Raw genomic sequence first — 234,166 nt, 5'->3', positions numbered from 1 at the left:
AGTTACTTTTTTGATTTAACCTGGAAGTGGGGCTGATGGTGTGGATTAGTTTTTCAGAGGGTCAAGTAGGTTTGTATTTTTGCCCCTCTTGGCAAATAAAATCATCATTTAAAAACAGCACTTTATATATCCTTGGGTTGTTTCAGTGTGATATTAATATTGGTTTGATGAAATTAAACCTTTGCAAGTGACAAAGCTGCAAAAAAAAACAGAAAATATGCAGCGGGCATATATTTTTTCACAGCAATGTATGTTACACTTTTTTAATCAAACTTTTAAAATGATGACCTCTTCTACCATATTGTAATGGCTTCTCATACATCTCCCTGTAACTCCCGATATTGTCCCTGATGAGTGTATAAGTATGTATCTTGGGTTTGTCCTCATCAATGTTCTCAAGTGTCGGATGACAATTCCCACAGGGTTTATGTCATCACGACATAAGAATCGAATAGCGTATTCACACTTGATAATTGCATCCGCGCACACCCCACTTCCCCCCAATTTCCTATTTTTGACGCAGAGGAGCAAAGCAATTTGAGATATAACAACACATGTTGCAAGTCATTGGGGAGACAGGGACAACTTGTTGTTATTCAATTAAATCTAAAGGTTGTCATTGATTCAACATTTAATTGTTTCTTGTTCGCACAATCATGTTATAGCATGTTTGCTCTGCTGATCATTTGTGAAGAAATTCATATCTCCTGGGAGAGATGTTATTTTCACTTATGTGCGTGCCCTGTGTTTTACATGTTTAGAGACCTCATTAAAATGGCAAGTTCAAGCACGTTGTTCTGTATTTTTACAGAAAGCAATATCGCCAATGAGAACATTTTGTCTGACTGGTGATGCAAGTTTATAAAGAAATGAGACCACAGAGGATCCGTTTAAAATAAAGAAAAACTCCAAAAGATTTAAAAATGCTTGTATGACGTAGGCCTAATTACTCCATTGCAGCCAATTGAGCCTTCAAGGAGCCTCCTTTCAACTGTGGCCCCTTCATTGAGGTTTCTTATTTTACCCCAGACGGGGTTTTTAAAGTTTTTCCTTGCCCATTTGCAAGCTTAATTCAGGGGGTGCCGTTGTGGATTTGTGAATCCTTTTGGAAACATTTTGTAATTAATGGCTGTATAAATAAAGCACTGGTATCATAATAGTACAGACACTAGACATTAAATTGTTCTTAGTTGTGTATGTGTCTGTGATGGTTGTTTGTCTCTTTGTGCCCTGGCTGGCATTGAGGTCAGGGCGTACCCCACCTACTGCCCAAAGACAGCATGAATAGGCTCCAGCACGCCTGCGATCCCTCATGAGAGTTGAGAAAATACTTTTAATGTGGCCCTCAAAGGCCTTGCTTTAAAAAAGTAAACATTCCTCATTATTAATTATACTGTTTTTAACAACAACAAATTGTAACATATCATGTATATATGTTTACATACACTCTACAGATAAAATTCACGTTAACGTGGGGGTGTTGCTTCATCTTGTTACTCAAACCATTGAATGTTTTTTTGCACAATTGAAGGGGCAATGTGTAAGATTTAGACTTTTTTTTCATTACGGGCAGCAGGAGATGCTGCATTTACCATTGTCCATAGCTACAACAGATATGGCAGTGCCACTCCCCATGTAATATAATTCAATGATAACTAGACCTAGATACTAGACCTAAGAATACATGTATTTGCAAGTATTTGAAACGGTCTATATATATATATATATATATATATATATATATATATATATATATATATATATATATATATATATATATATATATATATAAAAGCTTAGTTGATAGTAGTGCTTGTGTTGTGCACTTTATGTCATAATATATTGTATAGTATAATAAATGTGCCCTGTGATTGGCGACAACGACGACAAGAAGAGGCACCAGCCAGCCCATGATGCTTGTGGACAAGTGGTTAAGAAAATGGATGGATGAATGACTGGATGGATGGATGATGGTAAACATGAAAATCAAAGAATAGTTCTATAAATCTGAGGCTCATTCATTATTGATGATTGGGTTGAATATTGCAATGTCGTTTGCTTTCATTTCATGTTTGTGCGAACTGTCTTTTTTCTTTCTTACAGTATTCTTATAGTAACACTTTATTTATTTTATGTGTTTGACCTAAACACACAAAAAGCTTTATACGGTACACTCATAGAGTAATGTATACCAAGGAGACTATTGTGGGCTTTAGAAAAAGACATGAAAACACATTTATATTCTATCTCACTGGATTTTAATGGTGGTGTAGCCACATGGCAGAATGCAATCTTGAGCAGGAGTAATAAATATTTGAAGAGACATGTTTTCCTTGCAGCAGCAAACACACAAGGTCAAGCTATGAAAAGCAAACACACAATTGTATAAACTCATTGAAAAGAAAAATAAGCAGCTTAAAATACTTCTTGATTCAGTAATAATCTGTGTTTTGATTCCTATTTGGTTAGTCATTATTTTAGCGGCGGTTTGCTAATTAAAGGTGATAAATTCAGTTTGCTTTAAAGAAAAGTTGTATGTATATTTTGTAATTTACTTTACAGATGAAAACAAGAGAATTATATATGATATGTAAGTCCCTCTTTGGTCTGAGCGCCAACAGATTTTATAGCTGCGTATGTATAATAAGGTTGAATTGCATACACAAACCAATGCTTAAGAATTAGTTCATGTTGTGACTTTCAAGCTGGTCCAGTTCTGATGTACTACAGTAATTTTAGAACGATGAACAAATAACCACTGAACAAAAAATTGCAGTAACACGGGAAACAAATTCTGCTCAAATTGACCCTTCTGATGATGGGAGTTTTCGACAACATTGATTTAAAAAAAAATGTATATGTTTTTAAAAAATGAATTCCTGGATACAAACCTCCAATTTGGTAGGTTTCATACAGAAACTGGTTCTTCATTCTGACACTTGTGGATGAATTGAGATTTTTATTGACCAGGCAGCCCATTGACAAAATGCAATGTTCGAAAAACCACATCAGTTATATGAAACCAACAATGGCTAAAGGTTTTGAAGACAATTCAGAATGGTAGCTATTCATAGTTAGGTAAAGCTCATTGACACAATAACAATTTTCTTAATGAATGTCAAAAAAGAGGAAGTCATTTTGACTCCTGAGTGTCCATTGATGCCGGCTGGTCCTGTTCAGCCACACACACGATTCTTGCCTTGACTTTCTTGTTGGAGGAAATGATGAAGTACGGGCTGAGGAACGCATAGCAGGAGGAGCAGAATACCCTCATGTCCGCCACCACAGGAGACACCTTGGCCTCAGTCAGCATGTAGATCCAGATCATGTTATCGATGCCAAAAAAGAAGACGTACAGGACCACCAGGGTGACCACAGTTTTGGCTGCTCTGGTCTCCACCGAATGGGAGCGACGGACTCCTCTCACCTGGTGGCTGTGACGGTGGAGAAGCAGTAGGATGTAACCACTGGAGACCAACATCAGACCCACAACAGAAAAATCCCTCCCAGAGACAATAACCCCTTGGATGATGTAGAGCATGCTGTCTCTGAAGTCCATGAGGCAGAAGCCCAGGTTGAGCGTAAAAGCAGGGACAGTGCTATTACGTGGAGCCGTGGAAAAAAGAAGGGCTGGAATGTAGATCACCATGTTGAGGAACCAGAGCCCGGCAAAGGTGGGGAGGACCAGGGAGGGAAGAGAAGACTTGAACCTGGACAATCGTGGCCCGACGGAGGCTATTGTCACCACCTGGAACACGCTCAGCATGCAAGTGATGCAAATTGACAAGGCCCGACCGATGCGGTAGCCGTAGATCACCATCTTGCACCCCAGGTCGTCCAGCAGGTTGGTGAGGCCAAACACCGTCATGGTCTGCGGCACGCAGCGGATCATCAGAATCATCAGGTTTGCAAAAGCCAGGTGGCAAAGGATCATGTCCACAGGAAGAAGTTTGCGCTCGGTGTAGATGATGTTGGCATACGCCAGCAGCACGACTGTGTTCCCCAAGATGCCAATTCCTGTTTGTAGGAGGAAGGAGACACCTTTGATTGTCAGGCACAGGTCCATATGCCTGGGCTGGGCTTTTGTGTGAAATCGGATAGAGAAGAAGACCTGTTACAACTGCACCGCACAAGAACCTCTGTGATGACTCCCTCCCCAAAATACGCGACCACCTACTAAACCATTCTCACCTGATCAAGGGTTCGACACACAGGCTGTTGACTGTTAAAATCCTGCAAGACAACATTTATAGCCTCCAATGTCCTTGGAGATCTAATTTGCCCGGAGTTTCGGCAAAAACAAAACACACATACACACCCACAGAAGAAAAAAAAAAACCCAATTGGAATCAAGTCATCCCAAAAGGACAGAAGGCTAACAGGTGGAACACTCTTGATATCAATTTTGATCCTTTTTTTCCTTCAAATTTCTCTGCTTTTTCAATAGGAAAGATATAATGAAATAAAGAAGCACCATTGTAAAGCGTTTGATCAGATCGGCCTGCAGTGAACAGAAACTGAAGCAATATTATTTTGTAGGACTGACTTCCCTTGCTATAGCTGCAGAGAAGTCAGTCAAAACAAGAAAACAGGAAAACAGTACTGCTCTGAGCTGATCAAAACCTTGACTCATGCTTACCTAAATGATTTTGGTATGAAAATTGCTAAATACCGGTAAATTGTCATCTAAAATAAGTGTACAGAAAAGTTATGTAAAAAAAAAAATACTTCATGCAAAGGGGTTGGCCAATGGAGTGACGACCCCTAGAAGCCATCTGGCATCCATGAATCCGAATGAAACTCTACTTGGCTTGTTTAATCTGAATGAGATATGTTCATGGAGAAATTTGGTTTATGCATTCAGTTTCATTCTCATTGGAATCCAGGACTCCACGTAAACCCATTTTACATGATTCTTCAACGTGTATCCTTTTTATTCTCTCAAATGGACCTTGAGGTAATGCTCTCATTGAAAAAGGCATTTTAATTTCAGATTTTTGACAATGAGGTCCCTACCTTCTCAAGAATATTCACGACTTGCCAAACTCAAATGTTAACACATTTGATTACTGACAAGAATTGTTGCATTAATCATGTATTAACGCATATTGATCATATTTATTTATTTGGACAGGACATGATTCTTTGATTTTACCTCTTGGGTTGCGGTGCAAGTTGTGCTTAGGTCATTGTTCAAGTCAATGCTTGCTTAGCTTCTTCAAAGATGAGTGAGGAGTCTCCAGTTGGTGTGGTCAGTGATGAATTTGGATTCAACAATCAGCGTAATGTTACATAAAACCAAGGCAATTTGTATTTATTGCTGTTATTATCTATGTCATCAAAATATTTATGTTTAACATGCCATCCCAAATATGTTATATGTTTAGGTCAAATATGTTTTCGAGGTAGGTTAATCATGATGAATCAAGAATTAAATTTGTGATTAATATGTATAAAGGAAAATATTTTTTGACAGCTCTAGTTTTTTTTTCCTTTACCATGAAAAGACAATCTTACTTTCTGTTCCTTAGTATATTACTGCAAAAGGCAATACCTGTACAAGACGTTTTGTAGGAAGAAAGAAGAGTAACATTACCCATGGCTTGGTCATCCACCTCATAGATTGTGCTTTCACTTGCTGAACAAAAAAGTGAACAAGACACACAAACGAGAAGTCAAGTTAGCTGCAGCCAAGGCCCAGAAAAGTGTTACCACTCCAAACTTGGTTGATGTCCATGTGCTCCAGGCTTCAACCAGTCATGAGAACCTTTTTCACTGGTGAAGTTTGTGCTTTGTCATTGACTGCTCTGCTTCATGTTGTGGCTGACCATGACAATGTTAAGCAACGGTAGAATAAATGTCAGTAACTTGATCATGACATGAAAGTAATTTTGGATTTCATTCACCAAGAAAATAGTTGGTAATACACTGCGCCATTGGAGACTGAAATCTTGGTTGCGACAGCAAGATTTCAGAGAAGGGAAGGCAGGAATTTACATGTTAATGATTAGCATTTCGCGGGCCGCATAAAATGATGTGGCGGGCCGGATCTGGCCCCTGGGCCTTGAATTTGACACCTGTGTCCTAAGGTGTTCTTATGACAAGTCACACGAGAGATGAGTCAAACCCGAAGAATCGAACAACAAATCCCATTAGTCTTGATAACCCAACCTGTTTAGTGACACAGAGCAGCAAGACAATTAGTGCAATAACAATTCATGTCGCAACCCATTGGGGGACAACCTGTTTTTATGATTCATTTAAACCTTTTGTTAACACACATTTGCACTTGACGCTATGAAGCTAATTATCCCCCCTTTACTAATCACTTATTATGTTTTTTTTTGTGTGTGCGTAAAAGAAGCATCTGTTCTCCATAGGGAGGGCAACGTGTGTGTTTACATGTTCCAAAACCTCATTACAACGGCAGGTTCAAACACGTTCTCAGTGGACTTCATTATATGCGCAAGTGCGAGGATTACAATCAAGGCTTTTTGATTGATTTAAACATTTTAAAACTAGAAAATGTGCAATTCCTAAAACGTGTGAAGGGGAAAACGCTGAAGGGTGAAGCGTTGAATGGTGGAGTGATGTGGAATGTTTGAATGGCTTGAATCTGTGAAGTATTCTGAATATTACAACAAGGTTGGAATGATTTGAACAGGCCAAAAAATCTAGAAGATACAAGGGGAAAAAACTGAAAAAAGTGGAATTGTAGGAAAATCTTGAATCGTGGGAAGAGGAAAATGGATATACCCATGGAATGGCAGGAGTCGGTGGAATAGATTAAAGTTGGAGCGGTGTAAATTGGATGAGTAATGGCGAAGAAGGAAGGTTACAAAGTTTTGTCACAACAGTGGGAATGAATGAGGAAGTATGGGTAATAATATTAAAATAGTTATGAATTATTAGAATGTGTGAATATCAGTAATGATGAAAATGTGAAAGGAATGAACTGAATAATGTGAAATGGGGGAGCTTCAAATGTAAAATATTAAATATAACATTGGGAATGAATTATGAATTATTATAGGTGAAAAATTTGGAATTATGGGAATCATTGGATTGATACAAACAGTCCCTAAAGCGAAGTGAATGAGTTAAATGCTGTGAATGTGTAATGGGAAAGCTAAAAATGTGAAATATTAAATCTCCCATTAGATATGAATATTGGAATATTAAAGTGAAAATATGGAATTACGGGAAATATTAAAATGTATGAATTATTGGAACGATGGGAATGATCTATGAGGTGAAATGAAAGAGTTGAATATAATAAATGTGAAATGGGAATGCTCAAAATGGGAAATCTGTAAATATTTGAAATAGGAAAAGTGGAAGCAGTCATTGCACGATTAATTGGAATAATATGAAATTGGAACGTGTGAATCGGATGAACTGTGAATGAGTTAAAACATGTCAAAAACGGGCGGAATAAAAAAGAGGAATAACATGTGTGAAGGCTTTTGCCTTCACACAATTATGCAGATTATTAGTCATAAACACCGAAGATTACATCTGGCACAATAACCCTGATTCCACCAAACAGTAACTTATTTTAACTATTAGGATTGTTATCAGGTTCCTGAATACCTTGGTGATGATCTGGTCATTTGCATCAGGTGAGTTGGAGAAGGGAAACATCTAATGCATGCTGAAGAGTGGCCAACCTTACCCCAAGTTCACACACGCAGCCACACTTACAAATGAAAAAGTAAACTCATGAGCAGATGGACATATGGCTGGAGAGGAACGACCGCTCAAGGAGCCATCTGCACCGAGGGCAGCACATTGCCAAGGTGCCCAGATGAGATGTGGGAAGCACACTCAACAACCTCCAACTTGGCCCTGAAGGCTAGCACCCACACAGCCGCAGCCAACCTACACATGAAGCAGAAGGCTCCCTCAGAGGAACACTGGATGAACGAAAAAATAATCAATAAGAATGGAAATAGCAACCGGTCCCGCTCTTGCGATGTTTTTTAGGCCCGGCAAACACATTTTAGTGAGGTTACAATGTGTGGGCTGAAGGTCACCCCTGTTTTTTAATTGTATGGGTGAATTCAAAGACAGCCATTGCAGTTTGGTGAAAAGTTGATCTCTCTGGGCCTCAGGACAGATGAAAGAAACTTCAGTTTTCTAAGATTTTGTTCAAAAGAGCATCCATTGGCCTTGTGTCACCAGGGGACATGGAGATATACAACTGTTTATAATCGGGGTTATGTGAAGGTTTGCTTCAAGTCTCCGATGACATCACCGAGTTAAAGCATGGAAATGGTGAAAATCAATGGGCCTATATTCAAACCTTAGGTCACACCTCATGTGAGTTGATGGACGTTAGAGAAGTAGGTATCCAAACTTACTATGAAAGTCCTGTTTGTGAGGTAGGATGTGAACTATTTGCGGATCACACCTGAGAGACTGTTTAACATGAAACATTAAAGATGTGGTCTACTGTATGGAAGGCAGCCATCAGATTCAGTCGAACCAACACTGTGAAATTTTGTATATCATAATTTAGTCTGAAAATGTATGTTGTGATTCACTCTAAAATCTGAATGAAATTTTAAGTACATTCTGTGCTTTAATATGTGGGGACATGAAAACAAACCTCCAAATTGCTGCTTGAATGTTATATTGGTTGAAAAATTTTTGGATCATGGTCTAAATTGCCCTTTCCCAGCAGGGAACTCACATCTGCCCTTTAAAGGCAGCAGGCACGACCAAGTATATGAAGAGAGCAGCTAGAAGCTATTTTTTAAAAACGCAAACCATCGCAGTTCAAAATACCTCTCAAAAATCTGCGTTAAGTCGATTGCCGATTATTGAAAAAAACGAGTTCCGGGGTTATTTTTGTGATGATATTCAACTGGAGAAGTAATCATTGCCTCTATGAGTTACTGCATTAGTGTTTATTTTTGTGTTGTGCAGTGAATAGTGATCTGTTATTTTGTTTTTCCACCTTCTCTACGCCACTCTACAGTTAAAGTTCATTACTTTCTTCATTTTTCCATGAAGTACTGGAACCTGGGCATATACCAATGTATTTTAGTGGGGCAATTGTTAAACATGTCAGCAACAAAATCACATAGGGCAGGATATTTGCTTATACCCTCAGCAAAATGATTGTACTGTATTTTGAAACTATGTACTGTGTACGGATGTACTATGATGGTATCGCTGGGATGCCTCTGACGGGACAGAAGCAGTCATCTGAATTAATCTCAACTAATTGCAGTCAAGTGCGATAAGTAAACAGGAGTGCAGTGCCCTCCACCTTCACTAACTATAAGAAGACAGGCAGAGTAGGGGGTGGCACCCCGGGGTCCGCACCGGACCTTCTTGTCGCTGCCGACCGCTTGGCGTTTAGGTGAGTGTGTGAATATGGCTGATTATTCTTTTTTTTTTCCTTTGACAAACTAACATCCTCAAAATTAAACCTTTTTTTTCTCAAAACATAAATCTGATCTTGTGACAATAACATTTTAACCTAGAAATTGCAAGCCACTTTTTACCTTTTTTCCTCAAATGTATACATTTATTTTGTAATTTGCAACCAATCTTTTTTTCTAAAAATATGACACAACCACACACACACACACACACATATATATAAATATATATATATATATATATATATATATATATATATATATATATATACACACACACACACACACACACACACACATCACATTGTATATGATAAGATATTCATGCATTATTATGACTTCATTCATTCATTCAAAAACGATGCAAATTATTAATAACTGTGAAATTATTAATTTTTATTTAGAAAAAAATAACTACCAAAACAATGACAGTATAAACATAATATTGAAAAATTATGACTCCTTCAAAAAACAGACATTTTTTCTCCCTTAAAACTATGCAGGTTTTTTAGGATTTATATGAGATCAGTTCAATAGCTTGGAAAACAAATTGGCTATTTGTCCTTTTTTAATTTGATGCTTCAAAGACACAAGTCTTAACACAGCAGTCTTGTGGTCTGTAAGAGAGTGTGAAGGAACAAGTGAAAGAGAAGATTCTTATTCACTCAAAGGAGTGAACAAGATGAAAGCTAGCCACCATATTTAGTGCAGAAGCCTTTGTTTGCAATTACAGAGGTCAAACGTTTCTTGTAGTTCTTCACCAGGTTTGCACAGACTGCAACAGGGATTTTGGCCCACTCCTCCGCACAAATCTTCTCCAGATCTGTAAGGTTTCGGGGCTGTCGCTGAGCAACACAAAGTTTCAGCACTTTTTCTGTAGGATTTAGATTTGGAATCAGGCTAGGCCACTCCAGAACCTTGATCTGTTTCTTACGTAGCCACCCTTTGGTGATCCTGACTGTGTGCTTCGGATCACTGGCATGTTGGAAGATCCAGCCACGACTCATCTTCAATGCTCTGACTGAGGGAAGGAGATTGTTGCTCAAAATCTGACGATACATGACCCCATCCAACCTCTGCTTAATACAGTACAGTCATCCTGTCCCATTTCTCTTTCCCCAAGTGGAAATGCATCTATGATAAAAAAAATGATAAAATATGACATTTGATTCTCTTTCCCATCAGTTTTTTTCCCTGATATGATTTCCTGATGTTAACACTTTCGTTTTATTTTTACTTTAAGTTCCAAATTTCTGCAAACTACTAAACTTTCTGGTTGTGCTGCCAACCCGCAGTTTTGCCAAGGAATGGCCTCCGAGGAATTTGTCCGCGGGATGCTGTACTTGTCCCTGAGCGTGGTGGGCATCCCCGGCAACCTGATGTTGATCCTAGCCTTCCTGTCGACGCTCTACCAGGACAAGCGTCTGCTGGCGGCCGACGCCATCATGCTTCACCTGGCGTGCGTCAACCTGGTGGTTGTGGCGGTGCGCTGCCTGTTGGAGACTCTGGCGTCCCTCCGCCTCGCCGCCATCTTTGACGACGCCGGTTGCAAAGGTGTCATCTTCATCTACCGCACGTCGCGCTCGCTCTCCATCTGGCTCACCTTTGTCCTCAGCGCCTATCAGTCTCTGAGCGTTGCCCTGCCCGGCTCACGCTGGGCCTCTTTCCGTGCCTGGCTAGCTCGCCACTTGGGATTTGTGTTCCTCTTCCTCTGGCTGCTCAACACATGCATGAGCTCGGCCGCCGTCCTCTTCTCCTTCGGGGCCAGGAACGCGTCGGCCGTGAACAGCCACAGCATCAATGTGCAGTTCTGTTTCGTCAACTTCCCCTCCAAGCTCTCCAAAGAAGCCAATGGGGCAGCCCAGGTGGGCAGAGATGTGGTGCCCATGACCCTCATGGCCCTCGCCAGCCTTATCATCCTGTTCTTCCTGTACAAGCACAGCAGGCAGGTGCAGGCCCGACGCGTCGGCGGGGGCGGGACTGAGCGGAGGGCAGCCAAAGCCGTCGTGGCCCTCGTGACCTTGTACGTGGTCCTCTACGGGGTGGATAACGGACTTTGGGTTTACACGCTCACGGTGAGGAAGACCATGAGGAGCTCGCTGGTGTCGGACCTGCGCATATTCTTTTCATCACTCTACGCTGCGCTGAGCCCGCTCGTTGTCATCGCATCCAACAGAAAGGTTAACGGCAAGCTCGGCTGCGGCGTCGCGGTTAAAGTTGTCAAAGAGCGAACTACAACTCTTGCCACCATTTCTACATAAAATACCTTTCTACATAAAATTAGTATGTTCTTTTGGAAGGGGAAATGTACACATTCCTATTCTCGTTGTACAAGAGGAATTGTTATCGAGAAAAAAAATCACGTTGAAAATTAAAAAAATATAATTGCTCAAAATGATAAACTCAAAAAAGAGTTGGGTTCAATATGACACAATTTTGGGTCAAACAGGAGCCTCTTTAATTCCTTACAATTTACAACATTTTTCTTAAAATATACATGTCCTTTTGCTTAGAGTACTGTTTTTTTCCTCATATGTTTTTTTTTTTTTTAATAAAACGGTTTCTTATCAAGTTAAATTCACAGAGTGATTGTTGAACTACAATTTTCCCTCTTAAGTATTTTTCTTGGAAAATTGCAACTATCATTATCAACAAGATAAACTATTTTCATGAAAACGTTTTTCTTCAACAATGGAAGGGATAACATTTTGTAGGACAGAAAGGGTAAAATATCTGCCCCATTGTTCAAGATGTTCCCATCCAGTAGGTGTAGGTCAAATGCCTAAAATCTGCCAAGAACGACAGAATTTTTTGACGACTTCGAACGGTGTCAGGAGAAATAGCTCACCCGTGACTTCAATGAGTCCTACAAAATGGATGGATGAAAAAAAAGAATGGATAAAAGAAAATAGATGGATGGATGAAGTTGATTTAACAGACGTAACTGTGCATTCTGGTTTATGATCAGCAGGAGGCGACAACCAGCGGGACACGATGCGAGACTCATTCAATGTACTGACATGTGACACTAAACAAGATGATTGTCGAATTTGGAATGAAACTAAAAGGTTAAATCTCTGGCTATATACATATATATACACATCTGCTCTATATACACACACATACACACACCACACACGCACCAAGCTGGTAAATAAGAGGTCAATTCCGTGCACTTAAAAATTCTACTTAAATTAATATATTGTCTGTCTTCAATGAATCTCTCACACGTATTGATTGTTTTTTCTTTTTTTTGGGGCGTAGGGGTGGTGTGAGAAGATCATTGTTAATGCCGCATGCCCTTACGTGTACTTAGTCTTCTGAAAATGCTCCCAGATTATAACCCCTAATACGTTTACCAGGGTGTCACATTATTTTCCATCGTGCCCTTCCCGAGAGCATGAATTTCACCAGATACAACGATGCATATCAAAAGTTAACATGATTTATGCATTTAAGCTGTTTACAGATGCTCCCAATTCAAGTTTAATGTAAAATAAACAAAAAAATAAAGAGACTTCAAATGAAGAAAATACACTTTCACAAAGGCATTAACAAGTTTGGTACTCATGGTCTGGATGCATCCCTCTTATTATAGTGAGTGTTGGGGGGGTAGATGACTTGGCAGCTGTTTATGAAACTTTTCTTTCTTAATACAAAAACTGCAAATTTGACCATTGGAAGTTAGAACATGACAAAAAAGATGTCAAAATATCTGTAATCATGTTTAGGGGTATCGACAGATGTGGAAATTTAGTTTCAAAAACAGTGTGGTGGATTTAATAGGAGAGATCACGTTTTCATATTGTTTGCCCGGAGGAGAACAAAAACATTTGATGGAGTGCTGAAACATGTCATGTCATGCATCTGATCTGACATTTTTCTACATTTTCCTTGCTTTCTCAGTGAAAAATGGGTTGTGATAAAATTGATGCATATGCCGAAAGTGAATATTTATGATGGTGTTGAGCCCTGGCTGCGGACTGACAATTTTGTGCTTGTGCAAGAAAAATTCATACACACATATGTACAGTATCACGTATGCTGGGATAAAGGTCACATACAACGAAAAAATCATGTTGAAAATAATATCAAAATAATCTGCAGATGACAAGTTCCATGTGTCTTACTCTTCAAACCACTGAAATCTGATTGACACAGATACACAGACTCCGGTGGAATGAAGGATAGAATACACGGATGGTTTCACAGATCAGGGGATTCCGGAATGCAAGGAAAAAGAAAGGGGGATACGGCCTTCCACCCGCACAAGATCAGACTCCTCTGGGAACAGAAATGAGACCCTTCAAAACCTGATAACAGTACCACACCCTTTTACAACATAAAGAAAAAACAAAACAAAGATGGTTACGTCCCTTTTTTAAACTTACCTGATGTAACATGCATCAAAACAACAGTAACAATAAAAATATTGGATGAACTGATATTTAAAAACAAAACAACAACAACAACAAAAAAACACCACCACCAACAGCAAACACAGCGGTATGGGGGCTACTTGGATGTCTCAGGGCAACAGTAAATCCCAGCGGCTGTCTGTTTACCTGAGCCAGGTGCAGGCTTTTTTGTTGCCCATTTCCACCAATCACATGGCAGCAATAGGTGCAGACCCCACCTTCATCTCACACCCCTTCAGACTTGTCGGCAGTCCACACCCAAATTGTTACAAATCCAGTGTATATGTGTGTGTGTGTGTGTGTGTGTGTGTATTTTGGGGGGGGGGATTTGTATGCATGTGTGTGTATTTTGCATTACATACACAGAACACCAGTTTTGAGTCAACTCAATTCACAACAAGTAGCAGTTAGCAGATAGTAAGCAAATTCAAAAGGCTTTCAGTTGAAGCATACTGTAAAAAAATAAAGAAAATGAAGAGAGTTACATGTGTATTTGAAACACTCTTAAAGCCTCCACTGCATACATTGGGAAATACAATACAATTGGCAAAGAACTAACATGTAACATCTCAGCAAGGGGGGCAGCAGGTTTCACATACACACTATCACAATACTCACCGATATATATTTAGCATTATTTGTGGCAAAAATGGACTAATATTATGTTCTGATCGAGAATCGGAAAACACAGTTCAGTGTAGCCCTGCTATTTACTGTGGTTTGGACCAAACCAGTGTTGAAATATTGAAAATCTAAATTAACTCATGCCCATTACAAATGCTTTTGAAACATTTATGAAAAAACAAAAAAAATGGAACAAGATTGGGACTCTGTTTTTGTGCAAAATATAAACATTTATTTAAAAAAAAAAAACAATAATAAATCTCAGAACAGGTCAATATATCGTAGTGCCTAATCAAGTATGCTTGTGTCCAATGTGTCTAATAGTGCCCCCGGGTGGTGAAGGCGTGGACAAGGGATTGAGCAGTACAGATTGCATTGCTGGCGAAAATGTGACAAAAAGTAATTACTTCATGTTTGAAGAAAATATAACAGAGTGCTATTTTTTGTGAGGCTGGATAGATTTATTTCCATTTGCATCCATGATTTCCACTTCATTTAAAAATAATTAAAGAAAAATCACCACCTATGCTCATGAAATGGCAACCTTTTCACCTCTTTTTTTGTACTAATAATTTGAATTTCTTTTCAGCTTTTGCCATGCGGTATTAAACTTTTCAGTCCAATGTTTTGAATGTGTTTTTGCAATTTATGTCAATGATGTTTTCTTTTAGATTTTTCTGATAACTGATTCAAGTAAACTAGCATGTTGGTGATATCTTTTCTGTGCATGACCAAATGCTGAAAAGAGAAAAAAAATCAGGACCATATTGACTTTCAAATCAAACCCGATGGCTAATTCGCAGAGAGGAATGTTTTTTAGCCACTTCCTTGTGACTGTTGACACGGAGGTCATGTTGCAACTTGCCTGGAATGCACACAGAGTTTTGCAGCTCACCACGATCCATGAAAATAGCAACTGCTTGGGCAATTGTGCTCTTCTTGTCCTCAAGCACAATTTATTCAACAAAAAACCCCCCGAAACTTTTGCATGGCTTGAACAGTACAACATTACAGCAAATGAACTTCCGACAGGCGGAAAAAACAGCAAAAATCTGACATTTATGTGGGAAAAGAATGAGCCAAATTTGCATCATTGAAGTATTGGGAGTGGCGTTGTTCAAGCTAATTTCAAGGTTTATGCTAATTTTACCAGAACCTGGTCATAATTTTAATGACACAACATTACTTACAAAGTTAACGAACATAAAACTTTAAGACGATTCCCATTAAATTACGTCTTTTTACCGTAAAAATAAACTGCAACATTCAAATGCAACATTTTTTACAAAAGTAATTTTTTCATTGTTAAATTAAACCTCACCTTGTTTTCAGCACAAAAAAGTTTTGCATATGTGTTTTGAAAATTATGACCTTTATTTAAAAAGAAAAAAGTACAATTGCAACTTTTTATTTGTAAAAGTTGATTTTAATCATAAAACTATACCTTTTTCCTCTTTGAAAAATTGGTGTATATTTACCTCATAAAATTTTGTAATGGTGTTATACAGTATTTGTTCATATGGTCAGTTTTCTGGTCCATCGTTTTGTTTTGCCCACATATTTTTGTACATCTAGGTGGGCACAAACTTGCACAATCCGCGTGATCTCACATAGTGTATCATGTACCAGCAGGGACCAGAGCAAAGGGCTGGGAGTGGCCGGCCTCGCCGAGGCCCCGGGGCCTCAGCTGGCTCGCAGGAGCGAGGTTTGGGCGGGGAGGACATTCGGGTTGCAAATTGCATGAACAAGCATGATAACTTGTCCAACGAGCGACTGAGATAGGAACCTGGTGACTGAGCCAACTTAAAAATCCCTCTCGAGGTTATACACAAGTCGTCAAACTAAGTAGTTGGGGAGAGCAAATTGGCACTTGCTAATGCACACGAGGAAGGGGTTTCACTGACAGCATAGCGTATTTGTGCTCAATACAAAATGATGCAGTTGCAGTTTTCTTATCTTAACGTATCTTATTTCGAAGACTAAACTTTGGGGAGTGGTCAAAAATAAATGAAAAGTCTTTCCTTAAAATAATCTTTCCATCCATTTGATAGACACTTGATATATCAAATGTTCTACTGGTATTGGTTACTTGGTATTGATACCATGAATATTCAGTAATTGAGTACTTGCACTGGAATTAGTCTAAGACAGTGTTTCTCAACTATATTTTGCCAGGCCCCCCGTAAAAAAGAGAAAAGTAAATAATTTTTCAACAACTGTTAATTATCTTTATCGTGTTTATACGGGTTGCAGCTTAGTCTAAAACGGAAAAAAGAAGCAAGTGCACCAAAGTGCCTGAAACTAAAAGAAAATGATGAACATTATTACTTTATTGCAATTACATTCCAAATGACAAAAACAAAGCCTTTTTCCTGGGATCATCCACGCCCCCCCTGGCATCACCTCGCGCCCCCCCAGGGGGGCTCGCCCCACTATTTGAGAAGCACTGGTCTAAGGTAAAGTGCTATTGAACATCACTATTTATGCAAAGAGGGAAAACTACATTTGGAGATTCACGTTCTTCATTAGAGATTGGTCACGCTATTTACCACCGTCATTTTTGCGTCGTGCAAGGGCTCAGAATATTGTCCAAGACGTTGTGCGTGTACCTCCAAATTTTCTTTTAAAACACAACAAAACATGTTTTCCTCTTGGAAAAAAAAAGTGAATACTATTTGAATACAATTTGGGGACACCTATCTATGCTTTTCATGTAAGTTGCTGGTTATGATATAATGCTTTATTTTTCACAGGCATTTTTGCAGTCTGATATATAATCATTTCAGTGACAAAGAAGATAAACCTAATCTAAAGAATGATGAAACGTTTTAAAGACAATACAACATGCAATAAATACAGCGGATTTACGCCTTTTAGTGTTCCCCATCCTAAAACGTTGACTTGGAATTTTCCACAGGTTGCTTCCCTTGGAGCTGCACCGTGGAATGCAGACAAGACACAGCAAGCCTACGAGAGCGGCATGTTGGTAGGAAGTCTTGAAGACTATAAAAAAGGTGCAGATCATGACCGGCCCCTTCATTACCCGCCCGGGGCCACAATTTCAGTTGTGTTCTATTGACTCCTGGTTTGTCTGTATGCGACGCTTTTAGGTGCGACCTTTAGCATGTTAGACCCCTTACTGAGAGGTAAGTCCAAAACTTCAACAAAAAGAAAGAAAAAGTAGCAGGATGTACTCAGTACTCCATACACATCTACTTGGGACCTTTTACAGATGCTCCATTAGAAGGGCCTATATTGCCATGTATGTCTCACAGCTACACACCCTGTAAAAGTTAAACAATGTGGGCATGTGCTAACTTGCTAGCATATTTCATATTTTGCTGCAGGTAGAGCCACGTGAATCAAACGATTTAGCTATAGCTTAATTGGTCCCCAAGGGGAAATTCAAAGTTGTGTAGTGCAGGTCCAAGTGCACAATTCAGATATGCGATTTTTGAACCGTTAATTTCTATGCTGGCAGCATAGGGGTCGAGTGGTCAGCGCATCTACCGTACAGTTCCGGGCTTCAAATCTTTGCTTTCTTTTGTGGACTTTGCATGTTCTTCTTGTGTTTGCTGGTATTTCTCTGAAACACATTTGCTTCATTAGAGACTCACAGTTTCACAGTTGATTGTGACATTTATGACTGTTTGTTTGTGTACCATAGCCATCTTCAATTAGCTGCATGCGGGGGAAGCCAGACCAACCCCTATGATGACCCTTTGATGCTATAAAGAGGCTTGGAGGATCCAATAAGTGGATGAATTGTCACAAGTAACTCACTGGGACATTGTGAGGTAACCATGTGATTATTGCTGCCGTTTGGGTCATGGGAGATACCATTAGCTTCATGTTAAATGTTGACAAGTGGTGAGCAAGTTGATCATTATTGAGAAAGAAGTAGATACTGTATTCAAGCAAATGACAGGATTTCCTAAAGTAGCTGTTTTAAAAGCAGCTCAGAGGGGTAATCTTCAAAAGTGTTGAGCGTTTGATCCCTATTCACTGGAGGATATTCAAATTTTGTGACATTTATTAATCAAGCTGGTCATATTGTGTTTGTTAAACATTCAAAAGAAGGATTGAAAATTAAATGGATAATGGACTGATTTTCTTACAAATGTGCATTTTCTTTTCTCATGAACGTCATGAAGGGGATGCGACTGTCACACGGTGGGATGCACAGTTTCAGTCAACGAGACATTTGCCTTCCTCTACCACAAAACCTCATTTTACATCAGACATTAAATCACCAATGAGCCTAAGCTAAGATTTAATTGTTTATATGCATATATTTAACACAGAAAAGTTTAAAATACTTTGGCAGAGGCCCTTTAAAGGAGCTGCTCAGACAGGCTGTCTATTCAGGAATACCTGCTACAGTAAAAGCTGAGATTTTACACCAAATAATGTAACAAAAGTTCAGTGCAACACAATTGATCACTTTAAGGGACACTGTGTAAGATTTAGACTGATTTTCATTATGAACAGCAGGAGGTGATGCAGGTGCTACATTTACCATTGCCCTTAGCCATAACAAATATGACAGCCTCCAGAGAAGTGCCACCCCCATGTAATATAATTTAATAACTAGACCTACAATTATTATTATTACAATTATATAAAACATACTTAAGAACACATTTATTTGCAAGTTTTTGATATATAATCATTTCATTTATTCCTTTTTAATGAAAAACGGTCTAAATCTTCCACAGTGTGCCTTTAATGTTAAAATAGGTTTAAAAATAAGGCGAACAAGTTGTAAGAGCAGTTTTAACACGTTGCCGACTCAAAGGCACCCAGTAAAGTCAACTGGGATCGGCCAGTCCTTCTCTGAATCAAGTGTAATAGAAATATAAACAACAGTTTTAAATGCGTTTTGTTAAAGAGTGGTCAAAACGCAATGACCAACAGTTTTTAATGTGATGTTAAAGAGTGGTCGAAACGCAATGTAAATTATTATGCAAAACATTGAATTTATTCACGTTCAATTTTTCTTTATGCACAGCATTTTGGTACAGCTGTGGTTCCTTAAACTGCTCTGAATGGGTTGGATTTTCAAAACATTAAATGCTTTTAACTCTCTTCATGTATATGTGAGTATATGGTATTTGTGAATTTAAGTTACATGATATTAACGATGGCTTAAACAAGCATATTGTATTCTCTTGTGCTATGGAAATTTGAAATATTAATATGTAAACGCTACAAACATTCAATGTGTCAGAGAAATTCATCGGAGTTAAAAGTTTGGAGACCGGCAGGTTTACACAGGTTAAGGACATGAAAAAACTCATTCAAATCTTCATAGAAGACCTAATAGTGCGTCGCGTTCTGAAAAATGATCGTGGAGTTCCCTTGCAGCCTCCAAAATAGGAAAATAAGGAGAGAGGGCCTCCTGTTGACTACGAGCGGTGTTACAACAACAGAGCATCCTGGCACACGCCCACCTGCTATACCTGGGCCAAAAGTAAAGTGGTGAGTAAAATTTCCTGTTTAAAAAAATAGAAAAAGAAAACATAACATGATTTTTTGTGAAATCACTTGGCAGGAATAGAAGGCTTGATTCTATAAGTGTTTTCTTTTTTGTACTGAACAGTATATATTAAGTTGATGCCAGACTCTTCATCAGTAAAAAAAAAAAACGTACTGAGAAAATAGTGTTTGCATGCCAATACAAATATCATGAATATAACTAGAAAAGCTTGGATTCAACCTGTAGAACAAATATTCCTGGATATGCACATGGAGGATTTGTGCATGCACCATTAGTTTGCTTTCTGGACTCGCAGGACTGAGGTAGTCGCAGTCTCCATAAGTCTACAAATACACAGGAAAATCTTGAAGGTTCTAGTTTTTTTATTCTCAAAAAAATAGACACTAAAACGATGCTATTTAAACCATATTGTTTTAAGTAGATTTTAAGTGTTCTGCAATTATGTATTTTGAATGAATGTCACAGATGACTTATGGACAGATCTATGAACAGTAAACAAATGCATTAGCTGTCTCATTTAGGAGTGGTGTTACTTCAATGCATCATAATTAATAAATATTTTAGAATGATGACATTTTCACTTGGAAGCATTTATTTAATTTTCCAAAGGCCAAACTGGGAGGTCAACCATGCCGCTTGCTAAAGTAGCAGCTGGGGTATAACATTCATCTCCTGTCTCTCTGGACCATCAACATCTCATCAGCCATCAACATTAAAAAACACATCTGGCCCATGCAGTGGGGGTGAGATCACACAGCTACCCCACCATATCCGGTCCACATACGCTCATTAATGGTAGAGGAAGGATGGTGTCGAACTACTTGACCTCGGCCGTCTTCCAAATGCCTGCGGAGGGTCTCGTGTAGGGAGGGTGAGGTTGAAGGTCATTCTCACCACAGGGTGAATTGCGGCGTTAAAGATCCACAGGGATTTTCAGTGGTTGTTCCTTTCGATGACCTCAGAAGACAACTGCTTTTGACAGCGTCTGCTTTTCGTTCAAGGGTCTGCGCATATTAGACATGAATTGCACGGATGTGTGAATATTAAGACATCAGCAACACATTGAAGTCTACAGGGATTCTTCAACTAATACTGTATTTATGCCTTGGAGATATATTTTGGAAAGAAAGTTGAAGTGTATTTACTATTTACCTCTACTGCTAATTGACTATGGTAGATTCTGATTTCTGTGTAAAGCACTCATAGAGATGATGTACACAATTTAACCCACACACAAGGAGCTCTTCGGCAATGCACACTTATTCCAAAATGGGGACTCAAACAAAACAACAAAAATCTAGAGAACAACCATCATTCAGTTAAACTAATATTAGCAAACAATGCAAAATGCCAAAGATGGGCTAGCTATTGCGTTTGAACAGAAATGGTAGAGCATCAAATGCAGACACATAACGTAATCCTACATACGATATGAACAAATAGTCTATACGACTAATATTCCAGCGGCTTACTGAGGGGGTTTGACGTATAGTACCAATCAAAAGTTTGTAAGCACCTTCAAATTTGAACGGTCTCACACAATTGAAGAGGTCATAAAATGCAAGCCATTAATTCTTGAAAATGCACTCTTGTGTACTAAAAGTCATTCCAGGCCATAAAGCATCATCCTGGACACAACATTGACCGTAAATACCAAGATGTGCAAAGCTGTTATTTTGGCAAAAGATGCCTGGGGAAATTTAAAATCTTAAACAAATGTTAGTTCGCACAAGTTTTGTAACATTAATGAATGATTCCTTGCATATTTCTGTATAGTCGGAATGAATTCAGTATCATTTACAGTGTACAAAACCTTTGACTTGTAATGTCTATCAGTACATCGTGTGGTTTTTCTTTGGGTGTGTGTGTGACATGGAATAATGGCAAATAACAATATTGTATGATGAGTTCTTATAGTGACTCTCAAACCATTTTCTTGTATATTGTAGCCACAGTTTCCATCATTAACACATGATCACCTCCACTTACTTGTCAATGTGAAAAATTGGACCTCGAGAGCAGGCGGTAGAAGATAAAAAAAAGTCAATTAATGCAAGATGGAGTCAAATCGACCACAGGGTGTGATGATGACTGTGGATCGTTAATCTAACACACTAGACTTTGAAGGGTAATGGAAACACATGGTAATGTTTGTAGTTTAAAGTAACACCTACATAACATCACTTCAAGTGAACTCCTTGATCTTGAGGCATCGGAGATGCTATTTGCTATGGTGAATTAGTCTGAAAGGTAAGCATTGAAAATTAATGTGTGATTTTGGTGTATTCTGATCACATTCTGAGTTGTGCTCGACAGCAGCTCATATCAAGCGGTATACGCCCATGCTGAAAATCGAACGGGTTTGAGACTTTCAAATCACTTGCACGTACAGAAATGTGACTCACACACTCTTCTTGAGATGTTTTACTGGGGCTTGACCAACGTGGATTTTTTTTTTTTTAATGTCAATCGCAATCTCTCTGTTGATTTTTTTTTTTCAGATTTTTTTTCTCACTTAAACCTTTCAAATGAGAATGATATGAATGCAACCATTTTGACTGTTTTACAAGACGTCCTTTACAATTCATTTACAACAGAGGAATGTACTCATTCAAACAAAATGCAAGACCTGATACATTTTGATTCACATATGCAACGTAATGAAAAAATATAAATTATGCAGAATATGCAGATTTTATTTACCCCATTATTGTTTTTGCCATTTCATAACAACTTCAAACGAGAAGCCAAAGATGCCTTGTATAAAAAAGATAACAAACATACAGTACACTGCCAAAAATGTTCAAACACTTTCAAATTCATGGTTTCCTACACATTAGGAGACACAGAATTTCAAGATATTAACTATTGATGATCACATATCTCTGAAGTGAAAGTGACATTTTCCTGGTTTTGTAACTGTCATGACCCTAGGGCCTTGGCTGTATTTGTGTTATTTTGTCTCCTTCTGCAGGCGTTTTTAGGTAATTACACTTATTTTCAGTTGCTTTCCCTGCAACGCGTCACTACAATTCTGGTCTGCTATTTGTCAGTATCTCCTCACGGAGATGGTGGTCTGCTATTGGTCGGCCTTACTTGTTTCAAAATGGCTTTGTTCAATTGTGAGTGGTTACAAAACCATATCTATAGTGCATTTTACTGCTTAATTCAAAGTTGAAAGGGTTAGCCATGGGTCCCAAGATTGCTAGTGATGTTAAAGAAAGAAGCAAGAAGATGATTTCTATGGAAACGATACTGGAGATAACCCTTATAAGGGAATATGGGCATAACAAGCGTCACTCAAAGATGAATGAATCCTTTCAATATTTTTTTATTGATGATGTTTTCTGATTCTATATATGCATATTAAATATATGTAGCACTATACTAGTTTTATTACCAATTTTTAATATGTATGTACAATTTTGATGTTTTTACCTGGGGTTCTAAACGCATTAGATATTTAAGGTAACACGGTGGCATGAAGCTTTTTTGTTACTCAAATAATTCCATCGATATTTCTTAATAATTTTGATGACTTAAGTCTGAATGGACAATTCGGGAAATTTTGAAACATTGGGGGAAGAAAACAAATGAAATTAGACAATTTTTCCAAACTTTTAACCGATTCTTTAAACTCACAGACATTGCATCTTCCTGGACAAAGAGAGATTGTATTTGCATTTAATTGGCAAAACACGGGCTGATCATTGTTATTTTGAAAAGACTTAACACCAGGTATAACTGGATGGTGAATTAATTGGTTGGGCCCTCCTTGAGTACTGCTTACATATGCTGTTTTTTTTTGGTCATCTGAAAGTACCACACATTTTCAGAGGAGTGAGAAGTAATTGGGCAATATTTTTCCTAACTATGTATGAACAAATCAGTGACATAGCTATGAAGTAGGACCTTAAGTTTACATGAACTCTGCGCTGTTTTAAAGTGACTTCTGTGAATAGCCAATGAATTCCTGCAGATGAAACACCGCAGGACGTAAAGAATGTGTGTAGATTCACAAGAACCAGACAGAATGTGCCGAGGGAGCCAAACGGATCACAGAGCAGCGCCAAAGTGACACCTGGCCAATGTGAGCATGTGTTCTCCGGAGGCCTTCAATGCGTCACAGAGCGTGTTATGAATTCTCCAGAATAGCACATTGCCAGTTGCTACACCACATCGTCGTCTGGGCAAATGGGCTCGTTTTCAACGTTGACAGCAGCTGGGGGGTGCGGAGTAATGGTTTCAGCCAGCATTGTGATGGGAACAGCATGGTTGGAAGAAGGCTTACAGTAGGTCAGGCGTCTTGAGGAAATTCTGACAAATTAAAAAGAAAGTGGAAACCTTTGACATTTATCACACGGGGTGTCTGCAAAGGTCATTGGCTGCTTTCTTCTTCCCGCCTCATCCCCTCTGGGCATGTTATTGCCGCAGCATGGGGGCCTCAGGGGGAGCGGGGAGCCATGATGTCCGACATTGACAACATAGGTCACACGTGGTGCAGGCAGGATATAAAGCAAATTCTGTCTTCTCTCCACACATTTATTTACGCTTGCTAGATACAAGAAGATCCTCTCACTGGCCACAATATTAGGTACACCTGGATGATTGAGACAATTGATATATTCCAACCCTACACTTAATTCTCTTTAAAACTAACAGATGGCGAGAGCTTTAAAATTGACAAAGTTACGGCAGTTTGAATGTTGCCAAAGTTGAAATCCCTAGTTTTGAGAAAAATACGTTGGAGGTTTTGGGACATTCATCTTTTCAATTGTCTATAGCAATTTGGTTGGCATATCGAGCTGAAACTTTCAGGAAAGGTTAAATGACTACGAGAGAATAAATTCCAATAGCAGCTAAGGACATCGTCTGAGATTTGACCACTTTAAATTGAGGACGTTTAACATCTCAACAGATGAAATTGGGCAAAATGTTTCTTTGGACTCAAAACAACTTTTCCGTTAATCTTAAAATTCATTCCTTAATCCTTAAAATTCATTAATTGCTTGAGATTTTGTTGCTGTTTTTTGTGTGTGTGCGTATGTTTTTTAATGTCTATTGATTACAATGAGAAATTTGATTTAAGATTTTTGTTAATTGTCGATTTGCCTTTTGTTGTGGCCTAGAGGTGAGAAGTATGTTTTATCGTTATTATATCTCAAATGTATTTGGCCACATAATGAAAAAAAACATTTTGATGACATTTTATTGCTTTCAGTTTTGTTTTGATGATTTGTTTCTCGCTAATTAACACATCAGTATTATAGGACTTGAAAAAATCTCAAAATGTGCGGCTTGCGTAAATGCACATGGAGACTGGATTTGCAATCAAATACGCAATTCTTTTCATCTTCAGTTTTCATATTTCATTCCTCAGATTTGCTTTACCATATTTTCTGCACTATAAGGCTCACCTAAAAGCCATAATTTTTTTAAAAAAGCGGACGGATGGTGCTCCTTATAATCCGGTGCGCCTTATATATGGATCAATAGGGAGATTGGGATTCATAGATGGGCAATGAACTGATAAAGTAAGCTTCACCTGTTTCTTCTGTGTGTTTACAGTTGAACAAGGTTGCTCATATTGACATTGAGTTATTATGCTATTGAGAATTTAGAGTTATTATTTGAGTTATTATTGTTATTACTTTGAGTATTACTGCCGGCCGCGCACCTGTGGCTGATTCCCCATCAAGGGCTTTTTAAGGCCAACAACCACAGGAGAGCAGTTTCTGGTTATACCTTCGCCAAGCTCACCGGCAGCCCTGTGAAGTCCCAGCGTTCCGGTTCGTGTTCTCCAGTCTTGCGCATATTTTGGTTTGTACTTTGTTCCCCTAGATGTTTTTTCGCTCACACGTTTTTGGTTGTACTTTGCTGCAGTTACTCTCCTGTGGTCCCGCTCCCTCATTTGCCTCGCGCTCCCGTTTTGGACTTGATTCAGACCCGTTTGGTCTTGCTTTGTTTTGTACTTTGTGATTTAGGTTGTACTTTGTCATCTGGCTTTTTCCCTTTTTGTTCCACGTTCGACGTGCGCTTTGTGTTCAATAAACTCACTCGAGCCCAAACACCTGTGTGTCTGGTTGGGGTCCTCTGCCTGCACGCGGTTATTCGTGACAAATTGAGGGTGCGCCTTATAATCCAGTGCGCCTTATAGTGCAGCAAACACGGGACATTTTCCTGAAAATAAACAAGCATAAAAGTAGAAATTTGTGGTGGAAAGTCTGGGCAGTCGCACAGTAATTCATCACGTATGCGATTAGTCATTAGTAGTACGTAAACTAGAGCTGGGTGATGATCAATATATTGCTATACGAAGTGACGCAAGATGCGCAATGTAGTGCTGTGTATTGTGTCTTAAAAATGTATTGCAATATATTGCGATACAGCAAAGGTGTTTTGCGATATGTAGTGGGAATACACAGGTAGCACTTTGCCAGGAGTTTCAGAACAGGATACTGGTGACAGTGCTCTTCAACGGTAAATGAAACAGATCTGCGACGTGACTGTCGTTGGTGTAAAATAAATCCCGACAAAAAAGAAGAAAAAATCTATTCTTATAATTTATGAAACACAGGTACAGGTTGTTTTCTTCATATTATAAATACAAAAGAAACAAAACGAAATAAAACGAAACAAAACTTTGAATCTCAAAACTCCCATTTGAGTAAATTGCAACATGAGATTCTAGTGCTCGTCAATATGGCTGCTCGTTGAGGAGTGGACATTATTACGATTCTCGGGAACTTACTACGGGTGACTTAAACACTATGAGAGTGAGGTGAATGCAGCCCAAGATGACTACAATGCCTGAAACGAAGGACATGTTATCTTCATATCATAAAGTTTTTTTTTCTTCTGCTGTTTGCCCTCCTCCTCTGCTGCCACATCACCTCACTCGAAATGTAGTGTATTGTAACATTTAATGTGGTCTTTTTGAAGCACTTGGATGATTTACATGTAAAACACAATTCATAATATGACAAAAATCATGATAGGATAGCAACTCTGGAGCGGATTAATAATAATAAAAAAAAAGACATAAAAGGGAAAAATTTCAAAACCGGTATATAGGAAACTGAACGCCGCATTGCAATACATGTTTTGCGTCACTTTGTATTGCTATATATCAATATATCAATATTATCACTATATATCAATATATCAATATTATTGTCCAGCCCTAGCATATTGCAATACAACCTTTAGTTTCCAGTAAATAATTTATTTATTATTTTGACACGTGATTTTTGTCATATTTTGTAATATTTCATTGTAACAAAGTATTTGATGAATAAAAAAATAGATTTGCTGTATTTAAAGTTTTACTGTTGATGTATCTGATAGATACAGGTTGTTTTTCTGAACCCCAAAGCTATTTGTACTAGAGGATTAGGCAAAGATTTGACTTGGACTTAGGAGCCGATGTTGATCTAACTTTACTTTTGTATTTTATTGAGATATTTTTGTTTATTTATTTATTTGAATTATTCTGTTATAATACTTGTTTTCCTTCCCTTCATCATCTCAATTTCCATCATTCCATTTTTCAGCAGACTACACCTCCGTATGTCATGTACGAAAAATTACCCATCTGCAAACATTTTGGCCTGAAAAACAGACTGACAACAACACCTTGGATAAAGTTGCTGAGTGTTTTCATAGCAAACATACGTGTATGTCCTACGTAGGGTCCAGCAAGACAAACGATAATATAGAAATTGAATGAAGTTCAACTGGCAGCAGGAAACCAACGATAAACAAAATTCTCCATTCCATGCCATGGCGCAACTTGCGTTTAATGCGGCAAGGAAAGAATTAAATTAAAAGTGGACTGGTAGTCTCATTACTGAAAGAGACCCTGGAACTGATGATGAATTGCATTTGGATTATTCGCCCAATGTTCGAATGACGTATTGTTAGAATAATTATTGTTAGAATAATTATAGATATAGTGATTATACATTTGCTACAAAATATTAATGCTCGCAATGAAGAAATGCTTTGCTGTGTGAATGAATTAACACATACTGAATGATAATAATGAATGAATAAACTGCTGATGTACTGCTAGGTATGTTGATGGTACGCTGGGAGAATGAGTGCACTGTTTGTGGGAAAAGAACTGTCTCGTCATTGTTTTCTTTCAAGCAGAAGGAAGGCCGCTCAAGCCCGCCAGTCGGAGCGTTCCCACACCTGTGACTCTTATCGATGTTTTTGCTATGCATTATCAGAATGTTTCGCTACGTATTTTTTCATACATGCATTAGTTTCTCACCCACATGCTCACACATAGAAGGACAAGTACACAAGGTCCCGGCCATAGACTTGCGTTTTTCCCTGCCCCTTGAGGGCCGGGACCTTCATGTAGTTAGGGATCTCTGTAACAAATAAAAGTAAGGGGAGTCGGAGAGATTGGCAGAGCGCAGTAGAATTGTCCTTGGCCGGTTCCTCTTCGCTCCCCTCATGCATGAGTTGGGAAGATTGCCTTGTCTCCTTTTTTGTGTACAATTTCTTACAAATGTCTGACAAATAAACCTGACACGTATTTCACACGACTGTAAATCTGTCGCTTCTGTTTGATGTCGTGCTGGAGGGTCACACCATTGTGTTTTTGATTTTTAGCGGTTGCTTTGGTCATGTGTATAACTCATAGGTGAAATTATGTTCAAGACGCAGAACTCCGGGTAATTCGAGGCATCTTCACAGGGACACGCTCACTCGCTTGTTGGATTAAAAGTCCGGTGGCAAAGCAGTACATGGTCTACTAATCTCTTATTTTCTCAAATTTTGATTATAATTTAAAATTTTTGGCTTTTAGTTTTCTATTTTAAGTAAACTCAGAAGATGTACATTTTTATGATTGTGTGTAGAATTTGAGGTAACAGGTTAATTTATTACAGTCTGGAATGAAGCTGTAACATTAGAAAAAGTGAAGTTGGTGTGAATGCTTTCTGGTTATAATATACATTCATATTCCATAATAGCAAGATTAAGCAGAAACCCTGTTTAGACTAACTTGAAAATTATACTGCAATGCTGTAAAGAACAGCGTGCGTACTTGTTGACGTGCCAAAACTTACAAAGACTCCTAATGCTGCCATAATACATCATTCTGCATCATAAACACTTCAAACTGCATCCCCGTTATACTGCGACTGCCTCATTGGAATCTTGATATAATTTCCATCAATCATGACCGAGTGCATAGCAAGGTTCAGGTTTTGAAGATGTTGACATCAATTTATAGTGTGCCTTGTCACTTTGCTTTCGTAATGTTAACACCTAATAAATCTTTCAACTGCCGACCGTCCCCGGTGGATGAAAAGAAAACAGGAAGCTATACGTTTTGTTACCTAAATCTACATTTTATTGGGCAAATGTTTCCCAAACTTTAAAGAAAGAAAGCAAGTTCCATATGTCCTAAGATGCTAAAATGACCTGTTTCTCATCTTCTTGAAATAAACCATGACCATGAATTGTATGATCATGTAACCTGGGGTGGAGCTAGGGCATTGAACAGGCGTGCATGCGGCTTGGTAGCAGAGGTCAAAATGGAGGGAGCATGCATGGAGGTAGCACTTCACACAATATACTGTGTGTATGTGGCACCCAAAAACAAACCAACACACCATTGACAGCTTTACTAACCAATCAAGTATGAGCCACAAACAGTGTTAGCTACTGAAGTCTGTAGTTATTAACAATGAATGTAGCTCTTTTTAAAGACTATTCCAAACCAAAGCGCTGCAAAGGATGCTGGGAAATGGGAAACTACCGTGCATGAATAAATGAGCCAGCACAGAGAATGAATAAATGAAGAGAGCGCAAACGCAACTTAAATTGTCATTTGCATTGAAACGGTATTTGGAAGCAGACGCGTTTATCCCCAGAGGCAAATCCCTGATTTGCCTTGGAACTCACGCTTCATACACTCCAGACACATTTGATGTTTACCAAGATGGAAATGAGTCATTTGTCGAACAGGAATCCCCGCTGACCTGCTCATCAAGCCATCCATATAACAGACTGTCCTGGTGGCGGCAGCCGGGTCAGCGCGACACAAACAAGACATGGGATGGGGTAGAGGGGGACAAAGTAATTATTTCCACAGGCGGGAGGAAAAGATGGACGTGGCGTCAGGTGTACGCTTTTCTATTTAGGCAGACACCCTGCTACTCATCAGAACTTTTGGAGATTGCTTTGGAAACTCTGTTTTCTGATTGCACTGCCTAGTGCTGCTGTCCATGGTTCTGAATGTATTTATTTTGCGTGATTGTCTATCATTGTGAATCTGAACTAGAAGCACCTTCACACAATATGTTTGGAAGCAAATAAACATCTGTAAATGCAGTGTACATAATCTTCAATATCAAATATTTTGCAAGAGGACCAACAATGGTCTGGGGAGGAAAAAAATGACACTATCAGATATGACTTCAGCTTGATGTGCATCTAATTTCACGTGCTGGAAAGCAGACCCAAGCAGACACAAAGGCAGGCAGGAGTGGTGAATGACTGGTTTATTTACTGGCAATAGGAGGCAGACAGGTGACAGAGGCTGGCTGAAACACTGAGGCATCGGAGACAGGAGACAAGAAAACTGAGCCAAGCTGAGGCAGATTGTCCGTTCAGGATCAGGCAGAATCGTGGTGAAGTTGGTGGAGCGGTTTTTCTTACTGGAGAAACTTGCAAAAGGGCAATCAGAGACAGGCTGGGTCAAGAACTAGGCTGGCAAGGCAGGACGACATTCGCGCGAGAAGTTGGGCACAGGCAGAGTGGAGACAGAAACAGGCAGACATGGAGACAGCTGGTGGTGAATGGCAGGAAAAGGCGGGGTTTAATGCATGGCAGGTAATTGGTTGCACCTGATAGTAATTTGACGGACTGATTGGAATCTGGTCACAAACAAGTTGGTGATTGAAAATGAACAGCCTGGAGAGACAGGCAGTGACATCTAAAGCAGTGGTTTGTAATGTTATTGGAGGCACTGAACCCCACTAGTTTCATAGTGCGCAGTCATGGAACCCTTCAGTAGTGAAAAATAAAATAAAGACATAAGGCGTATGTTTTTTACTGGTGCACAAAATGAATCGTAGCTGAACATCACCTTGTTTAAAGAACAAAACCAATAGTGCATGAATTCCCCCAAAAATGACATACCTGCAAATCAGGGTGACTTCTGCTGTTGCCTTTGAGAGACCTGTTCAGATATCCGTGGCTTCACCTTGTAAAGTCCCATTCTCTCATCATTTTCACAACAAAACATGTTTCTTTTCTTCGTTTTTATATTCAACAGCTTTGAAAAGGATTTCTCGCAAAGATTAGATGTCGTAACAAATGATATGAAAGAATTCTAGAGTTAACTACTTTCTTTTTTTTTCTCAGCATAATTAGTATGGATTAAATTATTAAGAAAGAGATTACAACCATTTTAGACACACATTAACTACTGAGCCCCTGAAAATCCCTGGGCCAGACAATGGAACCACTAACCACTAACAGGCAAGCGGAAATGACATGATGAGTTTGTGAGCCAATGACATTTTTTTGCTGCAAAATATATACCTTGAATAAATATAGGTTCAGAAACATGACGTTTTCTTGCCAGGGTTGTTGTAGCTTTTTTTGCCTTATTTATTAAACATGCTATCGCCCAGGGGTCACCAACCTTTTTGAAGGTGAGAGCTTCTTCTTTGGTACTGACTAATACGAAGAGCAGCAGGTTATGTGAAGACAACGATAATGCTAATGATTCCTCACAATAATTAAGGAACAGCTGTAGTGAATATATAAAATCAAGTGTAATATGTTATGTACATGTAATACATGTATCACTCATTTTGACATTCCTAGAAAAGTCACACTGTTCTAGGAATGTCAAAATGAGTGAGCTATTTGCAGAACAGGCCTGCACGCTACTCATTTGGTGCTACTCGTTGGTGACCTCTGGTATAACCAATCCATCAAGTAAATATATCTTATAGTTCATTTAGTTGAAAAACTGCTACATCACAGCTCTATTTGTTAAAGGTAATAAGCCAAACCCCTTTTTCAGTATTTTGGGGTGGCCCACAGAACAGAGTTGACTTTGGATAGAGCAGGTATTTATGTATTTCTTTACTTGTTTGTTTTCAAATTACCCCTTGAGATGAGTCAAAGATTCATTGATTGCATTGCATATTTAGACAGACCGCAGGCAGGGATGGATGGATGGATTGATGGATAGATGACGGACTAAATCTACTGTTCATTTGGCCTTAAACCAATAGCCATCATTTTTAAAATGTTTTCGGCATTTGGCGGTCAGTTGGCACAACTGGTCTCTGTCTGTTATGGAAAATTTGTCACTACAGATGGACTGGCCATCTCTGGCAATTATTTAATCATAGACAGAATATAAATCATTCTAAACTAAGAACCCAAACAAAAAATAGTTCCATGAACCAAAACACATGTTTATTTTCATTATAGAATGACTTTCTCAGAGTCTGGTACTGTATTTTGATTTAACATTACATACATAATAATCATATTTTTCCATCTATTCCTGCATCATTTACACAGGTGTTGTGGATTGGTCATTGATATGTGATATGTTCACAAATTAGACCTTGACATGCTTCTTACACTGAACTATGGGCGTTATAAAGAACAATTGTGTTACCATTTTAATTGTAAATAGTTAACAGTATTTGCATCTTCAAATGCATAGAAAATGTTATTAATGATGTTAGTTGAAGTACCTGTCAGGGGTGTAACACCTACTTCATACAATTTACTATATACCATTAAGAAATGAATGGTGGGCTGGAAAATGGCCCTCCAACTTGGAGGTTTGACAATCGTGGGGAAAGTCTTCAAACACAATGCCAGATGTATTTTGACACAAAATAAAAACAATATAACAAAAATGCATTAAGTTTGATGATGTTATAGCAGTAGCAGAAGCAGAAGAAGACTAGATATGGAAGTGGACGTGTGTTTATACACGAAACCCAAGAAAAACAAGACCTGGAAAACTAGACTTGCGGTTCTGAGAACATGTCAATTAACATGCCAATCACTTAGACATCGATCCTATATGACATAATAGCAAACTCAAGGACCATAGCAAATGCCTAGCAATGTATATGTCAAGGAACACAGCAGTCACAATCAGTCACAACAGTAAAGACAAATCCCCAAAAGTGATAAATACTGTACATAAAAATGATAAAAGGTGACAAAACATGCCCATAGCAACTGCACAGAAACTGTTATCGCAACACAATTACTCTAGGCATTTAATCAGAGTTGGGCACTTGGGCCTGAAGTGCAAAAAGACACATACAATCCTGATTTCAAGATGTGATGTCAGCACTCGCACAGCTTCCTAAATCCCCTCCAAGACTGAAGATGGATGCCAAAGCACGCTTCAGTCCAGGGCTGGGCTTCCCTGCTAGTTGTGCCACACATTAAATTCTCGCCTGTCAGTCGCAGGACAATGCGATGATGGAGCTGCCAGTGAGAGGCACCCTGCAGAGATCTAATCAGCGGCGTGAGTTGTAGCGAGCCACCGTGAGCCTGCCGTCACGCTCATCAAAAGTTGTTTTCGTAGAGCTAATTTACCACACACAGTTTTTGGCACTTAACTGCAAATTAAATGATAATATTTGCCAATTGCGCTTCTCATCCGCTGACTTCGCCTTTCAACGTTTGTTACTTTGCCACAAATTTTAAAAACCATGCAATCGGCGCATTGACAGGCTATAGCTAAGACTCAAATCCAGACCTTTAGAAGTGTGAAGCACACACCCTAACCACTGACTCACCGTGTTGTGTTATACAATCAAAGAACCCAATTTCAGCAACCCCCTGCATTCATTTGCAACCCCAGTCAAGTAGATTCTTTTTTACTTCCTACTGAATATTCACACATGCACACTTTCTTCCCCTGACAAGAAAATGCCAATTTACACAGGGCGCGCAAAATATCTTTCATCCAATAAGCCAAATGCAAATGAGCGCCAGCAAAGAAGGTCAAACGTTTTCAGGAGCTTTGGTTAAAAAAAAGGCTGAGAATGAGCCATGGCTTGTGGTACAAGGCTAAAAAGAAAATGGACTTTTTAATTGCCTCTTTGTGTGATAACAATTGTTGGATCTTTTGAGCAAAACATTTTATTTCAATTTCATTGCAGTATATGTCGCTTTATACAAAAAGAGGCACAGCGGAACTAAAAAAAAGTAACCATTTGGGCAGTCCGTCTGTACCGAGAGGATGGACTAAGCATGATGGAGTGGTTGATTTCAACCATCGATTTCATCAATTGTTGTAATCGTCCGTTGTCACTGGAAAAATCCATCATTTTGCGAGCTAATGAAACTCTCTAATGTGTGTGAGTATGGAAGCACAAGGCACAATCAGACTAAGCAGCAAATTAACAAGGTTGCCCTCAGGGACAAATGACTCCTGACTGTATGGATATAAGAATGCTACAGGTTTGTCCACTATGTTATTAATAACTTGCTATATGAGTCAAGGATACATAAGTATTAATCACTGATTATACCACGGGTGTCAAACTCAAGGCCCGGGGGTCGGAACCGGCCCGCCACATCATTTTATGTGTGCTGATTTGATTTCAAGTTTCTATCTAAACTTGCAGGTTGTCTTAAAAAAACAAAAAACAATTTTCTGTTCCCGATCTATTTTTTGAACAGTTTTTATCGGCCTCTGATTTCAAATCTAGGTAAGGATGTACACAAGCAAAAATGATGTTTATTAGACATGTTTTTCTATTCTTATGTCCTAAATTTTCTGGATTTTAGAGAAATTCGGAGGTACGTTAAAATCTAACCCTTAAGTGACATTTTTTTTTTCATGCTTGCTGAACTTGATTGGGACCGCATTGTTTGTTGTGTGGTCCACAGTCATGGTTTCATTTTATGCAATCTTGCTCAACACATTCATTGTACAAGCGGGAACAATCCTAAAGTAAAAATCAATATTTAGATTTACGTATTAAGATATTTTGCTTTGTATTATTTTGCTATTTACAAATGATTTGAATGAGCATCCTGGGAGCCAGAGGATTCCTCAGACGTTCACTCTGATTGGCTCAAGCAAATTATTGCATGAGCTACAACTAAAGGAATTACAGTGGAAGAATCATTATTTTGTAAATTAAGCTCAACAAAACCTCACATTTTACTTTGACTTGGTTGTTGTGTATGTGCCAGATGACTCGTACCCATGTGTTAATTTTGTTTTATGGAACCATGACTGTACATGACCTAAACAATGACTTCACGGAATCAGCTGTTTCCCCCAGACCTCTGAATAACAGCAACACAAGAATACACTGGAATAAACAAATGCACTGTTTGTTTGCACTTTCATGCTTTTTATTCTATAATTCTAATTATTCTTCATCCTATATATTCTAATATGCACCAATTGGAACAGTGCCTCCACTTCTGTTGTACAGCAGATATACAATGACAATACAGGCATTCTATTTCAATCTGTTCCCTTTTGTTTCATGCAGGTTTCCACCCAGGTCACAGAGTTTAAGAGTTTTGAATCAATGTAATGCAAAGCGTGCTTGGAGATATCCCAAGCCAAAGCGGTGCTTGTGGCGATAATATCAAGGTGTAGGGTTCAGGGTGTACTCTGCTTACCTTATCTAATGTCAGCAGTAATAGGCTGCATCTTACCTGCAAATCAAGTGAAGACAAGATACGTATGTACGGTCCTGTATTTAGAAAATCAAAGAACAGGGATCCTAAAAGTAGACCAAGCCTGTGAGTTTACCAGCCAGTTATAATGTGTTTTTTTTTCTTCCTGTTCTGTTTAATTAGGTTGACTGAACTGCAAAATGTGATTTCATGTTTTAATGTCTTGGTTCATTTGCAGGTTAGGGCATACTGTATAAAGATGTGTGTTTGAGAATTCTTCTTTGCCAGATATCATTTCACTTCTCGACATACACACACCATTGGGGTTCCTTCTCACAAATCAACTGTGAAATTACACAACCCATGTGAATTCGATACCTGAAAATGTGCAAATCATTAGCGTGCCTGCTTCACAGTTGAGAAGTCTGGGGTTCGAATTCATGGCTCAGGCCCTCCTCTGTGGATTAGGCATGTTGTTTCTGCAGTTTTTTTTTTTTTAATATAGTAATTTATTTTAGGTTATTTTGGCAGAAGCATATCACAGAACACTGAAAAAGGTGCACCATTTTGTCACATGAGAAGGAGAGTTTGGACTGAGGGGCAGACAGGACACGGAAGTGAAAAAATCAGAAACTAAACTCTGAAATTAGAATCTAGGAAAAAAAACATGACATAAAGAGCTATCAAGCTTGACTTGACATCATGACAATGTTTTATTTAAAACTGAAAGCTTAAATAATGTCAGAAACCAATCCATCCGGAGCAATTGGAGGTTCAATTTCTTGCGGAAGGAAACTTTGACTTGTTGACCGGGGATCAAACCTGTAATTTCTCGGTCGCAAGACAACCTCTCTACCACTGAGCCCTGCCACTCTGTATGACATGGTATAGCGAACTAAAGAACCATAGCAACCGCATGGCAACTGATAAATTAAATGGGAACATCGCTAAATACAGGACTTTATATGACGAAGATCTTATATAGATAAAAACGACATGACATGACCACATAGCAAATGTTACCACAAAAAGCTGGTCCAAATTGCCTAAAAAAATCCCAGTGAGAGCTCCAGAACCAGACGAAGTCCAAATGTTGGCAGCAAGCCTACCTCCACAGCAAGTGTTTGTTGTTTTTTTTCACAGAACAAAGTAACAGCAATACACCTATACATGATTGACAGATCAATCATTACAGCCTCCAGTCCCAGACTTTCCAATTATCCATTAAGCAGATGCACACTGGATGTGCTTATTTAAAAAATGTTAATGTGGACAACACAAAAGAAGCAAGTCCAAGCAGCTAGAACAAGCTGCTGTGGAGATAATTGTTTTTTTTTTTTTTTTTTTCTCCCCTTCCTCTTTTACTGGAACACCTCATTACACTGTGGCGGAGATGGATTCAAGATGGATAAAGCCAGGTGTTTAGAAACGATTGTGCAGTCAAAAGCAGGGTTTGGAGGACCCTCTCCAAGGCATGCTTTATGTTATTTGGAGTGAAAGGTTTTAATGGCCTTCTTGTGTTAGTCTCCGGTGTGTTATGACGACTTGATTGGGCCTGAAATCTGCTTTCATTCGCACGCAGTCCTCGTGTTGTTATGGTAATTCCTGTGAAGTGGATTGCATCTCGCCGGCTAGCTTGCTGCACCACTCGGATGCCGTGTGCCCGCAGGAAGAGCATCACAATGATAATCAAGCAGTACGAACAATAGAACGGCGCAGACAGACACTTCAAGTGACCACAGTGGTTACCTGAGCAACACCAAGACTGATGGAAGCCACCGAGTGCCCCCCATTGCCTTGCGGTTCTCGGCTCAGTTAACGGTTACCCGTTAGCTGGCAAAGGAGTTCTTGCGTGCACAAGGCAGGCCATTCAAGGTGCTTTCCACTGCACATAAAGAAGCGGGCAAACAATATAAAGCAGAATGATCACCTTGCGGTGCTTCGGCTTGATGCCATTTACATTTGATGTCCCTCCAGAGAGCTTCCTTTGGTCATGTAAGAACCTGAGCATTCATTTCATGAACGGCATCAAGGCCAACACATCCACTTGTTGCCATGCAATAATGTCACTGGAGTGTGACTTTTGACCTACATTATTATTATTCCTTCTGCAGATCAACATTTCACCCTGTAAGCAGGTTTTTTGTAAATGCATCGCTCTGAATAAGAGATTGAACCAATTACTGATGAGAATACTAGTTTAGCTTCGGCTTTTCTATTTCATATCCGTGGGGCCACGTAACGAGAGCGGGGGTGTCAATGAACCTCCATATTTGTTACCAGAATGTTATTTATGACCAATGACGCATGGGCAACAATGGTGTAGTAATAATCACATATTATAAAGAATTTTATCATCACTTTGTGTTGTTTTGTGACAAAAGCATAACTACTATCCTATAGGCATATGCAAACATTTGAACAAAAATGAGATGGGTAGCATAGATAATGATGAAGCATTCCTACCCTAAAAACAGTAGGAGTACTAGTGACATAGAAAGTGAGAGCAAAATGTATTTTGCAGCATTGCCAGGTCCTGTAACACGAAATGTATGCTACAAAGTAAAATTGGTACTTTTTGCACATTTTACTCTAAAATTACTACATTTTGTCCAAGCTTAAAATGACACTTGAATTCACTCCCAATATTTTACTCTCTTCTCATTGTAAATTGTAGTTTTAAATTTTACTTGGTTTAGCTTGGGAATACAGGCACGGTTTTTTTTTAGAGTAAAATGTACCCTACCCAACTTACTGAGGGTGGAATACAAGTCTAAAAAATATGTGCAGCGCTTCCACAAAAACAACTACTACAGTATTTCTAATGAGCAATAGCAACTTGTATTTATCTTTTGTTTACATTTTTTTAAATAGCTATCAGTTGAAACAGGTCCATGATGCAAAATGTTGGGGACCATTGTGCTGTGCTTACATTTTTACTAGTGTAGTATACACTGGTAAAAGTTAAAAGAACAAACCAAAGAAACACACTAAAAAAAACAATTACAACATGGATAGCGCGGTGGAAGATTGGTCACCAATTCAACCTCAAAGAGCAGAGGTCGAGGGTTCGATTCCAGCTCCCACCTTCCGGTGTGTGTTGCATGTTCTCCCTGTTCACATGTGGCTTTGCTCAAGCTACTCCAATTTCCTCCAACATTTTCCAAACCAAATAAAATTACGACGTATGTATGTTTATTTGACACTACATACAAACATTGTTTGAGAGTGTGAATGGCTGTTTGTCTTTGTGTGCCCTTACGATTGGCTGGCAACCAGTTCAGGGTGTGCCTGCCTACTGCCTGAAGGCAGCTGAAATAGACTCCAGCATGCCTGCAATCCTAGTGAGGATAAGCATTAGCAGCTAAGAAAGTGGATGGATACATAATCACACATTCGCAATTAACACAATTAATCACACTTACAACTACTGCTTTCCATGCAGTATTAGCCTCTCCGTGTGGAGTCCACGCAGAATAGATTTTCAGGAATGCGTGTCTTCTGGAATTTCTTTACGAGCAGATAACATGGCAGGTAGACGATTGCTTATGGAAGTTCACCGGTAGACAAACACCTTTATTTGTGACCTATGATTCGTCTGAAAAGGAATACCGTGATCTAAATACCGTAAACAACTCCTGGCGAGAACCACGTTGGGGAGAGATGAGGAGTCTGTTTAAAAACGCTTGGAAGTATTTAGATGGTTTGAATCTACTTTGATGCTTTACCTCTGTTATAAAATAGTGTTATTTGTATGCTGTACAGTCCATTTACTGCCAACTATAGTATGGGAAAATATTACAGTATCTGACTGCGGGAAAGCCGTTCTGAGTACAGAGTACTGCAGAATCTGTGCTGGTATGTCAAGTATAAACCAAGATAGATTTTTGCTTCAGGCTTGAATCTGATTCCACAGGGGATTGTGAAGATGCAGAATCTCTGCGTTTTAAAATGTTAAAAAAAGGTCACTTTCTTTCGCAGTCACACAGTATTTTAGCCAAGGGATGGTATTCTTCTGGTAGTGTGATACTTTAACTAAGTGGTTGGGCTATGGTGAAATTTCAGCTCCGTCATGTTTTCTTTCAATGATTTGCCTTCGGTGTGAAATACCTTCGATTTATCTATCTTTATTTATCTATCTATATTTATTTATCTATTTATCTATTTATCTGTCCAAGGATTGGACTGAATACTGCACAAGGTTAATACATACAATGAATAAAATACAATCATATCCATGACACATGTCCACGGAGCGCAGAATCTGTCGAATATGTCTCAAATCCATCAAAATCACATTATGCCACCTTTGCCATACATTCAATTTCACATTATGTCAGCTAACAAATACAGCAAATACAACATTCAAGGTTTTGCATAAGGTTTGTGGAATGAAACCTGACCTTTAGTAAATAAAACGTGACACCTGCACCGGAATTGGTAAAGCAGCTCAAACAATGTGATGAATTCATAAATTTGATTAATACAGCATCCGACAGGAAACTCAGTAGAAAATCAGTTCATTAGCGACTATCTGCTAGTATACAATGGCTATGATATGAGCTGTTTCCTCCAAAAGTGCCGCAATTAGTTCACAAGTGGCCTTAAATAATGATTCACGAGATTGGACAGGAGCAGTGTGGTGCATTTAATCTGATGCTTGGTTACACTGGCCATGTACGCCCTGCTGCCTCGGGCCGACGGTGAAAAATGGCATTATTATTATTATTGAGTGCGGCTAATAGAAGCAGCAGTCATCTATCCTACTTGGCTTCCTAGCTGCTCCATCATTGTATCTTCTCAGTGCAGAGGACAGTTTCTGCACAGAGCGCAACTATGGAGGACACCTTTTATCGTTCTTCAGGCCAAGCTGTGCAGTTCACCGCACACCAAAGGAGAGAAACATGATGTAAAATTGACTTTTTATTGCCTGGTACACTAATAGTTGTTCTTTAGAATGCTTGGCCACGACTCATGTTTGAAATTAAAAAACAAGCATTTCTTTTATCATCCTTTTTGGGGTTTGGGTTTGGGGAGGGTGTGAATAAGCTGTTATACAATTCCACCCCACTGTTACACTACCAGCTAATTTACCACCCCCGCATGGAGTCTCCCCACTTACGACATCAGCTAGGTGAAGATCCAAAGCCACTTTCCTGTGACTACACTGTCAGAACCACGATGAGCCATTTCTGCATCCATGTCCCTGTATGTCAAAACCAAAAGCTCAAGTTGCATTGAGCTTTGTTAGATGTACAAATTAGCATGAGCTTCCAATAAGCAGGAAATCCATGATTGTTTGTTGAAGCTATTGGCATGGTGATGGTGAGAGATATTTGTGTTTGGTGATATGTCTATGTGCCACCACCGTACAAACACATAATGCAGTGAGTCTGTCTTGCTTTGTTCTTTAGGGACCACAAAGAAAAAAAAAACAATAGCCCAAAGAACCTGTTTCCTATGGATGATGGTCGTTAACGCAATTCGTTACCAAGGCCACTTCACAATCATGATTATGTGCGTTTGACCTTTTCAACATACGGCACTGTGCCCTGTGATGACATCATCACCCCAGCTCAGGCCAAGATGTCACTGACGCCATCTGCTCAGCCCTCGGGAGTCTGTCGTCCGCCCGCAGCTGCCCGTCTGACATCCCCAACTCACGTCAGCGCCGGTAATGAGCGGTTGACAGCTGCCTGATGGACCCCGTGAGTTGCTTTACATAAGGCTCCATCCTCAAACATTCATCCATCAATTTCTTACAGCACCTGTCATTATTAGGTCGGAGGTGCGTTGGAGCCCATTTAGATTAACATTGGGCGATAGAAAGCAGGGTAAAACCGGGATCAGTACCCAGCCAATGGCAGAGCACATTCACATTAGTGGACAATTTATTGGCTCCAATATACCTTGCATGAATGATTTTTGAAAGTGAGAGGAAGTTGGAGAACGTGTGAATGACACGCAGCGAGACCGGAGCATGGATTTGAACCAGGGTGTCTCACCCATTTTTTGAGGGGTTGGAGCACCCCTGGAGGGAATCCAAGGACTCCCAAACTTTTAGTAATCTTTGTAAAAAAAAATTTAACAATTGAGATAATTGTACAAAAACAACATAGTGCACGATCTAAATGTGTTTTAGCTGTAAAAAAAAAAAAAGCATATATATTTTTTTAAACAACAGGGACCGCTATATCCCTTCATCATTAGAGACCTCTCAGAATCCATAAACGTCTGATAGAATAACCTCGGATTTGACCCCAGACCCTCAGAACTGTGGAACTCTATTAACCACAGACATGCAGGCCCTCTGCAAATTCCCTTATCAGTTAATTACATGTGGTTTAGAGCATGCATTGCCCAAGACATTTCATAAAAGATGGCTGTTGCAAGGTACTGTACGCTTACTATTCTGGTCACATCCCTGAAAGGATACTGTCCGTGATTCGAGTGCGTAGTTAAACAATTTGGTCTAGAGATGGCAGTGTTTCAAAGCAATCTCAATTCAGGAGCTGCATCAACGCTTATAATAAACTATTTAATATGAAAACCGAGCATGAAATTAATGTAAACCATTAAATTACAGCCATGGTATGAAAAAAAGAGCGAGAGCAGTAAAAATATTAGTTGCCTGCTCACTGCATACAGGTTGAAATTTACACAAAACATTGTAGTCCTTATACAATGTTGCATTTTTTTTTTACTGGGCTACAGGCAGGTATGCCTAATGAAGTGTCCAAAAATCCCTCTTACGTTTGTGTTCGTGCAACTGCTTTCTGAGCTTTTCACACGCACGCAACTCAAACATACCTACAAAACCCGACCCGTCCGGCAATAAAAATGCATTGCGACGTCCGGAAGCAGAGCCAGAAGATGACGCCACAGGAGGCGTGTGCACGCTACTCGAGGCGCGCGTGTGCTAGCTCAGAGAGAGAGAGGGAGACAGCGGGAGAGCGAGAGAGAGAGCGAGAGAGAGGGAGCGAGAGAGAGAGAGAGCGAGAGAGAGAGAGAGAGAGAGAGAGAGAGAGCGAGAGAGAGAGAGAGAGAGAGAGAGAGAGAGAGAGAGAGAGAGAGAGATTAAATGTTGGCTACGGGGGAATATGATCAATGCCACAGCTAGGCAAGAGGGTCACTCCATGAAACAGAGGATGCACGCCGCTGCGCACGTCACTTTGCCGGGCTGCCGCGCGTAAAAGCCACCAAGCGTCTCCACGCGTGGAACTCACGCACGCTGACTTGACTGGGACGCCCTCATGCGTGACTCTCGTCATCTTTCAAGGTGAGTGCTCGCTTATGTTGAGTAGAAAAAAATGTAGTAAGTTTGTTTGGTATACGAGTGGTAGTGGGCTGGTTTGCTGGTTCTGTGGACTGCGTGGCGGTGTGTGTGTGTGTGTGTGTGTGTGTGTGTGTGTGGGGGGGGGGGGGTTCCTAAATGTGCATTGATTAATCACCACTGTGTGCATTGGGATACACGCAGACTGGGAGCACTGGGATGGAGATGAAAAGCTACACGTGAATGCACGCACATGTTGACCGGCGCACATCCGTGTCGTGTCGTGTCTATTTGGAAAGGATTTACGCCCCTTGAAACTCCTCTCAGTTCCCGTTTGCGCGTGGTCTCTCTCCTGGGTTGCCTTATCTGGACGGGCCAGTTGGAGGCGCTTCTGTTTCTTGCTCCTCTTCTCTTTCCCGAACCCCTCCAGAGAGGCTCGTGCCTCTACTGGAGAGGATGCGAGCGTCGGAGCCAAGTCTTCAGCCACAGCCGCTAAGGCAGCAGCCTGCACTTTTATCAGTCGCCCGCTAATTTTAGAATTCAAATGAGTGGAAATGTGAATGGGAGCTGAAGTTGGATTTTGGATGAGCGCTGTTCATCTGAGGGGGTTTTAGGATGGATTTAAACAGCAGGTCCCAGCGCTCATACGATTTAATGCCTGTTGGAGAGTCGATTTCCATACGAGTCAAAAGTTTGAAAACATCTTCAAATTCAATTGTTCTCTAACAACTTTCAGGTCAAGAATTGAGGCTAACTTTTGAAAATTCACAGCTGTGAACTTAGTTGTAGTAGTTAAAGATATTTTAGTTTATTTAGCATTATGAAGCTGAAAGAAAATACCAAGGTGCAAAGCTAAAATATGGGCAAAAGGAGCCTACTTAAAAAAAAAGTAAAAACATAAATAAAAATCTCTTCCTATTTGTTTTGATTAGTATTTTTTTAACCAGATAATTCCATCAATATTTCTTCTTATAACTTAATAGATATCTGCTATTTAAAATATAAATAAAAAGTGCATAATTAAAGGATATTCCCAAACTTTTGGCTGGTAATGTCATTACATTACCAACCAAAAGTGAGACATAGTCAACATGTCTATGTGAAACAACACACAAGGTGATATGTGATATGTAAACTGATATGTGATACACATCTAATTTTGATCCACATTTTTACCAGATCCAGGCAAAGATATAACCTATAGTATTAGGAGTAATGCTTTACATAAGTATTGTAATTACTGTAATGCATTACTTTATGCTTGTAACACAGTATTCTAATATATCTCACACACAAAAAATAGCAATATTTTGCTATTTGCTATTTGCACATGCTAATAACAAAGCATTTTTAGCCTGAAAGTGTTGTCTTTAAAGGTTTATAATACAATACAGATAAAATAATTTGTACTGTTTTTAGACTTAAGCCAAATTTCCACTGGATTTGTAATCATCCATATTTCTGTTTATGTTGTGAGAGTACTAGGGTGGGTTTGAGTTGAATGTGCAAATTAAGATGATGTCGCGCCACGCTAACAGGCAAGGCAAGTCGATCTGCGAGTCATCTGCACCGCACATGCGTCAAGTGGAGAATGGTGGAATGCAACGGCAAAGAATACGGAGCTTTCAATAGCTCGCCAGGCTTCAATGTTAAGGATAATGTCAACATTGCACATTTTTCGTGACGCTCAAATGAAGCTTTTGTGGGCCATTTCTGGCCAATTACTTGGAAAATGGCTTCATTTTGGGAAGTTTCCGTAACAGCTTGGGGCTTCCTCTTGTTGTAACTTTGTCTGCTACCACCATGCATTATGTATCATTTTAAAAGGACTTAATTTTAGAATTAAACTATATTCACTCAATCTTCAACTTCACAGACATAAGCCTCGAATTGTGAAAACTCGTGTGTATATGCATGTGCCTCCAGTGATCTGTAAATTTCATCAGGTGGTGTGTCACAGTGCAAGTTGTCAACAGCAGCTAGTTATCGATGCTATGGTAAGACGCACTTGGCCAGGCATTGTCTTCTGAAAATACAGCCGTGGACAGCGTGTAAAGGGTCGATTCCTCCACACAGAGTAACTTTCTCTCCGTGTGGCGGTTTTAGATGAGCTAGCAAGTAAAATACTATGAAAATGCTATAATATTCCAAGGTGATGATCGATGTAAATCGCTGTGTGTGTGCAGTGTGCATCTAACTCCTGCGCAATGGCTGCAGTAGAAATAAAATATATTCCAGAATGCTTTGCTCTGAGCAATGTTCATGGAAATCACATATCAGTTTGCATAGAACACTTTCAAAATACATAACTGGCAGTGCATATAAATGCCCAGTACATCCAATGAAGACCAAAGCACGAGCTTTCGGTTGAAGCATATGAAGCAGCTTTGTTGAATTGCTTATTGATCTCTCTTCGAGGATCTTTTTGGACTCATTCCTTCTTCTATTTTATTAGTCATTCTGTGTGTACTGCCTCATAGTGAAGAGTGTATTCATGACTTTGTCCTCTGACCCTGGAGGTGACGCCAGATGACTTGTGTGGGGGTGAAGTTCTTGAGCACATCTTTTTGTAACATCCCTGGAAAAGCCAGTCTCTCTGCTGCCCGTTAGGAAGGTCCTGAAACAAAACCAATATTCGAAATGCTGATTATACTCCAGTCCATTCAGTGGCATTGATGCAGGAGTCATTCAAACACAAGAAGGGTGGACTTGGGTTGTATATATATATATATATATATATATATATATATATATATATATATATATATATATATATATATAGTTGTGTGTGTGTGGTGTGGTGGGGGAGGGAGGGATGTGGGTCAGCAGCACAGCCGAGTGCATTAGTGCATCAGGTGAATTAGTGTATGTAACACAATTACATAGTGTGTGAGTGCACAGCGGCGGCTACTACTACTATACTCATACCCAGAGACCCCCGCCCGCTTGCCTCCTCATGCCTTCAGAGCATCCACACCTCCCCCAAACTGTGAGCCCGTTGCCCACCGAGAGGCTGATTAAATACGACCGTTAGGAGGCTCCAGCCTAGGGAGGAGGAGGAAGTGTTGGCGTATTAGCATTGCATTAGGTACGCCTGCCTAATTTCATAGCACACAATACAGGAGATTGACCTGTTAACAAAAGTGTGTGTTTGTGTTGGATGGGGGTGTGTGAGTATGTTAGCGGGATGACGTTTTAAACATGCAGGACTGTGCCAGTTTTCCTACTGGGGCAGGGAGAACTCTTCCATGTGATCACCGAGAGAAATCATTCCATCGATCGTGATGAACAACCTACCTCTGCTGGTGTGTGACATATATAATGATGGACAAAAACCCACCTTCCATCATTGGTTATTACATCATTTATTTAGGTTTCTCATCGCTTATCATTTGTTGGTAAAATGGGTGACGGAGACATGGGCAGCCCATTGGTCTGCTGACCTTCTCTTTTCAGGATTATTGAACAGGTTCAACAATTAAATGTAATAATTGATTACCTTGATTATATTCTATCCGATCAGGGAGGAGGAGAAAGAATGGAGAAGAAGCGAGTTGAGAAAAAGAATAGATGATAAAAATCAAATTACGGAAGAAGTGAATTTTAAATTTATATATATATATATATATATATATATATATATATATATATATATATATATATATATATGGTATTCTCAAGTTGCGGGTGTCTTGCTCTCATTTAGTTTCCCTTGCGTCGAGCCTTGTTAGCATTTGTTAGATTTGTTTCCACCTGACTGTATATCTGCCCTCCTTATCATCCAATCAACTTCCCCTGCCTTTTGTCTCTCCCAGCTGTATCGCGTCTTTTCATTATGTGTGGAGTCTATTTAAGTGCCCAGTTTGCATTCAGTTCTTGTCGGGTCATTGTATGTCTTCCCTCGCTGTCTTGCTGTCGTGCTTCCTGTACACGCATCGTTCCTGTGTGCCTCCCGTAAGTTGAGTTTGTGTTTAGCGTTTAGGTTGTACTTTGCATTTTTTGATTCCTTCTCTCCCAGCCTATGTTTTTGCATTAAACCAGCAATTTATTGAGCCTCATCCCTCTCAGCCCTGCATTTTTTGTTTCCACCTTTCCCACATCCCACACCTCCTTACGCCACCATGTCAAGTTGTGACAATGGGAAATTGGAAGCAGAACAACCCACAAAGTGCCAAACTCTTCGCATAATCGTCACCTATTGAATTGCATTTGGAAAAATATTCCAATGAAAAAATTTTCTCCCCAAAATATTGATAAATATTTAATAGACAGGCAACAGGGTGACTAAAAGCTGACCTCCCCAAAATTAAGAAATAAATAGTAACATTGTACTGTATTTTGTTTAAATCAACTGTATATGCAGTGAACCTTTACATAATAAACAATGAACGCACAGAATTTCCCAGGAGTGAACACGTCTTTCCTGTAATGTCGCTATAATGTTGCTTTAATGACGATTTTGCATAAAAATACAAAACATGTTCCGATCATATCAGCCAATCAGATCTATGTAAAACCTCATGCAATCAGTGTTTGTTGTTTTCCCGGTGGGAGGTCACACCAGCAGACAGATGCGAGTGTAAAAAGAAGGGAACAAAGATGTCGACGACTGCGAGCAGTGGAGGCAGGATGAAAGGGGTGGAGACAAACGAGAGAGAGGAGGGAAAGAGAGTCAGTGAACGTACGGCTCACCTGCCAGATGGACGCTTTGGCTGCACAGCATGCAGCCGTAGCAGAACACTCTGGCAAAATGTCATCGCCAAACACAGAATCCAGATTGCCACTTATTGTTCAGACAAACCTAGCAGGAACTTTAGCCGGAAAACAAGCAACATATGATCATCAACTCAAAAAACAAACAAAGAGGAATAACCTGGCTAATTCCTAGAGTGGCTCCTCTGGGCTGTTGGGATGGCGGCACACTTAAGAAACCCTTTTTTCGGCTTTTTAAAAATAAATTTCACACTTGCCAAGGGTTCATTGCTCGGCGAACGTTTCAAGTTCATACGGCGCGACAAGCAAAAGCGAATAACAGATGCTCGACATTCAAACTCAAGTCTTTAATTAAAAAGTAATGATATTAAAGGCATGTGCATATTGATGACGGAGAGTTGTTGTGAGCTGTATGGAAATTAACTTAAGCGATCTGTCCTTCAGTTGACTTATTTGAATGGGCTCAGAAGCCCCATTGGATGAATACACCATAAAAATAATAATCATAATAACACCATTGCGCTTCCTGCTGTCCCGTGGCCATTGAGACTTGACACCTGCTAATTGACATCCTGCAACCAATTTCAATCAGCCGTGTAGCCGCTGAGGAGTTCTCGAGAGGGTTTAGCTGGATTTCCCAGAAAAGTCATTTTAATGATTGAATTGAATGATCATTACCAGTTGTACTTATGGCAGCAAGTAGCATTTTGCACCCAAAAGAAGTTGGGACAAAAATAACCCAATTATGGGTCAAAAAAGAACTGACTCTGTATTGGGGTCAATATGACCCACTATCTGAGTTGTTTTGTCGAAAAGGGCCCATACGCATTCTGTTACCATGATGACCAGGTTTCTACTTGTAGGAGAAAGGCCCAAAATACGGAAAAAAGCAAGACCCTATTAAAACAATGAAAACAATTTCATTTCTGGATGCAGCACTTCATACACTATACTTTGTGCATTTATTGCATGGACACATCTCTATAGCCTCTATTGATGTGTCTACTGCTTCATCCAGTAATCAAATATCCATCCATACATCCATTTTCTAGAGCTGCTTATCCCCACAGGGGTCGCAGGCTTGCTGGCGCCTATCTCAGCTGGCTTCGGGCAGTAGGCAGGGGACACCCTGAACTGGTTGCCAGCCAATCGCAGGGAGTAATCAAGTATCTGCTGCTCATCAGAAGCTGTCGTTAATCTGTCCGTCCAAAACACTCAGCAGAGTTCCGCTTACCTTTGGTGTTTTGTGCAGCTCACTTGTGGGAGGATGAAGTTTTTTTGCATGGCACCGTTTTAGACAGCCTCGACTGGCCATTGCTCGAAGGTTTAGCCACTCAAAAGACACAACCAGCAAAATGTTGAATTTCCACAATATGACCGCATCAAGTAAAGCTTACCTTCATTCTTGTGATACTTGTGAGGTCTAGAAGGGAGCAGGAGGTTTTTGTTGGATGAAGGGATTTACCTTTCAGAATTATTAATGCACTGTAAAATTACTGAAACGCTCAAAAGACAGCCTTGTTTCCGACAAAATAAAAGAGACCGTATGAATGAATAGAGTTTGCTTCATCGCCGTCACGTGAAAAGACATTAAAAGACAAACTAAGCTTGGGTTCAAATCAGTGAAAGCTAGCATTCTAAAAAATGAAACAAAAACATCTTTGTCAAGAAACATGACAAATATTCGACATCTTGCTAGAGGGTCTTTCACATTGGAGTACACTTTATAGGATTAAAATAAAATGTAGTCAGTGTCTCAATGCGACCATAAGGCCTCGCAAGATTTCACTTGGGTCAGGGCATGAAAACAACAGGAAAGTGTGTTCTGGAAATGTTTGAGTGTAAGCTAAAAATAAGCATGCTGGGACAGTTGTCGGCAATGTCTCTTCAGAAAATGTTCCTTTGTGAAAATGCCTTTGAATGTCATCAGATTGTAGATACTGCAAAAGATAAACTGATGACAACAGGACAACTTTCTGGCTGTTCACCAGAAAGCTCCGGCTCACCCAAAACCCTAACTGGGATATTTTCAGTATTTAGACTTTTACCATGGATGGCACCTTCAATAATTCAACTTTCAACCTATGACCCAATATTGACCAACTGTCAAACGTTTTCCTTTTAGGTCAATATTATCTTATCTAGCCTAAACGGAGAGATCAATGAGAGCGTCTTTATAACATTATCTTAACAATGATACAACTAAATGGCAGACATTTGTAATGCAAATAACTAAAGATTACAGAAGAGACCCTGACAGCTGACCAGGAGAGATAGTCACTTTCCTCACTAGTGACCAATCTGGACAGGGCTTCGGGTACCAGAAGAGCTGAGCACTCACACTTTGGAGACCAAATCCAGAGAGGATTTACTTAAGAGATGTGGAGAGCTTGAAGTCAAACATTTTATCAAAAGCGTTCGGTGTCACTGATTTTCAATACCTGTGCTTTCATTGGTTGCTCGTGAGAGTGTTGTTTAGTATCTTCAACTTCACAACATTTCTGAGATTTTTGAGAGGAGACACAAGTTCGGGAGTGGAATTGGGGACAATCCGGGTTGGGCCTAAAAGACCAGCGCCACTGTCAAGGGAGATAATCCTAGTTGATGCGTATATTTGCACAGCCTTCGGATGAGTGGCCGCCACGATGGCGTTTGCTTTGCGGATTAATTGTTAAAAATGGTTTGGGAACGGCAGATGCTTAGTGGGTTCACTATTTGGCAAGCAGGAATTCACCATTACTGTTTTTAATCTACTGTAATTTTGGGGCTATAAATCACATTGAAGTACTGTATGAAGTGCATCAGTCAAAAAACTGCATCAGAGAGAGGAAAAAAAAAATCACTCGTTCCGGAGTAAACGTCACATTTTGGGGATATCATTTCCTAAAACTAAGACCAAGAATAGTAGGGACTCAGGCTTGCACGCATGGTTCCCATTTCCTAGTTGTAGGCACGTTTGGAAATAAGCTCCGAGCTCCGCTCAGAGCATTGTTCAAATGTGCCATTTGGTTAGAGATTCGTCAGCAGCCGAGTTAGCAGCTGTTTCGTTTTTGCATTGTAATTTCTTTGATAGCAATGACTCATGCCAGCTCTTTCCTACTTTGGCATTATTGGCCCTGCCAAGCCATTCGGGCCAAGGGTTGTCTGTGAAAGTGAGGATGCGCCTAGGATCTTCCTCAGGAAAAGGCCTTTGATTTTGCTTGCGTGCGGTGGCGAAGGATTTATGGATTTATGGACATATGCGCATCGCGGCTTCACGGGGATGCACGGTAGCGGCGAGTTTGATTATTTTTCCTCGCTGGGGTGCAGTGGCTGCCAAACGTAATGGATTTCCCCCCGGCGGGTCCCAATGATTTATGCATGCAAAGGCAACGCGGCCCAGCGAGCTCGTAACCGAATCAGTCTGGGTGGAAATGTATCGTTGTTCAACACGAGAGCAGACTGTCAAAGGAGACGAAAAAAGGTAGGGATTCTCAAAGCAGCAGCCTGACTAGTGACTGAACCTAATAAAAAGAGCTATTAAGAAATTATGTCAAAACTACGACTGCTATACAGTAGCGTTCATCTTCAAACTGGAGAACAAAATTACATTCAGATCAGTTAGGTTTGAAATGTGGTTCCACTCTTACAGTCACAGTATAACCAAAATTTCATGCGGAATGTGTCTTTTGTTGTACTGTAATTTTTTTTTTTTTCAAGCTTATCTATGGAAGTAAAAACCTGACTTATTCTTCCCCCTCCAACCATGTAACAATTCCATGCGATGAAATTGTTGGATGTGGAAGTGCAGCAATTTATTGAATAAGTGACGTATAATTGATAATCAAAAAAATATTTTTGATCATCGATTTATTCTTTATTTTTATGTGAAATGGATAGATTTCTCATCAGTAAATATTCTCAGATTTCTGTTGATTACCTTGTGTTGATTTGCTTCTGCTTTCGAAAACAATGATCAAGAGTTTGGTTACGGGTATTTCCCAACATGTTTTGGAAGAAAACCAAATGACTACCCTTTTCCCGAAATGACATGACGTGCTCAAAACTCAGGCAACGACCAATCAAGGCTCACCACTTTTCTGGGTTTGGTCATGTCATGGGAGATTGTTGCCTGAGCTTCGAGCACGTGATGTGATTTTACAATCAACGGCATGTGGAAAATGTGTTTTCGAAAGGTATCACTCATACATGAAACAATACTCGTCATATTAATCGGAGACAAAACATTAACCGTTTTCTGCTGAAAATGGCTGGATAAGTGCAGTTTGAAGTGCCCTTTGACTGATTGCAAACCAGACTAGAGCAGACTGTGTCTTTTGGCTGACGTCAGCTGCGACAGTTTCTCACTCACCCGTGGCCATAATGAAAATAAGCAGTATAGAAAATGGAGGGATGGAACAATCTCAAAGCCAGAGCCCGAGTCCAATAAAATGGCTAATAGCAAGTTACTGTATGTCACTACAAAGGACTTCTGCTGTCATGCTCATCTTCAGGCCGGAGTGAGCGAGGTCACATTTCAAACCCTCGTCGCGTAGTCCCTACAGCGGCGTTGTCCGCAGATCCCTTTGTGACGAGAACTCCGCGTCACACCCCTTTTCGCTCTCGCACTTAAGAAACATAAAAGCTGAGGCATACGGGACAGCTGATGCAGCAGGTGATGCATCACCGCGACCACAAACGCACTTCCTCCCTGTCCTTCTCCTTTACTGAATTATAGACGAGCCTCGTTGGGGTTTTCATCTCAGAACCGGAGGTCACTTTGACTTTCCATCCCGCTCATCGCCTATGCAACACGGGCGAGAGTAGCCCGCTTGAGGTCACCATTAACCGGGGAGGCCCGACAATGAGATTTATGGACGAGCGGAGACCGGGCCCAGGAAAGCGGGATGGGAGGCGAACGGCCACGCATGGCTAAATCCGACTGTGGCAGCCGTGCCCTTCATCTGGCCGCCTTTTCCTAACAGCAATTTCAGATACAGTCCTGTATCTGCATGTATAATGCATGCGGGTGGAGATAATGGCATGCGATGCTGAGGGGTAGGAGTTGGGAAGGGAGGGGGGTTTACCGCCTGTGTTGTGGCGATGTGTCGGAATTGTCCCCCCGTGTCACATTTGCCTCGGCTCAACCCCCTTCCAGCATTCTCCGCTTATTAGAAGCCGAGTGCGTTGCCATGACATAGTGCCATTTTACCGCTCCCGCCAGACATCGGCTGCTGCTCGAGCGTCGAGATTAGTAGCGAGGGCCTGGGGGAGTCCTGAAGCTCACACAGCCTGCGCTGACCAATAAAAAGCCGACGGTGGGGGCCGAAAAGGCAATCGCGGCTTTTATTTGTCGGAGAAGCGGAAAAAGAAAACAAAATCACTGCGGAACATCCAGCCGTGCAAAGCTATGAGCGAATGAATGGCGTTACGTCCCATTGCATTTTTTCGTCATTAATCTGTTGCTATTGGCTGTGAGTGTGAGGAATGCTTCTGCTTGGATGCCATTAACGTGCGCGCACACACATGCACGGACACCCACACACATACGCACACACAAACACGCACACAGCATAGAACGTTATCAGTCGTTGGCACCGATCACGAAAATACATCGCGAACTGGAGCCGTTTCGATCCCTTTTCTTTAGTCCCTTACTGCACATAAATTAAATGAAATCGTAAAGAAAAATGAAAAACATTTCTAAAAGGTTAAATGTAAATGCTCTATACTTAAAGTTAAATACAACAGAACTGCACTAAACACAAGTAATATACCAACATTAATTTACCATGATCCACAATCAGAACATTTTATTCAGTGATTCTTTTGTATAAAAACTAGAACCGGGGTCACCACCTGGGGTACCAGGTAGCCCCCAACAACCACAGTAGTGAATTTTTTTTTGTGATTGTGATGTTTTTTTAGGAATGTTGAAGAACTGACCATTAATATATATATTTTTATAAATATTTATTGATTTCCTAATCATTGTGAAAATCTTAGCATTAGTGGTACGTTATAGTGAACCTACTACTGTACAGTGAAGTAACAAAACAACAGTACAGCTGAATTTGAGCCCAATTTCACAATCTCCATCCCATTGATCAACAGTAAATCAGCAAAGATCTGATCTTTTGTCTGTCTTTAAAAGATTATCTTGTGGTGTGACTAATTAAAAACAGATCTGATGAGTCAACCAGCGTAAATGCTAAACCTGTTCAATATTTAACCAGTGGGGATGTCCAAAAATCGCTGTATTTGTCACCATGGTGATGCCCACCACTTTAAAAGATGCTGTGTTAAAAATAACCAATTTGTTGATTTAAAAAAAAAAAGACAGACCTTGTAACCCAAGTGAGGATTAGGTGCTATACAAAATGGATGGACAATTATGGACCATTTTAGATCATTTTGACTAACCTTCTTGGTTTTTTTGAGGTTGCTTTATACAAAAATGACCCATTTTGGGGGTTTGCAGTCAAAAAAAGTTGGTCAAATTTGGTCTCTTTTTATATCCATATTTCCCCTTTTTTTTTAGAGTGGATTCCATCACTGGCATTCCAGACCCACTTGTGATAGGTAAATACAATCTTTTGGGTTAGCATTTAAAGAAAAAAGTTGTCAAAATTATTAACCCACGAAACAAACTCTAACATCGGGTTGATTTTTACAAAATCACACACAACAAAAGATTAAGTTGTGTCCAAAGAAAAAAAAGTGGATTGCTTGTTTTGTGCGTTATTCATTTGATCCAACTTTTTGACTTAAGTGAATGACCCAAAAAGTCGTATTTGTCCATTTTTGACCTTCGTTGGGTGTTTTTTAATCCCCATTTTTTTGGAGTGCACACTTTAAACACATGATTATGATGTATTGTGAAATGGATGGATGGATGGATGGATGGATGGATGGTAAACATATTTGAATTCATCTGACATGGAAAATATTGTATGTCTCCGATTGATTAAAGGAGTAGGCCTAATGATGTTTCTTACATCTCCTTTACTACTGTATGATCACATTACTGCACTTTCAGAATAACGTTTTCATTCTTACCTATTTCATAGGGTTACATGTACAGATCCGTGAATACCGTTATGATATGTTCGATAGAAAAATCCACCATGTATTTAAAGTGGTCTTGCTGGGTATTGCAACCACGGCTGTTCTTTCTTCCGAATTGGTTGCATCAAAGGGGGTACAATTTACTAATTCTACAGCAACCCATGTTAAGATGCTAAGTTAGCAACGCAGGGTGCACTCTTTTTACTGTCTGCATCAGTCTCCCAAATGCTTTCACTGATACCTATGGGTCCGAAGTGGAATAGACATTGCTGTCTACTTGTTGCTAGGGAAAACTCTCGTTGGCTGAAGAAAATACAAACCGCAAGAGCTTTGCATAAAGCCATGCCCACTAGGCCGTTTGATTGACAAACTAGGGGCTAATGGCACAGGAAGCCAACAAGCAGAAGAACAAGGCATACAGACAGACTCGCACAACACGACAGGAATTAATGAGGATTAAGAGACGCATCTTTTCATACACTGTTAATTTCACAATTGAATCACAGCTCTGTATTAAATATAAATTTAACACCCCGCTACCCTCAATGCAGACTGAATGCTGATATAATGAATATGAACCACAGGCCAAATGTCACGGATTTCATTGTGTGGCAAAAGTGCATATATCCTTTGGGGGTGTCTGCAGCATGAGCTTTAATGCTACACATTATGTCCTCTGAGGCTTGTACTGTGCTCACGTGCACATGTGCCATGGTGATACAGCACCATGGGCTGCTCATCTTAAAAACACCAATTTTTCTAATAAACCCGCCTTTCCTGCTATGATCAAATCCGACATTCGCTCCAAAAGTCAGCGCTAATAAAGACGCTGTTTCTGCGCCCTAATTCTCGGGACGTGGGCCCGGAAAGGTACCAGCCCGTGTGGTTCTTCCACTGCGCTCGCCTTGGCCATGATTGACCTACTTCTGTCTCCGCAACATCGTAAACAGATCCACTAATTGCCTTCATTTATTCATTTGGAAGTCAAGTTGTGTTGCGGCTGGCGGCCTCCCAGCTCGTTCATGTGTAATGTGTACAACCGCTATGCACACACACACACACACACACACACACACACACACACACACACGCGCACACACGCAGACACACGCAATTGTGTGGATATATAAGGAAACCTGGACAGGAATGATCATCATCATGCAAGCCATACTCAATGCTTGATTGTTGTAACACCCCATTTCTGACTGGCTGAGGCAACTTTTAATTTCCGCAAGAGGTAGATCGACTTAGGAATTTTCACTATTTTACAAGGCTTCCGGGTGACTTTACCAGTATGGGACATGCCTTTATCAAAACACCCAGAGGATTAAATAAATAAATACATATAATTATGCGTGCGTATACATATTGAGAACACACGACACACACTACTTCTGGGCTGGCTGGTCAGCCAATTTGACAGGGCACTTCTGAAAGCAACTGTGCTAAATCTGTCAAAACCAAAATCTGGACAATACCACTATGCAAAGCAACAGAATATTTCCAAACTGCAATATATTTAAAGGGCGGTGTACTCTGTGCTGAAGCTTCACAGTAAGTGAAAATAAGCTTATCATTCTGGTCATTGAGTGAACTACAGTATAGTGCGTCAGATTGTGCTGTTTGGCAGTCACTTGAAAGTGACTCCAGACCTTCACCTTGCCTAGGTCGGAGAAGTTTGCATGGCCCATATTCATACATGATTGAAAATGTTGTCTTGAAAGAACTTTCCCCTTACTTTCCCCTTACTGGGAATATTGAATCACATGTTCCACTACTGGTTGTCATGGTAATGAAATCATTACTTGCCAGCATGAGGGTGCATCAATGTTATTATAGCATGTGAGAAGTAAATTGTGAAAAATGTGTATAATGTAGTATGTATTGCCTGTGGAACACGTTACAATGCGCAACTGTGCTCTAAATTGTGTTTAAGGGATCGCAGTGGTTCTTCACCTGCTGGTAAATAAAATTCAATTATGACATATGAGTCTTTGCCCTGTACGCTTGCTGGGGCAGGGACGCGAGAGGATAACTTGGCACACAGCGAGACCTTTCATCGCCGCCCTATCTTGAAAAGTTAAAAACAAGCACTGCTGCGAGGGAAAAGTGGCTGTTTTGTGCCCGGCCGCCTGTAATCATGAGCCCAGAAGTTGTTGTGACGGTTGTAGTCCGCTCACTTTTCCGCCCCCGTGGTCTTATGTTGTTATTGCTTTGCGCGGCCTCATAAATCCAGGCCATGTGGAACAGCCGTGACAAAGAAATAAATAAAAAAAAAATGTTATTTTATCACCTCTGACGCCTGTGACAATGACTCCCATTGTTGACTAAGTGTGAGGGCTGAGCTGTAGCTTCTGACCTTTCGGAAAAAAAAATATAAACGGGCAGTCTGTTCACTTTGTTCACCATCTCACTGTTTGAGATAAAGTGTGAATGCAACATATTTTTTAGACTTTTGTGACCGTCAATGAGATAAAAAGTTAGCTTCAGCTAAAGGTTTTAAACGGGTAATTGCCTTCCCTCTTTTGTTTGTAGAATGGAAGTCAACCAGCTGAAAAGGTCATGTGATGCAACATGCCTATAAACCCCTTGTTGATTACTCAATAAATATAAGGACCGAATGCTACATGATAAGTGCTAACTATGTTCTCACCATTTATTTGATTAACTTGTCTGATCATATTATTGTGCCTGAACCTTGTCAGCAAATACACAAGTGCTAACACAGCACGCGTTGTGCCCAGAAGGGTTGGGCGATACCACAGATTTTGGATTGGGTTCAATGCCAAGTATTAGTTGGGCTAGATTTTGTGATACCGATCTGATATTGATACCAGAAGTGTTTTTGTATTTTATTTTTTATTTTTTTTTATACACAAATCTGTGAAGAAAATCACATGTGTACTCACACCAATGGGGTCATACGCACCATCAATTGAACCAAATTTCTTCAAACTATTTTGTTACCTCTTTCATGTCACACTTCTACATGTTTATGTTGGTGAAGGGCAGATGAAACGCCCGCTTGACATGGGTTTAGTTTGGAAGAATGAGCGGGAGCAGATGCTGCTGCTTCCATACGTGGAGAAAGCAGAGTGAAAAAGTCGCTTGTATGGAGAAAAATGTAAAAAAAAAAAAAAAAAAAAAAAAAAAAGAAAATATAATAAATTAATAAATAAATCACTCCTGTCTTTGGAGGTCCGATTACATTTAATGAGCTTGACTTGCAAACACTGTGCCTCAAAATATGATCAAATGTAACTGATTTGATAATAGATGATACAATGAGAGCGTACATTTGAGAGACAAAATCTTAATTATTTAAATAAGGGTAGTTTTTGTGGGATTTTGTAATTCAAGGGATGTGTTTTGGCTCAGTAAAACATCAAAGAAAATGATCATCTTTAACATCCTAATAAAGAAGATTTGTTTAACCTTCAAGTCATTTTTTGATCTTAAAGTTTGATTCAGTTAGCATTGTCTGAGTATTTTAGTGCACAGGAAAGTTTCTATTAGCGCCTGATGAACTTTATGCATTTCATTAGGTGTTTTCATAGTTCATTAACAAGACAGCACTAGAAATGGAAATAAAGCGAGAGCCACTAAATTCAAAACATTAGAGTACTTTTTCCTATTGTTGCAACAAAAGCCATACTCAACAGAATCCCCTAAAACTCCAGTGATTGTATGTTAAGTGAAGTCGAGAGCAGAAACAATTCATCAAATAACATGATTAATTCTATAAGAAAAAAAAAATGCCTTAAAGCTTCACAATAATAATTTTTCCACTTACGGCTAGACATAGTTGGGATAGTTAATGCAGTCGCGGGAACCAGCAGATCTCGGAATAAATTAGCGTGATGGCATCAAATCAGGAGGAAAAGAAAGAAAGACAACGTCGAAAGTTCGGGATGTTTCACAGCACATCTACGATTACCAATGTGTGATGTGGTAATGTGTCAATGTCAGCTATGTGAATATAGCCAACTTCACTGGTTAGAACTTTCAAATGACTACAAGTGGACAAAAACAATACCTCCACAGTCAACAAGTATTTCATTGTTTCATAATGCAAAATTCATCTTTATCTGACTCCTCAACATAATGTGCCACCCTGAATCTGTTAATAAAAGCGCTGACAGGCTTGCGTGCGTAGTCCAAGGTATTCACACGGACCATCAATCATCTCCTTTTTGAACATATCAGTCCATCTCTGATGGCAGATGGATCAAACAAAGCCAAAGAACCCCTTCTGTTTGAGAAACGATGCCCGACACGGTGCTACAAACTTCCCGACAACAGTTGACCGCGCTGAAATCCAAAAGGGCACATTTGACTTGGCTTATCTCCATCCAGGTTTAGGGGGTCACATTTGTGGAACAAACGAACGCAAGCTGCCCGCTCGTCATCCCCTCCCCACGCCGAGTGTCGACTCCCCCGGAGGCCTCAGCGAATCGCGTTCTCATGTCAAACGTCTGGGCCGGAGCGTGTCTGAGTGGCGAGGCGGCGCATTCTGGCGGCGATGTGAAGAGCGTCTCTGTAATCCAGAGTAAACAGCGAACGGCATGACTGCACGCCTCAGACGTGACCGGAGCCGGCTGAGGAGGAATGGATAAAACGGCTGCGGCGCCGCTAGCCACCAGCACTTGCTATTTTATACTGTTTTTCTTTTTCCTCTGTTCTTTTCTTAATGCTCAAAGTCCAGACGCTCATCACCAAGTTAACCTCTAGAGCGGTGCCATTGCTGATACATGTTTTCTAATCAGGTCTGGTTTGACACCCCGGTGAGAAAATTACAATCGACTAAAAAAAAATATCTGCTCTTAGGAAAAGACGAAACATTTACTCAAGCATACTTTACAAGACTTATTCAGATTGTCCTTGAGTAGCCCAGCCAGTGCTCCGACTCGAATGAGTTCTATTGAACATCTCTAAAGAGGTCCATGGACATTTGTGCACTGATGCTTCCAAAGTGCTACAAAGAAGAATAGGTTAAAACTGCCCACGAGTTTTGCTTGTATACAGTGAACCCTTGTTTACGGTTGTTTGTTTACTATTTATTCAGTTTTACAGCTTCACATTGCAGATTGTTCAAAAATGTTAAAAAAGAAAAAGAAAATCTTAAAAAATATTTTAAAAAAAATCCCAAACCCAAAAAAAACCAAAAAAAACCTTAATCCCCCCATGATAACACTTTCCTCTGAGCTTGGTTTGCTGTCATCTAATTGGCTTGGTGACATCAACCCAGAAAGCTTATTGGCTGAGATTCCCGTACTGTATAATGCAGCATCAAGCTTGCCATGTGCGCATCTCACCCTCTTCTAAACACTTGCGCCTTGTGAACGCTCGTTTAAATTTGTTTGCTTGTGACACTCTAGAAATGGCTCGTAAACATCCTGCATCTTCTAATTCATCAAGTGAACAGAAAGTGTTTATGAAAACTTTAAATTCGAGAAAGACTTCACCCTAAAGTAATACATGTATCGTATGTGGAAGTAGTATTGCAAAGTGCCTGATGAATATTCGGTTTGCTCTGTATGAGATGAAGCTGTTATGACACGAGATGGTGCAGAGAGGGGTAGGGATCGCTGTGGATCCAATTGCAGGAAGGCAGGTACATAAAAAGTCCTGTATGTTATTTTTGGAACATAACCACTGCGATAAACGAGTGTTCACTGCAACTGCTGTCAACAAAGTATTTGAACACTGACACAGTTATACTTATATTCATTTTATAAAAGAAAAGCAAATCTTTTTAGTGGGTAATAAATGCTACATGTGTAGAAGTCTGAGCTGTCTGAACTGTATAGTCCCTCCTGTGTTAGCTTAGCACTAAGATGTGTTAGCTTAGCACTAAGCTATCGAGAATGACAAAAACATGTGGGTAGAAATGTTTACTAAAAGTGAAAAACCACCCTGGGTTCTGTGGTTGGCCAGTGTGTAGCGTGGTAAAGCGATTTACAATTTGAAATTAAAACCTTTACATAGATTAAGTCGGATACGTTAGCGCATTGGCCATGGTGTCGGTACACTACGAAAATGTATTTTGTTTTGGTAAAGCGCTAAAGTCCAAAGGTTCTATGATCAGAATAGATTCCCGATTTGGTGGTAAAATAAAGGAGTTCGAAACTGTTGTCCATAACATGAATTTTAATAGTTGATCGGTGGAAGAGTGGTTAGCACGCCTGCCTCAGGGTTTAGAGTCCTGAGTTCAAATCCAGCTTGCTTCAGCCTTTCTGTATAGAGTTTGCATGTTCTCCACAAGCCCACGTTGGTTCCCTCCGGATACTCTGGGTTCCTCCCACATCCCAAAAACATGCATGGTAGGTGTTTGGCCACTGTAAATTGTTTTTAGGTATGATTGGGTGTGTGAATAATTGTTCGTCTCTGTGTGCCCTGCAATTGGCTGGCAACCAGTTCAGGGTTTCCCCCACCTACTGCCCGTTGACAGCCGGGATAGGCAACAGCCAGCCAGCGACCCTAGTAAGGATAAGCGGCTACAGAAAATGGATTGATGGATAGTTGTACAATAGGGCTCTCGGCTGTGTGTTGATACCACCCTAATGATAAAGCGAGAAATTCCTCTAAATTGACCCTGATAAGGCTCACCAGTGAAAAGAAAACAATTTCAGCTGACTATCGCTTGAAGTTCATCGAGGGAATAGTGTGCAAAGCAGTAATCAAAGCAAAGGATGGCTATTTCTGAGAAAATAAATCACTTATTTCACCTGTTTTGACATGTTAAAAGAGAAAGTGTTTCCTAACATTTCTTTTGTAATATATTTAATAATACAATAATAATATATTTAATAATACAATTTCAAGCCATTGATATCATGATAAGAAAGCTTCTTACATTGCATGGGTATAGTCCAGCGCCATGAGGCGGTGCACTAAGTGGAAAGAGGGAGGCCATGGACTGGTAAACGTCCACGTCACCATCCAGGATGAAAAAAGGCCTCCAAGAATATGACAATATGATGGCCGTCATGGATGTACTGCTCAGTAAATGCCTCAGACAACAGAAGCTGCAGTAAGGAAGACAGGATGAGCTGTCATGGAAAGACAAGCCACTCCATGGCATGTACCACAGTCAAATTGATAAAGAGGCCAACATCAAGAAAACATACCAGTTGCTGGAAAAAAACTGAAAAAAAAAAGACTGAAAAACAGCATGGAAGCGCTAATCATGGCAGCACAAGAACAGGCCCTGAACAAGAGATCAATAGAGGCTGGGGTCTACCACACCAGAAAGGATCCCAGGTGTAAACTCTGCAAAGAAACCCCTGAGACGGTACAGCATATCACAGCAGGGTGTAAGATGCTGGCGGGCAAGGCGTGCATTGTGCGGAATAACCAGGTAGCAGGAAAAGTGTACCGTAGCATCTGTACTGACTCTGAATTGGAGGTCCTAGAATTGAGATGTGGCATATAATGCTTGACAGTTGTTTGATGTTTGGCTTAGGGTTATTTGTGTATCAAAGCCTTTGAGGAACACACTCCATGTTTTTGTTTGCATTTCATCAAAACTGTAGAGGACTGTATATGAAGTGCATCATAACATTTTCAGCACTGACAACAAATTTAAAATCCCAACTACCCTGGTGTATAAGGGACTTTCCATTTAAATAATGCCCCTGCAGTCAATTGCACCAAATTCTAAATACTGCAAGCAAGTTGAAGCATCTTGCTTATTATCATGGCTTCTACTTTTAATTGGCGTATTACTGCAGGTAAGGACTCCTCGACATGTGGTTAGCGACTCTGCTGTGCCACATGAAAGTTGGATTGGCCTGTATTAACCTCACATTAAAAAAAATCTTGCACACAAGTACCTCTCTTAAAAAGCAGAATCTGGTGACCTTTATCGTTTACTAAAAACATGTACCCCAAAGCTATAAAGAGTTTCTACAGTAGTCATGCCGGTTAAGCCACAGGCCGCACAAAGGACAAAATGCTACTGATCTCTTGAGAAAGTAAAGAAGATAAAAAGCAACACGCTGTTCAAATGAAAGTGTGGCGGTGTCAACAAAGACGCTGATTCAGAGGATCATCTGCTCGCAGCAGCTTTTGATTTGGATGCTACAGTATAGTTAATTTTTTATCCCTGACAGAAAAAAGTCAAATGATTTGCTTCATGATAAACATTATTTGCGCAAATGAGAAATGTTCCTATTCATCTTCAAATGGCCATCTGTCACAAGGATGCGTATTTTTCTCAAGCAAGCCAGGTGATTTTCACATTAAGGACTCCATGTAATGTGTAAAATAGAATTCATGGATAGTCAGCCTTCAGTGGCCAATTACTGCCAGAGATGCTGCTGACAAGCCAGCCAAAAAACGAGTGAAACGGGTGCGGACTTTAGAGCGACCGCAGGGCAAGCGAGGCAGCGACAGATGGACGGGAGGTGCCATAGCGCTTCTTGAGGGAGCCCTTGACAGTTCAGTGTCAATCCATCCGCTAAGTTTCTGGCACACGCTCAACTCGGCGGGACGTCCCGTTTGACGGCCAACTCACCGCTGGGTGATCTCGCCCCACACCCTCCCGTTTTCGTGACACAACTGTCATCATTTAACCTCTACTTATACCACAAAATATCCTTGGAAAAATGCAGAACAAAGAAGTGAATAGAACAACATGTACACAAGTCATCCTGCACCACAGTTGTGAGATACTGGGTTCTAATCACTACACTCTAAAACTGCTGGGTTATAATGAACCCAAACTGGGAGAACTGGCGAAGCCAATGTCATGCTCAGTTATTTTTTTCCTAACAGTGGCTTAGGGAGAATGACACCAAGGAAGAAAAAAGTGGGGGTCTCCACCTTAAGGCACCCGCTGATGCATGATGACACCCCGACAGATTTAGGGTGATGGCACGTTAGCCAATTTATGGTTTGTCCTACCGGGTAGGCACTTTTATCACCTCCCTTTAATAGACTTTGGTGTGGCAGCTCTGAATGCAAAGCCACTTTATCCGCAATGCCCGTCCGCGCCGTCACTCCACATTCATCTTTGTTTGGAGGTGAAAACCTGTTTGAAAGTAAATTAATTCATTTCGCAGCAGACACAGCCAGGCACAAGTAGGCTTCATGATGAGAAAATGTGGACACATCATTCACTGCCACGTGTCCAACTCATCCGAGCTCATCCTGCCTTTGAGGGGCATTGTTTGCCCCCCCCCTGGAGAGATATCTACATAAAATATGCTAATGAAATTAAAAAAGGAAGTGCTGGGGTTGATGTTGCCTCGCTAGGAATCTCTAATGACTCCCTGCCATCCCTGGAAAGAGGCTGATTAATTTGGGGAATGTCGGCTGCAGAGAAGAGTGATTAATTCCTCCTGGATTCAGCCATTTAAGTGAACATGACAGGGTGGTGGGGATAGGAGAGGCACCCCCAAACACGGACACATGATGAATACATTCGGTTCGCTTTAATAAGAAACCAAAAGAGACGGCAGGCGCAGCTACATTGTGTGACTGCTTTGTTCGAGTAATAGGCAGGGGTTAGTTCGCCTAAGAGGGGTGGCACATTTTAATAAGCTCCCCAGTTGACGGTGGAGGGAACATGAATCTCTCACTTGTAAATACGATGAGACACTGAGAACAAATGAGCGCTTGTTTCTTTGATACATCATGAGTCTGATAAAGCACAAGCAGACGGGGAAACAAGAAGTGCTGATGATAACCTAAGTGCACTTGAAACGAGGTGGGACTTGTGAGGAGTTGATAAAAGAAATATCTCGCTTTTTCTCTTTCAGAGGAATGTGAAGTTTCCTGGGGAAGGACGACGACCTCTCTGGCTTTCACCTCGCCGTCTTTCTCTGAGGCCTGCGGAATGGGAACGTGCTCGCATAAAAGATGGACTTACTGCCGCTTCACTAAACTTCTCAGCCCTCTGAAGGTCATGTCGCGATTTGTGACCCTCGGGCTACTGACGCTCATCCTCGGGAGTCAAAAGGAAGCTAGCGGACAGGCTGTCAACATCTTCCAGTCGGAGCGGCGAGAGTGGTCTCTGAACCACCTTGCCGTGCATCAGTCCACGGGAGCCCTCTACATCGGCGCCGTGAACCGGATATACAAGCTGTCTGCCAACCTCACGCTCCTCGTGTCACATGCCACGGGGCCCGAGTACGACAACAAAGCCTGCTACCCTCCCCTGATTGTGCAACCCTGCTCGGAGCCCCTCTCCTCCACCGACAATGTCAATAAGCTGCTGCTCATTGACTACTCGCACAACCGCCTCCTGGCGTGCGGCAGCCTCTACCAGGGCGTCTGCAAGCTCATGAGACTTGACGACTTGTTTATCCTTGGCGAGCCCACTCATAAGAAAGAACACTACCTGTCCAGCGACACGCAGACGGGGACCATGTATGGGGTGGTGGTGCCCTCGCTGACTCAGGATGCCACGCTGTACATCGGCACGGCTGTTGGCGGAAAGCAGGACTACTTCCCAACTATCTCTAGCCGCAAGTTGCCTCACGACCCGGAATCCTCCGCCATGCTCGACTATGAGCTTCACACCGACTTCGTCTCGTCGCTCATCAAAATTCCCTCGGACACCCTCGCTCTTGTCCCGCATTTCGACATCTACTACATCTACGGCTTTGATAGTGGTCATTTTGTCTACTTTATGACCGTCCAGCCGGAGACGCCGGAGAACGGGATGCCGTCTGGGGGATCCCCTGGTGACCTTTTCTACACCTCCCGAATCATCCGCCTCTGCAAAGGCGACAAGAAGTTCCATTCCTACGTGTCGCTTCCCATTGGCTGTGTCCACCGGAGCGAGGAGTACCGTCTCCTGCAGGCCGCCTACCTGTCCAAGGCTGGCAGGGTCTTGGCCAAGACGCTTAATATTGGAGCCGAGGACGATGTGCTCTTTGCTGTGTTCTCCAAAGGCCAGAAGCAGTATCACGACCCACCGGATCACTCCGCGCTGTGTGTTTTCACCATCCAAGACATCAACACACACATCAAGGAGAGGCTGCAGTCTTGCTACCAGGGCGAGGGACACCTGGAGTTGCACTGGCTGCTAGGGAAGGATGTACAATGTACCAAGGCGGTAGGTGAACTGATCCAATCATTATCTACATTTTCTAACCTTTTATCACAGGTGATATGTTCCAGAGCCGTGTTCAAAAGGTGAAAATCCAAGCTAAAGGCTAAATGGTATCAAAAGCTGCAAGTAGACGTTCTATTTAGCCGCTCTACTGTAGTCTTTTATTGCAAGTAATTTTCTGCTTCTAAAATGTAAATCAGGGAGCAAAAGCCGCGTATTTTTTATTCAATCTAAGGAAGCAGTCATTTTGACACTTGCAGTTGACCGAAAACAATAGTTGCTCAGGGTTTAGGTAATGACCAATCATGGCTTGGGTTTTTAACATCACATGACCAAACCCTGTATTGTAAACAACTGTGATGTCATTTTCACCCCATAGTAGTGTTGTATATCACAGGTTTGGTCTCAATATCATTCTCAAGACTCCGTCTCATCTTGAAATCAAAGGCATTTTTAACTCGTCTCTGTCTTGGGCAGAGCGGACTCGGAGTTTGTGATCAAGACTGATCGAGACCAGCCCAATAAATCAGTGAGAAACACAGAATGCAGGTGCTACGCTGCCTTTCTGGAGATTAGTTTCATTGTACTGTTTCAAAAACGATATAGAATATTTTTTTTTTTTATACTGTTCATTTTGTTCTTTTTTGTTACATATTTTGTTAAATATTTGATTCTTTGACCTAAAAAAAAGTCTCAACATCCAAAATTCTTGTTCTTGTCTCTGTCTCGATAATCTCAGAGCCATAGTCACTAAAGGCTTACGTGACTTTTGCTTGGTTCTAACCAATAAAAATGGAGCAAATAGATATCATTTAATTCACAAAGCGTGCGCACATGTTGAAATGCGTCATTAACTGATATGCCGAGCAGAATGCATCTTGGTAGCATTCGTACACTTTTAAATGAGCTAGTATGCTGAGAACTTGCCGTCCTCTCTGTAAATGAACCGCATTGATTAAGAACATCTCATTCACTCTTCGCGACGCAAATAGCAAAGAGCACTTTTAGAGTACAAAAAACACCTGCTTAAACTTGGTGTGTAAGTGTTGTTCCTTAGAGGAACCTCACATTACACGAGGAGAATGTACTGGGACAGTAAAAAACGATGCACGTAAAAAATTGCAGTTAATTAATACACCAAATGACGACTAATTGTTAAAAAAAAATCCTAATGAACATCACTCTGCACATATGCCACATATCACATCACCATCACGTATGCCCACAACCTCTGAAAAGATCAAAATGATAGCACCAGTATTATGGATTCTATAGATGTGAAATAACTGAATGGATATAACATTCTGTTCCTCTTTTCGATGATTGCCACATTAATTAGGAAAACGCTAAAGTCCATGAACTACAAAATTAGGACTCAACATAGGTATTTGATTTCCATTTGAATTTTGGTGACCGGTGTTAGATTTCAGTCCTGTTTACACCTCCAAGTCAGGACACGAAGCTTGGATTCTGACATTTTCATCTAACTATAATAATTGGTAATAATAGTAACAACAATAATAACAATACAGCTACGACTAATTATTCTTATTATTATACAGTACATTTTACTTAAAGGGTGAGGCTCTGTGGCACGTTTGCCTCACAGTTGAAGGAGCCGATTTCAGTTTCCAGCTCGTTACGGCCGACCTGCTTGGATTTTGTATGTTCTCCTCGTGCCCGCGTTGTCTCCAAGCACTCTGGCTTCCTCACACGCTTCAAAAGCATGCATGCTCGATGTATTGGACACTCAAAATTATCCATAGGTGTAATTGGGTGCGTGATTGGTTGTTTGTCCCGACATGTCCTGCAATTGGCTGGCAACCAGTTCAGGCCGTCCCCCGCCTATCGCTTGAAGTCAGCTAGGAGAGGCACCAGAAAGCTTGTGACCCTTGTGAGGAGAAGTGTCTATAGAAAATGGATGGATGGATTTTACTGAAGCCACAGAGGCCGAGAGTCTTAGCATGCAAAAGGGCGTACTCCTAAATTTCTTTAAAATCCTGAAAATTCTTGCCTGCTTAAGACTTAAAAAACGTAAAAAAAACGTGTGACTAGTAAAGACCATTTGTGTTTAGACTATTGGCCGAAAGGGGCCGCTGTGCCCAGTAAAGGGTTTAAGGTGCCTTACCTCAAAAACACAGTATAGTATTTTACATTATGTTAAAAAAAAAACCCAAAAAGTTTAAATAAATGAAAAAAAATCAACAGAAAAGGGCAGAGCAAAAATTATATCACATTGAGGAGTCAGTTTTAAACAGGGGAATTGAGTGAGCATCTCTTCCTAACTTCCATTGTTTTGCAACAGTGTTCTTGGTGCAAAAAAAGTACACGCCCCCAGCTTACGAGATTAATCCGTTCCGCGGTTGGGATCGTATCGTGAATTCGTTGTATGGCAGGCAATCCAAACCTATATTAATTAGCTAATGCATGTAAAACCCGAGGTAAAAACATCAAAATTGTATATACAAATTAAAAATTGGAATCAAAATAGTACAGTAAGCGCTACTTTATATATAATATAGATGTATACAATTAAATAACATCATAAATAAAGTTTATATAAAGGATTTTTTTTTACCTTTGAGCAACGAGCTTGTTACGCCATATTCCATAGTGAGGGTAGCATAGACTAGGCTAGCTTACCCTCCTTCGTATTTATTGATTATCTCCAGCTTCGTTTTCATAAAAATCATCTTTTAATATCACGAGCAATCTTGGGACCCACGGTTAACCAATTCAAATTTGAATTATGCACTAAAATGCACAATAAATACAATATTGAAAGCACTATCACATGTGATAAAGTCTTTAGGCAGCCATCTTTGTGACCCCATGCACCGACCAATAACAGACCAGCTTCTTCGTGACCCCCGTGACGCCGAACAATAGTAGACCAGTGTCTTGTCGCAAGTCGAAATAAATGGTGTAAAGAGGGGGGATACAAAAAACATCACGGTGACATCCTAAGGTAAAAAAAAACCTAAGGCAGTGACATTGTAAACCGGGGGTCCACTGTATTTTACTTTGCCTTGTGTAGTAATGAGGGGAATGCATGTGCCAGCTACACTCTCCTCATCAAACTTGTTGGTGTGTTTGCGCTGATGCCCATAGTGCAATATCTTTTGTGAATAGAACCAGAGGTGGGCAACTTACACTTTTTTGCTGGTCCATTAGTTGTCAATTGTCGATGCACCGTTCGCCTTTCGTCATCATCGGGCCGCCATTTTGTTCACGTTGAAAATTGTAATCGCTCTCTTCCGTTTTACTAAAAATATATATCTAATCTAATATCTGCAATAAAAAGTGGCCTTAAAAAATTGGCCTTTAACAAAGTTAAATATATGCAATAAACAATATTTTAAATTTGACGTGTGTTTGACAGAATGTATATCCCGACGATTGCAACAATGGACGAAATGCACCCTTTCTTACATTCTTATTCTGGCATTTTTTTGAACGTTCTCATCGGTTTGTCAGCAAAACAGCTTGAATATGAACGTAGTCAATAGCAAGTGGTAAAGCGGCCAATCGCAGGGCACACAGAGACGAACATTTGCAAACACACCTAAGGGCAATTTGGAGTGACAAATACACTCACAAAGCATGTTTTTGAGACTGTGGAAGTAAACCAGAGTACCTGGAAGAAACCCAGACTGGCATGGGGGAAACATGCAAACTGCACCTCTAAACTGTGAGGCGGACATGATAACCAGTCGCTAAGCCTGCCTCCCACCACATATTATTGTAAACCTAAATTTTGGGGTGACTTCCCCTTGAATGGTTTGACCTCTACTATCCACTTAAAAATACATGTTTCACACTTAGTGTAAATGTATTTAAATGCAAAAAAAACAAACAAACAAATAACAAACAAACAAAACAAAAACTAAGCACAAACCTGTCTGTGTACATGTTTGTGCACTTAAGAGGCGAGCCTAGTTTGGTACCTAGTGATACGACTCACTCTATCTGAGTGTCTGGGCGTGGTTGTAACACAAGTAGCTTCAGTTTGATTGCGCTTGTTGTCCTGTTTTTCCTAAAAAGTGAATTGCAACGGTGGCTCTACTCTGCCACCTGCGACTACATTAGTGAAAGTAGGTATGCTGTAAAAAAAAGAAAAAAATCAATAAAAGAATGATCATTGAAAAAAACCAAACTGTCAAAACAAACCTGATTAGCTGTATGCATGTTGCAGGTGTGAATCTTGCGTAAAATATCACACCAGTGGTAAACAGCAGAGTAGTGTTAACCAACATGGTGGAGAGCAGCATATCCATAAATTTATTCTTTGATTAACTGCGTTAGCAAACAGGGGCAGAGTCCGATTCTGGATTCAAAGAGAGCAGAGGCCTTGGAGGACATTCAAACCATGGAGCTAATCGCACTTGGCAAGAAGCTTTGATTTCATTCAGGGGGTTTGGCCACCAACGCCCACCTTCCTCTAATCTCCTTCCACTCCCCTCATCCCCGTCGCTCCACTCGTGTCCCTGTCAGCGCCGCTCAAAACCTCTCGAGGATTCTTCTTCATCTCGAGGGGAAAAAATGTTGCCTTTTTTGCGCATGTCCGTAACTATGCTTTTATAAAAGCCACAATTATGCATAATGGGGCTTTCACAGGAAGGAGCTGAAAGCAATGATGAAAACAATCATATCCATTACTGTGCAGCCTCCCAGCATGCACTTTGATTCTATTCTATCAAGCAAATAGGGTGTTATTCAAGTCAAAGGAGCTGAGGCAGGCTGTAAATACATAATAGCGCAATAATTAATCTTGCTGTGCCGTTAACCTAAGGGACTAAATAAAACACAATGACTGACAACTTATCATTACATCACACGCTTCTCAGTAAATGAGCTATAATCAAGTCAAATTGCATGCTTTGTTAAATGCCTTTTTAGAGGCTAATATCAGATATTTCTGCCTACCTAAGATAAGAGTTTGTAAATCCAGTGATTCTTTATCCTGCTGTAAAGCACAAAGACAAATGCATGCTTTTGAAGCCTTCTGAAGAGATCTTAATCTGGTGTGCAGAAGACAAAATGCTTACACAAGACATCCAATTTTGCTCTTAATTTAAAATTTGAGTATTTGCTGACTAACGGGTCCTGATGACCATTCATTGATAACTATCAGATTAAAAAAAAAAAAAAACCTCACACACACACACACACACACACACACACACAAACACGCATACACACACAGAACAGCAAATCAGTAGCATCAGTCTTTTAGTGGTTTGTCGGTTTATAGTTGAGTCACAAACCTGGGATCAATACAAGTCTGTTTTAGCTGTTGTGCAAATGATTCAATAATCAACAATGCCTCCAGCCAGTTGGTACATACTGTACCCTCACCAAATATTCTTGGTAATGATTAGTGCTGAAAATGACTGTTGTCCTCTTTTTCAATAAATAAAACAGGTATATGCTGTTGGGCAATATTTCATGACATTTGTGGGACTCACAAGTTGTAGACCTTGTGGGCCACCATAGTGTGACATTATAATAAGCAGACCTTTATAATACAATCATTTATAAGCAGATTGTGTGCAAAGTGAGCCCAGCCACCAATTACGTGTCATATACAGTGTTCTGTCATTTTTTTGCGGATTATAGGCACTGGAAAAACCCTGCGAGTTAATGAAGGGTGTTTAATAAAAACCCGCCTACCTTCCTCTCCCGTGCCCAGCGATCTCATAACCGTTTTTATGGATGCTGAAGAAGCAAGTGTCTCTTTGTGGGCACAAACTTTGTTTTCTTTCACAACACACAATCCATAGTGCATCGAGTACTGTACTCGAAAGTGATGGTCATTGGAAAAAAATAGTGAAGCACTGAAGCTGCTAAAAGTGACGAGGGAATACTGTATTACTGTCAACATAATTACGGTTATACCACAGTGGATGTTTTATAACTTTTATTTAAGGTTGTACCTTATTGAGCTCATTTATATATTTCGTGCAAAAGCTATTTGGGGGACATAATTTGCCAAAGCTGTGATGATAGATTTGGTGATGCTATCCCCAAGCAAGGAACAACACTGCAATGTTCCCAACACAAGCCTCCGACACATTTTTTAAGACAGTAAAAATACAGGTGGCACCACGACCAGGGCTTGAGAAAGCTGGCTGAGGTGCTGGAAGGCCCACGAAAGAGCAGAAAACAACTTAGAGTAACAGAGAACCACACCAGCTTCATCACAACAAGGAAGTGGAAAAGACACATCCAGCCAAGAGAAACATTCAAGATCTTTTTCTCCTCATTCACGGTCCCACGAATGTAGGAGATTCAGTCTGCCTTCGAGCGCAAGAAGGCCAGATGCTCCTGGCTGGAAGCTGACTGCCGAGTGCCGGGAAGCTGGCCGGAAGACAACAATCTAGTGCCATCTAGTTGCCCAGGAGGTTCTTGAAGGACGCAGGGGTGTCATGAGGGAAGCTGAGGAAGGTTGTCAAAGAACCAGCCGAGGAGGCTAAGGAAGGTAGCTCAGGCTCAGGTTGAGGAGGAAGGACAGGAGCTAGGGGAAGATCAACTAAGCTGCCACAGGGGTAACAGCTACCAGCTGCAGGGGGCGAAAAGGAGAAAGCCCTCTCACTGCCACCCCACCAAGAGATGTTGCAAAATGAAAGGGGTGAATGGTGGTTTCCTGGATGATAACCCTGCAGCTGACCCTGTAGCTCAGAGGTCCCCAACCGCCGGTGCGTGGCCCGGTGCCGGTCCCCGGATCAACTGGTACCGCACCCGAAATAACGATGAACGTTTGAAACCGATTTAGTTTACCCTTTAACAGTTTGGCGCCACCTCTGGCCGCTGATGATATTACATTTTGTAGTGCGGAAGGACTTTGTGGCTTCTGTAGAGCTCAGTCACTGTTGGTCACTCATACATAGTTCTGTCTCTGTGAAATCTGGCTCTTGGAGAGTGTGTACGTTGTACAGTACTTCCTTTGTAAAAATGTTTTAATTTATGATAATATGCCCAAACAACTTGTGAGTTTGGATCAGATGGTAGCTAATGTTCTTGGTAGTTAATCTTCAACATGTTATATAGTGCTTCACCTTTTATGCGTTTAGCTTGTTAGCATTTTTGTTTGTGCCAGGTATTTTCCTTTGGTATATGTTAGCATATGCAAAGGTTTTGCAATGATAAGAACTCCTTTGCATCTAATTCACATTTTGTATCAAAATTAATAGCATATGTAATTCAGGTATGTGATTGATTTCATCAATGTAATTTGTGTACATTTCTGTAAGATATATAATTATTAGGACTTACTGAATAACTGAGTTATAGCGATGATTGATAATAAAGAGATGGACATTGACAGCCTTTGTTTGGTGTATTTTCTTTTCTTTACAATTTTATAAATGATGTGCACTATACATGCCATTAAAAAGTTAGGGACCCCTAATGTTGCTGGTCCATGGGCACGGAAGGAGGTGTGACAGGCAGAAATGCCAGGCAGGGAATTATACCTACCTGTATATCAACTCGAGCATGTTTACATGACATGTGTTTCCCTATTGCACGTGCTATTTTGGCAATTACTATCTTAAATGAGTCTGACTCACCAGACTAATTTTGCATAATGACAGAAAAAAAAGGGAAAAAAAAGAGCAATGGCAAAGCAGAATTGGTGAGTGCATTACAGTGGAAATTTAATCATGTTAGATGTGTTGTTCTTCAGGAATAACATGTTGGAAAATGCTTTTAATTTTTGCATAATGGTAACAGATGGAGACTTACATTCGGCACAAATGCTAAAGCTGAGCAAGTGCTTTCAAAATTAATGTAAATGCCGGGCTTCATTCAGATGGAATTCTTACAGCTTGGATATGCAATTTGTGTCCGCATAATGTCCTATCATGAAAAGAAAGTGGATCTAGCCACTTTCTCTGTTCTCAGGGATTGACATTTTCACAAGCAGAATGGGATTAAATATGAAGTCATGTCAACTGTTCATGTCCACTTTTGAGTGAAGTGTAGTGTTTTTACTCGCTAGAATTTAAAGTGTTTTTCTTGAATGTTTTTTTTTAAAGTCAGTCGCAGAGCACAGTCGTTCCTCCCGCTCCATATCGCTGTCTGCTTGTTGTTATTTCACTGTATTGTAGATCGTAAAATCATACATAACTAATTTCACATTGTAGATTTTGGAAATTTGCTCTTTTTACATATGTCTGTATAAATGTTTGACTGTCACTGCATACTGACATAGCAATTCAGGAGGAAAACAATTGGAAATGCCCAAAGTTTAGCATCATTCCAAACTTAAAAGAAGTGAAAAATGCTGCGAATGATGGCAACAAACTCAATTTAACTCATTTCACCTTAAACCGCAGTTTGGTAAATATAAAACAATTCAATCAAATAAAAGCTGAAATCTGTTTATTGCTGCTCACTTGAATTTTAGTCTCAAAATAAATACAAAATCAAAAACAGTTACTCGTGTATACAAAACAGTCACATAGCTTTGATTTATTTGTATAGCTGAACGATAACAAACAGTAAAATGTCATTGACATGCTGGCAGCGTCATCGCTACTGGAACACAAATGCTGAAGCAACCTATGTAGACAGCTATTATAACACTAATCGCAGGAATACTCTTTATCCTCCACTATATAGCATTTTACTAGGTTACTCACTGCATAGTAGTACTAGTTGAAGTAATATTCTTCATATGTGTCTCCCTATCTGTCTACCTGTCTATTTCATGGTACTATTCCCTTTTAAAATATAAAATAAATATTAGAGCGCTCTATTTCATTTTAAGACAACACAAACCCCCATTTTATTTTATTTTTTGGGCGGGGGGGCTCAGGGAGTCGAATAGGTTAATGGCATTTTATTTATTTATGCTCATTTGATGAGAGCGTGGTTGCAGTTTAATGAATCTTGTATGTCAAAGCACCAATATAATTGTAAAAACGTCAACGACAGGAGGCAGTGAGAGAAAATGAGCAAATAAAGCCAGCAGCTACTTAAGGCTTTGAGGCGTGTGTAAAGCAGAAGAAGAAACACGACCGTTTTGCATGCGGCGCTCTTTGATGCTTTATCAAGCATCAAGACATCTCTGGCACTGCTTATTTGTGTGATGTGGCATCAAGTGATCAACAATCACAGGGAACAGGTGCAAAACGTGCGTCGCCTTGCCATCATGGCAAATTTGCCACCGCTCACAGTCGATAAGCGCGGCCGTTGAGAAAGCGTTTGAAGTTCCTGTTTTTAAATCCGTGGGAAAAAAAAAAAACATTGCGCTTAACGGAGGAGTTCATTCTTTATTCACTCGCGTCAAAGCTGCTTTTTCTTCCCCTTTCCCGGTTCACAATTAGACTCTTTTTCCTCGCACACATCTGTCATCTCCAATCTGCTGTTCTTTCACTCTCCCGCCATCTTCTTTTATACTCCTCGCACACTAAAAAGTGGCCGTTTTAATTATTTCACAGGCATTCTTTCTTCCTCTACTCACAGCCTGTCCCCATTGACGACCACTTCTGCGGCCTTGACATAAATCAGCCTCTGGGGGGCTCCCAGCTTGTGGCAGGCCGCACGGTTTACTTGGAGAGCCGTGAGAGGCTGACCTCGGTCATCTCCTACACCTATAATGGACACAGCGTGGTCTTCCTTGGCACCAAGAACGGGCGACTTAAGAAGGTGAGCTTAATCCTGTGTGACTCTTGAGGAGATCTGGATTGTACATTCTATCTTGTTTCAAAACATTTTATTTTGTAAAATAATTTATGGAAACAGGATTAAGACAAAACATACAGCACGTTGTACTGAACTGTGGCGTTATATGTTGCTAACACTTAGCATCTAGTTTAAATTAGCTGTAGGTAGCAGCGGTTGAGCAGTCAGAATAATTTTCAAAGGTGGTTTAATACACATAAAACACTGGGCACGCTTACAGTAGATTCTGGCAGACTGACACAGTTTCTGTTCCTACTGATCACTTTTGAACAAATCCGATTAAGTCAAATATGTGTTCTGTGGTTATGACATCACTTTGTCTCACTGGCCAAAATTTATGGTAAGAGAGTTGTTTAAAATCTCAGTTTATCCATCCGTTCATTTCCTCTAGCCGCTTATCTTCACAAGGTTCGCTGGTTTGCTGGTGTCTCTCCCAGCCGTCTTGGACAGATTAGAAGCGAGGCACACAGAGACAAACAACCATGCACACTCATAATTATAACTTACGGTAATTTGGAGTGTCCAATACATCTACCATGCATATTTTTGGGATGCGGGAGGAGACCGGAGATAAAGCCTGTGTGAGCGTGGGGAGAACATGCAAACTAACAAATAAATAATATGTTTTCTTTGAATCCAAATACCAAAAGACTCAATACCTTCAGTCCTACAGGAGGAGGACAGGATGCTCCAATTACTTTCACATCATCTTTGTGAAAAGGATGGTAAAATACTTGCAGATAAGACAGTCTATAGACTGGGGAATTAGGCCATGCATTGCAACTACAAACCTGTATGCATTTTGTTAAAGTATTCAGTAAGAAAGATCTAAGATGAACGGTGAGCCTGATTCTCCCTTTCTGTTTATGTTTGCACGCTACATTAATTTTCTTGCATTCTATTCAGTGAAAAGAAAAGCTTATATTAAGGCATTATTATTTGGTGCAAGAACACTACGTCTCAAAGACGCAATCTCATGAGTCCTCTCGTCTCATGGGATTTGTGCCTCGTCTCATTCTTGTTGGTTGCCCAATTTTGAATACTTTATTTTTTTTAGCTTTTATCACTACAGCGTAAAATTGGCTAGCTAGTGTTGCTCACACCCCGAATAAAATTGTGGCATCATCTCTGGATGCCACAATTTGTAGAACATCCTTGCATCATTATTTAAATTTCCCATTAAGATGTTTGATACGTCCAGGGCCCGTCCAGCAGCGGAGAGGCGCCCTGGAAAACGGTTGCCGCCTGAGTTAGCAATTGCTAGTGCCGCTCAACAGAACTGAGCCACTGGAGACTTTAAACTATTTATTGTCACCGCTCAAACATGTGTGGATGCGTAGGTAAAAGAAAGATGCGATACTGGGCATTGTTTCACATGTTTAGTAGTCATGCCCCCAGTTGCTCCTAAGACCCAACTATTTGTATACAATCCATTAAAATGTCTGCTTTCCATAATATGCCCCTCAAAGGACCTGTATCATGGAATTTTAAACTTATCTATCTATCTACCTATCTGCATAATGACATCTTATCTTTGGTACATTGGCAATCTGATGTCTTATGAAATCGGAGTTTTTTTTAGCAATATTTCTATCCAAGAAGTGAACCCTCTCATTGACTGAAACCACATCTCTCACCATGCGGCTGCCGCACCCTCTTCAGGATGACATTCTAAAGCCGACCTGCAGCAAAACAATAATAAAGAATCAAGACAACATAACCTTTGTGTTTATAAACTTATGTGGACATAATATCATTGTTATCTGCGAGTAACGAGACTTCTAAGCAGCCACTTGTTTGTTGGCTTGTTTTGATTAGTCCTCCGAGAATGACAAAGCACTTAAAATGAGACCACTCCAGTGTCCTTGAGCACACCATGCAATCTTTAGACACTCTGGACCATCAAGTGGCTCACTACATTTTGTCTATGTAAAATTTGAAATTGGACCAAGATTGTCAGAGTCATTCTAAAAGTCGATGATGTCACACTTTTGTTTCATTCCTTGGCTTTAGAAATGACTCTTTAACATCATTTTTGCTTATTACGCAAACTGAAAGCAGTAAGACATGTCACCGTCAAAGTTATAAGACACCGTTTTATTGTTGTTGATTTTGCTGCTGGCAGTGTTTTTTATTTTTATTCTTTACATGTGCAGTGATCATGAACAATTTGGAAAAGTGAGATTTGTGGCACAAATCCCCTCCACACCACAGTTGTTGACGGGACCCTATGATGAAATGTGATCTTTTTAATTGCTTGTGCACGAAATGTTGGGCCTCTGGAGTCTCTGCTCTGCTACTAAATGTGAAATCAAATTAAATCTTTTGTCAGTTACCCATTTGTCAAAACGATATATATCTGTGATCAGGCCGTTCTGAATGTAGCCTAATGTGTTGTCACGACTCAGCTGATTCAGACAGGGGCCGTATTGTCAAATTTGTGCTTACGTGAATTGCTTAAAGGTTAGTTAATGGATTTCCAATGGTGGCAGTTTGGGTTATTTCCTGGGAATGGGGTTCCAAAAATTGGAACTAAGGACGAAAACTCAAATCAAAGTAATTGAATAATTCTTAATAATCAAACCGAAAGGGGAAAAATGGAACGTATGAAACGCAACTACTGAAACGTCTCCTCAAAGCAGCCCTACAGACATAATATGACCCCTTTCTTTGTCGTAGTGTATGCAAAACTGATTAAGCCCATTGTCCATCATGTGTCATTTCAAAACCCACTGATATTACACTTCTTGTCCTGCGGGCGCCTTGCTTTCATCCAAGTGGATAGGCTGGCTAGCACCTCGCGGGCTCGACTTCCCGCACAGGCAGCTGTCTGAGGAAATGTGGGAGAGGACCGTTGTGACATTAGCCTGAGGAGGATGGGGGAGGGCTGGGGGGGGGGGGGGGGGGGGGGGCATCTTTTTGGAAGCGGCAGTCTGTCTGATACGCAACACGCATGCACGCTGCGTGATGAAAAAAGACAAGCTGGACTGGGAGAGACTGGGACAGAAAAGCGGAATAGTATGAGAAACTAACAAGAAAAGACATAGGGACGGACGGGGATATAACAAATGCAGATGACTCAAAGGAGATACACAAATGAGTGGACCAAAAATGTGCAAGTTTTCGTGGTTTTGCTGGAATGATTTGGTTTGAGTAATATACAGCTCTCATAAAATCTGACTCATACAAGATGGGTTAGGATTTGGGTTATGTTGAATGTGACAAAAATGTTTGATTCAGCATGGGGGACGGTATGCAGATTGAGAATATCGCTCACTATACGATTATTTGCTAAAGCCCTATTTATTAAAAGAAAAAAAAGTCACTGATAATGAACACTTCTATGAAATTCAAAGTCAAAGTCAAACTGATTTTTATTTAATTCTATTTATTCTCTTTTTTGTTGATATATGTCCAATATGCACCAATTGGAGCAGTACTCAAAGTTTGTTATATACCTGCTGTAATTAATGACATTGAAGGCATTCTATTCTATTCTATTCTATTCTTTTCTATTCTATTCTATTCTATTCTATTCTATCAACATAAAAACATCTTTTGTGTGTTTTTCTTTCAATTATCCCAGGTAGGCTTTTTATATTTTTTTTTGCTGGTCTTTCATCAAAAACCTTTGGAAACTGTAATCATCAGTTTGTCACTCACTCCAGTCAGACAATCGTTGGTACATCGCCTGCCCATTCCCGTCATCATCGCCCACTTCATTCATTCCTGATCTTGTACATTATGTATTTCAGTTCCTGAAACCATGAGTGTAGAACGCAGCGCAAGCACTGACAAACCAGACATCCCAGTTTGATCCCTTCATTGAGGAGAAATTGCAATACGCTCATTACAATGAGTCTATTGCTCATTGCAATACACTTAGGTCACGCTTTCCTAATGGTAACTACTGCATAATCATATTGTAGCACTCCGCCAATTATTCCTGGGTTGGGGGTGTGTGTATGCTTGTAGCCTATTTACACAGTGTATGCACTTCAATGCTCCATATTATATGGCAGTATAAACATTTCTCAGAAATCTGGAAGACTTAATTGTGGAGGTTACAAACTGTTTCCAACAGTGACAGCTGACACAGATGGTGACGATGATAACGGATAAAAATAACAGACAAAAGCTACTCATGGTTTTTTCAAATATTTTTATCATTCGAAGTTGCCCATCCAGTATTGAAGGTAATATAAAATAGTTCTTTTTTACAGCCATTGCCATTCGGTGACTTAATACCTCAAAGTTGAATTATTCTGCTGTTTTGATGACCAAGCGATTCTAATGAGGACACTTCACAATGAGAGTGCATAATCAAAGGATTGAGCAAAAATTGGGAATTTCAGTTTCAGAAAATTTGGCCTGTAGTTTGAAAGTGGCTCAGGATATATGCCCAGCCTGGCTGATCATTTCATGGGTGAAGAAACTAGAAACTAGAAACTGTAAATTATCTGCATGGATCCCCATTCACAAACACATTTTCAGAACTAGGCTGATAAAATATTTACTTGGGTGTTTAATTTCACACTTGCTGTGTGGGCAGATTCAGCTAATTTTACACAAGCAATTTTAAAGCCAATTTTGCCTAATATATCCCCTAATGAAGAATTTGTAAAGTCTCAAAGACTTGAAGCCACAATTAGGGCACTCAAGATTTTCACTTCCATTTCTTTGTCTTTTAAAGCTGCCCCCCTGTGTGTGTGTGTATTTCATCTTTAGTACTCCGACTGTAAGTCTATACAAGCCAACGTGTCTTATTACAACAGTGAAATGTACGACCATGATTCAGACTCCCAGGAGCCTCCGCAGAGCATAGGAGGGGGGGGGGGGGGGGGGGGGGGGGGGGGGGTCACCTCTCCAGTCTCAATCCGTCGGGCCCAAATGGAAAAGCAGAGTGGAAATGGGCCGTGACAATAAAACCCATTGCCACTGCAGCAGGGTCACTGCAAAGGTCGAACCTGTCACGGGGAGGGTGTAGCGGAGTTGAAAGGTCATGGGGGCCAAGCGACAGCGGCTCCATGAAAAGCATATGGATGTATCCATCAACGTTCCGCTGCCAGGTCACTATAGTTGTGCATAAAACAGGACGTTTCCGTCATCGGGCTGACTTTGCTGATGTTTACTGCTCGTTTTGGGCAATTGCTATGACCCAGTGGGCAAAAAGAAGGGGTTTGAATGGATGTTAATGAGGAGTTACCAAAGCGTAAAATGTTTGACCTAAGGCCTATTTGTCATCCATTGCAGTCCATGTTTTTTTTTGGCCCCAAGCATAAAGAAGTTATTAGTAAAAGTGGTTTAAAAAAGGTAAAATTTTGAAAGCCAGGACACAACTTTTCCTTTTTGAAGTGGGTTTTTTTTTTCATGTTGGGTAAGACTATCCATTTGCAGCAAATAGAAAGAATTCAGTTTGAGAGGCACTGATGACATAGTTGCTAGAATGTGTTAACAAAATGCAAGTTAGATCCATTGGGAATGTGCCAGAGATTACTTCACTGATATTTGAACATTAATGATGATTTGGAACAGCTGTAAGAACACTTGAGGGAAAATTGCACGCCGGCCGGATGGTCCAGGGGGAAGCGGCAGTTTCCTTTGCTAAATCGCAGCTGAGTGACTAAGAGCACATTTCTTCGTTGTTCCACTGCTGCGTGAAACTTGATAGCGGTAAAAGCTGACCTATCACTTCCAGTGGCAATTCTGGACCTGTTGTTGTTACTTCTGGAGGCTTAACTGTTTTCAGTGGAACATTAAAAAAAAAAAAAAAAAATCCTTTTTTGGACGTCTGCACACATAATACGATATCCTCTTGCAGTGCTGTGGCTTGTCTGGATCTTTTACATGATTTGCCGTTCCTGCAATTATTGGCCATTCATTTGTGGTTGTGATGTCACCTCTTAATTGCCACAAATCAGTTGACAAATCTGCTGGCTAAGTGATCACAGCAACATCACTTTGGACAATTTTCATCTGCCTGAAGCTGCAAAAACTGGTATTCACTTTTTCTTTCCCGAAGAAAGAAAAGCTGTTACAAACGGCTGCTGAGTCACAGGCGCATAAGACAATAAGCAGTAATATTACCCACCCAAATATGTCACTCTTTAAAACGATGCTAAAACAGTTTAGTACAATGCAGAATGAACACTTTATGTGCCCTGTGCAAGTCTAGAATGTGGCATGGGCTAAATATCGCAGAGGTGGGCTAGACACTAGATAGTTTTGGTATTGCCACAGATGTATGTTTGGCGAGTTGAAAACGAACGTTTTACATAATTGTTGGCACAATGACAGCTGACTCGAATCACCGCCAGTCAAAGCATTCTTTTTAAAATAGGGACACAAAAGCCGTAATCCTTGATATCCTGAAAGATACTGATTTGTTTGAATCCATGCGGGAGGTTGAAGTGCACAGTATGTTTATATGTACGTTTATAAGGAGCTAGAAGCAGACTTAAAAAAAAACCTGTCCTGGTATACAGCATATTGTGATGTGTTTTCATGAAACAAGCCGTATTTCGGGGATATTAGTTCTGAGTTATTGTCAGATGTGTCCATTTTTGGATTTCTAAAAAAGAAAACAAGCTCTTTAAGGTTGCAACGTTAGCCTGCAACCAGAAAGATCAAATTGTGAATGAAGTGTATGAAAATAAAAGATGAGTAGATGATGTGCTCCATTGCTAAAATGTTTTTTTTTAAACTGACAAGCTAGCTAGTTCGTACCGTTCATTTCACGAACGACTTACATAAATGGACAAAGTCGAATAAAGGTCAAAAACACCATTGTGACCTTTTAGCACGATATCCAGCAGAAGACAGACACATGTACTGTACAGCTGGGCCAACACCATGCCAACATGCTCTTCCTCTCTTAATGGCAGGCAAATCATTATGTCATCCAAAACTCTGTTCTGGAGTATCTTTCTTTAACAATTCTATTTGTTGTGTCACGGTGGCGTTCGAAAAGCTCATCAACATTGTTCAGTACAAGTCACTGTGTATGCGCTGTGTGTGTTATGGAACAGCGATGGCAATTATTTTTTTCATCTTCAGGATTAGCGGTGTCACAGTAGTGAGCACGTCTGAATCACAGTTCAGGGATTTAAGTTTGAATCCAGCTGGCTCCGGACTTCCTGTGAGGAGTGTGCATGTTCTCCCAGATCCTGCGTGGGTTATCACTGGGCACTCTGGCTTTCTCCCACACTCCAAAGACGTGCATGGCAGGTGTATTGGACATACTAAATTGTCCTTAGGTGTGATTGGGTGTGTGAATGTTCTTTTTTGTTTCTGTATGCCTTGCAATTGGCTGGCAACCAGTTCAGAGTGTCCCCTGCCTACTGCCCTAAGTCAGCTGGGATAGGCACCAGCAAATCTGTAACCCCTTTGAGGATAAGTAGCTTTATAAAATGGATGGATATTCAGAATTCATATTTCACTGCTCATATTTGATTTAAATTTCATCCCAAATAAAGTGGAACTTGGTGGTATTCGCTTTATCATGTGACAGACTTTGATAATAAACATTGCGAGAATGACTTCAATGAGGAGGGATCAAAACCTTACATTATTGCAATACATAATTTCACAAAAAGGCATTTTGACACTAAATCCTGGCTCGCTATAGTCTGCGCCGGATAGAAGAACATGGTTTACTGCAGAAATTAAACCACTAACTTAAAAACAGAAAGACTCGGCTCACGAATTGCGATTTGAAGCCACCTATTTTGGGCTTTTATAAATAAAATAAAGCTTACCAACTGAGAGCAGATGTTTTTCTTTACTACTGCCAAATTGCAGCCTTTGCGATTTAAATATGGCGTTCTATTGCATTACCAGGTCTATTTGAATTTGATTAATTGTTCAGCCCTATTGCCGATCTGAGTAAATCGATTAACGAGCTTGGTCACGCAGCGAATTAAACCGTTGACTAAAAGTACCACTGTGCTGCACTTCATATGAACCACGGTGTTGTAAATCATGTTTTAATTGGTTGTTTGGCTACATATGCTAAACAAACAAAAAGAACAAAAGCTGAGTCTATATGTTTCTGAAGGCAAGCACAGCAGAATGTCTCCTCTTTCGACTTAACCTGTGGCAGCCCCAGCACATAACGGTTGTCGAGCGGAATTGATTTTTGGAGGAGAAAACGTGGCGTTGCAGCACAATGAAGCCTGGCGGGACCTCAGCACCATGCGGAGCGCTAACCCGCCATCATGTAGCGAGCGTACTAATGTGGTCCCCTTCCGCCCATCGCCAAGATGTTTTCAACATTTTCCGACGTTCCCGGCTGCCACCAGCACAGCAATATTTTAGAGTCATTCAACTTTAATGTGTTCTCGGCAGTGTGGGTTAGAAAAGCTGTCCTTAGCACTTGCGGCAGTTCCTCTCAAAGGCGCACGCTCAGGAATATAATGAGCTGGATGCAATAAAAAAGGACCAGTCGATTGTCTTCATGCGAAGGAGTAACGCCCATAGCTCATGGAAAAGTCAGTCAAATCTGGTTTTATTAGCTATGCTAACCATGCTGTAGGTCCAAGTGACTCCTGAAGTGTAAGCAAAAATGTTTTTTTCTTTTTGTTTCCAGTCATTTTATATTTAATGTATATTTTTACATAATAACCTGCCATTTACATAATAACTTGCCGTTTATGGAAATTAGCCCGTTTTAAGGATAAAAAAACAACAACTCAAGAATAGTTTCTCTTAATAGAATCATAATCAAATCATTGTATTTCTTTTCCGATGTTTTGTTAAAATATCCATCCATTCATTATTTTGACTGCGTATCCTCACGAGGGTAACGGGGTTGCTGGAGCCTATCCCAGCTGTCTTCCAGCAGTAGGCAGGGTATACCCTGAACTGGTTGCCACAGGGCACACGTAGACAAATAGCCATTCAAACTTGCCTTGCATGTTTTCAGATGTGGGAGGGAACCAGAGTACCTTGAGAAAACCCACACAGGAATGGGCAGAACATTTAAACTCCACACGGGAAGGCTGTAGCAGGAATCAAACGTGTGACCTCTGAACTGTGTGGTGGACGTGTTAACCAGTATGTGACCATACCTGGTCCTTCTATTCAAAGTTTCTTGATTTCAAGTCAGCGGTTAATCTTAGTCAACAACTTTAACAAACGATCAAGTAAGTGACGCGTGTACGAAGCTAATGATGTTAGTTAAAACAGGCAATAAAACAGCTTTGCTCATCTAGTAGGAAGCTGATTCATTTATTTATCATATTTAGAATGTAGGCATGTAAGAGATTTACTGGGTTGTTCAAGTTCACATTGATGGGTGGGCAGCCAAAATTTTTGTATACGATGATAAGTCAATATTGCAGAATGCGTCCCTTTTTAATGAAAAAAAAAACGGTATGGACTGGACTTATTCAAGGGCCTTACATAATAGGACATTTGGAACTTTGCGATATTTGTCAAAGTAAAATTTCGATAAGGAATTAATCTGTCAATAATTTGAAACAGTACATCACAAAAATAATAATAACTTATATTTTGGTGCCAAGAAGTATATTAACTACAAGAAGAACACTTGACTGTGCTCTAATACATTTTTCTTTTATTATCTTTTTAGGTTTAAAAGAGAGTGAAAAATCTGCAAAAATTGCCAATAATGGTCATTCATTTCATGATTGCCACATTTTAAATAAACGTTAGTCCGGTAATTCATTCCACTCACCGAAAAAATAAACATCCTTTTTTATATTTAAAAAAATATTTTTCTTGTTTAAAAATAATTCAAGAGAATGTTAAAACAAAGGTAAAACTATTTTGAATCCTATGGCATTTGGTTTGATGGATGTTTCTTTTAAAAAGGTGTGGCTCAATAGCTAACATCAGCAACTATGGCTTTCCTTACACACAAGTCATGGTATCACAGTACCTCAGTTGCTCCATATTTTTCCTTCTGCTTTACTGTATCACAGGTCTCAGCTCGCACCTTTATGCTAAATTATCACCTATGCGATGACTTATCTCCTGAAAAATATCTCTTTTGGGACACTTGTAAGGCAAGGTATCACTGTTTGTCCAACGCAGACATACACCGGATTTCATCTAACATGAAAATAGAGCACGAATAAGTGATGATGACTAAATGAGTTCTTGAAATCACGGTTGCCGAGGTGAGGCGGGATGCTGACGGTCGGGGCCAAATTGGCAGAATTAAACACAACGAGCGGGACCCGCAGGAGGAAAGGCCTCCGAGTGGATCATCGTCAGAAGATCCGATGCGGCGGAGATGCGGGCTGCTAATAAAGGAGGCAATTTGTCACAATATGGGACGGTGTCCATCTTCCTGCCCTCTAAGTCCTTTCATCCCTGCATCCCATCTCCTGAGTACAAGCCACTAATGGCAAACGCACGGAAGGAGTGGTACCACATTGCGGTCGGGGGGAAATAAGGGCCACGCTAAAGGAGTGTGTATTGTTCTGCTGACATCGTAGGTGGGCCCTGGGAACTTGGCAAACAATCGGCTGTCGGTAGATGTGGGGGTGCTGCATGGAGGAGGAGAGGAAACAGGCAACAGGAAAAGCATGTCCTGCAGGAGGGAGAGCATGCAGGCACGTACTGTAGAGGATATTGGTGGGGATGTAGAAAGTATGCGATGATGGCCTGGAAACAGGCACAGGAGCTGCGGTCAAGACAAACTGACTTTACATCAACTTCCCATCCAATAAAAATCAGTACGCAAACACTAATAGTTGGGTTAAATTTCAGCATTTTTTTTTTTTACAAAATAGTTAGGATGTTAAAAATGATCGTGTGGTTACCTCGATTCAGTGGTTTAAATAAATGGCTCTGGCGGCATAGCTTTGGGACAATGGTTCACGTGGCAGGCCAATGATTAGCGGCATGCTTGTAACATATGTCATCACCTCAGTGACCTCGGCCTCCCTCTTTGTTCATTAGCGCGACTCCTTCCTCATTAGCATGCCCGCGGCCCTGATGGATTTGTGTGCTAATCAATGTGCGCTCTCCTCATCCACGATGGGACCATATGCACAGCCAGTCAACCTTAAAGGTGGCCAGTTGTCTGGACCTTATGGTGCCATACGTCCCGTGTCACCATAATGAGATGAGCACAGGGGAGCATCTGGGAATGCTCTCGCTTTGAGTTCAGATAGATTCGGGTTCTTTTCAAGCATTACAAACAAACAACTATGAATGAATGATTGCTCAAGCAATTAGTATATAACACAATTATATGACAAAATAATGAATAAATAAATGAAAACAAACACAGCTACAACTACTACTACTACTACTACTAAATCAGTTTGAAAACACAAGTGTATTCAAAATTTTAATTGATACACTATACGATACAGTATAGTCCAGTATTTATAATATTCATTCAAACAAATTCATTAGCGTTACTACATTTTTCCATCATATCATGTTTCCATCATTTCCCAAAACAAGGCAAACCATTGGTGTTTCACTTTTCCACAAAAAGTATTTAATATTTTCTATCTATCTATCTATCTATCTATCTATCTATCTATCTATCTATCTATCTATCTATCTATCTATCTATCTATCTATCTATCTATCTATCCATCCATCCATCCATCCATCCATCCATCCATCCATCCATCCATCCATCCCTCCCTCCCTCCCTCCCTCCCTCCCTCCCTCCCTCCCTCCCTCCCTCCCTCCCTCCCTCTCTCTCTCTCTCTCTCTCTCTCTCTCTCTCTCTCTCTCTCTCTCTCTCTCTATATATATATATATATATATATATATATATATATATATATATATATATATATATATATATATATATATATATATATATACAGTATATATATATATATATATATATATATATATATATATATATATATATATATATATATATATATATGTATATGTATAACAATAACAACAACAATGGCATTGAAAAAAAATACTTCTTTCTTTATATGAAAAATTAGAATGAAGGGCAGCTAAGAAGATGAGTGATTAGTTCGTCCGCCTCACAGTTAAGGGACTCAAGTTAAATTCCAGCCGGCTACGGCCTTCCTATGTGGAGTTATCATGGTCTCCCCCAGCCCACGTGGGTCCGCTCCGGGCACTCTGGCTTCCTCCCATACTTCCAAAACATGCATGGCAGGTGTATTAGACACACTAAATTGTCCATAGGTGAGACTGGGTGCTTGAATGAATGGTTGTTTCTCCCTGTGTGCCTTGCAATTGGCTGGCCACCAGTTGAGGGTGTCCCCCGCCTACTGCCCAAAGTCAGCTGGGATAGACACCAGCAGGCCTCTGACCCTTGTGAGGATAAACGGCTGAAGAAAGTGGATGGATGAAAATAATAATGGGCTCAGAAAATCAAAAATCCTGAACATCTGAATTTATATATAAAATAAGACTGTGTAATAGTATGCAGCAATATAAATACTGCCTTCTCACCAGAGGTAATATTAATAATTAAAAGGCCTAAACTTGCTGGCTATAGCGGCACCAAAGTAAAGGGGAATTGTAAACTACCTCGAGCACTCATGACAGCGTGTAATTTAACATTTCGGGATGCACATCGTTTGGGGATATCCGTTGGGACTGACGGGAAGAATTTGGGGGAACAACTTGCTCGTTTTATCCCGGCCTTGGATGGCGTTGTTGGCAGGCAATGATACACTCGCTGCTTCCCGTGTGAAGTTAAACTGCAATCAGGGAGCTTAGCTCATCCAGGAAGTTGCTGCCAAAAAGGTTGAAACGTGAACCACAAATGCTTGCCTCCTAATTCCAGCTTGTCAGAACACACCATTGAACAAAAGTTTCTTTAAAAATGATCCTCCATATCCATGTGTAGAATGCCCTAACATACAAAACATCTACCATGATGTTGTACAAACAAGTAGGACATGGCAAGTTTTATTTGCAGTTCATTATTCATGATTTCAAACAATTTGGTCCCTAAAAACTCATTTATCTGGTTTGTGAAAATTCATTTATTTGTGGTCTTTGAGCTTTTTCTTGAATGCCCAAAGATACCATCAAACCCTGACAAAAGATAAAGCGGTAATTAGTGTCATGGAGGTATGCTAAAGACCTCAAAGGGATACAATTTGATGGCTCAAAGATGTTTTAGGGATGGGCTTGTATTTTTAGTCTGGGTTGTTAGCGGAGGTCATGAAGCTTCTTTGCCGTACGTGCATGTTCATTTCTTTATAAGGGTAATGTTGAATTTGAAATGATGTTGAAGTGTCATAGCTATACGCTACCTGTAAAAGTAGCTTAAAACGTTATTTTAAGCTACTTTTACAGGTGTACCTTTTCTTAACCTTTTCTTATCTTTCTAAACCTAGCTTGGTCAACTTTTTCCCTGTTTTGTTGGGTCGGGTTTCCGATAAACAAAGGAATATACAAAAATGAAAACGCACAAAAGGAAAATTCCAGCATTGCCAGCATCAAGAATGTCACTCACTAGGTGATTTTTCTTAAATTACCTTTTATCGTGTATGTTTTTTACACAGTAAATTGCAATTCTTCTTGATTAAAAACCATAAATATGGCCATTTTTTTGGAGGTTGATACCTGGTAATACAATTTCAATTCATAATTTTAAAGATGAATACTTTTGCCTGATTTATCATAAGGAATTGATTGTTATGAAAAGAAATGGACGTTTGGAAGAGAAACTGTTGGAGGACTAGCAAAGGTTTGGTACAGAGCGACAGACAGATAGACTGACAGAGAGCCTTCTTAATGAGACAGATTGGCAGTGATAGGTTGCAGAGTGCTTCAGGCCTCCCGGGTCACCATCCATATGTCTCATTTTTCAGCTGTATTTTGTCCTCACACAATGAATAGCCGCATATGGACTTTTTTTCACAGCTTTTGCCAGATAAACACAATCATTGTCCGCTTTGGACTATTTGCACGTCTGCCTCCCCTTGAAAAAAATGATGCTGAAAATTAATCTCAAAATGAATCCCAGGTGTGAACGAGACATTTGGTTGCTTACGGGAAGGCTGGCATCGTTACAACGGAGTTCAAGTGACATCTTAGAAGTCTGGAGAGCGTTTTCTTTGGCTCAGACAGAGAGTCAGCGAATTCTTATGATGGGGATTGTTTGCTTAAGGCTCAGGTTGCAGATCTGTTTGTAGAAGCCCTGCTAATCGGGCTGTGTATATCTATTGCGAGTTCTGGAGCAGAATGTGGTTCACAGGAAGGAAGTGGAGGTTATTGGCTTAGACATTATTCATGGGTTAAATATATATAGGCCTGTCAGCTGTGAGGCCCTGGGAAGAGAGGATAAGACGAGACGTTCCGCTAAGGTTTTGTGGCACTCGCCGGTTGGTTTTAAGTTTTGAGAGTACACAGTAAAGGCAAAAATGTGGCCCAGAAGGCTGGTAAATCTCTAATTCGTTAGAATTTAAAAACACTTTTCCCATGGGTAATGATCAAGGGTTTTCAAAACAATCTAGGTTTGGTTTTCAAAGGATAATTTTCTTTCCATTAATTTACCCGCCTTTATGGGTGAATTTTCAGATATACAGTATCCTCCAATGACTTGGAGGCCAACCAAGGAGAAAATTAAGTCTTTTTCAAATGACAGACAGGGTCAGAAAATTTGACACAATTTGAAGTTCATGTTTTCTTTTTTCAGAGTATCCAATGGAATCTGATCCTATACAACAAACTATGTTGTTGATTTCTTGCTGGTGATTCTGTGACTGATGAAATCTAGAGTGTAGGGAAAAAGTAAAATGATCCTGCAGCCATGATGGACCGTCTGTGGAGATTGAATACAGTAAGGCTCATAGTGAAATGGCAGAATGAGCTCAAGGTTTGGCATGAAAATAAATATTGGCCTCCACGTACATTGAGTCTTTCTGATCAGCAGAAAATGTCTTGTGTCGCTTTAAAGCACAAGTGTTTTTTGAACATTGATGCCTCCCTCTTTCAAGGCTCAATTTAATTACTAGAGGTGGGCAGTCTGTAGTTCGTCAATCTGTTCATCAGTTTTGCCGTTGAACCGCCAAAGGACGAAAACATTTTAGAAATGACGGACTCAGCCCGACAGAACAGTAGATTCTATCATTTTAAACCATCATTGCATTCATCACCACCTGTATCACCTGTCACTGATAGTAGCGGTTTATCACCTGGTTAAATCTTCTAAATTCCAGATAAATGTTTAAACGGCCAGGAAATGCAAGATAGAAGTTTTAAAATTCCCTCTAAAAAGGCATTAAACAGTAAATCAGCAGAAAATTGCTGGGCAGTATAGAGGTAGGTACAGTAAATAGAGGTGGGCAGCCTGTAGTTTGTCAATCTGTTCATCAATTTTGCCGTTGAACCGCCAAAGGACGAAAACATTTTAGAAATGACGGACTCAGCCTGACGGAACAGTAGATTCTATCATTTTAAACCATCATTGCATTCATCACCACCTGTATCACCTGTCACTGATAGTAACGGTTTATCACCTGGTTAAATCTTCTAAATTCCAGATAAATGTTTAAACGGCCAGGAAATGCAAGATAGAAGTTTTAAAATTCCCTCTAAAAAGGCATTAAACAGTAAATTAAGATCAGCAAAATGGTGCTTTTTACTTGTTATTTTGTAAATTCCCTCTATACGTGATTGCTTATTGCAGTCTTGTACCAGGCGAACACACTGTGGTGTGAATTTAGTGTGTTTTGTCAGACTTGTGCCACTTATTAGGATGATTCAATAATTGATGGAAGATTTGGCTATAGTTTTAAGATGATGGATGTATGCTTGATGTTTTCTCGTGCAAAGTTATTATTATTTATATATATTTTTTTGGTGAGAGACAAATTTGGCAACGGAATTGATGAGGGACGGCCGTTAATGTTTGGCTGACAGACCGACGATTATGTGTTGAGTACATTTCCAAAAATGACAGGCCAATGATAACGGTAGAGGCTCCATGTACCAACGGTACTCTAAATGGCAGACCAGCAAAAAATGTAGAATGCTCATCTTTGGGAAATTCTAAATCTACTAAAAATACAATACACGAAACAACTGCTTAATGGGGCAACACACTGAACAAAAGCAAAATTATGTAAGGCTGCTTGAGTCTTAAAAAGAATGTAGTCTCTCCGTCAGGATGTACTGTATCACTTCAAGAATACTTCCTACTTTCTTACACTTAGACCACAAAACGACACAAATACTGCAGGTTCCATATAATAACATAATAAGAAACAAAACCAAAACAACCTTGAGAAGGCGTGAATAGCTAATCACACACAATGATCGGTATCTGAGGCATGGAGCTGGCGCAGCTCTCTGGAAGGTGGTGCGGTGTGACAGATTGATGAAGTTTCTCAAGCTCAGGGGAGCCAATCATGTAATCAGCTCTTATTGATTGACTGTCCCTATTCAGAGAACGCCGCTGTGGTGTGCTGCCTGTCGCCCTTGGCAAGTGTTCAAAGCCTTGATTCGGGGTGGCGCCGATGCTCCGGTCCAGAGGCATGCTGGGAGGAGTGACATAATCACGATGCAGATGCCATGCAATACCAAGCGCAGTCGTCAGCCCCTTTGTATTTTTTTCTAATTAAAATGCTTGAGAAAGTAATGCGTCCTCATTGCAATTGCATCAAATGGTTGCTGATCCAGCCTGCCATGAATTTAAAGAGGTCTTTAACTCACGTTTGCATTGCTAATGAGTTCCTTTGCTATCGACATTCATTCTACAAAGACAGTGTTGGAAAGCGGCAAACTACAAATACTTTGTTAGTGTACATATGCACAGGGTGTGAATACTCTTGCCTCTTTCTCAAAAAGGATGCAAGTCTCAATTCTCAGCATCGTTTATCCAAAGCTGACAAGCAGGACGATTGGCTGTGTTCAAAACTGCAATGCCATCCATCTTACCAGCAATCTGAAATCTTTTACAAGCATTTCAAGCACCTCATGTAGTGTCCTTTTGACAGCAGCACCCCAATCAATAATCCACTTATTACCCAGACAGGCACATTTCATTTGTTTTCAGTGCAATTACATGTTATGTTTGTCGAACGGGACAAAGGATGGATGGTGAAGCCCTCCCTCACTGACGGACATCTGTTCCACGCCCAAAACGACACACTCAAACCGACATCTGAAAAGTTCAAATTGAGTCCTTGATGTGAGACCTTTAATGGCCTCATTTTCTCAAAGTCGTTTAGTCTAACAGTGAAAACATGTTACGTCGATAAAGAACTAAAGGATCTTGAAGCTTAAACTTGAAGAATGTTGGAAATACAACTCAAGGTAAAAATAAAACACCTTGTTTAGAACCCTGTCTATGGCTTAAAACCTGACTTTAGAAAATATACCACTTGTTAGAAACATTAATTTGAAAACCTAATCCTTGGTAACGCCATCCTTGATATGAAACCCTAAGACTACTGGATGTTGAAAGACGTTTTATAGTCATTTAAATCCATTTCAAATGTTAAAATCTAATTGGATCAACTAGTAATTACATGTGCTTAAGTGGGATCTCACTACATACAGCTGTTGTTAAGAGCCTAAGTTTTCAACATCTCACATAAACGTCAGGTTACATGTTTTGTTTCCATGTGCCGCAGATCCGAGTAGATGGTCCGCTGGTCACAGGAGTCTTGTATGAGACGGTGAGCGTAACCAAGGACAACAGCCCTGTCCTGCGTGACATGGCCTTCTCCCTGGACAAGATTTCACTCTACGTCATGTCTGAAAATCAGGTGAGCTAAAAACATCTGGAACCCATTTATGCGTGCTGCACCACGTCTTAAAAGAATTCTGCTTTTGATTGGTGGACTCAAATGTAAAATTAGATCAATTTCATAGCTCTCCACAGAGGAACTCATCTGAATATGCCACAACGAATACTACTAGCATGTTTAACTACTTGCAACTACTTTTCCCCATGGAATATGCAGTACACAGACCCTCTTCTCTACTGAAGATTAATTGTCTTAGTAGGTCCCTTAGCGTGCCCCAAAACTAATACAATTCTTAAATCTTTTATCCTGGTGTACAGTATATTTAAGTTGGCCAGAATATGCCACCTGAATCACTGAGTGTTCCGTATTGGCACCCAGGAAAGAAAAATCAACCCTCGATGCCATGTTCATTGATTCAAAAGAAATGTGACAGTAATGTCTTATCATGAAAAAGTCCTGAATGACTGTGATTGAAATTGAAACTCACATTGACTTTTTGAATTTAAAGACTCAATTTTGGTTGGCTTCCAGGGATCATACTTTGAATCAAAAAAAGTAGTATGAGTCCACTTAATAAAGTATACTCAGGTATCACTATAAGTATATAAAGTGCACTCTGATCTCGCGTAGGGTTAACCGTAACTATATGTACTTGTAATGTGCCAGAAAGTATACTAATGCTCTCATCCTACACAAATTATTTTCTGAAAAGTACACTATAAAAATACTTAATATACTTTCAGCATTCTAGTTGTATACTTGTTTATTCATTTATGCTTTACTACACTTTAAAAATTGATTGGTCAAATTTGAAAATAAAATGGGCAAAATAACACTCAATAGTTTTTAGGTATGAATGACCGCTCATCTATGGGTCCTCAATAATATTGTGCATCTACTTGTTATGGCAGGAAACCAGAGTACAGTATTCACACAGGAGCTGCCATAGCTTGGGTTCCCCTTGATATAAGTGCTGGGAGGGGGACACGCAAGCCAGTTGATGACTGTGCCAAATAACATTTGGCCCCAAAATATATGTAGTTTTACAAAACAGATACAAATACTGTGTAACTGATTTCATTGGTTGTTTGGTCAACCAGTGAATCTGAATCCATCTTTAAGCATCTATGTAAGTGCTACAAGTTCACACATTTACATATGTACTACCAGTATAATAGTCGGATACTTCAAGAGCACAGTTTAGGTCATACGGTGTTGAAGTGTAAAGAAAGGGCACTCATTTATACTCAACTATTATAAAAAGTGTAATACTTCATCTTAACATATGCATGAATTAATAACCTTTCATCTCTCTGTAATTGCATGAATATGGACTAAGTATTAGCATCTTGTGGCAGAAAGAAGTAGAACGTATATTTTATGCTTTCATATGAATTTAAGTAGACGGCGGCACGGTGTAAGAGTGCTTAGCATGTCTGCCTCACATTTCAAAGGTTCCAGGTTCAAATTCAGCTCGCCCTGGTCTTCCCGTGTGTCGTTTGCGTCTCCCCCCACATTCCAAAAACTTGCATGGTACATGATTCTAGTGAGAGTAAGCAGCCATAGAAAATGGATGGATGAATGAGTTTAAGTCTAAGAATAAGTCTGAAAGTTTTCTGTATAATTTACCAAAGTAACACAAATACTTTAATAATTACTTAAGTCTTATTATTACTAAGGTGTTTAATCTTAGACATTTCTGTATGCTTTCCAGTACAAGGCAAGCATACTTCAACTTCTATGAAGTTGAAGCTGCCTTCATTTCAATATGAAAAGGTATAATCAGAGTATACTTGAATGAGACATTTTTTTGATAACTTCTACCAGTGAAACCATCCAAATCATCCCTGACAGGAACAAAGTTCTGTTTCTTAAACAGATACAAGACGCTGAATTGCATTTTTTTTAAATTTAATTGCCTTCACCATTTGATTTTGGTGCCGCATAATCTCAAACTCTGAAGATCATTTTAACGATATCATCTTTTAATCATTCTTACATTTGCACCATACTTCAAAAAACCATTCATGTTGTGAACATTAAAAATCAACAGAATACAGACATACGGTGAGCCTGAAAAATAGGGATTTATATACAATCCTACCAACAGTGAGACGCTATGCTGAAGGAATTGTTAAAGATGCAGGCTACGTGTAGAGGGATGGGCCGCTGTTCTAATTACTTATCCATGCGGATCAACTTAGAGTGCTTGCATCTTTTGTACGCGGCACACACACATGCGATCGTAAAGCATTATAGGCTTTTTCTTTGCGGCTTGTAACACCCTTTGACTTTCCCTCGCTTGGCCCGACATCACACGGTCGTTTGTTGTTGTTGTAGTCGTCGGACATTGTATATTCCCTGCACTCACTGGAGATAAGAGCGAGCAGGCGGCGGTAATCACTTTCCTACTGCCATCATTTGATTATTTGGCGGTTGAATGGCAACGTGAAATGGGATTAGGTTCCTTTGCAGCCAGGAAAAGCTTCATGAGCGTTTTGGAGTCACAGACAAACTTTTGGTCAAGGGACCCCAGCGGAGAGAATTTCCATTTTCCCAATATTTATGTATGTGTGTATGTGCATATATACTGTGCGTATATATATATATATATATATATATATATATATATATATATATATATATATATATATATATATATATATACACATATGTATACATACAGAGAGAGAGAGAGAGAGAGAGAGAGAGAGAGAGAGAGAGAGAGAGAGAACACCCATAAATGGAACTTAATTCAACAGTCATCAAACATTGCTACCCGACATAGAGGGTTTCCACTAACCATATAGCTGTGGACAATGGGAAACTAGTTTTTACTAAAGCAGTTGGTTCATGATTTACAGAGTCAAAACCACCACAACCTTCCATCAAAGATTCTTCAGAAATTTTACCCAGACCCCAGACTGAGAACCACTCTCTTATGGAGTGTCAATCTGTTGAGGTGTTTATAGAGGCATGGAGCTTATAGGTGGAGAGTGAAGTTGCGGATGCTGACAGTATTGTGTCGGGTTCTGTCTTCTAAAACAAATGGAGTCGGCTCTTCCTCCAGTGTGATAGACTGGAAGAGACAAGAAATCACTTATTGATGAGCGTCGGTCGTTCAAGGAGAGATGCAGCCCTACTTGGAGGAGACAGCCAAGCAGCGCCAACAGTGGCGCACAACAAGCCAGAAGCCAGCTGCCTTCTTTCTCAATATTGCAACAACCGTGCAGCTCTCATCACTTCAGTTTATCACCAAATCCTGGTTGTAAAGCCTTATTCAAAACACTACTTTTATACCCCTTAACCCTGATCTAAAAACCCTAACCCTGTCTTGAATTCCTAACCATTATTTGTACTTGACTCAGCTTGGAAACCCCTGTCTAACACTTGAATTAAAATACAGTGGGCCCCCGTTTTACGAACTTAATCCATTCAGCGGCCATGCTCGTAACTCGGATTGCTCGTATGACGGGCAATCCAAACCTATGTTAATTAGTGAATGCGTGCAAAAACCTTAGGTAAAAACCTCACAACTTTATACACATATTAAAAATTAGTAACATAATCTACTGTACAGTTAAATTAAATAACATAAATATACAAAGGAAAAATGACATTTACCTTTGGGAAGACGTGACATGAGCTGGGTGGAGGCGGAGGGGAGCAGAGACCAACCCGCAGATTTTATTTATTTATTTTCTGAAACGAGAACTTTTCTCAGACTCGAATATATCACCGCCGATTTCCCTCTTTTGAATCCATAATAGAAGAAGCCTCTTTATTTTGTTGTTGACCGAGGTCCATCCCCTGGCAAGGAAAGTCTTGCCCTTAGAAGATTGCCGAGCGGTTACGGTCATACTCACGAGCAAGGTTAACTATGCGTGCGCCTCCTTAATAATATTTTTTTTATTATCTCCTGCTTGGTTTCTATTGTCATCATCCTCTTACTTCTTCCTTTACCGCCACTAGCAATTTTAGAAGCCATGTCTAACAGATAAAGTTTGCAAAGTCTTCACAACACATCGACCAGCTCTGCCATCAAGCTAGATGAAGGCATTCAGCCAATAGCATATCGGCATTTCTGTGATTGACGTGATGCCGGCAATAGCATATCGGCGTTACCGTAATGTGCGAGAACAGTTGATTTTGTTGATGCAGCAAAGCGAAATAAATAGTACGGACACAGTGATCGGCATGTTGGGGCATGTTGGTTTGTTCGTAAGACGAAAGGTTTGTGCGTAAGAGGGGGACAAAAAACGCCGCGGTCCACGTTCGTAAGATGAAAAGTTCGTAAAAGAGGGAGTTCGTAAACCGGGGGCCCACTGTACTAATTTGGAACTTCAACTATGATTTAAAACCCTATTAAACCTTCACCCACTTTTAAAACCCTATATTTAAAAACCTTTCCATGATTTGGAACCCTACTTTGGATCCTTACTGCGATTCCACTCATACTAACATGGGTGCGTCGTGCTGCGCACGCCGTAGCGGAGCGGGGACGCATGCAGTGGAATCACCCCATTACCATGGGCTGAAATCCTAACCATTATTTGAAACCTTTACCTTGAAACCTTAATCCTTACTTGAAACAATCATTTTCAACTGTAACCATGTGTTCATACCTGCTTTGGAACTTAAAACCTTGCTTGATACCTTAACTCTGGTCTGAAAAACTCATTTCAACCTGGTGTGAAACCATGCACAGGCTCTCAGACTGGAAAACGAAAACCCAACATAGATGGAAAAACATGATTCTTCTTGTTTGAAACACTAACCTAGCCTTTGAAACCCTCATGTTGGCTTGATATCCCACTTTAAAACCCTAATCCCGGTATGACATCCAAATCTTAAAACCTGATTTGAAACCCTATGCTAGACTTGAGACCCTATCCCATCTTTTTTCTTTAACTGTCCCGCGGCTTGCTTACCGAATCCCTGGGGAGAAAGCCTCACTCCTTGATTCCCCCCCACATTTTCCAGCAGAGATGAGAGCTTTTTGGATTCCTGCAAGCCAAACAATGCAGACGTGGAATGAGGAGGGAAGCACAAGCACATTTGGCTGAGCTCAGTCGACCCTCGCTGAATAACAATAAGATCGCCCGTCTCCTGCTGAAGGTTTGCATGATGATGAAGACCAAGCGAGATACAAGACGTTTGGTGCATGAGTGTCAACGGCTGCAAAAATACATCATCCTGAAAAGATTCTTGATACCCTCACAGCGGTTCAACTTATTGCCACGTGCCTCCAGTTTGATCACATTGAAAGAAAAAAAAGTGCACAATAATCTCACCGGAGTCTGTCGGAAGTGTATGAAATGACGGCTGACTTTAAATATCACAGAAGGCAGGAAAAAACACTGCAGGGGTTTTCCTGGGCAATCTGTCAGCGTATGCTTGGCAAAATGTGAAATCGGTGGCGTCAAATTGACACCCATCTCCCCATGTCCTTTTCTTTCCAATGCTTCGAACATACCGTAAGAGGCCAGAGGAAAAGTGCCATCATTCAACATCGCAACGTCTTTTTCAGCTTTCGTGCTTGGTTATTTGTCATGGACAAAAATTCATCTGGTTTCAAATCTGTTTGCATTATATCAGAAACTGGACTGTAAGTTAGGGACCATGCCCTTTCACGGTTAGCAAAAAAAAAACAAAAAACATACACACACGCACACACACAAGACATTACTCCCATCCAGAATACGGCATGTTTAAAATTTCCTTCTACATCTAAAACAAATAAATAAATCATTGATTAATCACATATGGACAATATGTGGCCACTGTATCAAAATAGCAATTTGTAAAGTTATTATTGCTTTTACAGGTTACTTGTCAAATGCTATTAAACTGTTTAGGTATCATTGCTTAAGGTACACAGTGACTGAATTTACTCTTTTAATAGAAACAATGATACTGCAAATATTTTCAAACGAAGTCTCTATGATTCTTTTCTTCTTTTCTTGCTATTTATGTCAGGGCTTGGCCCCTATGGACTTTCAAGATTGTAGTTTGATTGAGGAGGTATTTGTGTGAAACCCAATTCAGTAAGAATAAACTGAAGTGGGAACAGTCTGTGTCACAAAACACTAATTCTCAAATTCATGGCATCACCGCTTCTTGTAAAATGACCGGGGGGGTCACAGCAGGAAACTAAGACTTTTCATCCCTCAGAATATGAACGTAAGGTATAAATTAACCTTTAAATTCACCAACTTCGTGGAGAATATCACAGGTGGAAATCTGACTGTGTGACTCTATTGGATGGCATGATTCTGATCATTCTTTAACATTGTGGTCTCACAGTATTTAAAAAATATGGCTATAAAAATATTATTGTTAGACATGCTACCTCTTGTAGCTGATTGAAAATGTTCATTTTGTGACGGCATTATTATCATATATTGATTGCTACTTGAATTTGTCAAAAAATCCGATAAACATGAATTTGTATTCAGTATTGCTGCTTCTCCATTAACACCCTTGTAAAAGTATTTTGCATATCCTTTTTTGGGCATACGCTTACTGACTGCTAGAAGCAACAATGGTACAATGGTAGGATATCGTGGGATCATGTCAGTTTTTTTAATAGTCAGCACTGACAACCTCCCTCGCCTATATATAGTGTGTGTGTGTGTGTGTATATATATATATATATATATATATATATATATATATATATATATATATATATATATACAGTGATCCCCCTACTTCGCGGTTAATGGGGGCTGTCAACCCCCCGCGAAGTCTGAAACCCGCGAAGTAGGGTATCATCAGTTCCTAGATTTCTATGTACGTCCCAATATAGCCACAGTAACCATAAACAATCCTTTTTTTTTTTTTTTGTATTTTTTGCCTATTTTATTTCCTTTCTCCTATTATTTAACATTACGTTATCCTTATTAACATTATTAACATTATTGTATATTCATTAAATAACTAATATTACTTAGTTTGTTGAGAATTTGCTCTCAGGACTGGTTATCTGTACCAAGAGTCGAAAGAGTACGCAAGTCATCACGTTGAACTTCACATTTCTTTTGGCTCATGTATGGTGTATCATGTAGTATCTGTTGAATAATAAATCAACAACAATGTTATGGTCAGTCAACTAACATATAAACACTTTAATCTATGAATTTACTGTATTTTTTTGCAGACATTAGCGGGTTAGCAACAACTAACAACTACTAACTATAAAGTGCAACCTCTACACAAACGAACACATAAACAGAATAAACACTCATCGCTTACTAAACATAGGCAGTAGCGTGCGTTATCAACATAAATGATAATAAACTATAAATATGAGCTTACGTTGTCATTCACTACGTCACCGTAACGAGCCGAATGACGCACGGAGAACGTATTTCAGGAAACGGAAATGCAATGCGACCCGACAAATTAAAAGCATGCATTTCAAAATAAGATAAAAAAAAACGTCACGAACTCTAACGCTTGAAGAATTCTTAACATAGTAATTAACTAATATTACTTCGTTATTTGATTAATACATTACTGTATAATGTACTTTTTTGATATTTTTCAATTTTTGTACATTTTTACGCATTTTTTAAAAGATTTTTTATCTTAAAAACCCGCAAAGTACTGAGCCCTCGATATTTGAGACCGCGAAGTAGGAGGGATCACTGCATATATATATATATATATATATATATATATATATATATATATATATATATATATAGTATATATATATATATATACACACACACACCATACCGGTATATAACTGACTTCCAACAGGTAGCCAGCCCCTAACTCACTTTTCCCGCAGTCTTATGTTGTCTAAAATGTTATTTACATGCCTCAAACATCATTTAATGATGTGATTTTAGGATTGCAAAATATTGCTTCATGGGGTTCTGTGTAAAAGACTAGTGAATAAATGGCAGCTCTACTGGGAGTATGACGAAACTCTGTTCGAAAGAGGCATAATCTTCATTTGTTGCACCGGCAGAAAACATCCCACTTATTTAACCTTACATTTGGAACTGAGTTTTTCAATTTCATAAAATAGCATCATTATTTTTGTAAACTTATCGTTGTTGCTTTTTCGATATGCTGGTCCGATATTCGTCAGAGCCCCGCCCCCTTTCCGTTATCGTCGCTCCGTCATTTTTTCAAGACATACAAAATTGTAATCATAGATCTGTTTGTCTGTTGATGTATTTTTGCCAAATCTTCTGCCACTACTAGAGTGTGACGTTTTACATTTTTTGTCTGTTTTCTATCAGCACTCATACAATTTTTTTTTTCTAATTTAGTGCTCACACTTAAGGTTGACACCATGTCTGCGGTTCTACAGTTACAGTGCAATTGAAACACAACACTGTAATATAAGTGTAGCACGAAAAGAAAGCCAGCTAAGGGGTTTAACCCTAGGCTATAATACAACATCATGTTTAATGCAGTGGACGAGAGTGCAATTAGCAATCATGTCTACTGGATGGCATTATCATGTGTTATGCGTCTTAAGTAGTGGATTTTGCTTCTCATTTTTAACAGCCTGCCCTACAACTTTAAAAGATGGTTTCATTAACAATTGTCTAAATTTCATGTCACATACACTACAAGTGAAACAAAGTATTTCTCGGATTGAATTTTAATTGGGGGATTAAAAAAAATTCTATCTTGCATTTCCTGGCCAAGAGCCAATCAGAAAAAGAATGGAAATTTGTTCTGCATTCATTGATTACTTGAAACACATCCCTGAATACTCTTGTCAACAAGAAGCCTGAAACTAAGAAAGGGAGCGACTACAACTAAATCCACGGTTAAGTCCGCTGTGTATAACTGTGAAGGACAAATATTGAATTGAATCAACCCAGGTAATTCACTCAACTGAACCTTTTTTCTCCACTGCTTGGTGGTACTGTACAGTGACTGCAGGCTGATTGCAGTTTGTATTATAAAAATGCAGCAATGTAGCAGATAAACACCCAAGTCAGTTGAATTATATTTCAGTAAACAAAAAGGGGGTGGCGGGCTGACGGACATATAATGGACACCTAATGTAATGTCTATTTCGACGATTACAACAACGGATGAAAATTGCAATCCCGACATTTTTAATTCACCATTAATTTTATCTTTACCGTCATTCCTCGGTCCGTCTGCAAAATGGGCGTCGGTCAGCGCTGACAGTGTTGACAGCTTCACCCCAAAAAAAAGTATGTGCTGTTTTTATCAGAAGCTAATGCTGTAAATTCAATAACACTCAATGCAGCTCGGTATACCTTGAGAATTACAATCACAACTATGCAGAAACATACCTATCCCACACATACAGTATTTATTTGTCTTTCAAGTGGCTCTTGAATCTCACCCTACCTAGCTTTCATGTCATGGGTGGACCATCACTCAGTGTCAGTTTGGTTATTACGCAAATTGCACTGTCCTCTAATTGTGGAGTGGATGTGCAGGATGAATCTCTTGTTAACTGTGAGGCAGAGATAGGCAGGCACTCTAGACAACCGACTACAGGATTTAGTCATACCAGCATGTAAAAGTCATTTTTCTCAAATTAGTCTTTCTTTATTGGATCATGCTTATCAACTTTGCCCGAGTCACTCTTTATGTAAAACGTGCTTCACTAAAAGCTCATATTAACTGTTTTGCATCATGAAATTTACCAGCAAAATGTCAAAAATAATAGTACAGTAGTACCCTAGTATACAAGTTTAGTTTTTTATACTATTGGACATTGTAATACAGATAAACACTTAGTTACAGTAATTTTAGCTGTTTTCACAGAGGGTAGAAATAATTTTCCTGTGACTTTTATATTGTCTGTCTATATGTTTTTCTGTTCTACCAGTGGTATTGCGGCTCATAACAATACAACAGTCATGCTGTTTGTCTATGGCACTCCATACATATTGAGTGTTAGCAGCAAGGTAGTGCAGTTAAAAAAAGGAATGACTTGTACTTTTTAAATGATTAAACACAATTCTCTTTCTCTTTTTTAAATGATTAAACACATTGTAAATGTCAAATGAAGTAAACAAAGGGAAAAAAGGAAATAAAGATCTTAAATCCTTCTTTTTTTGAAAGATTTTGTTACAATCTGTCAAATTGATGCTCCTTGTGAAATTGGTTGAGTTGCACCACCAACATTCAACAGCTGTAACTTACATTTTATGTTCACAAATCAAATCAAGAAATTGGTCAGGCGACGGCTTATGTATCAAAAATCCAAGTCATTTCACTTCTGCAACACATTTATAACGAACTGCTATCTGATCTTAATGCTGCCAATGTAGACTCAAAGTGGACTACCTCATACTGCAGTCACTTTATTGTGTGAATGTATCTGTATGGCGAGTAAACAGGTGCATGGAGTTCACCATTCAACACTACTAAATGCCAATGTTGTGCTCCCCTGCATACAAAGCCGGCTGGGCACGCACTTATTTTACTTTCTTATTATTCCCTGGCTGAATGTACGATGCAAGCAATTTCCTGATGTAAGCAATCACAAATGAAGAGTGCATTAGAGTGTCTCCGGTGCGCTAATAGCATAAGTGGGTGCTCTCTTAGGTCTGTGCTGGCAAAATGGATTAGCTCCCGCACCCCTCACACACCCACATACACGCCACATAACTTTCTCCTTTTTCTTTTTTTTTTCAGCGGTTCACAACCCATTTGGTTCATTCCATTAACAAAATGAGTTTGCCTCGTGGGAGGAGTTTAGGGATTTTGAGTGACGCAGTCGGAATAATGCGGGAATTGTTGTGGTTTGGATCAGTAAAAACGGGCAAAATCAGCCTGTGAGTTATTGTGTTCAACCACCGTGGTCCTTGTACATTTAGGGTAGATAACAACAAAAAAAAAACTGTCATTTTATGAGAATAAAGCCAACAGGGATAAACAGTATTTAGTCCTTAAGGATGCACTTTTTAAAATGAGACAGCATAATTAGTGAAAATTGTTTTGTTGACCGCCAAGTTACAGGCCCCAGTTTTTGAAAGATTTGTATAAAACATCTGGAGGTCTGATTAGAATCGATTCAATTTTACGAGGCGCAGCGACACACGCCGGAATGCAAACGTCAGACAAGGCCTTGTGGTTTTATTTGCAGAAGGATCCGGAAAAGAATAGTGGCTGGCATGGGTATGCGTCGATACCAATCTCTGACTGTCAAGTGGATTTTTATGGTGCACCCAGTGTTTTGCTTCATAATAACTTTTTTTTCCCCCATTTCCTCTCTGACAATTGAATCCAAACATGAAGTTGGCAGAGAAAATACAGCACAAGACAGCTGAATAGAGCTCAAATGAATGTGCGCAGTATAAAAGTTCAACCATGAAAGCGTTGTCTCTGCTCTATTAAATTGTGCTTACAATTTCAATGCTTCAGGTGGGTCAAAATCAGCGTTTCAGTGGGACACAAAGAGCATTTTTTCTTTTGTCCTCCTCACTGAATGACGGCTGTCGTTTTCCAAAGCAAGTCCACCTTGAAAAGCTCGCTTTTTACAGCGTGCCATTGGCAAGGTCGTGTTGAGTCAAGAAAGAGCTCCCTCGCCTGGGGTTAGGAAAACACTGTGGCTTCAGTTTAAGTTACCGTGCAGGACGTTTTTTTGGTTGTTGTTTCCATGGTTACGGCGCACAATAAAAGACAGCCTTGACTGGCCGTCATGTGTGAACCATGCAAGTATGTATGTAGCAGTGTCCTGTGTCCTTTTGTCCTTCATTTCATCATCTCGTTCTGCGAATGCTGCCAGCCATTTTTTGTCAAGTTTACAGTGCATCTGGAAAGTATTCGCAGCGCTACGCATTTTCCAACACCTTGTCACGTTACACCCGAATTCCAAACTAATTTGAAATCATCTCCTAGCTCAAAATTATACGCACACCCCAATATGGCAAAGTGATTTTTTTTATATTTTCTTTCATTTTTGTAATGGATTCAAGAAAACTAAGAAATCACATTTACGCCTTTTGCTTTGTACTTTGTTGATCCACCTTTGGCAGCAATTACAGCCTCAAGTCTTTTTAAATATGATACCACAAGCTTAGCATTCCTTCCTTTAGGCACTTGTCAGTAATTCTCAAGCTCCATCAGGTTAGATGGGAGAGCTCTATGCAGAGCCATTTTCATTTAAGGTGTTGGAAAAAGGATGCACCTCAAGGATGCAGCTCGATTTTAGGCTTCATGGCAAAGGCAATGAATACTTATGTAGATGTGATTTCTTAGTTCTCTATTTTAAAAAATTGTCAAAAATATGTTTTCTTTCACACATTGTCCTAATCGGTTATAGTGTGTAGAATTTTGAGGTGAGATATTAATTTAATACAATTTGTAAAAAAAAAAAAATGCTCTTACTTCTGAAGTGTCAAAATCCAGTCCACAATGGCTTGTGTCCTGCATGTTTTTCAAAATTTTTTTTGCAACACACCTGATTCAAATGATCAGATCATTATAAAGCTCCTGCAGTGCTTGCTGATGAGCTAATCATTTGAATCGGTAAAGACAAACTAGTTTGAATAAAGTAATCCCGATTAAATATAAAAGATAAAAAAAACTATAATAAAAATAGAAAGAAGCAGAGTTGTGTAAAAATAAAAAAAGAACAAGCACTAACAATCAACAAGTATTTTAAAAAAGTGGTTGTTTTGCCAATAATGTTTTTGACATGAGACAAATACAGTGAAATTATACCCCAAAAATTGATTCCTCACTCATCAATTGATTTCCAGCTCATCAGCTGATTTTTTTATTTTTTATTTTTAACGCAACTTATCTTCACCAATAAGCAACAGACAAATCCACAACTGACTCGACTCCTTCTGAATAGAGCTGTGGAGCAAGAAAAGACACTTTTTAAAAGTTGATTATTTTTCCTCAACTTTATGATTTAGGTGGCCCAGGTCCCTGTGGAGGCCTGTGAGCAGTACGGAACATGTGCAGAGTGCCTGAGCTCCGGGGACCCTCACTGCGGGTGGTGTGTCCTGTACAACACGTGAGTCAGCAGACACACACACGCACACACACGCACACACACTCCGAGTCTAAAGGATTAGGGCGGAACATTGATATTTAACAAACGGATAGTGGAACGTTACAAATAAGAGGAAGCATGTGATTTGTGCAGTTTGAGGCGAAAAATTCTTATTTAGCCACAGCCAAAGGCAGGAATGATAAGAGTTGTCTTCACAAAACTCAAACTTGGCCACCCTGCGCTACTCGCCAACAACCAAAAATACACACCAAATCAAGGCCCTGTCCTAGGCATTTGTCTCAGTACTGTACAAGAACACTAGACGATAGGGGTCTGTCTGTCTTAGCATAAAGCTGAGTTCAGACCAAAATGTGCAAAATTTTTTTGTCACTCTCACTTTTGTTACCACGTGTTACCGTGGACCATTTATTTGTTTGCTTAATTAACATGAGGGTAGGGCTTTGCTTAGTTGTGCTCTTTGCAGTGGATCGAGATAGGGCAGCACCGCCGAAAACTTACTTCTTTTCATTCTTTTTTATTTGCATTGTATGTCCCTCACTTTGCGGAAAAATACTCATCAGACTGGGGAAAAAAAGTTCAAGTGGCTGATAATGTGCAAAATACTGTACTGTGCTGTTAATGCTGCACTATCGCAGTCTTGGCACAGTAACTACAGTTCCACACCTGTTTAAAAACTAATGTAAATACTGTACATACCAGGTATGCCACATTCCCTCTCTATCATTCTAAGAGCTAGGTGAATGCTATTGCTTGGCTCTGTTTTTGTTTCGAAAGCTCAGCTGGTCATGTTGTACAGTTCCGGGTATTCGCAAACCAGCTTTCATGATTCATTCTGTATGTGACATTGAACATTCCCGAAGCAGATTGCTGTCGTGACGCGATGAGCAACAAAAGTTACATTTAAAAAAAAAATAAAAAAATCTACAAACAGGCGAAATGAGCAAAAATTCATGTTGCGTCACTTAAAGTCATTTAAAGGAAGGTTGTGGAAACGAAAGCTTTTTCATTCGGCGTATTTACGTCACATGCCTTTTTGTAATTGGAAGAGATCGGAAAATCGGGTCCAGAAAGTAAAAACCCTGCCACAGTTTGGCTTTCGCCACATTTGCTTTCACTCAACAGGTAAGTTAACAAGCTCATTCAACTGCAAGTTGATTAGAAGCACCTGTGGCTAAAGCCAAACTGTGGCAGGGTCTTTACTTTCTGGACCTGGATTTCCCATCTCTAGTAATTGGGCTACTTTTTTTGGAACCACAATGCAATGGGTACCGCAAAAAGTCAGGAGGGTTTTCTTGGGTAGTTTTCTCTGTGGAAACTGCTTTTGTCGAGTAGAGTAGTGTTTGTAGAATAGAGTGAGGTAGATAACATTGGTAGGGATGGAGCCTATGTCTCTGTCTTGACCTAAGACATTCAATTAGCCATACCTTGTAAACCAAGGGGGTCCAAACAAAGTACACAGTCCTCGAGGGCCTCTGTCCTGCATGTTTTCCACGTTTCTTTCCCAGACACACCTGATTCAAAGGATCGGGATTGTTATCAGGCTTCTCCTGAGCTTGTTGATGAGCTGATCATTTGAATAAGGTGTGTAGGAGATAGAAACCTAGAAAATATGCAGGATAGTGGCCCTTTAGGACCGGGTTTGGACACCCCTGTCCTAAACCCTATGCTGGCCCTATACCTTAGTTTTCACGCCATGGCATTTTTTAAGGGATGACTTCTCCAATGTTCCAAGGAAATTTCAATTTCTCATCACTGGTTAGCTATTCTTAGAACAGGCCTGCGGGATACTCATTTGGTCTTTACAGGCTTCTTGGTGCACATAGGCACCACGATGATGACCCATGGATCATGCCCAAGTCTGGTTTGAGACCTAAAACCTAGTTCAGATCTTAGTACTACTCCTTAGACTCGCCCGGATTTTATTGCTTAGGGCGACTAGTGTCGGTGTAGTGGGCGGGAGGGGGACGTTTGGGGATTAGCCGGGCCATCGCAGCGGGACCACTGCATACCCGCGGGAACATTTTGGATCCGACAGAGCCAGCTTATCTCTCTCATCTTAATTATGTGACCCCCAGGTTAGCTTGCATAATACCTCGATATGGAGCATGGGGGATTGAGGAGATTAAAAGCCTGTGTTTTGCAAGACGGCCCGCAATGTTTGAAGCTGACCTGAGCCGGGGGGATTTACCACCCGTTTCATGGTGATGTGTGTGTTTCTGTGAGCTTTATCTTGATGAGGATCGGCGTCACTTAAATTGCAGCTTTCAGAGCTGTCCCGTCATCGCTGACCTTAGAGGATGAAAATAATGTTTTGTTTTAATCTAAATTAACTTGTTTTTTTCCCCGGTTACCTCCTGCCATGTCTAATTATATGAATTAATGCTGTCCACTTATCACTAAATTGCTCAGTCGCCGTTCCCTCAAGTGAGTTGTGATCCATCACTCTGCAGAACAAGGCCACTTTAAATTTCTGTCAATGAAAACCACTCTTTGCCATCTCTCTAAGCAGTTCTCACAGAGACACTTTTAAATGATATGCTCACAGCTCTGTGTGAATGCACAAGCAAAAATCACACTGCAGGTCCAAGTGTGCAGGTCTGATTCGATGCCAGGATCAGATTTTTTTTTGTTACTTTATCATTACTTTGCTTAACTCGGCCATCTGCAGGCATGTCGGCATTGAAAATGATAGTATGTTGATTATCAAAATTATTGACAACTTTTTTAATAGTCAAGTAATCCTTAAGAGCAATTGTTGAACATAAATGGTCGAATTCCTCTGATATCAACCTCTCAACAGTAATTATTGCCTAATTCCTGAAATCTTCATGAATCGGACTGATTATCTTTTGTCTTTCATCACTTTTGCAAACATCAACTTTATCTTCGAAAAATCGAACCACTGACATTCATGTTCCAAAAGGTAGGTGAGTACAACATCAATCCCTCATGTGATATTGCTTAATTAAATTGTTGTTTAATTATTTGTTAATTACTACACAATACTAAATAAGCAACCGCAATTGGTTAATAAACAGTAATTGGGGAGAGGGGAGGGTTTTGTAATACCCTGTAAGGCAAAACGAGATTTTATCCGATGATTCCAGTATTGATGGAGTAAAACAATGGAATTACCAAATCTAAAAATAGCCCATAGTGAAAGACCGAGTTCACGGTGTATATTGGCAAGTGCCCGATACATAATGGATTTTTAGGCACATTTGGATGCAGCTGGATTCCAATCAGATATCTACTTCTTTTCCCTACCCCTCCACCCCTTCGCTGACATGGTGACTACCTCCCAATTGTGCCAATTAAGAGTAAAACTTTAAAATTGTAGCACAAAGCATGAATTCAGGCCAAGATATCACAAGTTACAACAACGCTACAAAAGGTATCGCAGTCCAGGTAGGGTGTGAGTAATTTTTGTGGTTGACTTATCCGAGTTTGCTGATTTTGCCAGCCCTAAGACCTTACATCTACTCCTAGCTTTTGTCTAGATTAGTGGTGTCCAAACAAAATCTACTTTTCCAGCAAACAACATACCATGAGCTTCCATTTTTTTATCTATGACCATTTATCCATGTTGGGAGCGGCTCATAGATGTCACAATGTTACTACAACAGGACCCCAAAACCATGCAAGACCCATGCAATGTTAGCATCTTAGCTCAGGCACATCAAGAGTGAGAATGGCCAAAGCAGGGAAACATGCATGTACCATGACATCATCATGCAATGGTCCAGCGCACACAAGCCCACCTGTCATAAATCCACAAGTATAAATAATAAAGAAAAAAAAATCTTAATCCTAATACTAAAAGTGCTTTTGATGAAATTAATGATATGGTTTAGCCCTGTTTTTTTTGCACTTTTGAGTGTCTTTTTTTTTTTTTTTTTTGATGTTGTGCGATCTACCAATACTACCTTCATGATTAACGGGGCAAGCACAAGCGACACATTAAGCACTCCTGGTTTAGACATACGACATAGTCCAGGCCCAAAACTTTAGATCGAGTCCTATAGCTAAAATTTATAGAAATTGAAATTTGGAAGTGGTGCTTATTATGCCCGAAATCTTAGTACCTGGCCTCCTCTTGGAACAAGACCTTAGTTATTCGAAACCTTGACCCCAAACCTTAAAGTAAGCCCTAGAACTTACACTTACATCGGACCCTAGGAATTAGTTGTTGGATGCTTGACTTCAAACCCTGCTAACAAATTCTGATGGTGTAGCCAAACACAAGGCAAGCTAAAAAAGAAAAAAAAAAAAATGTCCATGTCGAAACCTAACTCAGGTGCTCAGGCAATGTGTCCAGTCCCAACTTTCACCTGTCTTGGAGTAAAAGATATTGTCCTTGAACCTACATCCATGTAGTCGTAAAGCAAAATGCTTCCAAACGGAGGCCAAGTCATATGAAAGAGTTTCAGCGAAACATTTACAGAGAGCTCACAGTCGTGATTCGAAAGTGTACATTCTGTGGAGCATTCTCAAAAGCTTGATTCTGTCTATAAATGCATGAACACCTACTGAGGGGGCTTCTTGTGGAGGATAATGGAACAAACGGCTCCCATTGGAGAAAACCTGATGAATAAAATGGCATGAAAAGATTATTTTGTCGGCCTCCATCCAGTTGTTGAGCGAATGCAGTCCGACACCGGCTGCTCCTCGCAGACGCCCTTGAGAAGCCCAACTCCAACAGAGTTTTTTCACCTTTCCATTCGTATGATGGTGTAATTACAGCAGAATCGCCTGAGCTTCTTGAGCGCCCTTGGCACCACCTAGGAGCTTTTGAAGTGCCGCCTGCCCTCGGCTATGTGCATTGAAGATCTGACCGTATATGGCAACAACACATTACTTTTAGTGTGCCGATACAATTGAGCAGTGCAGCTAAGAGACTCTCGTTCTTTTTTTTTTAGCCGTTCTTGTGTTTCTGTCTAACCAGCCTATTAACAAGGTTGCGAGAAGTGCCTCTTTCACAAGACTTTCACAAGCCCACTTCAACAAGTTAATGCATTAAAAAACTGATTAAAAGAAGGAAAAAACAACTCCATAAATCATCCCTTTTACTACTGTGGAGTTTTCATTTTCCTCTGGGGCACAACCATGCTGAAACAAAAAAGGGTCTTCCCCAATCTGTTCCCAGACAGAAGCATAACATGGTCCAAAATTTATTGCAAAGATCAATAATAAAGAGACAAGGAATAGGATTTCAAATCTGGGTTGTACCTTTAAACACGAGCTAGGATTTTAAATTAGGGTTTAAAACCTGTGTTAGGATTTCAAAGTAGGTTTTCATATCAGTTTTAAGGTTTCAAGTGCAGATTACAATGGAAAAAATTTTTGGAGTGAAAGTTAGGGAAGCAAAGTAGTCTTTCAAATTTGGATTTTGTGCCTCTTTTAGTGTTTCAAGGTAGGATTGGTCTTGTTTAAACAAACGGGTATTCAAGACAAATTAAGAAATGTAGATTATGGTTGATGCAAATTGATGATTGACTGAATATAACACAAACCTTTTTTTTTCAGTGAGCCATTATGACAGTAAAACCAAATAAATGTTATATTCATCTGGTCGTATTACATATAGACAATACAATACAGGATTATTAATTTTGATAATCTGAAGTGAAGGATAATAGTTTGTTGTAATTATTGTTACTCAGATAGTTACTGTAAAAAGAATAACACAAAATAATGCAAACTTTTACTGTATTATTATTAATCTCCTACAATTTCAAAATATTGGTTCACATTTGACCAAAAACCATAGAAATTAAGGGTGGCATTGTGGTTAACTGGTCAGTACGTCTCCCTTGCAGTTCAGAGACTCGGGTGTGATTGTAACTGCGAATGGTTGTTTGACTGTGTGCCCCGCGGTTGTCTGGCAACCAGTCAGTCCAGGGTCTCCCCCGTCTACTGCCCAAAGACATCTGGGATAGGGAACAGCAAGCCAGTGACCCTTGTCTGGACAAGTGGCGATAGAAGATCGATGGATGGATGGATGAATGGTTGGATGGATGGATGTAGAAACTAACACACATGACTTGCTTTTGTAGGCCATATAATAATGTGATGGGCCACATCAGGCCTCTGGGCCTTGAATTTGAGACCCCTGATCTAGATGTTTAAAATAATCCACACTGTTTTGTTGCACAGCTGCTCAAGGAGGGATCGCTGTCCCAGAGCGGACGAGGCATACCGCTTCAACACAGACATTGACCGCTGCGTGAAGGTCATCGCTCACCCAGATAGCATCGCCGTATCGGCCCACAGCGTTCCAGTGAGTCTGCGTCATCTTCTCTCTGCCACACCCTATATTGTCACCCGAGTAGTCTTTTTCTGCCTGAAATAACATCCACTGTTTGGGGACTGAGCCGGCATTTTGACAGACAGTATTTTTAAGTCCCAATCAGCTCAAAAAAGTTGAAAGTGAAATTGCAAAATGCAATGCGCACATTACCTTCATCATATACATTTTATTAACACAGGTAAGGCCGATAAATAGTGCTAGAATCAGCAGTGTCAGCCAATTTCCATTTCTCAGCATCTCCTGACCTGTCGCTTCACTCTCAATCTGGTCTGACATTACAGCAAGACAAGTTTATTGACTAATTGCTGTGTGTCTGACCTTTTCCTAGCTGCTGCTGGAGGTGAACAATGTTCCGGATCTTTCGGCTGGAATCACCTGTTCCTTTGGGCAGCTGGCCGACGTGGAGGGCCACGTTAATGGTAACAGAGTCATGTGTCTCTCCCCAGCTGGAAAGGAGGTCCCATTGATACCGGAAGGACAAGGTACACTTGAAAGTAGTATTTGTTATTCAGTGAATACCTATAACCTTTCATTGAAAATGCCAATGAAAATGAAATGACTCAGAGTTTTCAAAGGCACAAGGACTTGAGAGGAGTCTAAAGGGGAACACTTTACACTCCTTTCAAGCGCGCATCCTCTAAATCATAAATTTGATACATAAGGAGCAGTTAGGATAGCAATCTAACACAACCAAAGGTTGGAAATCATACTCAGAAACTGTACTCAGAAGACTAGAAAACCTTTATTTTTAAGTATTTTTTTTATTTTCAATAAAAGAAGTGATCAGGCAGAACCACAACTGAGTGAATCCTTTAGCACATGCAAGGGGAATACATAATTATAGACAGAGGACTAATGGGTTCGGTTCTCAATTTTTTTTCAATGCTTTAAGGAATCATTTTTCCGACCAGATTAAATCTCTTTGCAGGATCTGGCTCAGGGCCCGTACGTTAGACATCCCTGCCTTAAAGGATAATAAATACATGAACATAGCAACCCGATAACAAGTGAGACTTCAAACAACAAACACAAAAACCATAATCATGACCCCAAAAACTGCTCAATAGACCAATTGGATTCCAATGATTGGCTGTAAAGTAGTTTGGATGCATAGTGATTTTTTAAGTCCAAATATTGATTTGAAAGAGTGGGAGTAGGAAAAAAAAATGGTAAAATGGGGTAGGGCAGATTGGGTAGGAGCAAACAGCCCTCCAGAGCAGGAGATAGTCACCCCTCCACATCTTGAAAATGAAAAAAAAATGGCTTGCATGACACCACCACTGGCTAAACTGATTGCCTAACTTTTGGAAATGACCAACAAAATGTTTTTTTTGTTTTTTGTTTTTTTTTTAACTCTAAAGGCGCTGTGGAAACCTACCTATTTACAAAGAAACAATTTGGAATGTTTCCATTATACAGTATATGTCTCTGTTAAAACATGCAACTCTACAACCGTAGTGCTGCAGCATCAACACTTGATGGTATTTCTTTCTTCAATTCTGTGATGGTGATGTTGCAGTTTTTGAAGAAGCTTAACAAACTACTGATGTGTGTGTGTGTGTGGCAAGTAATTACAAGTAAGAGCAAACTTTAATGGACTGTAAAAACGCTCACTGCAGTTCTCTTGAGAGTGTGTGCTGATGTGTGTGTGTTTGTAAGCATACATAGAGCCGATAAGCTGAAGCTAAAGTCTTGCTGAATCCACAGTTCCAAGTCGGGGCACGATTCCCGACCATGATATTAATATTAGAGACATGAACAAAAGACTAAGATGAGTTTCGTATTTAATATGCAAGTAGTTTGTCCTCCGCGTGCAGTAATCCTCTCAAGTTTTCACCTGAGAGCATCACGCTCTTGCAGAAAGGCAGACGCCAGGTGGCTCTTTATAGCAGAGAGATAAGAAAAGACTGAACAATTTTCCTTTGCCCCCCCGTCTTATTTATTTATTTCGGATTTTGCCTTTTTATTTGACCTCCTCCTCACCTCTCGCTTGACACTATTTTTCCATATTTTTGTCTGGATTGACACTGAGAGTTCAAGTGTCCAATTAGAATTTGAAGCCTTTACACCATGGTAGTGTTTGCATATGCATATACGCCCACATTGCAAGTAAATTGCTACACAAGTGGATAACACTGGGATTTGACAACACAGAAGCAAATGTTCCTACATCAATGATAGAAATATTCAATGTTACATCGTGTTTATGTGGCCTGGGCAGACTGTTCCCTTCAATTGATTTAATAACGGGAACACCCATTAATTTCCTGACCAGCGTCTGCAATTATTCTGCTAAGTCAATCACCAAATCTACTTAGGCATTTTTACAGCAAAATCGGCTATACTTTCACTGTAATTCAGACTGACACTGCACATTTTAAAATTTGTTTATATGTATTTGTGCCGTCTGGGCTGATGTGTTTCTATACACTACATCACCAGTCACTGTACAATAATACCAAGCCCTGTTGTAAAAGTTCCATAAATATGTACCTAAAAATTTTATTTCTAATGCAAATGGGTTCAAACTACAAGTAGGAGTGATGAAACAATTTTGGCATCTGAATATAAATTGTTGGTTGTAAGTATCTGCTGATACGTTCTGATGTATGCATTGGCAGGCAATTAGAAAACACACATTCAAATGAGTGTTTTAACATAATTGTGTTTTCACGTATTTTAAGTTACACACTCAATCTTACTGCTACCCTCTAAAAATTATACAAAGTGAAACATTGTGTAATATGAAATTAAGATGGAACTATTTCATTTGGCAAGCTCTTTATAGCTTTGGATTAAATGGAAAATATTGTGTTTGTGAACTTGAAAAAAAAAAAGTGGAAGTGAAGAAAAGTTTTTTTTCCTCCGACCCACAATCAGGGCAAAAAAAAATAAAAAATCATGACAGAAGATCACGTGATTTCAACCATGTGATTGAAATGGGACGTTATGAGTTTAAACCAAGATTGGGACCCCAAATCATAAGAAATATTACTTAAATTTACTTTACCCTAAAGCACAATCTTCCACATGATTTGATTTGGAAAAATGCACCATCAGTGATTCTCTTTTAGTTCGCTAACAACCCAAGGCAAAGCTCGTGTCTCAAGCTGTCCAAAATGTATGACTTTAACACATTTTCTTGACACCAAGGTACTACTTTCCTAGTAAAAAGGGATTTGTTGCCATCTTGTGGCTTTTTAGAGTTTTTGAAAAGACTAAAGAAACACACAGCTCAATTTTTAGCAGGGATAGTTTAAAAATAAATAAATAAACGGGGGAATTTTTGAGTAGTGAACTTAAATGCCAGTATTTTAATGTCAAACCTACCTCTCCCTTTCAGACTGGGCTGGCGTGGAGTTGAGGCTGAACTCCAAGGAAACAGGTCAAATGGTCGCCAGCACGGAGGTGAAGTTCTACAACTGCAGCACCCATCACATGTGAGTCTACACAGCTCTGCGTTGGCTGACTCGATTTGAGAGAATAGACAACCTCATTTAGGGCACTGATGCACTGATTCTTGCTTAAGATGAGATAAACTCTTGAGCTAAATCAATCTGTCAGCTCCCATTTTAGTCAACATGATGCATTTGTCACGGCCTGTTTGTTTGGGTTTTTAACCACCTTACCGTCCAACAATAGGAACAAACAAATGCAGTCATGATGATAATGAGCAAATAAGCACAATAGTTTCAGGTCCCTAAATAGAAAATCATTAGACTAAATGCCAATTTGTAATTTTTTTCTTGTAACTCAACTTTTCCCGAGGCACAAGCATTTGATAATTGTGTTTGTTGTAAGATAAGAGATAGTGTTAGCTCTGCTTGGGTACCTGGAGGGCAGATGAAACAATGCCGTTCTAAAATGCCTTTTCTCTCAAGTGTTCACATTTTACCATGCTAATAGACAATAAACACAGAGAGTGGCTTGGCTTGCAGCCATTATGCTAACAGGACTGTATTTAACATAATAAAATGGCACCTTCGATCATCACGAAACTCACTCATAGGATCAGTGTAATATTAATATTTGTTGTTGATTTTGCTCTTTTTATTATAAAAAAAAGTTATTTTGGACTTTTGCAAACAGTATTAGTTTTTACACTGTCTTTTTTGGGGGGTGTGGGGGGGGGTCATTTAAAGTTATTGATAGTCAAGCAGGCACACAGTTTCTTGGGAAATGGCTTTTTGATTTTCCTGTAAGCAGTAGGAAATGCATGGATGGATTATGGCAGTACATAATGTATTACCTTTGGTCTTGGATAGAAATAAATTTGTTTTTTGCCTTGGCACAATAACCAAATACCCAGGCCAATTTTTCAAATGTTCATGTTTCAAATGAGTCAATAATTTAACCCTGGAAGATGAATGGGTAACTTTACAAGACTTTAAAGTCTTTTTCCAAATGCTTTATGGTTAATTACAATGGTGAATCATTTAAATAAAATAGTGCACTATCCTTTCTCAGATATGACTACTTTGCTGATTGTTGGCTGGAAATCAGGCAGTCTTACATTAAGATTCATATGGTTGATGAAGTCACATCAGCTCAAGTGTATATTTACTTTCAATCGTATTGGGGTTCAGGCTTTAGAGTCCCTTTAAATGTTGTAGTCAGCTTTTTGTCTGTATTTCTCTCTGTCTACTGGAAGCTCACAGAAGTCATGACAAATGTTGCCATACCAGCAGGCTAAAACCATTCGATAAGTGTTGAGATAACTGGAAAACGTGCTTTAATGTGAGAGGAGAGGAGAGGAGCCTTTAGTTAATCGCCACTGGCTACACACCCTGATGTGACCCTAAATTGGATGAGCATGAACATAGCGAAATGGGTCCTTGCCCCATCAGGGTTAATGGACCTTCAAGGTATTACCAGAATTGTGGCAGTGCTGATGCACAGTAGCAAGAAATTGATTATGTTGAGATTCTAAAAGACTCAACACAAAATGGTCACAGCGGAGATTCGCAGACAGAAACATTGACAGGCACCCTGCCCTCCCACAAGATCGTTCAATCGTAAAAGACTGGGGAAAACTGTGTTATTGTGTCTTAACGTTAGCTTTTGAAGAATATCAGTTATAAAACATACCCTATTTTGATATTTCGACCACAATCGAAACAGTGGCAGACCATAGTACTGTTGACTGTGAAGGTCCAAATACATTTGAGAACATTTCTTCGCATTATGGTGGCAGTACACTCAACTCCACAACAAATACTTAATTTTTTTTTTAAAGAGACTTTAACCTACATATTACCTCTACCAATTGACTGAACCTGAATAACCTACATATTACCTCTACCAATTGACTGAACCTGAATATAAAACAAAGAGAATTGTATGGTGCAAATTCATATACAGTGTTGGGCAAGTTACGTCAAAACTGTAATGCATTATAGTGACAAACTGAAAGTAATGGGCGTATGTCTATCTTGTGTATGTATTGTCCATATTCAACCAGTCGTCTGCTGCTGCCGCACTCATCTCTGCTGTAGTAGGTACAGATTAATAGCATATCCGTTTTATTTCAGTGTGGAAAGATGATTTGCAATGTTCTGATTTACGGAACCAATTCTACACAAAACTCAAAGCCTCACCGTACACCCTTTTGGGATTTGAGTCGACAGCGTAGCGCACACAATTTACAGGAGTTTCTTTGCTTGGTAAATTACCCTGAGCCACAAGCTCATAATAAGCAACATCGCAGACACACAATATTGTTACTCCTAGAGGTTGCGTTTGATTGATGAGAATGTTCGTAGTGAAATTAGCCTGCAGTGGCAAAGAGCACACCGTCAGTGCTAAAGGGCTCTTTGACTGGGACATAAATACGCGAGTATACCCAATTAAGTCATTAGAGAGAGCAGTAGGGAGCTCATCATACATACACGGCCCTTCATTAGCGTGGCAGCGACCCCTGTGAACTGCCCATGATGAATATTTCACGTTCGACGCTGCTCCTGACCTGCAGCACCCCATCATTAATAATCCCGACGCCGCAGAACCCTGGCACTTGTGGCCTATTAATACTTCACCTCCACACGCACAAAAAAGAAGTCTCTCACGTCCTACACTTATTCTGGCCGTACACAGCATATTTCAAATTCTTCCATCGGCAGACTGCCCCTCGGCAGCTAATGATGATACAATAAATAGACGCTGCTACATTTATTGCCGTTTGTGGCTTGGAGCTGCAACATTGCAGAGCTGATTGTGATTTTATAGACCCCTACCCCCCAAGCTTGTCTTATATTTCAAGGTCGAACTCGGCAAAGTGGGAGTCAAGCACCTCTCCCGAAATTGATGCCTCTTAAAAGCAAACCGTATGGTCAGATAATGACGACGACGAGTGCTGTCTGTGTGGTTTATGGTCACGTGAAGGTTTACAAGTATTGGGAGGCGGCCGATCAAGGTCGGGGTGAACGATCTACTTCCTTGAGCTTAGGCCATCTTCGTGTCATGGGTATGGCAATGCTGTCCCAGCTGGGGCATGGGTAAAAACTGTTGCAGAAAACACAGGGCTCAAAACCTATTACATTTGCTTCTTAGCAGGATGTCACAATCCAACAAATGTTTATTGTACAAGTTGTACTTTTGAAATTAAAAAACGCACATCATTTAAAATATGAATACAGTAATGCCTTGCCGTATGAGTTAAACTGTTACTTGACCACATTTGTGACCGTTTCACATATCTTACCCATTAAAATGAATGGAAATGTCATGTATTTTGAATGAAAAAAAAAGTGTCATATTCTATGCATTGTATGTACTTTACAAAAACAAAAACAAAAATAACATGCTGGCAATCACATATAAAACAAGAATGATCATACATTTTTTGTTATACTCGCCTACTCAAGTCAATGCGATTGAAGCTACTGATTCTAGTGTCCGCGCCTTGGCCACCTTTGGAGAGTTTAAAGCTCAATTTATACTTCATACTTACTTTTCGGCCCTGCAACCATCCGTTCAGCAGCTGTGGGCGTCTTGCGGAAATGGAAATTACAGGTGTCTTGAGGAAATGGGATTTACAGTATGTAGTTGTTCTTTGCAATGTATAAAGTATATATAGTATGATTCTGAGCACTGGTATCTGAAAATACCAAATTAATCACAACCAATTATTTAATTTGTGTAATAAATACATACAAATAAATAAAAGATGTTTTCAAAATCTCATATTTTTAATTTCTATGATTGTTGTAAATTGGTTAGAATAAATAGAATGCCTTTTTTGACATTGTATAGCCTTTATAAAATGAAATTGCTCCGATTGCTCCACATTAAATAAATCTGAAATAGGGTAAATATATTAGAATAGAAATGATAGTTTCTTAGAAGTGCAATCATTGATCTTTTCAGTACGTTCATGATTTTTTGTTCTTCAGAGTGTTAATAGCTCTGGGGAATAAGGTGTCCCTGATTCTTTCTTACTGGCTTTTATGAGCCCTGTGGAGTTGATCAGAGGTAGGCTTCTTGTGCTTGAAATGTTGGGGTTTGGAAAATAGAGGTCAATCACACTCTGGAGTGGACACTGACTGGCTGACATTGTGTTTGGCATAACCTGAAAGGCTCCTGCTGTCAAAATGGAAGAGCATGTGAGAGTTGTCAGTCCACAAAATGGCAAATTTAACGTTTAAGTTCTTTCAGAAGCAGCTTGCTGACAACAGAAGCGGCTCAACTTTAGCCTACCACATAAATGCAAAGCACCTAGCCTTAACTGCAGCCCCAGCTTACGGCAGCAGCAAAGAGGCTAATGAAACAAGCAAAAACAAAGCTGTTTGCCAAGCTAAGTTGGAGAACAACACACTTTTAAGTTGGCAACGGACAGGATGAGGCATTTTATTATAATGTTACTTTCTAATGATTTGCCGATTGACGAAAGAAAACAGCAACATTCCTCCTAATGGTCAAAATTAAAGGTTACACCCAGCACTTGGTACAAGTTTCAAATAAAGTAGAATGTACGTGGTTACAACAGCCTGTGTTAGTCCAGTAAAGAAAAGAAATGATTAAGGCCATTTTCCTTTGTTGTATACAGTATTAATACATTCATCTGCCACAATAAACGTCACGAACTCTAACGCTTGAAGAATTCTTAACATAGTTATTGACTAATATTACTTAGTTTTTTGATGAATACAGTACTGTATAATGTACTTTCTTGCTTTTTTCAATTTTTTACCATTTTTGCGCATTTTTTAAATTATTTTTTATTTTGAAATATTTTTAATTTTTCCTGGAAAAACCCGCGAAAAACTGAGACCGCGATATCTGAGACCGCAAAGTAGGAGGGATCACTGTGTGTGTGTGTGTGTATATATATATATATATATATAATATTATATTATATGAAATATTTCTTCTTCTTGTGAAAGTGAAACACCAATTGTTTGCCTTGTTTTTGGAAATGAACCGAGTAGAGTGTAGTGAGTATAGTGCTGCATTCACAGTTTCAACAGTCTGGATGATGCGGTGCTATAAAAACACCAATGACATTTGTTATTTCCCAGGAGAGATTGTTTAAATGTCATTGGAAATTGCCTTTACACTGCACTAGTTTTATATCTTTGTACTACGCATTGATGTCTGTGTGACTCTGTTTCAAATTAGTTAACTAGTTTTATGTAATGCCGATAGCATATCACTAGCCGTGAAGTCCACTAGCCAGAGGCTAAGCTGCTCTGTCTTTGTTTCCTTGTTAGAGTGTGAGGCACATTTGCTGTCTCCATACACCTCTGTATTGTAAAATTCAGAAGATAAACTTTGAGCCTTTGGAATTAATTTTTTAAAACTGTCCTCTTGGGTTTTACTTCTTAGAATTGAATGGCCGGTTTATTCAAATGTTCTCGTAGGCCGAAGGTTGCCTATTCCTGTTTTTGACTTTTCTTGCTACAGTAAAACACACAGCCTATCCCAAAAATAAATAAATAAATAAATAAAAATAAAAAAAGCTGATTTACAGGCCAACTGAGTTTGTTTGCCTTACAGGCTTTTTCACATTGCAGATGGATTTTATCTGATTTCCTTGTTTGTTTGCCTCAAAAAGCATGTTTCCCCCTGCGAGCATATTAGCGAATGAAATTTCATTTAGACAAATGTATGAGGAGAAATCTCAGTTACAGCACAGCCAAGGCTTTGTTATCTTCCTGGGAAAAAAAATCATTTTCTCCTCAATCTACAGGAGTCTCTCAACAGCTGTGAATTACCATTTTCTGTCTGTTTGATCCATCAATATCCATTACTGTGTAGCTCTTACTCAAATTTGTGTTATGTTCATGTATTTCTCTCTCTCTCTCTTATTTCGTCCATTGCACAGCAAGGATTAATGAGTCCACTTTGTCCCACAGGTGTCTGTCCTGTGTAAACAGCACATTTCGCTGCCACTGGTGCAAATATCGCAACATGTGCACCCATGACCCCAGCAGCTGTTCTTTCCAGGAGGGCAGAGTCAATGCCTCAGAGGTACGACATTAACTTGCAATATGCAATAATACGACAAAGTGAATGTACTGAATGAAACCATGTTTATCCAGTCAAAGATTTGGAAACCCTTTCGCTTTCTAATGGTCTCAAATACATTAAAGGTCAAGAAATTGAAGCTATTACTAAATTGTGAAAATGCACAATCGTCTTTCCAAGTCATAACGCACTATCCACGTCATAAAGCTGAGCGAGAACATATGTGCAAAGACAAAGCTGTTATCCGGGCCAAAGTTCTCACTTTTAAGTGTTTTTATTTAATAAAACATGCTGTTTTGATTTGGATTTCTGTTTGTTTGCCAATTACTTCCAGCAATACTGTATTTACTATTAATTGACAAACCTTGTATAATATGTAAGGTAACGTTAGAGGGTGTTTCCAAACTTTTGACTGGTCCTGTACTGCATTGACAAACCATTCAATTTGTCATGTAATTAACTAATACTTTTCTTGCAATCGTCAAAATTAAAGCTGCCAGCAGTTAAGAATTGACCTCCTCTTTTTCATGGCAACCCTACAAAAATTTGGTTCTATACTAGGCTCCCTATATATTTTCTACTTTCCGTAGTGCTAGTCGTTATGGAACTCAGCAGGTATGTAGCACTTCTAAAATACATTTTCAGCAGGATACATGCTTGCAAAAAACGGTGAATTTTTAAGTATACTGAGACCCACCAAAGAAACAACTACCGGTGATTTGTTGCTGGTATGAAACAAATTCATTCCAAAGTAAATTTTTGAATAATACAGTCTAACTGAACCCACATTAGTTAAACAGTAGCTATGTAATTTATGACAGGGTTGTATCTTTATCTTTCGATGTAACCAAAAAACTGATACCACACACACATTTCAAACACAGCTGCTTGGATCAAAGCATGGCTTGAATATGCAGTAAAACTTGCGAGCAGGACGTGTATTATTGGGATTAGAGATGTATTTGCTGCTGTAATCTCCAAGGGACATACTGAAGTGTGCATTAATACAGATGATGATGGGCAGACGTCGAGATAGATGACAGTGACAGATTGTTAATATCCTGTGGAGAAACAGTTATGTAAACACTCCAGAAATGATGGAGGCAGACCCGGCAATTTATGGACCACATGGAGGGAAATATAAAAAGTTAAACAGCTCATTCCAATCTGTTTGAATAATAAACCAATTTCAGCAGTTAAAAAGGCAAGTCATGCCACAGGAATGTGGATTGTGTAAATGCTTCTTTGGCCTGTTTAAAGACAGTATGTGGCACATTACATTTCTCTTCAAATTCTATTTTTCAATGACATTCCACTAGCTTCCAGTATATCTATTTTTTTTCTGTCTTTATTATTTAGGATTGCCCCCAGCTTCTCGACTCCGGGCAAATCCTCATCCCAGCCGGTGAGGTGCGACCAATCACCCTGAGGGCCCGCAATCTCCCACAGCCGCAGTCAGGCCAGCGGGGCTACGAGTGCGTGGTGAATGTGCAGGGCGTCGGCCACCGCGTCACGGCGCTGCGTTTTAACAGCACCAGCGTGCAGTGCCAGAACAGCTCGGTATGGATACATTCATATATTTTTTGGGCTGGGTGATGATGTACTATTATTTTTTTTTTTTATATTTTTTTTTATTCACAATTTACAACTGGTACACAGTCTCGGGCAAAAATTTGGAAATATTCGTCAATTCAGTGTTTTTTTTAATTTATTTATTTTTGTTATTGTTTTCATGTATTGCAGAAAAATATTTAAGTCATCAACAGAATGCGAATTAAGTTTGATCATTTCACTTAAGCATTTGAGTTTAAAATGATGATGGGTCAAAAAGGGCAGATCCGGTCAAACTGACCCAACTTTCGCATTGTTTCGCATTGCTGAATAAAAGTCAATGGACAATGATTAATATTTTGATTTCCAAAAACTAGGGGTGGGAATCTTTGCCTGTGTCACGATTCAATTCCGATTTTAGGGTCTCAGATTCAAAATGATTTGATTCAGTCAAAAATTGTCCTGGTTCAATGAATAGATTTGCAACTTCATACAACTTCAGTCTGCTTTGCAAGACAGAGTAATACAATTGATTTTTTTTTTTCTTTTCATTTACTAAGTTTTGATTTGGAGGAACGTGCCTTTTCCCCCAAAATAACACGTGGACAACTGTTACTCTTTGAAGCGAGATATACATTTAATAAAAACAAAAGTAAACATTTAAAAAAGGTAGAACAAGTTACATTGTCATTTCAAAGGAAATTGCTGTATCAAAATACGTGAAAAATTGTTGCCCAAGTGAAAAACATTAATATTTTTCGGTACATTTATGACAAACGAGAGATGAAAATAAACTTTTTCAAGTGAACAGGTAAATTGTGTGTGCACAGCATGAAACGTGCCGGTTTGTTCATCCCTGAGCATATTGGGAGAATTATCAGTCACATTTGTAACATAGTTTTTAATGTGAATGTTTGTGAGTAGGCATGGGACGATATCACAATCTGACGTTATCATAAAATAACCTTGAGCAAAAATATCACTGTATTGAAATTACAGCTCTAAAATATATCATTTTAAAATCTTTTTGGGTAAATAGCCATTCTCAAAGATGCACAACGATATTTTGAAAGACGGCTGATTTGAAATTAATCAATCGTCCCTATTATTATGTGCATGAATTAATAATACAATTTGAATTCTATCATTTCATGCCGATTAGAGTCTAGTTCCCCCTTAATAGCCTTGTTCTTTCTGTCAGGCTCGCATTGGCGCATTTTCAAAAGTCAAAAACCTCTCAGACAGCCGACTTCGTTTGTTTGGACGGGGGGGAAAGTTCGACTGGTTCGCCTTCTTGATCCACACTTTAGCTAAATAGACTGATCGCGTCCTAGCTCGAATGATATCGGATGTAAAGCTCCGTGAAAGTAGCACCAAAGTAGCAATTGGCTTAGGCAGCCAAAGAGCGTGAGTCACATCAAGAGGATAATAAACTAGGAAGTGAATTTGAAAACGTGATTGGTTAAGGTATCGAAAGAGTATGAGTCACGTTGAGAGGATACAACCCGTTGCAGGCTGGATTTTCCTTGTGTGAGACATACGCATTTTGATTTGAAATTATGCGTCCCACGGCATAAATCTTGCGTCAGGGAAGCAGGCAAAAAAGAGCACTGAAAGTGAGATTTGCAATTTAGGGTACAATCTTGTTAAAGGTTGCCTGCTCATGATGGAATTGTGGACATAAAACTTCGTCGACAAATAATTTGAAATAATTATTATTTCAAGTATCACTAAAATGATATGTTTTAACTGCCGATGCGGGTTTATTGATGTTTAAATGCTCCAGAAAATAGCCCGTGTAGCCGAGTAATGCGTACGTGTGCGCATGAGGGGTGTTTATTCGAGTCGGACATCAGTGAAGGGGTGGGTGTGAAACATACGGCCCACCACTGAATGACATACATGACAGAAGAAGTTCAAAACTCACAAAGTGGACATGATGTCATGTAGAATATCGGAGTGTTATATGCTAACTGCTAAGCAGTAAGTTTAAAAAAAAAAAAAAAAAAAAAAAGATTATTTATAATTTAATACGGACCAAGGCCGAATGTTTGATGATGTCCCAGATGGCGGACAACACACATTGTGGACTTCTTCCAAGCATCGAACAATTTTACTTACGCTGAGAAGTAGCAAGATGAAGCTAAAAACTGATATTAATGTGAATGCTAGTAAAGTGTTCCATTTTCTGTCACTGCGTCGATGAGCAAGCTATTTCGTCTTCTAGACAAAATACATATATAAACCGAAAACTACTGAAAAGGAACACGGGAAACGAGATCTTTTTTTGTTTTTTATTTCGTCTGGCACAATTTTCTCAAAAGGGACCGTTGGCAGTAAATGAAAAGGAGAGGGAAGAGACCGGAGGGCCGGAGTGGAAAGGAAATAAATATGTTCCTTGTGATTCGCTGTGACCTTGTCTCATAAACTGGGGTGTCAGAGCCACCAAACCAGAGTGATAGGCTACAGCTGAATACGGGAGATGTCTTCTCTTTGTTACGCGATTACAATGCGAGGCATGTCATCTGTAACAATGCATGAAAAGGGCATCGTCCTCTGACGCGGGTGATGACAGATGGTTAAAAAGCCTCTCATCTCACCACTGCCCTTTCATCTTCTCTTCTCCCTTTGCATCGTCTCCACTCACAACCGTCTACTGTTTTGCAGTACATGTACGAGGGCGTGAAGATCAGTGACCTGGCGGTGGAGCTCGCCATTGTGTGGAACGGCAATTTCATCATCGACAACCCAGAGAAGATTAAAGGTGCCATTCTCCATCCATCTCTGCCTATAGCCTAGAGGGCAAGGGACTCAATCCACAACGGATGGGTCACTAAAGGGCACCTCAAAGTCCCCCCTAAAGCGCTCACAGGGGAAGTTCACAATACCAATAAGTGCTTATCAAGTAGCGGACAGTCATTGGTGTGTCATCAAGATTGACAGATGGAGCTGCTCATTTGTTCTCCTTATCCTAATCAAGGACAGACACAGTCATGAATTCCAACTTGTCTTAGCTCGTACTGGCATTCAGGTTTGTAAAGTCCGTAAAAAGTTGTATTTCCGGCCACAAATTTTGCATGACCGGCTTAAAAATGATCAAACTTTGTTAGACATTCCAGAACAAAAAATGTCAGTCTTTTTCAGTCTTCAGAGCAAGTTAAGCTTTAACTTAACATTTTTTACTGTTTACTGTTTGTTTTGATCAGCACAAGAAAAGTGCCATTGAATCAAACACAGCTTTGATAAAATGAAGAGAAACAGCATGAAGCATAGTTTGTAAATGGAGAATTTGTAATAATCTTGCTACGTTTTGATTATGAAAGCAAATTCTGACGCGGCTCTGCAGGAGATTATTTAGCACATCTGCCTCACAGTTCAGAGTCCCGAATACAATTTCATCTTGCTCTGGCCTTCCTGTGTGGAGTTTGCATGTTCTCCCAGAGCCTGAGAAAATCAATGATGAATGGTTATAAATACTGAATGAATAAACAAATTGCCAACACTAATTATCTATCCATCCATCCATCCATCTAATATTGTAACTTCATCCTCACAAAGGTCGCAAATGTGCCAAAGCCTATCTCCACTGTCTTCGAGGAGGACACGTGATACACACTGAACTGGCGTTCGGAACGTTTAGACGTACAGCCAGCCATACTCACAAAGACAGCTAAGGACTATTTAGAGTGTCCAACATACCTACAATGAATGTTTTTGGAATGTTTGAGAAAACCAAAGTATCTGAAGAAAACCCGCACAGGCACAGGGAGACTATGCAAACTTCTCACAGAAAGCCCGAAGAACACCAATGACTTCTGCGAGTCCTCCACCATAATCAAATTAATTATTGAGTCATTTATTATTCAGTCAAGGTTTATTAAACAAAGTGTGTGATTGTTTAACAAACTAACTGACTAACATGTTATCGGATTTCATGAGAGAGGTTTGGATTTAAAATTGAAAGCATTTTAAAGGACAAAAAAAAAAGAGACAGTCACACTAGATCTATGTGTGAATAGTGAATCTATATGTGTAAGTGTGAACTACCACTGGCCCACGGTTGGCAATAATAAAGTGAATTTAGTTATTTTATTACCCTCCTTTGTATAAACCATTTTGGTGAATCACACAAAAAGTGAGCAAATGTGTGTTTCTCCTACAGTGCACCTGTACAAGTGCAGTGCCCAGCGAGACAGCTGCGGCATGTGCCTGCGGGCAGAGAAGAAATTCCAGTGCGGCTGGTGCAGCAGCGAGGGCAGGTGCACCATGAAGCGCCACTGTCCGCCCATCTCGCCGTACGCCAGCCGTTGGCTTGACCTCTCTGCCACCAATGTCAAGTGCACCAACCCACGCATCACCGAGGTCTGTCTATTTGGGTTGCTGTCTGTGTTGTCGTGTGTTACGCAGCAGAATGAAATGCATGGTTATTGTGTAAAGGCAAGATGCTATTCCATGACTTTTTGACACGTTATTCCAATTTATTCGATTTACCCCATTCCAATTTCAAGATGTTCCACATATTCGTGTCATGGTGACGGCTGCTTGGTGTTTAAAAATAATAGTTTTCCCACATTTCCACATTTACACCCAAAACGTAACATTCACTTACATCAGGGAGATTTGACAGATCACATTTAAAGCTTTCCCACTTCACATTCACAACATTTAGCTCAGTCATTTCACCATTGGGATGATTTCCAGCATTCAAAAAAATCATACTACAAAAATCACCACTTGAACCACAAAAATTTCTGCATTTTCACTTTTTTTTTTTAAGTTTTCCTCCTGTAATTTCTACATATTTTTACCTTCTCAAGTCATGTTCATGTCAACTGTACATGGCAAAAATGTCCATCCATCCATCCATCCATCCATCCATCCCTTTTCTGTATCTGCTTGGGTCACAAGCCTGCTTGTGCCTATCCCAGCTGTCTATGGACAGTCGGCAGGGAACACCCTGAACCGGTTGGCAGCCAATTGCAGGGTACACAGAGACAAAAAACTATTCACACGAAAGGACAATTTAGAGTATCCAATGCACCTACCATGCATGTTTTTGGGATGTCAGGAAGGCTGAAGCGAGGTGGATTTGATCTCGGGTATCTGAACTGTGAGGCGGAAGTACTGCTTCACCACGATGCCACCGAGCTGCCCTCCTTGTGTACATTTACTATCAATTGTCTCTATCGTCATCCATCTGACAAGGTAATTGAAATACAGTAAATATCTTAGATACAAGCTCCTCATGGTGGCAGGAAGCTCAGCACTTTGACAGATAGTCAACAGTCCTTTGAAAAATTAGGCATCAAAGTGTGATGCCACTCCTAATTTTTACTGTCACAATATACATTGCCCTAGGTCCACATATTAATTTTTAAAACAAACGCAAAATACCAAAGAATTGCCAAGGGTTAGCATCAATATGGTGTTGTTCCTATTAAAGTTGGTCATATTTGAAAAAAAATGGCGCATCAGCACATGCAGATAGAAAACAGAAGAATACTCACAGGCATGTGTTCATTATACTCTGAAAAAAGGATAAATATTATTGCAGCTTCATGAGTCACTTTCATTTATTGTAATTCGGTGTTTCAATTTCTCCTGAACTGTCGGTACAAATAAATTCATACACAGATTTCACTATTCACTTCATACTTGGACGTCACATTCGGTACCTACAATTAGGCAACAAATACATTAGTTAATTGCTGTAATGCTTCTAACTCATTTTGCCTGCCTGAGAGTAGTGAATTAACATCATGATGAAAAATATGGTAACTACAGAAGACAGACAGGAGATTGAAGCCACACCACCAGTAGGATCTCTATGGATTGCTGTCCAGTCTGTCAGGCACCGCTGGCTGGATTGGAGACACAAACATTAAGAGAGCTGCCGAGACACGCTATTGCTAGGCTGAATTAAATGCTAACCATTCATACTCCGTTGCACAGTACACTAACGGCTGATCCATAACACATAAACCGGATGATCTAGGAAAAAAAAAATAGCAGAAAATTGCTATGTCTGGGAGTGTAGCATTACGAGTCACGGAAACCTTGTTATATGTTCACATTCCCCACACTGTAGTGCAACTGTACTTAAGGCTAACTGCGGCATAAAGTGGTTTCATCACCAGATTATTATGTCCCATCACGCAGACTACACCCAATGACAACTTTATTGCACACTCGCGACCTTAGTGATGATAAGTGGCTCAGAAGATTGATCGATGGATAACAAACCAAGTGACACTGCACAAATGGGCTCACCTTATTGAAGGGCAGTTGTGGTGATATTTCAAATCTTTCTTTCTATCTATGAATCGATGAGAATTGTGATCATCACTAAAATATTTGGGGTCCCGGCTTTATCTAAAAACCTTTTGTTTTTTACGTTTTTGTGTGCATTTTTGAAACGTCACTTCTGAGTAAATAATTTGGTGAGTTATTTTAATCCATACTAACTACAGTATGTTGAGCAAAAAAAAAAGAAAGGAAATGGTGGTACCAATATGTACAACATAGATTCATATTTTATTTTTCACTAAAGAAGTGTTTGCTGAGTGAGCATATGAACCTGATGTGGTTCAGTATCTCCAATGAGGTTAAAAACCACTGATATTTACTGGATATATATATATATATATATATATATATATATATATATATATATATATATATATATATATATATATATATATATATATATATAAAACTCCTCTGTGCAGAAAGATAAATTATTCAAGAAATAATTTCGCAAGTTTGACAGATCTATGAATGTGTTTCGTCAGCAATGCTGACACTTTACTGGGCACAGCAGCCACTTTGGTCCAATTGTCTTATCTCAGGTTATTCTTTGAGTTCAAAATTACACCACATTATGCGTTGTGGACATTGTGCTGCTTTTTTATGTTATACCAAACTTGTACTGAACCGTGATATTTATGAACCGTTACATGCCTACTTCCAGTAGTTGTTGCAGTAAATACTTTGTTTGTTCATACAGAACAGTATTACCCCCCGGTATCTTAACAACAATAATATAATAATGATTCAGTTTAATTCTTTGTAGAGTACTACTTTCCTTACCTTCTTAGAAAGCAATGCAAACATTTCTGTTGGTTGTTTTAGGGAGTCTGAAATGGAATGATAGGATTTCAGCTAATTTCAAATAGCAAAAATATGTAAAGTGTTTTTCCTTGCATGTGTCGTCATGGAATGATAGACTCCGTCTCAAAGCACCATAGATGGGACGCTTACTCCTTTCTGTTGTGTTGAACGCATCTGGATCGTGTCACTTACGCAAATTCATACATACTAACACCATTTGCTGGGTTTGTTTTTGTAAAAACAAAAAAACAAAAAAAGAAAAAAATCTGATCATTTAATTTGAGCTGTAGCGACATCAGCATCTGGGACTAAGACAATTGCTTGCACACAGGCCTCTGAACTTGGCAGATCCATAGGTCAACACTTCAATCTACCTTTCCCCAGCTCGGTTCCGTAAGCACAGAACAACAAGCCGTGATAGGCCATGATGAATCCAGTTTAGGTAATCAGTGTGAAATTGGCTGAATGCCAGAGCGATACCAATTTTTGGAGGATCTCAGAGGCTTTTGTGTGTGCATGTGTGAGTCAATGAATTTTGCATGCTAACACAGTCGCGGAAGACGATGCACAAGGTAAACATCATGCTCGATAAAGATCAGCGTGTCATGAGCATATTCATTAGCATACTCATGATTAAATATTAAGAGCTGCTCACATGACTGTCGGAGCTGGTTGGAGCCGTATGATGAACCATGACACCTGAAAGAAATTTTAATTACGCTCCCATGTAGCAAAGGCTTGTCATAGTCCAGCGAAAATCCAAATTTTAGTTGTTAAAAGTCTACTTTCATCGGGGGCCAAGTGGAACAGTGAAAGGATCCCCAAAAACACATGCACTCTATTAAGAGATATTGAAGTAGCCTTTAAGTGCAAAACTACCAAGTCACTATATAATGCAGTGGTTTGTGAACTGGTAGTTTTAGGTCATTAGGTACCGGGCCATCCAGCTAATATAAACAAGGGGCAACATGCTGGAAGCGTGGTTAGCAGGCCACCTCACAGTTCAGAAGTCACTGGTTTGCATGTTTTCCCCATGCCCCATCCCACATTTCAAACACACGCGTAATGGGTTAGTTGAGCACTCTAAATTGTCCTTAGTTGTGTTTGTTAGAGTGAACGTTTGGTCGACTTTGTTTGTCCTCCATTTGGCCGGCAACCATTTCAGGGGGTTCCACCCCTGCTGCTCACAGACAGCTGGGATAGGCTCCAGCATGTCTGCAACACTTTTCAGCATAAGTGGTCAGGATAATGGATTAAAATAAATACACGAGGAAACAAATACTGTAAATTAAAAAAAAATCTGTGTGTTGGTGCTAGTATTGGGTGTGTGCTATGAATTCCTTTCAGACCAAAACCATTAAAACTATTAATTGTTGAGTATCCTCAATACCAAGTAGCAATATTTCTATGCATTTTTAGATTTACATGTTCACTTAACACAATGGCAAAATGTTTTGGACAAAGATCTTTCTGAAACAGATGATTTGCAGACGTGTCAAACATCTAAAAAATAGTGCCAACTAATCCTGAAGATGACCTCCTCAACATCTGCTTTTGCCTGGCATCGTCAGCATCCACTACTACCATTAAAATAAGGCCTGTACTCACCTCTCCATTGCCATGATTGTTGCATACAATATGCCCCAAAAAAGATGTTATCAGCTAGGCGAAATCTTCATTCATTTGTCCAATCAAGGGTTCTGTGAGTTCACCTGGATTACATTTATTTGTTTTTTTAATGCATCTTATTTATGAAGCGCCTGACAGATCTCGTCCCACAAACCACAGTTCTATTCACATGAAGGCGGCAAACGGGTCATATGCTGAAGACAGCGCAGAGCTGGCACTTCAAAAAGCTGCAGGTCTTTGATGTCCTGCTGTATTAATAGCGTTTGTTAGAGAGGCATGTAGGAATAATTCGAGTACAGTGTTCCACCGGAACACGTTTTGTTGGCATTGCTGCCCATCTGTTCTGCAGTCCCCAGAAAAGGATCCAGCTGAGAGGGGTGACTTGAGCTACGGAAGGTACTACAAAGAGTATTAACCATATTAAAGTGGACATATAATGGCAGACTGCCTTTTTATAAAATGTGTACAAATGGTTTGGTCTATGGAGTCTGCCAACACATCAAGTGTGACATTACATAACCAAGTAAATTTTTTGTCATCTCCTCAAATCCAAAAATGGATCTATTCGCAAAGCAGTTTGAATTATACATATCACTACCCTTGCAGATTTTCCCCGAACAAAGACCCTGTTAGTAGTGTTGAATTGCAATTACAGTGATCTCTTGCTACTTTGTGCATTGATTGTCGCGTGTTATTTACCGTATTTTCCGCACTATAAGGCGCACCAAATTATAAGGCGCACCCTCAATTAATGACATATTTTAAAACATTTTCAATCACAATATAGTAATACTCAAAGTGATTACAATAACAAATAATAACTCTAAACTCTCAATAGCATAATAACTTAATATCAACATGACCAACCTCGTTCAACTGTAAACACACAAAAGAAACAGGTAAAGCTTACTTTATCCCTTCATTCCCCATCTACGAATCCCAATTTCAATATTGATCCATATATAAGGTGCACCTGATTATAAGGCGCTCTGTCAGCTTTTTAAAAAAAATAATGCTTTTAGGTGTGCCTTATAGTGCGGAAAATACGGTACATTTAAATTTACATCTTACATACATCGTTAGTGCCCCGCCCTCCTTCCATCATCTTCGGTCCTCTTTTTTTTCATGCCAAAAATTGTAACCATTGGTCCATAAGACAATCGCTGGTCCGTTGCTCACTTCTGTCCTTTGCTCGTTCCTTTGTGTACAGTACGTATTTTGGTTCATGAAACTATGAGTCAGGAAGGCAACACAAAAATTTACATTCCCACTAACGCTGGCTGTGGTGATGCTGTGAATGACAAGTGGTGAATTGAACAAAGTTCATTCACATCAGACATACTTCTCGAATCCTCGGTGGTAGAGTAAAGTGATTATAGTCTCATTGACTGTAAAGTGATCCCAGGTTATAGTCAATGGAAGCAAGCGACACGACAAACGGACAAAACAGTTAGCTTGTATTTCCAACAGCAAATGGAGGGTGACAAACATATGATGGAATGTCTATCTAGTTGATTACAATTATGGATGAAAAACAAACTTCCAGCATTCTTATTCCTTTGTTGTTGGGTTTTTTTTAGTGTTCCCCTCATTTTTTCTTTTGTCAGTAAAATGAGCGTCGGCAATGGAATGACAGCCATTCCATCTTTGCTGACATATAAAATACTGTAAGCAGTAAGTACATTTAGGCATGTTGAGAATTGTGCTAACCATGACTTCACCTAGACAAAATAAACATTGAATAACTTCTAATTATTTTGAGAACATAAGTCAATACAAACACATAGACCGCTTTTAACACATTAGCTACCATACGTGTGTAAACTGTGCTTGGACTGTTGTAACAACAGCTATCACATATCACATATAGTCTGCAGCCACTCACATCTACACGATCTCTTCGGCAGCCCCTCTCTTCCACCTTTTCCCTTCCTCTCACGCTATTCAGTTCCTGTATATTATTATTATTTCAAAAGAGCCAAAAAATGGTCAATTAATTGTTCAGGCCCAAAAAAGAAGAAAAATCCATGTTCAATCTTACGTTAGATGGAAATGGAGCAACTCTAAGTCTCTGAGCAACTCATAAAAAGCCACAGCTATCCGCAGACCACAAGCTTTTTCCCGGAGCCTGGAGATTCACTGTAAACCTCAAATATCTTTCTGCATATCTATAGGTTTTGGAGCCAAAATGTTTGGTGCCCAAAATTGATCATTTTGGAAACCTTGACCCAAAGCAGACACATGTCAAAATGCTCTCATGTTTCTCTTTGGACAACACCTAGTATACACACAACACAAGTATATTGAAGCAACACATTTTGATGTAGATCTTCGTATGTTGGTGAGGAGACAATTTACATTTAGTAAGGGTTGTCAGTAAAATGTAGAGAAGCATAGGCTAACAATTAACAGAAATTTTGTGACTGATTAAGAGCTGCTATGTTAACAGTTTGCAACGGTGACATGCAGTTTGAAAATAGTATATTGAAGTGTCTTGGGATATATTTTATGATACATTGTTTGTTAATACTCACAATTCAAACAATTAGTATCAAGAGACCTTGGAACTGTTTTAAATCTCTAAAGTAGATAACATTCTCTTTGTTTTTTTATACATAGGTGAGTCCAGTTGCTGGACCACTCGAGGGTGGCACACTGATTACCATCCAGGGCTTGAATCTGGGGCTGTCCTTCTCTGAGTTGGAGGGCAACGTGCAGGTGGCTGGAGTGCAATGCATCCCGCAGGAAGAGGGCTACATCACCGCCGAACAGTAAGGGATCTACTTTGTGATGTGTTTGCTAATCCGCCCTTAACCTAGCGGCAAAAGAGAGAGAAGTCGCGGCCTGGGATGTTGTCGTTTGACACGTAGGACTTTTTACACTGCCTTGCAACCCTACCATGAAAAAAATGCTTTCAGTAACAGGCCTCTTTTGAAATGGAAACACAGTCTGGTCATCAATCTGTGCATTCACCTGTATATTTTATACATGTTGGGACTTTTGCCGGAGGTGTGTCTTGCTCTGGCTGTGATGCAGTTGGGGCCAACGGGAAGAGACGGCATTCGTGCTGGCTGCTGTTCGGAGACTGCCGCCTCAGCTGTAATTGAAATGCGCCGCATGTCGCTGACTGGAGGGACAATCTGTTAGGCATGTGTTTCTCTCGCAGCCATGTAACGTGATTGCAAGGCAATCACACTGCAAGGCTTTCTAATTTATATCCTTGTATATATATATATATATATATATATATATATATATATATATATATATATATATATATATATATATATATATATATATATATATATATATATATATATATATATATATGCTGAAGGAAAATGAGAAAAGTCTTTGACGATTTACAGCGTGCGCGAAAGGAAAACTGCACTGATATTACTTTTACTTCTTTAATGGTGTATTCATGGCACGTTTTATGTTATTGACCCGGCAGACAATACACATTTATTGTGGAAACTCGTACGTTGTCATGACAACTGCAGGTAATGGTGGGCGGCAATGGCACTGTGAAAGGGGGGTGGGAGGGTGGTTATCGTCTGAGTTGTGGAGCTGTTTTCCATTAGGAAGAAAAATGGTCTTCTACATTGACCCACAACTTTTATGAAAGCAACCTCAATCACGGCAGTCAGTGGCCCCTCAGGAATGTGTGTATTTGTGGGTTTGTGTGTGCATCTTCAGTCGCCAAATCTCATTCAGTTTGGTTTGCCACAGTATTGTTTGGAATGGGAAACAGTGCTCTGGCTTGTTGAGAGCTAGCCCGCTTTGTAAATAGTCTGACACTCACTGAGTAAGCCATGTAAACTCGACACAACATGGAACTGGGCTGCTTGCTGACAGTAACCATCAACAACAAATAGAGCTGTGCCATCAGAAAGACTTCCGAATTGTGTTAGACTATACTTTTTACTAGACTTACTTTTTATAGTCTAACACAATGTGGGTGCTAAAACTGGCTTCAAGCCTGTGGTAGTGTTTCTAAGTTTCAAATGACGTTGTATAACCAATCCATGGCCAGGGTTTCAAATTGGGATTCCAAGTATGGTTTGGGGTTTCAAATCAGAGGAAGGATTTTCATTTAAGGGTTCAAGAGTACTGTATTTGGGTTTCATGTCTGGATTAGGGTTTCAGTATGGATTTAGGATTTCATATGAAGGTTTCAAACCAGGATTGGAGTTTCAATTTAGGGTTTCTAAATTGTGTTCCAAGATAGAGTTATGGTTTCAAGATGGGTAATTGTTTTAATTAGGGTGCTCAAACAACAAAACAGGATTATGGTTTCTAGTCAGGGTTTCAAACCAAAGTAAGCACTGTTCTCCCAATGTTTGGATTTTAAGACAAGTAGCTTCAACATAGTGCTTTGGGTTCCAAGTTTGGTTTTGAATTTGGGTTTCAAGACTGGAGATTATGGACAGGATGTGATTTTAAATGAATACTTTAAGTGAATGCTTCTAGTTCAGGTTTCAGATGTGTGATGTTTCAGACATTTGCGATGCATACACATAAAAAGAACACAAACAGAATGTTGTTCCTTGGTGGCTGCCTAACTACAATGTATGTACCTGTATATTCATATCTGTGTGCCAGGATTGTATGCGAGATGGTGGCCGCCCCCAAAGGAAGCGTGCCCGGCCCGGTCAAGCTTTGCGTGGATGAATGCAGACCAGAACTACGTGCACAGTCTCATCAGCTCTACTCTTTTGTGGTAACTCAATGTCCCATGTAATCCATTCAATCTGTAATTATCAATTGGAGAGGCAGACAATAGAAGACTTGATTAGAGAGCTTTTGTTTGCAAAGATCTTGTGTATTAGTCTGTGTGCTAATAATAATTGTTATTTAATGCCTGTCTGAAGAGATGGAGCCTGATTTTCTTCATTGTGTATCTATCTATGTATTTAACAGGAGACTGGTCTGTTATCACTGTCATAACCGGCCACTGTGCCGCAGCACAATGAGACATCAACTGTGAAGTTATCCTATTTTGCTTAATTGATGCATTCTTCCCCTTTTCGCTCATTTCTATATATGCCAGCGATGTATAGTGACCCACAGAATATTTAAAAGCACATCCAGTATCTGTGTATACCTGTTGCTATTAATACAACAGAATGTTTGTGTTCAATTCTTTGGCACTAAGTTCAAGTAAATTGAGTCTTTGAACTTATGAGGTGTCATGTGCAAGTGAGCTTTAGCAATCCCGCCCTTGAGGGAAATGAAATGAGAACACTTGTGACAAGTTGTTGTAGGCCACTACTCACACCCACAGCTCACACGCCGATTAGCGAGCCAACTCAACTGCAGCTCCAGACATCACTTATTAATTCACACCCCTTAAATGTACCGACCTATTCAAAACACTAAAACAGAACATAGGTCAATCAATAAGGGTGTAACCATTTGAATCGGAAAATGAGTTTTGATTTAAAGATGTGAGTGCCTAGAATCTAGCAGAATTGTTCCACTTTGCGTGCCGTCCTCGAATCATATGACACCCCATATATTGTGCGTATCGATTGTCTTTAATTGAAAAGATGCACACCAATGACCTGTTCACTCATGTTAAAATGACAAACAACAAACACATTGCATCCTACCCTCTCAAATAGAGCACTAACATTTTGAATTTGATCGTAATTCTCCTGGATCAAACCGGATTGTTCCATTTATCAAATGAACCATCCATGAATCATATCAGACCCCAACTATACAGAAAATTATTGACTTTTCTTTTACTAGAGTAATGCAGACTCCGAGAATACTATAAAACCAATTCGCTTTTATACACTACAGGGCGGTTTCCAAAATTGTGGTGGATTTGTTTTTGTCTGGAATAGATTATTGGCATTTCAAATAATTCCATGGGGAAATATGCTTTCTGAGTAAATTAATCCACCAACTTGGTCACAGAACAAATTAAACTCATTGGTTGGATTTATATCCTTTTTGTGAGTATTTTTTGCTGGTGTGCCATGACATGTGGCTCCAAAACATATATTTATCTAAATATATGGATTTATGGTTCCCAATAGACACCTACTCTGCTGGCGCTTAGCCCAGGAAGAGGCCCAGAATCTGGGGGTACCAAGGTCACCATTGTCGGAGAGAACCTGGGTGCTGGCAGCTCTGTCACTGTATACTTTGGCAACCAAACATGCGAGTTGTACAGGTGAGCTAAGTACATGAACGAGTTCTTCTTTCTACCGTTTTGTTTGCGACAAACCTCAGACCGAAATAGTAGGGAAAAACGCATCAAGTTCTAATTGTGATGGGTATTGTCGTGCGTGTCTATTTAAAGCTAAAATCGCCTGACAGTGAGTCAAGAGTGTGAGGCGAGGGGCCATTAGCTCCAGCGCCCTCTAATTACAGCGTTTCATCCCTAATGTGTCAGTAATAAGAAGTAGATGGGACAGGCTATAATGAACCCTCTTCCCCACACAAGTGCCAGGCTCATATCTGTGTGAAGGAAAGGATTTGCCACAATCAAAGGCAGGAACAAATCCTCTTTTTTTGCTTCCACCCATTACAGGAGGACCATGTCGGAGATCATTTGCTTCTCTGCTCCGTCCATGACTGGAGCAGGGCCAGTGCAGGTTGGTTTGAGGGTGGACCGGGCCAAAGTCCCTGGTAGTCTGTCCTTTGAGTATATACAAGACCCAACGGTGCAGCGCATTGAGCCCCTGTGGAGCATTGCAAGGTAACGCTAACAGCCACACTAGAGCATACTCTTGCTGTTGCATGAAAAACAATTGTGTTTTGTTTGAAGGCCTAGATACGCCAATATGACATAGGAAGTTGAGAAGAGTCTGGGCCTTGGTATGAACTGTCAGATTAGTTAAGAAAATGTTGCTGCTAGATTCAGTATGTTGAATCAGAGTTGGACATTTGACCACTCCGGTTGACTGGCTGCTAGTCTTCAGCGCACGAGGCAAGTTTGACAAGTGAGTAACGTGGAAAAACGGAAAGTGAAGGAACGCCTTGACAATTTCGCTCAGTTTGCATATCATCACCCTCCACATATTGACACGATGTGGGGATAGATAGCTAGGGTGTAATAGCGAGAAGAAAACTGGAATTGTGTGATATTACTGTAAGGATAAGTAGACAAAGTGAAGAAAACCACACGACTGGAAGACATGGTGATGCAACAGGAAATACCACGTAGGATTTGTCAGCATTACACGATACTGTGTCAAGACCATGAGTTTGCTTCATGTGGGAGTTCATCGAGGGCAAAAATGATAGTATGCATTGTTTACGGTTTTATAAGTGCCCCCGTAAAGAGCTTTGGGGTTGTCATTTTGTAACGACGAGAAATAGGAACTAACGCCACTAATGCTATGTAGGGGTCTTACTTATCATGCAGAAGGCACTTAGTCAGCATCAATGCGGTGTATTTCCATCATTTTTCCTATGCGATATGCGGATCGATGGTTAGGCTGATACCTCACATTTGGCCATTGAGGGACACTTCACGTGGCCAATAGAAAGACTTGCTGAAAACCCCATATAATGTCTTCAACCACGGTTTTAAAACACATTCTTTACAGAAAACTCAGCGAAAAAGCTGACATGTCCACTGGGAACTTTGTATCGCCACTTGAAATGAAACCATATGAAAATTTTGAATCATGGTCATAATGACTCAAACTATTTGGTCATTGATTTCATGAACTTGCTAACAACTGTAAATACCGTCATAAAAATGACAGCTGCCCTCATTAATTGCTTTTCTTTTTTGATAATTGCTTATCTTAAAAGAAGTTGAAACCATATCTACAGTATCTATACACAAAGTATGAGTCGCTCACCCCATAAAGAAAAAAAATATTAGCACAGTATATCAATAAAATCTTTCAACGGTCCAAGTGTCACCAACATTAAATTATAAACTATGTTTTGCGTAAATTACTAAATCAAGAAAAAAAGTAAGGTAAGGTTGAACCTGTTAAGATGCCAGCTGTTGTCACTTATAATAGAGTTTTGACAACCTATTATAAATGGAATGTTTACAGCAGGTGACTGAAGCAGAGAGAAAAAGGAAAAAATGCCCTATTGAGACGCCAAATGCAGTTGCTTTGTTTAAAAGAAGCAGGAATCAACAACCCGAAAAATTTGTGAAAATTGGACCTATTGAGCAGTCAGTTTCTGCCTCTTTGTTTCAATGGCCAAGTGTTGAAAAACCTTGGATTATGAATGCAAGGTTTTTGCAGATGACTGATGAAGTCAGGCAAAAAAATCGGTTTCACTGAGATGCCAATTGCAGTAACTATGTTTGAATCAAGTGTCGACAGCCTTGGGTTCTGAACGTCATGTTTTTTACTGTTGACAGGTAGTGATAATGGGACCCGCTGACATGCCAATCGTCATCACTTTGTTTCAGCCAAATCTTGAATATGAATGTAATGGTTTGCGCATGAATAACACAAATTAAAGCTAAACCTAATGAGATGCTCAAATCATGATTTGCTGCATAGATTTGCTCATCTACTTGCGTGCTTCTACTACCTCTTCTCGCTTTTAAAGAAGTTTTGGGAGATCAGCTCAGACGATCTGAGATTCAGGGGCTCCTTGCACAAAAGGGATTTGCAAAATTGCTCGCAGGCAAACTGCTAATTTTAGTCGTGTAATGTTTCATGAATGGTTGTAGCTTTGCTGGTTCCGCAGGGCTCTGGCAACTTGTGTTTGCGTGCTGAATATGCTGTTTAATTAGAGGAGCATAGCGAAATGAGCAAGAGACAAATTGAAAACGGGCCCCAAGTTGATGAGAGGTGCAAAAACAAGTTGGTTTATGGGAATGAGTCGAGACATTTTATTTCCTCACTAGGCTGGTCTCAAGGCATGTACTGAAGCGTATTAGCGGAGTTTTACTGTCAGGAACCTGAGTGGATGTGCGCTTGTCAGTGAGTGATGGGTCAAAGTTTTGAAGTGTTGAAATTACACTGTCAACACAACTTCTTGAAATTTGGGTTCATTTTACATGTTAGGCAGTCACTAGTAGGGTGAAACGGTGTTCATTGTGGCTGTTTTCATTGTGTTCTAATTTTACAAGGTGATTCCACTCACAATATACTTTCCACATGTTTAAGTACAGCAACCATGACACGAGATGTAAAGCACTTTATGTTCTTCTGCTTTCGCTAAGGATGCAAACAAACATGACTAGGAAACATCTGTGCATCTTAATGAATTTATAAAAAAACCAGTCAGTTCCTCACCATGGGTTAGTGATACAGTGAACGTTGTCCCACCCAGTGGTTGTGGGTGGCTGTACTTGCTGAGATAAAGATTGTTAAAGGGGAAGACAACCCAAAAATGTCTTTTTCAAAATTACGTAAGTGTATATGTGGCCCCAATAGTCTACACGAGGCATCCGGATGAATGTTCATTCCGAGGGTGTCTGTGAGGGGAGATGCGAAAGGTATTCTTTCCTGGGAGGGTGGGGGGCTTTGCAAAAGGTAATTGAGTAGCACTGCCATACGTACAGCTATATTCATGCTGGAACAATGAATTTTGCATGGCAATTCTTGATTTCTTTAGAGCCAACTTTTTATTATGTTCCCCTTTAATAGTCTTCCACCATCTTTGCACAAGAACAACGGATCTCCGAACTTTTTAGCATGCTAACTAGGCATGTTCCTGGCGTGTCAGACGTCCAACCAGTTTAGCAGGATAACAATTTTCAAAGAAAGTAATATCCTGTATCTGAAACAAAACAAGGATGGATATATAAATATGAGAAATGTATTACAATCTAATAAATTATAAGCAGGGATTTTTTTTCAATCACCCTGTCTTTGGGAAAGGTCCCAGTATTAATATAATAATGTATTAACTTTTTTACAACCTGTACTGAGTTGAGAACTACCAGCCTGCTATTTTACCGATTTTGTAATTGACGAATGGCGATTTGATTGTTGATGTTTCTCGAGCTGAAGACCTGTCATTTTATAAATGACCAAACTTAGTTTAGATGCTCAGGCAGGATTGCTAGGTGCTATCTCCTTGCAGACTAAGACTACAAAGAGATACCGGTACTGTTTTTATCACCAAATGCTCTGCAGAGATGTAATCAAGGCGTCTCATCTTGAATGCACAGTCCTTCCATCAGCCTATGCCAGCTTAGTTCCAGCCTTTGAAGTGTGAGCAGACAGGGATTTTGGCACACCATCAGAGTGGACATGTTCAATTCTGCTCCTTGGTTTGAGTTTTCATGCACCCTGCTGCGAGATCACGCCCTTGCACAGGTTATACAAAAGATCAGAGTGACTAGTTTCCCGTTACCTCATCACACCCATATTCTAGCACTATGTAAACAAGCAGCTCCTGCATTCATGCTCAAATATACAAAAATAGAAGCCAGCTGGTTTCCTCTGTTTGATCTGATACTCCCGCCCAATAACAAAGAGTGAAGCGCTTTGCCAGCTTCTCCAAATGCCTACCCCACCGCCTCTGTGGAAAACATAGGGTTAGAAGGCTTGCAAGACACATCCATCTGCGTTAGTCACTCTAATTAGCCAAACAGTGTGGAGCAGCATGAGTTTGACCGATAATCAGTGCTCTCTCCCTCCTTACAGCGGACACACCACACTGACGGTGACCGGGACCAACCTGGACGTGGTGCAGGAGCCGCGAGTCCGAGTCAAATACGCCGGCCACGAGTCCGTCAATGTGAGTGAGACATCGGCTAAAGTGCCGCACTGAACCTCTAATGAAGTTGTTTACGTTTGATCGATGCAGATTTCAGGCTGCGGGAGATTCACTTCTAAGCATGGCGTTCAACGCATGACTCATTAAAACTTGTTTGACTTGTCCATGCTGGTATTTTGAGGAGTTTACTCTTTTAATGAACAATTCGTTTGGTTTAACTTAAAATGAACAAATTTGAGCTAGCAAAATTGTGACGATAAGCATGATTTTTAACTCCATAGCTAAGCCTTGAATTACACTTCAGTAAGCAAATTTACTGTTTGTATTGATTTTTAAGTTACCCATATCTTATAGTTGGCCTTGGCCTCACTCCAATCACTTTTGCGATTAAATGGAATGAATACTGATAATATACTTTTTTAGACCACATTTAATTCATTCAATGCCATTGACAACTTTTAACTTGAATGGCAGTGAATGACATAACAATCTTAAGCCTTTTTCACATCACACCGCCATCATCAAGCCCATTTATTGTATATATGGAGTGGGGACCATGGAATGGCGTTTAGCTGGATGGCACAATATAACATGAGGGCTTCTGCTCTAACAGCAAGGCGTCTTGAATCAGACAAGCACCTAAAATAGGAGAGGAGCTCATGTTATTTTGGGGGACTTCTTTATAACAAGATTAACTTGAGTTCTAGGTCATTCGTTTTTGAAACCCAAAGCCCCTCAGTTGGGAGATGTCTACTTTAGCTCTAGGCCATGCTGCCTATGTTGCTACCTGACTCATTCACACTGAACAAATGCAGTGTGACACCAACTGGACCAACTGGAATCAGTACACAACTACAATTCAAAGGGTCTCTAATTATCCCAAATAAATTCCAGATGTTCTAATAGGCTTTTCCTGACGTCGTTTATTTTTTATTCCTCTAACAGAGGCCTGAAGATTTTATGCTAACAGTGACAGGTATTTCAAACTGTTTATAATTGCCCAGGCCTTGTCTAAAGCCTGATTGTGTCAGCTTCACCATGTTAGTATATTTTTTTTTTAAAGTGCTAAAAAATAAAACATAATAAATTGCTCCAGGGTTCTCTAGGTCCATGTATTAGCAATTCTACATATGTAATTTATGTAAATGTATGCAAGGATACATTAAGAATAAATCTGTGGTATGTACATGATCTGGTATGGCCCGTAAAATTGAGCTACTGATTGCTGTAAAGATGAATTGATGAATAATCTTTTTTGTTTTTCCTTTCACTGTATGTTGACATTTTTGGTTTAATGTTACAAGGCAGATCCATGTGGGATACATTTGGTCACCCCTGTTGTACAGCACAATCTGTCGTGGGTTGGCCATTTATGAGCTTCTCCTTCAGCCTATCCTGGGCTTTCATTTCTATGTAATGATTGCTGTATCAAATATCGAATTTAAACCATTGTTTGAAATGTCACATGTTCAAACCGAACTACTGTAAAATGAACTAAAACTAATTAGTGGTCAGAGAGTGCTTCATATAAAATATTCCAATATGGCCTTCAGTATTAACTTATTTGTGGCATCAGTCTCCATAATGCGTCATATATTAAAAAAAAAAAAATCTATGCAATAATTTAAGACTATACTTGCCCCTCTGTAGATGTGAAAGGACACGCTGTCACGAGAATATCACGTGATAGTTCTCGAGTGGTTGGCATGGTGACCAGTGTTATTTCAAAATTGTAATTCATTATTTATTATTACTGTGATTTCACTAAGGCTAAAAACAGTACAAATAATTTGATCTGTATTGTATTTTAAACCTTTATAGTCAAGATACCGAATTTTTTTTTTGTATTTTAATTGATTTATTACTTAGCTCAAAAGCATAGCAATGCATTGTTTATGCTTTAGGAAAAAAAACTGTGCATTCCACAACTTCAATGTTAATATTCAAATTCATTCGGCTCGGTTAGAGACAAATGTTTCAAAAATAGATGGTTTCGGGGGGTTAATGTTAGCTGTTAACCTACATCATTGTTATTGCGTTGTACTGTTTAATATGAGTTTTTGTTTGCCTCATCTTGATACACTTTAAACAGAACTATATATAGACTAATATTAATAGCAATTGGACTGTGAAAATTAGCATTAGCTTACCTTTTCTGCCTCATCTTGATACAATTTAAACAGAACTCAATATAAACTATTATTCATAGCAATTGCACAGTGAAAACTAGCATTAGCCGACCTTGTCATTATTGTTAGTTGCGACAGCGATTTTGCTGACAAGGTTTCAAAATGCTGGTGAATCCACTTAAGGCTATTATATTCTTCTTTTCTTTTCTTTATATCTGATCAACTGAAAGTAATGGGCATATGTGCATCTTGTGTATGTATTTTCCATATTCAACATGTCGTCTGTTGCTGCCGCATTCACCTCTGCTGTAGTACTTACAAAGCAAGTAAACATTTGGCCCTTCGATCTAGCAAAGTTTTTGGCAAATTTGGGGGAAAACACCCCACCACTTTCAGTCTAAAAATGCATTGTAATGCTTTTAGTTATTAGTCATTTGTATCAAGTAAAATATTACTATTTTTTCTTGTGTAATATGTTACACTACCACATTACAGAAAAAAGTAATGCATTACAGTATTTACATTACTTATGTAATGCATTACTCCCAACACTAATGGTGACAGTGTGGTTAGCATGTCCGCCTCACATTTCAGAGTCCCGAATTCAATTCCAGCTCGCTCTGGCCTTCCTTTGTGGAGTTTTCATGTTCTCTTTAAGCCCATGTGGGTTTTCGGCTTCCTCCCACATCCCAAAACACGCATCGTAGGTATTGGACACTCTAAATTGTCCTTGTGTGTGATTGGGTGCGTGAATAGTTGTTCATCCCTGTGTGTCCTGCATTTGGGTGGCAACTATTTCAGGGTCTCCCCCCAGCAGCAAGCCAGTGACCCTAGTGAAGATAAGTAAGTGGCTATAAAAAATGGATGGGAGGAGTTCTCAAGTGTAGACAGTTATCATCATGACCCAAAGCACACGTTGAGACAAATGTAAGAGAAGCGGCAAAACTGCACAATAATGTGTATATAGACAGCGCTCCGCTTCGAGCCAATTAAATGGTGTGTTAATAATGCTTGCCCAGGATTTGGGCTGCTAAATTAAAGCTGCATGTTTGACAGCACGGCTGGCAGCACTGCGATCTGAGAGAGGCTTATAGTTGACCTTTTACATGTATCAACTGCAGAGAAAGAGGGTCGCAGACAAATTTAATGAGGGCGGCGGTTCTATCGTAAATATCTCTAAAACATAGCGTGGATGGAAAGAAATGCTTTGAAATACAAAGATGGGGACTTAAAACCATTCAGTGCAAAAGCCAAGATAATAGTAAAAAAAAAAAAATCTTTGATGCCTACGATTCAGCCTGCATGGTTGAAACTTTAAGGTCAGATAGGTTTTGAGTAGTTTAATGAGGAAAATAATGAGTTAGTGTTAAAAAAAAAAAAACACTTTCATGACAGACATCTTTCACAGGATATAGTTGTCAGCAATTGGACAATGACAGTTCAGCAGGATAAATGTAAATGAAGAGATCAAAACAGATGCTTGAAAGTCACATTGAGTCCATACACATGCTCACATGATGGAATCCAATACCAACAAGTTTAAACTGGTTGTTAGTGGAGATCAGTGACTTGAATACATCTGCAAGAAAAATACATTTTTAGGGGTAATGTCAGATAATTTGAAAGAGTTTGGTGGTATATTTGTTTTGCCTATTGATGTAGGCAATAATATACATATTTGGGAGGTCACTATTAGCTTTACCGTATTGGGTTTCCTGTAGTCATTCCCAAACATGATGATGTGGCATACTAGAGCATCAGTATGCAATAAGGGTTCCAATGGGAAATGATACAATTTCACTGGAGTTTTGTGAGTATAGATTAAGAAGAGAAAGTACCTTTCATTCTTTTTGTAACATGTTTGTTTGGTGGAGTACAAATAATATACTGCATTGTTTTTATGTAAAATGGTTGTCTTGGCAAAATGACGATTGAAAAATTGCTGCGGAAGCGACCACTCCTTTTGGTAACTTGAACTTGAATTTGACTCATGCGCAGGTGTGCGAAGTGCTGAACACAACCACCATCAGCTGCTTCGCTCCATCCCTTCAGTTTGAGTACGACGGCAGTCAGGCGGAGAGTGTCAAGCACGTGGACGAGTTTGGCTTCGTTTTCAACAACGTTCAAGCGCTGCTCACCTACGGCAACAGCAGCTTTGTTTATTACCCCAACCCCTACTTGGAGCCCCTCAGCCTGTCTGGCATATTGGAGCAGAAACCGGGAGCCCCCATCATCCTAAAAGTACGTCAGCGGTTATTGGGCTGGTCATTTGTTGACATATACTAAGCTTGGGTTGGGTGGTTTGGGTTTAGTGTTATCATTTGTGTAAGAACCAGGTTTGGGTTGGCAATCCACGGCTCTTTAGTGCCATCACAGTAGCTTCAAAACGTATGAAAATACAAAAAGAAGGGTACTGTACTCTATTTTTTGCTTTAATATGGTTTGTAGTAACATTAGAAACATTCTTAACATTTTCCAATGCTGTAAAGATGAGTAGAGTCAATATGGCCTTCAACATTTCTGACACACGTCATAGCCGGCGACGCACATTTCTTTCATTTTGGCATACATTGCAAGTGGATGAAAACATACAATGCTAATTTGCGTTTGTTTTTATTCACGCCTTATACTTTTAGAATGCTGCTTTGTATACCTAGCAGGGCTGCACAATTATGGCCAAAATAATAATCAATAATATTTCCGTCAATATTGAAACCACGATTATAAATCATGATTATTCATCATGTTTTGACAAACATCTCTATTTATTGCCCTTTTTTTAAACAGGCAGTACATGAACAAGGCTTCAAGGCTGGTTACTTACAAATAATAATAATGAACTAAAATACATAAATAAATTAAATTATAATTAAAGCGAATTCGCAAGACATCGCAACAACTTGGCACACAGGGCAACACTGCTAACTGCTAAGTGCAAACCAATGAAAAAAATGAAGCTTACTTAGAACCAAGCACATTATTTACTTTTAAGCAATTAGCAGTCAAAATGTCATTTCCGATCATTTCAAGCCAAATTTTTTGCCAATTGAATGTTTCAAAATGAGTCTCAATTGACAGTTGGGTAACAATGCCCCCTAGTGATAGGATGGCAAAGTACTTGTAATCAAAAAAGTGCTGGACTTTTTAAATGTTAAAATCGCCGAGGATCAGCTTAATTAATCGTGGCAGCCAATATTGTGATTGCGATTAAAATTCGATTAATTGTGCAGCCCTAATACCTAACAGTGTCCGTAGACGGCGCCTGGAACGGCACTCCTACGGATGCTTCGCCTGCATGTGTGCTTTGTAGCGAGAAGTTGTGAAAGAACAAACCAACATTTTGGGTTGCTGACCCCTGGGTTAGAGCTAATTACAATTAATAACTAGTTTGATGTAAAATTTGAGCATTTGTACTTTTTACTGCAATAAAAACATTTTAACCAACCAACCAATTTAATCATATTTGCCTTTTGACATTGTGCTGTTCCATCCAGCGACCACCAGGTTGCTTGGTAACAGCAGTCAGGGATATATAATTAAAATTGTCCTTGCGGGTAGAGGAGCTGACATTATGTTATGTTTTCAAACTTTATGACAATAAACTTGCCAGAATACCTGTATTTATCCTTAATTGGAAATAAAAGTAAAGTTATGGTTTGACCACTCCATTTGTTGACTGGACAACACAAAAAATCTGCAAAGGGAATATTGATCAGTTGAGTGCTTTTCCCATCACTGATGATATTGAAGGACCAAAGATGCATTATATATATCAAAGTGTCCTTTTAGGGATCAATAAACCTAATCCTTTTCAGTCATATTCCATTCATGTTCCAGGCTCACAAAATAATCATCCTCTTCCTCTCTATCACATATCTCCTCTTTAAAAAAAAATGAAACAAAGAGAAAGGTCTGTACCAACAGTGGCTAGCTATGTTAAATTGGCAATCATTTTGGCACGCAGGATTTATTGTTTCTTCGTGTCATGAATATAGAAACAGTACATCATCTACTAATTGTTATTGAAGAATTGTTTAATCTGTCAATTATTTTCTCCAAAGATGAATTGGCTCCAAAATGTTTTAATTTCAATCATTTTTTTTTCAAAAACAGGACTTTATTTTACATTTTAATGCAGAAGAGATGCGATAATGATGATTCAGCTACTGCACTGTTGCGTAACATGTAGGAAAAATGTCTAAAATGCTAATCTTTGCTATCCAAAGTCATTGCAAACTTATTTTGGTTCAACACAAAGATTAGTCTGCTTTCATGGACACACACAACATTGGAGAATGTTCGCTGTTAACAATCTGACAAGCAGAGGATTTGTACAATTTAAAATCAAAAGAAGGTATTCAAATGATGAATCAATTATCAAAAATCGTTATTGATTCATTTAAGAACCAATTAGTTGTTAATCAATTGGTATTTGTTGCATATCTACACTAAACCCTTTAAAGGTTGGATTCAAGGATTATGTGTAAATGTACGACTCTTTAAGGATCAGGGAACACCTTGCCTAATCTCCCGGTGTATTCTTCAAGAGGGCTGATAAATAGAATTTGCTGAAATTTGCATTGTAAATATTTAACTGAAAACAGAACGCAGTAAACAACTGTCAATTCAGGAGGTCTTTCATTGTGCAAAATAGGTTTTAAAGAATTAGCCCAGATAAATTCTTATCCGTGATGATCATTTATATGCTAATGCAATTCAGCAGTAATCAAATTAGCAGCCCTCGGCTGCATCTGCTGCACAGTTAGAGAAATCTCGCTGGTGTTCAGTTGTTTTTCATTTTTCTTTTTTTTTTTTCGCTGACGCAGGGTCGTAACCTGGTGCCATCTGCGTCGGGCGGCGCCCGGCTAAACTACACGGTGCTGATCGGGGACACGCCCTGCTCCCTCACAGTGTCTGACACCCAGTTGCTCTGCGAGCCGCCCAACCTCACGGGCCAGCACAAAGTCCTGGTCAGTCTTTACGCGTCTCCGTCTGCCATCGCGTCTGCTTGCTTGCGTGGTGTGAATGTGGGTCAGTGCACATTTGCCATGTTGCCGGGTTTTGTGGGTCAACGAAAGGCTTTGTCTCTTGTCATTGTGCGTCATTTACGGTCCGCTTGCCAGCCAATTGCAACAGCACTTTGCCCCGCAGAATTATTGACAGGCGCCCTTGCACAAATTGGGAAAAGAGTTTGAAAACCACAACAACAACAAAACAAATCTCAAGTGACTTTAAAGTTTTCCAACGACTACGAGGCCACAGGCAAAAGAAATGATCCATAGCTGGCTTGTTTTTCTCCCGCTACAGCATCTTAAATTTTTACTTGAGTGGGGATTTTATAAATGTTGATAGCCAATAAAGAATCCATGCGCCTCTCTGGAGGAGAGGGTTTTCTACTAACAAGTGTTCTTGTTGGTTGCAAACAAGAGAAAAATACAATAAAACCAAATATTATTCTTCTTCTTTTGAAGCAAGAAGCCTAATGACATTGAATCACAATACTGTATATTTGTAGCCACAAACAATTGAACAGATTGTATTCAAATCAGTGTTACTTGTAGTAGCTGGTTCATAATTTATATTCCTATTACCATGACACCCCCAATTTTTTCCATCCTGGATCTAAAAGTCTTCTCACCCCTTGATTTTTGTTGACACAAACCCAGATTTAAAAAAATAAAAAAATACTTCAAATCTTTCTACCACTGATATGACCTTTAACCTGTGGAACACTATGTAATTTCATGTGTAATGTTTTTAAGGGCAGAACAACAATTGATCCTCGGTTTATATCAGGAGTTCCAGTCAGCAGATACCACTGTAATCTCATACAAACGCAGTACAGTAATCCCTCATTTTTCGCAGTTAATGGGGACCGGAACCCCTCCGCGATAATTGAAAAACCGCAAAGAAGGAGTTGTGAAGGGAGTAGTTGACGAGTCCCGCCCTCATTGGTCAATGGTCATGCCGGGAGCCAATCATGTGTCCTGTAGGCGTGCCCATCTCCCTCATGAAACTCAAACACGTTGTTAGGTAGAGCAGGGAAGAGCAGCGCTGCACCGGAATGTTGTGAATCTCTTACCTAGATTTTTTTTTCGTAATAAATCAAGTGTAAACTCTTGATTGTTATCATGTATTGGTCAGCTACAGGCTTCGCTCTAATTAGACTCCTGGGAGCCACTAATATAATCACGGCTCTTTCGTGAAACTACAGCCAAAGGGATGGGAAGGGATAACAGTTGCTGTTATAAGGTTTAATAATTTAAGATTTAAGCAAATATGCGTACTGCAGTAGTTTGACATCTGATGTGTGCCTGTGGCAAGTGCATTTATAGTTAACCCTGTATGGCATGCAGGAAAGATTCACAGCACGTCTCTCCACAATACAGTTTATTTTCTTATTTTTTTTAATAAGTAAAAAAAAAAAAGTAAGCTGTGATGCAGTGAGGAACCGATGGCATAGTTGCAAAGTGGCAAGGGATCACTGTAGTCAAAATTATAGTAATTAGTTATATGAAAATCCTGTAGGCCATAAATGCAAACAAAACTCAACATTTTTGTCAGCGTTTGACAATTTTGATCTGATATTTCTGAGACTGTGTCACACCATTCTGCTTCATCTTGCCCAGGTCCAAGTGGGAGGACTTCACATCTCTCTGGGTGAAGTCCACATTCGCTCCGACAGCCTCCTCACGCTGCCTGCCATCATGAGCATCACTGCTGGGGGAGGGCTGCTTCTTGTGGTGGTGGTCATTGTTCTACTCGCTTATAGACGGAAGTCACACGAGAACGACATGACACTGAAGCGGCTTCAGCTACAGATGGACAACTTAGAGTCTCGAGTGGCTCTGGAATGCAAGGAGGGTGAGGAATGTGAATGATGAATAATTCGGACAGGGGAAGGCATGCCGCAAGATTGCGCCAAAGCCCTGGCTCAGGAAAGTAGTAATTTTTCAAGTGGGTATGTTGAAGTGATGTATCTTGAGAGTTTAAAATCGTCATTTGTTATGGAGGAACAAAGTTTTGCCTGAGTTGCCAGGAAAAGTTAGGGATTAGTCTTCTAACAGAAGTTTTTAAAAGCAGTGTAAAAGGAGCTTGTGCTTGACTGGAAATCAGTCCGCGGTGTAGTGATGGTATGCCGGTAACTAAGACAAAGTTCCAAAATACTGACTCCATTTCTGTGCTTAATGAAGCCTTTGCAGAACTGCAAACGGACATCAATGAGCTGACAAGTGACCTGGATCGGGCAGGCATCCCCTTCCTGGACTACCGCACTTATGCCATGAGGGTTCTCTTCCCTGGCATAGATGACCACCCTGTACTCAGAGACTTGGAGGTGAGCTATATCCAAGGGAACCTTTTAAATCCCTTCCATCCCAACCTGAAATCTCTGGTATACAATGGAGGAGATAGCTTGAGTATTCTTGGCTGCGGCTGTCAAAATTCTGTCAAACTGAGCGGCGTAAGCAAACGCGAGCTGGCGCTTTGGCGGTTTGTCTTGGGTTTGTTTCATGTCGCAGCAGCTGGTGGAGTTTGCAGCCTCGCTGACTCTCGGCAGCACAGTCAAATCGTTCACTGCGACCGCCAATCCATCTCACCTTTCAAAACTTTTCAAAAGGTACTTTTTGTAGTTATTTTAAGGCAGTGCTTGATCTGTTCTCCTCTTTGATGCATTTTTGGGAGAACACCAAGCCTGGAGCCGTGAGTATTTACAAGGATTTAAGGAGAAAAATGTACAATTTACAGTGTATTAAATACTATAATAATAATAATAATAATAATAATAATATATAATAATAATATGGGTGGCGATCAATCCAGTCCAGTATGTACCCTGCTTTTTGCAGGCCAGCTGCGATAGGCTGGATCTTACTACGGTTGAGGGTGACCTCAACCATAATAAGAATACAAACCAGAGTATAAAATATAATGAATGAATAAAGTAGATCATTGTTGCTCAATGTGTCGACCAAGGTAGTGTTGTTCGACGACATGACATTGTACTACAGTAGATAGTTTAAAAAAATCCTCCAAAAAAATAAGCGTCAATCAAAAAAATAAAGAATGTCAGCCGTGAGTCATCCATGTCATCAGTTTATGGACATAGTGGGCAACCAATCGATGAGGCTGAATATTTGTGACCTTTTGGTCACATATATGCACAAACAAGGGGGGGGGGGGGGGGGGGGGGGGGAGCTAATTGCAATAGCAATACAATGGTGCTAAGCTAGTCAGCAAATAAGTTACTGCCAGTGTTTATCTCTGTTTTTTCAGTACAAAAAATATAAAATCACATAACATTCTTCTGGTGCACTGTAGGACAAAAACATTTTGTTTTCTAAACACAGTAGGCACCACTATGTTTTAGAGATATACAGGTACAGGAGAATCAACTGCAAAAGGAGGTACGATTCATATATTTTATTACTGCTGGGTTGTATTGGCCATCGTTGCCCCCCACCACCACCCCCTATTTTTGGATCGTGGGAGGTTGATTGCTGAAAAAGTAGATCTCAGGGCAATAAAGCACCCCTCCAGGACATGAAAGTCACATCAAGTTGAACCCCTCAATTTGTGGAATATTGGAACTTTTGGAGGGGTAAAAAAAACTGTGGTGGATGATGAGCCAAAGAGTATGTGGGGCTTGACCATATTATAATTAGAAAACACACTGTCTTAGATTGACAATCAGTCAAGGGTGAAACCCGCATCCCGTTTACAGTAAGTTGGGATAAGCGAGTTTATAACGGCACACCTCTTTTGATTTTTGATTTTTTTTTGGATGTGTTATTCCCTGGGAAAAAATATTGAAAAAATCTCTAATCCTAAACAACTGGTGCCAAACTCTAGGCCTGGGGCCTAGATCCAGCCCGCAAGATAATCTTACGTGGTCCGTGAAGGCAACTCATGCGTGTCGACTTGTCTTTTGCAAATTGTCATCACTTTTTACAACACTGAAATATGATTTTGCAACTTTGCATTTGTATAGTAGTTGAACAAATGTTGTGCATATGTGATTATAGAAGGTGAACATATGTTTACAGTATGTGGTTTAACAGTCATAATGGACCACGGAGCGTGTGTGCCACAAAAAAAAAGAGATTGTCCTAAACCGAATGCTGTAAAATTATCTGCAGAAGATAAAAATGTAGGACAAAACAATCAAATTTCACAAGCTTCGCAGTCCTTGTAAGAACCAGCAGATAGTCGAGTAGAAAAAAGCTTTGTGTGCATAGAAGTTGTCACATTTTGCATTTATACCACATGACTCTCTTTTAGCCATGACTCAAAAAAATCTGAACTCAGAAATGGTGAAAAACAGTTTGAGTTTGTATACCTCTAAAATGCCTATCACATCATTCTCAGTCTCTGCATGTTTTCAACAATATCAAACATAAAACAAACAAACAAGCAAACTACCATTTTACATTCTCACGCAATCTGTTGTCTCCATAACTGAGAGAGATTTCACTTGTTGTGTATCTCTGGTGTAAATCAAAAGCTTTCAAACGCTTATGCTCCCTAGGTAATGCAATCATGCAATTTCATCTGAAGAGTGCGATGGGATGATGTGTGCAGGTGCCGGGGAGCGGACAGGCCAACGTGGAAAAAGCCTTGAAGCAGTTTGCGCAGCTGGTGAACAACAAAGTGTTCCTGTTGACGTTTATTCGCACACTGGAGCTACAGCGTTCGTTCTCCATGCGGGATCGGGGCTACGTGGCCTCGCTAATTATGACGGCGCTGCAGGGGCGGTTGGAGTATGCCACCGACATCCTCAAACACCTGCTCTCAGACCTTATAGAGCGCAACCTGGAGAGCAAGAACCACCCCAAGCTGCTGTTGCGCAGGTAAGCTAAAGTACTAGGCAAAATGTTGTGAGACGGAAATGATGACTTTTAAATGGCAAGGCTTTTCAAAGGCTAACGCTAAAATTACCTGAGTCGGCTCTAGCTGCTTTTTAACAGCGGAAACTCAAAAAGTGCTGTATGTGGAAAAACACCTTGATAAATGTAGCATATACGGATTGACTCGTGAAAAAAAAAAACGCCCATCAGCGTTTCGAACTATCTAGCAAAAAGATAAAGAGTGGTGGGGCTTGAGGCAGAAGCTCTGCAGGATTAGCAACATTACTGCTCGATGACTACATTTATCACTTATTTTGATTAATTGATTCTAATCTACATACCATCCAACCACTGACCTCTTATCATCACAAAGGCCGCGGGCATTCTGGAGCCTATCCCAGCTGTCGTAAGGCAGTAGTTGGGGTATACTCTGAGCTGGTTGCCAGCCAATCATAGGGCACACAAGGACAAACAGCAATTCATACACACAAATACACTTAAGGGCATTTTAGAGTGCCCAAAAGTTGTTTATGTGTGTTTGTGTGTGTGTTTTTTTTTAATTTATTAATTTATTTTTTTTATGTTTTTGGCAAGTGGGAGAAAACCGGAGTACTGGAGAAAACCCTTGCAAACATGGGTTGAACAAGCATACTCCCCTTCTCTCCTCTGAACTGTGTGGCAGTAATGCTAACCGGTCTGCCACCGTGCTCTCCTGAATTTACATGACCAAAAACAAAAGTCAAAACATCTCCGGCTCTACATTGTAAAAGGACTGCGCTTAGCCACACTGGATATACTAAGTAACTCAGCGTACCACCTAGCATTCTTCTGGTAATCCCAGAAGAGCTGGGATAACACAAGGGATGAGTGACTTTTCAACCTGGACGCACAATTTTTTTTACTAGCTCGGAGCTGGGGGTCACATTGAAACAGAAAAATGACATCGTCAACGAGCATTATTGTGATTGGTCGGTAAAGTCCGAATCATAAAGCAATCTTGTTGAGTGGATTACAGATTCATACCACCTACCATATATGTGCGGCATGGCTCAGTCCCTATTGTTAAGGCACTCTAATGAGGGGCATTTTGCAGTGCAGTCCCACATATTCTAAAACAGCCTCTTTCCGCGCCACTCATCTTTTAGCATTGATAATTCATCACGCATTGTTCTTTCCAGTACAGGCCCTTTCCATGCGCTTCTCATGGATGAGTAACTAGGTCAGGTTTAAGGCAGGCCAGCCTCTCTTCAGCAGTGTGTAACCACCATTTGAGAACCCAAGTTGTCAGGGCGCCTGAGCAGACAGCTGTAGTTCCAGTGATGGAAATAGTTAGGGCGGACTGGAACGGGATGACAACCTAATAGGGGAGAGCGGGTACAGCGGCGGCAGAGTCTCTGTCAGTCTCGCTTATCTTCCATGTGCCACTCATGAAATATGCGTCCGCTTCTTCCGCTGTCACCTTTCCTCCCACCGCTTTGGCTATCTCTAGATTGTTTTCCCAGCGGCGAGTCCGGCCTGCTGAATGCTTAATGACTCGTTCCCCACACCACTTGTGCTCAGTCAATCTCGAGCGAAGCTCATTAAAAAGAAGTAAACACAGCACGCAGACATCTGGACACATGTTCAAGTAGACGAGTGGTGGCGCACAGCCGTTCCTCCCGCAGAAGATGTCATAACACACACCCACACAAAAGCCAAGCACTCTTGCTTTACTCAGGCCTAGCGAGTGGATTAAGGATATTATTTTCACCCTGCAGGGTGCACATGTTTCATCATTTGGCTCTGACGCTGTCACATTTTTCTTTACTGAATTACGTATATAAAAGATAAAATGGCAGCTCTGAAAGCTCTCTTTTGGAAATGACGCCTGTTACTTTTGCTTTGCAGAACTGAGTCAGTGGCGGAGAAGATGCTGACCAACTGGTTTGCTTTCCTGCTCCACAAATTTCTCAAGGTAAGAAAACGATTATTACAACAAGTATCACAACTTCAGTACTTTTTCCGTCATCAAAATTATTTGAACCACATCACTTCTTTTGCATCTCTCAAATAAAAAACTTGGTGGAGCTAAACCAACAGTTTGAAGTGTTAGCTATTATGGTTGCAGTTAGACTTAGGGTTCCAGTTATGCAGTCAATCATGTCTTAATTAAGATTGCATTAGAAGTCATGATGCGACCATTATCAGAAAAGCAAAGCAAAGGTTAAACAAACCAATCATGAATAAGCATTTCATATCCCTCATACGCTTTATATCCCAATAATGAAAACTGTATTTTATATCTTCTTACCTTTTTGGAAGGCTGTTTTGGATGAACAAACTTTAGGCTCAATTCCACACAGTTTCTGACAAACTGCAGTTAAAAAAAAAAAAAAAAAGACCCTTTTTCATGCTACAGTTCGAGGTAAAAGTATTTGATGATTAAAAAAAAAAAATCCATTTTGTGCATTGTAAATTCACAGGCAAGAATTCATTAATAAAATGTTGTTATGTGTTGCTGCTGGTATTTTTCATTATCCAGCTACTTATGCTTAACCATCAGTGAGTGTGGTTGAATGCAACCAGAGTTTGACAGCTTGGTCATTTAATTCCAGTGTTGGGCAAGTTACTTCAAAACCGTAATGTATTATTTATTACTTTAATTTAAAAGTAATTAGTTACATTGCAATATTACTGTATTTAAAATGTAATGCATTACACTATTATTGCATTACTTTTATATTACCGGTAGGGTTAGTCTTAATCTTTTTTTTTAATCCATTTATTACTTAGATTCACAACAGTGATGTATTGTTTATGTTTAGGCAAAAAAAGATCGTGCATTCCACACTTTCAATGTTAATATTCAAATTAAAGTTTTGGCGGCTGGGTTAGGGACAGACGTTTCAAATATAGATGGTTTCGGTGGGGCGAATGTTACCAGCTATCCTACATCATCATTATTGTGTTTAACGTACTGTTTAACATGATTTTTTTGTATGTTTCATCTTGATACACATTGATGAGAACAATTTATAGACTATTATTAATATCAGTTGTACAGTGAAAATTAGAGTTAGGATAACTTGTCATTATTACTAGTTGCAACAAGGATCTTGCTGACAAGGTTTCGAATTACCAGCGAATAAATCCACTGTGGAAAGCAGCAGCTCATCTTTTACGAACGACATACTCCACCACGAATCTCTTAACCTCCTGAGGTCGAAGTGGCATCCCTCAGTGAAAGAGTGCAATTTTGCCTGCTTTGTTTTATCCCAACTGTCAATCATCCACGTGTTTTCTTTTTGCTCTAACTTCACGTTACTATGAATCTAAATGGTTTGACAAATTATTGGTGCTTTTTCGCGAAGTGGACGGCTCTTTAGGTGTCATGCACAAAGTGGACCTATTTCTTTTTGTCTTTTATCTATGACGTACTGAAAGTAATGGCCGTGTGTCCATCTTGTGTACATATTGTCCATATTCAATCCGTCGCCTGCTCCTGCTGCATTCATCTCTGCTGTAGTAGATACTAACAACAGCAAGTAAATATTTAAATATATAGGACTTTTCTCCTCCAATATCGTGGTGGTTTTGTCAAATTTTGGGAAAACAAATTCAATCTAAAAATGCATTGTAATGCATTGCATTACTCTAATTTGTACTGAGGAAAATATTGCTATTTTGTGTGTGTGTGTGTGTGTGTGTAATATATTCCACAACCACATTACAGCTCAAATGTGGTTGAGCATACAGTAATTACATTATATTTGTAATGCATTCCTCCCAACACTGTTTATTTTTTTGGTAAGTGCAGTGAGGAGCCATTGAATCCATGAGGTGACAATTTGCTCATAAAATGTTGCCATACTCCTGAATAGGTTGCTCTTCTGACCCCCATGATTTATAAAAGTCTGGTTGCATTGCAATATGCATATGCATATGGAGCATAACTGAGCATCACCTATATTTGGTGAAGGTATTGCAAATAATGCCTATTTCATGTTACTATGAATTTATGTAGCTAGCACAGCTATCAGTTTCCCATCAACATATCACATGACAGAACAACCTGACTCAGCGACCAATTTATATTCTCAACTATGGCAGTGCATGATATTGGTGAACACATCCACCCACTGTAACATGTTTCATGTCTCTCTCGATACTGAGATTATTGTCATCTCAACTCATCTCCTTCCTCTTCTTTTTTACTTCTTCTGCTCGCTTTCCTCTCATACCTTTCCCTCTAATCCACGGCGTGGGCGCCCGTCCAAAACAAAAGGAGTGTGCCGGAGAACCCCTCTTCATGCTATTCTGTGCCATCAAACAGCAAATGGAGAAGGGACCCATCGACGCCATCACTGGCGAGGCACGCTACTCCCTCAGCGAGGACAAACTCATCCGGCAGCAGACTGAATACAAGACGCTGGTGAGTCACAAAGCCAAGGAAAAATCTGGGGGAAAAAAAAAAAAAAAAAAAGCAGGATCAGATTCCAATGATTCGTATGTCACTATTTAACATGTGAAACTTCCCGGTAGAAAAGGTTGATGGAAAGCACATACAGTCCGTGATGCGAAAATGATTGCGTATTAAATACACCTTACATGTGCAAGCCAACAAGAGTTTGAGAAGGGGGCCTTTTGTTAACATCTTGAACGGTTGACGGCTACAATGAATTTCAGTATTAACATCTCTTGTATGAAGAGAACGTGACAATGCAAAATGATATTTTTACATCATTCACTATTCTAAAGTAAGGCCAAGGCTGGCATAAACGCTGCACAGCATCGTTTGCTTTCTCTCACTCTATTCCTTTCAACATCTTTGAGATGGTGATGAGGACAGGCGGGAGAGGGTGGTGGGGTTGGGGAGTTGTTTTGTTCGTACGATGCGGGAGAGCAACGGTCATGTCACTCACAAAGCTCGAAAGAGAAAAGGAGACAGAGAAAACGGAACAAATTGCCATTTAGCGGATGCCAAAAATAGACTACAAAGCATTGTTTCATGAAGACCATAATTCGCTCCATCGTTATAAGTCTTGGCACGTTTTCACCAATTATCTTCTAATGTACTATATAATGTTTTTACAAACAAATCTACAATTTCCTTTTACGGCAGGGATCTCCAACGTGGTGCCCGCGGGCACTGGGTATCACATGAGTAGGCTACTCATGTTTACAAGTGATAGAACATTGTGATTTTCTCGGAACTTTACCAACGATTATGCATATATGACATTTAAATTACATATTACACTTGAGTTACATATTTACTGCAGCTGTTTCTTAATTATTGTGAGAAATCGATAACATGATCAGGGTTTTCACGTAAACTGGTTGCCCTTCGTATTAGTCAGTACCAAAGAAGTAGCTCTCGGTTTCAAAAAGGTTGAGGGCCCCTGCTTTACATAGAGCAACTGAATCAAGCTCGACTGTCTAAAAGGCATTACTTTCTTGGTCCTGTGATTGTATGGTCCTTTCTCACCTACGTTAATGATGTAAACCATGCAGACTCTTTGACAACAACGATAAAATATGACAACAGCTCAGCCAAATCCTAAAAGAATAGATAAAATTGCTCCAAGGTTGTCTTGGATTGAGTTTAGACACACCCCGCAGCATTTTCAGACAGTAGAAAGAAATTGCAAGAGTACAACAACAGGCAAACCTAATAAAAGTGACAATGAAAACTGATGCTGGTTTTGATTTGAGTTTGCTGCCAAGGTTAGTGACACTTTGGCATTTCTACAAAGAATTCAAATAAACAGACAGTTGTGCCTGGGCTTTCTCTCACAAAGAATGTATTCTAATTGGACAACACAGAAGTCTAGGTTTGCACACTTTAGTGCAAATATTGACACAATGAGGATGAAAGCATTACAAAAAAAAGAGTCATAAGTGCCCAAGTGTTTGCGGCGGTCTGTTTGATAATCCAGCAACGTTTCAGCAATGTTGATGCAGTCTGATAGCTCACTTAATATGAGGCTGCCTCTTCCACTCCGCTCCATCGCTAGAACTAACTTTTCCCCAAGGCTTAAAGTTTCCGCTAGCGACAGGATGACACCTCTGTGATCACGGTGTCAGCCAGTCGGAGAGTGTCTCATTACTTGTTTAAAGCCCCTGCCAAAGCTGCACAGCCACATCCTGGAGGTGTGAAATTACATTTCTGCCCCTGAGATCCCCTCTTCTGGGATACTCGGGAGAGGAGCGGCTAATGAAAAAGACTTAGCCAGGGAGTAACAACCGCCTCATTCTCCTGTCTGTCCCATCTGGCCAGACACTGAGCTGCGTGAACCCCGACAATGAGAACAGTCCGGAGATTGCCGTCAAGGTGCTCAACTGCGACACCATTACCCAGGTGAAAGAGAAGATCCTCGACGCCGTGTACAAGAATATGCCCTGCTCCCAGCGACCGCGAGCTAACGACATGGACCTGGGTGAGGCTTCTGTAATCTTGAAATTCTACCAATATCCCCGGTAACCTTCCTGTTACTTTAGTTTCTGAGAAGCAGTCGGGTCAACAGTCAGTGCCAACCGCTTTTCAAAGCTCCTCATTTGCTGAACCAATTGATACTTTTTCAGTGGTCAAAAAACTTCTAGTTTCAGACTGCAAGCGGAGGATGCACTTTAGGACAACACTTGTTACTTTTGACACTTTGATTTAATGCACAGGTTACTCCAATGTTTACGGCACAGAAATGCAATAAGCAGCTTGCTCTGGTCTGGTTCCAGACACATGCCACCATATTTGACGTGTCAAGGTGTGGCACTTGTTTATTTAATTTTTGTTTTATATATCAACATATATAAAATATGGTTTATTTTTCAACACAATATTGAATGTTTGTTTCATTAAGAAACATACACCTTGTTACGTTTACAGACAGACATAGACATACAGACAGATTGACTCACTGACTGACAGAGAGAAAAAAAAATTGCTCAACTCAACTCAGCAAGAACCCAATGATATTGTTTCTAATTCAGACTTCCCCTCAAAAAGAAGAGTGCCTTACACAGCTTGAGCTGTTAATGAAACCTTGAAGTTTTAAAACCATGGTAAACCATCAAACCAGTTATGCTCTAGCCTACGCATAACTCAACTGAAGTAGCGTTACTCATCACAGTGACTACAGTAGATAATAGTACTGTATTTTCCGCACTATCAAAGCCTTAATTTTTTTAAAAAGCTGATGGTGTGCCTTATAATCAGGTGTGCCTTATATATGGATCAATATTGTGATTGGGATTCGTAGATAGGGAATGAACTGATAAAGTAAGCTTTACCTGTTTCTTTTGTGTGTTTTCAGTTGAACAAGGATGGTCATATTGACATTGAGTTATTATGCTATTGAGAGTTTAGTTATTATTTGAGTTATTGTTATTACTTTGCGTATTACTATATTGTGATTGAAAAAGTATGTAAAATATAATATGTGATTAATTGAGGGTGCGCCTTATAATCCGTTGCACCTTATATATGGAAGAGGTTTTAAAATATGTCATTAATTGAGGGTGCACCTTATAATCCAGTGCGCCTTATAGTGCGGAATATATTGTAGATTAAACAAAATCCAGAATGAGAAAATGTTTTGCAATGACATGGTACAGTAGCAAACCTCTTGTTGTGTTATGTGACTGTCGCAAGTGTTTACATTATCCAACTGCCTGTGAAACCATGAAGGCATCTGTGATTTGTGACTGGATGAGTGCATCAGGCTGTGGGGTGAGGGGACGGAGGAGGATTATGAGTGCTTCTGTGGTTTTAGGGCTGCTGGTTGAGAAATGCCAGTTGGATGTTCTGAGCGGATGCTACAGTATATTTTAACAGTTACAGTGGGGCAAATATTTCTCTATATAGAAATATTTGTGCAGGTTTAACTGTCAGTAAACTATTGCCACAATACTAATTTACAGAATGACAGAATTACAGAAAGAAACTGTTGACTTCGACAAGGCATCTGTGTTAATAACACGCGAAAAACCTTAAACATTGTGAATCGGTCAAGTTAACACTGTCTACTTGCAACACATTTCTAGGTTTAATTAACTGCAGGCAGCGTGCTAACTCCACGCACAATGAGAAATCACTTGGGTAAAAAAAAAAAAAAAAAACCTCATGAGAAAACCTCACCATTGATTTTCTCAGAGTGGCGTCAAGGAAGGACAGCACGAGTGGTTCTTCAGGATGAAGACATCACCACCAAGATCGAGGGGGACTGGAAAAGACTCAACACTCTGCTCCACTATCAGGTGGGCAAAAAAAAAAAAAAAAAAAGAAAACATAGCAGAGGGACCAACCTGAATACTATGGGCTTTCTTTTGTTGGCTTAGTTAGCTGACGGCTGGCTAGCCACCGTGATTTTTAGTTTCAAGCTTTTCTAAGTCGTTGCTCTAGGAAATCTCAGCAATGATTTTTTTCTTCAATCAATCAATCAAATTTTATTTGTATAGCTATAAATCACTGAAGTCTCAAAGGGCTTCACAGATGAAAAGAGGTCATGTGGAGACTTCTTTCGAAAAAAGAAGTCATACAGAGACATCTTTTTGGTGTAAGGTACACATCAGCATCCCCTGTCAAAGCTCCCAAAACTCAAAAACCCCAATTAGGGGAAAATCAGAAACTTCAGAAGGGACCACAGGTGGGAGGAGCCCCCTTCCAGGCCCACAGTTTTCTTAGGGTTAAATACATGCACATATTGTATAGTCTATTCTTCAACTTCCACGCACAATTTGGCAGCCTTGGACAGGAATTTCTGTTACTTTCTTGGCCAAATGTTGATGTTGACTCATGAGTTCGAGTAGAATGAAAGCTGGAAGTTGGAAGTTCGGATAGCAAAAAAAGGAAACACAAAGACATTCTAACAGGAGAGGAAATTAGCTCCGCTCATATGGCAAAAATGTATTTTTGCTATTTTCCTTCTAAACTACCAGCTATGCAAACTGTCATTTGGTTGAGAACAAGAATTTACATTTCATTGTATTTATTTATGCATCTTCTTGCAAATGCTGACTCCCATTAAATTATGTAGGCACACTTTTGTATCAAGGGCCACTGTCACCACTAGGTTAGCTAGACAATCATAATAATAATAATAATAATAATTATTATTATTATTATGTGTGAGAAAACATTCATTTTTGTAAAATATAAATCATCTTTTAAACACAATAAGTATTGTAGTAAAATAAACATTTGCTAGAGCATGTACCTTTTTATTTTAGCTAACTACTATTTTGTTTTAGTATCAAAGCAAGACCAACTCAAAGCCTAGAAGTTTTAAATGACCCCGGAGAGTAAATTCCAATAGCATATATATATATATATATACACCCCACATATACATAAATTAACATATTACTGACCTATGCCTTTACAGGTGACAGATCGCTGCATGGTTGCTTTGGTGCCCAAACAGATGTCGTCATTCAACATCCCTTGCTCCGCTAGCTTCCCGAGAAGTATCAGCAGATACGGTCAGTAGAATCAACAAAATACAAATAGACTGTCATTTGTGAAACCCCACTGATTCCAAATCAACTGTGAGCTTCTATTTTACCATAGTCCCTCCCAAAGTCACTATGTACGTAGACTCTGTATACATGGGGCTGGGAGTGACATTATATTCTCCACTGTAGGCATTATAACAGTATCAATGAAACCATTCAAAGTGGTGCAAACAGAATGGCACAATAGCCTATGGTGAACAAAATACCAACTGTCAATCAAACTGACATCTGACCCTCCAGGCGTAGACATCCCCTTCCGCTCCACGCCCACCAGCCCCGACAGCCCTCACTCCCGCGTGCCCATGCTGACCCCCGACCTAGAGAGTGGAGTTAAAGTTTGGCACTTGGTTAAGAACCACGAGCATGGCGACCACAAAGAGGGTGAGCGAGGCAGCAAAATGGTGTCGGAGATTTACCTCACCAGGCTCCTGGCAACAAAGGCAAGTGTCATTGATAGTTAGGGATATTATATCATCGAGAAAAAAAATTATCCATGCAGCCTCGTTGTTGACGAGTTCATTTTGGAATGTTTTGTGCAAACGCTCTAGAACGGATGCTTACTACAGTATATTGAATTAGCAACATATACGGTACAATCATTTTAAGCCTTGTAAACGACATGATGTTACTTATTTTGTGTTCGACTAAATGTTATTCAAACGCAGATAAGTGGAAAAAAATGTTGTGTTGAGTTATGTGGGTATAAATTGATCCCCCTTAATATGGGGTTTGAAAATTAGGGGAAAAAAAGAGACACAGAGACAATATGGTACCCTCAAAACTGCAAGAAATTACCAATTTTGTATTCTTCTAATTTTAATTTGTAGTTCTTAATTTAAAACAAGCACAAGCACAAGCGAGTAGTCGATACTGGTATCGGATACCGTCGCAAGTACCGATATCTTGAAACAAGGCCGGTATCTGCACCGATACCAGTACAGGCAGTCCTCTGGTTACGCGATACTCACCCTTTGCAGTTTCATCTTTACGACGCCTGAAACTCCTCCACCATTTTGTGATGTTTAATATTATTTATGCATTCATTTTTTTGACTTTGTATTTTTGACTTTATTTTATTTATTTTAGTTTAGTTTGTTATATTCAATGTATGTATCAATTTCAAACACATTTTAAATTCCGTTGTGTTTTGTTATATATGATTTTGTCTGTAAAGGTATAACCTCATATAAGTACATTTTTAGTTGCACAGTATTTTATGACAAATGGAGTGAAGTTTGAACAGGATTTATATAAAAAAAAGATACTTATTGATTGCACACGTGCAAGTACATGAAAACAAACACATGTAGTGTTTTAGAATGAGAATACTGCACTACAAATTCAAATAAATAAGAAATGATTTAAAAACTAACTACCTACCCTCATAAACAAAAACTTATTTTATGCATCTCTTGAATACCACTATACTGCTAAAATGTATTGTAATACTATATTTATTAAAGCAGCTCATGCCCATATTATAATTCAAAATTCAGAAAAAAATAGATGATCCTGATACATTTGGTGTGTAATTGTGCTACCTGGTGTAGAAGTCTTTATTCTACAGTCTACCGTGTGCTATTTTTTTCTTGTTATGCATTCAAAAGTGCTGCAACTTTCAATCACAAAATCATAGCATGGAAACTGGACAGACAAAAAATGGGAACGTATCCAGAAGTGCTAATTCTGCATTGCCGTTACTTTCAGGGGACGCTGCAGAAATTTGTTGATGACCTGTTTGAGACGCTGTTCAGCACCGTCTGCCGGGGCACCGCTCTGCCGCTTGCCATCAAATACATGTTTGACTTTCTGGACGAGCAGGCCGACATACACGGCATCTACGACACGGATGTCCGCCATACCTGGAAGAGCAACTGGTGAATGGAGCTTTTTCTGAGTGATCCTCCACTCAAATGTTCTCTATAAAACCAAAGTAACAACATCAGGAGAACCTCTTTGTGACTGCTCTACGGCGTATTTACATGCAAAGAGGACAGCAAACGCCTCATTTGCCTGCTCACACTCGCCTCTGATGAATATAAATATTTACACTTGAATCATTTCCACAAAGCTCTCCAGTCACTGTAAATTCCTTTTTAAAATAAATTGTTCCGCACTATATCTTTATTCCCTCTGTTATCGGCAGCCTCCCCCTGCGCTTCTGGGTGAACGTGATCAAGAACCCGCAGTTTGTCTTCGACATTCATAAGAGCAGCATCACGGACGCCTGCCTGTCGGTGGTGGCCCAGACTTTCATGGACTCGTGTTCCACCTCTGAGCACCGTCTGGGCAAAGACTCCCCTTCCACCAAGCTGCTCTACGCCAAGGACATCCCGCACTACAAAAGCTGGGTAGAAAGGTAGGACTTGATATGTGTGACTGTATATGCCGATGAGCAGCTCTTAAATAAAAGAGTAGAGAGATGATTTCAAAGCATGTGCCATGATCGTTTACGCAAGAGAGTCAAATAAAAAATGAATGCAAACATGTTAACGTCGTGTGACTTATTAATAGCGTTGGTTTTATGCATTGTGCAACATTCTCAATGTACAGTCGCTGTGTTAACGTTAGGTCAAATGAATAACCTAAAACGTTGGATCGGTCCCTTTTTTGACCAGTTTGTGTTTTCTTTTATCAAACTTTTTTGAGTGCGTGATTCAAGTTTTAAGAACTGCATTCTGAAATGTGTGTATTCATAATGTAGTGATGTATGAAAAGTCTTCTCATGTGACCCATGCTGTTTCTTTGGAAGAAGGGGCAGCTAAAGATGTAGCGACAATGCAATTACACAAACCCACGTCTAAAAACAGCGCGCACCAATGAGTGTATTCCCGATCGTGCTGCTCTAGCGCCTCGGTTGTAAAGCAGCTGCTCCAGCCGCACATTATTTGGGCTTATTTGAAGGGAAAGGCTTGGCCGTGTCTGACACGGAGAGTGTGCGTCTCCCCTTTCAGGTACTACGCCGACATCAACCGTCTGCCTGCCATCAGTGATCAGGACATGAATGCCTATCTGGCTGAGCAGGCGCGCCTCCACTCCAGCGAGTTCAATTCACTCAGTGCCCTCCACGAGATCTACAGCTACGTCAGCAAATACAGCCAAGAGGTGAGGACCAGTGCATCGTGGAGCCGGAAAATGTGACAATGAATTTGCTTATCGTTGTGGGACCCGAGCAACTTTCGACACCGACCTTGACATCTTGTTATCACATTATCGGTGAAACTCCTTTTGGAGATTTTGTACCCCCCCCCCCCCCCCCCAAAAAATAAAAAATAAAATAAAAATACAGTGCTCCTGTTGCTCCTGATTCTGCGTAAGTAGTCAAATGAGGAGAGAGTATATAGTGCTTTGAGTAGGTTAAAAAGTGCTTTATAAGTGAAAGTCCATTTACAGCACTACTGTACATGTCAATTATGTAAAATAAACCAAAAGGCAGTTCAGCCAATTGCTAAAAAACCTAAGCAAAAAAAAAAGTCTAAATTATGCAGAAAATAATCGTAAAACTCTGAATATGCTCCTGTATAAAATTAATACTTTACTACAGGGATGTACCAATCAAGATGGAAGGAGGGGGGCACACATATTCATCAGTGCTATCAGGGCCACATAGGACAATGCACTTCCCAACCAGATTGATGACAAAAATATGTTTTTAACTGTAGACAAAGTATATGCTAGCTTAAATCTCAATTTAATTGATGGTCACTGAATTTTTCTAAATATACTGGTGTACAATCTGGACTCCCCATGAAAAATAAATGCTGCCCCCCCAGAAAAATAATCTTTTTTTAAATATTGAAAAATATTTGTATAAAAAGAGGGGAATTCATCTGTGCCAAAGCATGAGTATGTGGAGATCTGCTATAGTCAAGGAAAATATAATGCCCCCACTGCCCCCCCCAAAAAAAAAATGTTGCCCATCGCTGCGTTACTGTATAAAATGATGCCTCCATAAATTGCTGTACTTTGCGCCACTGCTATTAGCCAATAACCATCTTACAACACAGTCCCGGCGGCTGAGGTGTAGCAGTTAATACAAGCGCTTACGGCCCATATCCATAGGAGCCAGGTCAGCTCGTGATTGGCCGGTGGTTGGTGCCCTGTTGCCCCCACAGCCATTGGTTGGACACCACACTGGCTGCATGCATGTGTGCTCTCTGATAAGGGTTGGCAAATATTTTCAATGTTTTGAATGAAAAAAAAACACACACAGAACATCACACAGGCCAAAGTGATAAAAATTATAACAGCAGCAGCTAAAATGAACAAAACTTCAATTTGAAGAGGGATGTTTGCGATGCTGAAAGATGCTGTAATTTTAAGACTAGCTAATCTCTTGCGTTCACTTTGTGAGCTCGCTTAATTGTGTGTGTCTACGTGTGTGCATGTGTTTGTATTAGATCGCGGAGGCGTTGGAGCAAGACGAGCAGGCCCAGAAGCAGAAGTTGGCATATAAAGTGGAGCAGATCATCTCAGCCATGTCTGCCGAGAGCTGAGATGCTCGCCAACATACATAAGCGCACACGCTCACGCACACATACTGTACACGCAGACACACAATACGAGCATATGCTGAGGCGGAGAGGAGGCGGTGGAAGAGGAGGAGTAACATGCGCACAACAAGCGCACTCAAACATGCACGCACGTATGCCTGCACAAGAAAACAGAGAGAGACTCGTGTATGCAGGTGTGCTTGCAAACTTTATGGACCTATTACAAATGACACACACGAAAACGTGCGTACACCAAGAACACACCAACAGCAGATCATCCCAAAGCATGATGTTTGTATTCAATGCCATTACCTGGTAACACGCATCCATCGTCTTAAAGAGATAATAGCAAATAATAGTAAAGTGTTATCTGATGAAGGTACGTGCGCTATGCCTCGCAGGCTGGACGTGAAGCTGCCATTTAAGCATTTTTCCAGCAGCAGGTTCATGTGTGTTTGATCAAATGTGTAAATTTAATTTTCATCCATCCAACCGTTTTCTATAAAACGTGTCCTCGGAGGGACATGAATGAGACCGTCCCAGCGGACTGTGGTCAAAAGGAGATTGGTGCACCCTGGATTGGTTGCACAAAATGACAAACCATTCACACTCACATTCTCAGCGATAGACACCTTGTGTCTTCAATGACACCAATAAGCGAGGGGATAACATGCCAACTCAAGACAGTATGACTTTAGCAGGGATTTGAACCCTGAAACTCAAGACTGTGAAGCAGAATCTTTTAACCACTAGCTGCGGAGAGGCAAGTTCCAAATTAATTCCAAAAACAGTTTACGAAATCGTTGTTCACACTTTTGGCTCAATGCAGGTGTGTTTTCTCTACTTTTGCAGTTCCTATGCTAGTGTAATGCCATGCTGTTTTCAACAAACTAGTGGACAAGATAAACGGTTGCAGTTGGGATCAATAGATCAAGTACAATAGCAGTCAAAAGTATGGAAATAATTACAAATTCCAACAGTCTAAAGAACAGTCAAAAAATGTACGCTATTAACTCTTAAAAAGTGTCCTTTTTAAGCAGTCTTACAAAGTACCCAGATAAAACCCATCCCCCAAAAATTCTTGTTAAACCAGTATGAGAAAAAAAAAAAAAAATCACTAAAATACAGTTCAGTTGCATTTAATGTTTGGGTTACAGTAAATACTGATGCATTTAGTCCTTATGAACTGTTTGTTTATAGACATTTATTTAGGCAGGTTTGTTTTTCGCTTTAATGCGCAATATATTTTGATACAACCATTAAGTATATAAAGTATATGAGCAGAGAGTCCAAGCAAGAACCTTAGACCTTTGAGGCTGGGATGCAAAACACTGCACCTATATGATACGCAAAATGTGTAGTGCATCTTTTCCTGTTTTGACGCGGACCAGAGAACAAAGTGTGAAAACAGGCAGCCAAGTCCGTTACAACATTATTTTCGCAATGACAGTTCACAATCTTATTACCGGCGTGTCCTTGCATTAAAACACATTTAAATATATGTCATAGTACTGAAAAAGCAGTATGAAATAAGACATGCAGTGATCTATATAGAACAGTGAAGATACGAGAAGAACAAATTGACCTGTGGCATCATTAATGACGCTTTCAAACCTGATGTACTTATATTATATCATCAGTCATTGTTTACATTGTACTTGAAATGCACCGAGAGTGTGTGACAAGAACACTTGCACAGAAATGTGGAACTCATAAGTTGTACAGCGGCGGCTGGGTTTGTCCAATAAACCCTCTTCAATAAAAGTAACCTGGACAATGAAGCTCGTGAACGGGCTGCAGAGCTTCTAATTTTGGAGTCATTTGCAGTGCGGAGAGCTCCCGCCGGATCTATGATGATGGATGCCACGTGCAGCCGGCTCATTAGCCCATCCTTGTAAAATCGACGCGTTCTGCTGCCTGACTGCACTTCACTCACTTCACATCCCGCTCGTCTCCATCTTTAATCGTGTAATTCACGTCTTTTTATTTGTGCCCGACTGCTGGTGGTCTCTTTTTGCTGCTGTATTTATAGAGTGCCATATAGAAACTTATCACGGTGGAACTGTCAGCCTGAGGCCCGTTTGAGGTTTCGGTTTCGTTCACGACACACCAAACTGTGACAATGACAAACGTCGTCGTGTGCTTGATCACACCTGTTTATGTGGAGGGCTTTGTTTATTTTAGTTGAGCCCCACCATCAATTCAAAACAGAAAAGATGAGAGAAAAAGCCTCCATTTCTTGTTAAATGTTGAAATATGACAAAGGACCCATGTGTTTTATGTGTGATTTGATAAGTTATAAATGTGTTGTGCAATAAACTTGTCAGATGTGTTTTTTTTTTTACACTATATATTATTGTATAAATATTGTACATAGAAAACACTCCTATTTTGCAAGGAAAAGATTCACTTTTTACTGTTGTTATAAATTAAACTGAACAACTGACAATACTCATTCTTGCCTGATTGCTTTTCTGCTTATTACTTACGAAACCAAGACACGTCCCAATTTTATAGCTAAGGGGTGTATGGCTCTTAAGCACTGAGGCAAACCCTGAATTCCCGAAATTCTTCACATGCTTCTTTGGCATCACACATTAGGTGCAGCAATGGTAAATACGAGTAATACTTTGTGAGTTTCAAAGTAATAAAATGTGTGGGTTTTCTTGTACTACACTTTTTTGGTACAAATAACGTATTTTCCGCACTATAAGGCGTACCGGATTATAAGGTGCACCCTCAATTAATGACATTCACACTTTTTCCATATTTAAGGCACACCGGATTATAAGGCGCACCCTCAATCAATGACATATTTTAAAAAGTTTTTCAATCACAATATAGTAACACTCAAAGTAAAAACAATAACTCAAATAATAACTCTAAACTCTCAATAGCATAATAACTCAATGTCAATATGACCAACCTTGTTCAACTGTAAACACACAAAAGAAACAGGTAAAGCTATCTTTATCAGTTCATTACCCATCTACGAATCCCAATCTCAATATTGATGCATATATAAGGCGCACCCGATTATAAGGCACACCATCAGCTTTTAAAAAAAAGGTGCGCCTTATAGTGCGGAAAATACAATACAAGGCTCGATGCAGAGCTGACTACCGCACTAAAAACGTTGCTTCTTCTGAGTATCGTGACAAGTTTTCATACTCATGACAACTCAAGATTTTATCAGCGATACCCCTGCAATTTAAAAGATGGCGGTAAATCATGTCTGCTTATGACAAAAGAAAATGTCTTTTAACCTTTTGTCACTGCCTCCTAAAAGAAACTAAGGGAGATGTTACCGGTCCAGCGTGGTGGGCCACAGCAACAATTAAATTTTATCTGTTTAGGCAGAAGTGACGGATAAAGGAGGACAACGTGAGCTGCTTCCTTCCCAGATTTCGTCTGAGCTTTTATTAAACGCAACAGATACACAAAACTTTTCTTATAAACATGTCTGTCTTTTCATTCACACAGTCCTTTTTTCGGTAAATCTGTCTTCGTGTCAATCAATGACCATTTCCCTTTTACAAACTTCTTCTTTCACAATATCCAGTATTAACATTACATTTACATATTGTCTAAATATTCTTTTTACAAAAGTACACATTAATGACATCAAATGTCTTCTAATTTGGTATTCTACACCATCTATTCTCTGTGTCTAATACAGTGGGCAGAAATGAAAAAGAACAATTTTGTTATGTTGCAACACCAACAGAAAAAGAACATTTCACATTTAGATTATCGCGCGCATCGAAGGAGGCCTCACCAAACAAAATGGACATCGCATACGACGACGCTAGTTTGGCGGGAAACGAATATTCAATTAAGTGTCAATATCGTTCGCAAAGTTGGTTCACTGCTACAAAACTCAACAGAAATAAAATATCACTATGTAATAAAGTAAAAGCGATCATTATGTATCTCCCACTTACTGACCTGTTTAGGCAGGAGTGACAAGGTGGACAACGTGAGCTGCTAAAGCAGCAGCAAAGTCCCGCTCTTTTCCGTGCCCCCCCCCCCCAACCCGGAACCATTTACCGCTACTTTCGGTACTCTCTTTTCTCCAAAATAATACAACGTAAATCACAACAACATAAATATAGCAGCAGTTCGAATAACAAATATAAATGACATTTATAACTATTTCAAAATTAGACTTTACAAATATATATGTGACAACACTAACCCCAGGGTGTCACAGAGACAAGGAAGGATTGGGATTGGACCTTACTTTTACTCTCATGTGAACTTCAACTTGGACTCTGACCTTGCAAAGACTTCAGTTGGACTTGGCAAAGCTGGACTTGATCACTGTTCTATCTACTTCAGCAATTGTCTAATACACTGTCATGTAAAGTATGCACTGTGAGTGGGGCGACCTTTAAAAAAATGGCGTTTTCTGACAAATTTGGCAGTGCGAGTGCAATTAGACATTCAGAGTCTTTCCACAGTTTCTAATGACAGAGTCCCCCTCCGACTTGGCTGATTTGTGCTGAGATTTGGACCGTGCTGGGGGTTAACACCCGTTCCACATACACTCACTGACTGCCCAACGAATATGTGTTCCTTCTTACAATGATGGCCAAACGTTGCCATTAAATCCTATTGATTGGTGGGAAAAAAAAGGATACACATTGGCTTACTTTTCTTCACCTGTGTGGAGCATTTCTACATGCTGATGGGACGTAGAGCTGAAGCGCCAATCATTAACAATGCAGACATTTTAATAACGGGCTGTGTGTTACAGATATTCTTTTTGTATTTGAAGTGCCTCACATGAGTTACGTTGCTTGGCAACCTGGTCAACTCTTGATTTGCACTAGCTCCTAACTGTTCATTTATCTGCACAGTTTTCTGATTAAATTGATTGTATCAGATTTCTTAAAAAGAGAATCAAAAACACAAAGATAAAGGATAAAGTCTATGCATGAGCCATGCAAACATCACTGGCAGAGATCAGTGTATCTTCGGTATACACCATTGCAAGTTCATTTCACATATAAAGGGTGACATAGTTTCCAAATGGATATCTCAAGAATTCACATTTCCTGGAAATTTCATGATCTGGAAATTAGGGCTACCCTCAGACATCAGAGAATCACACTACTTTGGTAAATGTGTATGTGCATATTTCCAGGTAGGTCGAAAGTCTAAACGGGCACAAATGAGGGACCTTGAAAGTGTCCAAAAAATAAATTTAAGAAATGTACTTCAAGCACGATCGGGAGGCTGTCTCGCAGAATTCAAGCACGATTGGGAGACTTCCTCGCAGAATTTTGGCCCAGAACTATCCCCATCCAACAGGATGACGACACTCCTCATTACAACCAGTGTTGGGCAAGTTATTTCAAAACTGTAATGCATTTTTTATTACATATTACTGTCATTTCGAAGTAATTAGTTACACTGTTACTGTATTGGAAATGTAAGGCATTACACCACTGTTGCTTTACTTTTATATTACTCTCACTAACATACTGTAACAGGAAGTATAGGTTTACCATTGAAATGTAGCCCATTACACTCAGTACACATTCAGTGAAAGGCTGACTTCAGCCTAAAACCAGTACAAATCATTTAATCTGAATTGCATTGCAAACCTTTGCAGACAAAATCCAAAATCTTTGCTTTAATTTTAACCCGTTTATTACTTAGCTTCACAGCATAGTTTAAGTTTTAAGGAAGAAAAGGAAGAAAAGTGTAATGCATTCCACAATTTCTATGAAAAAAGTCAAACATTCAGACATTTCAAAAATAGATGATTTCAATGGGGCTAACATTAGCAGCTAGCCCACATCATCATTGTTGTGTTTAACATACTGTTTAACATGAGTTTTTGTATGCTTCTTCTTGATACACATTGACCGCAACTATTCATAGACTATTATTAATAGCATTTGTACAGTGAACATTAGCGTTAGCTTACCTGTCATTATTGTTGGTTGCGAAAGGGATCTTGCTAACAAGGTTTCGAATCACAAGTGAATAAATCTACTGTGGAAATTGGCAGCATATTTTCTACGTACGACATACTCCGCCATGAGTCTCCCAACCTCCTAATGATAATTTTGCTTGCTTTGTTTTATCCACACTCTCAATCCTCTTCGTGTTCTGTTTGCTGACTTCACGCTACCATGGCTCCACTCTAAATGGTTTGTTAAATTACTGGTGCTATTTCGCGAAGTGGACAGCTCTTTAGGTGTCGCCCCCAAAGAACACCTAACTATTACAATCCTCTTGTCTGAAAGTAATGGACGTATGTCCATCTTGAGTACGTATTATCCATATGTATTCAACCCGTCTTTTGCTGCTGCCACACACATGCAAGACATAAATATTTGCCCTGAACGTTTTTCCTCCGATCTCGCTGTGTTTTTGGCAAATTTTGGGGAAAAAAAAACCCACCACTTTCGAGTAAAAAATGCACTGTAATGCATTACGTTCCTATCATTTGTACCAAATAAAATATAACTTTTTTTATGCGTATTGCATTACATTTAGCTGTAATGCGTTAGTGTAATGCATTACACACAAAAACAGTAATATTAAATTGTAATATTAATTACATTAATTTTGTAATTCATTACTCCAGCACGAATTACATCATTGCTTCTCCAGAAGTAAACTCTCAGAGTGGAATGGTCAAGCTCAAGATGAGACCAACTAACTCTGAGATTGAGTTTCAGACAACAAAAGGAAGCAAGATTAATTAATAAATGTACTTATTTATTCATAATATTATTTTCAGACTTTTGCGCAGTGTAAATAATTTGATCCGATTCCTTGAATGACTATACATAGAATAACAAACACCAATTGTTTTTCAAATATTAGCAACACAGCTGCAAGTGACAGGAATTTATTTTGACGACCAACAACTAACTCTGCTTAAGGTACGGCAATGTCGCAACGGGAGAGCAAAGCTTGTAAAACAACAAAGAATTATCCTGGAGAAAAAGATTAAATCCCTTTGAATTGAAAGAAAAAACCTGCTGGTGATGAGCAGCTTGGGGGGGAAAAGAATAATTTGCTGTACTGTAAAGTACTGTGACAATATTTGGTGTGGCGTGTGAACGGTGTATAAGGACTCCTCCACACTTGCTATAAGGAATTCATTATTTATGTTTATCCCCCAGGGCAAGCAGAGCGGGGGGGGATTGCGTAGTTGCATGAGCATTCAGAACACCCAACCTGTGTGACTGTAGCTCACGAATAGGAATTTCAACTTGGAACTGCATTCCATTGCACTTTCCTTGATAACAGTTTGGCAATATTGGAATTTTCAGTTTCCCCAACGTAAATGAACATGTGTTTACTAATTAATTCTGCACAAATTATGTTTGGGTCCCTGGAGAGCCTCCCCTATGCATCAAATGTAAAACTAAAAAGAAATATATCATCAGCTGCTTATTTTGTTTTAAATTTTGCAGGACTATGATATAAAACAGTGTAACTCCACACACCACGTTTCTCTGGCCATGATTTGGCAGCTATACTTAGTTAAGATCCGCCGTTTTCAAATTACCGGTAGTTTGACAAATTTCCTCTGAATTTGTAGACATGGGAGGTATTTATTTCTGTGTCGGCTAAAATTTGTTCACAAAAAAAAGACACATGCCTGTTCAGACAACGTATTAGGGTTAGGAATTCACTGGTAAAATTTAAACACATTTCATAGACAATTTTAATGTATGTACAATGTCTTTAAGAAATCCTACTTCACGGAAGGGGGTTTTGTGCCCCCTGAACCACGAAAAACGAGGGAACACTGTACTCAGCTTTCCTTAGTTTGCCTCCTTATCGTAGCTGCAGCAAAGCCAATGGCAGCCGTCTTGCATTGCCCTTCATAAACGCACCTAACTTGAATACACTGATTCTTCTTTCACTCCTTTAAATGTTATTTCCTGTCTCTCCGGTGAATATGCCACAGAGTTTGGAATGGTACCATTAAGCCGGGGAGACGTTCTGAGTCGTGAGAGGCTATCAGCCAGATAGCTTCCTACCTGTCATATAATCCACATTATTCCTATGGCCATAAGCCTTTGTGTGTAACTTCTGGAATGGACTGAAAGCATAGTGTTGACATGGTAACTATGTAACTCCACTTTATACAATCACCATCCTTTGTGACCATGTTGAAGTATTTTTGAGCAAGGTCTGAACCCCCAGTCGTTCTTGATGCTGCGTCATCTAAAGGTACGTAGATGAGAAGTTCAATTCAATTCAGTTCAATTGTTCAGTTTGTCAGGATCAACAGGCTGACGGTCCATCACGCACAGACAGTTGTTTTGCAGATGAACAACGGATGACAAGAAAGTTAAAATAAAACCAAAAAAGACCATTTAAGCATTGACAGAAGTTTTTGTCCATCATTTTATTAGTGACTTGACCGGCGGAGGTAGTTAGCTCGTCCAGGAACGATGGACTGTCGTTCGCTGGCAAATATCCTTTTTGCAGACAAATGGCAGACCAGAAGATATTTGTAAAATGCCCATCTCTGGTAGTAACGAAGTGATGATGGAAGTTTGGGTAAAATGTAACAACAAATTGATGATTAGAGTTTTGTTCAGCTTTAAAAAATGGTGGCATGATTACCAATGTTTTTTTGTGGCTCCAGGTCTTGCTTTTTTGTCAACATTGTATACAAAGACTATTACTTGTCCATGTTCATGTCCTCTCTGCATCTTGGTCCAAATTTGGTTCCTCACATGACACTCGTCTCTTAAAGCAGGGATCTTGCCAAACCCACTATTTCGTACTGCATGTTCACCACACGACTGAGCCAATCGAACGCCTAATAAAAGCTTCGCATCAGTTGATGTCATAAAACTCCTCTGAGAGCTGAACAAAACCGCAGGATGTTCTCTTGTGTGGACTTTGGACAACTATCTATGGAGTCCCAGCATCTAAAATACTAAATAAGATATGACCCTGTGCCTGCCACGGAGAGTTCTTGTCAGTACACGACTGGCTTGAAATGTTCTCACAAAATTGAATTGTTCAGTCTCAAGTTTGCTGGCCAAAAGAGCAATGATTGCAAGCAAATGGGAGGCTATCAAGGCGCCTTCGAGAGCTTTCTTTTTTGTCTCAAGTTTGCTGGCTAAAGAAAACATGATTGCTAGTAAATACAAGGCCATCAAGGGACCTCGAAGATGTTTTTATTTTGGGGGGGAAATGCGCCATGGGTCAATCAATATACCACGATTACTGTGTATACAGTCACTGATTTAAGAAAAATCTCAAATATATATATATATATATATATATATATATATATATATATATATATATATATATATATATATATATATATATATATATATATATATATATATATATATATAGTAAACATATACGAAGGCACACACGCTCAGGTCTTTGTCTCTCCTGTACAATCAAGCATTGCATTCCCTGAAGCGCTGCCCGAACGCATCCTGGAGGCTGCTGAGGTCTGCATGCATCAGCCTCCCGCCGCTCTAATTAAATATGCATGCTGCATTATCAGGCAGCACACGATCAAACAGGCTGTGCGCCGAGTGAGTGTTTGTTCTTGCCAAGGACAAGAGACAGATGTCCAAATAGGGAAAGCAAAATTCCAGACGGATCCAGCGAACAACTCCCCGAGTGATCGCAACTCTGACAATTTCCCTCCAGATTTTAATAAACTAATCCGGGATGATGCTTTATGTAACCTTTTTTCTGTGAGCCTTATCCTCGTTTTGTCCACGGAACATTAAGAAAGTAATTAGTGACGTCATTGCACATTGTCTAGCAATGGCTTTGTAATAGTGCATGCAGATGCTAGAAATCCAATGCAGTGTTGATTAGTTAATTAATTCAAATGGGACTGGAGGGAAAAATTTAGTATTTTGGAATGATTGACTACTGCCATCCTGTGGCTAAAAATATAGCTACATGCAACTGCAACAAGCTTTGTCATGAGCACAACCGTAGGTCATGTGACAGGCACTTGTGTGTATGTTTAGCTGTGTGTCTGCAGAGCCACGCGGAGAGTTCCGAGGCGGCGGTTTTACGTATTGACGGCGCTCCCTGCTTACCTTAGAAAATCACTTCAAGACGGGACCTTCGGACGCAGCCAATTAGTGAAGTCTGTGGCATTTACAGCACTGACTTTGTTAAGTTCCACAAAAAAACACAATGAACACGTGGGCTCGCCTTCTTTGTTCGAATTCATGAAACCAAATTCAAATGTTTATTTAAGAATGAAAATGCCCTCATATACAAAGATCTCAAAACAGAGCAACACTATAATGTGAAGTTCCGGGTGGCCAGGCCTTTAAAGAGCCAGAGAGCATCACATTTTGAGAGCGAGGCAGTTTTATAACTTCCTGTGGAGAGCTTCTGCCAAAGGCTCTCAAATATTCCACCAGCAGAATACAGAGCAAACACTTAGGTTACCAGATAAAATAATGAAGATTTATATGAGGAGCAAAAGTATGATAGAAATACAGTCTGAAGAGTCACGACATAGCGGAAAAAGTCATTTGGGGACATACGCTGCAGGTTTTTAGCCATTAATATTTGAAGTCAGTAAGGAAGAGCTGACATTTAAAGTGGTTTGATTGGGTAAGGCTATAGCTTAGCATCTATCACTTTATAGTTACCCAATAAAAGTACAATTTCGCAGTATATTGGCTGTTGAAGGCTTTGACATTTTATATCGAGTTTGAATATTTAAAGGAGACATTTTTGCTTTTTGTAAACAACTTAAATATTTTAAGTATACTGTTAGACCAAACGCAAATCCTGCTGTCATTACCAAACATTGAAGCCTTACACCTGCAAATAGTTTGGCTAGATTTACAGGAATAGACCCCAAAGTGTGTAATAAAGACAAATAAAAAAATACCTATCAAAGCAGCACTTAATACACTTCAACACTAGTGCTACTTAAGTGTGGTACTAGTAGCTTGAACTAATGGTACACAGTCTCCCCCTAGTGGTATACAAAACTATCACTGCCTAACTATTAAATCCGTCCTTCCATCCATTGTCTATAGCCGCTTATCTTCATTCGGGTCGCTGGCTTGCAGGTGCCCATCCCAGCCATTATCAGGACGTAGGCAGAGGGACACTCTGGACTGGTTGCCAGCCAGTCGCAGGGCACACAGGGGCAAATAACCATTCAGAATCACAATCACACCTCAGGGCAATTTGGGACATGGTAGGAGAGGCAGAAAGAGGCAAAATGCCCCCACCTCTACCCCGTTAAGAGAAATGGAATGCACGTATATAACGCATTTATCATCACCATATGGCGCGCAAAGAACTTTACAAAGCCTCACATTCACCATTTTACACACTGATTGGAGGATGCTGCCACACGAGATAAAAACAGGTGGATTTTGCTGCCTTAGTCATAGTCCCCTAATGCAATATTAATATAATATATAATATAATATATAATATATATAATATATAATATAATATAATAATACTATGTTTAGATTAGCGGGGGCACATAGAACATATTATTTTAAAGAAACGTTTGGGGTTAATTCCCATTTAACGGTTCATTAGGTGTGTTCATATTGGTGACCCAGTCCTTTCTCTCCAATCCCTGGTATTTGGATCCTCCTCAGCAAGGCTCGCTGAGTAATGACATCGGATTTTTTTGAGCAATGCAATTCCTGCTGGATTCAAGACACCGGGTTGTGCATATTTGCTCAAAAAAGAAAAACAAAATTCGGATTGCAAATAAGGTTTTTAAGAAATTGGATGTTATCGTTGCCTACCTTTCTCCTAACACCAGGTATAGAATAAGACAGGACAGGACGGGGACAGGTAGGGTATCTTTTCTTTCCACTTGGTGTCACATCAGAATTACATTTTTCACTCGCATGCACACACACACACACACACACACACACACACACACACACACACACACACACAATAATATGGCAAACAAGCTAACATTCCACATTGATTTCAAGTAGGAAAACACAAAATAACATCATGCAGGCCGCAAATGTCCCAGGCTACAGGTTTGAGACTCCTGGTATAAGAAGTTTGAGAAACACTGCACTGTATGCGTAAGGTGCATGGACGACACCAAAAAAATGTATCTGTCAAAAACTTCAAAAGCAACAAAGTAAGTGTTGGTTATTAAAAGATAATGCAGTTAGGCCATGCCTTTAATAAGTCGATGAAACAAAACATGTCCTGTTTATTAACATCTCAGTACCAGCTGAAACCTTGGATTGGCTGCCTATCATTCACACTGCGATTGTTTTTTTTTTCTACAGTCTGGTTGCCCTCCGGATTCTATGAACATGCATGTTAGGAGTTCACTAATATTCCACTCACACCTCTCATTTCAAATGAACATTCGGAACATGACGAGAACTTCCTTTTTTCCACCTTTGCAATTTTCCAAAGATTCGACCTATTCTTTCTCCAAGAGATGCAGACATAAATTCATTCCTTTATGTCCCGCCTTGACTACTGTAATGTCCTGACTATTTATGGTCTTCCCATATCTAGCGTCAAAATTCTGCTGTCACTACAAAATACTGCAGCGAGACTCCTGAAACGGATGAGAAAATTTAATCATACTGTATTACCACAATCTTAGGATCATAGGAAATTGCATCGGTAAGCTTTCAGATGGGTTTTCAAAATTTAGTCAATACTTCTAAACTTTTACTGTGAAATTGTTTATGTTGATGTTGATTTATACTCATGCATTTAAGTTGAAGTGCTTGACGGTAGCTTCCTTCTTTTTCTTTCTTGGCCACATCCTTTTGCTGGCTTAGAGAGTGGGCTAGCAGACACTTTACCACTCTGTGCACCTGAATATACCCTATTTTACACTGTCTCATCAAACTTATCAAATGCCTGTTTGTGCAGGAATGGTCATTGTATGCAGTTCTTGGCAAAGACAAAAGGTTGTACATTACAAAACAAAAGGGGCGAAACGTGTGTGGCATAAAAACAAGTAAAGATAATCAAAGAGCGCAAGAGCAGCCAGGGAAACAAAAAAGTGATTAAAATCTAACAAAAGGTCTGGATTTGGATTTTTGCGGACTTGGCTGAACCGAAAGGGGTTTCCTCATGAGAAAGTGCAAGCAAACATTCCTCCTGAGACACTGCATCATGCATTTCAAGAGTGCATTTAGCGCATGGGCTCAGTACAGTATATATTAAAGGGAAGATTATCAGATTTGGCTAAAGTCCACTTACAAACTTAACCGCACTGTCACAAATCATCTAAATGATCTTCTGATATATGCCAAGATTGCAGCCCATTGTGGAAAATGTACAGCAGCTAATTGGAAAAAAGATTCCATGTTTGAAAACAGATGTGCGGTAAAGGGTGCATACATTATTGACAAATAAGGCCTACAGGCTTGAAATCACTCTCTACATGTGGTAAACGTTATCTATTGGGTAAGTTAAGGAACTTGTTGGTTTCCTGCCATGTGATGAATCAGACAGTCGGTTCGTTGACGTAGCATTAGTGCCGATCTAATTATTCAATTAGTCTGAGTTTAAACATACTCTACATGTAAACCTCACTAATTTCGTAATCTAAAGCACGTGGTTGGACGTCAAGTTTTGACCATGATTTGCAAATGGATCCAATATTTCTCAATCCGCCATCCCATGGCTTGACTGAGAAGTAGACTATAAATTAACTATAAAGTGTTAGCTGTCTCCGGTTTGCCCTATCTGCTCTTTGTGCCAGGGCTTTTTTTTTTTTTTTTTTACCATCAAAGTGGAGCTCCGAATCCGCGTTTGCATGTAGCAAGTTTAAATGTCATTTATGCACGACGTCATCACTCGACTATTTCCTGCCAAAGACGCTGACGCTAGTGACTTTAAGAGACGGAAGTTCTTTCTAATTTGACAGAATTTGCCGCCACAACTGCCGCCTGGCAGCTTGGCTGGCTTGTAAACGAATAAAACCGCAATATGCGAATTTGTGTTGCAGCAATTTTTTTTTCAATAAACAAAGCCATATGGACAAAGTTTTCTTAACACATCGGGGGCGGGAGATGTGGGTATAAATAACTTTGGTTATGTGTAGACAAGGCCAAAGAGTACAAGAAGATACTGGGATTGGCAGGAGCAACATTGCCAACACTAATCAAAGAGAAAAAAAAAATAGAACTCCCAAAATCATTACTGATTTACATTTTCACTGTTAAAATAAATTTTGCATTGCTTTTTAATCCTGCTGTTAAGAGACAAAACACATGAGAGATAAAAAAAATTAAGATAATATTCTCTCTTTAATCTCACCGAAAAATTTAATAGAAAGACCTTCAGCCGGTTATTTTTAGAGACTTTTTAATTATCACGGCAGATCAACAACAAAAAGTGGCTTCAGTCATTTATTTTCTTGAATAGATGCAGTTATCAGTTACCTTTCTGCTGTGTATGAGACTTGTGCCAAGTGCTGGTTGCAGCATTTAGAGTCAACCATCAGGGGGAATTGTGCTGTTTTCTCTTGTCAAATAATTAGAAAATAAAATGAAAATAAAAAAATCATCCATCATGTTTGTCGCGAACTTGCTGAAACACGCGGTGTTCTCCAGTTATGCAGTGGCTTACTACATAGGTGCCATTGTTGCTATCGCTAGTAGTAGTAAATGGGTGCTTTAAATGTATGTGGTAGGCTCAAGTTGAGTTGCTTCTGTGGTAAGAAAGCTTTTTACAAAGAATGAATATCACTTTTATCCAAGGGGCCCTTGGGGTGTTTTTTTTTTTTTTTAATTAAATCAAATTTACCATTTATTGGACGGGCGACTCTCACGTGTATTTCCATTTTCACGTTTTTCTTTTGCTCCTTAACTTGCCCTCCCATCCACAACAGGAGCATATCAGGTTGTGACCTTTGTTTTCCAAGCCCCCAAAACTTTGTCATATAATAAGCTAATTCCCGTTTTAATTTTCATTTTTCTTTTAAATCTTTTTATGTTAAAAAAAAAAAGCCCGTACAGTATTTCCCTTGACTTTCAATTGCCTATTTGTGAACGTACAAAAGAGGAAGGAATGCGTCGTCAAAATAAGCTAGAATTCATGTCAAAATTAAAAGTAAAACGTGGTAAAGGCATGTTCTTGCCAATGAAGGTTTGAACACCCCCTTTGGTGCAATTTGACAGGAAGCCATGATTGACGAGGACTCAAGTAGCTGCAATACTTAACTAGCTAACAGACTAATGAATGTTTTACTGCGGTGATGTGACTGCTGCTTTCCAGCTGTGGCTGCTGTAATTGCTTTCGCCTCATCGGGGCGGGGGTGGGGCGCGTGTTGAGCTAAACTCATCTGAAGTCACAGCGATAGGCCAATTGGCCACCTCAACACCCCACTGTTTCAGCTCGGGGTTTGGGTGGTGGTCTGGTGGAGGAGGGGAGGGGTGCGGTAGGAAATGGGGAGTTGGGATGTGGGGGTGACGGTGTCAGATGACACGGCAGTTTTAATAATAGATCCCTGTGGTCAGCTTCTACTAACAGTTGTCTATGAGGGTGGGATCTTTTTTTCTTAACAAGTCATTTAGCATACCTTCACCAGTGCTTCCAGATGTGTGAGAGCATGTGAACCAAGAGAACGATTTTCAATTTGCTGGAAATGTGCGGGGGCTGACGGAGGTGTTTCAGGGACCCTTTGCAAAAGTGTGAAATATTTAAACGGATCCGGCGGTGTGTTCCAACCGTGGCCATGACCACAGTTGATTGACGGCCTTGGTGACAGGCTACTCCTTGGGGCTACAGAAATGAAATAATACAATTAGCATAACACAGAGTCACACCTTTTTTTTCTAGCGCGACGTAGTTCAGGGCAGTCCATCTCCATAAACTTGTTAAAGAGCGGAGTGTCCCAGCCTTTTGTCAGTGGTCACCTTTCATTGTGCGCTGGATTACCACCCCCATCTAGTGAGGTTCACAGGTCATCCACCCGTTTTCTAAACAAGCATACAAAGAAAATCCTCTAATGTAGATCTCTTTTAAGGCCTGTGAATGCTAAACGTTATTTGAGGAATTTTGAACTTTCCTTAAACATGCAGCATCCTAATAAAAGGCTATTCTTTTCCTGCACATCTGCATTGCTTCATGGCGAGGGGTGTGGCTGCAGAAGAAGGGTTAAAGTAACCAGCAGGGAGACGGGTGCAGGGCTGGGCCTCAAACAAGGGAGGGAGGGTAGAAGGGAGGGCGTTAAGGGAGGGCGGTATAAAAGTGGCAGAACACAAGTGGTGCTTTATCCATCCCGCTTCGGGTAAAAGGAAACTTTAAGCCACTCCTGAACCAACTTTTCCTCCTATTTTCCCTCCATTTTTGACCACCGTCGTTGCTCGTGCGCACATGGCAGCATCATCTCCACAGCGAACTGGCCCACCCACCACCGGCATGCTGGCATTGGCGCTTGTCCTTGTCATGATAAGTGAGTTATGCATTTAAATGTTTCTAAGTAGAAGTGGAAAGTTTATTAAACTAGTTATGGGGTTGGGGGGGGGGGGGGGGGGGGGGGGGGGGGTCTTTGAGGAGGTTGAATGGTCTTTTGAATCCAGGATTCAACCATACAGTCTTACTGAGTCCTGGAATGCAAACAGTCTGGATACGATGTTATATGATGTGCATTTTGTTTTGGGTGGGGTTTTCCACTCAAGATGTGGTACTCCAAGCAAAGAAAGGGATCATCAGAGTGATCATTGTGGCAACTACACTGATTCTTAGAAGACTATCAATATTTTAGCCTTTTTTCCCTCTCTCTTAAAGCATGAAAGTCATTTGGTACTCTTTAACTATTAATTTTGCCGGCTTAGAGATGAATGAAACATGAAGCCGCGTATGCGTGTGTCTACATAGTATAGGAGGATTTAGTAAGACAGTTGAGTGATGGAGTTGAACTATCTGGAAAATTGGATAAAGACTGCCTGTTCAACTGCAAAACTTATATAAAAGCTGCTCCCTGTAGATGAAACGTCAGCTTAATTTATTTTCCTCTGTCTGCAACGACTTTGAGGGTGACCTCATGCTCATTTTCATCACCAGTTTTTGTACAATGACTTTTGTCCTTCCAACATTTTTTTTCTTAAGCGGTTTCCCTTCCATCCAGTTTCATAGTGAAACAACATCAAAACTTTCACAAAGCCACCACCAAATAAGGAAATAAACACCTTTTAAAGTCTCTCTATGATCAAACCTCTATTCCAAGAAGGCGCTCCAGCCAGGCTTTTGATTAAACTCCAGTTTTAGCTCATTAATCATAACATGAAGAGCTGGAGGGACGCTTGCAAATAAAATGTGACAAAGCCAAGTTTAAATCAGTGTAAGTCTTACGTATCAAATTGGAGCTGAGAGCAAACTAAACCTCTCTCTTGTGGCCTTAAATTAATCACAAACTGGATAACTTAATTCAAAACCGGTGTCTTCCACAGCTCGTGAGCTCATCCGCGTAGGGAAGCTTCGGGAAAAAAAATCTGACACAGAAACAAAAACTTTTCTTTTGATAAACACGAGCTGCGCACACAAAGCTATCCACTAATCTGAATAGGCATATCCAAAAAGAAGAATGGAGCAGGAATCAAATATCACACTCGTGGAAAATCCTCAAGTGTTGCTTTACATTTGAAGCAAACATCTGCTTCCTGAGCTCCACTCAAATGACCAACTGAATTGTCTTGTCATCTTGGGCAACTGGAGCTGTGCTGCATCTTATGTAAGCAAATAAGGACCGGCTTACTCAATGGGTGAGATTTATGGCCCTTGCAGAGTGGAATGGTGACCGGGACAAATGGAGAGGGAGTTCTGGTAGCTTAATGGACAGGCCCTCATGGGAAAACTCCTGTGGAGAAAACATTCAACAGGCTTCTTGTGGAAAAATGAGGAACATAAGTAAAGGAGATTTCCCGTGTTTGGATAAACCTCGTAACATATTTCACCACAACACAGTCTAAGGTCTGTGTGTACTGTGAAGTGGTTTTAGGGTGGCTCTTCAGTTTGGCAGTGAACCCAGCCCAAGGTTCCTGCCGAGGTAGCATGTAATTATGGTATCCATTGTTTGTACAACGACTATAGAAGTAGCAAATGCAGTCAAATCTCAATGGCAACAAAGCAGCACTGCAATCCAGTAAGGTACATACTGTAAGTTGTTACCAAATAGATTGGGGTTTTGAACACCCTCCAAGAGTGAGCCCTAGACTTCCTAAGTAAAAATGGTTTTGCTTGAAAGTTATTCTTTCCCATGTAAAACTCGTAGTGGTTGTAGCTTTTCGCTAGATAAAATGTTGATTGATCGGTTAATTGTCAAATTTATGTTCCGATGCAAACATAACTGGTGGACTGGGAAGATAACAGGTTGTAAAATTAAAATAAAAAAGGTGGAATAGGACAGTCAGGAATTGATGCTATATTTGCAATTAATGTCAGCGAGCAGTGGCACATTTAAGTGTACTTAAATTGTTGGCAAGTTGCACGTTGTGGTTTTCATGTCAGATTTTGCTTTTTGTGGAACTTGTCAAAGCTACTAAAAAAAAGTTTATTGGCTGCATCTTTTATTCAGTTAAATCCTTTTAATCGGTAGTTTTAAGTTTCTTTTCATTATTTAACGTAGCAGAATTTGCATAACACTTGGTTAAGTCCGCATATTGATCTCGAAAAAAGAGGTAATCACATTCTTCTGCTGAAATGCCATCACATGGGGAGAAGTAAAAGAAAACTTGGCAAATGTGCCACACTTCTGAGGTTCTGGATTAAAATATAAACTCTGGTTTTCCTGTGTGGAGTTTGTAGTTTCTCACTTTACTGTTGGGCTGAGCTCTCGTCACCTGCCTGTGTATGGCTGATTGTATTGTTTGTCAGTATTAACACGGACAAACTTTTCTGAGGCAAAGCTCCATGGTTGTCTAAAATGCACAATGTGTTTTTTTTATGCTCGGTGTAAAAGTAAAGCTCAACTCCAAGTGACAATAAACAGGATGAAGCCTCTCATTTTGTATAATCGTTCAGTGCCAAACTTCTCCTCCCTACAAAGTGAATTGATCTGACTGTTTTTGAAATTTCGGCTTTAAGTCAAAGCATTAGAAAAAAAAAACCTGAACAACATACCAGATTGAAAAATAACCTCAAGGTCAGGTCACCCATAAGGCAAAGCACTGGCAACCTCCTTGCATCAAGGTTTAGTAAGGCACAGTCTAGTTGGATATATCTACCCATTGTTTGGTCACAAACTTGTCACCTCTGTGTGACAACAGAATGTAATGATTTCATTAAGAGCAGCACTCCCAATTTTGTTGGATAGCTGCTGTACAGTGACAATTTAGGCATTCTATTCTTTTCTATTCTATTCTATTAAGGGGTCAAAAACACTTGAGTATTCCCATCTATTGGTACACTAACCAGAGGAATCTTTACTGTTCCAAAATTTACCATGGGCGATTAACTGGGCCGCCTCACTTGGTTAAAAGGTGGCTTTCATCCAACAACGTTATGCTTTAAATAGAATTTTGTAAACACAAGCAGGATTAAGTACTTGATGGCAACGTTAACTGCTGAAAAGACAGAACGACACTCTAAAATCTTTACACATAGACTGAGTGCACTCACATCAGGACTCGAAAGAGCTTGTCACCGCCACCCACTTTTCTGAATATATAGAAGGTCTCAAAATTTTTGGGTGCACAATCAATGAGAAGCTTCAGAGCATGTGACTTATTGTGGAAGCGGGCCGAACCCTCAAATTCTGTCTGCATACAATCAAACCCAACTAGCTTATTCACAAGGATGTAAAGGCGCATGCGAGCGTGTGCATTTCAGAGGGGGAGGGTGGGGTGCACTGAAAACACGCCAATTGAAAGCAGATGTCACGTTTCCTGATTGTGGCCCTCAAAAGCAGACAGCACACTTTTGATAAGCAGCCCTCGGGGTCGGGTCGGCTACAGCTGGGCAGGACCGGGTGAAATACGCCCTGCTTCCACGGACCTGATTGAAACCATGAAAGCCCGTTGTTTTTCTGCCAAGAGGAGAGAACAGGACAACCATCAATTGCTCTGACAGGAATGGTGGGGAGGAAGGGGGTGGAGGTGGAGGACGGGGGGTGGGCTGGGTATGCAGCACAGTCAAGATACTGGGGGTCAGCAGCCTGTTGTTTCAAAGAGGGTAGAGTTGCAAAGCACGTTTAACCCAAAGGGACAAGGCTCTGGTGTCACATTCCTCGCCATCTTCTTAACTATAAACGAACGGGATATGAAATTACAAAGTAGGGTACGCCCATTTACCCTTTATTTGATAGGTGTTACATGGGAAAGGACCAGTAAAATATGTCTCAGATGTTCCAATAAACCCGTTTAGTACTCGCATGATCTGAAGAGTGAGAGCAGGAACGATGCAAGTTTAAAAAAATGGATAGCAGCCCCTCTCCCACAGCTTGCCATGCTGAATAAGCTGGGACAGCATGGCGTCACCAAATGTTACGCCGATTAAGACAGGTCACCACAGTGCCAAATCGATGTCTCTGTGAAGACAGAAGCTTTGATGTGCACAAGGACAATGTTGTCCTTTTTGTTATAAATAATCAAATTTGAAAGGTCAAGGTTTTAACCAGTGGTGACCCAGTCAAGCATCGAGTGGCAATTTTAGGCAACTATTGTAGTCTGTCTCGTCCGTCATGCTCTTTAGCAGCGGCTAAATCAAGATGGAGTATGGCATTAGCACGTATAGCACGAAGAAGACATCTGCTCGGAACAGAGGGGTCTTTATTGAAACGCTCACAACAGCTTCAGTGTTGACAATGAGCTTTAAAATCGGCATGCAATTATATATTGGTCACAGCTGGCAAACATAAATGGTACAATTCTTACAAAAATAAGTGGCTTGGTCACATGGAGCAAATTTTAAACTAGTGGAACCTTTGAGATGTTGTTTGCCCAATGAAGAATGCTGATGCCACAGTATTTGGCACAAGGTGATGCAGCGAGGAATAAGGCATGTCAAAATTACCAAGCAGGGAGGGGTGAGCTCACTGCAACCGTGGGAAAACTCTTATTTGCTCTTTATTTGTCCTGGGCAGTGAAATACAGAACACATGTAGTGAGAGGAGATGGTTATGGTCTGGCTCTTGACACATTGCTCTCCCGAATGTGGGAGGTGTGTATGGCGCACCTCGGAGGATGCCTGGGATTAGCCGTGCGTGACTGCAAGAGGGCGAGCAGTCGGTGAGGGGCGTGGAGCCGGCAAGCTTCGAGCCCACCACATTCCTCCAACCCCAGTCCCAAGAGATGGGGGGGAGGTTGATCGTGGGGAGGGGGTCTTTGCAGCGGGATACTTACAGACCATGGCGGTCCCTTTTCTGGTGGGAAAATGGAAAATGGAGCGATGAAGTCAACGCAACGGGTCAAGGTTAATTAGGACCATCGTGTTACCGGAGGTTTGCTGTGTTAGTGCAACAGAACACAACCGAGGATCACAAAATGTTCATTGTAGAAATTAGGGGCTGGGGGAACATTATTTTGTTTGAAGAGGAGTGCAGCGGAAACCCCAACGTAGATCAAAATCCATTCTGGGTTGCTCGTCAAACTCTTTTTTTTTGTCCGGATGTATGAAAAATGTTTCCCATAGGGAATTCTGGAAATACTTTAAACATGAAAGCTATACAGATGTTTGTCATACTAAGGAGAGGTCAGCTGCAACTCTTGATAAAACCTAAAAAAATAAATGAATAAACCTATCAATCACTTTTATATTCTCAGTTTAAGTGCTCATTTGGTTCTCTGAAGGAAAAATATACATGGTTTATTAATAAAAAACTGCACCCATAGTATTTTTTTTCTATTGGCTGTATTCAAGCAAGCTTAAAACAGCTCTATCAAATTATTTGCTGGGACGACATGCGCACAGCCATACTGGCCAAGAGCAGATGTCACATGGTATTGTCAATAGCCGTCTTTCATTCTTTTCATCTAAAAAAAAAAGTCCATGAGAAAAGCTAGATTTAGCTTATTTAATTATTTGAACCTCAAAACTCACAAAAAAGTACAAATATAGTTGATATTTCATTTCGACCCTGAGCTCTTTGTCACCAGAAGTTAGGTTCGCTGTTCATGCCTGTGCTGTATTGCGAATGTAGCTGTTGTCTTATGCAATGATTAGTCACGTATTAACAATGTTAGAAATTTGCTGTTTAAAGCTGTTGGCTCACCGCCCATGCGTGGTCATAGCCAAACCTCTGCGGGAAGACTAATGTACACCAAAGTACTTATGCTGGTTATTTTGTGACTCTGCATTTCACGTGCTTAGCCGATTCCTCTTTCGCCTGAGGTGGAAAGGGTAGTTTTATTTGTCACCATGAAGGAGAGGACCCCCAAGAACACTGTATTTAGAAATAAAATATACACTTTTTACGACTGAAAACGGATGAATACAGTACATTTCATTACATTTTATAGCATTTTCACAAAAGGTCTTTAACGCTGCCATCACTTCTAAATGCTTGCAAAAGGGAGGTCAAGAGGTACACCATATAGGTGTCAAATCTAACCCATGTCGGGCTCATTTACTGCCATTCAAAATTGGAAATATTTATCAACTTTAGAGATATTAAAAACCTAATTTTTTATCATGCATTTCCCCCGATTTTTGCATTAACCCTTCCACTGGCAACTCACGAACATGGCACAATATAAACTTTTTGGTTGACACCCTAAAACCACTTGGTGGCGCTAGCAGCCAATTCATGACATTTGCAAGCCTTTCAATGACTTCAATGCCTTGGCCTGAACTCCCATAATCCAAAAGCCTTCAAAAGTAATAATGCTTTAATTATGACAGAATGAATATTCCTATTTCAATTTCATAAATTCATAAATATACAACATAGGTACTTTTGCTATAATGACATTTTTACCATTTTTGTACATAAAGGGAGTGCACCCCCCAAAGAAAAAAAGAATGTATGGATAGAGCTGATGCCACTGAATATTTTGGGGGGTTGTATTTATATTTGACGAAGTTATGAAGTTATGACCCTTTCAAAGTCAGCCCAAGTTGGGTAATAACTAGGCCAGCCTAGTAAAAAAATCCCTGCACACCCAGGGGTTAAAGTCAATTTACCATTAAGATTTTTTGTCAAAATGTGGGTAATATTAATACTTCAAAAGAATTTGCTTTGGAGATTCCACTGTATTTTATAACTTGAAAAATAATGAAAGACAAGCTTCTCTCAAAATATAATTATCAGGAAAAATTAAGACTCCAACACACATGAATTGTTTTTCGTTACATCATGAACGAACCAAGCCACCAAAACAAGAATGTATTATTGATTTAGTTACATTTTAGGCAACATTATACAATATTTTAATGAAAAGAAGCTCCTGCAACAAATGGTAGGGCCATATTTAGGAAAACCACCAAAAATTATGATTAAGACATGAATCATAGGTGCAATCTTTTCAAAATGTGTACAAAGCAGCAAGTTTCTGCTGGTTTCAAGGTTCACTTACAGTTAGTCAAAAAGTCACATGCTGTATTTTGTAACACACTAAAAGGAGGTTCACCCCTTTTTGTGTCGAAAAGATCTGCTATAGCTCCACCGCAGAGAGGGACCCATCCCAGAGTTAAAACAACACATCTTAACTCCTAAGCATACTGCCACTTGAATGAGTCACGTTTGTGTAACGAACCTCCATTTTATGCACTAGTCATTTCCAACCTCATCCTTTTTTTTCTTGTAAAATAAACAAGCGGACCACCCAGAAATGGAAGAAGAAGGGCAGCTGTGGATAGACAGGGGTTATAAAACGGACACACAAGGTCAGGGACTGACTGTCTTGTCATGTACAGTAGGTAGAACCAAGATTATGGACAACAACTTCCACATTGCAGTTGGTGAGGGTTAGCCCCGGTAAGACAGAGACCAAGCGAAACAACAAAACTTCAACTTGCTATGTTTTGCATTATTAAAGGTAATTGGTCAATTGCAGGGTTCACCCTATTTGTAATTTAGTGGGTAACTTATGTCAAAAAGAATAGCTTATAGATGCCAAAAATGGTGGCAAAGCATTAATAATATTGTTATCACGATTAAGTTTTTAATATTTGCAGTAAGATTAAAAAAGAATGACTTGATTGCATTTTCACCTACTACTGTACCTAGTGACAGATTTGATTGACTGGACTTTGACACATGGAACTTGTAATAATGCATTCAATAGAAAAACTTTAAAAACATTTTTGCCTCAGATTTGATTGACTGGATTTTGACACATGGAACTTGTAATAATGCATTCAATAGAAAAACTTTAAAAACATTTTTGCCTCAGAACGAGTGATTTCAACTTAGCAACATTCACATTGTTGTAACCTTGACAATTTTTCGGTACCGCCATACTTTATATGCCATTCTAAAAGGAATTGACAGTCGCATTCGTTAAGTTATTCATATATGAATAACTCGTGTATAACAACTTGTCATTGTTTGACAAATGAGGACCATTTTGCCAGAGTCATGATTGGTTTTAATGCATTTTCTGTACAAACACATTGAAGTCTGACTTTTTATACATTCGCTTATTCTTTATGATAATAAAAAACTACATTTGCGTCCATTTTGACTGTGACTAGAGCTGGATATGAGTGCAGCTTCTCAATACTGTGACCAGATTTTCACAAGTGAAAACTGGGGCGCTACAATTATACTGAAAATAAAATATGCAATGAAATCTCACCAGGAACTATTTATAATGAATTTAATCACTAAGCTGGCAACCAATAGTGGTGTTAATAATTTAGTTCATGTTAAATGCTATCTTGGATGACAGTCAAACAAGTCAATGTACTCTGCATGATCCAACCTATTTTGCTTACTTCTTAATCACCGCAGCGTAAAAAGTGGATATTGAAATTAAAATTCAAGTGAAAACAAAATAGAAAACAGCAAATATGTGCAATGGAATCCCCTGAACAAAGCTCCCACAAGGGCAAAGAAAACCCCCAGAAACCTTGAGAAGGGACATCAGGTGAAAGGAGCCCCCTTTTCGGGCTCAAAATGCTGCAATAAATGTTGAGTGCTAACAAGACAACATTGTGCCTTATTGAAAAATAAGTGTCCATTGTGAGAATGACATCATGTCAGGAGAAGCATTCAGGTAAGTTCCTCCTCACAATCAGACCCGGCCGGGCCACCTTTGAAGAAGCCTCTTGTAGGGGCGGCCCACCTCCCAACTCGCTGCGGTCAGTCAGCGCAGATCCGCATACATTTGATCAATGTAGATGGTGTAATACATTATTGACCAAATGCAAACTGTCAAATATTTCCAGTAAAAACGTAAGTTGTAAATGTTGAGAAGTGTTGTGCAGAGACTACTAATATCGGGTTAGTGGTTTATGGTACTTTAAGCCATGTTGTTCGTGTGACATCCAAGGAACTGGCCAGAGAAAGCAGAAATTGAAGCCCCAGGTAAAACTTTGTAGAGCTGCCAAGTTTAGAAACCATATATCCCCTAAACGCATATATGCGCACAATATAATGAGCAGCTGTCATGAACAGTTGCTAAAACAGTGCATACCAGAGGGTGTCATTGAAGATTACTGGCCTCAGCACCTGCTCACACACGACATGCAGCGTTCAATGTGGTGGCACCTGCTTGTCACATTGATTTACCAAAGGAGGTGGGCAGCGACACAAATATTATATTCTACAACAAGAAACCTAGTGAAGCTGGCACACTTTTATGTTTTACAATTGCATGAATGCGAAATAAGATGGGCTCTTTCTATCGACATCATGAACACATCTTTGCAAATAGTAGCCAACTTAAGTCACAAGTAAAAATGGGTCATTGTTTTCTGTTGTTATAACTGGTTAAGAAATAATAACATGTTGCACTTCTGTGTCTATTTGTCTCTGCAGTTGTAATGTACATCACAGGGATTTGATAAAAATGACCATAAACTCAATTGCAATGTTTGAAGCTTGTGACAGCTTATAACAAAGCCCACATTTGAATGATACGGTATATGTACAAAGCCACACACAATATGACAATTTGCAGAGTGCAAGGAGCAGCAAAACTAACAGAGTGAGAGAGAGAGAGAGAGAGAGAGAGAGAGAGAGAGAGAGAGAGGAGAGAGAGAGAGATCGCGTAATGAGATCTGCAGAGTTGCTGCATTATGGGAATGTTTGGAAAGTGAGGTAATGATGGTGGTGTTTTGGCAGCGCAGCGCAAATCTGGGCAGCAGGAATGCCTTGTTTTGGTTTCATTGCCGGACCGTCCTCGCTTGCAATTGGACCTGTCACGCCAACAAAAGGCCTCAAATCCACCGCCAGCTCGATGTCAGTCCAGGGTGGGGTTTCATAAAGATAAAACAAACCCAAATATCACAGTGGAAAGTCACATGCTAGAAATAACACATTAGAACTCAATTTCGGAGTCTTAAATTAAGAGGGAAGGACCGGAAAATGACATAATGACCATCTCATAACTCAAAACAGTTGGGAAAGTATTCAGTGGTGGTTTAAGTTTGGCTAAATGCTCAATCAAACTATGTCTTATGTTCTATTACATCACCATCTATCTGTAAAACTCCAACAACTGAAAAGCCTGATTTACTATGAGTGCAACTTAAAACTCCTGAATGAAAGATTAGTGCAAATACTGTAGTACAAGCACAAAACTGTTTTTAACATTTTTAATCCCAGTTAGGGTTGGCACAGGAAAAATAAATCTATGCCGCAGATAGCTAGCCAAGACTAAACAGAGCGCCGTTAGATTGACAGAACACGTCACTAAATCTGCTGTGAAAAGCGCTCTTCTGGAATGCAGTGCATCATTACGATAATAAATATTTTTTGCACATTGGCGTGAGTCCATGGTGTCGCCTCTGGCATGTACAAATGTTCCTGGGAAGCTCGCAGCGTCTTTTCTAGTGGGAGGTGAGCGCACATTTGGCTGGCAGGGCCAAGTCTCGTACTGAGAGAAGGTTTATTTGCTAGGGGCTCCAGTGGAGCCTGTTTTTTTTTTTTTTTTCTTCTTCTAAATCGACAGTGCCGCTCATTGAATTAAGACTTTGCTGAGAGTCTGAGATCAGATACTCTTGTGGCTGTACAGTAAATGCCCTGTTGTATGCTGCGCAGTCATGGAATGTAAAGCATGTAGTTTATATTCAACCAACACATTAGCAATAATTACCAATTTAGGATACATTAAAACTGACAATTCTGTTGTTGTGATTCACAACATCTCGATTCTTGAGGCAACGTCCCAATGTGACCGTAACTCAATGCATCACTGTCCACCCAATGCCATGTATAAGTGGTAAGTGCGTAGGTGTATATACAGTAAGTGATACGTGTATATGTGTAAGGTGACCATTTTTTCAAAACTAAAATCTGGGAAACGACAAATGAAATGTAATATGCAAATAAGGTGCAGGAACTATTTATAACCAATTTAATTGTGAGCCAATCTGGTGACAGGTTGTTTTTTTTATTACTTAAGACAATGCTAAACACTATCTTGGATGACAGTTCAACAGATCTAAACACCCTTTTTTTCTCGGCCCCGCTATTGTACTAGTGTAGCAGAATGTGTATCCCCTGCCCCTGCAACATGAGCTGACATTCGGCTGTTCTGATTTTGGTATGTCAAATGAGTGATAAAATGTTTCCATGTACCCGCTGCAATGTGCTCATGGGCTAGTCATTGCCGTGAGCTGCATCAAATTAGTATTTACGTCGAATGAAAAAAAATCTCCAGTCGATTGCGTGAAAGAGTACAATACTCACTTTGTTTTGCGCCCCCTATAGAGATCGCTGCTAGTAATCTCGACTCGCTATAGACTGATTTCATTTCCCATGATTCGTTGACACAGAGGCAGGAAGCAATTCAACTTACATAGTGACGTGAATGCGAAAGTAAAAACTGTGGTCACCCTAACCACATGAGTCTTCAAAATTGACGGAGTATGTTCTAAACTCTTCTTTACAGCGGCGGTCAGAGGACAAGATGAAGTGGTGGCAGCGTCCACTGTGGCCATGGAAGAATATATCAGAGGAGACATGATTCCGATGACAACTGAAGGGCCCGGTAAGATGGAAAACCTTTCTGGGAACCTATCTTTCTGGACTAACTCATGTGTGACTTAAGGTCTCACTGTGGGCAGAAAGAAAGCATCATAAAACACAAAGGAGTTCTTGTGCATGACCACTAAAACCATTATGCATTGACCTAGTACAAAAAGTAGGCTCCAGTCCAATACATACACTTACATACATACATAGACTTGTATTTCACTGGAAATGTCAAAAAGGATTGTAAATAATGCTCTTTGGCTGCAATGTTAATGTGGCCAGATTTCAGATCTATTTGTTTATTTATTTAGTTTTCAGAGGGGGGGGTAGCGTGCTTTGGTTGAATTGCATCAAGTCCTGTTTTAATTAGAGGTGTCAGATCAACAAATTAATTATTTACAGTCACAGTTCAAGTTTTTTTTTAATCTTGTTAATCTCATTTTTAATCTTTAACTTTATGCTTTCTGCAGCTGATTAAGTTTATTTTATGCATCAGGCTTCCTGTACTTGAGTTGTTGGTGTTTGGAAAACAAATGTCAATCACACCCTGAAGTGGACACTGATTGAATGTCGTTATGTTTAATAAAATAATTTTATAGCCTGCTGTTGTAGGTGGGAGGCATGTTCAGAGCAGAAGAAATATGCGGAAATGGAAAAGCATCTTTACAGCTGTTTTTTCTAGTTTAAACAAAAAAAAAGCAACAACACCTTTGATAAAGGTAGAGTGCAGCTTGCTTACCAACAAAAACAGCTCTGCTTATCCCAAAACATAAATGCATTTTTTGTCAAAGTTAAAATAAGATTGATTTCATCAATTGATTACTGATCTTAATTAATGAATATCTTAAGTTTTTATTCTCTTGACAGCACTAGTTGTAAGTATACCGTAAACATGGTTGCACCAAACTTCAAACCTACAGTTTGAAATTACATACATTTTGAACCTTTTCTTCAAAGCTCCATCTTTCTAAGTTTCATTTTTAAACCGATTTCACATTTAATTCAGCTGCACCAAAACATTCAACTCCAGATGAAACTGAGATTGATAATTACAGTACTGTAATTGTAATGTGATTGACTTAAAGGAAGAGTTAACTTTACCAACAGCTGCCTTTTTTAATTTAATAATGAAAAGGATTAAAAAAAAAAAGGAAGATAGAAATTGTATTTGTTAAATATTGCAGTCACAAATGGCCTTTCCCAGCTCTCATCAGGCAGTAGGCAGGGTACACCCTGAGCTGGTTGTCAGCCAATCGCAGAAAACACAAAGACGAACAAACATACTCAGAAACACACACACACAAAAACAAAAACACACCTAAGGACAATTTAGAGCATCCAATTTACCTACCATGCGAGTTTTGGGAATATCGGAGGAAACCGGAGACCCCCCAAAAAACTTATGCCGGCATGGGGAAAACAGGCAAACTCCTCACAGGAAGGTCGGAAAGCAAACCCGCAAACTTTGTACTGTGAGGCGGAGGTGCTAACCAGTCTACCGCCATGCCATCACCAACATGACATTACTTATCAATTTTAATTTGAATATCAGAAATGATCCCTACTGACTTGAACGTTCAAACTTAGATTAAATTCAGTCAAACTGATATTTCCCAAAGTGACATTCATTTTAAACGGTGCAAAAGATTTAACTCACTTCAAATGTGGTTTTACTAATCTCTTGTTAGAGTGACTTTTAGATTAAATTAAGCCTTGTTGATGCAAACTACCCTCAGAGGTTAATAAAAGTGAATGTTTCCTTGATAACTTTGACCACTTATGATGCGTTTCAGGAAAATCTTTACTTCTCAATTGAGCTACTAGGCCATGGAGCACATCCTGATTTCCATGTAATTCCCTCCTCAGATTCAGACAATCAACTGTTTGACGTATTGGAAACCCAATTCACCGATTTGCAGACAACACAGGCATACCCTACAGAACAGACGGGAGCAGAGAGCGAGGGAGAGGATACGCCAGTGGCCGCTGACGACACGGCTGACAGGGGTCAAGTCTCCGTAGACGTTTATGCAGACGAGCCACAAATCCAGGAACAATCAACCGTTGCGCCTGCACCACCAAGAGGTGATGGCGTGGACAACATTCTCGAGGTGAGAGGTATCCATGGGACATGAATCTGTGGATGGGAAGCCTTTACTCATTCACTCGCCTTTGGATTGCTCCCTGTAGGGTGACGTGGTATGTGTGGGCAAAGAGGAGGTGCAGGATAAAAACGCTGTCAATCTCAAACTCATCCAGTCTTCCACCTGTGTAAGTAAATCAGCTCTTATGTTTATGCAATTTATTACAAATGTGAATTCTTGGAGCTTCCATCAGCTATTCTTATTGTTATGAATTGATTCAAAACCAGTGGCTGAAAACATGACCTATGCATCATTGCAACAAGAATCTCTCATTTCTGCCACTTTACAGAAAAACACAAAGGCGAGGATCCAAAGCGTTCTCGAAGAGTTGTGTGGCGAGGACTGCAAGCTTTTGCTCTACCAGGAGGACAACACTGACCAGATCCTTGTATCTGGACAGTATGTTGAAGGTCAGCCGCAAGCGTAATCGTGATTACACATGCGCATTTGTGCACTCCGGATGGCACTCAATCTGATTAGTAGCGTGAACGAGGCTGGGTCATAACTCAGGGTATGCTTCTTTGTTTCTGCAGATGACGTCAAAGGCATGGTTAACAAGTTCAACAATGACAACATCAAAGACAAGGTACGGAAATTGGCATAACATGCTCAAATGAAACTGTCAAAACTGTTTCTCAGTTTTTAAATGTATGTTGGTGTTTTTTTTGTCTTTTTTTTTTGGCTAAGTAGGCTGGTGTGAAGGAGGCGGTCCCTCACTGGAGAAAGAACTCTAAACTGGTGCTGGTTGCCCTGTTGCTGACTGGCCTGCTGCTGGCTGCTCTGCTGGTCGCTGGTTATTACTTTAAGACCCACCGCAAGAATTCCAAAGGAGTCCGGCTGGTGAGTGGATAAAAACCCAAGGACGTTTTTAGAAAATTAGGGAGAACATGAAAACAGGAAACCAAGAGCAGGGCCTGTTTGAGGAGAACACCCAGAACCACAAAGCCTATATATATATATATATATATATATATATATATATATATATATATATATATATATATATATATATATATATATATATATATATATATATATATATATATATATATATATATATATATATATATATATATATATATATTAACAACTTAAAAGTGTTTTGTAGTGAGTTGTTTGTAGTGAGTGAGTGAGTTAAGTCATAGTCGATTGATTGATATCATTGATACTTTTTTTTTGTTCTATGCTTTGTTGGACCTACATACAAGAGAAAAAAAAGAATGATAAGTGATTAAAATTACAACTTACCATTACACTCACTGTAGTTCTTGGGAATAGTGTAAGGCTGCAACTAATGATTATTTTAATAATGCAAAAAATCAAAACAAACTGATTTTTATTATTCCATTATTGGATTGGTCAATAACATCAGATAATATATTGATAATTTATCTTCAAAGTGTCATCAGATGTTTGTAAATGTCTTGATTTTTATGGCAATAATAATCAGTCTGCTTTCATAGAGGACTAAAGAAATCAGAGCAGATTTGCTGTCAAGAGGCTGACATTTTGTGGATTTGCATAATTTTAGGTCTCGAAACAATTATTGAAATCATCTATTAATTTGAAATAAACAAAATGAAACACCAAAATCAATGAAAAAATGCAAAAAGCAATGCAAGTTGAAGTTTAGCCCTAAAGGTGGGTCAAAATGAATAACTTAAAATTGGGCTGTTTTATAAGTTATTAAGTTTGACCAAACTTATTGGGCTAAATTAATAACCCAATGAGTTGTGTCACTCAATTTTTGGTTCAATTTGTGGTATTTTTGGTTCAATAGTTTTTAGCGCGTACATAAATGAAATAGCCCCCATAGCCCGCCCTCATTATTGCTTTTGACTCAACAAAAATGAATAATTTACAAAACAATTGGTTTGTTATTAATTAGAACCAAGATTGGGGGTTAGATGAATAACTCAAAAAGTTGCAGGTGTCTTTTGAACCAACTGTTTCTAGAGTAGTCCAGCAATTCATCTTTGGTCAGCAATCGCCGAGTTGAAAGTGGAAAAAGTAAAATGGCTGATTGGCAAGTGAGATGGCCAAAAAACAGGTCTACTTCAACTCAACAAGTCAAACTAATACTTGATGATAAAATGGGGTTTTTCTCTCCAAATATTCTGAAGATGCAAAGATGCTGAACATGAAACATCAAAGATACTGTACATGAAACTAAAGATTTGTCCCGTGGCACAGGACTTCACTAATGAACCTCGCAAGTAAAAGCACATTGCTTAAACCAAGCGGTCACAAGGTCATTTTGTGGCAACTCAAATAACTTTCTTGGGCAGCCTAAAGAGTTGTCGACACTAACACATTCCAAAAGTGGACCACCACTATCCCAGACACAAACGTGCCCAATGCAAACATATACTTTTTCTATGGGGTAAATAGAAGATGAATCACATTAAAAATGTTCCTATCATCTGTCAGTCGCTGGCAAAGACATGCTTGATTCAACTCAAAGCACCACTAACATTTTTTTTCTTATTTCTTTCCACGAGGCTACACATGGTTTCAGTTCCCTTTTCTCTCTCATTCATGACATCATCTTTTATAAGGAGTTACAGTACCGCATGAGGGTACGCCCATGCGACCATTTTTATGAAATTGCCTTTGTTCGGGGTCTCAGTTACTCAATGTTGCGCACCTCCGTCCCGTGTATCATATATCATTCGCAGAGATCTTATAGTCCGAGCCACTCCCCAGAAGTGAACGCAATCGCAAGAGTTAGTGTGACAATGGCATTCTAGATGACCTCCCGCAGACACGTACGTCTGAGTTCACACAGCTGAAAGCCATAAAGTTTATTAAGAGAGAATGCTTTTGTTTACTTTGAGGCTTCGGCCGCATGTGCAAATCCATTCTCACTTCACACTTTCTTGCTGGATTGCACACCCTATTTGAACAGGAGAGTTAAATGTGTTTTGGTTACACGTGTGAGCTTGCTGCCAACCAAAAATAAACACGGTAAATAAAAGATCTATTCTCTGTGCGCTTTCCACAGGCTGAGTCTTACCAGGTGGATGAGGAGAACCAGGCCAACACCCTGGTGTCCGTAGCCCCCTTGCCACAGGAGCCCGTGGAGAAGCCCGCTGCCGCCAATGGAGAATCTCCACCAGAAAATGGGACCAACCCGGCGCCGACAACCAACGGGCACACTGCGGCCGGCCAGACGCCGGTGGCTGACACAGAGATGTGAATCAAGACAATCCTCACTCTCCCCCTGACCTTCAACAATCAACCACTGGTTCATTCTACCCACATTCCCCATCTGCTGCATTGAGGGCTTTCCACACATTGGAGAGACAAATTGAGCAAAAGCAAATGTCTTCCTACACCACAACTGATAAGATCAGCGAGGTTCATAATGACAGTAATGACAATGCCTGTAATGTGAAAAGGGCCTTACAAGAGGAGCCTGCATACGGCCTCTTTGGGACTAAAACTGATCAACAGAGCCTGACTCGGATGTGTCGGCAACCTTTTAGTCTTGTAGAGTCATTTGAGTAATGTCAAATCTCTTCCTTTGATCCTTAATATGAATCATTTTTTACGTCAAGCCAAGGTCCAATGAAGCCACATAGACTAGTTTGTTTTTTTTTCTCGTATGTTGTAAAAAGATTTGAGTTTTACTGCTTTCATTTTTGTTTGTTGTCGTCGTACTTTCTCTGTTAATGATTTTATTGCTTCCCGACCTTCCCATAAGCTCATAAAACCTATCAAGTGCACCATTTGCACTGTAGCAGGTAATCAATTGGATTGATCATCTTTTCCAAACTGAGATTGAACCAAACCTGGTCAAACTAACAGTGTTTCATATAAAAAGAATGGTGTGTTAGCATTTTATAGAAAACCAAAGCTGTTGCAACCTGCACGATGTGTTTGGAATTCATGAAGAGCTAAAGCCAATGCCAATATTTGGAAAATTCTTAAATCGGCAAAAAATATGTTTGATTAGTTTGTGTTTGCATGGTGACTTTTTAATACGACATGAATGTGCATTTGTTTTTGTTTGTTTTATACTCGGAATAAAGTGAAAGAGCACAAAATGTCAACCAAGTCAATTCAGTGAATTCTAACCGAAGTCTTCATATTATGCTTTTGTTGGCACAAGATAATTGTTTGTATTAGAGTGCCACACATTTTCAACTTGTTCAGTGTTGCAACTGACAGTACATTTATGGTATTATGGTAAAGTACATCGTGTGTCAGCGTATTCAACCCACGTTGAGGTGAGCTATTTGCATACTAATAATCAAGACAAAATTGAGCAGTTTCTCCCTGCCGTCCAATCAATATTATCTAAGGTCCAGTTATTGAATATATCCATCCATCAATTATCTTAACTTTTTAGTTCTTGTGATGGCTGTGGCTTTGTTAGAACCTACCCTAGCTATCCTTGGGCAATAGGCGGGAAACACATTGAAGTAGTTGTCCCCCGATCACGGGGCACGCAAAGCCAGTTTCACAAACACACCCCCCATGTATGTTTTTGGTGTGTGGGAGGAAACCAGAGCATCTGGAGAAAACCCACAAAGGCAGGGGAAGAAAATGCAAACTCCACACAGGAAGGCCGCAGCCAAAAGCAAGCCCACGCCCTCGGCACTGTCAGACAGGTATGGTAACAAGTCAGTCTGCCTCGTGCCATCTTGTATGTTGTGGTTTGTGTTAAGAATTATTTTTCCTCCCCAGTCTGCTCCAAAACCCTCTAAAATGCCAAACCTATTCAGATCCTTTTGTGCGTGGCCAATACTGAGTTGGCTATTGTAGACTCCTTGACTGTGATGTGAAAAGGAATTAGAAATTGACCAAAAATGAAATATTTTTTTTTCTCATGTGGTAGTCCTCGTCTCACCATTCAAGGTAAGGGCATCCAATACAGGCTGTCGCTTTCCTAAGGAGATTTTGTTATTATATTTTGCTGTATGTTCTTCCCTGATATTAGGTTTTGCCTCCTGCCATCCAAAAACCTTCATGACAGACTATTAATGGACTCTAAGTGTGAACGTGAGTGTAAATTGTTGTTGTGAATTGTGTTTTTTTTAGGTGTTACTTTGTTTAGGTTTTAGTCTGTTTGTTTATCCCTTTCTCGCCTTATTACACTGTGATTTTTTAGGACACCCTGCCTCCTGGATTCCCTGTATTTGGGTTTACAACCCCCACACCCACGTCCACACCTGACAGGAAAGGTTTTTGCATCGCTATATTAGTTCATGCATTCAACCCTGATCAATTTTGAGGATTGCACCGCCGCGTTGTGGAGGAAATATGCCATTGCATCTTTGACAGTAAAGCAAGGCAGCGTTTAAAGTTACAACATTGCCCACTGCGTAATATAAAGTAGTTTTGCAATGTATTGGATGCTTTAGTTATTAAAACGGGAGATGAATCACCGGGAGTCTGGAATTATTTTATGTCTGAAATACATTGTAAGCGCTTCAGATCCTGATGGTTTGTCTTCATATGTAAAGCCCATCTGGAGTGTTTACTTTCATCCATTTTTATATATCATGTGTCCGTATCATCGGGAAGTGGGGCATATGCCGGAGGGGCTATCGAGACACAACCGTTCAGATTCTCCGTGAACATCAAAGTATACAATATGCTTGTTTTTGAAATGTGGGGAAAAGACAGCATCTCTTCAAATAAGTGTCAATATCAATGAAAATGAACAAATCAATATGTGAATAATGAATGCATAGCCTATATAAATAACGTGTCACATTTAGAGATTTTTATATGTGAATGTGACATTTTAGGCAGGGGTGTCAAACGTACGGCCCGTGGGCCGGAGGCTTAATCCATTCTGCAAGATTATTTGTGATGTTATACACAAATTAATACGGCCTAACCTATTAGTCTACTGTCCATAAACTTGTAACTGTAATGATTCACTCAGTTGTGGTTCTGTCTCAATCACTTCTTTTATTGAAAGAAAACAAATAGAACTGTTGACAGGCACTTAGACCTGAGCTGCTGTCAGGCACAACTTGCGCTCGAGCTCCTGACACCAGAGTGATTTGATATGACATTGCGGCTTCTTTGTGAGCTTCAAACTTCTTTTGTCATATATACAGTGGACCCCCGGGTTACAGCGTACCTGGCTTACATTTTTTTCACGTTATGATGTGGAATACTTAGTTTTTTCATCCCCTCTTTAGACATTAATCCCACTGTACGATTAACATCAACAACTGTCATGATTTGTGGGGTTGGTTGTGTTTGTTGTTTTGCCTCCCTTTTGAGGCGTTTTTAGGTAATTTGTTCTTATTTTCTGTTGGCGTCAACCTGCCTCCGCTGCAATGCGTCACGACAATGCTGGTCTGCTATTGGTCGGCGTCTCGACGCCCTAAGATGCTGGTCTACTATTGGTCAACGTGATGAGGTCATGAAGAGGCTGGTCTTCTATTGGTCGGCGCACGGGGTCACAAAGATGGCTGCTTAAAGATTTGATCTCGTGTGAGAGTGCTTTCAATGGCGTATTTCATTATCCATTTTAGTGCTTGATTCAAACTTGAATTGGTTACTCATGAGCCCCAAGATTGCTAGTGATGTTAAAGAGAGAAGATGATTATTTATATGGAAACAAAGATGGAGATAATCAAGAAATATGAAGAAAGCTAAGATGGCCTAGCCTAGCCTACCCTTACTAGGGAATATGGCTATAACAAGCGTCACTCAAAGGTAAATAAATCCTTTATGTTTTTTATTTGTAATGTTATTTGATTGTATGCATGTATATAAGTAGCACTCAGTATACTATGTTGATATGATTTTTTAAAATGTATATACAATTTTTATGTTTTTTACCTGGGGTTTTACACGCCTTACCTAATTAACATAGTTTTGGATTGCCCGCCATACAGTGAATTTGCACTTACGATCCCAACCACGGAACAGATTAATCTTGTAAACCGGGGGCCCACTGTATGTCATTATGTGGGTGCCACCCAGTGTCCAATATGAGACAATCTACACAATTTTATTTTGTTAATTTCTTCACAGTTCACTGAACTCCTTGCAAATAAGTATGATTGGGATATTTTACTTCCCTCACTATTTGCATTTATGTGTGCTAATCAAAATATGTATGATACATAGGGGCCCAAAAAGGAAGTTATTTTACCAGTTTTTTTTTTTTTTTAATTGAATTTTTAACAATATATTTACAGCAGGGGTGTCCAAACTTGGTCCTCGAGGGCCGATGTCCTGCATGTTTTCCAGGTTTCTTTCCCTGACTCTGATCATCATCAGGCTTGCTGATGACCTGATCATTTGAATCAGATATGTCTGGGAAAGAAACTCAAGAAATCACGCAAGTTACCAGACCTTGAGGACCAGATTTGGACACCCCTGATTTACAGTACATATTTACTACAGTTGATCCCACCAACTCGCGAGGAATTGGGACTGGGTCAGCACGCATTGCAAACATCCACAAATGATAAAGAGTTTTTTTTTTTTTTAAATAAATTTACATGTCCAGCCTTTTGCAATCACAAAACAAATGTCACACTTCTTTACAAAAAGAACAATGTTATCACTCTCAATAAAAGATAAATTATTTGCTTCAGTATGGTATATTGTATTTGTAATTATTTCTTGTTGGAAATGTAACTTTAAACTTAGCTTTCCCTCCAACAATTGTTGCTGTGTCAAGGTAACCTTTGAGCATACGTTCTGTTTCAAACGCCCGATGACGCCATGACTGACGTTTCTCATCGTTTGCCACATTTGTTAAATTATATAAAAGGGCTCAGCTGCTTGAGCGCGACAAAGGGAGGCGCTTTACGGTAAAACTAGGCGCCTATGACCACGTGACTCGAGCCGATGTTTGTAAACATGCGTCAGCCACATGTGATTCCGGTGATGACGACATGTTTCGCGGAGCTTTGGACCAATCAGCGTCCGGGGGAGTGTTTGTAGGCGGGGTCGCTGTCGCTTGCGCTATGGAAAATCGTTACTGTGGGATACGCCGCAGATAAACGTGTGCTCCCGTGGCCGACAGTGGTGACGGAGGGGACAATCGTGACGGGCCAAGCCCCCGTGGATTGTCGGGAGGACCGCCGGCACCCCGGCGGCAATGGAGGATAACAGTTTCCGGGACAAACAAGTAAGTTATTTATGTTATTACAGCGGAGAGCGTCATCGTGTTGCGTAATGGCGCGTCGAGAATACCACTAAAAGTAGTTCCTAATGCTTGAGCGAAGTGCTCCCAATAAAAGCCCGAGGGCGCAACTGCGAAGTGCTTAAAATGTGATTCTAAATATAAAGGAAAAAACTCGTCGCCGTCTTACACGGAGGCGACGACAAGCGACCGTGTGCGCCTTTAAAACAACCCAGTTTCGCCTTGGACATGACAACAGGTAAATGAAACTGCGTCAGAAGAGGAGCCTCGGTTGAGATCCGGTGGGAATTTCCGCCAAGGCAGACGGAACCGAGCGACATCGCGTCAACTTGTCTCCGCAACTTGGCGTCAAAACTTGACTCGGTGGGAACGTTGGGCTTTGAGGCATAATGACAGAGCGGCGTAAACAAAACGCGTGAAGGCAAAGCCCGGAATAGGATGCTGCGCCAGAGATGGACAGTGCGTAATCACGCAGTGGAAGAGTACCGTCCTTGTTACGGAGCTCACTACGGCACAACATATAACGAATCCTCGTTTCTCACTATTAACAATCCGATTAAAGCGGACTGATCAATTTCTATACCCGTGTCTTATCATTTGTTGCTTTAACTGGGTGGACGAGAGTGGTGACGCAACTAGCGTCGTCTTTCAGGTGACAACAACATTTTGCTGCGTCACAAACTGTCAGGAGGTCAACAATAATCTGGCTCCTTTTTAGTGCGCACTTGATATGATGAAACTCGTTGCAGCTCTGGAACACGGGGAGGCGCTGCTGAGTAGCCCTTGGCCCTCCTCCTTCCAGGAGGATGCTGGCATTCGATATCATAGGATAAATAAACAAGGAGACAGAACCAATGCAGATGCTTCCATTCAGAAGGCATGAGTCAGTGCATGTTTTTGATGGCTTGGTGAATCATATGCTTTGGAAGTCACCTGGCATACAATCCTATGCACTGTTTTGCGCAGGCACCACTGGAAAAAGACCTGGAATAACTACAAAATAAGGAATGTTTTGTGAAACATTGAAGTGCCATAGTACGTATAGAATTACTTCCTCATGTAGCGGTAGAGGTGACGTGGGTTTTATTTGTTCCAGCCTGGAATCAACGATCCATCCTTATTTTTATTGATATATCGTAGCGCTTGTCTTTAGGGTTAAATGTAAGCTGAGACATATCCATTCCTTTTTGCAAATCCCCCCAATGAAAGAGAAACATTTCATGCACCCTAACTTGAAGCAATGACTGAAAATAGGATTGTTATCCATTTAAAAATTGCATAAGTATACCTAACATTGTATCCTTTTAACATTAACAAAGAAAAGAAACCAGTATAAATAAACTTTCAACAAATGTCCACTTTTAAGCCTAAATGTCATCTTTTAAGCCTATTCCTTGGGGTCATCCATGCCTTCCCCCCGGCATCACCTCGCACCCCCCAAGCCCTTTAATCAATTTAGACAGCAAACTGAACCTTTGCACCAAACAAGAAGTCATTATAGGGAAGTTGCTCCTGTTTTGGTTAGCAGCAAGCTCAAACTTTTGTGCCTGTGAGTGAACACTCACGTCTTTAACATGAGGTCATTACGGTCACTACATGACAAAGCAGACATTACATTGATGACTAATTGTGATATAACATCTATTCAAGGGTTGGCAGTAGGTAATGTACATTTTCACTGAACCGGTTTTAATTAATCTGCCTGGAGCCTATGTGACAATAGGTCACGCTGGCAAACCTTTTGACACAGAGGCCCTTCCAGCTGAACACCGTCCAGAGAGCTGTGCTCGATCACCTGCCGCTGACCCGTTGAGAGTGTTGCAATCAAAAGGCTTCGTCAGAGTTCCTTCGAGTTAAAAATAAGACGCCCAGGAGGGAAATTTCTTGGTGGCGCACACCTGAAAGTTACCTCTTGTGCAGTGCTCAGTCCAATCCCATGATCTTTACATCAAAGGCATTTCACGTCAAACAATGGAAAACATTTGAAAACACTGGGAAAACATTGAAATAAAACACTAGGGAGCTGAAATTTCACCCAGATGTTGACAATATACCAAAGTTCAACATGGCACGATCACGTAGGTATGACACTACCAGGAGTGTGTCATCTTTTGGCAAAAATAGTGTGAGAATGATGTGGAAGAAAATGACCCAAAAATGATCAACATGCTGCACGAGGGTTAAATGGCCTTAGACCTGGGTCCTGTGGTCATCCAAGACAAAGGGAAAGTGACACTCAAAAATTAGTTGGGTTAAAAATGGACCCTAACCAATATGTAGGTCAATTTGTCCCAACTTTCTGTATTGTTTTGCTCAAAACAACCCCCCAAAAAATGAGGTGTTTTATATAAAACAAGCCAAAAAGTTGGCTCAAACTGATCATCATAAATATAAGTGAGTTATTTTTGATTGAACTGTTTTAAGAGTGTAGTGGTTGGTAGTATTCATAAATGTATTTATTTATTTTGGGTACCATCGCTGCTGTACCATCTGTAATGCAAATGGGCTTTCAAGGCTGATGAGTGCATCAAGTGATCCACTTTCTTGTATGAGGAAGCGTGACCTCAATAGTCTTTTAAGGGAGGGCCACAGCCTCTCTCTCCAAATTTACAACCAGCACAATCCCGAAGTGCCGTGTCATCTTGTAAGGCTACCCACAGGGATACAAGCATAACAATAAAAACATGCAACAGGAAAAACCTATTGTTACTTTTGTTTTATGCTACATGCTAACTTTGTGAAGGCTTAAGCAAGCAGACTGAGATAGTAGAATAGGAGGAAAGAGATGCTAAAATTAATCCGGGGCCTCACCATGATGGTGATGATGATATATTAATAGACACGTGAAGCGGCGTTTTTTTTTTTGTTTTTTTTTTTTCCATAGGTATCATTAGCAGCTAGCAGGCTTGCCAAAATGGGTTAAAAACAGACATCTCGGCACCTCACTGAGCCATAGTTGAATATTGCTTGGCTAGAAATAATGCTAACCCACAGTAGATATAAGGAATGATGAGGCATGGATTTTTGTTTGTTTGTTTGCTTGTTTTTTGAACGATTATAGCAGTTAATCACAGACAGGATAACTGACATACCGCTTTGAGAAAACCAAGCATCGCTAGTGTAACGATTCATATCTGGCAACCATTTGTGGAATGTACTCTTTTTATGGCCCTGGGTGGGATCTGGAATTGGCTATAATAACCCCTGCCCAAACTCAGGATAGGATTAGCAGTAGTAAATGATGGATGAATAATATCGGATGAATAATAATATTCTAAAATGTTCATAATGCGGGGTTTCAAAAAGCTTCACTATCAAGTTTGATAGAAAGGCCCACGTCACACAGGTCATTAAGACAAAAACTGCACTTCTAGAATTCTATAACACAATACATTTGCGCCATTTCTACAGGATTACACTGTTTAGATCATAACTCCAACTCCGGTACGGGTCTTTGCTGGGCTTCAATTCATTTGCTCATTTTCATTCACATTTGTTGAGAACGTCAGGAACCATTTTATGGATTTATTTGTTGATAATATGTAAATGTTAATGGTCTTTTAAAATGTAAAAAAAATGAAGTCAGAATGTCAAATAATGTTTCAGTTGTCAAAATAACAACTTGAAAGAACTTATCCAGCCAAGTGATCTGCTTCTATTATCTCACCACCATTGCAATTGTGCCCATAAACCTTTTGGTGGTTAACTTGCTTTTAACCTTTGACTCTTGCAAGGAGTTCACACTTTGAACTGCAATATCCGCGTCTGGTGTTTGGAGGGGATACTAAATAAAAACGGATATACTATGTAGGCTTTGGTCAAGACTTAAGCAACAGAACTGAATTGCAACAAATGTACAACTTGTGTAACTACTACTGTGTATCTCAATTATATCAGTCTATTACTTTTTATTTCCTCGATCAACAATAAAAAAGGGATTAACACAAAACACACCACTCCCTTCAGTAATAATGGCCTCAACATTATTGTTAATAACCGTTTATTTTGCAATTGAAAGTTAACAGTGCCTTTTCCTGGATTTAGAGGAGCAGTCAACATGCCTTTTTATGTCATCATAATTTCAATGACTGATATTTAAAGACAACAATATAGTAGGCCTAAGTGTTCATCAAAATGAGGCAGAGATTTTATCCTAAAAAAAATTCAATATTTATGTAAGACACTATAATGTTGGCATTTTGAATATAAGTTATGAACTTCAGCATGGGAAAAGGAAAGACTTGACTTAAAATTATTCAATAAAAATGTATTGTAAAAGTTGGAAGGAATATGTACTTATGTAAAAAACAACACTTCAACAATGTTTTTAACAGTTTTTACAATTGTATTCAAAATACATATTTGTACTTAAAAAGTAAAAGATTTACAAAGAGGATGTAAACATCTGTTCCCCCAATAGCATTGCATCGTGAAAGTTAGCTGATTAGCATGTTAGCCACATCTGTGGACTGACCAACAGTATAATTTTTTGACAAAATATTAAATCAACCAAAATTTGATTTATGATGTTTTAAATTGATATAATTTTTTTTTATGCGGTAATTCTTCTTCACGTACCACTCAAGAGACCACAAGAGGTACCCCTCATTAACCAAGAGATTATATCATATTTATTTGTTGTTGTTTGCATATCTTTAAGTTTACCTGTGTTGCATAGAAGGAAAAATACATATGGTTTGTGAAGAAAAACTGCATTTTTGGCTTTGCTGGTTATATTAAAGCAAGCTTATACAAGCTGGGGAAACCTATTTGTCGAGACAGTATGCGCACAGGCGTACTTGCCAGCAGGGGGTGATAAACCGTCAAAATGTTTTTTTCTCCGCACCACACGTACACTTTAATTAACATTGTGTTCTTATTGTTTGTCAAGTAAGCATTTCACTGTTAGTTTTTCCCAGTTTCCTGAAAATTCCAATTCCATTACAATGGGCAACGGACATCAAGCAGCAACTTCGGCTCGCTGAGCTCAATTGTGCGTATCTTTTGGATGTGGAAACACATTAGCCCGATGAGTTTGCCTCTCTCACGCCTGATAAATTAGGACCTCTAATCTGTAAGCGGATTAACCACCTACTCTGTTTATACACGCGCATACACATGCATACAACCAGGCATTAGGTGTGCAAAGCGTCGTCACTGATTCGAATGTGACTCACTTGGTGACGGTGCATTTGATTAATTTTGACCTACTAGTATAGACTGGCGGTCCCGAAGGCAGGATCAGGATCCCACAGGGTAGCGTGGACTCAAATAGAAGAAGAGGAAGTGCTCTTGTGGCCTTAAAATAACAAACATAAAATGACAGCCACACTAACAGCGTGACAACAGTTGTTTTGGAAGCTGAAGCACAAGGGAGAGAGGATTAACTTTAGATTGACGAGTCAAATTGTTCCCGAAAGACACGCTGTGGTTTTTGGATTGGTTGCTTTGTCATAGTCAGCGGCATTGAATCTCATACTCAGCTTGAAATGAAACTCAACTTTAAATTAGGCCGCAGAACAACCTGTGAAAAGACGCCAATGTGGACCTGTACAGTTGACTATTTATGTCCAAAGCTGGCTGTGCTTCATCTTGGCACAGTTGTGCTTGCTTGTGCCATTTTCGGAAGTTGTGCAGTCTTTCTGCGTCTGACCCACTTCAGAAGGAACGCCGGGATTCAAACAACAGGCTGTCAAAAAGATTAAGATATTAAGTCATTGGAGCAGGCTAGTTCCTGTACACTCTAGGACTGGTTTTGATTGTATTGTTGTTTCATGCTTAGGGCGGCATGGTGGAAGACTGGTTAGCATGTCTGCCTCACAATGCAGAGGTTGCAGGTTTGCATCAGGCGCCAGTCTTACTGTGTGCAGTTTGGATGTTCTCCCCGTGCCTGGATGGGTTTTCTCTGCGACTCTGATCTCTTCACACATTCCCAAAAACATGCACGGTAGGCATATTGACTGCTCCAATCGCCCTTAGGTGTGCTTGTGAGTGTGTACGGTCGTACGTCTATGTGTGCCCTGCGATTGGCTGGCAACCGGTTTGGATAGGCTTGAGCATGCCCGCAATGCTCGAAAGGATAACGGTCAAGATAATAGATGGATAAATGGATGGAACTTTTAGCTTTATAGGTGTGCACTGGTCATTAGATGTGGGCAATGTGGCCTAAAATTCATCACAGTATAAATTGAATTGTTTTACAGTAACGGCATAAATATGAACTTAAATGTAAAACTTACAGAGGTAGAATTTCTGAATGGGATATACAGCCACTTAGCATAACGTATTTGTAACACTATTAAGAATTGATAATATTCATGGTTTTGGAGGGCACAGATGTATTAACTCCTCACACGCTTTAAACAAAATGTCAGTTGTGAAGGGAAATTTAAAAAAATTGACGCTGTTTAATTTTGAGGTTGATGCTGTAGAGACATGCTCTTCTTCTTGTATTATTTTGCAGGCACTGGTGAGTGATATCTGCCACCTTGGGGTTAACACTGGTATTACAGCTTTTAATGACAGCGCCAGTAAACATTACACTAATTACTACAACGCTAATTAAGTGCCATACTTAATGTTGCATTCCTGTTATATATTAAAATAGTGTACTTTGAAAAAAGTCTGAAGCATACAGTAACATACCAATTCATTTAAAGGATTTAGACGTTTCATTGTGTAGTAAAGGGATCGAGTACAAGTCAGAATTTGGAAGCACCTTCAATATTGCCAGGACTGTTTGACGCAGAAACACATTTAGTTCAATGAGACAAAATTCTATTTGGTCAGATCTTCCTGAAGTTATTGGCACTAAGGCAGATAGTGTTACGGATTTTATGAAAAAACAGGAAAATAAATCCGTCACAGTGATCATAAGTACATTATGCATATCCATCCATCCATTTTCTATAGTCGCCAGGGCCGCAGGCTTGCTGGTGCCCATCCCAGCTATCTTCAGGCAGTAGGTGGAGGACACCCTAGACTGGTTGCCAGCAGATCGCAGGGCGCACATTCAAAATGAAAAAACAAAAAGAAAAACAAAAATGACATTTTGATTTTGTCTGTCTTGCAGATGGCGGGCATCTGCACATTCAGAGGAAGCGTCCTCCCCAGGGAACCGGTCTCAGATGGTGTTGTAGAGTATAAAATCCCATCTAGCACCATTTGAAATCGGTGTTCTTGAGCAGGAACACACTTTGGGGGCACCGTTGACAAAGGCACCTCACTCAGGAAGTTATTCAGCCTCTCTAAGGATAACCGTTTTCCTCTGGTGTTTAGAGTTGCCATCATGTCTAGCACCATTTGAAATCGGTTACTATATGGAGAGAAGCTCAACTGAAGCTCAACTGCCTCACGTCGCCAGTAGGTAGCAGCATTGCAACGTCATCCACGGCTGCTCTATGGTCGCGTTAATTCATTTATTATCTACGTTTGTTGACAGGCTTTTGTGGTCAAATGTAAGTGGAATGTATACTGCTTAAACTTTTTGCCGCTGAATTAAAGAGTAGAAATGTCAAACTGAAATGTGATTATGTGATTTATTATATTTATTATTATAATTACCCAAGGAGAGCTTGGGTAACTGTAATCAAGTAAGAGTACTGTTACTGTTCAAATATTGACTCAACTTCTGTACGCAGTGAAGAGTCAGTGAAAACTACTGAAGTCTTGAGTAACTTTCAATGAATTATATGTTTCACGTGTGATTAGCCTTTATTGTATAATATTTATTCTATTTATTGTTCGTATAGTATTGTACACTGTATTAATCAAGTGGAGCAGCACTCCTAACTTCATTGTATACCTAGCTATACAGCTACAATAAAGGCCTTCTATTCTATTCTATTCTATTCTATTCTATTCTATTCTATTCTATTCATACATACAAAACGACATAGGGATGTGCAAATTCAAATATTTTTCAATGTCAGTTTAATTAATAACAAATCAGTTGGAAAGTCAGTTCAACGGAATACAACCACCCCTGATTATCAGCCCACTCAAACACCACTGACATTAAAAAGATGCTGAACCGTATTAATCTTTATTTTTAGTTTTTGTCTGTGTTCGTTACAGTTTCAAAGCCAAGTTTTGCAAGTAAACCTGCTTGTATTGAGAACTAACCTAATTTGCGTCATGTGTTCAAATTGGCGTTTATTACAATCTTGTAAGAACTCAAGTGTCAAGCTCTGGATACAACAGTTTTGTTTCTACTTTTCTCCATTTTTTCTTTTTGACATTGCCGGCTATCAACCCCTGACACATTGTTGATCCACTGCTGAAGTATCTCTGGAGGGTTGTATTTTTATAAATAATAACTGTGGAAAATGAGCCAAAAATAGGAACCAGTGATAGATGATGCCGCGATTCTGTAAGTTACAGCTCTTTCTTCACACCCCCGTGAATCACTTTCCCCACAATAACTCCTCCCCCGCAGATTCATTCCTTACTCGCCCAAACATGGTCCACATTTAGCTATTCGTCACCGCTTCATAACCAATTTACCGGCTTGCTAATACTCTCCTTCTAATTGCACTGAAGGCCGTGTAAAACCATTGAGACTGTATCTACTAGAGCATAATGCTGCATACATAAGACCAAGAGAGGAATCCCCACCCCTCGTGCCCCCCTTGTTTACATCAAAAACCCTGGCAAGAGTTTGCGGCCTTATGCCGTTGTCATAACAGCATAAAAGCAGCTCACAAAAGCCTCACCTCAGAGCCCATGTGAGTCACAGGGAGTTCCTCAATGACAACCAAAATATTACAGTCAGACTTTCCTTTCTTGGTTCTTAAAAAAAAAAATAGTCTCAAGATGTAAAAATTCTGCAAAGGGGTTTCAAGTGAATTCCATGAGCGCAAGGGTTTGTGATGAGTCCATTCAATTTGAATGACATGAAAATCTTAAAAAGGATGATGAATCATTTTTTCTCCCTCGTTTTTAAGTATTTGAATCAGTATCCTTTGGCAACATTTATCTCTAGCCCCTAAACATCCTCTGTGAACCAGCAAATACATATATCGATATATAACAAAGAGAAAAACAAAACAAATGTGATATGATGCCATTTCACACCTGTATAACAGATCATTCTGAAATGTTATTGATGCTAGTTAAATGAACATACATATTTAAAATGAACATCTGCATCTTCACGGTCCCAAAAGTTTACAAGCGGTTTAAAGTCTTTTAGCGGAAAATACAGGTATTTACTTTGTAGCATGTGGTGTGTTAAATCCTAAACCTAGACGTTACAATTATGCGACGGAACTCCACTCTTGTTTACTTCTGTTCAAACGAATCCTGTCTGCATCACCATACCAGGTGGTGATGTGTCAGCATTAATTTTATTAGTCACATATTTAAACTTTTAAGTTTGCGATAGGATAGGTCGACATTTGCCCAACTTTGTAAACCATCTGAATTTCAGGACAGCCATAAATCTTTCTGTGGGGTGGCATGCGTGACAACATCTCAAAGAGGGGCAGGCATGAGTAACCATGCAGACGTGTGTGCGTGCATCACTCTTTATCATTACTTCTATGGTCACTGTTTCATGAAAATAAATTCACATATCAAAGTACCCATCACATTCATATTATAACAGAAACAAGTCTAAACCAGCGACGATGTTTTGCTGAGCTGGATTTACTCGATAAAGCCTTTTTTTGTTGTTGCTTTGCTCTCATCATTTACTTCTGTTCCATGCGCGCATTCACTGGCGCAGTTAGAGTGCTCAATTTTACTGAGAGCCACTGTCATTTTGCATGGTTCTGAAATCAATGACATATTAATTCAAATAATACACTCTTAGTTCTTAAGCATCAAAGTCCAGTCCACAATGGCTTGTGTCCTGCATGTTTTCTTGCAAGTATTTCTTTGCAACACGACTAATTCAAATGATAAGGCCCATGTGTGTCGCAATAGAAGACTTGGAAAACATGCAGGACACAGGCCATCATGGACTAAAGCATGGCGGTTCATGACTAAAAGGGTTACATGACACAAATGACAAATGTTGCTTTTTTTCTTATGTTTGTCCCAGTTTGTATACAGTATCTCTTCAAGCTTGGTGTGTGTACAGGTTATTTCCTGTTGGCATGATAAATAATGACTTCTCACCCATGTAACTTGCTTGCTATGTTGTCAATAATTACTTTTATTGACACAAACCCGGTGTTCTAAAGTCGACTAGTCGACTGCGGACGTAGTATGAGTAGAACGCATGACGTTGTGCAGCATGGAAGAAAAAAAAAAACATAAATAATCTATGGTGCTAAAAGCTCACTGCAGATGCCTATGATATGTAACATTTTATTTTCACCAGAACCACTTGTTATTATTGGGATTAGAAATACATTTATTTTCTTTATAATTTAAACCTGTCCATTTATCTATACTGCTGTGGGCAATTGCGTGGTGACAGCGTGGCACATGGTTTTTCCTCAGTCTGTCTCATCTCTTGATGTCACAGAGGTAAGATATTTCCAATGTTTGCCCTATATACTTAATGTTTAAGCCAATAAAACTATCTGTGTGGAAATAGCAGGTATCAAAATTTACATGAGTGGGGGAATCAGCGCAGCGTTTCGAAATTACAGATGCTCGGATAACACAGAATGCAGAATACCAAGCTTTTTTTTGTATGTGGCATCCAGAAGTGAAGGCTTGGCTAGCTTGATAACCGCATGTTGTTGTGGTTGGTATTGGCTGGTAATTATAACTAACTTACAAATATGCTGCGTAACCACTTATGGAGACGAAGATTCTCAATATATGGTGGGCACGGGCAACTCATACTGGTGCAAAATTGAAATAGTGAAAGCAGTAATACAGAGCCTAAATCTTTGCACATTCTTTCGCAATCATCTTTGAATTTGTAGAATGTATTTAGAAATGAATCTCCGTATTCACTTGACAGGGGATCTTTTAATGTGAGTAGTGACATGCAAAAAAAATCTTGGGATGTTGGAGGCTGCAGTTGTGGACTGCAAAGAATGAGATTTAATTGGGACAACGGAGCAGTGTAATTTGTCAAATGCAGCCTCTTAAGTGGGACGCTACTTGGGCAGGAGATACCCAAGGGTAAAGCCAGTATAGAAGTTGTATTTATTTATTTAATTACTTGGGCCTAAAGCCTATTAATGCCGCAGTGTATAGTCACAGGAAAATGGGAACCCAGACAGGTGCCATCCAACAACACACATACTCTTAAGATCAAACTAACCCAAGTGTGAAATGCAAATGGATCTGTGTCAACAAAATGAGACTAAACTCTCAAAAGTTTTGGTCATGCCAAACAGGATGTGACTACATACTGCGATAAACATGAAAAATGACTCTTACTCCTTTTTTGAGTGGAATCAGAATCATCACCATAAGCACATATTGAATTTCCATGCCCACTAAAGTGACAGACAAATATGCTTCAACATTTTCCTGTCCTTGACAAACAGGATGCAGGCTGGAAGTTGGAAAAAAAATGGGCAGGTGATGAATAAAATACTGTAAGGCATTTCTTACGGTGACTGTAATTTCATTTTATGCTTAAGTTTACAAAATGCATACGATGGTATACCAGTTTTCTCGGAAAAATAATCAAATAGGATACACACAAATGAACAATTTTTATGTTATCCTGCTTTATTAGCTGTGGTGTGAGGTGTAAGGGTGATTTTTCAATTTACAAAAAAACTGCTCACGGATAATTATCCTTTTTAAACCTATGCAATACTTCCAATTTCAAGACCGCATGTCTGGTCATCACAGTCAGGCCAATCCACTGACTGAATGTAATGAAAAATGTCATTTTAGCCAAATAGAACACAACCTGAAATGTTGAGTGTATAATGTGTTTCACAAGTCATTTGGCTCAAGGGCCCTATTTTGGCGTAAATACAATTGCGTCTTTATTTTGGCACCAGTGCAAAACTAGTTCACCCTGTTATGCGGCCGTGTTACACCCGTCTGGATGTTCAAGGACCTGATAATTTGGTTGCAGATAGTAAGAAAGCCCTTGGCATGATTAGAGCGACATCTTAATTTTAATGCCTGGACAAATCTAGTTTTGAGAGATTGTGATGTTGGTAGTCCGGCTAGACTTCATTGGCTGTTTCAGAGGATGCGGTGGACACGTCCCTTGGCACATCTGGTAATTTTTTTTTTTTAAATTTCATTAGATTTTCACATTTTTAAAGCTCTTTTGTGTGGCACAGGTGATATAATGTGATTCGGGTGGATTAGACGGAGGCGCAGACGGACACATTCTGCTCTCCAAGACTTATGCTTTGAATGTTCTCGTATTCCATTTATAAATCTAAACAGTGAAGTTCACAAGCTGTAATAATACGCAATTATTTTGATAAACAGGTGAATACAAAACTACAATGACAAAACATGCGTCATCAGGCACAAACAAATTCAACATATGAACACGTTGGAGGGCAAATGAAATTGAGAGGAGCATCCATCCATCCATCCATCCATCCATCCATCCATCCATCCATCCATCCATCCATCCATCCACCCATCCACCCATCCATCCATCCATCCATCCATCCATCCATCCATCCATCCATCCATATTCTTCGCCATTTAACCTCACAAGGGCCACGGGCGCCTGGAGGCTATCCCAACTGTCTTAAGGCAGTAGGTGGGGCATACCTTGATCGGGTTTCCAGCCATTCACAGGGCACCCAAACAGACAACTATTCACACTCACAAATACTTACACTTAAGGGCATGTTGTAGTGTTTGCTATCCCTACCATGTATGTTTTTGTGGGAGGAATACTGATAAACAACTGGACTTCAATCAAACAATATTGCTCGAGGTATTGAGGTTACTACTGGTTACTTTTTTCCAAAGTTAAAGCCGATGTTTGCAAAATGTTAAACACAAAAGAAAATCAGTCTGCGTTCATGGAAGACTACAGAAACTGAATAATTGCCGTTGAGAGTCTGAAATGAGAGAATTGTGACAATTTGAAGTCGTGATGACGATAACTTGTATATTAATAACGTATACATGATGTAGCTGTCAATTACTTGATCCACACTGACCCAAATGACCAACATGAATAATCCTAATTTTAACCGGACAGAGATCCATTCAAAGCCATTCATTTCTATTTACTTTTGTTTACATAAGTCTTGTGGAGAGCTGTGTTTTTTCTTACAGTTCTACTTTAGTAGATTCAGTAACTTTTTTGATACAACTCTCATTTTGGATCTTGCCAGTTCGTTTCTGCGGTGAGACTTCACATGTAAGCCCACAGTCAGGACCTGTGAAATGTGTCCAAACATGTGTCAGCGTGGGTGTAGGCTCGCTGATGAAAAGCCAGTGACGCAAAGAGGAGACGATACCGGCTGATACTAGGAGTTGGCGAGATTTTTCTTCTTGTCAGTGACAATAAAATCTGTCTCCTCACTTCCTGTGCAGAGGCCACCACCACTGCTACCCCCTGGTTCCCAGCACTTTTCTTTCTATTCCCTTCTTCCATACTTCCATACAGGCTTCCATACTTTAGCTTTAAAAAGAGGTCCAATCATTTTCTAATGGGACTTGGCACAGTGTGGTTTTGAGTAGAGCAAAAACCACACGTGACCGCATGATGTTTGTACTCACAGCTGCTTTTTTGCGGCTAGCAAACTGCTTATTAGTGGCATCTGTTTAATTGCAGCTCATGCGACTTGTTGAAAATAAATGAGCGGCTACCATCGAATGTTTTCCAAATTTCTCCCCCTTTGGGTGGGGTTTATTGATGGCTTGCTTCTGAAATGAGAACGTCCCTGAATGCCTCTTGCATAACACACAAATGAGTGCATAGTCTGTCAATGATGCCATTTTCTTCATGTGAAGGGTTTAAGAACTAAATCCCGCAAATAAATCCCAAAGCTTGTTTTGTGCAAAAAAAAAGTATTCCAAGAACATTCATTCTGTTCCAAATTGATGTTCTGATGCACATTAACTCAATTTTTTTAGGGGGGTGGGGGTGGGGGGTTGTAGTTGGCTATTCGTAACAAACTTTGTAAGAATAAGATTATTTGTGTGTGTGTGTGTGTGTGTGTGTGTGAGTGGGGGGAGGGGGGGGGAGTAAACGCATAGGAGTGTTTATATCTACTAACTTGGCTGGGTGTGCCACGTTGTCTGAGTGGTTAGCACATCTGTCTCACAGTTGTTGGCTCCTTCTCACGCTCCAAAAGCCTTCATTTTAGGTTCTTTAGGGAATATAGATTGTGCGAAGGTGTGAATGGTCGTCTCACCAGGACCCTAACGAGGAGAAGCTCTAAGGAGAAGCTCTAATACGGAAAATGAGTCATGTCTAGTTTGTCTCAGTATGATTGGCTGACGACTGGCCCAGGGTGTACCCCCGCAAAAAACACCTGGGATAGGGAGGGTACAGCTTGTCTATGACTGTTATGAGAACGGTTTCTTCCAAAAAGGAGAAATATTTTGGACTTTACAAGCCAATGGGTTTTGTTGTTTTTAAATGACACAACGTTTATCAAACTATTATGGCCTGTGTTGCAAGCCCTTAGGGAATAAAAGGAATTTAGGTCAGTCAAGGCACTAGTATATGTAAACATATATTCAACCGTTGGTTTGTTTACAGTCACCCATGAATCTTCAAGTGTTTCCGCTGCACTGGAATGTATGTGAAAGTACAACAATAACGATTTGGAGATTGTCGCAATTAGGTATTTGAGGTGTTGGAACAGAGGAAACAGGAAGCAGGTAAGATCTAAAGTTTAAAAGAAAAGATTTACCTTATTTTCCGGACTATAAACCGCACCGGTATATAAGTCACAAGAGCTAAAATTGAGGAAAAATAAACAAACACAAAAATAAACAAAACAAAATAAACAACTTTTGTCACGGATAAGCTACACTGGACTACAAACTGCAGGTCATAACATCAGATATTTATGCAAAAAAAGTTTTAAAAAAATGTTTATAGTTTTTTTTTAATTGCCTGCCAACAGCAACATTCTCTCTTTACCAGACTCAACATGCCTGCATATTTAGCATCAACATATTTATACAAAATTGATATTTTCAACATAACACCAAGAGAATTCTGGAGAGTTAAATAGCAGTTCAAACTCGAAATCAATACTTCGATGTCACATTGCAGATAATTCATATATACAATTATAAATATATGAATACAGTCGTATATACTGTGTATAAAATTTACATGTCACAAACTTTCATACACAATTTTATTCAATTTAGACATTTTTTTGTAATCTATTTTTAAAACTCTTTTCAAGTTAAGTCATTGATTCATATCTTTTCAGTTCTATTTCATAGTTGTTCCATAAATTGACACCTTGAACAGATATAACATTTGCTTGATCGGTAGAAAAAACACACACACACACACACGCACACACACACACACACACACACACACACACACACACACACAGATGAGCCACACAGGACTATAAGCAGCAGGTCTCAGATCACAAGGAAAAAGTTCATAGTCGGAAAAATCAGTAATTTATAGAAATAGCCAATTAACCAATGAGCCAAAAGCTGCTTTATTTATTTTAACTCGCACCCAAATTTTTAAAGAATTTTGATGAACATTCAGTATATATTTTTCATAAAGTATGGTTGGAACATGAACATGGTTGGAAAAAAAAAACAGTACAAAACAATAAAGGGCCAAACATATTAAAATAGAGCAAACAATTCTGTAAATATGCAAACTCTGAATACGACACCCACAATCTACGACCATAGACTGCCGTGTCTCGTCCACTATTTTGTTCCCAGCACCACATTTTGTGCTTAGCTAGTGCATAACGCTTGTCTGTGTTAGTGCACCGAAAGTATCTTTGCCTTTTTCTCCATCCTCTTTTACATTAGGGCCCCAAAGACGAAAGCTGGGTCTTCTAGCAATGCTGTTTCAGCCAAAAGAAAAGCAATTACCATGGAAACAAAACTTTACACCATAAAAAGATCAAGGAAAGCAGAGACGTCGAACATTGGTGAAGACTTAGTTAGGCTTCAGACAATCGACTGTGATGGTCATTATAAAGGACAAAGTCCGTATTTTAGCAAATGTGAACAGTTTCATCCCTAGGGATACAGTGATCATGAAGCACAGTTATTCAATACTTGCCACAGTTTTTCATGTTGTGGTAGCCAAGGTGGAGAGGCCAGTGGAACCTGCACATGCTTTCTCAGCAATAGTTCTTGCAGTCTCTCCTCGTTCTCGATCCACCTCGTAGCAGCAATGGTAAGTAAAACATCTTTTTTAATTTTAATGTATTTTAGTTTTGCAGGGGTTTATGTCACCAGCGTAATAACAGAACTTGTTTGTAAATCAAGTACTATATCATGCCTTTTAGATTGTAATATCACAGTTTACCACTAGATGGCAGAGGTGGCTTAGTTGTGCTTACACAAGAATTCGTCCTGCCTTACACTTCAATAAGTAGGCCTAACTATCTATTGCGTGGAACAATATGCAGGACAAGCGTTGTACATTAAAAAATAACATTTGAGTTTAGTTTTGCAAGAAAAAAAAGCACAATAATGTGAGTTTGCTATTCAGTTCTTTTGTGCTATCTAGTGTAATTTTTATATAAGAGTCATTTGCACCGAAAAAAGCATCACAGTATGTGCTTATTTTGTTTGACTCAAACCCTTCACAGTTGGCTTAATATACTGAATCTTTAATATTTGCATTGAGAAATGTCCTGTGAAAAATTAAATAAGAGTATAAGCACATATTTTGTCCAAATCTAGTGTCATTGTTATCATGCATCTTGTTAGGAAGTGTGTGGTCCCATTGCGTAGAACTGATGAAAAAAAATTGTGGCCTGCTCCAGCAGTTGCCCATCCTTATTGTAAACTAATCCAGTACAGGGAACACTGTAAATACACCATAAAAGGAAGCATGAAAAGATGACTAACAGAAGCAACATACGAAAACAGCAACAATGAACCAACACAGTCTGATTGAGCACAGGAAACTAAATACAAACAAGTTGACGTAACAAGGCAGCGCACCTGGACTCTAGAGTCTACAGCTTGATTTGTTGACACAATACAGGGCTGCTGAGAACAGGTGGATATAAAATGAGACAACCGCACAGACAAAACAAAACCATCTAGTCAACACAATGCAAAAGTCCACAAATGTAAATCACGGCATGCTGCAAGTTCCTAAGTTAAAAAAAAGTCCTTTAAAGGTTTGAAAATATCCATTTCTGTCACAGCTTCTCTTCAAAAGGGTTGCGGTCAGCTTAAAAAATGTTAAATTGAATTTAGTAGAACCTGGTGACGTGTCATCTAGGAATGCAGATTAATATATCCAGGCATCTGTTATCTACAGTATCTCGACATAGAGGATCTTCAACCAATTTATGGGAGAACACCAGAAAACGTACAAGCGCCAGGGAGAACATGCCACTTCACTTTGTAGAGCAGCCTAAAATTACCATGAGCTTCCTTTTCAAGTTCACGTGAACCACTACATACTGTATCTTGAAATCACATTCCTATAGTTGCACTTTAAAAATCAAATCTGGTTGTTCTGTATTCTGTACTTGCAGCACAGTGTATAGTTAGCATAAAATGCGCGTAGCCGTTTTTCTGCATTCTTTAGCATGAAGTGGCGCATTATCAGTCACGGCCGAGCAAAGGGGGACCTCACAGTGAGGGGCAGGAACGTGCAAAGGCGAAGAATGCAGCTGATTGTGTCTTTTATCAGCTGCCACCACCGCCGCCACCGCAGTTAGCAAACTGAAGCGCATTGTATAGTCGCCCTCATCAAGACCCATTTTCTCACGCTAAGAACTTGGCCAAACTGCAATCATGGAAATACACATTTATTCCAGTTATCAATATAAAAATACAATAAAAATACTTAGGTATCAATGAATATTTACAAAATGGTGGCAGTCATGACAAGAAAATAAAAGTGCTTGACCAGCGGTCTCCTGGCGCCACAGTGACTCAACAGAATGGCCCGCCAGTGGAAGTGCAATATTATTAATCAAATTCTCCCTTTATTATCCCCCTTTCTCCGCTTTAGAGGAACTGCTCCAGTGTGTTGCCACGTCCTTCCTGGCTTCCCAGATGCTCATCGGCAGATAGGCATTCTTCCAACTGGGGGCAAATAACACAAATGTTGAGAATTCCTTTTCAGTGTTTATTAATACAGTGAGCATGGTTTCAGTCATGGGAACAGGATTACCTTTTCGTGCAGTGCGAGTCGCGGCCCTTCTAGAGGTTTTGGAAGAGTAACAACTCTGGCTTCAGGTCTTCTCTGGTGTCATATGAACTACAAGGTCACAAAAATATTATCGCGTATAGTCACTCTCAAAATCCAGATATACTGTAGGTGCAAAATTGGGGCCAGTGACACTCGCACTTGGGGCTTAAAAGGGGCAGCAGCATACAAGATCAGGGCAGACCAGTAAATAAAAGCTAACAATGATTTGGTTCAGGTCAGCATGTGTTATTTTTGGGGCGGAATCATTTGTTTTCACTTTATATGAATGTCCCAATACTCTTAATAAGGAATAGACAGTGCATCCGTAAAGTACTCACGACACTTCACTTTTTCCACATTTTGTCATGTTGCAGCATCGTTCCTAGCTGTATGAACTGTATCGAAATTCTACATTATAGGGTTAGGGTTAACACAGAACTCACGTTTACATAAGTTTTCACAGCCTTTTATTACTAATTTTTTGATCCATATTTGGCAGCAATTAGTTCTTTTTTTAATATGATACTACAAGCTTAGCAAAACTATCTTTAGGCAGTTCTGCCCAATCCTCTTCAGGTTGGATGGGAGACATCTGTGCACAGCCATTTTTTTTTTTCAAGTCTTTGCAGAGATGTTCAATTGGGTTCAAGCCTGGGCTCCGGCTAGGCCATTCTAGGACATTCATAGAGTGGCTCTGAATCCAATCTTTTGAGATCCTGGCTGTGTGCTTTGGGTCATTGTCCTGCTGAAAAAATAACATTCACCCAAGTCTGAGGTCAAGAGCGCTCTGGAAAAGCTTTTCATCCAGGATATATCTCTGTATAGTGCTGCATTCGATTTCCTTCTATCCTGACAGTCTGACAGTTCCTGCGGCTGAAAATCATGCCTAAAGCATGATGCTGCCACCACGTTACACTGTAGAGACGGTATTGGCCTGGTGTTGTGAGGTGTCTGCTTTCTCCCAATGTAATGGCTAGCATTCACACCAAAGGTTTTGATCTTTGTCTCATCAGACCAGAGAGTTTTGTTTGTCATGGTCTGAGAGTCATTCGACCCTTCTTCCGCAATCGCTCTGGTTAAATGGAGGAAGATTCCCGGTGGTTCCAAACATCTTCCATTTACAAATTACGAAGGCCGCTGTGCTCATTGGAACCTTCAAAGCAGCAGAAAATTGTGAATTATGATTTGTGCCTCAAGAAAGTCCTGTCCCACAGGTCTAAAGACAGTTCCCTTGACTTCAAGCTTTGTGTTAGTGCTCTGACATGCATGATACACTATGGGGCCTTATATAGACAGGCTTGTGCCTTTCCAATTCATGTCCAATCTACTGAATTTAGCGCAGGAGGGCTCCAATTAAGATGTAGAAAAATCTCAAGGATGATCAGTGGAAAAATGCACTTGAGCTTCATGACACAGGCTGTGAAATGTAATATAAACGTGATTTGTTTTAGTTTTCGATTTTTAATAATGTCCCTGAAAACATTTTTCACATTCACTTCATGACGTATGTGTGTAGAATTTTGAGGTAAGATATTAATTTCACACAATTTGGAATGAGGCTGTAAAAGGACACAATGCTTAAAATTTTAAGCTGTGAATACTTTCCTGATGCAATGTATTGTTTGAAGCTTCAAAACATTTTGGGGAAAGTGTTTTACAATAAATGTTAGTTTTGCTGCCTTGGCAATACTCGCACTGCAAACAAAAGTGACCCGCCACACTCATTTAAGTAAAATTTACATACCCTTTCCTCCTCCTGAGAAGACACCGATGCAGACAGAGCACCCCTATGAATGTGACTGTATACAAAGAAAAACATCACTTAAAATTTGTTGTTTTAATAGTTACTTTGTGTCAGTAAGTGAAGTGGTTACCTATTGAGATGCATACCACGCTGAGTATAACAGGTAAGTAATCTGAAAGGCACATATGGTACATGAATAATCTGTGCACAACACACACACACACACACATACACACGCAAACACACTGGCACTCAAAAATGAATGTCATGTGATTGATAACACAACAATATACCCGTTGCCATCGATAGCCACAACAAGCGTTTCTGAGAAGATCTTTCGCCAAATTAAGTAATTCTTACAGTATTAGTTTGTTTTTAATTATTTTTTAGAGCAGGATTGTGTAGTTTTAGATGTTTTTAAGCACTGTTTTAGTTTAAGTTTGATGAATTTATTAAAGGTTAGGTTTCGGTTTGATTAAATTTATGGAGTATTTGCACAAGAGGACAAAAAAGTTCACACTAGAATGTGTGTAATTAAGTAAACTACAATTCTCAAACCACGCGAATTTACCGTAATACCGAAATAAATACATTTAAAAAGAACCTTGAAAACTCATGTATATAATATTAACTGTGGACTGCGGCCCAGGAGATAAAATATTACACTGCACCCACCTTGCCCCCAGTGTCATTCACACTGGTGTATGGCTGGTGTGAATGGGGTCCACGCTGGCAGCTGTGCTTCCATCAGACTGCCTCAAGGCAGCTGTGGCTGCAGAATGTAGTTTACTACTACGGGATTGTCAGTGTGAGTGCATGAATAATCCATCCATTGTGAAATGTCTTTGAAAAGCTACAAAAAAGTGATCCGATTTTATTATTATTATCACTGAATGCCATTGACGTTCTACCATGAAGTGCCATCGACTTTGATTGACATCAACTACTTTTTTTATGGAAATAGCTCTCTCTTGATTAATTGTTCACTATAATTAGACTTTGTTTTAGTTTTATAGACGAAGATTTTTGTATTTTTGTTTCTCAACTTGCATTTATGGTAAGTAGATTGGGCAATCTAAATTGGCTTTACTGTAGGTGTGTTTGTGTGCTCTGCAACTGGTTGGCAAGCAGTACAGGGTGTAGCCCACCTAACGGCACAAAGACAGCTGGGATAGGCTCTGGCACGCTCACGACCCTCAAGCAGTTAAGATAGATGGATACTTTTTCTCAAATTTAGTTTGAATTATTTCATTCATTTTAAATAATGGTTACACAGTGATCAACATTGCTACCTCTCTGACAAAGTCTACTATACCTTGATAGAAAGATGGCGGCGATGACGTCACATAGTTTACTGTCCCCTCGGCTCCCTCTATCATCAACAAGTGTCCACCATCTTTAAACACATGCATGAGAGTGCCTGTTAAACAAGCTACTTTTGAGCTCGTGGCACTCGAGTGCATGGAAAATTACATATTTGTGTGCCGATTGGTATCTTAGAGATATTTGTGTGTGTGCATACCTCGAGTGGGGACTGCTGTACTGCCCCTGATAATTATATCTCTGTGAGCTGCTGCTGCAGTGGTCGAGAGAACTAATGACGTCGAACGGTCTGAAAAACATTGACAATGTCATGATGTCACTAAAACCGACAGATAAGCATATTTTGTAGCATGCTTTTTAATGAATTACAGGACAGCATACAGCATTGTGGTCGTAACATCGATTAGGAATTCTGATATTTGGCTGTAAAATACTGCATTCAATTTTATTGTAAAAGTTAAAATTGAAAAATTGAGGAAATTTTAATTTGTAATTGTTAGTCCACTTACAATGGGACCAAACCGGAAAATGGTCCAACGGATTGGGATAAACATACAAAAAATTGGAAAAACATGCAAAAATTAAGTTCATTTTGAACTTTTGAATTTTTCTTTTGACAGATGTTACAGTTCACTGGCTTTGGGCTTGAAATTGGAATACAGTGTCACCTAGCTTAAAAAATAGGACACCAAAATAACTGGAAATGTGAAAAAATATATACAGTATATCTAAAGCAACCAATCCAAAATAGCCTTACCTATGCATTCAGGCGGCGGAGAATCGTATCCACCCTCCTCGCCACACTGGATGGAGCTGTTCCCAGTGAGCGTGTAGCCTTCGTCACAATTGTACAGGATGAGCTGGCCATACGTTGGGCGGTCTTCAGAATTCCATGAGTGATTGCCGTTGATCACCACTTCGGGCTTCTCGCACGTTTGTACTGAAAGATAGCAGAAATCAACAACTGCTGTTGATTTTAAAGCTGAGATGACCTAAGGTCTGTTTTTTTTTTTCTTTCAGCAATAGCTTTGTATTATAGCATATCTTGGTTGAGGTTGTTTTCTGACTTTTGTCTATCAAGGCTTCAAGAATTTTTGTTCAATGTCATCACAAGAATACTTAACATGACCAAGGTTAGCCAAAAAGATAAGTACGTGTATTGTTCATGTTCCTCTTCTATTGTTTTGCTGTTAAAGGTAATCTCACCATTTGCCCTTTTTTCTATTCAATTCCTTTCAACATGTTTGTGAGAAAACCCAAAAGATGTCTGGTGTACGAAGGAACAAGAATACTTATTTTCACACAATGAAGCAAAGAAAGCGGAATCATTTACTGTGACACTTGGATTTTCCCATCCATCCAAACGAGAGGCACTGCTTGTAGCTGGAGCCGCTAATTTCGTAACTGTGGAAAAAGAAAGGAGATGGAAAAGTTACGTTAGCCCAGGATTTTCTTTCATTTGGTGTTCTCGCTCTCCCTGTAATCAAGAACGTACATTCTGCATTTGTGTTGGCAGGAGAGCAAATGGTAGTCTTAGTTGTAAAGGGAGCTTTTCATACTTTGAAGACCTTATAAAGTCAAGCAACCCCAAAAAGTGAAATATCTGACCTGTGTCCTATTGTAGATTTTCAGCATAACCAATGCCTTTTTGGGGTAGCAGAGATGCCAAAGATGATTATTTGTTGAGTGGCCAATGTGAAAATGACATCAGAACTCAGCTTGTGAACGTCACATGACCAAATTCAGAAAACAGGTGAGGTGTGATTAGTCAAGTGATCTCTGAGCAACTGTGATGTCAATTTCAAAACAGGACTTTGCTCCCTAAATCACATCCTACAAATTCAAGTATAAGTTCATCGAACATTTTATTGTAAAAATTTGGCTTCAATTTAAAATATTGCACATGCACATGAAAGGTTTTATAATGCCATTAAGAGTACAGAGTTATTTTTTCCACACTCACCCCTTGTCGCACGTGACTTTTATCATGTCGCCAAAGAGGGTTCCACCACTGGTGTCAAATCTCATGTTAGGTTGAGGTGCAGGCACACCGCAGTCCATTTCTAGGTTGCCCACCCAAAAGAGACACAACAAGGTAAGGCGGTGTTCCTTTGCACATGGTGGTGGGAATTAACAAAGAGAAAATATTTGCATTTAAGTAGATTTTTAAGGTATCACTATCTGTGCTTTACCTGTGTATTTTTCTGACAATGTTTTACTTTTATTCCATACGTTTGACAAGGGATCAGTACTTCCAACTTCCCTTTTTTTCCTCCAAAAACTCCACGAACGATAACACGTTGGAAAAAAACAAAAAAACAAAAAACAAAAAAAAAAACAATAATAAATAGAGACATGTAAAGTCAACTGCGGTTGAGATCTTGACCGATTGAGACTTTGGAGCCTTATAATTAGGAATAGGAAGAAAAAAAAAAGAGCAGCATAAAAGCGGATGAACCGACAAGGGCATTACATTCATGGCTGTTATGTTTTGGCTACAAAAATGATTTCTGGTAAATTTGTTGTGTCTTCCGTCAATCATCAAAACACAAATCACTGGAGTTTAACCCTTTCACTCCCATTGGGACAATGCGTCCCACAGCTTATCAAAAAAAATGGCAGTGGGTATAGGAATGGTAGCAATAACAGGAAATGGCATCCCAGTAGCTCATTACACACCTGTTTACAGATTCTAGTGGCATTTAGCAATTTTTCCATACACAACAAGCCAGTGCTAGGCCGACTGTAAACACGGGAGGTGGCATTGTACAATTTCTCGTGAATTAGCGATCTAGTACTGCGGAAATATATTGATAATATGTGCTATACATGGTGACATGTGTTGTTATTATAATTATTATTGTTATTATTTTTATTATTATTATTATAAAATACCAACGAGACAAAAAAAAAATATCCCAGGACCTGCACTGTAATCTATAGAAGGAGGAACTATTAAACTTATTTTCCAAGTATCCTAGACTTAGAAACAAGTAAATTATGCCTTAAGTTTTATTTAAGAAGCATCTGTAGGGTTAAATATCCTCCAACATATACAAGTAACATTGCATTTTTTTTTACTCATTTGACAATAGCAAAGCAATGGTAACACTTTGCTTCAATGTCGTAAAAGTCAGGCCAACGTAATGAAGTACAAATAAGCGAATTGGCAATAAATGATCTGATACCACATCTTAAAGTTCCAGAATCAAATCTTAAATAATAAATGTTTGCATTCATTCACTCATTACAGTAATAAGATGCTGTATATTATTAACAGAAAGACACATAACAAGAGAATGACAATGGCAACTCACTTTTGCAGATGAGCTCAATTTGAGTCCACTTGCCATTCTGGCACTTTATAGTCTCAGAACCCGCTTCTTTTTCATAGCCATTGCAGCACTCCAAGGTGACGACAGAGCCTTCCGGAAATGTATCCATCAACAGTGCCTCGTCGGTCAACACGCTGTTTTCTCCTCTTTGAGGCCTGGTACAGTCAGCTGGATAAAATAAGGCCAAGTGTCAATGCTGGGAGAAATATATATCTATATACAGGCTGTGTGTGTGCTATTATGGAACGACTGACACCAGGAATGTGAGAAAGAGTCTTTGTTTAATGCAGAGCGAGAGAGCCAACAGTTAAACATTTAAGAAACACTTGGAGATCACCGTTCCTATAAAGAAAGCTATCATTTTAGGTGGTCCCTGGAAGCAATGTATTATTTGTATTTAGAATGAATTTATAGTCATTTGAACAAAATCAACAAAGAAGAAACTATTACATGATGATGAACTTGAGCAAAAATATTAAAATTACAGCTTTAATTTTTTTTAACGATATTCAGGGAAATAAAACAGTATTTTCCCCTTTGAACAAAATGGTTTTTTTTTTTTTTAATCTTTAAACAAATCATAGAATAATCAAAGGGCATTCATGTATATGACTGAACTGGCTTTCGGTCTCCGTGCATATCAGCTCAAACCTGACGCTGAAATCACAGAGACAGAAAAAAATAAAATAAAGCAATCTCATCTTTACTCATCTATCATCTAAGCATGTTGTGCCTTGGTGAGAACTTCCTTCAAAAAATAGACGATATCAAACTGATGGGAATAGCGAGTATTGAAACCCTGACTTTTAAAAACAAAGGTAAACAGTCAAAGTGGTCAACGACCGCTATAATGTACACAATCACAATTAAGGAACTCTTGATCACAGTATTAAGTGATAATAATTCCAAAATGGTTCCTTTAAAAATGTCAGCCTTTTGATGTTTATTTTGCTTTGTGTGGTCCTGTTGCGGACCTGTTTGCCTGTGGCATTCTTTGGAAGGTACAGTTATGCGGTGTTTGTAGTTTTGCGCAGTAATGGGTCATCAGAATTGTTTGGACTATCTGTGAAGGTACGCTATCGAGGGTAAAGGACCAAACATGGAACCAAACACATCCCAGGGGAAAGAAATATGGAATGGGCAGAAAATTTGTGCTGGAGAGAGTAGGTAAATGAAAGACTAGATAAGACAGGGAAATTGGAACCTATCTGTGTGTTATAAACTATATTCTGTTAAAAACTGGTTAAACCACTTCATCCACACTTTGATGATTGCGACGTCTATAATCCCAGTGCCTTCAAATGAGACACTTGTCATATTTTGTTTCACTGGCTTTCATGTTTGGCTTGTTTTACACTAAAGCTAGGATGGCCATGTAGAAAGAAACTGTTCTCAACAGAATTGTGTATGTTAATGTAAAAAATAAATAAATAATAAATAATTTGTGGATGCTTTGTATTATTATTTGTGTTATTTTCAGTAGAGTGTACTATATAATTCACAAGGAAAGCTTAGGAAAGCAGTCAATAAATTTAGATGCAGTATATATTTTTTTCCTTTAAATAAACATTTTTAGTGCGATTTTAATGCAGTCTTTTTAATCTTTGATCATGTTCCCCCTAAACAAAATAACGTGAGCTGGTGTCTGTATATTAAAAATAGCATATAATATTAGTAACAATAATGAGAGTGATAATAAAACATATACACTATATAATAATGAAATCATATTTGTAGCCTTTGTGCTCACCTTCTGACCTCCACACAAAGCAGAGGAATAAGAGTAGCGATGTGAGCTTGAGTTGAGTGCTGCTTCCCAGTAGAAGAAGGAGCTCCATGTTTACCATCTTCAGACCAAATGTTTCCAAGTCCTACTTGCCGCTGCAACTTGTCTGGCCGGCGAAACACACACACGCGACTTTCTATTTTCTCCACCCCGATGAGGTCCTCCCTCGTCTTCATGTAAAAAGGTAGGCATCAAATTACCGTCATTAAAACAGGAAAAAGACAATATTGCTTTCAAAATAAAAGAGAGCAAGCTAAAACTGATAATAATTACATAAGCAAATTAACTTGCAAAGCAACCGCATTTTTATGTTCAGTGTAAATATTTGCCGAATCGGGTTCAAGCCGTATGTGTGATAACAGTTATATAACATTTTACAGGTAATGGATTTTGAAGTAATAAAGGCTTGGTCATTCAAAATAATGACAGTTTTCAAAACGTTTTAAAAACTTGTTATGTCTCAAAGAGTCTGGCATAAGTGTCAGCGCATCTAGTCTGAAATACAAAATAAATGTTTTAACAACCTATTTCTACATATATTCTTAGATTAACCCTTGTATTTCTTGGAATGTCAAATTCCAGTCAACAATGGCCTATGGCCTGCATGTTTTCCATTTAATTTACAACACACCTAATTCAAATGATCAGGATCATTGTAAAGCTCCTGTAGAGCTCGC

At 39.7% G+C, this 234,166-nt stretch overlaps 5 protein-coding genes and 1 long non-coding RNA gene across 6 annotated transcripts; 4 read left to right on the top strand and 2 right to left on the bottom strand.

Moving 5' to 3' along the window:
- Window positions 1-3,133: 3,133 nt before the first annotated feature.
- Window positions 3,134-4,066, bottom strand: LOC148418648 (olfactory receptor class A-like protein 1). The gene has a single exon (XM_088423892.1). It carries the CDS (start codon window positions 4,064-4,066, stop codon window positions 3,134-3,136), a length of 933 nt encoding a protein of 310 aa, XP_088280018.1.
- A 6,627-nt stretch (window positions 4,067-10,693) lies between these two features.
- ora2 (olfactory receptor class A related 2) lies at window positions 10,694-11,653 on the top strand. The gene has a single exon (XM_088422768.1). The coding sequence runs from the start codon at window positions 10,700-10,702 to the stop codon at window positions 11,651-11,653; it is 954 nt and encodes a 317-aa protein (XP_088278894.1). The 5' UTR covers window positions 10,694-10,699.
- Window positions 11,654-42,737: 31,084 nt separating this feature from the next.
- On the top strand, window positions 42,738-171,204 carry LOC148418646 (plexin-A2-like). Its single transcript, XM_088422996.1, has 32 exons — window positions 42,738-42,873; window positions 64,392-65,692; window positions 75,161-75,343; window positions 92,953-93,087; window positions 105,957-106,057; window positions 112,214-112,337; window positions 112,696-112,849; window positions 115,711-115,807; window positions 121,721-121,835; window positions 123,192-123,392; window positions 126,051-126,147; window positions 127,546-127,745; window positions 134,742-134,893; window positions 136,728-136,845; window positions 138,173-138,309; window positions 138,670-138,837; window positions 142,718-142,811; window positions 146,918-147,160; window positions 149,746-149,889; window positions 151,549-151,783; window positions 152,113-152,255; window positions 154,499-154,767; window positions 156,652-156,718; window positions 159,029-159,175; window positions 161,024-161,183; window positions 162,896-162,999; window positions 164,127-164,223; window positions 164,497-164,696; window positions 165,964-166,133; window positions 166,403-166,615; window positions 167,211-167,361; window positions 168,657-171,204. The coding sequence occupies exons 2-32, from the start codon at window positions 64,469-64,471 to the stop codon at window positions 168,750-168,752; spliced, it is 5,739 nt and encodes a 1,912-aa protein (XP_088279122.1). The 5' UTR covers window positions 42,738-42,873; window positions 64,392-64,468; the 3' UTR covers window positions 168,753-171,204.
- A 13,795-nt stretch (window positions 171,205-184,999) lies between these two features.
- LOC148418645 (hematopoietic progenitor cell antigen CD34) lies at window positions 185,000-202,993 on the top strand. The gene is made up of 8 exons (XM_088423744.1): window positions 185,000-185,169; window positions 196,712-196,810; window positions 198,661-198,905; window positions 198,985-199,065; window positions 199,228-199,348; window positions 199,472-199,524; window positions 199,629-199,778; window positions 201,943-202,993. The coding sequence occupies exons 1-8, from the start codon at window positions 185,091-185,093 to the stop codon at window positions 202,135-202,137; spliced, it is 1,023 nt and encodes a 340-aa protein (XP_088279870.1). The 5' UTR covers window positions 185,000-185,090; the 3' UTR covers window positions 202,138-202,993.
- Window positions 202,994-206,881: 3,888 nt separating this feature from the next.
- LOC148418644 (uncharacterized) lies at window positions 206,882-214,911 on the top strand. The gene is made up of 3 exons (XR_015866529.1): window positions 206,882-207,051; window positions 212,849-213,013; window positions 214,139-214,911. It is a non-coding gene; the product is annotated as an uncharacterized LOC148418644 (long non-coding RNA).
- Window positions 214,912-224,894: 9,983 nt separating this feature from the next.
- Window positions 224,895-233,655, bottom strand: LOC148418643 (complement decay-accelerating factor). Its single transcript, XM_088422477.1, has 11 exons — window positions 233,454-233,655; window positions 231,686-231,871; window positions 230,332-230,431; window positions 229,702-229,772; window positions 229,126-229,308; window positions 228,568-228,657; window positions 228,361-228,441; window positions 227,176-227,217; window positions 227,046-227,100; window positions 225,284-225,370; window positions 224,895-225,195 (listed from the first exon to the last, which is right to left on the bottom strand). Exons 1-10 carry the CDS (start codon window positions 233,548-233,550, stop codon window positions 225,313-225,315), a joined length of 963 nt encoding a protein of 320 aa, XP_088278603.1. The 5' UTR covers window positions 233,551-233,655; the 3' UTR covers window positions 224,895-225,195; window positions 225,284-225,312.
- Between the last annotated feature and the right edge of the window lie 511 nt (window positions 233,656-234,166).

This window comes from Hippichthys cyanospilos, chromosome 9, assembly GCF_059441005.1.
Source record: "Hippichthys cyanospilos isolate Australia breed blue-spotted pipefish chromosome 9, RoL_Hcya_1.0, whole genome shotgun sequence".
Classification (NCBI taxonomy): Eukaryota; Metazoa; Chordata; class Actinopteri; order Syngnathiformes; family Syngnathidae; genus Hippichthys; species Hippichthys cyanospilos.
Note: the sequence above shows the minus strand (reverse complement) of the source record. Positions and strands in the feature narration are given on the sequence as shown.

Bases quoted from the DNA above. Each gene is read 5' to 3' on its own strand.
- ora2 (XM_088422768.1), top strand. From the start codon at position 10,700: ATGGCCTCCGAGGAATTTGTCCGCGGGATGCTGTACTTGTCCCTGAGC.
- LOC148418648 (XM_088423892.1), bottom strand. From the start codon at position 4,066: ATGGACCTGTGCCTGACAATCAAAGGTGTCTCCTTCCTCCTACAAACA.
- LOC148418646 (XM_088422996.1), top strand. From the start codon at position 64,469: ATGGGAACGTGCTCGCATAAAAGATGGACTTACTGCCGCTTCACTAAA. The intron at 112,338-112,695 runs GTGAGTCTGCGT...ACCTTTTCCTAG, and splicing joins TATCGGCCCACAGCGTTCCA to CTGCTGCTGGAGGTGAACAA. The intron at 152,256-154,498 runs GTGAGCTATATC...TGATGTGTGCAG, and splicing joins CTGTACTCAGAGACTTGGAG to GTGCCGGGGAGCGGACAGGC.
- LOC148418643 (XM_088422477.1), bottom strand. From the start codon at position 233,550: ATGGTAAACATGGAGCTCCTTCTTCTACTGGGAAGCAGCACTCAACTC. The intron at 231,872-233,453 runs GTGAGCACAAAG...TATTTTATCCAG, and splicing joins CTTTGTGTGGAGGTCAGAAG to CTGACTGTACCAGGCCTCAA. The intron at 227,218-228,360 runs GTATAGTAGACT...TGTGCCTTTCAG, and splicing joins GCCGCCATCTTTCTATCAAG to ATTACTTACCTGTTATACTC.
- LOC148418645 (XM_088423744.1), top strand. From the start codon at position 185,091: ATGGCAGCATCATCTCCACAGCGAACTGGCCCACCCACCACCGGCATG. The intron at 185,170-196,711 runs GTGAGTTATGCA...TCTTCTTTACAG, and splicing joins GCTTGTCCTTGTCATGATAA to CGGCGGTCAGAGGACAAGAT. The intron at 199,066-199,227 runs GTAAGTAAATCA...GCCACTTTACAG, and splicing joins TCATCCAGTCTTCCACCTGT to AAAAACACAAAGGCGAGGAT.